The following is a 275,211-nucleotide window of genomic DNA, read 5'->3' as shown; positions in this document are numbered from 1 at the left end:
ACACTGGGATGTGATTTTCACAATAAGTTTAGTGACATTCATCATCTCATACAGATACAAAATAAAAGGAAAGGAAAAAGTTCTTTTTTCCTTATGATGAAAATTCTTGGGATTTACTCCCAGAAACTTGCATATTTACCATACAATGATATTAAGTATATTAATCATGCTGTACTCACATCCCTAGCACTCACTCATAACTGGAAGTTTGTACCTTTTGATCACCTTGATCCAACACCCCCACCTCTCCCCCTCCCCCCACCTCTGATAAGCACAAATTTGCTCTTTTCTGTAAGCTTGTTTGTTTTTGAAGAATAATTGACCTACAATGCTATGTTAATTCCTGGTACACAACACAGTGAGTCAGCATTTCTATACATTGACAAGATGATCACCAAGCTAATTCTAGTTACCATCTGTCACCATCCGAGGACATTACATTATTATTGACTGTATTTCACACATTGTACATTTCATTCCCATGACGCACGTATTTTGTAACTGGATGTTTGTACCTCTTAATCTCCCTCACCTATTTCTCTCGCCCCACCACTCCCCTCCCCTCTGGCAACCACCTGTTTCTTCTCTGTATCTGTGACTCTGTTTTTGTTTTGCTGTGTTTGTTCATTTGTTTTTAGAATTCCATATATAAATGAAATAATAGGCTCTTTGGCTTTCTGTCTATGATAATTTTATGGGTAAAATAGGTATTTTATGGGTAAAATAGGTATTTTATGTTTTTTTATGTGTGAAGTGTAACCTTTTGCAATATGTATATTGGTTGTTAATACTTCTATTGTAAATTATGTGAGTTTGTTCTTAGTCTATTTTGCCTCTAGGATGTTTGTCTTTTTCTAATTTATAAAGACCTGTAATATAGTAAGAACTTAAGTATTATATGGGCTTCCCTTGTGGCTCAGCTGGTAAAGAATCTGCCTGCAATGCGAGAGACCTGGGTTCCATCCCTGGGTTGGGAAGATTGCCTGGAGAAGGGAAAGGCTACCCATTCCAGTATTCTGGCCTGGAGAATTCCATAGACTGTATAGTCCATGGGGTCACAAAGAGTCGGACACAACTGAGCAACTTTCACTAAGTATTACATACATTGCCAAACTGTCCCTCATTTATTTAGCTTGCCTTTTATGACTAAAAAAAGATTTTAATTTTTATAAAACCTAATCTATCAAACTTTTTCTGTAGGCCTTCTACTGGGTCCTGCTTTTATGTTTGTATCTCTGGATCCCAGGGAAAGATAATAACCACCTATATTCTCTTCTAGACCAAATAGGAGTTTGTTATCTTTATATTAAATTTTGTGATCAATTCAGAATTATTCTTCGTATGATGGAAAGTGGAAATATATTATTTTTTAAAGTATCAATTATTAAATGATTTCTTTATTAAATAATCCATTTATTAAATAATAATCTCCATTTAATAAATTAAATTGAATAATAGATAATACTCTCCATTTATTAAAAAGTAATCTCTTACCCCTCCCATTAATCTGAGATTTCATCTTTTTATTGTATTCAATTCTTGAGGACAGTAAGATGTTGGGGAAGGAAAAGGCAAAAAGGAATTACCCTGAGGGGTGAATTGATGATTTCACAGAGTACTATGTTAAACATATTCTGTACCAACTTCAGGATCAGGATAGAGGGCCATGATTGATTGCCAAGGTCTCCCATGAGCACATATGTGAGAGAGTCAAAATAAAGATGCTTTCTATTACATTGTGTTTCATTAATGTCTACCCATTCTTCACCCACTACCATATATTGTAGTGTCATGCACCTTTCACTAACCTTTCACTATATGTTATAAATAACATATAGCATAGGCATAAATTATGTAAATACAAAGCAAAAATTTATAGAATTACTATGAAAAATTTGCAAATCCACATCCATTGTGGAACCATTCTAACCACTGTGAAGATTTTAACACATCTCTTTGTAATTGATAATTCAAATGGAAAAATTGCAGGTTTTTTTCCAGCTTTATTGAGATATAATTGGCAAAATTATAATTATTTAGAGTGTACAGTGTTATAATGTGATATATGTATGCAATGTGAAATGATTTTCATTACCAAGTTAATTACATATCCATCACCTCACAGTTACCACTTTTTTTTTGATGAGAAAGTTTAAAGCTTACTCTTTTAGCATATTTCAAGTGTACAGTACAGTATAGTCATCATGCTGTAAATTAGATCCTTATAACTGATTCATCTTACAACTGAAAGTTTGTTCTATTTTACCAACTTCTTCCCATTTTTCCACCCCTACAAGTACAGTATTTTTCTTTGTCTGACTTACTTTACTTACCATACTATCCTCCAGGTTCATCCAAGTTGTCAAAAATGGCTATATTTCCTTGCCTTTTTAAGGCTGAATAATGTTCCATTGTATCTATATACCGTATTTTCTTTAATCATCCGTTGATGGACACTTACGTTGTTTCCATTTGTTGACTATTTTAAATGATGCTGCAGTGAACATGAGAGTACAAATATCCCTCTGACATTCTGATTTCATTTCTTTTGGATAAATATCCAGAAGTGGGATTGCTGGATCATGTGGTAGTTCTATTATGAATGTTTTGAGTAGCCTTTCTTACCAACAATGTAAAATTGTTCTCTTTTCTCCACATCCTTGTTGGAACTTGCTATGGCTCGTTTTTAGCTGATAGTCATTTTAATAGGTGTGAAGTGATATTTGACTGTGGTTTTGATTTGCATTTCACTGATAATTAGTGATGTTGAAAACATTTTCATGTACCTGTTAGCCATTTGTATGTCTTCTTTGGAAAAATGTCTACTCAGTTCCTCTGCCAATTTTTTAATTTGTTTGTTTATTTTTACTGAGTTGGATGAGTTCTTTATATATTTTGGATATTAACCCCTTATCAGATATATGATTTGCAAATATTTTTCCCCATTTGGTAGATTGCCTTCTCACTTTGTTAGTGGTTTCCTTTGCTGTGAAACTTTTTAGTTTGATGCAGTCCCATGTATTTATTTTTGCCTTTATTACCACAAAATAAATTGTTGTTGATCAGGTGCTCAGTCATGTCCAACTCTTTGTGACCCCATGAATGGCAGCACACCAGGCTTCTCTTGTCCTTTCCAAAGTTTTCTCAAACTCATGTCCGTTGAGTTGATGATGCTATCCTACCATCTCATCCTCTACCATCCCCTTCTCCTGCTGTCAAAGCATCAGGATCTTTTCTAATGAGTCCTCTCTTCACATCAGGTGGCCAAAGTATCAGAGCTTCAGCTTCAGCTTCAGTCCTTCCAATGAATATTCCGGGTTGATTTCCTTTAGGATTGACTAGTTTGATCTCCTTCTTGTCCAAGGAACTCTCAAGAGTCTTCTCGAACATCACAGTTCAAAAGCATCAATTCTTTGGTGCTCAGCCTTCCTTCTGGTCCAACTCTCACACCCATACATGACTACTAGAAAAACCATAGCTTTGAGTATATGCACCTTTATTGGCAAAGTGATGTCCCAGCTTTTTAATCTTCTGTCCAGGTTTGTCATAGCTTTTCTTCCAAGGAGCAAGTGTCTTTTAATTTCATGGCTGCAGTCACCTTCTGCAGTGATTTTGGAGTCCAAGAAAATAAAGTCTGTCACTATTTCCATTTTTCCCCATCTGTTTGGGGAAATAGATGAAATTAGGGCTTCATTTTTTGAATGTTGAGTTTTAAGCCAGCTTTTTCACTCTCCTCTTTCACCTTCATCAAGAGACTCCTTAGTTCCTCTTCACTTTCTGCCATAAGGGTGGTGTTCTGCATATCTGAGGTTATTGATATTTCTCCTGGTAATCTTAATTCCAGCTTCTGCTTCATCCAGCCTGGCATTTCACATGATGTACTCTGCATATAAGGTAAATGAGCATGGTTACAGTATATAACCTTGACGTACTCCTTTCCCAATTTGAAACCAATGCATTGTTCCACATCAAACTGAAAAGTTTCTGCACAGCAAAGGAATCCATCAACAAAATGAGAAGGCTACCAAATGGGAGAAAATACTTCCAAATCATGTATCTGATAAAGGGTTAATATCCAAAATATATAAAGAACTCATCCAACTCAGTAAAAATAAATAAACAAATTAAAAAATTGGCAGAGGAACTGAGTAGACATTTTTCCAAATAAGACATACAAATGGCTAATAGGTACATGAAAGTGTGCTAAACATCACTTTGTTTTTGGTGTCAAATCTAAAAATATCATTGTCGAGATTGGTGTCAAGGAGATTTTCTCCTGTGTTTCCTTCTAAAAGTCTTACCATTTCAGGGCATACATTTAAGTTTTACTCTACTTTGGGTTAATTTTTGTGTATGTTTTATTCTAATTTCATTTTTTTCTAAAGTGAAGTGAAGAGAAGTCACTCAGTCATGTCCGACTCTTTTCGACCCCATGGCCTGTAGCCCACCAGGCTCCTCCACCCATGGGATTCTCCAGGCAAGAGTACTGGAGTGGGTTGCCATTTCCTTCTCCAGGGGATCTTCCCAACCCAGGGATTGAACCCAGGTCTCCCGCACTGTAGGCAGACACTTTACAGTCTGAGCCACCAGGGAAGCCCTATTCTTTTTCTAAAAAATTATGTATTTATTGGCTGTGCTGGGTCTTCGTTGCTGCCTCTTGGCTTTCTCTAGTTGTGGAGAGTGGGGGCTGCTCTTTTATTGTGGTGCACAGGCTTCTCATTGCAGGGGCTTCTCTTGGTGCTTAGCACAGGCTCTAGGGTGCTTGGGCTGCAGTACTTGCGGCACATGGGCTAGTAGTTGCAGCTTCCAGGCTCTGGAACACAGGCTCAGTAGTTGTGGCACAAGGGCTGAGTTGCCCACTGTACGTGGGATCTTCCTGGATCAGGGGTCACACCCATGTCTCCTCCATTGACAGTCAGATTCTTTACTACTGAGCCACCAGAGAAGCCCTAATTTCATTCTTTTGCATGGAAATACCATCTTCCCAATGCCATTTATTGAAGAGACTATCCTTCCCTCATTGTGTATTCTTATCTCTTTTGTCAAAAATTATAGCTGACTGTGTGTGTATGGATTTTTTTCTTATCTGTCCATCACTGGTAGATCGATGATTTCCTTGGTTCTTGCCCTCTCAAGGGGAAGAATTGAGTTGAGAGGCATAGAGCAGTTTTAAGTAGCAAAATTTTTATTAAGCAGAGTGAAAGTACGTTCCCAAGAAAGGATGACAGAGGCTGTTTGGAAACCAGAAGCAGCTCCCCAGTAGGGTAGAGTTGACTTTTTTAGAGTGGTGGTCCCTCTCTGTGTTTCTGTGTCACTGGACTGATAAATTAATTAATCATTTCTCCCAGCTTACCTAGAAGCACTCAAGCAAAACCCACAGAGGGTGGATGTGGGAGCAAAAACACAATGCTAATTTATTACAAATACAGCGTTATGAATCCTGGGTTGCTTTGAGTCACCTTTTAGATCTTGAGTGTGCCTCTGCCAAACTGTACCAGCAGTTTTTTCTTGCTTGGTCCTGATATGGCTAAAAATTTAGCAGTGGTCCTTGACTAGAAGAGGGAGAGTCTCTGTGCATGCTCTGATCACCAGTATCCAGGTTGGGGAGAAAAAGATGACCCTGTCCAGGATGGGGCAGGACCCACTCATGTTCAACTGGCTACCTAACATGTTATTCTGTTCCATTGATCCCTGTTTCTGTTTTTATGCCAATACAATACTGTTTTGATTCCTATGGTTTTGTAATATAATTTGTGTGATGCCTTCAGCTTTGCTCTTTTTGCTTGAAATTGTTTCAGTCATTCAGTTCTTTTGTTGCACATGAATTTTGAAATTGTTTTTTTTTTTGTATTTCTGTGAAAATGCCATCTGAATTTTGACAGAGTTGAACTGAAACTATAGATTGCTTTGGGTAATATGAACATCAATATTAACTCTTCCAGTCATGAACGTGTGCTATCATCTCATTTATTTCGGTCTAATTTCTTTTATTAATATTTTATTGTAGTTTTGTTTTGCTTTGCTTCTTGTAAGAAGAAACTCAGCAAAGAAAATCTTTGAGTTTGGTCCAATTTTGAGATTCAGTGCAGTGATTTAGTCTGTGGAATATTCATGGTTAAAATCTTAAGGACTGAAAACAGCAGAGTTCCTATATGAGAGAATAAGAAAATGAAGATTCCCAACATGGAGAAAAGGAACAAATTAAGGCTTAAATATAGAAAGGCATATCAGAAAGGCCTGATTTAGCAGGCCTGATGGTTTGCTAAACCCAAATCAGGAACTTTAACTTCCTTAAAGGAACTTTAACTTCCTTAAAGTTAAGGAAGGAGCAGGTTTTAATAAATAAATGTATTTTCAAGTAAAAGTACTCAGTTGTACATGAAAATAACATGAAATAGCTCTTTGAATAGGACCTACAGCTAGTGATCAAAGAATACACTTCATGTGTATATAGAGTGAGGGGGAAAAGATAGCTGTTTTAGCAGTACATTCTCATACATCATTGAGTGAGACTCTGACAACCAGGAAAGTTTTGCCTTTTAACATTATAATATATAGTTGTCCAATATGGCACATACCCCATGGTGTTTATCAGTAAAACCTTTAAAACAAATGAATACAGTAATGATTACCTCTGTTGTAACAAAATTTAGTATATTTCTTTTGTTTTTCCTCTTTCCTTCCTAAATTTTATACCATGTTCACCTTGAGTATTGTTGTCCATAATTCATTGTTACAGAGGTGGCTCTTCCAAGAACTCAGAAACGAGAATAATTCAGCTGCCATTAGTTAAGCTCTGTTGCCCATGTGTAGTGGATCAGTGAAAGTGAAGTGAAGTCACTCAGTCGTGCCCGACTCTTTGCGACCCCATGGATAGTAGCCTGCACCAAGCTCCTCCGTCCATGGGATTTTCAAGGCAAGAGTACTGAAGTGGGTTGCCATTTCCTTCTCCAGGGAATCTTCCCAACCCAGGGAATGAACCCAGGTCTCTCAAATTGTGGACAGACGCTTTACCATCTGAGCCACCAGGAAGTGGATCAATACATATACACAAAACATCGTGAGAAGATAAAATGAATTCCAGGCTGGAGGGGCTTGGGTATGGCTTATTTTAATATATCCACATATTTAATAATAAAGGACTTTTAAATTAAAAAGATGGTCTGCTAAACCATGGAAACATAAATAAATATCTTCAGAGATTAGTATTGATTACATATGTGTCCCAATAATGTCCCAGGGACATTGAATTTTAGCAACCAATCTTTCAGTTTTTCCTAGAATTGTCTTTTGAAAGAAACTATTAAGAGCTAAGTCTGCTTGAGTGCTTACTGTGCCAGTCCATGTGCTGAGTAATTTACATCTGTTAACTAATTTAATCCCCATTAGGATGCTGTGAGGCAGGCATGCTCGGTGTCCTCATTTCACAGATAGGGGCTCTTCTTCTGTAATTTGCTCAAGCTCCCGTAGTTATTAAGAGGCGGAGCCAGCATTTCAATCTAAGGAGCCTGAATCCAGCACCTGTGCTCTTAGCTCTGACTCCACACAGTGTGGGGATGAACATCCATTTATTCATTTAACAAATATGTACTGAATGCTTACAGAGGTGCCAGGCACTATGGCTGGTGCTGAGAACCTTGTAGAACTCAAAACAAACACTGTGCCTGCTCTCCTGGAGTTTACGGTCTACAGGTAGACCGGACTTAGAGCAATAAATAAGTAGAGAAGCACAAACTGAGGGAAGGGCTATAAAAAGAAATTACAGAGTGCCCTGGAGTGTACAGTGAGGCCCCTTCCTTAGATAAGTAGACCAGAAAAGGTCTCTCTAAGAAAGTGATAATTAAGCTAAGATTAGATGGATTAGTAAAAGTCAGTGAAGAATGGGGGAAGAATGTACCAGGCTTTGGGAAGAGCATGGCAAAGTGTTTCTAATCTCTTTAACAAGACCTCATAGGGAGATGGACATAGGCTCTCAGTGCCATTACTAATCAATTTCTCCCTGTCCCCTTGTTCTGACTTTATGTCCATTAAATATATTATTATAATTTAGCTTCACATAGGGCTTAATAATACGAAGAGAATGCACTTATAGGCAGACTTTTAGTGTTTTGGTTATTATCAGAGTCCTTTCTCCTTGTAAATTAATAAATTCACATTTATATCAGTCTTCAGTATGTTCTCTTCTTGTTACCAAATCTGTCAACCTCAGACCCTGAGCCTTCAAAGCAAAAACCCCAGATCCCCAGATGGAATGATCTGGATTCTGTATGAGTTCTTGCCCAACTTCCTGCCTTTCCTTGGACAGTTCAGATGTATACACCTTATCTCTCTCATTGTGAAGTTTTATTAGTATTTAATATTTGGTGAAATGAAAGAAAGATGAATGCTCTAAGAAAAAAAATGAGTCCATGATCCATGATTATTCTGATTAGTTTTACTGAGAAGAAAATTCATCTGGGAAATGGTCTGAATGAAATCACATTTTGAATATTTAGGGGATAAAACAAATACCATTTTGTCTTAGCCGTCATGTGCTGAGTGAGTAATCCTGCTATTCTTTTACGAGATTGTTTGAGTATAAAGCTGTAGTAAACCGTGCTAGTAAGTGTTTCCCCACTACAAGCCTGGAAACGAGACTTACTCATAATATTTATTTCTTCTCCAGAGTGCTTTTACAGACCTGAAACATCTGAACTAACAAAAGGCCTCCAACTTATAATATAACACAGCTGCTCCAAGACTGCGTGCGTGCATAGTGTGTGTGCACGATGTATTTATTCATTTATGTGCCCTCTGGAGCAAGGGCAAGTTCAGCCCAAATGGAATTCGAAGTGTCTTTTACTGGGCATTTGTTCGACGTAAAAAGTTGGCTCATGTCTAAAGCATCTTCCAGGCAGGGTGCAGCTGAGAGCCATAAAAGACAAGACTGTATATTGTTTAGGAGCCATGAGGCTGATGGGTAGCTCTTACACAGCGGACAATTCATTTTTCTAATAATAAATGCAGAATAGTGCCTTTATTTTAAAGAAATGGGAATTATATAGAAACTATTATCAAAGACTATGTTTATATACTTTATTTGCTCTTGGTAACTATTTACAATGTGAACCTCTTACACATGCATTCTACTTTTAACAGAATAAACAGAAATAGTTATCAGCCCCATAATCTAGCTCTTTCTTCTTTTTTCTTCCCATTTGTCCTCCCACACTGGTTGAACAAAATGTGAGAGATCTTGCATGTTACCAATTTAGGAATAGTCTAGAGGTTCAAAGAAAAGTTTTCTTCTTGTCTTTGCTATCTCTTTCCCAAACCTGTTCATTCATTTCACTAACTCAACTTGACCTTGGGGATCCAGCAACCAGTAACTCTAGCAGAGAGTTCACAGTCTGACTAGGGGGATGGGTGAGTGCATGACAATGATGATAGGCATGAGAGAGGTGAGTTTAGAGCACTGTGGGGGTCACTCTGCATGCTGATGGGGGTCACACAAATGGTGAGGCCATTCTGAGATCATCCCTCATAGAGGAGAGCTCTTGAGCTGAGCAGTTGTTAACTAGGTAGATGGGAGAGCAGGGAGAGAAGTAAAGCTCAAGGGCAACCACCTCTCCAAGATGTGCGGCTATGAGAGAAATGTACTACTTTTCTCGCCTCATTTGTTTTGGCCTCATACCTTTTTAAGAATGCCAAGAGAAAGCAATGAGACAAGAACTCAAAGGAAGAGGTGAAATGAAATATAAAAAGAATAAACAGATCTTGTTGCCATCTGTGGGAAGGTAGCTACTTGACAACAGATATCTAATTTCTCTTCCCAATAGCTAGTGAAATGAGAAAAGAAATGGAGAAACAGTTACATTCATATCAAAAACCAGGGCAGGTGCCATCCAAATGTTATAATTTTTGTTAATTATGACGCATAAGCTATGCTATGCTAAGTCACTTCAGTCGTGTCCGACTCTGTGCGACCCCATAGATGGCAGCCCACCAGGCTCCCCCATCCCTGGGATTCTCCAGGCAAGAACACTGGAGTGGGTTGCCATTTCCTTCTCCAATGCGTGAAAGTGAAAAGTGAAAGTGAAGTCGCTCAGTCGTGTCTGACTCTCAGCGACCCCAAGGACTGCAGCCCACCAGGCTCCTCCATCCATGGGATTTTCCAGGCAAGAATGCTGGAGGGATCTGCTTAAGAATAGATAATCAGGACTGACTTGCAAATCTCTTTTGTTAGAAATTAGAGGCTTTCAAAAATGAAGAAGAAATCCTAAGTTACATAAATATACATTAGTTTATATGGTCTAGGGCTTGAGTTGGAAATGGACCGTCAGGTCATGGATAAACCCTCTTCCTCGTATGTCTTGGGCAGCTGCATTGCCCAGAAATCTCAGAAATGAGGTTTATCTACCAAAACTGCCCACTGCCTGGATCTCTTTGCACTCAATTTGGGCTACTGGAAGAAGGAGCTGGAAACCAGCCTTCCTTATGAAGACCTGGGAGAGTTTGGGGAAGTCCAGATGTGTGTAAACACCCTATTAATGGGAAGATATACCAGGCCCCTGTCAAAAAAAATGAGTAAACAAAAAATATTTCTCTCACAAAAAGTGGAAAAAATTAGACCTTAAGAAATAGACTTTTAAAAACAAATTATTGCAGAAAACAGAAATAGATGTTTACAAAAAATATTCAAAATGTTGAAATTTCAGGTATAGATATTCATTTTTGGTATATTTGTGTGTGTGTGTGTGTGTGTGTACATGTGTGTGTGTGTTACACATGTGTATGCGTTTTGCTACCTAACACCCAGACTCCTTCCCCTCCTATTCTCAACGTCTTGCTAAGGCATCAAGACCGAGCTTTACATTAAAGAAACCCGAGTTTCCAGATTCTCCCCGACTTGCCTCCAAACTTAGGTGGGCGCATGACCGGGATCAGTCAATCAGATGTTCCTGACCATGACTTCCAGTCTTAAGTAAATCAGCAAAAGCCAAAGGCACTTGAGAATTCACTCACTGACATGGCACATGGCAGCCACAGTAGAGGGCAGAGGTGCTGGTGCAAAGACCTCACCAGAGCCCAGTGCTCCTGGGGTATGGCTTTGACGTAGTGCCTCCTGCCTGACCTTCCTGGGTTTTTACCCATTTTCCAAGTATGATTCATTAGTCTTCCCGCTGATTCGGTGAACTTCACAATACTCTTCCAGTAATTACTTTTCTGCCAAGATTAAGCATAGTTAGTATTAACCAGTGGCATCTAATACAACTAGGAAGTATATTTTTAAAAAGCTCTGACTAAAGAAGAGGTCCATTTGCACTCTCATGTGGCCTTTAGGGTTTTCACAAGGATAAAAATGTGAAAACTTGCTTTTTTATTGAAGGACCATTGATTTATAATGTTGCATTAGTTTTGATATACAGTGAGGTGATTCAGTTATATGTATGTATATATTATATGTATATATATATATATATATATATTCCTTTTCATATTCTTTTCCATTATGGCTTATCATAGGTTATTTAGTATAGTTCCCTGTGCTATAGAGTAGGACCTTGTTGTTTATCCATCCTGTATATGCTAGTTTGCATTTGCCTGTCCTGAACTCCCAGTCCTTCCCTTCCCCACACCCCTTCCCCCTTGGCAACCACAATCTGTTCTCTATGTATGTGAGTCTGTTTTTGTTCCAAAGATGTATTCATTTGCATTGTATTTTATATTCCACATATTTGTTGTTGTTTAGTTACTCAAGTGTCCGCCTCTTTGGGACCCCATGGACTGCAGCATGCCAGGCCCCCTTCCCTGTCCTTCACCATCTCCTGGAGTTTGCTCAAAGTTATGTCCATTAAATCAATGATGCTATCCAACCATCTCACCCTCTGCCATCCCCTTCTCCTCCTGCCTTCAGTCTTTCCCAGCATCAGGGTCTTTTCCAATGAGTCAGCTCTTTGCTTTCTGCCATAAGGATAGTGTCATCTGCATAACTGAGGTTACCATAACCTCATATTCCATATATAAGTGATATCATATGGTGTTTGTCTTTTTCTTTCTGGCTTACTTAGTATGATAATCTTTAGGTCTATCCAGTTCTTTTCAATGGCTGAGTACTGTTCATTGTAGCATTCCATCTTCTTTATCTATTTATCTGTAAATGGACATTTAGGTTGTTTCCATGTCTTGGGTGAATTTCCCAAATGGCTCAGTGGTAAGAATCTGCCTACCAATGCAGGAGATGCAAGGGATGAGGGTTTGGTCCTTGGGCCTGGAAGATCCCCTGGAGTAGGAAATAGCAATCCACTCCAGTATTCTTGCCTGGAAAATTCCATGTACAGTGGAGCCTGGTGGGCTACAGTCAATGGGGTTGCAAAGAGCTGGACACAGTTGAGCGACTAAGCACACACACATGCACACATCTTGGCTATTGTAAATAGTGCTGCTATGAACAGAGGGGTACACGTATCTTTTTGAATTACAGTTTTGTCTGGACGTTTGCCTAGGAGTGGGATTGCTGGGTCATAGGGAAGCTCTAGTTTTAGGTTTTTGAAGAACCTGTGTAGTGTTTTCCATAGTGGCTGCTGCACCAATTTACATTCCCACCTACAGTGTAGACAGGTTCCTTTGAAAACTTTTTGTCATTACTCATGAAGGTTCAGTACTGGGGTCTCCCCCAGGTTGATGTCCTGCTGACTTTTGCTCAGCTACCCTGTATTGTTCATGCCCCTCTCACTGCCCACGAATACATCTCCTGGGTCACAGCTGCTCTCCCAACATAGCCTTTGGCATCAACCACCTTCTGCATTCTTAGTTGGTGCTGTATTCCTCTTACCTGGTGGACAACCCTAGTTCCAACAGTTTTAATCATCATGACTTTAATGCTCGGCCCTGTGCTACACCTCACAGCTCAACTGAAAGGTAACCTAATTAATTGTGTTAGAAATGTAACCTAATTAATTGTGTAGAAGAAGCAGGTCTAAAATCTCTTTTTGAATGCAAGCCAGACTCTCACAAATGGGTGTCATAAAAGCTTTAGTGAGACTTCTCCTGGCTCAAAGAGAGACATGCCTGATTTATGATTTCTTGTTAGCACTTAACATTTTATTTGGATTTAGAGATAACTCTAGACACATCAATCAAGCAAGCTGTTTTCAATCTTTATTCTCAGCTGTTCCTGGTGCCAGATTGTCTAACAAACAGAGACACAAACAGATGTAGTTTGTGACTGGTGGAGACCATTCTCAGTCATGGAGCAGGCCAGCTGGTAGTGCAAACCACAGTCCAGTCCACGCCTGATTCACAGGCGTGAACAATGTGTAGATATCACACTTACAAAATAATAAAAGTTTATTGTAGGAGATTAACATTTTCTTGCAAATTTGATAGTCAAAAATGGCATTTTATTATAACATGTATTCATACAATGAGACTGTGCAAAGTTGAACTTTCCTTGTTGTTCAGTCTCTCAGTCGTGTCCAACTCTTTGTGACCCCAAGCATTGCAGTACACCAGGCTTCCCTGTTCTTCACCATCCCCCAGATTTCCTGTCTTTCACCATCTTCCTTACCTAATAAAAAAATATGAAGCTATCATAATTGGAAAATAGAACTTTGGCCAAAGAATCAACAGGGTATATAATTGACAATCCGGAGACATGACATATACTAATATGTAATAAACACACAGATAGATGAATATATGGATGTGTACATAGCATATGTATGTGTAGAGGGGTATTGTTTTCCTTGGTTGCTTTATTGCATGTAACAAAGATCACCAATCCAATCTTGCAATGTCAAAGAAACTCAGGCTCCCACCACACAGCTCCACCTCTACCACCTCCCCTGACCCTTGAGAGGTGGGGAACACCAAAAGACCCTGAATTAGGATGACAGTGGCGAGTCCCTCACTACATGATCTGGTACATTAGTAGTAGTCGCTGAACTCTGATGACCATCAGGCAGGTGTGGGCGGACACATCACAGCACATGATGGAAGAGATCTCACGTGCCAGGAACAGCTTGGCTACCTTGGGTAGATGCTGGCAGATGGGCCATCTCAGTGCTCATCCATCACTGGTGGAGGGGAGAGAAGTTTAGACAGTTTAGCTGCTGTTCTTACATCTCACCATGTACTTCCGGCCCCCACTGACATGCTGCAACCGCTGTTGGCCATTGGCTGTGCCCACCAGCACCCAGTCCTCTCAAAGGTGGGGGTATAGGCTCATTATCTGAGACAGGAGTTGGTGTTCCTGGGGCTCCCTGGCCCTCCTTGGGTCTCAGCACTGCTGGCAAGAGTCTAGACTGCCAGGTCTAGGTGGTCTGATCTTTGACACAATGCTCTTGGTTCCACTAGAGTTACCCGCCTGCTCCTTACCACACCCTGGTCCTGTAGGTCCCAGATCCTGATAGTGCTGTTGGTGAGGCCATGTATACATAGTTTGTAGTTCAGTATATGATAAGATCATTGCAATTTTGTGAATAAAAAGGATTACTCAAAAAAGTTCTGCCAGGCTGTTTTCTTAATTATTTGGAAAAGAAATCTGCACTTTACATCATGTTCATAAGATAATTTCAAATTCCCTGATGGCTCATATGGTAAAGATTTAAACAAAAAACCAAACTATGTAAGTGCTGGATGAAAATGTAGATAAATCTGAATGATCTTAGCATGGGAACAGATTTTCTAAGGATAAAAGCAATGTAAGGAATAAAGGAAAGCAATGATAAATTTGACTTTATAAAAATTAAACTACTTTGTATTATTAAGACACCACATCATTAAAAAAACTCAAAGTTTCAGTAAATAGTATCCTTCTCCCCTGTCCAACAAATGAACCAGTTGAAATATAAAGGAAATGAGTCAATAGATAGAGGCCAAATACTGCATTATTATTAAGCTAATTTTGGAGAGTATTGCCAGACAGGGAAATAGACAAGTGAGTTTGCTATCACAGAGCCCCTGAATTGGTTTATGTAACTGTCCACCCTGGAGAAGGAAATGGCAACCCACTCCAGTAGTCTTTCCTGGGAAATCCCATGGACAGAGGAGCCTGGCAGATTATAGTCCATGGGGTCGCTAGAGAGTCAGACATGACTTAGCAACTAAATCACCACCACCTGTCCACTCATAGGCAGTCTTCACATTTGGGGTTTGCACCTGTTGAACCTACAGTGTGAGAAAGCAAAAAAAGAAGCTGTTCCTTTTGTCTCAGTGGGGGGGATGTTTGCTCTCAAATTAGAAAAGACTTGAAAGGGGTTGCTGTTTCATCACTAAGTCATGTCCAACTCTTTCGGGACTCTGTGAACTATAGCCCACCAGGTTCCTCTATCCATGGGATTTCCCAGGCAAGAATACTGGAGTGGGTTGCATTTCTTTCTCCAGGAGATCTTCCGACTCAGGGATCCAACCCTCGTTTCCTGCATTGGCAGGCAGAGTCTTTCCTGCTGAGCCACCACGGAAACCCCTTGAAAACAGTACTGAGCTATGTATGCATAGATTTAGCTCCCAAACTCATCAAGTGGATCTTGATCCTGCTTCTCTCTTAGGAAAAAGTGATAGCAAGATCAGAGTATGTCCAGGAATCTAATGCACATAGAATTCATTATAGATATCAGGAGTGAGATAGGACCATTCTCTATCTAAGAGAAATTAAGGGTAAATATCTGTTACAGAAATTGCCATCTCTTGTTTGACCACTTCCAATTTGCCTTAATTCATGGACCTGACATTCCAGGTTCCTATGAAATATTGCTCTTTATAGCATTGGATCTTGCTTCTATCACCAGTCACATCCACAAGTGGGTATTGTTTTTGCTTTGGCTCCATCCCTTCATTCTTTCTGGAGTTATTTCTCCACTGATCTCCAGTAGCATATTGGGCACCTACTGACCTGGGGAGTTCCTCTTTCAGTGTCCTATCATTTTGCCTTTTCATACTGTTCATGGAGTTCTCAAGGCAAGAATACTGAAGTGGTTTGCCATTCCCTTCTCCAGTGGACCACATTCTGTCAGACCTCTCCACCATGACCATTCTAGGAATCAGCGAACTAAAATGGACTGGAATGGGTGAATGTAACTCAGATGACCATTATATCTACTACTGTGGGCAGGAATCGCTCAGAAGAAATGGAGTAGCCATCATGGTCAACAAAAGAGTCCAAAATGCAGTATATGGATGCAATCTGAAAAATGACAGAATGATCTCTGTTCGTTTCCAAGGCAAACCATTCAATATCACAGTAATCCAAGTCTATGCCCCAACCAGTAATGCTGAAGAAGCTGAAGTTGAACAGTTCTATGAAGATCTACAAGACCTTTTAGAACTAATACCCAAAAAAGATGTCCTTTTCATTATAGGGGACTGGAATGCAAAAGTAGGAAGTCAAGAAACAGGCAAGTTTTGCCTGGGGTAACAGGCAAATTTGGCCTTGGAATATGGAATTAAGCAGGGCAAAGGCTAATAGAATTTTGCCAAGAAAATGCACTGGTCATAACAAACACCCTCTCCCAACAACACAAGAGAAGACTCTGCACATGGACATCACCAGATGGTCAACACCGAAATCAGATTGATTATATTCTTTGCAGCCAAAGATGGAGAAGCTCTATACAGTCAACAAAAACAAGACCGGGAGCTGACTGTGGCTCAGATCATGAACTCCTTATTGCCAAATTCAGACTTAAATTGAAGAAAGTAGGGAAAACCACTAGACCATTCAGGTATGACCTAAATCAAATCCCTTGTGATTATACAGTGGAAGTGAGAAATAGATTTAAGGGCCTAGATCTGATAGACAGAGTGCCTGATGAACTATGGAATGAGGTTCGTGACATTGTACAGGAGACAGGGATCAAGACCATCCCCATGGAAAAGAAATGCAAAAAAGCAAAATGGCTGTCTGGAGAGGCCTTACAAATAGCTATGAAAAGAAGAGAAGCAAAAAGCAAAGGAGAAAAGGAAAGATATAAGCATCTGAATTCAGAGTTCCAAAGAATAGCAAGAAGAGATAAGAAAGACTTCCTCAGTGATCAATGCGAAGAAATAGAGAAAAACAACAGAATGAGCAAGACTAGAGATCTCTTCAAGAAAATTAGAGATACCAAGGGAACATTTCATGCAAAGATGGGCTCAGTAAAGGACAGAAATGGTATGGACCTAACAGAAGCAGAAGATATTAAGAAGAGGTGGCAAGAATACCCAGAAGAACTGTACAAAAAAAATCTTCATGACCCAGATAATCATGATGGTGTAATAACTGACCTAGAGCCAGACATCCTGGAATGTGAAGTCAAGTGGGCCTTAGAAAGCATCACTACGAACAAAGCTAGTGGAGGTGATGGAATTCCAGTTGAGCTATTTCACATCCTGAAAGATGATGCTGTGAAAGTGCTGCATTCAATATGCCAGCAAATTTGGAAAACTCAGCAGTGGCCACAGGACTGGAAAAGGTCAATTTTCATTCCAATCCCAAAGAAAGGCAATGCCAAAGAATGCTCAAACTACCACACAATTGCACTCATCCCACACACTAGTATAGTAATGCTCAAAATACTCCAAGCCAGGCTTCAGCAATACGTGAACTGTGAACTTCCACATGTTAAAGCTGGTTTTAGAAAAGGCAGAGGAACCAGAGACCAAATTGCCAACATTCGCTGGATCATCTAAAAAGCAAGAGAGTTCCAGAAAAACATCTATTTCTGCTTTATTGAGTATGCCAAAGCCTTTGACCGTGTGGATCACAATAAACTGTGGAAAATTCTGAAAGAGATGGGAATACCAGACCACCTGACCTACCTCTTGAGAAACCTATATGCAGGTCAGGAAGAAACAGTTAGAACTGGACATGGAACAACAGACTGGTTCCAAATAGGAAAAGGAGTACTTCAAGGCTGTATATTGTCACCCTGCTTATTTAACTTATATGCAGAGTACGTCATGAGAAACACTGGGCTGGAAGAAGCCCAAGCTGGAATCAAGATTGCTGGGAGAAGTATCAATAACCTCAGATATGTAGATGACACCACCCTTATGGCAGAAAATTAAGAGGAACTCAAAAGCCTCTTGATGAAAGTGAAAGTGGAGAGTGAAAAAGTTGGCTTAAACCTCAACATTCAGAAAACTAAGAGCATGGCATCTGGTCCCATCACTTCATGGGAAATAGATGGGGAAACAGTGGAAACAGTGTCAGACTTTATTTTTCTGGGCTCCAAAATCACTGCAGATGGTAACTGCAGCCATGAAATTAAAAGACACTTACTCCTTGGAAGGAAAGTTATGACCAATTTAGAATATTCAAAAGCAGAGACATTATTTTGCCAACAAAGGTCCGTCTAGTCAAGGCTATGGTTTTTCCGGTGGTCACGTATGGATGTGAGAGTTGGACTATGAAGAAAGCTGAGCGCCGAAGAATTGATGCTTTTGAACTGTGGTGTTGCAGAAGACTCTTGAGAGTCCCTTGGACTACAAGGAGATCCAACCAGTCTATCCTAAAGGAGATCAGTCCTGGGTGTTCATTGGAAGGACTGATGCTGAAGCTGAAACTGCAGTACTTTGGCCACCTCATGCGAAGAATTGACTTACTGGAAAAGACCCTGATACTGGGAGGTATTGGGGGCAGGAGGAGAAGGGGCCAACAGAGGATGAGATGGCTGGATGGCATCACCAACTCGATGGACATGAGTTTGGGTAAACTCTGGGAGTTGGTGATGGACAGGGAGGCCTGGCGTGCTGCAATTCATGGGGTCACAAAGAGTCGGACATGACTGAGCGACTGAACTGAACTGAATAACATGAAAATTCTCAAGCTAATTAGTATTCAAAGAAGTGTAAATAGTAAATGTTAACGTGTATATAAAGTTTCTTAGAGTAATCATTCCACCTTGGAGAGAAAAACAGGATCCATCAGCTTCTGTATAGTTGGTATGGTGATGATAGAGTACAAGCCATGACTTGGTACCAATCAGCAGCTGGTGACTGCAAAAGTGATTTAATTCCTGATATTATTAAGGTTTATCTCATCAAAGCATTAAATCAAATGTACCAGTAAGAATTGGTTCCCCATTTCTAAATCGCAAATTGAAGGAGAATGTTGGTCAATGGGCAGCATGTAATACACAATTGTTGTTGTTGTCGTCACTCAGTCGTGTCTGACTCTTTGTGACCCCATGGAATGCAGCACACAGGCTGCCCTGGCCATCACTGTCTCCCAGGATTTGCTCAGACTCATGTCCATTGAGTCCATGATGCCATTCAACCACCTCATCTTCTGTCACCCTCTTCTTCTCCTGCCCTCCATCTTTCCCAACAGTAGGATCTTTTCCAGTGAGTCGGCTCTTCACATCAGGTGGCTAAAGTATTGGAGCTTCAGCTTCAGCCTCAGTCCTTCCAGTGAATATTCAGGGTTGATTCCCTTTAGGGTGAACTGGCTTGATCTCCTTTGCTGTACTCCCACCCAAACCCTAACTTGCTTTGCTGCTACTGCTAAGTCGCTTCAGTCGTGTCCGACTCTGTGCAACCCCATAGACGGCAGTCCACCAGGCTCCCCCATCCCTGGGATTCTCCAGGCAAGAACACTGGAGTGGGCTGCCATTTCCTTCTCCAATGCATGAAAGTGAAAAGTGAAAGTGAAGTTGCTCAGTCGTGCCCGACTCTTAGCAACCCCATGGACTGCAGCCTACCAGGCTCCTCCATCCATGGGATTTTCCAGGCAAGAATACTGGAGTGGGGTGCCATGATGGATCATGCAATGATAGGACATTAGCTCAGGGCTGGAAAGAGCAGTGGATGGGCTGGTAAAAGTGGGTCTCGTTGGTTGACAGGTGTGTGCAGTCGGGATATAGACAAGTGTGCTGAGATAACATATCAAGACAGAACATTTACTGCCTGACTCCTTGGCCGATCACACTTACCCAAGGAAAATGTCCCAGTCTGAGTCTCCGTGAAAGCCATAAGGTGGACGTGCATGCTAAATCCCTTTAGTTGTGTCTGACTCTTCTTCGATGCTATGTTGCCCCCAGGCTCCTCTGTCCATGGGATTCTCCAGGCAAGAATGCGTGGCAGTCCATTCCAGTATTCTTCCCTGGAGAATCCCATGGACATAGGAGCTGGGTAGGCTACAGTCCATGGAGTCGCAAAGAGTCGGACATGATTGAAGTGACTTTGCACACACACATGCCTTCCTAATTGGGAAGTTAAACTTTCTAAAGATAATCATTGTTATTGATGACATAGTGAGACCAATACTTTCCTACACAAATGCTGGTTGTATAAATTAATTAGGATTTTTAAATTTTTTCTCTATTTATTTTTGGCTGTGCTGGGTGTTTGTTGCTGTCCAGGCTTTTCTCTAGTTGGGGCCTGCAGGGGCTATCTCTAGTTATGCTGTGCAGTCTTATTGCAATGGCTTCTCTTGTTGCAGAGCCCAGGCTCTAGGGCTTCAATAATTGCAGCTCCTGGGCTCTAGGGCACAGGCTCAGTAGTTGTGGGGCGTGGGCCCAGCTGCTCCAGAGCATGTGGGATCTTCCCAGATCAGGGTTTAAACCCTTGTCCTCTGCATTGGCAGACAGTGTCTTTCCCACTGAGCCACCAGGGAATCCCTTGTAAATTTTTATCAAGAACTTTATAAAGATATCTTTTAACTCACTAAATTTTGTTTTCAGGACTCTATCCAGTGTAGAGATGAAAAGACATTTACATCACTATATGATCTAATGGCTCCCAAAGGGAAATCTTTTGAAATTATGGGATTTCTGTAGAATATAATATTATGTAGAAGTTTTAAAAATTGTTTTTAGAATTTCAGACTGTTATATTTTATCCATTAAATTTTCAAATGTAAAAATAAAACTTCCTTATAGTATGGTTTGCAACATGCATATCCCTAGCTGGAGGAAATATTCTGTTAAGATTTTTTTTCCATAAATAGAATTACAAATAATTTTTTTCTCTCTACTTTTTTGACTACCTAAATTCCTCACCATAATTTTGTGTTACCTTTTTTAAGAATTTATTTTATTGAAATATAATTGATCTATAATGTTGTTAATTTCTGCTGTATTGCTTTTAAATATACATCTGCATGTATAAATTAATAAATAATTTTCACATTTATACCCATCTTTGTAGTTATGTTCATAATACTCTAGGCAATTCTATATAGTATTCATGGGGTTTTCAGTTCTGTGCCTCAAAATCATCTTGTGAATTTTGATTCATTTTTATGTTGAGTGAAGTATTTTTTTTTTCCAAGAAGTATACATAGTAGATGCATTTGCTGAAGTTTGTATAATCAGAGAGTATCTACTGAAGGCTCCACAGGTGACAGGCAGTGGATCTGAGTGTAGACTTTTCTCAGTGTTGTCTGGCATCTAATATTACGTAGAAGTTTGAGGCAAATCTAATTTTTGTGCCATTGACAGTCACCTGTTTTATTTTGTTTTTGGCTAGTTACTCTAACAGAATTTCATTTCGTTATCATCAAAATTCAAAAATCTTTCAGTCCATTGGTCACTAATTTCACCCCTAAAAGAGACATTTGTTTTTAATTGAGGGTCAGTGTTGCTTGAAATATGGGAAGTTTGTGGTCACCAGAGGTGTCCAAGACTCTCAGGTGTATGCTTTCCCTAAGATCACCCAGGGCTTCAACTCTGCAGGTGAAATGATAGATATCCACTCTGACTAGTTTAGTAATCATTCATGAAAAACACTATGGTGTGTAACCCATGGGTGATTCTTTTTTAAAATTTTTAAAAGTTTTGTTTTATTTTCGGCTGTGCTGGGTCTTCATAGCCATGCTTGGGCAGCTCTCTAGTTGTGGTATGTGGGCTTCTCATTGTAGTGGCTTCCCGTTGCAGAGCATGAGCTCGAGGGCTCACAATTATGGCACATGGGCTTAGTTGCCCAGTGGCATGTGGAATCTTCCCAGATCAGGATTTGAACCTGTGTCCCCTGCACTGGGGCTTTCCTGGTGCCTCAGATGGTAAAGAATCCGCCTGCAATGCAGGACACGTGGGTTCAATCCCTGGGTAGGGAAGAACCTCTGGAGAAGAAAACGGCAACCATTCCAGTATCCTTGCCTGGAGAATTCCATGGACAGAGGAGCCTGGCAGGCTATAGTCTGTGGGGTCACAAAGAGTCAGACATGACTGAGTGACTAACACTACCCCTGCACTGGCAGGCAGACTCCTAACCACTGGACCACCAGGGAAGTCCCATGGGTGATTTTTTTAAATCCTGTGTTAGCTATGTTCCAAGCCCTATTTTTATCATTTGCAGATGCTTTAGTGAAAAGACTTATAGGATCAGGATAACTGGATCTAAGCCATCACAAAGCATTGCAGGTCACATATGAACTGTGGCTGTGTAAACCAGTCTTTTGATTTTTGTGAATATAACTCCTGCCAAGTAGATTATACTGCCTTTGCTTTGTCAATAAAGCTTCTCCCCATCCCCACAGTAGAGTCCTATATTTTCTAGGCCATACTAGCAGACAGGTTGTTGTTCAGCCACCAAGTTGTGTCTAACTCTTCACAACCCCATGGACTGCAGCACGCCAGGCTTCTCTATCCTTCACCATCTCCTGGAGTTGGCTCAGACTCCTGTCCATCAAGTCAGTGATGCCATCCAACCATCTCATCCTCTGTCACCCGCTTCTCTCCCAGCCCTCAATCTTTCCCAGAATCAGGGTCTTTTCACAATGAGTCAGCTGTTCACATCAGTGGCCAAAGCACTGGAGTTTTAGTGTCAGTCCTTCCAAAGAGTATTCAGGGTTGATTTCCTCTAAAATTGACTGGTTTGATCTCCTTGATGCTTTTGAATTGTGGTGCTGGCAAAGACTCTTGAGAGTCCCTTGAAAAGCAAGGAGATCAAAGCAGCAGACAGCTAGAAGTAGGACAATTTGTCAAGAAATAAGCAAAATCTTCTGCTTTCAACTTCACCCCCTCCTATGGCATCAGGTCCTTTCTGGAATCTATCGTGTTCATCGGAAGTCCCCAGGGAACAGTGTGTGTGCTTGAATTCCCAGCTGAGGCTAGACCTGCTCCTTTGCGATTATCTTCCTGTCTTGCCCCAGCTTCCTTGGTCAGCACCTTGCTCAGCCTGTCGTCAGTGCCCCTCATCACTGTCGCTGTTTCTATTGCCCACTGTAATAATGTCGCTAGGCCTGCCTGAGGGACTGTCTCCTAATACCCCCCAACCTGTGGAAACGATCTTCACTGTGGTAGCCAAGTGCTGCCACTGGGCACCCCAGCCACCAGGCGCCAGCAATGCTGTGCCACACACTGTTGTCTTACAGAGCCTTAAATAAAATCAGCACATTAAGTTTCTACTCACAGGCCTCTCTCTCTGGCTTGGTTGTGGAATTAAAACCACAAGCTCAGATGTTTTTGCTGTGTGGGTTTGGATCCTGGCTGTGTTACTGTGGGCAATAACTTAATCTTTCTGGTCTTCATTCCTAAAATGTTGTAGTAGAAGTAATAATAATAATAATATCTGCTTCATGGAGATGTTTTGATGAGTAAATACACCTATCCTGAAAACACTGTCATTAAGTGAATACGATTATTTTTAAAAATCCATTGAATTACATGAGAAATATTCTATTCCAACTAGGCAGCTCTCTAAACATGAAGTGCTTAAGAGACACATCCTCTTTTATAGCATTTATATTATGGAATTAAATTCTATTAATTTATAATGCATGTGTGTGATAAGTCACTTCAGTCATGTCCGACTCTTTGTGACACTATGGACTGTGGCCCCCCAGGCTCCTTTGTCCATGGGGATTCTCCAGGACAAAGAATACTGGAACGGGTTGCCATGCCCTCCTCTGGATTTTTTTACCACTAGTACCACCTGGGAAGCCCAAGACCTGTGGGACAGTTTGAAGAAGCCACTGAAAAACTTAGGAGACATTATGAGTCAAATGTTTAAAGCTACTGAAAAGATCAAAAGTTTCTACCACTTTAGAAGCATCTCTTAACTAATACATTAATAATGTACCAATTGATGTATTAATTGGGTATACTAAGTATAATTTGAGAGCTTTTTTAAAGAAACAATTGAAATAGGTAAAAGACTTTAAGCTGAAATGCAAAATCCATTTCAGCTTGCAAAATCCATGCAAAACTAAAAGTATGAGTTATTAACTTTAATGTATCAAATAATAATATAATGATATAATATATAAAGAAAAAACAAATATAACTGAAGAGAAACATAACTGTTGAAAATTTTGACCTCTCTTCTCCATGAGAAATCAAGTAGTAAAAAATAAATAGCATTATATAGAGAATAAGAGAAATATAACAGGACTGTAAAATATACAATTATAGACCAGCCCTTTTCATAACCCCTGGGGATATTTATTAAAATTAATTATAAAACAATACTCAAAAAATTTAATAAACTTTGCAGATAAATATATTTTCTAAAGTAAAATGATGCTCTCTTAAATAACTCTTGAGTTAATGGTCCTGAGATATTTAGTGGGAATGATAACCTTAATATATACACAAAAGTGAAAGTCATGCAGTCATGTCTGACTCTTTGCAACCTCATGAACTGTATATTCTGGCCTGAATTCTCCAGGCCAGAATACTGGAGAGGGTAGCCTTTCCCTTCTCCAGGGGATCTTCCCAACCCAGGAATCGAACTGGGGTCTCCTGCGTTGCAGGCAGATTCTTTACCAACTGAACTATCAGGGAAGCTCTAATATATATAGACTGCTTACAAATTAAGCAGAGAAATCATGATTATTCTATTTTCCAAAAGGTGTAAAAGACTTGAATATGAACTTTCTAAAAATCAAGCAGATAATAAGCCTATTGAAAGTTAGAAAATATTTAATGAAAGACACTTTTTAAAGTTAATTTTTGTACCTATTTTGAAGCAAATGCATTTTAAAAAAATAGAGTTGGCTTTACTTATTTAATTTACCTTATTATTTTTGGCCGTGCTGGGTCTTCATTGCTACATGTGAGCTTTCTCTGGTTGTGGTGAGCCGGGGATCCTTTCTAGTTGCAGTGTGGAGGCCTCTCACGGCAGTGGCTTCTTTTCTTGTGGATCGTGAGCTCTAGGGCATGTGGGCTTAGTTGCCCTGTGGCCTGTGGAATCTTCCTGGATCAGGGATTGAACCCATGTCCCTTGCTTTGGCAGGCAGCTTCTTAATCACTGGACTACCAAGGAAGTCCACCAAGGCTTTTTAATATAATATTCAGTGTATATAAATAAAGCAAAAAGGAGGGTGTAAACTAGTATAGCCTTTCTTGTGACCAATTTGAAAACAGTACCTTAAAAATGTAGATATATTTTGAAACAGAAGTTCTACTTCTAAAAATTTCTCCTGTGGGGAGACAATTCAGTTTGTAATGTTTGTGACCACAGTATTAGGCACAAGGATGTTCACAACAGTGTTATTTATGAGAATAAGAAATTGGAAATAACCCAAATATCAGACGTGTTATTAGTTAACTAAATTATGATATAGTTTTACAGGCATAAAACATCATGTTGCTGAGAAAGATGGCATAATAATTTGTTTAAAATACCTTGTTCATTAAAAAAAACAAACCTAGTCACTAAGTTTTTGCAGGATATATTCCATTTTTGTTTAACATGTGACTATAAAACCTGGCCGCAAGGTGATCCAACCAGTCCATCCTAAAGGAGATCAGTCCTGGGTGTTTATTGGAAGGACTGATGTTGAAGCTGAAACTCCAATACTTTGGCCACCTGATGCGAAGAGCTGACTCATTGGAAAAGACCCTGATGCTAGGAAAGATTGAGGGCAGGAGGAGAAGGGGACGACAGAGGATGAGATGGTTGGATGGCATCACCAACTCAATGGACATGGGTTTGGGTGAACTCCGGGAGTTGGTGATGGACAGGGAGGCCTGGTGTGCTGCGGTTCATGGGGTTGCAAAAAGTCGGACATGACTGAGCGACTGAACTGAACTGATATACTAAAATATTCACAGTGACTTTATATGTTATTTATCTAATTTTAAAATTTCTTCCATCTGCTTAACTTTATTTTCTCATTATTCTTCAATACAGTAGTACAATGAAAAAAAATAGTGACTGTTAATTGTTTGTTTTTTTTAAGTCGCATCTCCAATTTTTAATTCATCTAGGAATTAGTTCCTCAAGTTAGCAGTGCCATCTGCTGATCATCTTGGGGCTGTTTCCTCAGAACAACAACAACAAAATGTTTAGAACTCAGGGAAGATGGTAGTTATCAAAATTAAACATCATAAAATAAGAAGAAGAATATATATGGGGAATCTTATGGAATTTACTTTGTGCTGCATATTTCCGGTGCTGTTAAAAACAGTTTTCAAAATTTTTATTATGGAGTCTGTCATTCTTTCATTCCTTCATTTTATTTACACTTTTATCATCTTTAATTTACAGTCATCCCTTTTCATAGCAGTAATCAAAGAGAGAATATGAATTCCAGCCAAGTGTAGCTGCTAAGCCAGCAAATCGTAATGAGCCACAGTTCCGAGCCTCATGGTAAAGTCATTAATGGGAAAATGAATCAGGTCAGAAGTTGGGATAAAGCAACATGAAACAAAGAAGGAAAAATTGTTTAGAATGGGGTAAAAAATGTATTGTTGGGCCTCTTTTATATAGTGAAGTGAGCACCTAACACAAATAGGTCTGCTAGCTTAGAGCAAATAAGAAAAAGATGATATTATAATACAGCTTATATTTTTCCATCTTGCCCAAAAGGGTGTAATAAAAGATTTGGCAAATGTCTTTTCAATTCCAGATTCATTATAATTCACATTATTCCCAAATCGACCCATCCTGTCAAAAAGAGTAGTCTAGCTAACCTGAGAAGGAAATGGCAACCCACTCCAGTGTTCTTGCCTGGAGAATCCCAGGGACGGGGGAGCCTGGTGGGCTGCCGTCTATGGGGTCGAGCAGTCAGACACGACTGAAGCGACTTAGCAGCAGCAGCTAACCTGAGAGTACTTCTTCACAATGAATCCATATACAACTAATGCTTCATCTGAGTAACTCCAAATGCCTTCTGCATCATCCTAGAACACTACTTGGGCTCAAAGTCAAAATTGCTATAGTCATCTTGCATAATTCATTCTGTGAAAATCTCAACAGGAGTTACCCACTTGCAGTATCCTTGCAATTTCCACATGTTCCTTTGGTATCTCAAAGGTCATTAGTAGTGATTCCAGAATTGTAATAGCAATTCTTTTTGGAACACAGGCTTGAGCAGAGACTTAGATGTCTTCTGCTGTGAAGCATCTCATGCACTTCACAGGATGTTTTTTTGCTTTGCTTTAAAAAATATATATATATTTACAAAGTTACTTTTAATAATGATAATATATTAAAATGTTCCACTTAAACTTGGGAGAATTTAGGGAAGCTAATGTGAGAGTTGGACTATATATAAAGAAAGCTGAGCGCCAAAGAATTGATGCTTTTGAACTGTGGTGTTGGAGAAGACTTTTGAGAGTCCCTTGGACTGCAAGGAGATCCAACCAGTCCATCCTAAAGGAGATCAGTCCTGGGTGTTCATTGGAAGAACTGATGTTGAAGCTGAAACTCCGTACTTTGGCTACCTGATGCAAAGAACTGACTCATTTGAAAAGACCCTGATGCTGGGAAAGACTGAAGGCGGGAGAAGGGGACGACAGAGGATGAGATGGTTGGATGGCATCACCGACTCAATGGACATGAGTTTGGGTAAACTCCAGGAGTTGGTGATGGACAGAGAGGCCTGATGTGCTGTGGTCCATGGGGTCACAAAAGAGACATGACTGAGCGACTGAACTGAACTAAACTGAAGGCAATGGCAATGGTGTAAATTCATATCTGTCAACATATCCTCTTAAAGTCAGAACAACAAGAAGAAATAAAACTATACAAACTCTAGTAGTAGAGAATGTCCAAACTTTCAATCACTTGTAAAACTAGAAAAATAAAAAACAAAATACCAGTGACTGCTTGCATTCCTTATAGAAGTGTCAATGGAGAGCCAAAGCAGTCTATTAAAAACTGCTTGAAAGTGAGAAAATAGAAACTGGCAGTGGGCTTAAGGTTAATGTAGAAATTACTCCTAGAAAAAGAAAACCACACCTAAGTATAAAATTACTGAAAAGGAGTACTGACCTCATGGAAGGGACTGAGAGATGTACAGAGGATCCAAGGAGGCAATTAGAAAAAGGTAAGTTTGGGGAGATATAGGGGTTAAACAGATGGGGGAGAACATCCTGGAAAATTCAGAATAAATGAGAAAAAGATGCAAGAGAGGGAAATTTAAGATCTTAGAAGACAAAAGGAAATTAAAATATCAAAGAGCACATAATCATTCTCTTTACCCCCTACAGAAAAACAAAAACCATCTAGAAAGTTCTATTTTGCTAGACAGAGTGAAGCAGATACTTTTGAATTTAGAATCTTATAATTTACCCCTTTGAATGCAGAGTTCCAAAGAGTAGCAAGGAGAGATAAGAAAGCCTTCTTCAGCGATCAGTGCAAAGAAATAGAGGAAAACAACAGAATGGAAAAGACTAGAGATCTCTTCAAGAAAATTAGAGATACCAAGGGAACATCTCATGCAAAGATGGGCTCGATAAAGGACGGAAATGGTATGGACCTAACAGAAGCAGAAGATATTAAGAAGAGGTGGCAAGAATACACAGAACTGTACAAAAAAGATCTTCACAACCCAGATAATCACAATGGTGTGATCACTCACCTAGAGCCAGACATCCTGGAATGTGAAGTCAAGTGGGCCTTAGGAAGCATCACTACAAAGCAAGCTAGTGGAGGTGATGGAATTCCAGTTGAGCTATTCCAAATCCTAAAAGATGATGCTGTGAAAGTGCTGCACTCAATATGCCAGCAAATTTGGAAAACTCAGCAGTGGCCACAGGACTGGAAAAGGTCAGTTTTCATTCCAATCCTAAAGAAAGGCAATGCCAAAGAATGCTCAAACTACCACACAATTGCATTCATCTCACACACTAGTAAAGTAATGCTCAAAATTCTCCAAGCCAGGCTTCAGTAATATGTGAACCATGAACTTCCAGATGTTCAAGCTGGTTTTAGAAAAGGCAGAGGAACCAGAGATCAAATTGCCAACACCTGCTGAAAAATTATTAATGATAAATAAATAAATAGATGTATGTCCAACTGGCAATTGAAAAGCCTACTGTTAAACGAGTTCTGCTTAATGGGTGAAAAGGGAAATGCAAACTGAAATTACAGAATGAATGAAAACCAGTAGCAATGAAAACACTATATATCAGAATCTGTTGAAGATATTTAAAGTACTGGTGAGAGGAAAACTCAAGCCTTAAACATGTTTATGAATAAAATAAAAGAATGAGGATAAATGAATTAAATAGCCAGCTCAAAATGCAAGAACAAAGTAAACCAAAAACAAGAAAAAAATAAAGGTAAACAACAAAAATAAACCAAGGAGATAAAAATAAGTGTTAGTAAGTAAGTGTTAGTCGCTCAGTCATGCCTGACTCTTTGCGACCCCATGGACTGCAGCCCACCAGGCTCTTCTGTCCATGAGATTTTCCAGGCAAGGATACTGGAGTGGGTTGCCATTTCCTTCTGCAGGGGATCTCTCCAACCCAGGGATCAAACCCGGGTCTCCTGCACTGCAGGCAGATTCCTTACCAACTGAGCCACAAGGGAAGCCCTAATCAAAGACATAGTAAAGGTAAAACACGAATTTTTGAGATTCAGAGTAGAAAATAATATCTCTAATTCACAAACAAAATCCTTATTTTGAGGTGAAATAAAATGGACAAAATACCTCTAACTTAGAAAGTAAAAGGCAAAAAAGAATGGAGTGAAAACAAAATTGAAGCAGAAGGAATTACAAGTCATGTTTTATATATAGACTTCTATACAAGTAAAATTTTAAAGCCTTGATAAAATGGATAATTTCCTAAAGAATACTAGTTTCCTAGGGCTGCCATAACAAAAGTACCACAAACTTGGCTTAAAATAATTTCTCACTGTGTTCTCAGTTCACTTTTGTTGCAATAAGAATGAAAAACATCCTAGTTTTTTTTTTTTTTTCTTGTGTGTGCGTAATCTCCATAACATTTTTGTGTTCAGGAAATCATATTAAAGTATAATACAAGTTGAACTTTAAGGCATAATTGAATTCGGTTAAAGGCCTCATGACAAATAATGAAAGTTGGGATATTTTTGGTTCTAGATTAAGATAATAACAACCACACAACAGATAAAATCACATCAGTCAATCCCGCTACTGGGTTAACTGATAGAAGGTTTACTTGGAGGAAACCAGAATTGAAAGAGACGCATGTACCTCAGTGTTCACTGCAGCACTGTTTGCAGAGGCTTGGATATGGAGGCAACCTGAATGTCCACTGACAGATGAACGGATAGAGAAGTTGTGGCACATACATGCAATGCAATATTACTCAGCCATAAAAAGGGATGCATTTGAGTCAGTTCTAATGAGGTGGATGAACCAAGAACCTAGTATACAGAGTGAAGTAAATCAGAAAGAGAATAACAAATATCGTATACTAACGCATATATATGGAATCTAGAAAATAGGATTGATGAACCTATTTGCAGGGCAGCATTGGAGATGTAGTCAGGGAACAGACTTGTGGACGCAGTGGTGGAAGGAGGAGGGATGAATTGAAAAAGTAACCTTGGGACATATAAATTCAGTTCAGTTCAGTTCAGTCGCTCAGTCGTGTCTGACTCTTTGCAACCCCATGAACCACAGCACACCAGGCCTCCCTGTCCATTACCAACTCCTGGAGTCCACCCAAACCCATGTCCATTGAGTTGGTGATGCTATCCAGCCATCTCATCCTCTGTCGGCCCCTTCTCCTCCTGCCTTCAATCTTTCTCAGCATCAGGGTCTTTTCAAATGAGTCAGCTCTTTGCATCAGCTGGCTAAAGTATTGGAGTTTCAGCTTTAGCATCAGTCTTTCCAGTGAACATCCAGGACTGATCTCCTTTAGGATGGACTGATTGGATCTCCTTGCAGTCCAAGGGACTCTCAAGAGTCTTCTCCAACACCACAGTTCAAAAGCATCAATTATTTGGCACTCAGCTTTTTTTATAGTCCAACTCTCACATCCATACATGACCACTGGAAAAACCGTAGCCTTGACTAGATGGACCTTCGTTGACAAAGTAATGTCTCTGCTTTTTAATATGCTATCTAGGTTGGTAAAATAGATAGCCAATGGAAATTTGCTGTAGGATACAGGAAGCTCAAACCCAGTGCTCTGTGACAACCTAGAGGGGTTGGGATGGGATGTAAGGTGGGAGGGAAGTTCAAGAAGAAGGGGACATAAGTATATCTATGGCTGATTCATGTTGACGTATGGCAGAAACTAGCACAATATTCAGAGAAGGCAGTGGCACCCCACTCCAGTACTCTTGCCTGGAAAATTCCATGGATGGAGGAGCCTGGTAGGCTGCAGTCCATGGGGTCATGAAGAGTCGGACACGACTGAGCGACTTCACTTTCACTCTTCACTTTCATGCATTGGAGGAGGAAATGGCAACCCACTCCAGTGTTCTTGCCTGGAGAATCCCGGGGACGGGGGAGTCTGGTCGGCTGCCATCTATGGGGTCGCACAGAGTCGAACATGACTGAAGCGACTTAGCAGCAGCAGCAGCAGCAGCACAATACTGTAAAGCAATTATCCTCCAATTAAAAATAAATTAAATCACTGTTAGTAACTTAGACTATATTCTTTCAGACATGTATGTGTGTGTATATGTAACACATAAAACATATACACAATACCCCATGCATATCCATTTGTAAAGAAGAAAAAAATACTTTAAAATACTTTAAAATTTTAACTCACAAAATGTAATTTTAAACTTTATATTTTATAGACTTGTAACAAACAAATGAATACTTAAATAAAACATAATTTTTTTTCCTGTGGTCATGTATGGATGTGAGAGTTGGACTGTGAAGAAGGCTGAGCACCGAAGAATTGATGCTTTTGAACTGTGGTGTTGGAGAAGACTCTTGAGAGTCCCTTGGACTGCAGGGAGATCTAACCAGTCCATTCTGAAGGAGATCAGCCCTGGGATTTCTTTGGAAGGAATGATGCTAAAGCTGAAACTCCAGTACTTTGGCCACCTCATGCGAAGAGTTGACTCATTGGAAAAGACTCTGATGCTGGGAGGGATTGGGGGCAGGAGGAGAAGGGGACAACAGAGGATGAGATGGCTGGATGGCATCACTGACTCGATGGATGTGAGTCTGAGTGAACTTCGGCAGTTGGTGATGGACAGGGAGGCCTGGCGTGCTGTGATTCATGGGGTCGCAAAGAGTCGGACATGACTGAGCGACTGAACTGAACTGAACTGAAAAAGTAGAAAAATTATACAAATGTTAAATAACCCCAAGAGTTTATTAAAACATTAATAAAATACACAAAATTCTAATAATGTAATTGATACTAAGAAAAATTAATAATGTAATTGAAACTAAGGAAAACATGAGTTTGTGCAGACTCTGGGAGTTGGTGATGGACAAGGAAGCCTGGTGTGCTGCAGTCCACGGGTTTGCAAAGAGTCGGACACGACTGAGCGACTGAACTGAACTGAACTAAGAAAAACACAAATATTATTATGAAAGATAAATGGGACATACATACCAAGGGGGTAAGGCAGGGTGGGATGAAATGGGAGATTGGGATTGATATATACACTATTGATACTATGTATAAAATAAATAACTAATGAGAAAATGCCATGTGGCACAGGGAGCTCTCCTCAGCGCTCTGTGGTGACCTAAATGGTAAGGAAATCCAAAAAGAGGAGATAGATATATATATATTCACTGATTCACTTTGCTGTCAGGAGCAACTAACACATTATAAAGCAACTATGTTCCAATAGAAATTAATTTTTAAAAAGAATATAATAAATGGTCAGTGAATGAAAGCCAAAAAAACCAAGAACGTTTAAGTAAGAGACTATTATTCAAGATGATAGATGGTAGGTGAACCAAAAAAAAAAAAAGAGAGAATCACATCACCTAGACAAGGTGGCAGACTAGGAAGGAATTTAGACACTTCCTTGGCTAAAACTGAAAGGAAATTCCAGAAGAACTATAATAACAAAAGAAGGTAAACATTTAAAGATTCGGTTGGAGATCATTATCTAAAACTCCAGGACAAGGCCTGAAGCACAGGCGATCTGGCAGTTCGCTCACAGCCAATGTCAAAAAATCCTATTTTTTTTTTGGAAACAAAAAGGTTTTCTCTTGCACCTACTCTAGGATGTAATACAAAAATTCACTTCTATAGCTCACCCGATTGCAAAACTGATATTTGTGATAGTATTTGCTAAGTTAACATTTTTATATATGGCACTACTCTTAGATTGCATGTAAGTTTAGCATCCCAGGCTGCTTTTAGCATGTATCATTTCTTTAAACTCTCATGCCTAAAAGCATATAACACTATCACCCACTTTTCATATCAGCGGAAGGCCAGAGCTATTTCTAATATTAATAAAACAGTTGCAATTACTGTTGTCATTTTTTTAATTCATTTATTTGACTGTGCTGCGTCTTAGTTGTGGCACACAGGGTTTTTGATTTTTATTCTGGCCTGCAGGATCTTTAGTAGAAGCATGTGGGATCTACTTCCCTGACCAGGGATAGAACCCAGGCCCCCCGCATTGGGGGAACAGAGCCTTAGCCACTGGACTACCAGAGAAAGTCCACCACTATTACTTATGGGGAGTTTTATGTGATTACAAATGAAAAATCTATGTAATCTATGAACGTACAAATGTTACTACATATTGATAACATCTGTTATTACTGCTAAAGTTAAGCCTTCTGTAAATAGAGGAGATGGATCATGTATTTGGTCTTGGGGCTTTAGTCTTGATGCTCCAAGGTGGTATCTCAGAGAACAGATGCAAAACCGCCCAAGAAAACTGCCAAGCTTCCAAACCTGAACATTCATACTCCCCTCAATTATCTGGAAATAGAAGTCTTTCAGAGTTAAGTCATTGAGCCACTGGAGGGCAGCAGAGACAGGATTTTAATACACAAACCGTTTATTAACAGTATTTGTTGACCAATTGATAGATTTATTCATTTAATATTTCATGAGTACTACTGTATGCAAGGAACTTACCTTTTATTATGACTAAAGTCAGATGTAAACTTTTTCATTAATTATTTCTGTCATGATAGAACATGTCACAGACATTTCTAGGTGAGTCCCTACTGTATATAGGATGGATTGAAATCTACAAATTTTTACATAGTACAATTGAGAAGTCATAAAATTATAGAATTTAAAGGTAGCAAGAAAGTCACAGATCACCCATACTACTAATCTGTCATTTGAACAATGTCATTATCTTTTCTGTTCTTTCCTGTGTGTGAAAGTGTTGATTGGTTTCCTTTTTGACTTTTCATTGTCAATGTTTAGGAAAATATGGGAGAGTTTAAAAATGAAAGTAGAATTCAACCAGGAAACAATTTTTGTTAGTGCAATTCCTTCTTACTCTGCTTTCAAAAAGGAGGAAAATAAAATAAATTTAAGTTGATTTTGTAGTTGCCTTGTATTTTGACTCATCATAATACATCAAAGCAAGAACCAGCTCTTAATCTTCTCAGTAGCAAAGACTGATTTCAGTACAAAACATTTTAATAGCAAATTAAAATTAAAATGTGTTAAAAGGGAGAATATGCTGAAGTCTGTGCATTGTTGTTGTTGTGTAGTCGATAAGTTGTGTCCAACTCTTTTGCGACCCTGTGGGCTGCAGCCCGCCAGGTTCCTCTGTCCATGGGATTCTCCAGGCAAGAATACTGGAGTGGGTTGCCATGCCCTCCTCCAGGGGATCTTCCTGACTCAGGGATTGAACCCATGTCTCCTGCTTGGCAGGCAGATTTTTTACTACTGAGCCACTTAGTGGAAGGAAACACCGAAGTATGTGCATTTACCATCAAATATTTTAGTCCACGTAGTCAAGTAATGAGGCCAAGAATAATTTCCCTTACTTCACTCACAAGCCACTATAAAATGACCTCATGAAAATAAATTGGAAAAAATGTATTTCATTTTTCCATTTACTCATTCAGCCAATTATCACCAAGGCCCTATTTCACACAGCAAGATTTCCAGAACAAACAATTGTCCTTGAATGGTAGCCAGGCCAGTAGGAGAGGCAGAAAAGTTAATAAGTTTCTGTGTTAGGTGCTCAAGGGTGGAAAGCATAAGAGACTCACCTGATGGGAGAATTCAGGTGTAGAGCATTTGACTGCATAAGAGGCTCACCTTACCAGGTTTTATTTCTTAGAGAAGTTTTAGCTAAGGAGATATTTAAGCCAGAAACTAAAAGGCAAGGAAAAAAAGAGACAGAAAGGAGAGATGCAAAAGCATTTGGGCTGTGGAAATGCCTAACTGCTGTGAATGCTTAGTCATTCAGTGTGGCCGGAGGTCAAGGTTGAGTGCAAGGCAGAGAGGTAAGTAATTGTGAAAGCATCAAGTCTCTGTAAACCACAGTAGGGAGCTTGAACTTCATCTTATGATGTAATTTTAACTTTACAAAGTTAATTCTGGTTAGTATGTGAAAAAATTGGACCAGAGAAGAAAATACTGAAGGAAGGGAGTCCAGGTGCATCTCCAAGATGATGAATCAATTTCATTTAAAATTATTAAGAAAATTATTGATTCATTACAGAAGCTAGTATAGAATCTAGACACAGCTAGTGTTTGATGTCGTAGAAGGCAATGGCACCCCACTCCAGTACTCTTGCCTGGAAAATCCCATGGACGGAGGAGCCTGGTAGGCTGCAGTCCATGGGGTCGCTAAGGGTCAGACACAACTGAGCGACTTCACTTTCACTTTTCACTTTTATGCATTGGAGAAGGAAATGGCAACCCACTCCAGTGTTCTTGCCTGGAGAATCCCAGGGATGGGGGAGCCTGGTGGGCTGCCGTCTGTGGGGTCGCACAGAGTCGGACACAACTGAAGTGACTTAGCAGTGTTTGATGTATGTTGAATAATGACTAACAGGATAAATATGCATGCATGCATGCTAGGTCGCTTCAGTCGTGTCCCAGTCTGTGCTATCCCGTGGACAACAGCCCACCAGGCTCCTCTGTCCACAGGATTCCCCAGGCAAGAATACTGAAGTGGGTTGCCATTTCTTCTCCAAGGATAAATATACTGGTAAACAACTTCACACCCACGTTTGTACTTCCCTGAGAAAACTGTTGACCTATTGCTATTTCTTCTACCACAATTTCACCATCACTGTCTTAATGATGCTTCTTTCTATTTCTAAATCAATATCAGACTTGAGTTTGTACACAGTGAAAAAGTGAGCCACTTAATCTCCATTACTGCTGTCCCAGACTGGAGGAATCTGATTCATAGAGGAAGAGTCTGTTTACTTTATCAGATTTATTTTGCTGGAATTATTGCTTTAGTCCATCTACGTCCCTTGGAGAATTTATTTTGGTAATCTAGTCATTTGTTAAGTGTTTATCTATAAAATGAATGAGACTACATGGAAATTCATCACATTTTGTGGTTCAGATTATAGAACTAGATCCACATATTTTAAGGTAAAATTATTGCACAAGTTGTGTATACAGCACATAAAATATTGCCTCTTCAGGCACCATGTAGCCATAAGGTCATAGGGAACATCAGAAGGGACATGTCTGATTATAACAAAAAATATGTGGCTCCATGTCTCTTGAGTAATTCATCTGATGTTTGTTAAGAAACAAACTAAGAGAAATGGAAACTCTTGTTCCAACTAACTTCCTTTAAGAAATTTGCATGGAAATATTTTAAAACTGCAGAGTCTGGGAATGAAATTTTTAAAACATGGCAAAGTACTATAGAAGCAGATGGTGCTAAAGAATTTTTTTTTTAATGTTGAGGAAAAATAACGTTAAGATAAGACCATAAGTCTAGGAAACATGTGAGTCATCTATAGTTATTAATGTTTTAATTTGATCATTTGGTATTTGTGATGTTCATTTGAAATTGTTTAAATATAAGCTTTTTCAAATTTTTCTTTAAATTGCAAGTTAGTTGTAATACACTCAGGAAAACAAAAAGGAAAAGCAATTTAGCAAATAACATTCCTGAAATAATTTTTAAAGATAAGTATACAATATAATTTCAAATATAATTATCAAAATTACATGCTATCTCTAAGACCCAGATGACTTGAGTAAAAATATTACTGTTTTCTTAGCCAAAAGTTACAAACTTAAAAGATGGAATATTTTGCATTATAAATTCACAAAAATATATTTGCAAAAGGCTTGAAATAATTACAAGACTACTGCTGAGATAAGTAGTTGTTCTTCTTACTTAAATAAATATGCAGAAAATGGTAATAAATGAGTGAAAAGACCACATGGATCAATGATCGTAGGTGATTCTGAATTTCACATGGATAAGTTAATGCCAGTGGTTATTATGGGGGTAATGACAAACACTGGAAGTTAATTTGGGGGGAGGGTGTGGATAATAGGAGAGAAATGGTTGGGACAGGAGATAGAAGGGTTGTCGAAGATGACGACTTCATTTGGACATGCTGAGTTTGAAGATGCCCATGGTGATCAACACGTTGTTTGGAGGGAGGTCTGGACTGCCAGTGGAGATTTGCATGACATGGATACTTGAGAGTGGATGAGGTCACCAAGGAGAATGTGTGGAGTATGACAGTATGGGGCCAAAAAAAGGAATATGCATAAAGGAAGCATTTAATTGGTGGAAGGAGAAGGCAGAAGCCTAGAAAACTAAAAAAGAGACAAAAAGATGATCACAGTATGAGTAGTGTCCACTACTTATTGACATTTTTCAATACCCATTGACTTTTGTAACAAACATTTACCAAATAAGCTGATAATATTTTTATCATCTATCTGTGTAATGATACTGAAATTGCTGTTGAAAACTCCCTTCAAACTGGTGCTTTGGTACTAATTTTTTTTCCTCACTCTTTTTACAAAATCGTTTTTATTTAATGAGTACTCTTGTAGTTGACCTCCTATACTCTAATCTTTTGCTATAATAGTGTGGCCCACAAGACACAGCCCTCCCTAAAACCCAGTGGCAGAGGGGCAGAAGGAAGTATAAAGGGAGGGCTGTATGTGGATGTGTTCATATTTACGTTGTTTAGTTGCTCAGTCATGTCCGATTCTTTGTGACCCCATGGACTGCAGCACACCAGGCTTCCCTGTTCTTCACCATCTCCCGGAGCTTGCTCAGACTCACGTCCTTTGAGTCAGTGATGCCATCCAACCATCTCATCCTCTGTCATCCCCTTCTCCGGCCTTCTGTCTTTCCCAGCATCAGGGTCTTTTCTGAGTCAGCTCTTCACATCAGGTAGCCAAAGTATTGGAGCTTCAGCTTCAGCATCATTCCTTCCAATGAATATTTATATTTTGATGATAACCACTGATGTGTGTGCATCTCTTGGCTGTTCTATAGGAATACATTGTTAAATAATTAATTCAATGGAAACATACATCCTTGCTAATACTTTAATAGTTTCGATTAGATAATGAATTGTCTTAGAAGCATTATATTTTGTGTATTCTGTTGCTTTGTCTTGTCTTTAACTGAACATTAAGGGAATGTAGCATTTTAATCAAGACTCTGCCAATACCTTTATCTAGAGGCCTGTTGCTATTTTTGTCTTCTCTGAAATTTCTGTTGCCAAATAAGGCAGGATTATAATTTTTTCCTTCCAGATTGAGTTGCTGTAATGTATTCTTGGTTATCAAAATACTCATAGTTTGGGGACTTCAAAATGGTAAATATTCATGATGTGTGAAACAGCATGATACATAATTGTATGATCTTAATTACAGAAAAATGGATGTTTAGTTGTGAAAATGCACAAATGAGATCTAGAAGGGCACATCAAATGGTAAACTGCTTGTGATTATGAATGACTTTTTTACTTCTTGTGTTTTTGGGTTTCTAATTATGCACACGTTAACTTTTAAGAAATAAATGTTATTTTAAAAACCTTAAAAAAAGAAAAGTGTGGTACAGGAATCAGCATTGGTATCATCTGAGAGTGCATAAGAAATGCAGAATCTCAGATCCAATCCCAGTTGTGCTGAAGCAGGCCTACCTTTTAACTGACTCCTAGGCAACCCACTCCAGTGTTCTTGCCCAGAGAATCCCAGGGACGGGGGAGCCTGGTGGGCTGCCGTCTATGGGGTCGCACAGAGTCAGACACGAATGAAGCGACTTAGCAGCAGCAGCAGCAGCAGGCACAGAAAAGTGATTCAGATGCACATGAAATTTCTCTGAAGCAGCGGTTCTCAAGTGAGGTCTCTGGGACAATACCATAAGCTTCAGCTGGGAGCCCGTAAGACATCGCAATTCTCAGGCCCCCATCCAAACCAACCGAATCAGAAACTCTAGCAATCTATGTTTTATTAAATGTTGCTGGTGCTTCTGATCCTGCTGAAATTTCCTACACGATAGAGTCCCTTCGGTGCACAATACAGTCACCTGGGAAAATTTTTAAAATCTTGATGCACAGGCTGCAACCCATACAAGTTAAATCAGAATCTTTGTGGATGGGATCTAGATATCCAGTATTTTAAAACATTTCTCTGGTGATACCAATGGCCACTCCAATTTGAAAATCAGTATTCTAAAGGAGAAAGACTAGGCACATTTATTTTAGTGATTACTCAAGCTGGCTGCAGTTCTCAGAATTTAAGCTATGGGGTGACATTATGCTTTATCTGTAAAGAATCATTGACTGGCATTTTGATTGATCTATCACAGATGAGTTTTTTTCATCCTTCATTCCTCTCACACTTCATTTGTTTTCTTCACTTAATCTAATATAAATCCTCTAGTGACAGTCACGCCACGAGTGTGGGAAACATTTCAAAGTGCAGACCAAGTCCTAGCGTTTATACTCCTAGGGATTTAGACAGGGAAACAAGAGAACAACAACAACAAAAAATACCTGTTTAGAGAAGGGGCCAAGCATAAAGAAAGAGGCAGTTATGTGAAAGAGAGGATAGTAAGCAGAGCCGGCTGCTGCCAAAAGGTAGGAAAGAAGTGAGTAGGAGTTATACTTGCTTAGAAAGCAAGATGAGCACTTGCTGATGCTGGTTCTGAAAGACAAACAAAAAAGATGGGGCAGCTAGTGGGAACCTGCTGTATAGCACAGGGAGCTATACTTTGTGATGACTTAGATGGGTAGGATGAGGGGGTAGGAAGCAGATTAAGAGGGAGGGGATACATGTATACTTATGACTGATTCATGCTGCTTTACAGCAGAAACCAGCACGACATTGTAAAGCAACTATACACCAATTAAGGGGGGAAAAAAAAAGATAGGTTTAGGGCTCAGCTCAGAGAAGCATTGGTGGCAGCATTCATGTTTCTGCCAAGGTGGGGATCACTTTAATGAGGAACTAGTCAACATGTGACCAATAGGAAAAGTCCAGTTTTGTCGAGACCATAAACACCATGACCTGCTGGTCTTAAGGGAAGGTCTTGGATGAGAGTTAAAATTCCCAGGGAGTGTGGGAGAGGAAGGAAGCCCAGCTCTGGTGGTTTAAAGAAATCCACGTTAATTATGGGGGTGGCTCTTGGGAAGTTTAAACAGTATAACTTCATGGCTTAACTAGTGAGTCTATTGCACACTCCATTGCTTTTGTATTTTCTCAAAAATATTGCCAGGAATGCACCTTGTCATATCTATCCAGATGCTGGCAATTGCTGCCTGGGAACATGTTTGTCCCTCACAGGCATTGTTAGTTCGGGAATACCGCTCCAAAATTATAAGAAATCGGTAAAAACGACTTTTTTTTCACTTTCAGACAGAATTGAGAACTATGCTTTTAGGTTATTTCTTTTTCATTTTATAAATTAACACAATACTAGCTGAAAAGCTGACAGGAGAGGAAGGACCCTAAGTGTTAATGCGTAAACCATAAATCTACAGACATAAGCTGTACAAAACACAGCAAGTTCTCCCTTAAATTAGAATGAAGAGTTAGAGCAGATATCCTCTGAGCATCCTAACCTTGTGTCAATTTTTCGGGCAAGGAACTTAGTTTCTCTGAGGATTCTATTGATCTTTTAATTTATTTATTGAAGGATACTTGCTTTACAGAATTTTGCTGTTCTCTGTCTCTATTGGTCTTTTAAAGCAGGAAATAAAACTCATGAGAAAAGTCACATGCTACTGAAAACTGGTTGATTTGGGGAGAAGGGTTGCTGGATGAAGAGAGCTCCTGGATTGAGGTCATGTCCATGAAGAGAGAGGCAGGCAAGTGCTTTGAATGTGTATTAATACAAAGTACATAAATCCTGCTGTATTTAGGATTCCTGCTGAAAGTTTAGGCAGAGGGCAATGGGCACAGGGGCTCCTAAGAGAGGCTAATTGGATTCTTCAAATTTTTCTGCAAAACCTAACCTGTCCAAAGTTCCTAAAAATTGTATTAATTCACCTCTCAGTAAAGAATAGTCTGGGAAGGGAAGAGGGTAGAATTACGGGTTAATAGCAAAAAGTGTGGACCAGTGAAAAAAAGGACCAAAATTCAGGACTAAGCTTTGATGGTAGCTGGAGCTACGGAGATGAGAATTTATCCTGAGGTCGGACAAATTGCACTCTGGGAGCAGGCTGCTTCTGAATAAAGCCCTGGAACATTTCCTGAGATAGATGCTCTACAGTTCCTCCAGTTTGGTTTGGGTAAACTTTGGTAGTTTGTAATTTTCAAGAAATTGGTCCATCTCATATCAGCTGTTGAATTTGTGTGATAGAATTGTTTGTAGTACCCTTTTGTTGTCTTTGTGATGTGTGTGGGATCTGTAGTGATATCTCCTCTTTCCATCCTGATGCTGGTAATTTGCAACTTTTTTCCTCTGCATGATCTGTCTGGGCTTGAGTTTTAATCAGAGAACCACTCTTTGGTTTCATTGATTCTTCCCTACTGTTTTTTTCTGTTTTCCACTTCATTTACTTCTATTCCTTTATTTAGAGAGTATATGCCCCTAATAATGCAATCATTATTTCCTTCCTCTACTCATTTTGGGTTTAATTTTTTTCTTCACAAGTTTCTTAAGATGAGGTTAGAAAATCAACTTGAGACTGTCCTTCTTTAAATATAAGCATTTAGTGCTATAAATTTCTCTCTAAGTACTGCTTTAACTGCATTCCATATTTTATGATATGGTGTATTTTCACTTTCATTTAGTTAAAGTTACTTTCTAACTTCTCTTGAGATTTTTTCTTCGCTCCATGGGTTGTTTCTTTTCCAAATGTTTGGTGTTTTTCCAAATGTTCTTCTAATTTCTGATTTCTGTTTTAATTCCACTGTAGTGAGCACATACTTCATGTGGTTTCAATTCATATAAATTGATTGAGGCTCATTTTATGGCTCAAGATACCATCTATGTTGATGAATGTTCTATGAACACTTGAAAAAAGTATGTATTCTGCTCTTACTGTAGGGAATGTTCTATAAATGGCAGTTAGTATTGTTTAAGTGTTCTTTATCCTTGCTGATTTTCTGTCAAGTTCTTCTATTAATAACTAACGATAGATATCTCCAGGCTTCCCTGGTGGTTCAGATGGTAAGGAATCTGCCTGCACTGCAGAAGACCTGGGTTCGACCCCTGGGTTGGGAAGATCCCCTGGAGAAGGGAATGGCAACCCACTCCAGAACTCTTGCCTGGAGAATTCCATGGACAGAAGAGTCTGGCTGGCTACAGTCCAGGGGGTTGCAAAGAGTTGGACAACACTGAGCAACTAACATATATATATGTATACATAGATATATCCAATTATATTTGTTAATTTGTCTATTTCTTTATTCAGTTCTATCAGTTTTTGCTTCATGTAGTTTGAGGTCTGGTTGTTAGAAGCATACACTTTTAGGATTATTTTATCTTCTTCTAGAATTCACCCCTTTATCAATATTTAATGCCTTTTGTCATCCCTAATAATATTTCCTTGTTCTAAAGTCTACTCTGTGATAATATAATGTGTTAGTCGCTCAGTCATGTCTGACTCTTTTTGACCCCATGGACTGTAGCCTGCAAGGCTCCTCTCTTCATGGGATTTTCTAGGCAAGAATACTGGAGTGGGTTGCCATGCCCTCCTCCAGGGGATCTTCCTGACAAAGGGGTCAAAGCTGGGTCTCCTGCATCGCAGGCAAATTCTTTACTGTCTGAGCCACCAGGGAAGTCCTTGGTGATTTTACAGTGTATCTCTTACCTTCTTTTTACTTTTATCAATTCACTATATTTACTTTTAAAATGAGTTTCCTATAGTCAGCATAAAATTGAGTCTTTTTGAAAATCTAACCTAAAAGTCTCTGTTTTTTATTGAAACATAGAAATGTAGAAGCCTTACATCCACTTAAGTTCCTTATATCAAATTCTTTATATTATAGTTGTAACACACATTAAAAGCCCTATCAGACAATGCTGTAATTTTTGCATATGATAGCTATACTTATTTGAAAAGAATGTGTAAAAGGAGAAAAACAGTCTACTTACCTTGATATTTACCATTTCTGTTGTTCTTCCTTTACTTGCAGCATTACATTTTACTCCTTGGATAATTCCTGGGTTGGAAAGATCCCCTGGAGGAGGAAATGTCAATCCATTTAGGTATTCTTGTCTGGAAAATTCCATGGACAGAGGAGCTTGGAGGGCTATAGTCCACGAGGTCACAAAGAATTGGACACACCCGAGTGTGTGTGTGTGTGTATATTATATATATATATATATATATATATATATATATATATATGTAATCTTTGGGTTTTGATAGCTTGATTATGACGTGTCTGGGTTTTTTTCTTTTCAGTTTATCCTGTGATGGGTCTCAGAACTTCTCAAATCTGTATATTTATGTCTTCACTAAATTTAAGTGTTCACCTATTATTTCATGTATTTTGTGTGTGTGTGTGTGTGTATAGCACCAATCTATTTTTTTCTCTCTCCTGGGACTTTAATGACACAAAATTAGAACTTGGATATTGTCCTACAGGTGCCAGAGATTTTGTTCTTCAGCACCTCCAATCTTTTTTTGACTCTTTGTTCTTCAGACTGGATAATTTCCACATGTCTATTTTCAAGTTCACTGAATATTTCCTTTGTTATCATCATTGCCTTCTGCCACTGAGCCCATTGAGGAATTTGTTTTTTAATTTCTGATATTTCATTTTTCAGTTTTTAAATTTCTATTTGATTCACTTTTATAGTTTCTCTACTCAAAACTTCTACTTCTAAAATACATTTCTAGAGTGTTCACCTTTATCTTAGGGACATATTTATAATAACTGCTTTACTATCTTTGATAATTCAAATATCTAGACCATCTTGGGGTCTGCATTTGTTGTCTCTTCCTAGGAAAAAGTGATCCAAGTTTTCTTTTTTCCTGTTTTTTTTTTTAATTAATTTTGAGATGTATCCTGGACATTTTGAATATTATATTGCAAGATTCTAGATCTTGTTAAAATCCTCTGGAGATACCCACTTTTGTCTTTTGTTTTGTTTTTATAGTGAATAAACCCAGTTAGGTTTAGACCACACATTCTGTCTCTCTTTCTGTGGATGGCAAGTCTCATGTACGGTCAATTTTCAAAACCCTTACTGTGCTGTTTAGTCTGCTTCATGCACATACCTCATAGGAGTTAGTCTAGAATAATGGATACTGGTTATTATTGTAGTTTCATTCTCAAAGCTATGGTTCTTTGTGTCTGTTCTTGCATTTCAGCTCATGACTAAGGACTTGGGTCAGTTCATACACAAAATTACAGGATCTCTTTCTCCAGATCTCTTCTCCCTAAAATTTCCCCTATCTGCTCTGTCCTTTATGGTTCCTCTTTCTAGTTTTTAGACTGGAAAGCCAGCGTTCCTTTCAAGTTGTGTAGCACATGCTACTGAGATGGCCATCAGGATGAAGTAGCAAGAGAATAGAAAGAAAGAAAAATAACAGTGATTCCCTTGAACTCTTTGACCCACTGGGGCCCTTTTATTTATTCTTCTTATGTCAAAGACATAAGCTTTCTTTATGGGCTTTAGGTGCCCACAATGCCACTGTCATGGTAAATTACTTAAAATATAGTAGATTAACACAATAAACCTTTTGTATCTAACATTCTCTGTGGCTCAGGATTCCAGGTGTTACTGGGTTATCTGGCTCAAAGTGTCTAGCAAACCTGCAGCCATGATGTTGCCCAGGGCTACAGTCATCCTAGGGCTTGACAGTGGGAGGATCTGCTTCCAAGTTCACTCACATGACTGTTGATAGGCTTCAGAAGTCCTACTCTGAAGCTCACTACCCGGCTGTTGACAGACGGCAGGCCCCTGTTGGCTGTTGGCCAGAGACATCAGTTCTTTGCCCTGTGGGCCTCTCCATCAAGCATCATTAGTTACGACATCGCAACTGGCTTTCCTCAGAGCGGGAAAGGGAGAGAATGAGCAAAATGGAAAACAGGGTCTTTGTGACTGAATCTTGAAAGTGACATCCCAACACTTTAGCCATATTTTATTGTTGGAAGTGAATCATTAAGAACAACCCCACATTCAAGGGGAAAGAATTACAAAGACCCAAAATGAATATCAAGACGTAGGGATCATTAGGGTTCGTTTCAATGATTGTCTACCACACTTTGTTAAATCAAATGCCTGATGTGCATGATTTTTTAAATCAAAGTGTAATTGACTTGCACTGTTAGTTTCAGGTATGTAGCACGATGACTCTATTTTTATAGACTACACTCCATGTTAAGCCATTATAAAATATTGGCTGTATTCCCATGTGTACATTATACCCTTGCAACTTATTTATTTTATATTTATTTGTCTGTATCTCTTAATCCCCGTCATATATCTTGGTTCTCCTACATCCCTCTCCCCTCTAGTTTGCTTTCTGTATCTGTGTCTGTTTCTGTTTTGTTCTATTTTTTGTTTTACTTTTTTGATTCTACATATAAATGAAAACATACAGTATTTGTCTTTTTCTGTCTAGTTACTTCACTAAGCACTTATTTCACTCACCCTCCAGGTCCATCCATGCTGTTGCAAATGGCAGAATTTCTTTCCTTTGTATAGTTGAGTAGTATTCCATTATATGTCTGTGTATATTGAATATGCTATGCTATGCTATGCTAAGTCACTTCAGTCGTGTCCAACTCTGTGTGACCCTATAGACAGCAGCCCACCAGGCTCCCCTGTCCCTGGGATTCTCCAGGCAAGAACACTGGAGTGGGTTGCCATGTCCTTCTCCAATACATGAAAGTGAAAAGTGAAAGTGAAGTTGCTCAGTCGTGTCCAACTCTCAGCAACCCCATGGACTGCAGCCTACCAGGCTCCTCCGTCCATGGGATTTTCCAGGCAAGAGTACTGGAGTGGGGTGCCATTGCCTTCTCCGATATTGAATATATATTACCTCTTTTTTACCTATTCAGCTGTTGATAGATACTTAGGTTGCTTCTATATCTTATCTATTATAATGTTGCTATGAACGTTGGGGTGCATATATGTTTCTGTATTAGTGTTTTCATTTTCTTCATTTACCTACATGTGGGATTTCTGAGTCATATGGTAGTTTTATTTTTAACATTTTGAGGAACCTCCATACTGTTTTCCATAGTGGCTGTGCCAATTTACATTTCTACCAACAGTGTATGAGGGTTCTCTTTTCTTCTGCATCCTTACCACCACTTGTTATGTCTGGTCTTTTTGATAATAATCATTCTGACAGGTATGAGATGATAGCTCATTGCTGTTTTGATTTGCATTTCCCTGATGATTAGTGATGTTGAGCATCTTTTAATATACCTATTGACCATCTGTATATTTTTGGGAAAATGCCTCTTCAGCTTTTCTGCCCATTTTTTAATTGGGATGATAGTTTTTTTGATATGGAGTTGTATGAGTTCTTTATATATAATTTGGATATTGACCCCTTATCATTTGCAAATATCTTCTCTTATTCAGTAGGTTGCCTTTTTGTTTTGTTGATGGTTTCCTTCACTGTGCAAAACTTTTTAATTTTGCTTATGTCCCATTTGCTTATTTTTCTCTTCTCTAAGGAGACAGATCCTAAAATATGTTTCTAAGACCTGCATTACTGACTGTACTACCTATGTTTTCTTCTAGGAGTATTACGGCTTTGAGTCTGGAGATACAGTCTTAAAAACCATTCAAACTAGCATAATTTTAAGAATATATATCTTTAGGCCTTTCCCACATAACACAGAAAAACATAAAGTGCCGTCACATATTTTGTTTTCTTTCTTTCCTGACAAACATAGATTCCATCTGGGTTCAATAGAAATTAAGGATGCTGAAAAATGCAAGACAGACCTAGAAAGAGCTGAGGATATGGAAAATAAATCTGGGTATGTGGTTCATCATTTGAATGCTAGAATGGTTTTCTAGTCTGAATGTTGTTAGGCAAATTAAGCATAAGAAACATCTGGCTGGAGGAAAACAATGCAAGAATTAACAGGATAAACAGAAATTAGCGGAGTATATTGCTTCATTTTAAACTGTACATGTTTGCAAACATTGTATGTCTGAGATCAAATCACATTCCATAAGGGATAAATTGTGCTACTGCAAACTGGTTCTTTATCAAGTAGTGAAATAAGAGAGAAGTTCCTATTTTTTAGACTTTACATTAGCTTAAGACCCACTGAATGTATTAAAGCTCTTTGAAGAATTAGAATTCTCAAGTATGAGGCTGCCAATTGAAAGAGCAGGTGGGAGATTCCTAAAAGTTATAGATTTGCTTCTAATATTGAGTGACAATATATTTTTCAAAGAGGTCCATAGTATTTTCCTTCCACATGATTTTCTGCCATGTGGTCTTGCTACTCCCCTATGATGAGTTAGAGTCTGTCTTTCCACCCCCTTAAAATATAATGAATAAAAGAAGAGTTGATAGCTACTGCTCTAAGATAAACATTATTACATATTTGTATGTTTACTTTTGTCATGTTTTCCTATGTGCATATTTTTTAAAAAATTCACATAACAGGGTTTTCAGCCTCCCCAGCCCAATTTAACAGGATGTATTGAGTATTTTTATAACATTAAATTTTTTGAAAATATAAGCATAATATTTAGATTTCCCTTCTATGTATTTAATATGCTGTAACCATTCTATTACTATATGTTAGGATTATTTCCAATATCCCCAACATTTTACTTTTATAATTAGTACTGTAAATTCCAGCCTTGTACATAAATATGTGTGCTCATTTGTGATTATCTCCTTAGGAAGGAATCCTAGGTAAAGGATATTTGATCACTGTGCTGTGCTAAGTCGCTTCTGTTGTGTCTGACTCTTTGCAACCCCATGGGTGATAGCCTGCCAGGCTCCTCTGTCCATGGAATTCTCTAGGCAAGAATACTGGAGTGGGTTGCCATTTCCTTCTGCAGGGGATCTTCCCAACCCAGGGATCAAACTCACCTCTCTCAAGTCTCCTGCACTGGCAGGCAGGTTCTTTACCACCAGAGCCACCTCGGAAGCCCTGTATGATCATTATTATACCTTAGAAAAATCATATTGTTGAATCAGACTGCAAAGGGCTAACCATGTAGAAGAGCTCCACTTTTACCAAACTTTAGGATTGGCAAATACATTCCATCTAGAGTTAATAGTGGTGACCTGGTACTCCTTGATGGGAAGGACTGCAAGACCACATCTGGATCCAGCAGCAAAGAATGCTAAAATAAATAAGTGGTGTTTAACCTCAGTGAGGGAAGGAAGAATGGAAGCACATGTGCTTTGTGTCTGCCAACCCAGCCTTAGCCAGTTCCAAGGTTCAATATATATTCATCAATTTTTGCCAACATGAAATGCAAAAAAAAAGTTTGTTTTTGCTATAATGCATATTTCCATAATTATAAATGTGGTTCCATAGCTTTTCATATGACTGGTGTCCATCTGCATTTATTCTTCTCAGAATTTCTTTTTCATTACCCTTTGTCTATATTCTCAATTGCCTTGCTAATGTAGACTTACAAGAATGCATTATATATAAGGACGATAAGATATTTTTTATGCCATTTTCCAATTTGTCATTGTCCTTTTAAATTGTTTATGATATTTTATGATGATAAAAGTGTTAATGGCTATGTGGTCAAATAAGAGTTCTTTTTGTGATTTCTTCCTTTGTTTACATGCTTGAAACCTTTTACATGCTACAGTCTTAGAAATGTTCATTTATACCTTCTGGTTTCTTTATGATTTAATTCATACTTGTCTCTTTAATGCATCAGATGCATGGGGCTTCCCTGATAGCTCAGTTGGTAAAGAATCTGCCTGCAATGCCGGAGACCTGGGCTCCATTCCTGGGTCAGGAAGAGCCACTGGAGAAGGGATAGGCTACCCACTCCAGTATTCTTGGGCTTCCCTTGTGGCTCAACTGGTAAAGAATATGCCTGCAATGTGTTAGACCTGGGTTCGATCCCTGGCTTGGAAAGATCCCCTGGAGAAGGGAAAGGCTACCCACTCCAGTATTCTGTCCTGGAGAATTCCATGGACTATATAGTCATGGGGTCGCAAAAAGTCAGACACAACTGAGTGACTTTCACTCACTCATTCAATGCATCAGAATTCTAATCTCCTCCTCCAAAGGCATTTCAAAGAGAAACAGACTAAAAAAGGAGATTAAAAAGGCTGAGTAAGGAAATAGCAAGCAAACTAAAAACAGTGATGCTGATCATGTTGATGATAATAATTATAGTGAAGCTAAGGCATCATCCAGACACAGTGAAATTCAAGGTAAATGTATATATTCAGTGAATAGAGGCTGATTTTATGTTGTTGAAGTTGTAGTTAGCTTGTTTATGAGAAGATATTTATTCACAGTGAATACAACTTTTAAAATATTTATGGGTAAAATTTAATATATCACGAAAATACAAAGCAAACCCTGAAAATATTTAAAAAGTTGTCAAAAGTGACTGTACCAGATTTTAACATACTTTCAGTCTTAAACAGATGGACTAGATTAAAGTGAATGGGGATATGGAGTGTTTGAATAATGTGTGCAATAACATTGATTTAAAAGACAGAATAATTTATATCTTACAACCAAAACTGCTTATCTTTTTTTTCAAAATCTAATGGTATGTTTTACTGTTTGTCATATATTAGGTCACAAGAAATTTTAATAAGAGCAAGAATGTACAGTTCTGTTTTCTGACCCCGATGAAGTAAACTGAGAATTAATTTTAAAATAGTTTAACAAAATACACAAACAAATACTCAGAGTTAAAATAATAGCATGAAAAGAAAAGAAATTTCCCACTTAATAATTTCTGAACCAAAGAGGAAATAAAAATCTAATTATATGTTGCATAGAAAACAGTGGGACTTCCCTGGTGGCTCAGATGGTAAAGAATCTGTCTGCAATGCAGGAGACCTGAGTTTGATCCTTGAATTGGGAAGATCCCCTGGAGAAGGTCATGACAACTCACTCCAGTATTCTTGCCTGGAGAATCTCATGGACAGAGGAGCCCAGTGGGCTACAGTCCAAAAGGTCACAAAGAGTTGGATACAACTGAATGACTAAGCCCATACACACACACAGAAAACAACAATGACACCTTACATGAAGTTTAGCTGAAGTTACACTCAGTAGGAATGTTATCTTTAAGAGCTCTATTTAAAAGATAATAAGTGATAATGATAAAGGACTCAAGGAACTATAAAATATTATTCAGGATAAAAGCATAAATTAATGTATCAGAAAACAAGGAGTCCAAGCACTGGGTTCCTAAAAAGCACCAAAAAATAGATAAAATGTTTATGAAAGTAAAGTAAAATGACCAATGTATAACATTGGAAAGAAGCTAAATAATACCATTTATATGGAGGAGAATATAATAATTGAAAACGTATGCTATTTAAAAATTTTAGTTAATAATTTTTAAATCTACATTTAAATTAAGGACAATTTCCTAACTTAGAGTGTAAATTACTAAGACTTTCTTAAGAAGAGTGCAAGTTTAAATGAACAGATAACCTTGGGAAGAGTAGTAAAAGAAAATAAAATTGTTATTTAACTGTAAAGTGAACAGCTGAGCATGTACATCCACAATGATACCAGTTCTAAGTAGTAAGATGGTGTAAGTATATCCCACCCTATCTAATGACAACTGTAACATCTGGAGGGTGCATGTAACCACTACTTGAGGACCCAGAAAAGTTAATAAAGTAGATGACTTGGGGGAGAAGACCAGAATATAAAATACCACTGAATCAGCAGTGAGTTTACCATTTTCCCCCCTCTGAAATCCCTTGCAGCTCAGTGCTGTAGTCTGAAGCCACAAGTAGGCATGGGCACACAAAGAGATTCACAAGAGGCTTTCAAGTTCAGGCGTAGCGTGGAAAAGCACGTGTGCGTGTGTTTCCTCACCCTGTTTGTGTATTTCCCAAACCTCAGGCAAGATATAAGGAAGAATCAAGTGAAAATTGTAGAACTGAAAAATATAATAACTAAAATTTAAAGTTTACTGAATGGGCTCAATAATGGACTCAACAGAAAAAGAGGAGTACTATCAATCGAGAATCATGTGAATAATATATATGTACCCAAGCAAATAGGTACATGTATGCACACACATGCACATACCAAGTGATGAATGGGATGCTGAGCCATTAGAATGCATACATTTCTATTGTGAGTGAGCAATGCTACATGCAGCACCCTGAAAAATATCGTGGCTCTTTGTTATAGCACTGAACATACTTTACTATATGACCTAGTAACCCTACCTCTGGGTATTTATCCTAAGTCAATAAAAATTTAAGTTCACACAAAAACCTGTACACAACCTTAGATGAATTTCAAAGTTATTTTGCTGAATGAAAAGAAACTAATCTCAGAAAATTGCATACTATATGAATCCATTTATATGATTCTGCTGAATGAAAAGAAACTAATCTCAGAAAATTGCATACTATGTGAATCCATTTATATGATTCTTGAAACCGTAATGGAGAGCAGATCAGTTGGGTTGCCAGGCATTAGGGGTCAGGAGACAGTGTAACTACAAAAGTGAGCTTTTTCAAGTGATGGAACTATCCTGTATCCTGATTGTGGGTGTGGTTACATGAATCTGTGTATGTGTTTGAATTCATGGAACTGTACACCCACTAAAAGTCCATTTTACTGCATGATAATTTAAAACTAAATTTTATGAAGTAACTATAATTATGGCTGCCTCCGCATGGGAGTGGTGGTGTCATAGTTTGTCAATGGGAAATTAATGATCTTTTCTGATCTTTCTGTATTCCGCATGCTGGTGGGAGGGGAAAAAAAGAGATAAAGATAAAAAGAATGTGCCTTTTAAAAACTTTTATCATTATTACTGTTTGTTTTTAGCAGAGCAACCTCAAGAATTATGGTGAAGATCACAAACTGAGTTTGGTTTGAGCCTTGACCTTGGATATAATATCTATAAATATAAATGATACTGTTCTATTTTTTACAGGTTGAAAATGATGAAAGATGAACACATTAAGCTCTTACTTCTAAGTGGGCATGAGGGCTGGTCCTGTCAGTGAATCTAGAGTCCTTCAATGCATGTCCTTCTGGAAGAGAGTACCTTTGGAAAGTTGGTTTGTGAATTCAAGGATACAGGCAATGTTTTGGGCATGCTGTTTTGTGGATGACTATCTCTGAAGGAGTAGAGGCATTGGTCACTGTAAACATAATAGCCCAAGAGCATCCTAGAAACTGAGGGTGCCTTTTGTTACCACATGAAAAATTCTCAATCCATGTGCCTTTCACCAGTTCAAGATGTAAGTCCTTACAAAGTTTAGCTGAGGATAGGTTCGAGGATAAAGGGTCAGATATGAGACCAGGTTATCGAAGGCAGTGCACTATAGATACAGACGCAGTGATGGACACAACTGATGTGTTAATTACCACCTTCACTGCAAGCTTGCATTGCTAGCAAGAGCCAACACGTTAAACATGCCAGGCATTAAAATGTAATAGCAATAAACCATTTCTGTTTCCAGACATTATGGCCACCTCGTACAGCTCTATTTCTTCACCTATAGAAACGGAATGCCCATTATATTTACTTGAGGATTTATGGCAAGATCAAATTAAATAAGCACATAAAATGACACGTATTTAAACATTTTGTAAATCTGTATTTTGTGTTAAAAGTGGGCCTCCATGGTGGTTTAGCAGTAAAGAGTCTGCCCGTAATGCAGGAGACATGGATTCAATACCTGGGTTGGGAAGATTCCCTAGAAAAGGAAATGACAACCCACTCCAATATTCTTGCCTGGATAATCCCATGGAGAAGAGCCTGGTGGCTACAGTCCATGGGGTTGCAAGAGAATCAGACAGGATTTGGCAAATAACTACCACAAGGTGTTAAAGCCAGATTGACAACACTTATTTTTATTTATTTAATTGTTTAATTGCTTACAATGTCCAGTGCTAGGACTTTTCCATCATGAACTCCATCTTCAGATAATTCTACTTAACAGTCACTGTACAGGGGAGAATGTTTTTTATTAAATTCACAACTGAAAGATCAGATCAGATCAGATCAGATCAGTCGCTCAGTCGTGTCCGACTCTTTGCGACCCCATGAATCGCAGCACGCCAGGCTCCCTGTCCATCACCAGCTCCTGGAGTTCACCAAGACTCATGTCCATTGAGTCAGTGATGCCATCCAGCCATCTCATCCTCTGTCGTCCCCTTCTCCTCTTGCCCCCAATCCCTCCCAGCATCAGAGTCTTTTCCAATGAGTCAACTCTTCGCATGAGGTGGCCAAAGTACTGGAGTTTCAGCTTTAGCATCATTCCTTCCAAAGAACACCCAGGGCTGATCTCCTTCAGAATGGACTGGTTGGATCTCCTTGCAGTCCAAGGGACTCTCAAGAGTCTTCTCCAACACCACAGTTCAAAAGCATCTGAAAGATAGTCTTATAAAATACAGTCACGAGGTGGCATCTTCCTTCTGTCCCTCCTGCCTGTTGCTGTGGTTCACTAACACTGATAGATTTTAAAAAAGACCGCATGCCCAGCATGCATGGAAAGTGAAATTTTCCTCCCTCTGCTTCCATTAACTGGACTTGATTCTTGACATCTCAGAAGGACATTTAGCTAGCACTACTCTCTGCTTTCTTCCTTCTCCTTCCCTCTCCCCTACCTCAAATCCATCCTGTCTTTTTAGAGCACCTGCTTTAATGCAGGAAGATGGTTGCTGTGAAGGGTGGAGTGGAGGTGGATGTGCCTAATAGAAGTCCCATTGGATAGGCAGGGATTGAGGTTCAGTTTCTTGTTTATCAGTGTGCAGCTAGCGAGAAAAATATAATGTATCCCGCATCCCTTACACCACCAACACACATTGCTTTCTCACAGAAGTCTTTATGTCATGAGATGAATCCCAGGTCATTTTTCTTAGTCTGGCTATGGTGTCATTTCAGTACTTTTAGGTTGCTTCTCAGTCTTAATTTTTGCTTGAGCGAAAGTTTTTTTTTTTTTCCAATTGAAGTATAGTTAATTTACAATGTTGTATTAATTATTGTTGTACAGCAAAGTGATTCAGTACATATATAACATACATTCTTTTTAATATTCTTTCCCATTATGGCTTATCATAGGATGCTAAATATACTTCTTTGTGCTATACAGTAAGACCTTGTCGTTTATTCATTATACACATAAAAGCTCACATCTGTTAACCTCAACCTCCCCCTCCATCCCTCCCCCTAACCTCTTGTGTTTTGCTGCAAGTTTTACTTTTGTTTGAGGTTTGAAGGACTTGTCAACAAAACAAACCACTTGTCACACACATAAACAATTTCAATATTTAGTAGAGGGTTAATTGACTTAATTTTAATATACAGTCATTAAAAGAAGAGGAATAGAAACAATAAAGAATAGTAACAGCACATATATCAGCAATTGGGCTGACCAACATACAGATTTAAACAGCGCTGGGAAGTCTCTCATTAACAGCAAACTGGAGTCCCAGTTGGGAAAAGGTCCCAGGCAGTGTGTTGACCCAACAGGTGAGACTTCAGATTAAAGTTTGGTGGGCTCCTGCTTATAATCCCAGGCGGCAGACTGATTTATGTGCAAAACTTCAGCTCTGTTTTTACTTGAACCTTTTTACAATGCTGTGTGTTTAATCTTGTGAATCATAGCATTTGGTTAGAACCCAGGGGGCTGGCCAGACCTCCAGGGGCTCAAGAATTCCAAGACCTTTCTCACCTAAGGTGCTGCCTGACTTACTATGCTTGCATGTAAGCATGGAATCCAAGCAGTGTCCAGGCAGAGCAGAAGCATGTCAAAGGCTTGCTCTCCTGCTTCTGAAGGCTTTTCCATTTTAATTTCCCTAACACTTGGCAGCCATCAGTCTGTTCTCTATGCCCGTGATTCTGTTTCTGTTTCATAGGTAAGTTCCTTTGTGTCATATTTTGGATTCTACGTATAAGTGATATCACATGGTATTTGTCTTTCTCTCTCTCCGACTTACTTCCTATAGTGAAAGTTTATCTTGTCTTGTGTCTGTTAATTGTCGTACAGGCCAGGGTTTCTGAGCCTCGGCACTCCTGACACATTGAGCGGAATAGTTGTGGGAGCTGTTCCATGCATCGTAGGATGTTTAGTTGCATTCCCCACGTCTACACTAGATGCCGGTAGCATGGTCCCCCCCATACACACAGATCTCCAGACATTTCCTGGTCTTCCCTGGTGGTAGGGGTAGGGAAGTTGGTGGGGTGCAAAATCACCCCCCAGGAGAATCACTGCCTTAGACCAAAGAACATAACACACTAGAGAGCTCTGGGGGGCAGTGCCAAGCACAGAGCAGTAATCTTGGCAACATACAGGCAAGATTTCTCTAAGTCTCCACTCCTTATCACAAGCATAGGTAATGTAGACCTGACTGTTTAGCTCACTGGAAATATACAATGCCAGAGTATGTTGGTCTTATGCTTTTGCCCCTAGGGCATGTGTCAGAATTATCCAGGAAACTTTAAATGTACTTAGATCCACAGCAGAACATCGTTACTTCATCAATACTTTGAAAACAAGGCATTTACTAGAATAGTTGATTGGTAATATTATTTAATAGGGTCATGAACAAGTACACATTACTATATGACAAATATAATTTTAAAGAACATTTTAATAACTATTTTAGTATAATTGGGTGGTTTTTTTGGTGCCAAAAAAAGACAAAGATTCCAAGAAGAGCTGGGATGAAAAATGTAGAAAAGAAGAATTTTATCAAATACCCACAGTTGCTCAATTACAAACTTCTGCTAGAGTTCACCGCTCCTAAGTACTTCACCATAGTTATAGGTAATATAGCAGGCACCAAGTGCATTTACTATCCCCAACTAAAGATCAGAAAGTCCTTGCGAAAACTGATTTTTAACTCTTTTCTATAGGAATCTCCTCAATGTTAGGGCAGATTAAGCTTCCCAGAATTTTCTTGATTCTTCTTTTTGAACTCAGCTGTTTTCCCATTTCATATGACTCAATATTGTCATTGTTTGCTGTGTTCACCAAATGTTTCTAGCTTTCTGATTTCTAGAGCAATGTTAAGATTGTACTTCACAACCTTTGGAAGTATACATGGCCATCTTTTTTTGGCAAGGAAATGAAACAAGTGATGTGTTCTGGAGTAGTGAGTAATTCATTATATCCTCCTTTCTCTCCCATAGCATTTATGAAAGATGTATTGAGAGGATAGCTCCCATGGCTCCAGGTTTGAGTTTATTATACAGGATCAAGTTCAGCTGAATGTAACAGGAAAACTCAAAAGCGGATAGAGAGTCAGTCTGAGATGAGTATGGTGGTTCTGCTCTGCGAAGTGTGCAGGAATCCATGCTCTTTCTAGATTACTCCTCACCTGTTGCTTGAATGTGGCCATTATTCTCATGATCCAAGATGGCTGCTAGAGGTCTGCCACCAGGTTCATGTTCCAGGTAGAAAATGGAATAAGGGATGAAAGGAGGAGACAACAGACAAAAGGAGCAGCTGTCTTTTAAAGAGGTTTTCTGAAGCTGCCACACAAAACCAGGATTTGTATATCATTGCCCAGAACCTAGCTACATGGCTGCATCCATCCGCAACAGAAGCTGGGATGTATAACCTTCATTTTGGATAATTTTGTGCCCAGCAAAAACTCAGGAGCTCTATATCTCTTCTAGACCCTTCTAGAATAGATGTACTAGATAAGTGACTGAGAGTCTCTGCCACAGTAAGCATATGACCTAAGTTAGGGCCACCTGATCTGCCTCTTGAGAAATCTGTATGCAGGTTAGGAAGCAACAGTTAGAACTGGACATGGAACAACAGACTGGTTCCAAATAGGAAAAGGAGTTCGTCAAGGCTGTATATTGTCACCCTGCTTATTTAACTTATATGCAGAGTACATCATGAGAAACGCTGGACTGGAAGAAACACAAGCTGGAATCAAGATTGCCGGGAGAAATATCAATAACCTCAGATATGCAGATGACACCACCCTTATGGCAGAAAGTGAAGAAGAACTCAAAAGCCTCTTGATGAAAGTGAAAGTGGAGAGTGAAAAAGTTGGCTTAAAGCTCAACATTCAGAAAACGAAGATCATGGCACCTGGTCCCATCACTTCATGGGAAATAGATGGGGAAACAGTGGAAACAGTGTCAGACTTTATTTTTTGGGGCTCCAAAATAACTGCAGATAGTGATTGCAGCCATGAAATTAAAAGACGCTTACTCCTTGGAAGGAAAGTTATGACCAACCTAGATAGCATATTGAAAAGCAGAGACATTACTTTGCCAACAAAGGTCCATCTAGTCAAGGCTATGGTTTTTCCTGTGGTCACGTATGGATGTGAGAGCTGGACTGTGAAGAAGGCTGAGCAATGAAGAATTGATGCTTTTGAACTGTGGTGTTGGAGAAGACTCTTGAGAGTCCTTTGGACTGCAAGGATATCCAACCAGTCCATTCTAAAGGAGATCAGCCCTGGGATTTCTTTGGAGGAAATGATGCTGAAGCTGAAACTCCAGTACTTTGGCCACCTCATGAGAAGAGCTGACTCATTGGAAAAGACTCTGATGCTGGGAGGGATTGAGGGCAGGAGGAGAAGGGGACGCCAGAGGATGAGATGGCTGGATGGCATCACTGACTCGATGGACGTGAGTCTGAGTGAACTCTGGGAGTTGGTGATGGACAGGGAGGCCTGGCGTGCTGCAATTCATGGGGTCGCAAAGAGTTGGACACGACTGAGCGACTGAACTGAACTGAACTGAACTGAGGGCAATTATAATGGCCCATGCATTCCACTGCTTCCCTGGTAGCTCAGACAGTAAAGAATCTGCCTTTGCAGGAGACCTAGGTTCAGTCCCTGTGTTGGGAAGATCCTCTGGTGGAGGGCATGGCAACCCACTCCAGTGTTCTTGCTTGGAGAATCCGCATGGACAGAGAAGCCTGGCGGGCTACAGTCCGTGGGTCTCAAAGAGCCAGACATGACTGAGCGACTGAGCACAGCACATGCCCTCCCTAGTGTTGGGCTAGGGATGGGCAGATAACCCATGCATGCTTCAGTGACATCTTTCTCTAAGGTCATGATGGTGATCGTTTTTACTGAATTATTTTTAACTTGAGCTCCTGGGGAAAAGTCTTTCCTTTTCAGTTGATAAATCTGAAGACACAAATGAAATCTAACATTCTAAGAGAAACAGAAGCGAGAGGAAAATGGAAGACTTAGGTTGTTCTTGATTTCCTTTTCCAAGCTTTTTTGAGACAAATCCACCCTTGCCCTTTCTCCAGTTGTTACTGAGCCAAGAAATCCCTTCTTGTTTACATTGAGAAGCCGGGTACCTATTGCTTGCAACCAAAAAGTACTAAAACAATCGTCTACCTCTCTGGGTTTTCGTGGGGACATGAGTGAGTACACGTAGTAGTTGCCATGGTCCCTGGCACATAAAGGTCCTGAAATGTTAGCTCTTAATGATGTATTTGAAATAACACAGAGTAGATGAAATTTGGCCAGACTTTCTCTTTTTCAACAGTCTCAGCTCAAATGAGGTCTTGCTTATTCCCCGGGAAGATCCAGGAAGATTGAGAATTTTTTCTTTTTGCTCCCTATTCCCCATCCTTGCAATCATCCTACTGCTCTATAATCGTTTGCAGAGTATGTTTTCTCTTCTGATAGCCTTTGAACTTCTGGAAGATTAGAACTGAGTCTTATTCGGCTTTAATACCTCAGTATCTAATATTCTGGCATGGTAGATGGTCAAGAAATATTACTAGGAAAATAAAGATCTGAAGAGTATTCATTATTAAATGTGGAAATAATAGCAATCAGCATTTGTAGACTACATGCTATATTCTAAGTGCTAGTCTAAGAACTTTGTATGATATCTTCCCAATAACTTTAATATGCTATTATTTAATATCACTCCATTTTACAGATGAGCAAACTGATGTCAAGGTCATACAACTACTGAATGGCGGAATCCAGATTTCATTCCCGGCAAACAGAGTCCAGAGCCCTAAAACTTCAACCATTATATACACTGTGAAGATATTTCATTAAATACAGATGGAATTAAATCATCTGACATTAGAGACAAAGGAAATTCTGAGATTATTGATTTCCATCATGAAACAGATATAGAAACTGAAGCTAAGACTTGGAAGTGTCTTGGTTCAGGTGATTTATATAATTGCAGAAACGTATCTGCACAAGGCTCCTGACTCCTCATTAGAATTACTTTTGCAAAGTTTACTCCATCTCTTCTGCAAAGTTTCCTCCTTCTTTGCACTTGCATACCCCTTTCAGGGTTTTGTTTTGGGAAAAAAAACTACCCCAAGGTGGCAACCTGTGTAGGTATGTAGTTATGTGTTAGGTGCCATTTAAAGTCAAGGAGGTAGGCCTCTGTGAGTCTCACCTGTTGAAACAGGCCATGGGCATATGAGAGAGGACTGGGGGATAGAAACTCTTACTCATCATCAGATTTCAGCACAAACTTCACGTCCTCAGTGAAGGCTTCCCTGATCTTTCAAGGTCAAGTCTATCTGCCTAAGATCTTCATAGAATTTAGCATGGTCAGATGTAATTATATACATTATTTCTGAAATATCTGGTTAATGGTCATCTCACTTGTTACCCTGTAAGTTTCTTGGGGACAAGATCTATGTCAATTTGTGTTCCTCCTTATATTCCGGGTGTCCTAGCACACAACAGGTGCTCAAAAATATTTGCTAAATGAATGAAGGGGTAACCAAATGGATGAATAAATAAATGCATGCGTGCAGCGCCACGGCAGTCATTCTATGGGCTGCATAGGGGTAGATGCAACCCCTATATATTGTGATCAGAGGGGACCTTCAAGAGGACACACACACACCCCACCGATCAGAAAGCCCCACCAACAAAAGTCGAATAAAACATCCAGTTGGAGAAGGCTTTGAGGTTTCTCCGGACAGGGGGAAAGAGACACAAAAGGTGAGCAAGCAATTTTCAAAGGATGCTTTCAACTCCCTGGCCAGTCCGTGTGTGTTTTCCTCTACAAAGTGTTTCCAATTACTGTGGCACTCTCGGTATCTGGATCCATCTCCAGTGAATTCCTCTGCGGCTCCTGCCAGACATATGGGATCAATCAGGGCTTCGGCGCTGGTGCGCTTGCTGCGGGAATGTTGACAGCCTGACAGACGCGGGGTTCTGGTGTCATGGAATCTCCGAGAGTCTTTGGCTTGAACCCGGGAGGAGAAGGGGGAGGAGAGAGATAGAGGCAGAGATAGAGGAAGGCGAGGGGAGAGGGAGACAGAGGAGGGAGAGAAGGAGGGAAGCGGGAGATTCTTCTTGACTGCCCCCTTGCCTTCAAACATTTTATAGGCTTCAGGGAGAGCGAGGAGGAGGAGGAGTAAGGGGAGAGAAAAGACGGGAGCGAGAGGGGTAGCGAGCGCGCGCCTTCCCTCCCTAATCCTCGGGCTGCCGGAGGAGTCTGGACTGTGTCCCCAGTGTCAGATGAGAGAGCGCTGAGGCTCGCGGCCGCCGTCCCACGCCCCGCGCCGCGCACGCCCCTCGGCGACCCCGGCGCCCGAGCATCTCTCCGCGCTGGGCAGACGCCTGCGCTCCGGGCGGCCGCTCCGTCTCTAGCGCAATGTGGGCGCGCCTGGCCTTTTGTTGCTGGGGTCTGGCGCTGGTTTCAGGCTGGGCGACCTTTCAGCAGCTGTCCCCGTCGCGCAATTTCAGCTTCCGCCTCTTCCCCGAGGCGGCGCCCGGAGCCCCCGGGCGGCTGCCGGAGCCGCCCGCGCCCAGCGAGGACGCGGCGGCCGCGGAGAGCAAAGTGGAGCGGCTGGGCCAGGCGTTCCGGCGACGCGTGCGGAGGCTGCGAGAGCTCAGCGAGCGCCTGGAGCTCGTCTTCCTGGTGGACGAGTCGTCCAGCGTGGGCCAAGCCAACTTCCTCAGCGAGCTCAAGTTCGTCCGCAAGCTGCTGTCCGACTTCCCCGTGGTGCCCACGGCCACGCGCGTGGCCATCGTGACCTTCTCGTCCAAGAACAACGTGGTGCCGCGCGTCGATTACATCTCCTCCCGCCGCGCGCACCAACACAAGTGCGCGCTGCTCAGCCGCGAGATCCCGGCCATCACCTACCGAGGCGGTGGCACCTACACCAAGGGCGCCTTCCAGCAAGCCGCGGTAAGGTGCCCTTCCCACCCACCACCGCCTGCCCGGCAATAAGCCGGGCTCAGCCTCGGGCCAGCCATAGCACCCCAAGTCAAGCGTCCCCATCTCCAAAGTCAGAATCATACCTATCCTGTTGTGGAAGGGAGGGGGTTCCCTTGGAAGGATGGGTTTTAAAGGCTTAAGGAGATGTCAGGTTCATTAAGTGGTCTTTGAGAACTCTATTAGGAAGGAGTCATTGAGATGCTGTTCACATTCACTGTCGTGGGAACAAACTGTGGGCAAACTAACAGGTGAGTATGTTTTAGAAAGTGTCACTAAAGGTAAGAGGTGGAGCGACCTGAACATTTCCCCAATTCTGGGATGTGATTTTATATTTTCAATATGCACTTCGTTGCTCTGAGTCCTTTACCAGACTTTTAAAAGAAGGAAGTCAGTTTCAGATGCTGGACTTTTACTTTGCCAAAATTTAACTTTTTTTGGTTACAGTGTAATGCATATTCATCTGAAGAAAATTTAGAGCCTATAGAGATGTTGGGCACACGATAGCAAGCCAGCGTGTGTGAAATGAATGAAACCAGCGGAGAAAAAGGGGGGAAAACCCTCTAATCTCATCACCCTTAAAAAGCCACTGTTTACATGTTGTTGAATATTTTCCCATTATGCACATCTGCTCATACTTTAAAACAAACTAGTGTCTTGCTGTTTTGTAGCCTACATTTTTCACTTGTTATATCATGAAATGACCTATATCATTATATATCTAATATAATGTAGTTATTATATACCGACCTTTCTTGCTAGATTATTATAGTTTATAATCTATTTGACCTGTCATCTGTTGTCGAACAAAGGTTTTGGTAAACACAAATATTTATAGACCCCTTTGATTACTTTCTTAGGAAGAATTTCTGTAAAGTTGCTAAATTAAGAGATGTGAACATCTGTAAACTACTTGATACATTTTGTCCGGTTCTGCCTTGGAGGGTTGTATAGATTTACATTCCCATCAGCAGAGTTGCCGCACACCCCACCCCATAGCTCAGTTTGTAAAGAATCTGCCTGCAATGCAGGAGGCCCGGGTTGGATTCCTGGGTCTGGAAGATCCCCTGGAGAAGGGATATGCTACCTACCCAAGTGTTTTTGGACTTCCCTTATGGCTCAGCTGGTAAAGAATCCGCCTGCAATGCGGGAGACCTGGGTTCAATCCCTGGGTCAGGAAGATTCCCCTGGAGATGGGAAAGGCTACCCACTCCAGTATTATGGCCTGGAGAATTCCATGGGCTGTATAGTCCACAGGGCTCCAAAGAGTTGGACACAACTGAATGACTTTCACTTCACTTCAGCAGAGTACCACAGCAGTAAGTTTGCCTCAGGGTCACCAGTAACATGTGCCAATATTTTTAATGTCTTTGCCTATTTGGTAGGTGAACAGAGGTATCATTTTAGCAAATTCAATTGTTTTCATTTTATTGTGGAATGAGTATTTTCTAATACATTTACTGGGCATTTGTATTTTTCCTTTGATGATTACCTGGTCATTGTTTTTGACCATTTTGCAACTATGGTGTATGTTTGTTTGTTGGTTTGATCATTTGTAAAAGCTCTTCATATAGTAAGACCGGTAACTATGTATACATGCTACAATTGTTTTTTTCCAGCTCACTGCCTTTTGCTTTTGTTTATCACAGTGTGGTTAAATGGATGATTTAAATTTGTATATAGTCAAATCTATCAAACTTTGTCTTTAAGATCCTACATTTGCTTATATTCTTAGCATGGCTTTCTCATTTCCCATATCAGAGAAATATTTTCCCATCTCACAGTTTAATCTATCAGGAGTTTATTTTAGTGTATAGTATGACAAAGATGTCTAACTGTATTTTTTAATAGTTAACCAGTTTCCTCAGCATCATGTGTTTACCAGCCATTCATCCTTTTCCAATTTAATTGAATGCCTCTTTTGTCATACACTAAGAGTTTATGGGTATTTGAGCTTCTCCTGGCCTTCTATGAATTTTGTATTATCCTGGATAATAGGATAGTTCATCCTATTATCTATCTATTACTTTTAAGCTTTGCAAAAATGATTTAATTATTATAACTTTACAACCTATTTAAATACCTGATCATGAGAAGTCTCCATTTTCTTATTTTTTCCTCTTTAAGTCAATTCTCATATATTTATTAATACGAAGTTTTAATTCATTTTCACATATTCCAAATGAAACTAGCCAAGATTTTGATTTCATTATAGAAAATATAGAATTAACTTGGGAATTATTTACATTTTATAATTATAGTCCTTCCAAGTCAAGACTACAGTATGTCCATTTTTAACCAGTTCTTTTCATATCCTTCAATAAAGTTATAGATTTCTAGTAATTAAGTCCTGCATATATTTTTCAAATTTAGACTTAAATGTATTCCATTCAATATTGCTATCATGAATAGCATCTTTACAAATTAAATGTTAAACAAGTATTCTTTTTTAAAATTAAAAAAATTCAATTGTATATTTTATTTACAATGTTGTGTTAATTTCTGCTATACAGCCAAGTGACTCAGTTATACATATATTTTCATATTCTTTTCCATTATGGTTTATCACAGGATATTGAATATAGTTCCCTATGCTATGTAGCAGGACCTCATTATTAATCCATCCTGTATATGCTAGTTTACATTTGCGAATCCCAAACACCCAATCCTTCCCTCCCTGACTTCCCTTCCCCATGGCAAACAGTCTTTTCTTTATATCTGTGAATCTGTTTCTGTTTCACAGACGTGTTCATTTGTGTTGTGTTTTAGAATCCATGTATAAGTGATATCATATGGTCATTGTCTCTCTCTTTCTGACTTACTTCACTCGGTATGATAATCTTCAGGTTCATCTATGTTGCTGCACGTGGCATTATTTCATCCATTTCGATGGCTGAGTAGTATTCCATTATATATGTACCACATCTTCTATATCCATGCATCTGTTGATGTTTAGGTTGTTTCCAGGTTTTGTTTATTGTAAATAGTGCTGCTATTAACAGAGAGGTGCATGTATTTTTTCAAAGTATAGTTTTGCCTGGGTATATGCCCAGGAGTGGGATTTCTGGCTCTTATGGCAACTCGGTTTTTAATTTAAGAAGCCTCCATTCTGTTCTCCATAGCACCTGCACTGATTTACATTCCCGCCAGGGGTGTTGGAGGGCTCCCTTTTCTCCGCGCCCTCTCCAGCATTTGTTGTTCTGTGCTAAGTCACTTCAGTTGTGTCTGACTCTTTGTGACCCTAAGGACTGTAGCCCACCAGCCTCCTCTGTCCTTGGGATTCTCCAGGCAAGAATACTGGAGTGGGTGTCCATGTCATCCTCAAGGGGATTGTTCCCAACCCAGGGATCCAGCCCACCTCTCTTGTTTCCTGCATTGGCAGGTAGGTTCTTTACCAGTAGCGCCACCTACTTGTAGATTTTTTGATGATGGCCATTCGGACTGGAGTGAGGTGTTACCTCATTGTAATTTTGATTTGCATTTCTCTAACAGTTAGTGATGATGAGTGTCTTATTGTGTGCCTGTTGGCCATCTGTATGTCTTTGGAGAAATACCTATTTAGGTCTTTGGAACACTTTTCAATTGGATTGGATTTTGTTTTGTTACTGAGTTATATGAGCAGTTAAACAATTATTCTTGATGTAAAGAAACATTGTTAATTTTTTAAACAGGACTTCTATATCTAGATTCTTGTTTTGCTCTTTGACTCATTTTTTTAAAACACATTTTATTTTACTTATAATAAGTGTTTATCTTAGAAGATAAAATAATCAGAAAAATTTTCTGAAAATACACTGTAATATTTTGGCACATATCCGTCTTGATCTTTTTGCAGTTGTCTAGGTAATAGGTATATATTCATACATGTACATATATCATGTATAAATAATGTTTACCCAAAAAAGCATCATATTGTATATTCTCTTTTTTAACTTAACTTTTCCATTATATTTTGCAGTCTTCTTTCCATAATAAGAAATACATTTCTACTTTATCATTTTTCATGGCCACACAGTATTCCATTACAGGATGTGTGTTTATTTGTATCATGTAATTACCTATTATCATGTAGTTAGGCTGTTATAGGCTTCTCTGGTGGCTCAGATGGTAAAGATTCCACCTGTAATGCAGGAGATCCTAGTTCGATCCTTGGGTTAGGAAGATCCCCTGGAGAAGGAAATGGCTACCCACTCCAGTATTCTTGCTTGGAGAATTCCATGGACAGAGAAGCCTGGTGGGCTACAGTCCTTGAATTTATTGAGTCAGACACAACTGAGCCACTAACATACACACAGGCTGTTAAGAGCAACACGGCAAAACCAGATCTTTGCTCATATCTCTAATAATTTCCTTAATACAGATTTCTGAACTGGTGGGTATTATTCCTTCAGAGAAGATGCCTGTTTTAAAGGCCTCTGATACCTGTGCCAAGTGGCTCTGCAGAAAATGTATACCAAATTATACTTCTACATGCAGTGCCTAGGTCCATATCTAGGATGCAGCCAATACAGGTTAGTATCGTTGGAACATGACCCTCTAATTTATATGTGAAAAATAGAATCTTATTTTTATATTGCCCTTTATTAGTGACGTTGAACACTTTTTTCATACACTTTTTGAATATACTGGCCATATATAGCTTTTTTGAAAAATTCCTATTAAAATCCTTTGGAATTATTAACCATTTTTTATTTGAACGTGGTTCTTTTTCTTAGTGATTTGTAAATACTCTTTAAATTTTAATGATATTAACCTTTTTGTCCCCAAGTCTGCGGCAGGTATTTTTTCTCTGTGTTTCCTTTGAATTTTGTTTATGATGACAGCATCTACCATTTTATCAGTGTATTGAATCTACTTTTCATTTGTGTTTTTTTCCCTGTCTTGTGATGTTTGCAAGGCCTTTATGAGAGAAAAGAACTCACTAAAGATGCCCTCTGTGTACTGAACTATTAACAGTTGCCCCAGGCAGGATTCAGTTTTATAGGCTGAGTTTTCTGCTGGCCTCCACTCCTAGTGGAGAAGAACCTCGCGGCATCAGGAAGAACTTGCCATAGACCAGCTCCTCTGTTTGGCTTGGCCAGGTCTGCCCAGGGCCTCTCAGTATTGTTGATTCAAAACAGTTAAATGCATAATGAGTCGAGTACAGACTGCTCTCCTCAAAACCTACTCTGTCTTCAGCTTTCTCCTTCCAAATACTACATCCTGTCTTGGAAAGTAGAATTGCCAAAGGGGTCCCAGTGCCTTTCTTCAGTCTGGATCCATTTGTAATCCAACAAGCAGGGATTTCTCAAACGTTTGTGTTAACTGAACTTTCCCTTGATTTTATTTTCCTTTTCTCATTTTGGTTGGGTTATGAGAAGGTGCAAGAGAGGGTCAGCTGGACTCAGTTCCTGTCTAACCTGGCAACCTGCATGTCGTTATTGTACCTTTGCCAGGCCTCTGATGAGCATGCTTAGGTTTAATGAGATATTCATGAAGAAATTTGATAAAAGATGATCAGTGTTTAGAAATGGCATTAGAAGAAGTTTCAATGCGAATTTTGGCAAAGGGATCAAAGCCTGTTTTATCACAAGATTGGTCTGAAAATGATAAGCTGTACGGTTTGATTTGGGAACTGAGACATTTTTTCATGGAGATGAGACAGTTTTTTAGGTTCCCCTGTGTGCATAGAATGGTGATATTGGAACTGATTGTGGTCTAGCCTTGATGTGAAATTCAAAGTCACAGGTACATTTTTGAGGTTTTTCAAACCTCAAAACCCCAGGAAAATGAGTTTTTCAAACCTTTTCCGTTTGAAACGGAATGACCACACAACTGTCCACAGCCACAAACACAGGCAGACAAATATACAAACACATAAAATATGCATATTGACACACGCGAGTGCATGGCTACCTCCCAATTCAGACACCTTATTCCTCTTATGTAAAATCTCGAGATGGAGAACTTTCTTTACCAACTTGAAATTTGCTGTTATCTGTCAGTGCATATGATTGACCAAACAAAAAGGATAATGGTGTTGCTTCGCTTTTTATAGGGTGTCAGAGTTGTACCACTTGATGAGAGAATATATGCTTGGACGCACTGTATTTGAATGGATGAACTGCAGTGTAGATGTTTTTTCCTTGAGGACCACCCCCAGCACTTATCAAAGAGTACAGGACAAAAGCAGTGAAACTGGCAGTTAGTACAGATCTTTGCAGAGACACCGTCAATAGAATAGGGGAAGATTTAGCACCTTGAACTTAATTACATGAAAGTCTTTTAAAAAATAAACGAAATGCTCTTCAGCTTTTCCTTTCCAAGGGATGACTATTTCAGAACAACCTTTCTTCTTGGTTTTCCTCTCCATCATGTATTTATAAATTGCCTTTCCTCAAGTGTGTTTTGGGGTTGACCCCTTTCTGCATGCAAAACTCTTCAACATCTAAGCATTTCACATTATCATGAAATCAGAGCCCCTCCTTCCACTTCACTTTTGCTATCTGTTATACAAACATCAGAGAAGGCAATGGCACCCCACTCCAGGACCCTTACCTGGAAAATCCCATGGACGGAGGAGCCTGGTAGGCTGCAGTCCATGGGGTCGCTGAGGGTCGGACACGACTGAGAGACTTCACTTTCACTTTTCACTTTCATGCATTGGAGAAGGAAATGGCAACCCACTCCAGTGTTCTTGCCTGGAGAATCCCAGGGACAGGGGAGCCCGATGGGCTGCCGTCTATGGGGTCGCACAGAGTCAGACATGACTGACGCGACTTGGCAGCAGCAGCAGCAGCATACAACCATAGTATGGAGCTTCCTTTGAAAAAAAGTTCTTTTTTGCTCCAGAGTTCCAGAAATATGATCCTCTGGTGGGGAATATGCTGCCTCTCCAAAAATCTGTGCTATAGAGGGACAGAAGACTGGGAATAGATAGGCAGAAACTCCTCCTTGCTTCAAGGAAAGGAGATCATCGTTATATGTCCACACTGGTGCGTGTTCACGCCTTTACCTGGGGAGTATTCTGCTCTCAGCCTCGTAGGAAAAAGGTATCTGCTTTTATGTTTCTGATAAAACCTGGAGTTGTGTGAGAGACTACTAGATTAGAGCTATTTTATTTTCATACAATGAACCAATAACAGTCTGTGCAGCAGTCTTTCTGATGACCTGAACGCTGAAGGAATAAGGAAGGTGTAGGTTCTCCTTCCCTGTTGGAAAGGGTGTGAGGGAGTCATTCAGTCTGCAGTGGATTCAGCTGCTCCAGACTCAGAGACTCTTGCTTTAAATGTCAAGAATTCCTCACTGTTGAGGGAGCTAAGTTCTTTTCTGATGCTAGAAAGATGATCTTTCTAAACGGGCCTCTGAAAATGGCCTCTCTTTTGTGCTTCTTAAATTTTTCAACAGTTTTCATATTGCCTTGGTCTTCTATAGGAACTTCTTTTGTAATCCCATCAGGATGTTAGACATGTGAATGGATGCATGAATGAAGCCTCAGTGCTTAAACTGAACCAGACCTCTTATATATTTCCCAGGTAAAGATGGTACTGAAAATCATTTGCGGGAGAGAGAGAGGAAGAGAGGGAGAGGGAGCGCGTGCACAAATAATTATCAAATATTGAATTCCAGTTTCTTCTTAGTCTAGTATCTGCATGTTTTATTAGTTTTGTTATTCCCAGCATACAGGGCACTGTGAAATGTATTCAGAAGGTGTATCTGTGTTACTGTTAAAGACACATCACTATTGGCTACCAGTATTCTATGATGTTTGGTCGAAATGCATCATAAAGATATTTGGTCAGTGACTTATTATTTAAACACAGGGGAAGGGTAGACTGCTCTTTCTACTTCACTTCTGTGGTCCAAAGATAGGAAAGCCTCCCCCAGTGTTCTCGAAGTAAAAATGTGCTAAAGAGGATTTCTCTTAACAATGACCGTGAAGGAGAATCATTAAATGTATTCATTCTTGACCAGATATACCTTTAATTTGTAAAGTGACCCGTAATTTTCAAAGCACTTTTATGTTATGATTTTAAAGACTTAGTTTTACAGAAAAGACATGGATACGAGGAGAGGTTAGGTAACTAAATGCTACTTACAAGGCTAAGTCAAGGCCAAAGGCAGAGTCAATAGAGATATCTGATTTGTCATCTGGTCTTTCTCCTCCCCTCCCCCCACCCACATCTTACTGTATTACCTTCACGTGTTGAGTTGCATCAAAAGCCAGGGGGAAGCAGGGAATTCCATCTCCAGAGCTTTGAAAATGTTACAGAAGATATAATGCCAGTCTAACCCAGAAGACAAAAACTGTGGCTTTCAAGCTATATTCATTCCATGGCTGCTTTTCAATTGGCCTTCAATATGTGTGATATATGTGGCCTGTGTGTGTGTGTGTGTGTATGTATTTGTGTATTTTAAAATATATATGCATATTTAATATATGTTCTAATTTTGGCAGGCATTTTAAAATCAGGAGATGGCATTTTTTAAAAAAAACCTAAGTTTGGAGCTTTACTCTCGACAGATTGGAATATTTAACAGTTCTGGGTGTGATTTCTCACAACTAATCAGCGTCTGGCACTTGGGCTTCCCTGGTGGCTCATTTGGTAAAGAATCTGCCTGCAATGCAGGAAATCACCTGCAGTACAAGAGACAGACCTGGGTTCAACCCCTTGGTTGAGAAGATCCCCTGGAGAAGGAATTGGCGACCCACTCCAGTATTCTTGCCTGGAGAATCCCAGGGACGGGGGAGCCTGGTGGGCTGCCGTCTATGGGGTCACACAGAGTCGGACACGACTGAAGCGACTTAGCAGCAGCCAGTACTCTTGCTTGGGAAATCTCATGAACAGAGCCTGGCAGGCTATAGTCCATGGGGTCACAAGAGTAGAACATGACTTAGAGACTAACCACCACCACCTGATACTTAGAATTTCATTTTGTGATCCTTGATTGTGTTCCACACCCTAACGCAGACAAATCATTGGCAGACCCTGAGATGGTTTAATCCCTTCTAGCTTGTCTTCTGAGCTTGCTTTTTAACCCAATAAATTAGCTAAGATTAAATTTAGCTGGATGTAGTAGAAAACTCTAAAGAACCACTGGCTTAAACATGATAAACAGTTGGTTCTCTCTCACATTAAGTCTTGAGTAGAAAAGTCAGAGCAAATACGGCAGCTCTGTCTTTGGGGATCCAGAGTTATTGCTTTCAGCCCTCTGCTCTATCATTTTCTGCTCACCTCATGGTCCAAGATGGCTATTGGAGCTCCTACCATCAGGGACTCATTCCAGACCCCAGAAGGAAGAAAGGACAAAGATAGTCACATTGGTCTTTAAGAAGACTGTAGCAATTCAACCAATACTTTCACGTAGATCTCATTGCGGGGGGAACCTGGTCTCAATTCCATCCTTAGCTTTATGGAATTTTATTACTGAAGAGGAAGGAGAATGTGGATACTGAGGAAGTGATGAGGGGTCTTTACCAAACCAGTGTGTCAGGAAGAGTGTGTGTGTGTGTGTGTGTGACCAAAGAAATGTCTGGAAATCCACTTTGTTTCTTCCTCAAATGGCCTAACCCAGCTCAAGATGGCAAAGCCAGGCCTTGCCTCACTGCAGAATACCTTTATCCTTGTGCTAGATCATACTTTTTTTTCTTTAGAAAAAAGCTTTCAAAGTTCCTGAACAATCCATTTAAATTTTGGCAACAGAAACTTCTCTTAGTTTCCCAGAAGCTTCTAAATAATACGGCATTCACCCCCAAGTAAAAGATTATACTGAGCATCACGGGGAAATAAACACATCCCACAAAATGTAATCAATATTTTATTGTCAGTTTACGAAACCCAAATGAACCTTTCTCAGGAAAATGTGGTTCTCCTTTGACTTTTCAGAGGAAGCTGTCAGGTTAAGAGACTTCTACATTAAAAGGAATTTCCTGTTCTGTATTATCTCGGTCTTTCCCATAGATTTTTAAGACTGTTCTCTAAATCTCCCCCAGCCGTATGAAGAATGTCTTTCTGGCATAGGATCTGCTTACATACAGTAACCTGCTTTAGCCTGGGGGCTAATTGTGGATAGGAAACATTCTGAGATGTTGTTGTAGCCCATGGATGTTGTTACAGGGCTTCACTTGAAATGAATGATAGTGGGAAGAAAATGAAATCTGCAGCCCATTAGTAGGTGCATTTTCTTAATCTATTTTGATGAAAAGATTTTTAAAATATTCATCTTCCTTGCTCTCTGTCTTTGTCATGGGGTCATTCAAGCAGTTGCCATTTTCTTTGTGTAAAGGGTCAAGCAATAACAATTTTTCAGATTCAGAGCATGCTTTCTTCTTAGCTTCAGTGAATGTGAAAGCTATAACCTTGAGGAGAGAGTCTGATAACTAGATATGTTGAGATAGTGACAGCTACCTTGTTTTGTAGCTTGTTTTGCAAATAGATGTCTTTCAAAATTAAGGACAAAACTTCCTATGAGATTAATAGAGAAAAAACATTTCAAAGAAAGTTCTTAGCAGGGCTTATTATAAGACTGAATCATTTATGGAGTAAAGAAAGTTTATAGAGTAAATGTACTTAGTCATTGTGTGTGTGTGTGTGTGTGTGTGTGTGTGTCTATCTATCTGTGTGCACATGCCTGTTCTCAAATCACTCGGTCAGGTCCAACTCTGTGACTCTGGAGGACTGTAGCCCTCCAGGCTCCTCTGTCCATGGGATTTTCCAGGCAAGAATACCGGAGTGAGTTGCTGTTTCCTCTTTCAGGGGATCTTCCCAACCCAGGGATCAAACCCATGTTTCCTGCATCTCCTGCACTGGCAGGTGGATTCTTTACCACTGAGCCACCTGGGAAGCCCACTTAGTCATTTACTAAATGAAATTCAAGTTGGGTATTTTTCCAGTTCAAGAGTGGGTATAGAAAATATATTTTGAGGTACATGAGTTCGATGCACTATTAATTCCCTCCAAAATGATCCTGGAAGTTTTCATTGTTTAATGTCCTTCCTGCTCTACTGGTTATAGGATATCCTGGTTGCTACTGTAAAATACAATTTTATAAAATTTCCAGTGATATTTAAAATGTATGTAATGTGTATACAGTTAGTACATACACTTCTAATTTTCTCCGATATGAACTCTTTTAAATTTCTAGTAGTTCCGTCTCTGTGTTTAACCATACTTCCTTACCTTTAGTAGGGTTAAGGGTCTCTTCCCTCAGTCAAGGAAGACCTTCTTCAGAACATTTCTTTCTTCTCTCTTCAAGATCTTTCTCTTAAAAGCTGTGCTTCTCTTCGTGTAGACATTCACAGTACATCTGTGTATTTAAACATTGGCAGTATGTTTCCAGAGTGATATGGTAGACTGGCAGTATTTTGCAGTCTTAAAAGTATGAACAGTAAAACTAAGTTATTCCCCATCAGAGAACTCGCTTCTCATAAGAAATCGTTCAAGAAACATACAAAGATTCCTGTAAAAGGCTGTTCATCCCAGCATTGTTTGGAATAGGAATTTAGAAACCATTTGGCTTTGATTTGGGAGGGTTTAATAAATGACCCATCTTTCCTGAATTCTAAATCAGTTGAATTATAATGCAATCTGGCTGTGATTTGGAAGAGTTTAATAAATGACACCTTTTCCACCTCTGAGTTCCGAATCAGTTGAATTATAATATAGCAGAAGGCAGGTGGAGAATCAAGAATGCCTTCATCAGGTTAATACAGAATGTGGCTCAGGTACATAAGTCCCTAATACTGAATCTTTAAATTAGATTGACTTGCATCCCCAGAAGCAGGCGGTGCTGGACACATGGAACCTGTCTTTATAAAACACAGACAGGCTGCCAAAGGTGAAGAAAAGGGGAGAGGGAGAGGCTGAGGAAGCCCCCTTCCCAGGGGAAGGGTGAGAATGGGGTATCGGGGACCAGACAGTAACTCTGATGGCTGGCGCTATGTCCAGAAACTAGAGGCAGAAAAAACCAAGTTCCAAGCTTAACAAAATAAAAACATATTCAGTGAAATATATTCAATAACATCCTATCTTTAAAGGCTATTTAATGGCCTTGTAAATTGGCCAAATATCATATTAAATGAGCCAAAACTTTCTGTGTGTTTATATTGTAAAAGTCCAGTTTCATAAAATAAATTTACTCAATAAAACTGGGAATAAAAATGTCAAAATATTAACCATAGTTATCAATATGTAATATATTTATTCATTTAAATAAATCTGTTTCTTCTGCCTTTGAAAAACTAGTTATAATGAACATGTGTTACTGGGAAGTGACATATCATTGCTCATCTGGACACAGATGATTGAAGACATGCCTTTGGGGCATCTGGAGGTGTAGCCTGAAGCGATTGGTCTCAAGTATAAAAATCCTTTTAAATCTCAGCTTTTACCTAAATTGTCATAAGAACTTTATATTCTATCCCACATTACAGCCCAGATTTAAGAAATAAAAATGATACTTTAGCTGATTATCAGGAAATTGAAGTAAAACAATCGAATCTTTTTTTTTTTGTCAAGCACCAAGTGCTATTGCACTGAACCCATCCGAACTGGAGCTTTGTCCTGGGTTGAAAGTGCTGACCCTACACATTCTGTTATGCCCTCCAGCTGTCCCCTTTCTCCTTCCTAGTGTCACATTGCCTCTTGAGGATCAAAACTCACATAAAAATCTGCACACAGATGACAGAGGTTGTTTCAGCGTTTGCTCAGAGGAGTTTGGATGGCTGGCCACGATGTGACACAGAGCAGAGTGCTGAGGGTGCAGATGGTGGAAACTGACTCCATCACTTGCTGAGAGGTTAGGGGAACATGGCCCTCCTTTTGGCTTGTCACACACGGAGAGGGGTGCTGACCCACTACCCCATCAATCCCTCTTACTTTCACTCATCAAAGACATTCTTGACAGTAACTGAGGCGCTAGCCCACTGTGCTCCCCCTTTGCCTGGCAAAGAAATAAAGCCACTCTTTCCTTCTCCTTCATTAAAAAAAAAAAGACATTCTCAGTGCTGAAAGATGTTCTCTAATCTGTTAATTTCCTCGGAGAAGGAAATGGCAACCCACTCCAGTATTCTTGCCTAGAGAATTCCATGGATGGAGGAGCCTGGTGGACTACAGTCCTTGGGGTTGCGGAGAGTCGGACATGACTGAACGACTAACACACACAATCCATTAATATCACCACATGTAAATAAATGCCTCAAAGGACCCAGTTTCCATAATCCATTCTTCCCTAGCTCTCAAAGTTCATTTTTTTTTATCGTGATTTTGTCCTATGCAGAAACAGGCAGCCTGTTTGCTTGCTATTGTTGGTAAAGGGTGTTCAGCCACATTCAGCTGTGTTATTTGATAGACTGTTTTGATAATGGCATCTCTTTCAACTTGGCTCACTCATTTTGACCTATACCAATCGAGTCATGTCTGCAAATACAGCCTCGTCTTGATTCTGTTTTGTAGGTTTTACCTTTCCAGATGAATCTGTCATTGACTTTGAAAGAAATTTGGCAATTTTTATTTGTTTTTCTCAGTACTTTTTCTAGCCAAGATTTCTCTCTTCTTAGTCACAATTCCCTTTAAAATATGCATGCTTGGCTTTTAAATGTTGCTCCCAAAGTGATGATTCCAGGCAGTTATTGTTGGAAGTTTCTAGCAATAAAGATACCAAAGTTTAGGCTGTTTGTATCTAATGAGTAGTAAAAAGTCTACATTTTAAGTATTCATCGGCAACAGGATGTGATGTAGGACTTTCTCTGTGGTCTCAGATTTGGCACTGGGACCCATGGTTTAAAGTAACAAGCACTGAATAGTCCACATTTTAAGGAGAGCCACTCACCAGCTGCGAGTGATACAGTCCTCAGAGTTCATGGATGCTGTACAAGCCTACAGGCTTCCCAGATGGTGCTAGTGGTAGAGAACCCAATGCTGGAGATGGAAGAGACGAAGGTTCGATCCCTGGGTTGGGAAGATCCTCAGGAGGAGGGCATGGCAATTCACTCCAGTATTCTTGCCTGGAGAATTCCCTGGACAGAGGAGCCAGGTGGGCTACAATGTGTCCATAGGGTCACAAAGAGTAGGACACGACTGAAGCGACTTAGGACACACGCATGTGCAGCCCTACCCAATCTCCTTCAGCCTCTGCCTAGCACCCTCCTCTAGTTTATACCATCAGAGAGCTGAGAAGTGGAAAACTGAGACCCAGAAACAGGACAGGCATTGGGACCTTTGCCTTTGGGAAAAGGACAGTTCCTACTGAAAGGCTGATCTCTGCTGGTCCATTTTTTAGTCCTAGATACTTCTACACCGTGTCTCAAAATGTCATCCTGTGTAAACTTAAGTCTGTAAATTTATTTGCCAAGCCTCAGTATAAAACGTGGTCTTCCAACTAAATTAATTTATCCTGATCTGGGATACTCAGTGTTCCTCTGCGTAATTGCGTTCCCTCCTTTTTTTTTTTTTTAATATGCCATTCCAGCTCACAAAAGAAAAACAATCACCCTTAAGACTATTTTAGTAGTTTCTTCAGATAAGAAAACCTCACTTTAGCAATCGGCTCCATGATCATCAATGCTTAGACAAATCTTTCTTCAAGTACCTTAGGTAATGAACTGGATTCATTTATATATTCAGTGCATATTTAAGGAACATTGTCAGTGTTCTAAGCATGTATTTATATGAGTTGTTTAATTCGCTAGAGACTATACTATAGTAATTTTAAAAGTCAACACTTTTGAATGATGATGGATGTAAATATGACTACAGTCTTTGATTAATCACTTAAATATATACATATGATAAGTCTTCTATGCAAACTCAACTGTAAACCATTTAGGGTCTAATTACAGTTTTGTTAAAAATATGAAACACTTACATGATAACAAGTGGGAAGCTGCTGTATAGCACAGGGAGCTCAGCTCAATGGTCTGTAATGACCTAGAGAGATGGGATGGGGGAGCTGGGAGGGAGGCTGAAGAGGGAGGGGATAAATATATACATACAAGTGATTCACTTGGTTGTACAGCAGAAAATATATAACATTATAAAGCAGTTTTATTCCAATGATAAAAAATAAAGAGATTTGCAAAACAAAACAAAACCAAACAAAACACTGTAATGGCAATTAATGTAGATCTTCATACAAGTTGAAATACAGAGCAAAACAAAAATATTTTTTAAAAAAAGAAAAAATAAACTTCCAAATATCATTTATTTAGAATGCTAATAAATGTTACAATTAAATGTGTTTTTTGATAAATTTAGGCTGATTTAACCAAATACAATACACAGTAAGTTCATGAACTGAGAATCTCCTCTCAACCTCCACCGTCTTTGAATCTCCCATGCGTCACTGCAGTTGATGTAAAATATGTCTGGCTTTTTGAAAAGTTGGGTTGTTCCTGAAACCCCAGATATTTACAATAGAATGGTTAGATTCTCTGTGTGTTTAGTATATTCTAAAGGCAATGGCACCCCACTCCAGTACTCTTGCCTGGAAAATCCCATGGACGGAGGAGCCTGGTAGGCTGCAGTCCATGGGGTCGCTAAGAGTCAGACACGACTGAGCGACTTCACTTTCACTTTTCACTTTCATGCATTGGAGAAGGAAATGGCAACCCACTCCAGTGTTCTTGCCTGAAGAATCCCAGGGACGGGGGAGCCTGATGGGCTGCCGTCTGTGGGGTCGCACAGAGTCGGACACGACTGAAGCGACTTAGCAGCAGTAGCAGCAAACTCCTGCTAAGGGCTTCCCAGGTGGCTCTAGTGGTGAAGGAGCTGCCTGCCAATGCAGGAGACGCAAGAGACACAGGTTCAATCCCGGGGTTAGGAAGATCCCCTGGAGGAAGGTATGGCAACCCACTCCAGTTTTCTTGCCTGGGGAATCCCATGGACAAAGGAGCCTGGCAAGCTACAGCCCATAGAGTTGCAAAGAGTTGGACACAACTAAAGTGACTTAGTATGCACACTTGTACAAGCTCCTGCTAAGCTTTCCTTCATAGTTACTATTGAAATACCTGGTAAAAAGACATCTTTCCTGACAGCTTTGAATCATAAATAATGTGTTTCTACTTTCTCAGTTACATGTTTACACTTGAATTCTCTATACCATGTTTCCTAGCATTTGGTGATTTTTTGGAAGGACAGTTTGACCTGATAAATTTCCAAAGCAGTTTTTCTGCTGGACAGGTCTAGGCACAGCATTGAATTCTTCCTTTCCCTGGTAGCTCATTTCTTCTGTAGTCCATGTCAACATCCATTTTCCCCTGAGACTCACACCCATATTCCTCCTCAATCCTTTGTCCCCCTGCGGAGATTGTCCCATTCTGGATGGATTGTGGGTGGCAAGCCAGCGTTTTGGATGTATCATTTGTAGTCTTTCTCCTGGGAACTTGGACTCAGGCACAAAGAACTCTGAGAGAGTAGAACTTTTTTCCCAGTAGGTAGGAAACAGAGGTAAGACTATGCAGGGAGAACCAGAGGAATCCTGTCAGGGTGACAGAAGCTGAAACATGATACAGCATGGCCCCAGCAAGAAAGAGATGGAAGGGTGGAGGGAGCGGCCACCTCGGTCCCTGTGGCTTGATCATTCCTGGTTCCAGTTCTTCTTAAAGCCCATTTCCTCTCCTGGCTCTTAGGTTTGGAGAAAGATTTTTATATACTTCTAATAACCCCCCTGCTTTTCTCAAGCTAACTCAGTGGATATCAAATCTTTATTGACTACCAGGCGTGGTTAAAACACCCTTCATCGATTTTTATCTTGAAATAGTCCATATACCTTTAATTCAAGTGTAACCATTGAGAAATTTTACTGACTTCCATTTGCAAGTGCTTCTCTACAAATAATTTTTGTATCTTTTCCTTATTATGTAAATAATAGATCAATTAATAGTTTTAGGTGAAACAGAAAAATATAGCTATTATAGTTTTTGTCTTTTACTCTTTTTTTATATGTGTATGAGAACGTATATAATTATGTAGTGAAAGAATGTTTTTTAAGTTTTATTTTTAAAGCTGCAAATTGAAAATTTCCCCATACAGTAAAATTCTCCAAAAATTGCCTTCCTATTTTATCACAACTGAATTTTTAAGTATCACCAGTAAGTTGTCATTTCAGAACTTTGCAGTTAAAACAGTCATCCCTTGCATGCCTCTTTCTCAACGTTTCTCAATATTTCCTCACAATTTAATTCTGTTTCATCTGAAAAAAATATAAAATTTGTTAATTATACATTTCCATTTCTTGCCTCATTATATTAGACTTTCCACATAGAAGTAATGAGACGGTCTAGCCTTGTTATTAAATTTAATGAGAACGCTTCAAGCATGTTTTTGCCCATTGGTTTATTCTTTCTGTTATATTAAGTCAGTACCCTTGTATTCTTTGCCTCAGTCATTTGTAAAACCCTAAACTGATACCCAGGTATCATTCGAGGTTGCTTTCTGCTCTGACCACTTGATGTGAGCAAAAGAATAGACTCCTAATATCTCTGACTTTATGGGCTAACAGCTACTCAGTTATACTGTATGGACATTTAACATGTCAGCTGAAATCACTTTATAAGTTGATTGATAACAATGTTAATCATAAATTTGAATTTTTATCTTATTATTTTGTAGTAAATTAGCAGTTTGAGTGACATGTCATTTAGCCCTCTTTTGCTGTCATTTGGATTCTGATAAGTACACTTTTTGCTATCCACATTTTCTTTATTCCCGGCATGTTTTTAGAACGGATGGTGGAATTTGGCATTACTGAAAGATTGTTTGATCTTTTGTGTGTTTCTTCTGTTGATTTTTTTTACAGTCTGGATTAAGTCTACTACTCATCAACTCCCGTGCACACCATTTCTCAATTTGATATACTGTCCCAGTGGGTCCACTTTAGAATGTTTTCTGTCTGTGTTTGATAACTAAAGCATGTATGTGGGTGGAAAAACTCTGTGACCATAAATCTGAGATTAAGTTCTTCTTTGACCCTCGGGGTCATTTCTGATTTGGCTGCTGCTGCTGCTGCTAAGTCGCTTCAGTCCAACTCTGTGTGACCCTATAGACGGCAGCCCACCAGGCTCCCCCGTCCCTGGGATTCACTAGGCAAGAACACTGGAGTGGGTTTGCCATTTCCTTCTCCAGTGCATAAAAGTCAAAAGTGAAAGTGAAGTCGCTCAGTTGTGTCTGACTCTTAGCGACCCCATGGACTGCAGCCTACCAGGCTCCTCCGTTCATGGGATTTTCCAGGCAAGAATACTGGAGTGGGTGGCCATTGCCTTCTCCGCTGATTTGGCTAGACTTATAAAAAATAGCCTAAATCTTACTCAAGCCAACATTTTTTTTTCAGTCTAGAAAGCCTGAGTAAATAAGACTTACTATATATAATTGATTTTATATTACAGTATGAATAGCAAAGCTCAGTTACTGCAGAATAATCTTTCGACTAGTGCTTTTGTCATTGCTTTATTTTTGGCTTGTTTGTTTTTAGTGAGTGGTTCTGTTGTATCATCAAATAGAATGATTAAAAATCTGTAGCACAGTGCTTGGTTTATAGTAGAGGCTCCATACAGGTTTGGTGGATTAAGTTTAAACTGCAACATTCGTAAGATTTTTTCATTTCACAATTGCATAGCAAAATTACTGTACCAAAAATTTTGGCCTGTAATTTATTAGCTTATTTTGCATGTTGGACATATAGCTAGTGAAAATTAAGACATCTGCTTGTTTATTGTTTCATCCACTTATTTCATAGTTATTTTTTGATCTTCAGTAGAGTAAAAATATGAGTCAGCCTTGCAGTAGAGTATCTTGCTAGCTTGGGGTATGGCCAGATGTATGTGACTCATTAGAAAAGACCCTGATGCTGGGAAGGATTGAAAGCAGAAGAAGGGGATGACAGTACAAGACAGTTGGATAGCATCACTGACTCAGTAGACATGAGTTTGAGCAAGCTCCAGGAGATGGTGAAGGACAAGGAAGCCTGGCATGGTGCAGTCCATGGGGTCACAAAGTGTCGGACATGACTGAGCAACTGAACCACAAATGTGTAAACTGTAATTATGATGGGGTTGGTGTAATGGAAGGTAGTGGAGGACACTGAGGTGGGTTTAATTTTTGTGAAAGTTTCACTGAGGAGATGAACTTTGATCTGGCTTCCAAAGAGCTGGTACAAGTGGAGATATTCATAGTGGGAGATAAGAAAGAGTTGTTTATTTCCAGATAGAACAAACAGAAGGAAAGCATGATATGGCTTAAAACTTCTTAATAGAATGATGTAGCAAGAGTATGGTGTAAGAGGTAGGTTGGGGAAGTAAAAGGGATGAGGTATGGAATGTGACTGGGAATGTTATTTAAGACTAGGTGATAAAAAGATTTGTAAAGAAATTTTGACTTTATTTTGTAGATGGAGGGAAAAATCATGGAATTTTTAAACATGATTAGTTCAGTATTTCAGACCAAGAAGTTGGATGGCAGGTCAGACAATGGATCCAAAAAAACCCAATATCTGGTACCTACACCAAGCCGGGAACTCTAGGATCATGAGGCAGGTAGATGATACAGAGATAAATAGGTCTGGATGGGTTACAATAAGTGATCACAAAGAAGGCATCACAGATTGCTCCAAGGTTGCAGATTTATAAAATACAAGAGGAGGGAACCATTATTTGTTCATGAGAGGATATATTGAGTTTGAGGGACATATGCCATCTTCAGGCAGAGGTGTCCACTGGGCCACTCGAGCTTCACATTAGGAGTATGAGTTTATTTGAATAGATTTAGGAGTCATTTAGTCTATAGGTGAGACTCAAAATTCTGAGTTCACATGACATTTCCTAGGGGAAGAATAGAGAAAAAAGAAAGATAAATTTTGGAAATGATACAAAAGTAATAAATAGAGGTGAGTGAAACCCCGTAAATATACTACCAAGAGAGAGTTAACATTTTGATGTACATGCTGTTAGTCATTCTCATACATATGTGTACATACATGCATTACCTTTACACACACATGCACACTAATGTAATAAAACCATTATTTTTGGTTAGCTACTTTTTCATTTAATATTATTCAGCAATATTTGTATAAGGATATGTCATGATTGCCCTGTAATTTATAAACCAGTAATCTTTGGTTGAAATTTCATGTTGTTTGTATTTTCTGTTTTTCAAGTTATTCTCAGATATTCATCATGTTGATCACTTTTTATGAGTTTCCATGGTTATTTCCTTAAGATATTCTTAGATGTATAGTTGTAGTTCAAATCACATGACATTTTTGCAGCTATGGTCACTTTGTCACGCTGTACTCCCAAATATTACCAGTTCAGGTGGCATTCTCAATAGAAGTACTGTTTCCCACATATTTTACAACTTTTAACTTAAAAAATCTTTGACCATTAGAGAAGTGAAAAAATAGTGTTTCTATGATTGAACTTTATTTTGGTTGTTAGTAAAGTTAAATGTTTTTCACACTTTCTGACATATAATTCATTATTTTGGGTCTTTATTTTGTTTAAAAAAAAACCTTTTGTTTCAGTTATTTTTCAAAATCTTTTTGTTTAGAGATATAGAGAAGTTTTCTCATATTTTAAAGGCCTTAATGCTCTATTTGATAAGCTTGATTTGATGAATATATTGTCTAGTTTTTCCCTGGCTTTCTAATTTTGATTTTTTGATACAGAGCAGAAACTTTAAGAAATGCAATGCTAATTATGGTTTTGTCATATTGCTTTGGCTAGAAATTTCAAAAAGATTTTAAATAAGAGTGAAAACGATTAGAATTACTGATTTGCTCCTTAATTGGGAAATATGCTGGGTTTTCACAGCTGAGCATGACTTACAGTGTTTCTTTGAGATCAATACTCTATCATATTACTGAGTTATCTTTTTATTTCTAATTTTTATTCATAAAAAAAGCAGAAAATTTTATTGAATGCCTTTTTAGTGCCTTAGATTATTATTTTCTTTTAATTGGCACAATTATTGTGTTGTATAATAGCAAAAGACTTAATTTTAGTCTACTTTTGCATTTGAGAAATGAGCCTTGTCGAATAAAGGACAAAGATCTTTTGAATCTTATTTTTTATATAGATTAACTTTATTTTTATTTTTATTGAATTATATTTAATTTACAGTGTTTCAGATATACAGCAAAGTGATTCAGTTATGTTGTTGTTGCTGTTCGGTCACTAAGTCACGTCCGACTCTTTATGACCACATGGACTGCAGTACTCCAAGCCTCCCTGTCCATCACCATCTCCCGGAGTTTGCTCAGATTCGTCCATTGAGTTGGTGATGCCATCCAACCATCTCATCCTCTGTTGTCCCCTTCTCCCGCCTTCAATCTTTCCCAACATCAGGGTCTTTTCCAATGAGTCAGTTCTTCGCATCATGTGATGAAGGTATTGGGGTTTCAGCTTCAGCATCAGTCCTTCCAATGAATATTCAGGATTGATTTCCTTAAGGATTGACTGGTTTGATCCCCTTGCAGTCCAAGGGACTCTCAAGAGTCTTCTCCAGCACCGCAATTCAAAAGGATCAATGCTTCAGCATTTAGTCTTCTTTATGGTCCAACTCTCTCACCCGTATGTGACAACTGGAAAAACCATAGCTTTGACTATACAGACCTTTGTTGGTAAAGTGATATCTTTGCTTTTTAATATGCTGTCTAGGTTTGTTATAGCTTTTCTTCCAAGGAGCAAGTGTCTTTTAATTTCATGGCTGCAGTCACCGTCCGCAGTGATTTTGGAACCCAAGAAAATATATCTGTCACTGTTTCCACTTTTTTCACACCTATTTGCCATGAAGTGATGGGTAGGATGCCATGAACTTCATTTTTTGAATGTTGAGTTTTATGCCAGTTTTTTTACTCTCCTGTTTCACCTTCATCAAGAGGCTCTTTAGTTCCTCTTCACTTTCTGACATTAAAGTGGTATCATCTGTGTATCTGAGGTTATTGATATTTCTCTCAGCAATCTTGATTCCAGCTTGTGATTCATTCAGCCTGGCATTTCACATGATGTACTCTCTATATAAGTTAAATAAACAGGATGAAAGTATACAGCCTTGTCATACTCCTTTACCAGTTTTGAACCAGTCAGTCGTTCTGTATAAGGTTCTAAGTGTTGCTTCTTGACCCACATACAGGTTTCTCAGGAGACAGGTAAGATGGTCTGGTACTCCCATCTCTTTAAGAATTTTCCACAAGTTGTTGTGATCCACACAGTCAGAGTCAATTATCCATATATTTTGTTTCTTTATTCTTTTTCAGATTCTTTTCCATTATAGGTGATTGCAAGATATTAAGTATATTCCCCTGTGCTATACAGTAGGACCTTGTTGTTTATCTATTTTATATATAGTAGTTTGTATCTCTAGCCCCAAACTCCTCATTTATTTCCAGCCCCCCCTTTCCCCTCTGGTAACCATAAGTTTGTTTTCTCTGTCTGTGAGTCTATTTCCGTTTCATAGATAACTTGTGTTATATTTTAGATTCTATATATAAGTGATATCACATGGTATTTGTCTTTCTCTGTTTTGAATATTATCTGTATTCAGTTTGGAAGTGTTTATTTGGAATTGAGCATCTGTGTTCTTAGGTGAGGCTAATCAGCAGGTTTTTACTCTAAAATTTGTACTAAACTTTATTAGTTTGGGTTTTTGACATTTGTCTCACTGCCACCAAGGTGGATTTCTGTCTTTCATTGCCTTTTTGCTTTCCTGGCTTTCTTTTCTTTTCAGATCCTTCTTCTCCTGCATATTTCTGTTTTCCTCTTAGCCTGCTCCCTTTCTATGACTTTGAGTTCCTGTTTTCAGGATGTTAAGCCTTTCTAAGTCCTACAGATACAAGTGCTGTTCCATCATGTTACTTTCCTCTCTTTTTTTTTTTTACTTTCTTCTTATTTCAGTATTAAATTTTGTATTCATCTGAATCTTCAAATTGATTTTGCAGGTCTTGAGTTGACAGAATATGTTTATGGGCCTACTTAGACTTTCTGTGTTTTTCCCTCCAGGGATGAGTCTGTATCTAGGCTTGACTTACATGGTCCAGAATTGTGGACACTAGCTAGATGTAGCTATTTAAATTTATACTAATTAAAATTAAATATATGAATCATTAAATTCATATGATTCATAAAATTATGAATCTGGTTCCTTAGTTGCAGTTGCTTGATTTCAAGTGTTCAGTAGCCACATGTGCCTGGAGGCTACTTTGTTGAACAGCAAAGATAGCATGTCAGCTATCACAGAAAGTTCTATTGGACAGTGCTGATCTAGACCCTCTGTTTCTAGGCACAGTGTGTGGTTTATTTTTAACCCTCAATGGCAACCCACTCCAGTATTCTTGCCTGGGAAATCCCATGGACAGAGGAGCCTGGTGGACTACAGTCCATGGTGTCACAAAGAGTCAGACACGACTGAGCGACTGACACTTTCTTCTTTCTTTCTTCACTAATCACTTCAATTTGTTTTATCAATAATAATAACAATAATAGCAAATGTTATAGCCATGTATTCCAACACTAATTTTACCCACTTGATCATTTGCTGCAAACACTTTGACTGGCTATACCTCTTCACTCATGGATGAGGAAAAGGACAAAAAACTTCTATCTGGTTTCTTTGAATTTTTTTGGTAAGTAAAATAAAAATAGAGTATAACATACAGATAAAATTCAGGAATTCACTATGAAAAACAGAACTAAATCCTCGAAAGCATTTGTTATATGTACTTACCATATGTAAATAAAACACTGAAATGGTGATGAGAAATGAGATAAACAAAGGGGAGAAAAGAAAGCAAAACTGCCTGAGAAGCTCAAAGGAATCAAGAGAAAACTGTATGAAACAAAGAAATATTGTAACAAGAAAAATAAATGCAATGCTAGGATTCTTTTTTTAAAGGGCCAGTTTTTAGGTGATTTTTAAGAAGTTTTTTTAATTGAAGTATAATTAATTTACAATGTTGTATTAGTTTCTGGTGTACAGGAAAGTGATTCCATTATATATATCTGATTTTTCAGATTACTTCCCACTATAGGTTATTACAAGTTATTGAATATAGTTCCCTGTGCTATACAGTAGGTCCTGTTTATTTTATATACAGTAGTGTGCGTATTTCAATCCCAAACTCCTAATTTATCCCCCCCTCCCCTTTGGTAGCCATAAGTTTATTTTCTATATTTGTAAATCGATGTCTATTTTGTAAACAAGTTCATTTGCATCATGTTTTTAGATTCCACATATAAATCATGTCATGATATTTGTCTTTATCTCCTTACTTCACTTAGTATGATATCTGTTGATCCAGGATTCATTTTTAATTGGAAGTAGAAGAGAAGCAACACTGCAAAACCAATGATGTGAAAGAAAAGCTTGAGACATTTCCACCAAATTCAGAAGGAAGTAGGATGAGATAAAAATAAAAGAATAGAATGTGTCCAGAAAAATGATGAACCAAAAGATGAATAACTTTTTTCCCCAGATATACTATTCACCAATGTAAAGCAATAAATGTTCCTTGAACTGAAGAATATTTGAGTATTCAAATTAAAAATGTTAGCTAAATAACAGATGAACCTTGGTGAAATTTTACAATTTGAAGGATGAGGAAAGTAGTATAAATAGCTTATGGTATTTTTTAAAAATTGAAGTATAGTTGATTTACAATGATGTGTTAATTTCTTCCGTACAGCAAAGGGATTCAGTTATACAAATGTATGTATACGTGTGTGTATTCTTTTAAAAATTCTTTTTCATTTTGGTTTATCACAGGAGATTGAATGTAATTCTCTATGCTCTCTAGCAGGACTTTGTTGTTCATCCATTCTATATATATTTCTGGTTTGCATCTGCTAACCCCAACTCCCAATCCATCTCTCCCTCACCCCCAACCCCTTGGCATCCACAGCTTGTTATCTATGTCTCTGAGTCTGTTTTTGTTTCACAGATAGGTTCACTTGTGTCATATTTTAGATTCTACAGATAAAGTGATATCATATGGTATTTGTCTTTATCTTTCTGACTTACCTCACTTAGAATGGTAGTCTCCAAATCCATTCATATTGCTGCAAATGACATTACTTTGTTCTTTTATGGCTGAGTAGTATTCCAGTGTGTGTGTGTGTGTGTGTGTGTGTGTGTGTGTGTGTACAGACCACATCTTCCTTATCCATTCGTCTGATGAACATATAGGATGTTTCCATGTTTTGGCTATGGTGAATAATGCTGCTATGAAAATCAGATCAGATCAGATCAGTCGCTCAGTCATGTCTGACTCTTTGCAACCCCATGAATCGCAGCACACCAGGCCTCCCTGTCCATCACCATAGGCGTGCACATATCTTTTTGAATTACAGTTTTGTCTGGGGAGGTGCCCAGTAGGATTCCTGAATCACATGGCAACTCAAATTTATTTTTTTGAGGAACCTCTCCGCTGTTTTCCATAGTGGCTGTACCAATTTACAATCCCTAGGGTGTCTTGTTTGTACTTAATGTTTCCTAACATGGAAAAAAACATACGTGGAAAACAAGTTGAAATACTGGCATACTTTACTAATTTTCTGCTCCCTGGAGGAAGGTGGCTTCGATAGAATCATAATAGGTATCGATTCACAGAATCAAATTTTTCTTAAAAGATGACTTATAAGTTTCTCCAGTTGCTGTCTTCAGTCAAGGTTGGCCACAGGGAGTAATTGCAACTCAGGTTGTGCTGAGGTTGGTGTTATATCTACATGTGGTTTAATTAATGGAGCCCAAGGGCAAATATTGTACCCACGTCAGCATTGTTGTAACCTCTCTTTTTCTTTCAAGATCATTTTTCAAAGCAGTTCTCTTGTGGTCTAACTTGGAGGGTGTGGGGAGAGGGGATTGCAATCTTGTGTAATGGTGATGGATCTCGGGTGTTAGAACAAGGTTACACAACCCTGCATTTTTATCATTCTAATGACTCTTACTGGACAAGGGAAGCTTACTTCCCTGCCAGATATTTATACAAACTAATCAGAGCTTGATACAATACAGATGGTGATAACCTTTCGCTATACAAAGTTCACATTGAGTTTCTTGTTGGCCACAAAGGGTTTGCCTCATTCAATATTCTGGACAAAAAATTCCATTTCTTAAATGCTTTTCAAAGGATTGCAGATGATGTAAACTATTTCAGGAACACGAAGAGGAGAATCAAGAGTTGGTCCTCTACCACATTCCACCAACATTACCACAGATCTATTTACTTCTTAAATCTGTGGGACGAAAAAATGTTTTTATTGAATTATGTTCTTATTCAAGTATGATGAAGCCCAGAGATTGGGGGAGGGGTAAATTATTTTCAGTAAATCATCCACTCCCCCACCTCGATCGTTAAAGTACATTCCAAACCCAGATCTTGTGTAATTCTTTGCTTGGACTTCTAGGCCTGCTATTCTTCTTACTATTTTAAGCTTAATATATTGTCTTGCCAACAGATATAATGGTTCCCGTAACAGCAGTTCTGTGCAAGAAAAGAAAAATAGAATCACAGCTTAAAGAGTTTTATACATAATAAGTAGTACAGCCAGAAGTCTCTGCAAATCCTAACCTGGATATTAAGGAATGTTATTGACAGGAGTTAAGATTAATATTGCAAGATGGTATTTGTGTCAGAAGGATGATAACAGCACACAAAGAAAGCTTTATCTTTTTTGTGCAAACCTATACAACATACAGCATACACACATACACACACACATGCTGTATATTCCCACTGCTCAATTAAGACCAACCTACTCATGAACTCTCTCCAGCAAATCCTCGAATTTATCTGCTTCACTTATTCATTCATTCATTCATTCATTGAATAAATATTTATGAGCGTATACTCTGTGCCAGGCACTGTCAAGAATATCAAACGAAAAAAAAAAGTTTACATTGTTTCCTCTTCTCCTCGCCATCACAATTGTCACTTTTTCAGTGTCTTGTTTACCATTCATTGTCACAGCCTTATAGAAGGGAGAGAGAAGATGAGCAAAAGCTTTTAGGGGATGTCCATAGAGGTTACGTTATGATTTCCATGTGGAACAACTCAGACAGACTTTATCACTTTAAGTAAAGGGCAAGGGTGGTGTAAACACAACTTGCCCACATTTTGACGAACTAGAGCTAGGGGTTACCCTTTGAAACATATGTATAACTTTAAAGACACAAAATAATGTCTCACTTTATGCCATCCAAAACAGATAATTGGATTTTTCCCAAGAGGTGACACTGAACTAAAAAATGTGTGTGTGTTTCAGTTTATTTCAGTTATTATTTATACTGAGAGGACTTTTTGCTTGAGTTGTGTGCTGCTGCTGCTGCTGCTAAGTCGCTTCAGTTGTGTCCGACTCTGTGCGACCCCATAGACGGCAGCCCACCAGGCTCCCCCGTCCCTGGGATTCTCCAGGCAAGAACACTGGAGTGGGTTGCCATCGTAAGTACACACACACACACACACACATACACACACATATATATGTATCATACTTGATATATTTAAATTCAACTCCAGTTATTATTTTTACTGATACACTTCTTTGGCCAGAAGGATAGAAGGAACTTTCTTCAGACTGGCTTCTGATTCACTTTGTTGTGTCTTCATAGCATTTAAGTGCTTCTTTGCTTTCTGTCATGACAGAATATTCCAAGCTCATGTTGTATATTTCTTGACCTGAATTAATCATTTGTTCAAGAATTCTTGGTTCCTCTCAGTGATAAATGGTCAGGGTTCTAAGGATGGTCATTTCTCGTGGGGCTGGCCCTTGATTCTGTCTGTTTGCTTTTTGGCCTCTGTGTCTTGGAAGAATTTGATAAACTGACTCTCAAGCTGTATTGGAGAAGAGAATTTTCAAGGTTAACTGCAAGCTTTTTAAAAGCGGAAATAAAAGGATGTTAGACTTCCCTCACCAGATATGAAAAAAATACTATGAAGGTGTGGTAACCAAAACTATGTGGTATTGACCAAGAGTAGGCAAAGAAATAAGTAAAACAGAATAAAAGAGGCTCTAGCCAGGAAAATAACAGGTCAGTCAGTAAATGATTTGAGGAAAATGGCTTATGAAGTTGGATAAAAATAAAGGGAGTATCTACTTCACATCAAAGAAAAGTGTATGGATTTAATAATTTTTTAAAGAAAAACAGAAGTATTAGAGAAAAGAATATGAGAATATTTTAGGGAGGGGAAGCTTTCTAAAGCAGTATACAAGAAGAGACAACAGGTAAGTTGACACCAAGGATTTTGGACTGAGCGCTGGCTGTACTATGGGCTGCTGTTTATTGACTGTTCACTGAGTTGAGCTATTCCAAATCCTGAAAGATGGTGCTGTGAAAGTGCTGCACTCAATATGCCAGCAAATTTGGAAAACTCAGCAGTGGCCACAGGACTGGAAAAGGTCAGTTTTCATTCCAATCCCAAACAAAGACAATGCCAAAGAATGCTCAAACTGACACAGAATTGCACTCATCTCACATGCTAGTAAAGTAATGCTCAAAATTCTCCAAGCCAGGCTTCAACAATATGTGAACCGTGAACTTGCTGATGTTCAAGCTGGTTTTAGAAAAGGCAGAGGAACCGGAGATCAAATTGCCAACATTCGCTGGATCATCGAAAAGCAAGAGAGTTCCAGAAAAGCATCTATTTCTGCTTTATTGACTATGCCAAAGCCTTTGACTGTGTGGATCACAATAAACTGTGGAAAATTCTGAAAGAGATGGGAATACCAGAACACCTGATCTTCCTCTTGAGAAATTTGTATGCAGGTCAGGAAGCAACAGTTAGAACTGGACATGGAACAACAGACTGGTTCCAAATAGGAAAAGGAGTTCGTCAAGGCTGTATATTGTCACCCTGCTTATTTAACTTATATGCAGAGTACATCATGAGAAATGCTGGACTGGAAGAAACACAAGCTGGAATCAAGATTGCCAGGAGAAATATCAATAACCTCAGATATGCAGCTGACACCACCCTTATGGCAGAAAGTGAAGAGGAACTAAAAAGCCTCTTGATGAAAGTGAAAGTGGAGAGTGAAAAAGCTGGCTTAAAGCTCAACATTCAGAAAACGAAGATCATGGCATCTGGTCCCATCACTTCACGGCAAATAGATGGGGAAACAGTGGAAACGGTGTCAGACTACTTTTTTGGGCTCCAAAATCACTGCAGATGGTGACTGCAGCCATGAAATTAAAAGACATTTACTCCTTGGAAGGAAAGTTATGACTAACCTAGATAGCATATTCAAAAGCAAAGACATTACTTTGCCAACAAAGGTCCGTCTAGTCAAGACTATGGTTTTTCCAGTGGTCATGTATGGATGTGAGAGTTGGACTGTGAAGAAGGCTGAGTGCTGAATTGATGCTTTTGAACTGTGGTGTTGGAGAAGACTCTTGAGTGTCCCTTGGACTGCAAGGAGATCCAACCAGTCCATTCTGAAGGAGATCAGCCTGGGATTTCTTTGGAAGGAGTGATGCTAAAGCTGAAACTCCAGTACTTTGGCCACCTCATGAGAAGAGCTGACTCATTGGAAAAGACTCTGATGCTGGGAGGGATTGGGGGCAGGAGGAGAAGGGGACGACAGAGGATGAGATGGCCGGATGGCATCACTGACTCGATGGACGTGAGTTTGAACTCCGGGAGTTGGTGATGGACAGGGAGGCCTGGCCTGCTATGATTCATGGGGTCGCAAAGAGTCGGACACGACTGAGCGACTGATCTGATCTGATCTGATTCACTGAGTGTGTACTATTTGCCAAGCACTGTGCTAGACATTGGGAATTAAGGAATTGAAAAATAGACAAAAATGCCTGCCTTCAAGGAAGTTTCATTTGGGGACAAGACTAGGCTTTTGTCTGAAGTTGTCCTTGCCTTTGTCACCTCTGAATACATTTGAGCTGGGCTGCAAGGAGGTTGAATCAAGTGACCTCCTTCTCTCCCCCCCCCCTGCCCTTCGTCGCTAGTCTTTGTGTCTTCCTCTAAATAAGGTGTGGATGGTAGAGTTCTAAAAGAGTTTTTCTTACCGATTTTCTAAGATATCACAAGGTTACATCAGGAAGAGAAACTGTGTTTATTAAAAAAGAAAATATTTTCCTATCCACCAATTAAGATCTTTTTCAAGTATTTTTTTTTTCTAATACCAACTGTCATTTCTATTTTGAGACTTCATCCGATGACAGAAAACTTCAAGCAAACTCAAATAAGACATGTCTCAAGGACTTCACTGTTGGAAACTGAGCCACATTCAGAAAGGTTTTCCTCTTCCCTTTCACTCTCTAGTTGAATCTAAGCTTTGGAGCTTCTGCAAAGCGGCAGCGTGGGAGGAGTTGTCCACCCCTCAGTCCTGACATTCTCTGCATGACCATCCTCTGGAATTGTCTCAGTTCTCTCATCAGTGGTCACAATGATCATTGTTGGTCGTCTGCATATGGGTTTGTCATCTTTGTCACCTTGGTGCAGTCATATCTTATGGCTTCCAGGATTTCTTCCAGGATTTCTCCTCTCAGGCAGTTTGAGAGAGGCGTGGCTTCCATGGTCCATGCTGTCAGCCACTTAGTTCAGTTCAATTCAGTCGCTCAGTCGTGTCTGACTCTTTGCGACCCCATGGACTGCAGCACGCCAGGCCTCCCTGTCCATCACCAACTCCTGGAGTTCACTCAAACTCATGTCATGAGTTGGTGATGCCATCCAACCATCTCATCCTCTGTCATCCCCTTCTCCTCCCGCCTTCAATCCTTCCCAGCATCAGGGTCTTTTCAAATGAGTCAGTTCTTCGTATCAGGTGGCCAAAGTATTGGAGTTTCAGCTTCAGCATCAGTTCTTCCAATGAATATTCAGGACTGATTTCCTTTAGGATGGACTGGTTGGATCTCCTTGCAGTCCAAGGGACTCTTAAGAGTCTTCTCCAACACATCCTAAATATTGCAGGACTGCTCCAGAAGTCTTCACATTGCACTGATTCTCTCTCCTAAGTCTCTCCAGGAATATACAAGACTCATCAGGTCCTCTTCCCTTGATCATCCCACATAGTTATGTTCTGTTGCCTCATATCACTGTGACCAGTGGCACTTCTGTGGGACTTAGCACTATCCTAAATAAGCACATGGAATGAGAACTCATACATCCCTATACCCATCCCCATAAAGAGATGTCAGTCATACTCCTTCTGTGACTGATTTGGGAGATATAGAGAGATTGGTGTAGAGCAGAGAACCTCACAGCAATATCTAAAATCTCTTGTTCTCGAAATCTCTTTCTCTCCTTGGAGTTTTTTTTTTTTTTTCTTTATTATTTTTTACTTGTTATACAACTTTAAAGGTTTCATTCCAGTTCCAGTTATTATAAAATATTGGTTTTGTCCCCCGTGTTGTACAATACATCCTTGTAGCCTACCTTACACCCAGTAGTCTGCACTTTCCACTCCCCTAGCCTTATCTTGCCCCTCCCTTTGTCTCCCCACTGGTAACCACTAGTTCGTCCTCCATATCTGTACGTCTGCTTCTTTTTTGTTATATTCACTAGTTTGTTGTACATTTTAGGTTCCACATAATACCATATAGTATTTGTCTTTCTTGTCTGACTTATTTCACTTAGCCTAGTGCCCTCCAAATCTATCTTGCGGAAGATGTCAAATTTTCTTTCTTTTTTATGGATATGTAATATTGCAGCCATGAAATTAAAAGACGCTTACTCCTTGGAAGGAAAGTTATGACCAACCTAGATAGCATATTCAAAAGCAGAGACATTACTTTGCCAACAAAGGTCCATCTAGTCAAGGCTATGGTTTTTCCTGTGGTCATGTATGGATGTGAGAGTAGGACTGTGAAGAAAACTGAGTGCCAAAGAATTGATGCTTTTGAACTGTGGCGTTGGAGAAGACTCTTGAGAGTCCCTTGGACTGCAAGGAGATCCAACCAGTCCATCCTAAAGCAAATCAGTCTTGGGTGTTCATTGGAAGGACTGATGCTGAAGCTGAAACTCCAATACTTTGGCCACCTCATGCGAAGAGTTGACTCATTGGAAAGACCCTGATTCTGGGAGGGATTGGGGGCAGGAGGAGAAGGGGACAACAGAGGATGAGATGGCTGGATGGCATCACCGACTCGATGGACATGAGTTTGAGTGAACTCCAGGAGTTGGTGATGGACAGGGAGGCCTGGCATGCTGTGATTCATGGGGTTGCAAAGAGTCGGACACAACAGAGTGACTGAACTGAACTGAACTGAATATTGCATTGTGTATATATACCACTTCTTTTTATCCATTCATCTGTTTACAGACACTTAGATTGCTTCCTGATCTTGGCATTTGTGAATAATGCCGCTATGAACTTTGAGGTGCATGTATCTTTCATTTTTTTTTTTTTTTTTTTTTGCTTTCTTCAGCTATAGACCCAGGAGTAGCGTTGCTGGGACATATGGCAGTTCTATTTTCAGATTTTTGCACAGCCTCCATACTGTCTTTCACAGTGGTTGCACCAATTTACATTCTCAGCAGCAGTGTACATGTGTTCCCTTTTCACCCCGTTCTCACCAACATTAGTTACTTCTGTTCATTTTGAGGAGAGTCATTCAGAGGTTCTTTCCTTGTCTGGAGTCAGGAATTAGCTCTCATGTACCGAGTATTCATTCACATCTTCTGTCACTCATCAAGAGGGTAGATTTTTAAGCTTTAAGAGCCAAGCATTTTGATGTCGACAGTAAACAGATCTTATTATGATTAGTTTATGCCAATAAATTTGAAGCTAAATGGGGGGGGCACTAAGACTTTTGAGACTGTCAATTGAGCCCCTTGGTGTGTGTCCTTGGTAAATGTCTCCATTAGTATCTCACGTTTCCCTGCAACACACACCTGTCCTCAGTTCCTGTCTTCAGTGTGGCCCCTCGGCACTCTTTGTTTTTCTTTATTTCACTGTTTTTTTAATTGAAGTATAGTTGATTTACAGTGTTGTGCCAATCTCTGCTGTACAGCCAAGTGACTCAGTTGTACACATGTATACATTCTTTTTTTCATGTTCTTTTCCATTGTGGTTTATCGTAGGATATTGAGTATAGTTCCCTGTGCTGTACATTAGGACTTTGTTGTTTATACTTCACTTGGTTTTGGCGAAGGAGTGGAGTGAAGTGTTTGAATACCTTTTCTCAAAATGCTGGCTTTCCAGATGTTTTCCAGAGTAATTTTTAGTTTGTTTATAAATTCAGATTTAACAGCGTTATCTTTTGCTCATAGACTCTAAAACAAGTTGGCAGCAATTACTGAATTAGAATAAATCCTTCTTGATTATGTACCAATGAAATATGTTGTCTATAGACATGAATCTTAAAATCTGAGAATCTAGAGCTTATAGTTGAGTCTGTCCCCTAAAATGAATTGAGGCAAAGTTATTTTTAAGATCATAATATCTTCTTTTAACATTAACAGAACCCTAGGTTCCAATGTTGCTCTTCTTGAATCACTGCCTAAAAACATGGAATTCTTTCTAAGGACTTGCCAGAAAATGTCCCCTGGTGCTTCTTTACCTTTCTGACCCATTTCTAATGAACAGCAATATCAGCGAGTTTAATTATAAACCAGGCCAACCATTGAATCTTCTGTGCCTCTACAGTATGATATTACAAAATATCAATGGCAATAAAATATACACCTTTTTAAAAAGGCTTGGTTTTTTTCTTTTTATGTATGAGAAGGAATAGCATGTAACACTATAAAGCATAACTCACTTATCCTAAAACATTAAAGCCCAACTAACAAATTGAGTGAAGCGGTAGTATTTTCTCATGAAGATAGGACACCACCGAAAAAACAGCTGATTTTTGTGCTGATACTGGGTGGTCCAAAAAAGACGAAGTGTTGAAGCAATTCTCCAATTTTGGAAGAACAGTGGAAAAACAAATAGAGGAAGCAAGTGAGCCATGGTTAACTCTGGAAAAGACGTATTCTGCTAAATTTTCTTCTGGTTCAGCTTTTACTGTTTGAGCATGAGGTGGTTCAGCTAGGTAGGTAAGTGGGTAGCTAGCTAGATATGCTAGGAAGTAGATATATAGGACTCAGATTTGGTCCAAATTTTGAGCCTGAAAATCAATTTAAAAATAGCTTAACAATAATTGATAATACAAATTCATTCCGTAAACATTTGTTGCTCTTTATTAGCAAGCTCTATGCTAAGTAATTTTTATGGACTTCTACAGTGGCTCAAACAGTAAAGAATCTCCCCTCAATGAAGGAGACCTGGGTTCGATCCCTGGGTTGGGAAGATCCCTTGAAGGAGGGCATGATAGTCCACTCCAGTATTCTTGACAAGAGAATCCCCATGGCCCGAGCAGCCTGGTGGGCTACAGTCCATGGGGTCAAGCAGAGTCGGACATGACTGAAGCAACTTAGCACGCATGGCAATAATCATAGTGATGATGAGGACACTGATGATGTTACAAAATGCTTTTGAGTTTTATTATGGTTCTGTGAGAAGACTGTCATAGGCGCTTATCTGTGCCTGTTTGTTTTACCCTCACTGATCAGAGCTCCATTCCTCACGCTTGTAGAATGTTAATGCTGGACACAAGCACTCCGTTGCCTAGTAAGGGAGGCGCAGAGTAGGACACACAGTACAGACTCATACTAACTTTCTCTGTTTTGTTACAGCAAATTCTTCGTCATTCTAGAGAAAACTCAACAAAAGTTATATTTCTCATTACGGATGGATATTCCAACGGGGGAGACCCAAGACCCATTGCGGCATCACTGCGAGATTTTGGAGTGGAAATATTTACATTTGGCATATGGCAAGGAAACATTCGAGAGCTGAATGACATGGCTTCCATCCCAAAGGAGGAACATTGCTATCTGCTCCACAGTTTTGAAGAATTTGAGGCTTTAGCTCGCCGGGCATTGCATGAAGGTAATGGAAGCTTAATGGCATACCACAGTGCCTTTATATGGGGTTTCCTTCTTGCTTACTGCTTGAAACCCACCCCGCAGGGAAGGCAATACCAAGACCTATGGGGTCTTTGCTGAGCGTGCTAGCCACGCACCCCTTGTGTATTATGAGATGTGTTGAACTTCATACATAGAGATGACACTCTGACCTTGCAACAGGAGTATTGTTTTGTTTTTTAACAGCTGTGATATATTTTCACTAAAATATCCGTATGCTTCCACCCAGGACCATTAGAATCAGGGGAATGAATGGAGGTGTGTTTTAAGGCCACACACGGAGTCAGGAACCTTGACTTAGATTTCATCTACAGTTATCTGGAAGGATGAAGTAAACATTGAGAGACAGCCTTCGTGAATCTCACCAGAATGTTTCCAGAAATATTCGTGAAGATTAGAGGGATAATAAATACTTAACACGTATTTATTGACCTGATGACTGAGCGACTTCACTTTCACTTTTCACCTTCATGCATTGGAGAAGGAAATGGCAACCCACTCCAGTGTTCTTGCCTGGAGAATCCCAGGGACAGGGGAGCCTGGTAGGCTGCCGTCTATGGGGTCACACAGAGTCGGACATGACTGAAGGGACTTAGCATAGCATAGCATATGATATGCTTATGGATAAACTGAAGAGCAGTGAGAGCAACAGAGGATAGCATCAGTAAATCCATTCATTAAGTTCCTTGCACACTGTTTATAGTGATGTTTAGTTGAATGACTTAAGTCAGATGATGAACTTCCAGGTGTAGTATGGGCATGTATGTTACTGTGATCCAGAAGAGAAAGTGTAGATTTGAAGTAGGGGATCGAGGATATAGCCTCAGACCAAAGCCATGGAGCAAATTAGGCTTGATCTTTCAGATATCCATGTAAAAGATTCAGTTTGATGGGTAAATCATGGCAACACAAGATTTCCTCACAATTAGTGATAAACTTCCCTGGTGGCTCAGATGGTAAAGACTCTGTTGCAATGTAGGACACCCAGTTCAATCCCTGGGTCAGGAAGATCCCTGGGAGAAGGGAATGGCTACCCACTCCAGTATTCTTGCCTGGAGAATTCCATGGATAGAGGAGCCTGAGGGGCTATATAGTCCATGGGATCACAAAGAGTTGGACACAACTGAGTGACTAATATACACACAAAATAAATGGGTCAGCCCTACTGTAGTTCCAACAGAAGAGTTTGGAGCAGCATCTCAGGCTACCTGTGGATATAGCAAAAAAAAGTCCCAGTCAGTCAACTAGTAACTGAGTGGCTTTGACCAAATTATTTAGCTTTTGTACTCCTTAGATTTCTTATTGATGAAATAGGATAGAAGAAGACTATCTACTTCATAGGGTTTGTTCCAAGGAATACATGGATTAATACATAGAAAGCGACTAGAAAACTTACTGAGGGCTTATAATACTAAGCTGTCAATGACTGTCCATTATTGCTATTATTTTAGGCAATTTATCTAACATCTGTGACCTTCAGTTTTCTCTGCTTTTAAAATGGAGCTATTATAACATGTGCCATATAGTTTTGTCAAGAGGATTAAATGAAATATTTCAATTTCACCAATGTAATATTTGGCACATGGCAGAAGTTCACTACCTGGGACTTTTTTTGTTTGTCCTTTTCTCTGGGAAAAGTGATATGTTGAGTGGGAAGACAGAATGGCTGTTGCACTAGCTGGGATTATGAAATTATGAGTGTTATTAGCTGTGTCTTAGAGGACTTGTTTCCAGTCCTACCAGCCTTCTGTCTTGGAGGATGGGGGCCTTCTGCCCTAATGTGAGTCAGAAACTGGATGGGATAGAGTCTTCAAGGAAAGGATTTTGGTTACCATATTGCAACAGGGTTTTGAAAGGCATAACTTTTATTACTGTAAACTAGTATCTAAAATGTGTACTACTCTGATGGAGTTTCCAGATTCTGTAATAAAAGATCCTGTTTTTTTCTGAAAAATGTGATCATAGCAAAAGAAATTAACCTCATTTCCCCTGTCTTGATGTTCTCTGAAGTTGCATCCTTTTTTTTTTTAATAGTTTTTAATTTTCATACAATTGTTAAAGTTACTTTCCATTTAGTTATTGCAAAATACTGGCTGTATTCCCCATGTTGTACAATACATCCTTGTAGCGTAATTCACATCCAGTAGTTTGTGCCTCTCACTCCACCACCCCTCTATTGCCCATCCCCCTACTGGTAACCACTGGTTCTCTGTATTTTGGGGTCTGCTGAAACTACTTTCAATTTGGATGAATCCACTTTTTAAGATTCCCAGGGTGGCTCTAGTGGTAAAGAACCCACCTGCCAACACAAGAGACTTAAGAGATACAAGTTCAATCCCTGAGTCAGAAAGATCCCCTGGGGAAGGAAGTGGCAACCCACTCTAGTATTCTTGCCTGGAGAATCCCGTGGACAGAGGAGCCAGGAGGGCTACAGTCCATGAGGTTGCAAATAGTTGGAAATGACTGAAACAACTTAGTGTACTTTTGGCCTCAAGACTGTCTGTGTTTGTGGCCATTCTCAGTGGACGTAGGTTCTAGAATAATAGCTTTCCCCATATACAAGTTGTTCACTTATCTCTTCCAGACCTAAATGCCAGTGCACCAATCTTACAGCTCCATTTTTCTTGCTCCCTAGACTTCCAGATCAACCTGTGTCTCAGAGGTAATTCCTGGGTGCCCATGTTGCATACCCACACCACAGTCTATTGCGTGGGGCTTTAATAGGGTACTTGGCTGTACTAGTCTCTTTCTCTTAGGGCTGGACTCTTCCCTTTACTTTGTCCCTGTCTATTATTGTTCGGGTCTTAATGCGTTGAGAGAGATGTTCCGTAACTGAGGCCATCACCTGTCTCTTTTCTGGGTATTCATTAGCAGTTCATGTGTATTGCTGAAACTCACCCATTTGAGCTCCTACTGTGAGCCCATCACTGTATCTGGGCCTACCACCATGGACCTAGTACTGAAATTTAGGCTGGGACTTTTGAACCTCTTCCACAGGGTAAATAGAACTTACTGTGTGCCTGATTCTAGGCCATCGATTCTTGGTAAGTCATAATCAACTTTACCCTGCCCTGTTAAGTCACTTTCAGAACAGGACAGCTCTGCCTGGGTTCTTGAACTCCCAGCATGGCTCACTTCAGAGCATGGCTCGAGTAATCAGTAATGGTCACCTTTTACATGTGAAAATTTATTTAGAATTGAGAGACAAACCAGATCCTAGTTCTGTGACTCAACGTGTGTGGTGCCATTGTTTCAGTCTTCAATCAAATAATTATAGAAGTAAAGGTATGTGTTTTAAGCCAGTTGCCCGTAATCAACACTCTTTAGGCAGCAGTCAGGGCTGCAGCTTTATTTGTTTATTTGAGCAGGGACTCTAGAAATCTGGTTACTGCTGCCTGACCTCATGCTGGTGGGGAAGCCAGGAGACTGACCTGGAGAACCGACTGCATAACTTCCTGCTGCATCTGGAGATTCCTCACTGAAACGACTCAATTTCTGCCTGACCCTGCCTGGCCTGGAGAACTGAGGATGAGGTCCCAGACTGAAAGAGCTTAACCGGCCGCACCAAATCCCCAGCCTGTGCTTGTGCAAATCACACACTTTGCTATTCGGATGGGAGTGGGGAGCGATTGGGAATTTGACGGAAATGAAAAGATATTTCCTCGTAACAAGAGAATGTAACATTCCACTGCTCATTCCTTTTTTTTGTGACCTCCCTGTCGTATGTGCTTGTAGATCTGCCTTCTGGGAGTTTTATTCAAGAGGATATGTCCCATTGCTCCTATCTGTGTGAAGCCGGCAAAGACTGCTGTGACCAGATGGCAAGCTGCAAATGTGGGACTCACACGGGTCAGTTTGAGTGCATCTGTGAGAAGGGCTATTACGGGAAAGGTCTCCAGTACGAATGCACAGGTGAGTGTCTGGTCTGTGTCAACTGTATCAGTTGCCTTGTTGCTCTGTAGGAAAGGAGCCCCGCGCTCAATGGCTTAACCACAAAGAATTTAGTATTGGTTTTAGATTTTTTTTTTTAATGTGGACCATTTTTAAAGTCTTTCTTGAATTTGTTACAATATTGCTTCGTTTTTATTTTGTTTTTTTGGCCATGAGGCACTTGGGATCTTAGTTCCCCAACGAGGGATGGAACGTGCTCCCCCTCCACTGGAAAGCAAAGTCTTAACCACCGGACCACCCGGGAAGTCCCAAGAGTATTTGATATTGCTTATGAATCAGTGAATCAGTTGGGCAGCACGTTTGTTCCTCAATTTGTGGTTGACCCTGAGTAGGGTTGGCTGCCCTGCTGATCTTACCTGAGTTCTCTCACCTGTTTGCACATCAGCTAGCTGGGGACCTGGGGACTTGCCCAGGCTTGCCCAGGACCTCTAGGGTGTTGTTCATGTGGCTTCTCAGACTCCATGAGGCCCCCCAGTCTTGTTCACGTGGTGGGCACAGAGTTCCAAGAGGAAGTGGAAGGCTTCAAGGACCTCTTGAAGCCTAGATCCAGATCTGGGAAGGGGGAAGGTTTGGGGCTTTTTATTTGTAATCAGTCAATAGCCAAATTGTCAAAATATGCTTCATCCTCTGTGAGAGATTGAAACAAGTGGGATTCTGGTCCTCAGGGCACCTGGAGCTTGTGGGATTGTCACCAAAAAATGTAACATTCACTTTATGGTCTTTTAGCTCCTCATAAGTCTCCACAAAGGAACATCAAAAAGCTCTAAAAGTGACATCACTTCAAAATGGAATTCACTTCTTTGACATCTGTAATTTTACCTCTAGGTTTCCTTACCATAATATCTTTGTAATTTTAATATTTTGTTAGAAAAACAACTTAGGATTCTTGTGTTTTAAATTATATTTTAGGAAATATCGACTATTTAGAAGTAGTGTGTGGTTTTTCTGTGACAGCATCTTATTTGTTCTACTTTACTTAAAAAGCAGCATGGTTTTTAGAGGTTTTTTTTGTTTCTTTTTAAACAACTCTTCCGTGGTTTGCTGCTTGGGAAAAATGTATTCCCATGGAAATTAACACCCACCAGGAGAATTTCCGGGCAGTAGGCTTACTTTATACTGTCCGGTGCGGCTGTTCACTGCTTGTTTCGTGTGAATGTTGTTTCATTTTGACATTTGGAAGGTAGGTAGGTCTGCTCTGTAACACAGAAACGTGGCTCTTCCAGGGTTGAACTTCCCAGTTTTGACCTGATCTGTTTTTCTCTCTTTTCTTCTCCTCGTGGAACATTTCTTTTTGCTTTTTCTACTTGCTGTTATTTGTTTTTTAAAATTGAAGTGTAGTTGATTTACAATGTTGTTCGTTTCTGCTGTACAGCAAAGTGATTCAGTTATACATGTATACATTCTCTTTTTAATCCTCTTTTCCATTGTGGTTTCTCACAGGACATTGAGTATAGATTCCTGTGCTGTACAGTAGAACCTTATTGATCCTTGCTGTATATAAGTGGTGGCATCTGCTGGTCCCAATCTCTGATACTGACTTTCATTCTCATTGCCCCTCATCTCCCTTCCCTCAGTTTCTTCTCCTCCTCCCCTCCCCCATCCCACTGGCCCTGATCCCATCTGGCGGACACCCTTCCTGGGTGCAAGCATCCACGCTTGCCCAGCAGAATCACTCCTTTCTTGGCCCCGTTCCCATTCCACCCAGCAGGATTTCTCATTTAAGCGGGGAAAAAGGGGGGTTGTAGAGAGTCAGCCCAACTGCCTCTGAGTTGGCAAAACGCCTCCCCTTGAGTCTTCCCACACTTCCATGAACAGCACAGCTTGGCAGCCTCCCTGACGCCCCCTCCTTCCCTCCACCCTTTCAAGCCCACCAAACACAGTCAGAAGCTCTCGTTTTCTTTGCTGCATGCTGTAGTCAGCACGTCTGTTTCCGTGTGGTCCGAGACTGAGCTGTTCCCTGCCAATAAGCCGCTGCTGAGTGGCTGCCCAGCAGCCTCAGCCATGCTGTGCCCAGCCCCTACCATTCCTGGGCACTGTAATCTTGCATCCCAGGGGACAGGCTGCATGAAGAGAGGGAGGCGGTTCACAAACCCACTGCCCCCAGTTACCCAAGTCCCTGTGGCTGCCACCAGTTGTGCATTCCAGGCTGAAAGGCACAGCTGTCTTTAAGATGTATGCAGTGGGTGGGCCCATCAGTGCAGCCTCAGCAGAGGGGACAGAAGCGCTTTGGCTGCTGGTTCTAGCCAGGAACACCAAGCACAAAAGGATTCATTTATCCATCCCTTTGCTTCAGTTAGTAAGCCTTCCTTATGTGCAAGATTTCAGCTAGATCCAGTTCATTGATATAAAAGTTGATGTTATCATCTTCGATATTTGTTTCTTAGGGATGGGAGAAAGTGGTATCGGAACTCTGAGTTGTGCTTTGCACACTTGTGGTAGGCTCTGCTCATCACTGGTTTCTCCTGCATGCTACGAGCTAAGAAAATAAATTATAACCTTCCCATGACCTGAAAGACTCATTACTAGAGTCTTACTGCTTGGAAAGGCAGAAAGAAATATTGGCTCTATATCATCCAGTACTGAAAACCTGGAAGCCGTGAGCCCCTTTTAAAATACAGTTGGTTGATAGATGTTCCTGAGCACTTCCTCTGTGCCAAGCCCTGTGCTAGGCACCAGGCAGGGGTTCAGTGGGCCGATAGACATGGTGCCTACTTTCTAGGAACTTACAGTCTAGCTACACAAAGCGATTTGTAATCGCAGACTGTGCTGTGTTGATACAGTATGAAGGAGGGATCCCAGGGAAGGTTAGGCTAATATCCTACTCTCTAAACTGAGATCTGAAGGATGGCTAGATGATAGTTATTTTTTTGCTTCAGGAGAGAATGTTACCTTTTGTTCAGAATAGTTGGAATTCTGAGCATTTATCCTCATTGTAGAAACAATGCCTTTCCAAAGCAAATCATTTCTCTTTAGAGCCAAAAGAAACCTTAGAGATTATCTGCTCTAAACTCTTTATTCTACAAGAGGAAATTGAAGTCTCAGGGAAAGGTGAGTATTTTGCTCAAGAGGGCATATCCCACCCGCGATCAGCAGGACCCAGGAAGGGACCCAGGACATTTTTCTCTAAATCCTATTCCCAAAATATCATACTGCTTATTTTGCATTTTTTTCCTGAAAAGCTTCTTGGATTCATTGCTTTTCAGAAACCGTAAACACTGAATTGTACTCAAAGTGTTTAAAAAATGCAGAAAGACTGGCTCACTTTCAGCCTCTGACACAAACTATGTCACTTTGAATGATTAAGTCCTTCTAATTCTCTGTTCCTTCTGTAAAATGGGCTTCGTAATCGTATAGTTTTATATGTGTGTGTGTGTGTGTGTGTATGTGTGTGTGTGTGTATGTGTGTGTGTGTGTGTGTGTGTATTCTTTGTCATCTGATCCACTGGGTGTATATATACATATATGTATGTATATATGCATACACCCAGTGGCTCAGATGATGAAAAGTCTCCCTGGCTCGGGAAGATCCCAGTGGAGAAGGGAATGGCTACCCACGCCAGTACTCTTGCCTGGAGAATTCCATGGACAGAGGAGCTTGATGGGCTACAGTCCATGGGTGACAGAAGAGTCAGACATGACTGAGCAGCTAACACTTTGAGTTTCACACGTGTGTGTATACATACATATATGTGTGTATGTACATAGTGGGTTGGCCAAAACATCCATTCAGACTGTTCTGTAACATTGTATAAAAAACCCAAACAAACTTTTTGGCCAACCCAATATATATGTATACTTAAGTATATCTGTAGATATGGGTATGTATATACATATGTATAGATAGATGGTTGGGTAATTGAGAGAATACACTTGGAGTGCCTAGGACAGTATCTGGCATGTCAGTTCTCAATCAGTGGTAGTTACGGTTATGAGATAATATTGTGAGAAAACTAATGAATAAACACTAAAATGCTAATCTCAAGAACGAGATACTGGAAGATAAAGGACAGCATCTCTTTTGTAAATCCTGCTCTTCTGGGTGTGACTAGTGGCCTTCACTTGAGAAATCATGCTGTTGGGAGGATAAGGAGAATCCCTGCATGCAGGTGAGTACCATCAAGAAGCACTGCAGCTTCTAAAGGTGGACAGCATATTGACCTAATGAGTATCCAGTGAAAAGCAAGAATCCTGCATGAGAAAAGGCAGCAGGATAATGTGCCATTGTATACTGAAGTAGATTGTTGGCTTGACTGGGGAAAAGTTACATGCTGAGGCAAACTGTATTTGTTAATTCGTAGAAAAGCAGAATACTAGAGCTAGCTATAGGCGTCTTTCTCAACATTCACTTGGGAGATGAGGAAAGTACATCCCACGAAGGAAGTTTTTATTTTTTGGTTGTAAGTCAGTGCTTTATGAAAGGCTGTTGATATTTTGTCTTTTTTAAAAAAAACTGACATAATTCATTTTCATTTACTGCAGGTATTTTGTATAATTCAGAAATTCAGGTATGGGATTTTAATACTACATGAGAAGGTTTAAAAGGTTGAGGAAATATCCTTCTAGGATTAGTTATTGAACTTAAGCTAAGGGAAGAAGACTCAAAACCTGTGGAATCTAACAAAAAGAAGGTGCTTCCAGTTTCTAGCTCTAGGTTTACTTTCCTCATTCTTCACAGTCAACAAAGGCATTTGAAAGTGATGAAGAGGCTGATGCTGATGATAGCAGTAATAACTGATGATGAGGATAATAATAATAGCCAATATCAATATTTTAGTGGCACTTGCTATATCTCGGGCTTCCCTGGTGGCTTAGCTGGTAAAGAATCTGCCTGCAATGCAGGAGACCTCAGTATGATCCTTGAGTTGGGAGGATCCCCTGGAGAAGGGAGCGGCTACCCACTCCAGTATTCTGGCCTGGAGAATCCCACGGACTATACATCCACGGGATTGAAAGTCAGTCATCCATGACTGACTCTCACTTTACTGTATCTCAAATACCATTTCAAGCATTGATATATGTTAACTCCTTAATGTTCAGAATAACTCTCAGGAATAGTGTTCCACTTTAGAGACAAGGAAACTAGAAGTCTGAGAGGTTAAGTAACTTATCCAGAGTCACACAGCTAATAAGAGCTGATTTATGAACCAAAATTGTCCGGCTCTGGAGTCTACCATCTAGCCACAGAGATAGACATTTAACCAATAAACACAATTAAAAATATAATTGCAAAGTGCTGTTATTTAATTTGACCCTTATGAGAGCATCAATGTTTGTTTACTTTCAACCCACGAGGTAGCAGTTTCATGCAGTTCAATCTAATACAAGGCAGGAAAAGAAGAGACTGAATGACAGAAAGGGCTAACCCGATCTTGCCACTGCTTACAGTTTTTTAATTATTACTCATTATGGAATAAGCTGGGCTTCCCTGGTGGCTCAGCTGGTAAAGAATCTACCTGCATTGTGGGAGACCTGGGTTTGATCCCTGGGTTGGGAAGATACCCTGGAGAAGGGAATGGCTACCCACTCCAGTATTCCAGCCTGGAGAATTCCATGAACTGTATAGTCCGTGGGGTTGCTAAGAGTCTGAGATGACTGAGTGACTTTCACTTCATGGAATAAGCTACAAGTTCCTTAGCAGAGCACAAAGGTTGTATGATTTGACCTCTCTTTACCCTTTGAGCTAAAAGCTGGAACTAGTTATAGTTCCCCCCAAATACCACAAGATTTGATCTCTCAGACCTTTTTTCCTGCTTCTTCAAGTCCCCTTTCCCACCACAACTGTTTGCCTTGTTCCTACTTCATCAGACTAGTGATTTAATGGGCAGTGATTTTCTAGTTCACTGTGCATCCCCATTGCCTGCTTTCAATGCCCATCAAGAAAACAGATGTAAGTATGAGGCCAAGTTTAATACCAGAATCTTGAGCAAACAAAGAACTCATTATCTAAATCTGAGGCAATTGCCTGGTGTCCACATCCGCCTTGGGCAGCATGGGATCCTTAGCACAAAGGCACGTGATAAGACTTTTTAAGAATGTATTCAGTTTACTTGAATGCAAAATATTGACATTTGGTTAACTTTTGTCAACAATTAATCAAATACAGTGCATGGTAATGGTTAATTCCCTGGATGAGTCATTTTAAAAGGCTAGTTGTGCATAGCCAATGAACTCCTCTTGTAAATCCAAGCAGTTGCAGCTGTTGTGAATTTCCCCTCAAGGGATTTGAGAGACAGTATGGAGACAATAGGCATCTTGAGGACACTGCTTTGCAGGCAAGGCTCCGTTTCAGTGAATTTGGAATGGTGAGCAGGTTGAAAATTATACCTGGATGGGGGCCAAGGCCGAGGACCAGATAATGAGCCAAAGCCCCAGTTATATTATTTTTCATAAAAGGAGGATACATAATAGAAATGGAAACAGTGAAATATTTACATGGAAATATCTTATTACACATGTAAATATATGCACACAAATCCCCACCCTCACCCTGCACACACACTCATTTTCCTGTCTAACTACTATATCATTTCTTTGGAAAGAGAAAGGACAGAAAGCTGTAGACATTCTTGAATAGAAACCAGAACATTTGGAAATCTTGTTCTCTGAGCAGAGCGTGGCTATTTTTTTCTCCCAGAAAACTTCCCTGGCTGTGCCTAATAATGGATTTGTAAGGTGTAAGGAATTTGTACAATGTATTCCTATTCACTTTTTTATGAGGGAATATTGCTGGCATGTTGACAGTGGCTCTCATCAGCTTGAGGAGGATGGGTCACTGCTGCCTGGACGGGGCTAGTTTGGTTTGCCACTGAATGAGGTAGGGATTCAGTCCTGATGGTGCGTTTTCCAGTCTATCATAATTGTTAAAACAGGACAACATGTATCATTAGACTGTAGGTGTGAAACACTACCCAACTTCAAAGTCAGAATACTGTATTTCAGTTCACTTATTGTCTTCTGCAGCTCTGTGACTTCTGTTTGGTACTTTACTATAGTTTCTATTTCTTGTTGAAGTTCTCACTGTGTTCGCTCAGTTTTCTTTGAGTTTGGTGAGCATCTTTATGACCGTGATTTTAAACTCTTTATCAGGCAAATTACTTATATCTATTTAAGGTGTTTTTTTTTTTCCCCCTGAAGTTTTGTCTTATTCCTTTGATTAGAACATATTTCTCTGTTTCATTTCCCTTGTCTCTGTACATTGCTTTCTATGTGTTAGATAAAACAGAGAGCTCTCTCAGTCTTGAAGAAGTGGCCCCATATAGGGGATGACCTGTATCTTTCAACCCTCCCCAGCTCTTGGTTGTCTCTTAAACTTTTGTGATTGTCCAAGCAGCTTATTTTATTGTACTTTATTATTAAAAAAAATTTACTGGAGTAGAATCGCTTTACAATATTGTGTTAGTTTCTACTGTGCAGTCAAGTGAATCAGCTCTACCCATACGTATATCCCCTCTTTTCTGGATTTCTTTCCCATTTAGATCACCATAGAGCATTATTGTGGAGAAGGAAATGGCAACCCACTCCAGTATTGTAGCCTAGAGAATCCCATGGACAGAGGAGCCTGGTGGGCTGCTGTCCATGGGGTCGCACAGTCAGACACGGCTGAAGCGCCTTAGTACGCATGCATGCATTGGGGAAGGAAATGGCAACCCACTCCAGTATTCTTGCCTGGAGAATCCCAGGGACAGAGGAACCTGGTGGGCTGCCGTCTGTGGGGTCGCACAGAATCAGACATGACTGAAGTGACTTAGCAGCAGCAGCATAGCATTACTGAGTCGAGTTCCCTGAGCTATATAGGACAGCCTATTTTTATTTTTATGGCATCCGACTCCAGTACTCTTGTCTGGAAAATCCCATGGACGGAGAAGCCTGGAAAGCTGCGTCCATAGGGTTGCTGAGGGTCAGACACGACTGAGAGACTTCACTTTCACTTTTGACTTTCATGCATTGGAGAAGGAAATGGCAACCCACTCCAGTATTCTTGCCTGGAGAATCCCAGGGACGGGGAACCTGGTGGGCTGCCGTCTATGGGGTCGCACAGAGTCGGACACGACTGAAGTAACTTAGCAGCAGCATTTTTATTTTTAATGGCTCCCATTAGTTGAGGGTGTGCAAAACCTGCAGGTGTTCCAATGGGGAGGGATCTCAGTCAGCACCTAGATTCAGGCTGTTTGGAATTCATACCTTCAGGCAGCAGCTTTTAAAGTATGCAAATACATACAGTCTACAAGTGGAAGACTCACTGGCTGCCAGAGCCAGGCCATCTGGTGGTGTCCCCAGAGTGGTAGTCACAAAAATTGGGGCTCCAGATGAGTTTCTAAACTCCTCTCCAGGAGGCCATCAGCAAGGTGTGGCGAGAGGAGAGAGCAAATAAAGATGGCATCCAACTGCCTGGGTTCCCTGAGAGCACCTCTCTAGGTCTCCTTGTGCTTGGCAAACCTGAGGCTACCCCTCAGGCTCCAGAAGAAGCAAATAGGCCTCTTTCATAGAAAGTCAGGGCAATGTTTCAGTCTGTAGTCTGTGCAGTGCCCTGGGGGTGCTAGCCTGCCTGAACAGTCTCTCCCATTGTTATAAGGCCCAGAGGACTCCAAAGCAGTTAACCCCCATCCCCACCACCATCTCCAGAGCCTTGCAATCCAGCAGCATCTCCTGGGAGGCAGCCTCAAAACCCGGCCACCAGACGCGTGTGAAGCCTCCCTCTGGGAGATTCTGGCATTTTGGTTTGTCCAAGGAGAGCATGAAGTTAGCACCTCCCCTTGGAGAGCTCTGGAAAGGATTGTAAATAGCATTTACACGTGGATTTAATTAGAAACCTGCCCTTTGGGCTGCAGCTAGAAAGCTTAATTAACAGAGAAAGTCTGTGCTCCAGGGAGCTAAAGCCTCTTCCTGTCTCTTGAGGGCGGAAGCGGTTTAAGAACTTTTTCTCCATTGGTTGCTCTTTCTCCTTTGGGACCTACAAGCATAAGTCCCACCCACTTCCAGAGCCGAGCAATCTAGGGGTAGCTGCTACTGAGCAGCCACAAAAACTGGGGCACTGGCCATGTTTGAAAGCTCCCCTTTTGGAGGTACTGTGGCTCTAGAGTATAGCAGAGGGAGAGAATATAGATGGTGCCTGTTGGGAGAAAGAAGGAAATAAGAAAAAAGATGGTATCCACTAACCAGCGTGAGGAAGAGAATGAGGGTAAAAGATGGTGTCCGCCAGCCAGCAGGCCTCTGTGTGGGTCTAAACTCAGACGCTTTAAGATGAGCAAATGAACTTGAGTCGTATCAAATCTGGATGCCTCCGGACCCTCTGTCTCTGCGTTGAGCCCCGTGTCAGGTGAGTCATGAAAGACCCCATTAAGAGGCATTTCTCAGTTCCTTACAGTCTGTGGGTTTCTTGGACTTGAGCCCTGTTGGATTTCAAAGCTATATGTTTCGGGGTATTGTCTCTCAGATGCAAGTGTTACAAGTTGGGAGCCCACTGTGGGGTTCAACTCCTCCCTCCTCAGGGAGCAGCTCCAGGTTTTGAGTTCTCTCTGATTTGTGGGTGGCCATGCTGGGATGGGGTTTATGATGAGGTTTTGTCCCAGCTCCTCCTGCCTGCTTCTATGGGGGCTTTGTCTCCTTGGCTCAATGTGTGTGTGTGTGTGCGCATGCTCAGTGGTGTCCGACTCTTTGCGACCCCATGGACTGCAGCACGCTAGGCCTCCCTGTCCATCACCAACTCCCGGAGTTTACCCAAACTCTTGTCCATTGAGTCAGTAACGCCATCCAACCATCTCATCCTCTGTTGTCCCCTTCTCCTCCTGCCTTCAATCTTTCCCAGCATCACAGCTTTTTCAAATGAGTCAGCTCTTTGCATCAGGTGGCCAAAGTATTGGAGTTTCAGCTTCAACATCAGTCCTTCCAATTATCACTCAGGACTGATCTCCTTTAGGATGGACTGGTTGGATCTCCTTGCAGTCCAAGGGACTCTCAAGAGTCTTCTCCAACACCACAGTTCAAAAGCATCAATTCTTCTGCGCTCAGCTTTCTTTATAGTCAAACTCTCACATCCATACATGGCTACTGGAAAAACCATACATAACCTTGACTAGACGGACCTTCTTTCTCTGGGGAATCTTCACAAATCAGGGATGACACCCGCATTGGCAGGCAGATTCTTTACCACTGTGCCACCTGGGAAGCCTTGGCCAATGTGTTGTAGTTGCTTAGATGGCCTTTAGGTTTTTTCAGAGGAAATTGTCCCATATGTATTATAGCTGCAGATTCTGTGTGTGTTGTGGGAGGAGATGACCCGGGGATCCTCCTCCATCGCCGTCTTGAGCGGAGACCTCCCAAAGTCAGTATGTCGTTTTCTTTAGAAATATGCATAAAAATATACCCAATGTTCTGAAATTGTCAAAAAAAGATTATGAACAATTCCTGCTTCTCACTGTAAAATATTCCTTGCTTCCTTCTTCTTTCCCCCAGTCACACTATAAGTAACTTTCCTATAGCGGTGAAAGGGAGACAGAGGGAAAACAATTAACACCTGATAAATAAGTAATCTTCAAATATTTTTGCTCATATAAACACTGAAGAAAGATTGAAAATGCATGTGCCCCTCATTGCTTTTTAAGAGGCCATCCACACTTTTCAACAGGGTTTTTAAAGATGGCATTTCCATAGTACTGTATTGATGTTTAAAAACCATTGTGCAATTATACTCCAATAAAAATTTAAAACAAAATAAAACTGTTGTATTACTGTTAAACATTCCCACCAAAGTCTAAATACTAGAGCAAATTTGATTCTTTCTAGTAGTATCCATTTATGAAGAAGCACTTAAATTTTTTTATTGAAGTTGAGTGTTGTGTTAGGTGTACAGAAAAGTGATTCAGTTATGCATGTACGTGTTGTGTTAGGTGTACAGAAAAGTGATTCAGTTATGCATATACGTATTCTTTTTCATATTCTTTTCCCTTATGAAAGTGAAAGTCGCTCAGTCCTGTCCAACTCTTTGCAATCCTATGGACTATACAGTCCAGGGAATTCTCCAGGCCAGAATACTGGAGTGTAGCCTATCCCTTCTCCAGGGGATCTTCCTGACCCTGGGATCGAACCAGGGTCTCCTGCATTGCATGCAGATTCTTTACCAGCTGAGCTACATGGGAAACCCGCTTTTCCCTTCTAAGTTATTACAAAATAGTGAGTGTAGGGCCTTTCCTGGTAGTCCAGTGGTTAAGACTCTGTGCTTCCTCTACAGGGCACAAGGGTTTGAACCCTGGTCAGGGAACTAAGACCCACATGCCTAACAGTGCAGCCGAAGAAAGAGGAAAATACTGAGTATAGTTCCCTGTGCTATACAGTAGGTTGTTGTTGGTTTTATATATATTAATAGTAGTGTGCATATGTTAATCGAAACCCCAGTTTATCCCTCTCCCACCCTTCCCTCTTTGGTAACCAAAAATTTATTGGTCTGCAAGCACCTTTTTTTTTTTTTTTAAGTGCAGAAACTTTCCATGTTTTCTTAGATCTTCTTACTCCACCTCCACCACATAATTCTGTTCTAATGAAAGTATTTTTATGTCCTAAAGCCTTTTGTTGATCACAGACGTCTACTTTTCTGCTACAAAAATTGTTGATATCAATTGAAATTTTCACATGTTCTGTGACCAAAATGGCTAACAGATTGTTATTTTTTCAATTGTTATTTGTATATAATGTGTCAAACATTATTATACATTTTGATACTTATTACATATAAAAATAAGATACTGTTGGAGATTCACCTGTTAATAAGATGGCTTGTTCATTAATTCATGGATCCATGGATTTGTCATTCACTGTTAGAATAAGAGACCTTACAGCATTCATTTCAGTGTTTTTCATTTTTGTAGCTTTCAGTGCTGAAAACCTTCATACAGAAATGTAGATGGGACTTGAAAAAGTTGGGCTAAATTGATGTCACTTAGTTCTAGGAATTCCTCCTGAGTGGCATGCCAAAAATAAATGAGTTATCTTTTATCAAAAAGTGATTCTAAATGATCTCTCAGCTGACAATTCCCTTAGGTCCTTTTTCAATTCTATTGCAACTAAGAAATTGGAAAACTTTTCACCAGCAAAAGGAGTTTTTAGCCCATCATTCCAGTCATTCACTTCCTCGAATTTCTGGGAAGCCCCCAAAGACTGAAAGTTTACCAGGACTTATTAAAAGACTGTCTGTCACTATTTCATTTGGAACCATTTTTGCTTAACGTAATCAATTTTGGGAAAAACAAAATAGTACAAAGTTTAATAAACTTTTTGCCGTTGAATAGTTTTTGATAAAGTAATTTTACCCTAAAATGTGCATTAATATATTCTTATCCAAATCTTGGAGCCATAGATTTAGCTGGTTTAATTTCTGAACAAATATCTACCATATCTATTTGTTAAAATATTTCTAACAGTCAAACCTATCCTCCGAATCAGATTTCCTTTCTGAGAAAAAAGGCTAAATAAGCTAATGAACATTCCACCGGCAGTCATATTACTTTAGAATTCTATGATTGACAAACGAGGCAGAGATACTGCCCTGAATTTGTCAGCTGGATGAAATAAGCTGCCGCCACCTTCATTATTTCAGGTTATTTTCCCCTTTGTTTTGCCCTTGTGGGATTTTTCTTAAAAAGTGACATACGCTTTGACAGTAGCAGGGGTTTGAAAAGGAAAAATGACGAATGAACAGCGCTTTTACTCCACTTCCCCGCCCTGCAACATACATGAATTCGAAAATCCCAGGAATGGACCAAAATGCCCCATTTCCGGTGTCAGGAAATGTTACTGAAAGATACTTAACTGAAATATGTGAAAGACTAGAAAAGTTTCTTTACGACTTGTGCTGTGATCCAATGGCTATGACTCCACGCGCCCAATGCAGAGGGTCCGGGTTTGATCACTGGTCAGGGAACTAGATCCCACATGCCTCAACTAAGAGGTTACATGCTGCAACTGAAGATTCCAGATGCTTCCAGGAAGATCGAAGATCCCCACATGGCAACTAAAACGCAGTGCAGCCAAATAAATAAATGCTTTTTAAAAAAAAAGACGAAGTAAAAAAATGTTTCCTAGAGGACCTGCTTATTGTGCCTTAATCTGAAGGGTCTCCAGATACAAGATGTTGAATTGTGGTGGGGATTTATTGCCTTGGGGCAATATAAAAAAGATTTAGAAGAGGTGAAAAGTACATGTTGCTTTTGAAAAGGGAACGAAGGGCAATTGTGACAAGGTGCAATAGATGCTTTCTCTGGCACATCAGTTTAGGTAAGAGTACATACGGATGCTGAAGTCCTGGAAATTGGCTAAGAGAATTCATGCCATACCCACAGGCAAAGACTCTTGCACAGTCTTCGCCTGCTTATGTTCCTCGTTTGCAGAACAGGAGACGATGCGAAAGAATGTTAAATTTTCCTAATGTGATTCATTTCTGAAGATGTTAGCGTGCAGACCCAACTCTCTGGGAGCCCAGAATCCAGCGATCTCTGCTCCATTTTATTGCCAACAGTCATTCCATAGCACTCATTGCACTGTCCTTATCTGTCAAAGAAATGATTCAGAAATATTTTGCTGCTCCTTCCAGGCTACATTTAACATAAACCGTTGCTTCTCAGTTGTAGCTTAGCATCTCCTGTGTTTGGTTCCCTGGGCTCTGCATGGAGTTGGTGCTCACTAAATATGAGATGATGAGCCATGTTTGGATGGTAGCCACAGTTAGCAGTTTGAAAATGATAGACCAATCTAGACAAAAGGACTGATGCTGAAGCTGAAACTGCAATACTTTGGCCACCTGATGTGAAGAACTGACTCATTGGAAAAGACCCTGATGCTGGGAAAGATTGAAGGTGGGAGGAGAAGTTGATGACAGAGGATGAGATGGTTGGATGGCATCACCGACTCGATGGACATGAGTTTGAGTGAACTCTGGGAATTGGTGATGGACAGGGAGACCTGGCGTGCTGCAGTCCATGGGGTCACAAAGAGTCAGACACGACTGAGTGACTAAACTGAAGCTAGACAAAAGTCAGGCTCAGAGAAATAATGGACCCAATGAGCTTGCTGTATGCTGGCAATACCGAGATATGTGATTGAGTCCTTATGTGTGCATGTATGCTAGGTCACTTCAGTCATGTCTGACTCTTTGAGACCCTCTGGACTGTAGCCTACCGGGCTCCTCTGTCCATGAGATTCTCCAGGCAAGAATACTGGAGTGGGTTGCCATGCCCTCCTCCAGGGGATCTTCCTGATGCAGGATTGAACCTGTGTCTCTCATGTCTTCTGCATTGGCAGGCAGGTTCTTTACCATTAGTGCCACTTGAGAAACCCTTACACAACCTTGTAAATCCATAAATCTATAAATAAATTGTTACAGATTGCAGTTAGTGGCATGAATGCTAGTGATGAATCCTAGTTCTGTTACTTCCTCACTGAGTTTTTCTGGGCAAGTTTTTTGACCTCTGTGAACCTTAGTTTCTTAGTCTATGAAGTGGGGTTAATAAAGTAGGATTGTTACAAAAATTCAATGAGATAGTATGTGTAAAAAGCATATTACAGTGCTTGGCATATAGTAAGTCCTTGATTAATTTAAATCATGATGCTTTACCAGTGGTGGTTCTGAACAGAGAGAGGTTTTGCTCTTTGGGGACAGTTGGCTTTGTCTGAAGACATCGTTAATTGTCACAGTTGGAAGAACTACTGTTGCCTACTGACTAGCAGCCAGGGACAATGCTAAATAGCGTACAGTACACCAAACAGCTGTGACAGGTTCCAAATGTCACCCTCTACTGAGGTTGCGACACCTGCTCTGTATTGACAAAGTGAATTAATGGTTTCATGAAAGACTGAGAAAACATTTTATCTCTTTTGAAAGTTTGATAAAAAAGATGAAAGCCATGTGATTTTACCAGGCTTAAATAATCTCTTGGGTATGAACATTACAGTATCTTATGCTCCAGCCTTCCTAGGCTTAAAGCCCTTTCATGGTGCCAAATTTATCCTCCTTTGCTTAGAATAGTCCACATCTTGTCTATCTGTTCAGTTTTACCAGTCCTTCACGATTCATAACAAACTCACGTTTCTTATGAAACTTTCCCTTTCATTTCTTGTTGTCCTGGCACACTTTGATCTAGATTTTTTTGCTTCTCATAAATATCTTTCTTCTGTTAACACTTACCACACAGTATCACCATTTTTGGTATGTTTTTTTCCTTTGATATTCTCTGAATCCCTTTAGGGGAGGATTATATCTATGTCTTTCTCTCTCTGTCCCCCACTTTATCGCCTCTGCTACATGGCTGTGAACTTGGAGTCAGCATTAATAAATTTTGAGTAAATGAATGAATGAGTAAATAAAGTAAATTGCATGTTTAGATACTAGAACACAGCATATGGAAACTCTGCTTGGTTCCCAATTTCCTGGGAATTTTCCATTCCTTTTTTAGAGAAATGAAGGTGAACAAGTCTACTGACCCTTAGAAGCACTGGCTAAGAATCAAAGTCAGCCATCTGGAAGCTCAAGTGCAACAGTAGGAAGTGGCTAATCACACATTTATGCCTTTCATGTTATCTAGTTACACTGAGATTATTTTACAAATTTAGTTCTAAAACCATGGTATTGTGTATATGTATGTCTGTTTGTATGTGTAAAGCTATTTGCATGTATTGATGATTCATAGTTTGGGGAGTGTCTTAATTCATAGCACAGTCAAGAGAACATTCCAGGATATTGTGGAGTTTTACCATTTAAGCAGTAGTTAACAAATACAAAGCAAACCATGTTTGCTATATGTAACATATGTTGGTGGCGGTTGAATCCCTAAGTTGTACGTGACTTTTTGTGACCCTGTGGACTGTAGCCCTCCAGGCTTCTGTGTCCATGGGATTTCCCAGGCAAGGATACTGGAGTGGATTGCCATTTCCTTCTCTAGGGGATCTTCCCAATCCAAAGATCATACTCAGGTCTCCTGCATTGCTGGCAGGGTCTTTACCAACTGAGCCACCAAGGAAGCATATGTTCATGTTTAGGAAATTTTTCATAAAACCTTGACATTTATAGATTTTGTCAAAATATGGAAGCAGTTGTAGGAAAATAAATCATGAACTATAGAATAAGTTATGAGAAAAAAGTAATCAAATACACATTATATGTGAAATGTGAAATATGTAAAGGCATAACCATAAAGGTTAATAAGGCATGGTTACTCCTTTTCACCATCAATATTTAAAACAAAAAAGAGCTGTTTTACTATTTGCATATGATGTTATTGCTAACCTAGAAAATCCGAAGAAATCCATGGAAAACCACTAGAATTAATACAATAGACTTGTAAGGTGGCAAGATAAAGACCTCATATCAGTGAAACATTAAATTTTAAAAATGTCATGAAATCGAATTTATAGTAATAAGAAAACAAAATGCGTTTCCTAAGAATAATTTCAGAGAGAAATGTGTGACCCTCATGGGCAACTGTAAAATTTTATAGAAACTGATAGATGCATAAGAGGTCAAATAGTAACTTTCTATAGGAGGAATACCTCTCTCCAGTCATTCCAATAGGCATGCATACTCTTCGTCATATTCTGTTCCATATATAAAGCAATATCCCTGGCCTGCAATCAGTCATATCTCTTTAGTGACTCAGATACTGCAGGCTCCGAGGTAAAGTTTCTGTGTCTTGGGTATTTCTGGATGCACCCTGAAATTTTTGCTCCTCTGCCTTTCACTTTTTAAATTTTTATTACACGTTTGAGATATTATTGTCATGTGCAGCTTTAAGAACTAATACAGAGAAATCCCCTATTACCATTTTCCTAATTTTTCCCAATGATATCATCTTGCAAAGCTATAGTTTAATATCACAACCAGGATATTGACATTAATAGAGTCAAGCTATAGAACAGCGTCACCACCATGAGAATCCATAACATGTCCTTTTAGATCCACAAACACTTCCCTCCTACCCCTGATTGCCCTACTTTAACCTCTTGAAACCACGAGTCTGTTCTCTTGAGTCTTTGATTTTGTCATTTCATGAGTGTTTATAAACATTCCTCCAGCAGGGGAAGAGAGAGGAGCACATCCAGGTGAATATAGAAACCCAGGTTCCTCATTTGCCCTGTTGACTGACACTGACACATATGTGTGTGAGGGGATCCTCATTACTGCTGGATGTGGATGGAAGTCCACGCTCTTTGCTAGCCTACACTGGTTCCCCTGGGATGGAAGGGGTCTGGATGCCTGCTGATTGCTCTCCATGTGGCCTCCATTGACACTGCAAGGAGGGAGCCTCTTCACTGTTGGGTGTAGTGCAAGTTCTCATATACCACTGAGCCTACTCTTGAGACCCACTCCAGTGGAGCAGGGGAGGAATCTTTGTTACTTCTGGGTGAGTATGGAAGTGAGACACCATCCTCACCCCTTTGGTCTCCATTGATATGAAAGACCCATCTCTCTGCTTGGCCTTCTCTCATACCAACCCTGGCAGACGTGTGGGTGCCTTTCTAGATCTTTGCAGGAATGGAAATTAGGCTGTCTACTTGGCTTCTGCCTGGTAAGGTTCGGCTTGGGCCACAGGTTTTTCTGCAGTGTTTGGCTAGAATAGGGTTGATTGATTATTGTCCAAAAGTGATCTATTTTGCTAGCCTGCCCCTTTCTTCATCCTTTGGCTGATAGAAGTGTGTTTTGTTGTTTCGGGGGCTTTTATATCCACCCCTGTTGGTGTTTTGAGGTTTCCAGCTTCTTCAGCTCTAAGTCGGGGATATGTGAGGGAAAAGAAAGCCCAGGGAACTTACCAGCATGTTGTTCTTTGAATCTTGAGGTCCTTGGGGGGTCTGCCTTATCAGTGTCATTTCGTGTTTATTTTATATATAGCATCTACAGGTTTTAGCTGTACTTTAGCAGAAGGACTAAGGAAAAATACATCTACTCCATTCTCCCAGAAACAGATGCCTCTGCTTTTCATGTGCATCATTTCTTTCTTTTCTGTTGACACTTTTTTCCATGATGGCTGTATCAATCCAGTGATATTGTTCTTTACATGTTATGTCTTTAGAATGGGTGATGTCAGTTTTCCTCATATTATATGCCCAGTGATAACTTCTATTTCTAGAAAACCAAAAATAGCCAAAAGGAAAATGGGAGTCATGGAGAAAAACAGTAAAGCAGTTAAGCAAAAAAAAAAAAAGTTAACTATAATTAAGTTCTTAAATCATCCTTATGTATAGGCATATGTGGGGGTGAGTAAGTCTTTCCATGTTTGAGGATGAATGTTATTGCCTTTCAAAATCATTCTCCAAAAGACATCCAAGGTGATCTTTTCAAACGTCCTAACTTATTGTCATTTTCCTCATTGTTTTAAGAATAATTTCCTAGCTTTTGAAAGTGACCTATTCAGCCCAGTGGTTCTTGCACTGACCTTTCTAACCTCACCCGCTCTTTCTTCCAGCTAGAGAGAACTCTGAATGTTTTCAAGCTTGTCCTCCCTTGCCTTTGAGTCTGCACATGTTGATCCCTCTGTCTGAAATGCCATCACCCTGTTTCTATATCCCCTCACTTTTATTCATGGTTCTGGTCTCACTTCTGAAATCTCTTTGACCAACAAAGCTTACCTGACCACCCACTCCTGCTTCAAGTCTGGATAACATCTCCCTCATGTTTTATTATATAACATGGTACTTTGGCCCTTTATAATCATCTGTTGAAGACTTCAGGCAAAGCTCTATCTCACTCTTCTATCCTAGGAATCCCATCACCTGTCATATCCTTTTCACCCCTAGAGAGGCTCATAACATTTTAGTTTTACAATTACTTGGCTGTAAACTTGATCACCCATGTGTCGTGGTAGAAAAAAACAGTTCTCCAATTGGTTACATAACACAGAGAAGGTCAGACAGTGTCATAGCCAGTAGTAATTAGCAGAATTCTCATCCAGGGATTCTCCCTTGTGGCTTTTGCACCACACCCTCCTTTAAGGAATGGAAAGGGAGAAAGGTGGTGTCATGGTGAAATTTAACATGTTGAAAGCATTGTAGTTGCCAAAGTAAAATACTTGCAATTTTCTTTACACGCAGATTAAAATTCAGAAAATAATCCAAACATTTGAATATGGGAATCTGAAAGGGAAACAGTGACTAAATGAGTGGAGTATTTCAAGGTGCAGTAGATTAGACCACGCAGATCATCAGAAAGAATGCCAGGCAGAACGGGTCATTCTGAATCAGGTTTTGTGGAAACTACAGAAGGAAATCTTTTAAATCTGTCCATTGACTCATTTAACTATTTATTGAATATCTTTTAGGTATTTCAGAAGGTTTGATTATTGCATAGTACTTCCCTTAAAGGAACTTCATATAAAGTAGGGCTGTAATTATTACAAAGAAGTCAGAATGTGTGCCATGAACCAAGAGTTACATTTAATCCAGTTCTAAGCAGTTGAGATGGAATAAAAATAAAATGTGATGTACAAAATACACATATGTGATATGTAAAATGCTATGGCTGTTCAAAAAATATTTACTTTTAGTTGTGAAGATGAACTGGGTTTGAAAAATAGGATTAGCACAGTTAGAAAGGGGATACTTTTGTGGACAATGAAAAGTATTTGTGATGGGGATTGAAGTTAGCTTGTATGGATGGGAAAGTAGGTTAAATCAATAGAACAAGTGGGATTTAGGTCAAGAACGGTAAGGAGGCACTAAATTGTACTGGGACTTGAACTCCAGGCTATAGAGATGGCCTTTCGTCAACTGGCAACGATGGCTCTTGAAGATTTTTGAGCAGGAATATGGCATTTTGAGAGGCATGTTATAAGAATATTAATTTGGTATCTGTGACAGAAATCACTGACTCTGTATATTGTAGAACAAGAAATGTGTTTATAGAGGTTGCAGCTAAATCAAGTCATAAAATAATAAGGTCCAAAATTATCACAGCAGCAGTGGGCATAGCAACTGATATTTATCTGTACTTCCAAACCCCCAAAGTCCTACTGAATCGAGGAGGTAGAGGAGATGAGGAAGGAAAACATGAAAGGCGACTATGGCCTGTGACTTTACTCATCCTCATCACTCTTTATTTGACCCAAAGGGAAATAAGTCTGACAACACCAAACTATACTCAGAATCTTCTTCCTTTCTGACTACTAAGACAAGTGTTACTAGGTCCAACTGTGTATCATTTATCTTGTTCCTTAGGACAAGCTAATTCATAACATGTGCATGAGTACAGTTATAAAAGTTGTCAAAATGTTGAAGTACATACATGCTTGTTGGTAAAAATAGTGTTGCCCCCAAGTCCCTAAATGCCCTTTTACTGATCTGACCCCTTTCTCTAGGCTCATTGATCTGTCCCACAATCCAGCACCTAGAGAGGTCTCATCTACAGATTAGTGTGTGTGTGCGCGCACTCTAAGTCTCTTCAGTCGTGTCCAATTCTTTGCGACCTTGTGGACTGTAGCCCACCAGACTCCTCTGTCCATGGGATTCTCCAGGCAAGGATACTGGAGTGGGTTGCCATCCCCTCCTCCAGGGGATCTTCCCAAGCTGGGGATCAAACATGCGTCTCTTATGTCTCCTGAATTGGCAGGCAGGTTCTTTACGGCTAGTGCCACTTGGGAAGCCCAGCAGATTAGTGGGCGTGCCAGAACTCTGCTTAATGCTACAGCTTATGTATGCTCTTGTTGATCAACGATCACGCCATCTTGGTAACATTTTAAATATTACCCTTACCACAGATAAAGTTTTCACCCAGAAGGTTCTCAACTTTTGTAAGCAAACAGACTTCTGTTGGGCCTACACATGTCTGAATCTCAGAGAGAGATTTGCCCTAAATTTAAGTTGAAAGTCTGTTGCATTAAAATTCTTGGGACTTCACATTTTTTTAAACTTTAAAAAATTGTATGTATTTGTTTATTTTTGACTGTGCCGGGTCTCTGTTGCTGTTTGTGGGCTTTCTCTAGCTGTGGTGCACAGGCTTTTCAGTGCAGTGTCTTCTCTTGTTGCAGAGCACAGGCTCTAGGGCACACGGGCTTCAGTAGTTGTGGCACATGGGTTTAGTTGCCCTGCGGCATGGTGCCCTTAGCTGCCCTTCTTGGACCAAATCTGGGTGCCCTGCATTGGCAGGTGGATTCTTAATCGCTGGACCACCAGGGAAGTCTGGGACTTCACATTTAAATAATGATTAATTGGTAATTTAAAAAACTGTTAATACCCAGTGGTAATGAGACTACAATAAAATATGTATTTTTATTCTTGTTGATGGGAATATGCAGTAATTTGACAGTACTGCTGCTGGGCTTAGTTGCTCAGTCGTGTGTGATGCTTTGCGACCCCATGCACAGTAGGCTAATGAAATACTTAGTAGTATAGTATGAATTTACTGTCTGAAGATCAGTGATTTTCTAGATAATCATGAAATTTAGCTTAAAGAGAATTATCCCTTTGTTGTAGTCTGAGACATAAATGCTAAGGCTTTCAGGTTTTTTGGTAGCATTATGTTGAACACTAGACCAGTTGACTTGTTTCTCAGGACCGATATCACAGGTGGCTCAATGGTCAAGAATCCACCTGCAATGCAGGAGACTTGGGTTCAGTCCCTGGATCAGGAGGATCCCCTGGAGAAGGAAACCTACTCCAGTATTCTTGCCTAGAAAATCCCATGGACAGAGGAGCCTAGAGGGCTATGGTCCTTGGGGTCGCAAAGAGTTGGACATGACTTAGTGCCTAAACAGCAACAGGCTAATGAAAAGTTAGTATTATTTTTCTAAGAAAAAAATATAGTGGATGAAAAATGTAAAGAAACAAGGTGGGTAGGAAAGTTGTTTTTAATTGTAAAAACACTTGTAAATTGTAAAACACTTGGAATCCAACTAAATATTAAACATTTAAAGCATAGTGAAACCAGAGTTCAGCTTCCCTGGTGGCTCAGACGGTAAAGCATCTGCTGCAATGCGGGAGACCCAGGTTCGATTCCTGGGTCGGGAAGATCCCCTGGAGAAGGAAATGGAAATCCACTCCAGCACTCTTGCCTGGAAAATCCCATGGATACAGGAGCCTGATAGGTTATAGTCCATGGGGTCGCAAAGAGTCGGACACGACTGAGCGACTTCACTTTCACTTTAAACCAGAGTAGTATAGCTTATGGTAAATTTTATTTTCTTCTTTATACAAGTCTGAGTTATTAACTATTTTAGGATGAACAAATAAAATTAAAGATAATTCTAAGATCTCCAGAGACCTTTCATCAAAGTGATTACACACAGAGTTTTTGTTATAAAACTCAAAATGATGTCACATTTCTCACCCAGACAGTTCATACCTTAAAACAATTAAGAATACAGAGTTTTCAACTAAAAATACTTTGCATAAGTGTTATGTACTCATCCAGGTTATATTTGTGTGTGATATATGTGTTTATATGTGATATGTATATATTATGTCTATATGTGTATGTATGTGTGCACACATATATTCGTAACGTGACTCTTATTTCACTGTCTTCTTTTGCACACAGCCTTTGAACGTTTTGCTTTTTTGTTTTTGTATAGACTTGTCCTAATCCATCACTAATCTCCTTTCTAGTCAGAGCAGGTGTTTACATTTGCAGCATGGCATCCTGCAGCTAGGGTGCCATTTGCTGCTATGGCACCACGCAGTTGCCCATAATTTTGTCCAAATAACCTGTGTTCCAGCCAAATGAGTTAACCAATCACAGAGAGGCTGGCAGGATGCTAATTCATTATACACAGATTCAGATGTGCAGAATCCAGGGCAGTCAATAGTCTCCTCGTCTAATCCTTGATGAAAATGGAAAGGATCTTGACTGTTTAATAAGAAAGTCCCTCGTATGTATGCCTAGGTCCTTGTCTAGTACTTGTGACAAGGATTGACTTAGCCTGGGGAAGCTGGTTCTTTTCTCGTGCAGTGGGTCCCTGTGTTCAGAACCCTAGCACACTATTTATAGGAATTATTGCTTATTCAGAATGAATCCATAAAGTTGAGAAGAAGCATAATATTGTAATAATAAAGAACTTTCTTCCAGGGGCCCCCTACCTAGATATAGCCAAAATGAAAACTTTTGATTTCCACAATTCCCGGGTATATTTTCATCTTCATGAATGGATGCTCTTGGAGTTGTGTACTTCACAGTTTGAAGGGAGCTGATGCAACTGCCCTGAAACTATATTCTTTAAAGAAATTCATTAAGCTTTAAAGGTGAATTGTGCAAAGAACAGAGGCTCTTAATATTTATGGAGAGTTTTAAAATTAATCTTAGGTTATTAATGAGAAGGAATTTTATAAAGTGTAAGTTACTGTATAATAAATATTATTAACTGAAGTAGTCATCGAAAGAATTGATAATTAAAGAATGGAGACTTCTTTAGATTTTATGAATTGCAAACTGGTTGATATTTTCATTTACTTCAGTCAAAAAATTGTGTTGGCAGAAGGAAAATCTAATCTTAGCATGTGATATCTTCAAGAAACACCCTTCCAGTAATTGTAGCTGATAACTGCTAAGATGTTTCTGAAAGGAGAAATTTTATTTTGACAACAAAAAGAACAATTTAAAAAAATGCTTGGTACATTTCCAGGAAGGGAGTCATTTCATACAATAAAGAAAAAACTGTATCCTGGTCTTTACTATCACTTGTAGGACTTTTTCAAACCACAGTTAATTTCATCTTTTCAACTTTTGCTTGGTTTTAGATGAGGAATTTTCTCCCTTGGAAATCAAATTGATTACACCTCTCCCACTAGAATTGTGCAATGCCTTTAAATAGTTCTCCTTAAGTCTGTTTTCGATTATCATTATGAATTTCACAATACACTTCCAAATGTACTTTTGGATATTTTTATCCAAAACACTGTTCTCCAATGTTGTAAACTCTTTATTACTTAAAAGGTTTTGGGGAGTAACAGTGTAAGATTAAGTCCTTTTTGTGTAATACCATTTTCAAATAAATTATAAAATCTGTAGATAAAATCTGACGGCTTATGTGACAAGTTTCTTTAACTTGCTTTTTAGTATTAGTCTATTTATAGAATCATTCAGTAATAGCATCAGAAAGGTCACAGCCATCGTTAAATGTAACTTCTGTATTTTGTAGGAAAAGAAAAAAAAAACAAAAAACCCTTGGCAGTGACCCCATAGCTTGTTAGTGGAGCAGCCAAGATAGCAACTCAGTTGTCTTGACTCAGAGTCTAATGTCCTTTCACATTGCCCTGGTTAGTCCCTCTGACTTTGGTCCTTCCTTCACACTAACCCGTCCTCCACCTTCTGTCCTCCTTTGCTGAGTGACTGCTGGCTCGGGCAATGGGATGAGCAAAGGCTGAGTCAGATGACCAGAAGACTCCCTAAACTTACAAGAGTGTGTTCCCCATGGAGGGACAGAGACAAGTGTGTATGTTACATACAGTGTGATAGGTGCCAGGAGAGGTGAGAGTAACATTTTCCGGGGCACAGAAATGAAGCTGACAAAACCCATCTCAAAAAGTTGGGGATGCTTTGAAGAACGAGTCATTGAGGGTGCAGGAGGTTCACTCAGAGAAAGGACAGCATATGCCAAGGCAGAAGCTAAGTGGAAGATAGGAGAGGGAAGAGAGGGAGATAATATTTACCAAGCACCGGAGCATTTACTGGGCACAACAAGCCTATAAAAGAAGTATAATTAGCGCTTTCATGGTTAAGAAGATTAAAAGTTGGGGGCATTATTATCACATTTACTGAATGCCAACTACATGTCTGGCATGTTTCTTTACTTACATTATTTCAATTAACCCTAGCAACAAATTTATAAGGGAATTGCACACGAAGAAACTAAATCTCAGAAAAATTAAGTAAATTGGTCCAACTGCCAAGTCCAGTAAACTGAGGTGGGGGAGGTGTGGTGCAAACTAGTCTCTGCTTGAGACTTCCCTGGTGGTCCAGTGATTAGGACTTGGCCTTCCAACGCAGGGGGTGTGGGTTCAATCCCTGGTCTGGGAGCTCACTTGCCTCATGGCCAAAAAAATGAAACATCAGACAAAAACAGTATTGTAACAAGTCCAATAAAGACTTTAAAATAAATAAACAAACAAACAACTAGTCTCTGCTCAATTCTGAAGCAGCCTCTGATCAGGATATGGAATTCACGCATTCATTGTAGTAGACTCACAGGAAGGTTACAGGTGGATCAAAGATGTCTTTAAAGATCTAAGTAAAGAGAGAAGATGGACTTCCCTGGTGGCTCAGATGGTAAAGCGTCTGTCTACAATGCGGGAGACCTGGGTTCCATCCCTGGATCGGGAAGATCCGCTGGAGAAGGAAATGGCAATCCATCCAGCACTATTGCCTGGAAAATCCCATGGACAGAGGAGCTTGGTAGGCTACACAGTCCATGGGGTCGCAAAGAGTCGGACACGCCTGGGCGACTTCACTTTCCTTTCACTTTAAGGAGAGAAGACTTCATCCTGTTGGTGCAGTTTTTGGTAGAAAGTGATTTGCTCAAATTTTATTTCAGAAAAATGTTCAGGCAGCAACATCTAAGATGGGTTAAAGAGTAGAGGTGAAGACTGAGGGACCAGTGAAATGATTTTGTGAAAATCTGAAAGAGAGGTGATGAGTTGAGATCTAAGATAAGAGAAATGCAGATGGAGAGATAGGTGAAACTTGGAGGGTTTTTAAGGAGTAAAATCCAAACAACATGTTTTTCATGTCAATATTGAAAGAGATGGAAGGAGGAGGAGGAATCAAAGTGATCTCTGAGGTCAGAGAAGTAGTAACTGTGAAATGAAACATATATGTTTGAGACAATGACTTTCTCTTACACATAATTTTCATTTACTTTGAATGTTTTGGCACAGTACCTATTCAGTGTAACAAAACAAGAAAATGTAGATCAGCAAAAATAAACAACCTTGGAAGCCTCGTAATTCTGTCATGAATATATACCATGTGTGTTGGTTGCTCAGCTGTGTCCGACTCTTTGTGACCCCACGGACCGCCAGGCTCCTCCGTCCATGGGATTCTCCAGGCAAGAATACTGGAGTGGGTTGTATTTCCTACTCCAGGGGATCTTCCTGATCCAGGGATCAAACCTGGGTCTCCTGCATTGCAGGCATATTCTTTACCACCAGAGAAACACATCGTGTGTACATAACCTTATAGATTTGTATACGTTTATTAGCCAAAAGATCATACAATACATATGGTGTTTGAGACATGCTTTTATTTACACTTGACTACACAATTTTATTGATGTTCCTTGTCAACATTTTATTTTTATGGCTAATATGCCACTGGATGGATGTGTCGTGAGAATTTAACAGACCCTTCGTGTCTTGACATTCGTGTTATCTCCAGTGCTGTGTAATGACAAACAATAACTATACATACTTATGTGTATAATTAACAATTATACGTACTTATATGTGTAGCTAAGAAATGTTGACTTTCACTTGGACAAATTCTTAGAAATGAATTGCTATATCAAAAGAAGGGCTCCATTTGAGGGTTTTAGTGTGTACCCTCAGGTTTCCCTACAAAGTGGGAGAAAGCCTGTTTGCCGACATGCCTGCCAACAATGGGAATGGGTATTATATCCTCTCAATTTTTTTCAAATTAAAAAGTAGTCATCCGTTTGCATTTCTTCATTATAAGTGAGGTTAGACTATGTATGCAACAATTATTGGTCATTGTCATTTCTTTAATCTCCAGCTTTTTTGTTCTTTGTTAACTTTTCTGTTGAAGTTATCCTATTTTTCATATGATAAAAAAGCCCTTTATGTGTTAAACTTTTATTTCTCCTTAAGGTAGTAACTTGTTTGCTTCCTGCAGATTTTTTGGAAATATTTAACTTGTCTTGGTACATCCAATTATTTTTAACCTATTTTTCTGGCTTGTTTTAAGTTTATATCTTTTCAACAGGGTTAAATTAACCCATTCCTCTTATTGATGGTAAACAATATGTTTGGTTTTGCTTCCATTACCTTAGTTTACAATGTTTTGTTATTCGTTCTCTCTGCTATTTTCTTGTCCATTTTCATATCTTTGTTATTTGTGGTTTTTTCCTCCCCCACTGATTTGACGGTTGTGCACTTTTTCTATTCATAGTTTTGTGTATTCTTTGTGTCCAAATTTAAACCTGTTTTTCTTTCACTTTTATCATATTGGTGTATATGAAATGAGAACTTCACCTTTTCCTCTTCCCAACTATCTCCCCGTTTCTCTCAGATTTTAAATCTTTTATCTTTGTAATATGTAAAGATTATTCTTTTTCCATTGGATTATATATATTTTTAAGAAGGGGCTTTATTTGACACTTGTTTTCATTTTTGCAATTATTTTAGCAATATACTACATGTTCCACTACTTTCTTAATTTCAAGCGATTTTTTCAATACCATTTTTCTCAAGTATGAATTCTTTATTTTGACTTCTTTTCAATCAGTGAAATACATACTGATTTCCAGAAGCCATGCACATTCTCACATGTCTTTCTCTTTCCTCATATTTGCCAATAGTTTGTCCAAATACAGAATTTGGGGTTCAAAATATTTTTTGCACATAGCTATATTTGTCATTCTTTTTCCTTACGTTTGTTTTTGCACAGGAGAAGTGAAATGTCCGTTTGCTTTTTGTTTCTTTCTTAGCTGCTTGTAATGCTTTTCCTTTATTCTAGGTGTGAAATACTCTTTATTAATTCTGCTTGGAACTTGATGAGTTTTTATGGCACTAAAATTTCAAGTAAAGAGTATTTTCTTACATTAATATTACAACTTATCCAAGATCTACTCAATTCTGTTGATTTGGAATTTTATGGCTACTTTTTGCTGCCTCCAATGACAATTTATTTTGCTGTTACAGTTTATGTTTTCTTTTCCATCTTTGTATTTCTCTTAATCATTTTTTCCTACAGCTGCTGACTTCTGTTTAAAGGAGACAGTGTTGTCTTGCTTCTTTGTGAAGATCTGTGCAAATATTTACTGAACTTTTTATAGAAATGAATATTCAGAAATATGAATAATTCAATATTTAATGTTATGATGCTTTGAAGTCATGTTCCCCTTTTTCCTGCTGAAGTGCTTTTCATAAGTCACACATCATTATAACTATTTATAAAATAGTTATAAATTTATAAAAACATTTATAAAATGTTTCTTTCATTCTTAAATAGCTACAGATTTATCAAGTTCTGGAATTTTCTACTATGTACATGGGAAAATGTTCTCTTTCATTTTTAAATATAATCAAGAACATTAGAAACATGAGTACTTTTTCTAAGACTAACATTATGAATCTTCTATCTCAATGCTGATTGTTTCTGGTTTTAGCATTATAGTTGTTGAAACAAGGACTTTTACATCTAGGAGACCTGGGTGTGAGACATAGAACATGTAGTGATAAAGAACGTGGCTTCTGGATCCAAATTCTCCTAGTTCAGATCTCAGTTTTGTCACTTACTATATAATTTTGGCTAGTTATTTAACTTCTTAGTGCTTTAATTTTCTCATCTGTCACTAAGTCACTTCAGTCGTGTCCAACTCTGTGCTCCTCCGTCCATGGGATTTTCCAGGCAAGAGTACTGGAGTGGGTTGCCATTGCCTTCTCATCTGTAATATGAGATAAATGATACTTCATAGTGTCATTTCTATGATACTTCTTAAAGAGATTAAAAAGATAATTTACAAAATATGTGGAACAGTCCCTGGGACATAGTGAATGCTGTTTAAATATTTGCTGTAAAATTCTAGCACAGATTTTCATCTCAATTTTGTTGTAAACCTTAAAAAAAAAAACTTTAAAAAAATAAGCCAGAGCTTATCTACCTAGAAACAGGCCTTAAACAAATGATAACAGGAAGATAAAAAGTTTGAATGTATTTAATTAAAAAATATTTGCTTGCTAATTACAACCAAGATTAATGTGATGTTGAATTTTCAATATAAAAATATAATAAGCCAATGTTCAGTTCAGTTCAGTCGCTCAGTTGTGTCCGACTCTTTGCAACCCCATGAATCGCAGCACGCCAGGCCTCCCTGTCCATCAACAACTCCTGGAGTTCACTCAAACTCATGTCCATTGAGTCGGTGATGCCATCCAGCCATCTCATCCTCTGTCGTCCCCTTCTCTTTCTGCCCCCAATCTCTCCCAGCATCAGGGTCTTTTCCAATGAGTCAACTCTTCGTGTGAGGTAGCCAAAGTACTGGAGTTTCAGCTTTAGCATCATTCTTTCCAAAGAACACCCAGGACCAATCTCCTTTAGAATGGACTGGTTGGATCTCCTTGCAGTCCAAGGGGCTCTCAAGAGTCTTCTCCAACACCACAGTTCAAAAGCATCAATTCTTCGGTGCTCAGCTTTCTGCACAGTCCAACTCTCACATCCATACATGACCACAGGAAAAACCATAGCTCTGACTAGACAGACCTTTGTTGGCAAAGTAATGTCTCTGCTTTTCAATATGCTCTCTAGGTTGGTCATAACTTTTCTTTCAAGGGGTAAGCGTCTTTTAATTTCATGGCTGCAGTCACCATCTGCAGGGATTTTGGAGCCCAAAAAAATAAAGTCTGACACTGTTTCCACTGTTTCCCCATCTATTTCCCATGAAGTGATGGGACCGGATGCCATGATCTTCGTTTTCTGAATACTGAGCTTTAAGCCAACTTTTTCACTCTCCTCTTTCACTTTCATCAGGAAGCTTTTTAGTTCCTCTTCACTTTCTGCCATAAGGATGGTGTCATTTGCATATCTGAGGTTATTGATATTTCTCCCGGCAATCTTGATTCCAGCTTGTGCTTCTTCCAGCCCAGCATTTCTCATGATGTACTCTGCATATAAGTTAAATAAGTAGGGTGACAATATACAGCCTTGACATACTCTGTTTCCTATTTGGAACCAGTCTGTGTTAAGTACTAAAAAAAAAAAAAAAAAACAACAACAACAACAACAACTCATAGCTCTATAACCTTTTAACTGAGTAACTTTAGCCTGATCATCAGGTTACTCTAAGCCCCCATTTTCTCTTTAAAATGGACACAGTACTAATAAAAATAATGTACTTATTCATAAAAATATTAGTAATTATTAATACTAATTAGTACTGTGAGTATTAAATGAGATCATGTATATCAAATAGCATCACACATAAGTGTACATTCCTTGGTTGTTACTTTTTAAAAATGGTCTAATGCTTACTTGACAATGCTACATTTATTTTGCTTCACTAGGCACTTCAAATTCTATTTCCACAATTTCTTCTATTATTGAATTCTTAATTTTCAGGTATTTTACAGAAGTGTAACTCTAGAGAGAGTAAATACAGGTTCAAAGCCACATTGTTGGTGCAAAGGGAAGACATGAAGCAAGGTCAGTTAGATCCTGCTTTCATCTTTTTTTGTTTCTCCCCTGAGCCTGGGAAAAGCAGAGTCTGTGATTCTCTTTCCTTCAAAGGGCCTATTTCTCATCAGTAGGATCATTTCCCTCAAGCCCTTTACTTTCTCCTCAGCCTTTGTCAAGTACTTTGAACCAAAATAAAGGGCACAGTAATTTTTGCACGTCTACAGTCATTCTGTTCCATTGGGAGTGAGTGTTAGCAGCGCAGTTCTCGAGATGCAGCTGCAGAGGTTGGGGTGGGGGGGGGGTGTTAGAATATGGGTATACAGTCTTTAGAAGATTGTTTGAAACACTGAGCATCATTGATTCCTTTCAGTCCCCTCAAGTACACTGTTTAAGTTTTCCCACAAATCAGCCCAGCCATATCATGCTGCAGCGTGTTGTGATTGGAACTAATTGTGGGACATGAAGAGGCTTCTTCACCCACTCCAGTGTTCTTGCCTGGAGAATCCCAGGGACGGAGGAGCCTGGTGGGCTGCCGTCTGTGGGGTCACATAGAGTCAGACACGACTGACGCGACTTAGCAGCAGCAGCAGCAAGAGGCTACTTCATAACCTGCAGATTACAAACTACATCACTCTAAAAAAGAAAAAAAAAATCTTGGTTTCTCTCCTTGCTTGAATTGTATGATTATTTCTATGGAAAGCTATTGTTTGGGATTCTTTTTCCCCCAATGAGTTTCCAGAATGTTGTTCACTATCCATTGACATATCACATAAAATGGACTTCCCTGGCTTACCCACAGCTTGCCCATCCGGGACATACAAACCAGAAGGTTCACCGGGAGGAATCAGCACTTGCCTTCCGTGTCCTGATGAAAATCACACCTCTCCACCCGGAAGTACATCCCCTGAAGACTGTGTCTGCAAGGAGGGGTACCAGGCCTCTGGCCAGACCTGCAAAGGTAAGGATCCCACTGCTGGCAGATAGGAAATATAAAAGCTGATCTCTTTTAGGGAAGTAAGGCCAGTGTTTTCATGCAGTTCACTGGGCATGATCCTCTAATCTTTTTTGGGGAAAATTCTTTGTTTTTATTATCTAGCATTTCTTATCACTGAACATAGCCATATCTTCTTCCAGAGAAAGGAGGTCTGAGACTCCAGAAGTATCAACTATGAAAACAGACTTAGAAAAGATTTAAAATGAATGTTAAGAGAGGACTCATAGTTTTTTTTTCAGATAAATATTTTTGGTGGGGCCATGGGATGCAGCATGAGGGATCTTGACTCCCCGACCAGGGATCAAACCTGTGCCCCCTGTGGTGGGAATAAGGAATTCTCAAACCACTGGACCACCAGGGAAGTCTTGAGAAGTCTCAAATTTAACAGCAAATTTGAATAATAAATGAGCTATTTTGGACCCTGGTGATGGTTAAATCAATTTAAAGAAAATATTTTTATAAGTAATGTGCCTTGAAATTATTCATACCAAAAATTAAAAATATTTACTTAGCCAATAATTTGTACAAGAAGCTGTGGGTCCTAGGATTGTGACAGACATGTTTTGCTGGCCTTACTCATTCCTTATTTTATGCTGCTTTAATTGAGAAGGAAAATAGCTAATGACACATGAAGGTCAAGAACTAGAAAATTTCATATTTGCATGGATAAAAAAAAATTTTCAGGCTTAAATATTTAGTCTGTCTGTAATTAGAAACAAATACGTACTAAGCATGAGATGTAAGTGTTCTTCCCAATATGCACTTGCAAATTCATATGCAATAAATGGGAATGCTGGAGGTAAGTTTAGCTCTGTGTATAAAATGTCGTCTTAAACAGGAAATGTGGGGGGAGGATGCTTTATAGACAAAGGCTAGCTTTGCTTTTAATTTTATTTCTGTCAATGTTAGTTGTCCACTGCCCTGCCCTGAAGCCTCCTGAAAACGGTTACTTTATCCGAAACACTTGCAACAACCACTTCAATGCAGCCTGTGGGGTCCGATGTCACCCTGGGTTTGACCTCGTGGGAAGCAGCATCTTCCTGTGTCTCCCCAGTGGTTTGTGGTCCAGTTCCGAAAGCTCCTGCAGAGGTATGCAGACGGCCAGTTCACATTGTTTATTGATTGTCTTGCTCGATGTCCTTGATTTAAACTCTAATGGACCAGTAAATTCTTTGTTGCTTTTGATTTCATGGACCACGGACCACAGAAAGAGAAGAAATTATAGGAAGTTTAGTCAGAACTACTAATAAGTTCAATTGACCGCATCGTCATAAACTGTGCCTTCTGTGTTTCTTTTATGAACAAGCAAAGGAAAGGCCTGCCTGGGAAGGAAATGGACAGGTTACCTTAAACCTCAGATTTCAGGCAGCCAAGACAGGGTCCAGGGAGAGTTAGAGGATGGTCAGCATGGGGCTTTGATGTCTATTTTGATGGCAGGATTTGGGGAACCATGCCAGTATCCTGTGCCAAGAGTAGTTAGCCAACATATACATCCCCAGCCTTGACTTTGAATAGACAGCATGCCATAATAGTTTTGCTGAGGCTTTGACTACTCCAAGACCGAGTATCACCTTGCTCACTGCAGTAGAGTGAGAAGTTCTGTCTTCTTGGCTTCTCTCAGCTCCCACACCCATAAGGGAAGCCAACCTACTCATAACTTCAGGGTCACTTGTGAACCCCAGGAGACATTCATCTTTGTATTTATCAGCTACCAATACTGAACTCATCTACAAATTTGCTTAAATCCAGGTCCTAATTCAGACTCTTACCTATATTTACAAAAAGAACAGATCGAACAAAGGAGACTTGAAGGTAAAGGTGGGGAGTAACGGAATCACTGAGATTCAAAGGCAGTTACAACTGCATTGGTAAAGTAAGATTAGGAGTCCAAGAACTGGGATAAGCCTGAGATCGCAGTTAAAAGCCGAATTAATAAGTTAGAAAATCGACCCCAGAAATCCTTCTGAGAGTAGAGCAACATTTGAAAGATTAGAGAAAAGGTGAAAGAATCAAATGACATGAGACATGTCAGAGGAAATAGACTCTTCGCAGACTAGGAATCCAGAGGGAAAATGGAGCAGAGAAGAAGGACTCGTAGAAGATCAAAGAATGTATCTGCAAACTGAAATCTTGAAAATACACGTGACTGAAATCTTTGATACTGAACTTAAAACCACTTACTGAGTGCCAGAAAACAAATTATTGCAAACAGATCCATGTCTGGAAATGATCTTACTGAAAGCCTTGGAAAAATTAGAAAATTGTGCCTGTTTCACAGTTAGAAATGTTTAATAACATTACCTATGAAGGAGGGGGAATCAGACTCGCCTTGAGCCCATTACTAGCCACTCTAAATTTTAGAAGATGGGCAAATATTTCCAAAATTCTGAAAGAAAAGGATTAGACTCTAGATCTCTAAACTCTGACAAGCGATTGTTTATGTGGGAAAGCCAAGACATTCTCAGTCACATAGTTTCAAGTGCTAAAAAGCCCGTTCCTGAAAAAGTTAATCATAAGAACCTCTTAAATATATTCCTGTGTAGTTAAAAAGGTCTATGTATAATCTCTACCCCTTCTCCTAAATACCTCATGGCAAAAGGTGGAAAGCCTGACATTTTAACTTTCCCCTTATTGACCTCCAAAGGAGAGTGAGAAAATCAGGCAGACAATCCCTTTAGGATAAGATCTAGCCCCTGCTTCTTTAACCCTCTACAATCTCCATCCTGAACCTTGAATCCTATGCTAAAGCCTTAAGAAATGGCCACACCTGTCAGGAAGCCATCCCTTTGTAAGTTGTTTGAACAGCCTTGATCCTCTGGTCTATAGGGACCTATGGCGCCTATGGATAAGCCCTCCCTATCACCCATCTCCTCTGGGATGGGATGACCTCTAACCTCCATATGTGCATACACAGACCTGTTGTGCCCTCATTCTAGCCCTTATGCTCCGTGTGTCAGGGTTAGTCAGGAAAAGCCAGGAAATACCCTGTCTGTATTATGGGACAAGAAACTTACTTTAAGAATCAGACCTTATACAATTTTAGAAGGAGCTGGAAAGTAGAAGTTTCAGAAAGAGAAACTGGAGCCTCCGAAGAGTTACTACCAACTCAAGAATCCAAGCCCAGGCAGCTGCTGTAGTGGAATCACAAGAGAGAAGTGTGTTAGGAAGCCTAGGAGAAGCTTCCCCTCTGTGTAACCCCGCCCTGATGTTCTATACCAAGAACCTAGCAGTGAGCTTGGGCCACCTTGGGTCAACAGGGTTAGCAGTTGAGATGTAGGGTGGAGAGAAGCAAAGAAACATGAACTGGAACCTACTGCACGTCTACATTTGTCCATCAGTGAGTCTGCCTGCAGTGACTACTGCTTCTCTTCCATCTTCCACAATCAAGTGCAGGTTCTTTGATCAGCCCTAAACTGGCCCACTGTAAGGGGATTCTGACAGCATTTGCCAGCTTAACCAGCTTGTTTCAATATACACTGCTGTATTTTTATGAATTAACTCTTCTATCATCTCTGCTAGTCTGTGAACTCATTATGAGCATAGACTGTATCTTCTCCTACCCCAACAAGTCCTGGGTTATACCTCTGATGAATGACTGAAAATCTGAATTTAACAAATACACGTGTTGGTAAGTATTAGACGGACAAATACATTGACAAATTACATTGGTGGTCTTCTATGTCACTTCCCATCATGCAGTTTCACTGTTACAAAGCAGGGTTATTGCCTTTTATGCAATTTGCATAATATAAATAAAATAAGTTTAGTCAAAGTAAAAGCAATGCTCGAGGATGTGAATTTTCCTAAAATTCTTTCCATTTCATCTCTAGTGGTGCTTCGTAACTTATCAGTGAACAAAGTTGTCCTGAAGGAAGGTACTAATTCAGGCTCTTCCTCTGGCTCCTCATTAATAGATTTTTATAGGCATACTTCATTTTACTGCACTTTGATTTATTTTGCTTTGCTGATGTTATATTTTTTACAAATTAAAAACCCCACATTGTCAGATTATGTTGAACATTTTTAGCAATAAAGTTAGTTTTATTCATAGTATGGAGAAACTAGCAGTTTAAAGATCTAATTTAAATCTGATTATAAAGACAGGATAATTTTAGTTGTTTTTTTGTTTTCTTAAAAGTTTTTCTAAAAGTGAGACAGAAATAAAAGACTGGTATAAAATGTAAAACTTTTCACAAATTTCATGTTACATCCTGAATGTTTTGTAGTGTTAGATAATAACTAATTCTTATACATTCTTCATTAAGGCTGTCACAATTGGGAGATAGACAGAAAATGTGAGTCTGAGAAAAAATATAGCAATTCTTTCAAATGAGAACCAGAACATGTTCTTAAATTGTCTGCTACCAAGTAAACCATTCTCCTAAAATACTAAATTGCTGTTTTCGAAAGGCTTAATAAATATTTAAGGAATGCTTTAATATGAATGTCAAACCCTTATTGCAGAATTTTCCAGCTTATTGAAATAAAAATGTTTTTGAAGCTGAAACTCATATATAAGCATGTTCCTATCCAAAATGATTAAAATGATCATTCTTGGTTGAAAAGGAACATAAAATATTTAAGAACTAAATAGGATTTATTACGTTGCTATTTATTATTGCTTTTGTTTTCCCAGAGGAGCAATGAAAGTTTATTAAAACCAACACTTTTGAGAAGCAGTATAATTTGTATGTGTATGAAACACCAGTTCTCATTTACTATCAGTTCTCTTGAGACATGTTGCCAGTTCGTTTTGTCCCAAGTTGGAAAGCTGGAATCATTTCAGCAGTTTATTGAATTGAAAAGCAGTTGTTTAATGTGATTTTCTAGATTTTATATATCTTGATCATAGTAATTTATCTTATTCACTTTTAATCCTATCTGGCATTTGGCATTGTGCTACCCCTGATGATTACCCCAAGAAAAGTCAAAATATGAAAGACAAAATATTTTCTATGCACTTGATGGACACACTTAATAAAAATTCTACTTACGTGATGGACACACTCAATAAAAATCAAAACATAGAAGGCAACATAATTATACTCATTTGTCATTAATAATTGACTTCATTTCAAACTAATTGAAAATCTAGGGCTATGGTTTAACTTCTAATTCTTGAGTTTTCTCTAAGGAGTAATCAATCTTAAATATATCTTTCATGAAATCAGAATTTATATTCTGTCAACTCACATAATTTGAATTGGTTTCTTTTGAGTAGATTCTGTCAAACCATGACTTTAGTTGAATATGCACTGAATATTTTACCCCAACTTCCTTTCTTATTATTTTAAAATTAAACTTTCATCATAAGTAACTACTTGCTTGATAAGAAAAATTGACAAATTCATAAAAGAAGGAAAGACATCTTACCCAGAGTCCCAACAAAGTTCTTGATTACTACATGGTCTTCTGGATTGGAGACTGCAATCGGGTTTAGAGTTTGATGGAGTTGAAGCTCTTGCGGGAGTAATCTGGGAAGACAGGTTGTTGTCAGAGAGTGGGGTGCATGGATTGGTCATGGTCAGGTCTGGAGGATTTAAGACTTGGAGGGGGTGCTGAAATAAGGGAAAGGACCTGATTATTGGAGGAGAAGTGAGGAATATGACTCTAGGGTCCTGGAATGATCATCTATATAGATAATGAAATCGCCATCAAGTGTGTGTGCATATGTGTGTAAAAGAGAGAGGGGAAGAAAGAAAGGGAAGAGAGAGAGAGAAAAAGAGGAAATATAAAATCGTCAAAGAATGAGAAATGGCCTAGAAGTCCACAGACAGTTGGGGGAAAGGGATGTTGGGTATATAATATGATACTTGAGGGGAGCTGGAGGTGTTCAGGAAGAAGGGAGAGAGAATGACCTGGGAAAGCAATAAGGAAAAAAGATGACCACTCTCTCACCTCCAACTCTGTCTGTAAGAAATGACAAGATTTTTTTTTTAAACTAGGATAAGAAAGTAAGGAAAATTTCATAAGAGGTCTGAAAACTGAATTGAACCTGAACTCTGTCCCAGAAAAAGACCCCTTCCTTTTGTTAGAACATAGCCTGGAGAATCATAGCAAAGGCCCATTAAGAGCTGAAAGTCCCTCCCTCTGTCAGCCATCCGCAGTCTCCAGCCATCATCCCCCGGCCAGGGCCAAACTCCTTCAATAGCTTAAGTTTCCCACCTGTAGGCAAAGGCAGACAACAGGAATATTTTTAGGCAATGCATTTGATAAAATACGTACTTTTAATTATCCCATTCTCATTTTAAAAAAGTATTATTTATTGCTTGCAATGTGTAGGCATTATTAAATTTATAATTTTTTCTCCATCTTTATTGAGTGATCTAATTGTTTTCATATAGTGAGAACATGCCCTCGTCTCCGCCAGCCCAAACATGGCCGCCTCAGCTGTTCAGCTGGAGAAATGTCCTACAGGACCATGTGCTTGGTCACCTGTGATGAAGGCTACAGACTAGAAGGAAGTGCTAGGCTTACCTGTCAAGTGAACGCCCAATGGGATGGTCCAGAGCCCCGGTGTGTGGGTAAGTTCTTAGGGCATGGTGCCTTGGATGGGTCATTTCTGTAGTTCTCTGGTTTCTCCTGTTTTCTGTGAACTAAAAACTGGAACCAAAAACTGGCTCATGGTGAGTGTAAATACACATCCATCCTGAACACCTCGAGCTCCCTCAAGTATCATATACGTATATAGATATACATTTATACTCAAGATGAGCATAAACACATGCGTGTGTACATAGAATGACGAGTATAAATACACATGCATATGTATACAGATATACGAGTATAAATACACATGCATATGTATACAGATACGAATATAAATACACATCTATCTATATATATACGAGTATAAATATACATCCATATGTATATACACATATGTATAAATACACATCCATATGTATATAGATATATGATGGGTACGTACATGAACAAGTATGTGGTTTTACTCCTCACCACTGGTAAAAAGACTTCTACACCAGAATCCAATTTTCCAACTCCCTAAAGTTTACAGCTTCTAATAATAATAAATTTTGTTATACTTGGGGCACATTTGGAACAGATTTGTTTTAAAAGCAAATGCCATGTAATTCCCTCACTTTTCAGAACAGTTTACCTTGTTATTGAAATGATGAAATTATGAACCCAGTGAATCTTGGCTGTAGAATTCTGTTTCATCAAAAGATTTTTCTTCATTGTCATTCACTAAGAGTCGTGACACTCCTGTAATTGGGTCCAGAATGAATGCAGCTTTTCCAGTTTGCTGCTGCTTATACACCATGGACACTTTAGCAATGGTAACAATAATGATCATGATGAAATGATGATGACAGCCACCATTTAGTGAACCCTTAAAAGATGTCAGATATGGTAAACCTGGGAGCACTAACAGCTATTTCATTAAATAACCAACTTCCAAAATAGAAAAGAGAATTATATGTAGGGAATAAGTTATAATATGCCAGGATCCTGGACGGGAAGGCTTTTTAAATTGGTTTCTAGGATTATTCTAGTATGATCTAGTACGATCCAAGGCTAAGCGAGGGTCTCCAGGAAGGATGTTGGGCTTTACTGAGGGATTCAAAAACAGTCGTAGCATTGACCCTCACTGTGCAGGCTCAGAAAGCTTATAGGGGGGTATAAAATAATAAGTAAAGTTTATTAGCAATGAGATGGCAGTTATGGCCTACTAAAAGACATAGGCCTGACAGTCATTGTATTTCCCAGAGACAGAAGCTACAAGGATTCCTAAACCGTAGACAGACTTAGTTGTAGTTCAGTTCAGTTGCTCAGTTCAGTTGCTCAGTTGACTCTTTGCAACCCTATGGACAGCAGCATGCCAGGCCTCCCTGTCCGTCACCAACTCCCCCAGTTTACTCAGACTCATGTCCATTGATTCAGTGATGCCATCCAACCATCTCATCCTCTGTCGTCCCCTTCTTCTCCTGCCCTTAATCTTTCCCAGCATCAGGGTCTTTTCCAATGAGTCAGTTCCTCACATCATGTGCCCAAAGTATTAGAGTTTCCGCTTCAACATCAGTCCTTCCAATGAATATTCGGGACTGATTGCCTTTAGGATGGACTGGTTGGATCTCCTTGCAGTCCAAGGGACTCTCAAGAGTCTTCTCCAACACCACAGTTCAAAAGCATCAATTCTTCAGCGCTCAGCTTTCTTTATCGTCGAACTGTCACATCCATACATGACCACTGGAAAAACCATAGCTTTGACTAGATGGACCTTTGTTGGCAAAGTAATGTCTCTGCTTTTTAGTATGCTGTCTAGGTTGGTCAAAACTTTTCACCCAAGGAGCAAGCATCTTTTAATTTCCTGGCTGCAGTCACCATCTCCAGTGACTTTGAAGCCCAAAGAAATAAAGTCTGTCACTATTTCCACTGTTTCCTCTTCTATTTGCCATGAAGTGATAGGACCAAATGCCATGATCTTAATTTTCTGAATGTTGAGTTTTAAGCCAACTTTTTCACTCTCTTTCACTCTCACAACAGGCTCTTTAGTTCTTCACTTTCTGCCATAAGGGTGGTCATCTGCATACCTGAGGCTTTTGATAACCTTAGATTTAGTTGGCATAAAACTAAAATAAAAGGAGTTAGCTTCTCCAGATATTTCACAGAATTAAATGAAAATGACGGATCTGTCCATCATAAAAAGGATGGTTTAGCAATGGAACATTAACTCTTAATAAATCCCTTTTGTTGGAAAGTTGTCTCCCCGGATTAGATGTTCAAGCTGGTTTTAGAAGAGGCAGAGGAACCAGAGATCAAATTGCATACATCTGCTGGATCATCGAAAAAGCAAGAGAGTTCCAGAAAAACATCTATTTCTGCTTTATTGACTATGACAAAGCCTTTGACTGTGTGGATCACAATAAACTGTGGAAAATTCTGAAAGAGATGGGAATACCAGACCACCTGACCTGCCTCTTGGGAAACCTGTATGCAGGTCAGGAGGCAGCAGTTAGAACTGGACATGGAACAACAGACTGGTTCCAAATAGGAAAAGGAGTATGTCAAGGCTGTATATTGTCACCCTGTTTATTTAACTTATATGCAGAGTACATCATGAGAAAGGCTGGCTGGAAGAAGCACAAGCTGGAATCAAGATTGCTAGGAGAAATATCAGTAACCTCAGATATGCAGCTGACACCACCCTTATGGCAGAAAGTGAAGAGGAACTAAAAAGCCTCTTGATGAAAGTGAAAGTGGAGAGTGAAAAAGCTGGCTTAAAGCTCAACATTCAGAAAACGAAGATCATGGCATCTGGTCCCATCACTTCACGGCAAATAGATGGGGAAACAGTGGAAACAGTGTCAGACTACTTTTTTGGGCTCCAAAATCACTGCAGATGGTGACTGCAGCCATGAAATTAAAAGACACTTACTCCTTGGAAGGAAAGTTATGACCAACCTAGATAGCATATTGAAAAGCAGAGACATTACTTTGCCAACAAAGGTCCATCTAGTCAAGGCTATGGTTTTTCCAGTGGTCATGTATGGATGTGAGAGTTGGACTGTGAAGAAAGCTGAGCACCGAAGAATTGATGCTTTTGAACTGTGGTGTTGGAGAAGACTCTTCAGAGTCCCTTCGATTGCAAGGAGATCCAACCAGTCCGTTCTGAAGGAGATCAGCCCTGGGATTTCTTTGGAAGGAATGATGCTAAAGCTGAAACTCCAGTACTTTGGCCACCTCATGAGAAGAGTTGACTCATTGGAAAAGGCTCTGATGCTGGGAGGGATTGGGGGCAGGAGGAGAAGGGGCCGACAGAGGATGAGATGGCTGGATGGCGTCACTGACTCGATGGACGTGAGTCTGAGTGAACTCCGGGAGTTGGTGACGGACAGGGAGGCCTGGAGTGCTGCAATTCATGGGCTCGCAAAGAGTTGGACACGACTGAGTGACTGAACTGAACTGAACTCCCAGGAATCATCTATGGTTCCATAGCTGAGCGAGCAGCTTTTCTTGTGAGGAACCCAGTCTTATATTAAAAATGGTAATATATTTAATAAGGTTGCTCTGGAGTTTTTCTTTAAAACTTTAACTCTTAAGTTTAACTTAAATTTTTAAAATGCTTTAAGCTTTAAGAATTCTTTTTAAAATTTTTGTACCTATCTCTGTAATGATTTAAAGTGGATGTCAGTTTTGGTCAATTTGAAGTATAACCATCCTTATTTAATACAGTTTATTGGGGAACAACTCACTGTAACCCCCAAATTCTGACAATAGCCATAAGTACTATGAAATTTTCCACTTAAACATTGATGGACATGAATAGAAATTATATTAGAGATTTCCCTCATCATCCAGTGGTTAAGAATCTGCCTTCCAATGCAGATTGGACTCGGGTTCAACCCTTGTCTGGGAACTAAGATCCCACTTGCCCCAGGGCAACAGAGCATGCGGGCTCAGTAGTGGTGACACGCTCGGGTCCACAAGCCACAGCTAAAAGAGCCCGAGCACTGCCACGAAAGATCCCTCATGCCACGACTAAGGCCTGGTGCAACAAAGAAGAAATAAAATAATTAATTAAAAAAAGAGTATTGAGTAGACAGTTGCAAAATAAGAAAATTCTGAAGATGAAGTACAATGAGAGAGATCTTATTTTTACCGTCATAAGACGAATATGAACGCACGGTAATTAATACGGTAGATTCATGGTACACGGATGCACAGAACAATGGAAGCAAACATGCCTCAGAAACAGACATTAGTTTGTAGAAAAATACAGTATTCAAGAAGGAAAATTGTAGATATCAGTAGGGGAAAAGCTTATCTAAAAATTAGTTTGGACTCTTGCTTCATTTAAAAAATTAAGTTCAATTAATTTTATTAATTAAATGAGGCAGGTTAAGGAGTGAAATGTAGGAAAATGGGCAAACTATGGATTTTAACAAAGCATAACTTCCTAAAGAGAAAAGGGCAATAGATCGGAGTATCTAAAGCTTTACATTTCAGTACTTCAGACATAAATTCTCTATATTTAAAATGCAAACAAGAAAAAGGAAAAGTTATTTGAAACACATACAAAAAAGTCAAGGTCCTTAACATTTTCTGACATATGAAATTAGACCAAAACAGAAAAATATGAAGACTCCAAAGAGGGATAAAGGAAATTAATTAAATGGACAAAGGAGACATTTTAAAAATACAATTAAAAAAATAACAAAATTGAGAAAATTCTGAAACCATAGTTATGAGACCTAAGTTAAATTATACACTGATGTAATTTCAAAGATATAAATATTTTTGTTAAACAGGAAGAATAAAAATAGCTAAACATTAAATACTAGGAAAAGACTGATTGTAAGAGAAGTTGAAAGAAGCCATAATAGTGTAAAGGAAGATCAATTATAAAAGGAGATGGAATGCAGTTGAGTGGATGAAAGGAAAATCTTTGAATAAAGTAATAGATTCTAGAAAGAAGAAAGAAAAATGCAAAAATGGAATTCTTCTAAGAAGCTGTACCAAAGGGCTATATAGAGGTCTGAGGTTTTCAAAGTAATGAAACACCATTTATGATGCACGATTTTCTAAGAAAATGAAAACTATTAAATGAACCAAGAAAAAAAGTAGAAAAGCAAATAAATACTTACCTATGAGTGATTTACAAAGTAATGGAAATATCAGAGTTTACTTAATTGTTACTCTTGCTGTTTGGTTGGTAAGTCGTGTCCGACCCCATGGACTGCAGCAAGCCGGCTTCCATGTCCTTCATCATCTCCCAGAGTTTGCTCAGATTCATGTCCATTGAGTCAGTGATGCTATCTAGCTCATCTGTCGCCCCCTTCTCCCCCTGCCCTCAATCTTTCCAAGCATTTGAAAATGACTGAGGGAAATATGAAACTCTTTCCAACTTTTAAAATGAAACAATTCTCATACCATCTAATTTGGCCCAAATAGTGGAAAATTAATCAGTTCATACTATCCAGCTATTATTATTCTGTTGCCAATCTGACAACTTTTACCGAGAGGAAAAAATAAAACTATGACAGCAAATATACTAGCAATCCATACTCAAAAGATTGGTCTGCCAGGATGTGTAAAGGTTTATCCTAGGAATGCAAGAAGGGTTTAAAATGAGATATTCTATTAACATAATAAATTACTTCATAACAAATAGGAAAAATTCATATGGTTGCTCAGTATAAGATAAAAATGTATTCATTATCATTTGAAACACATTTTTGATAAAGTTCTTAGAAACTCATTGATAACTGACATAAAAAAAGTTCATCTTCCATCTGTATCTACTTAAAAAATATGGACAGTCTTATTAAATCTGGAAAATGAAAAGGATGCTAGAATCATCCATGTTATTTAGTAAGATTGTCTAAGATTTAGCTCTTGTAATAAATCATAAGGTTAGAGCTTAGAGGATTCAAAATCATCATTTGTAAACTATGTGTCTACCTCTAAAATAAAATGAGACTACTAAAGACTGAGAGTTCATTAAAGTCTTAAGAATACCAAAGAAACAACTCCTCTGTATAAATGATAAACAGAATATGTGATGAAAAACCACAGAGATCTGTATAAAATATAAAATATGTAAGAATAAACCTCAAACAAAAATATATGGAACCTGTATTACACAAACTACAAAATATTGCTGAGATAAAAAGAACATTTTAATATATTTATAAAATTTTGTCAAAAGGCAAAGTTCTTCCCAAATATATGTATAGGTAAAATGCAACCTATTCAATAGCCCAAAAGAGATTTTCTTTTTTTCCCCTTCTTGGAACTGGGGAGTGATTCCAGGATTCATCTGGGAGAATGTGCAGGCAAAACTCACTAAAATAAGATTGAAAGGGAAGTGTAATAAAGAATAGTAAAAAGGAAGTAGTTCTGCTGGGTTTTTAAATATATACTAAATTGCAAAAATGAAGAGTATGTAAGAACTGCCATCAGATCAGTGGGACATAATAGATTCCCAAACTTATGAGTTTCATATATTATTAAGGAAGCATCATAGCTCAGTTGAGAAGATAAGATTTATTCAACTGATAATATAGTAAAATTGGCTCGCTCCTTGGGAAAAAGCAAAATGAATCAAAATGAAGTTTTCATATGTCTTTAATACACACCAGACACCAATGTAAATACTTTATAGTTTTAAGATATAAATTAAAAATAAAACCATTAAAAGCTAGAAGAGAGTATAGTTAATATATGTAGAGTAAATATTAATCCATTTCAGAATTTATTAAACATAAAAGCAATGGGAAAAGATTCTCCATTACATTAGAATAGATTAAATTGCCAGTGCAGGAGACATGGTTCAGTCCCTGGGTCAGGAAGATCCCCTGGAGAAGGAAATGACAGCCCACTACAGTATTCTTGCCTGGGAAATCCCTTGGACAGAGGAGCCTGGTGGGCTCCAGCCATGGGATCACAAAGAGACAGACACGACTTAGCAACGAAACAACAATAATATAAAAATTCAAAATGCCATAAACAAACAATAAGAAAGAATATTAGCAGGGAATAAAATCTTGATATGAGAGCTAAAAGGTTAATTTCCTTAATTTATAAACAACTGTCCTGAAATAAAGGATTTAAAGTCCCATATGTTGTTTATATTTGAACCACAAATTTGGCTCTGACAGTCCTCTTGATCAAAGCAGAACAGGAAATCTGGACTGTCATCTGGTACATTTGTTCTTTTTTGTTCAGTCACTAAGTCATGTCCAGCACTTTGCGACCCCATGGACTACAGCACACCAGGCTTCTATGTGTAAAAATAAAGGAACATAGCAATTCTCAGGAAAGAATTACTTCTGTTCACAGAGAGGTTTGAAAGCAGTCATTTCAGGGAGAAGGCATGATTGTAGAATGTTTGGAGGGCACACAGGTTCTGCCATTTTCCTGTTGGTAACATCAGGAAAGTTAACTACCAGAATTACTATTATGCCCCAGTGCTCTTTGGAGAAGGAAATGGCAACCCATTCCAGTACTCTTGTCTGGAAAATCCCATGGACGGAGGAGCCTGGTAGGCTACAGTCCATGGGGTTGGGAAGAGTCGGACGCGACTGAGCAACTTCACTTTCACTTTCATGAATTGGAGAAGGAAATGGCAACCCACTCCAGTGTTCTTGCCTGGAGCATCCCAGGGACAGAGGAACCTGGTGGGCTGCTGTCTACGGGGTTGCACAGAGTCAGACACTACTGAAGCGACTTAGCAGCAGCAGCAACCAGTGCTCTTGTTTGTAAGTGAAAATAATAACACTAGTCGTTCCTGCATAGGATTAAATGAGTCTATCCATGTAAAGCACTTAGAATAATGCCTGGCACATAGTAGACACTGGATAAACTTAGTGATTATCACATGGGAAATACAGACTAAAGATGCTGGTGGTGCTACCAGAAGAATCACTACTACAATAAGCAAACATGTACATGGGTTCATGTGCGTATACACACATATCTTGTATTAAGTCCTCATCTGATTTTCCATTCTATCTCCATTCTACCTAATTCACCTGCTATTCTTCTTCATTTCTAAAAATAACATCATTAAGAGTCTGGGCCCTAATATAACACAGTGATTCTAGGGACAGTGTAAAAACTTTTCTCAAAATCTGCTTGCTTAAAGATGCCACCATAAGCTCATAAAAATGGAAACTGACTGTTGAATCGCCACTTACCCCATGAAAGATAGAATCTAATTCACTATTTTACACTTCAGCGCCATAATGTAATGTTCTGCAAACTGAAGATTCTCTACGCAAATGATAAAAGTCACAGTCAGCATTGATTTAAATACTAGTTAGAAATCTTTTAAAGATTTGATACACTGGTAGAAAACATGAGGTAACTAAAGAGGCGTGTGTGTGTGCTTAGTCGCTTCAGTCATATCTGACTCTTTGTGACTCTGTGGGCTCCACTGTGCCAGGGTCCTCTGTCCATGGATTCTCCAGGCAAGAATACCAGAGTGGGTGACTATTTCCTTCTCCAGGGGATCTTCCCGATCCAGGGATCGAACCCCTGTCACGTCTGCCTGCAGTGGCAGGCAGGTTCTTCACGACTAGAACTACCTGGTTGAGCATAATTAACAATAACAATGTTTGTTCCGTGTCATATGCAGACGTCTGCATGCAGACCGATTGTATTTTTCTTGAGTAAAGTGACTCTGTGGCATTTTGTAATTTGTGAGAATGTAAATAATATCTTCTTGCTCTCCTGCAATAGAACGCTACTGTGCCACCTTTCAGAAGCCCAAAGGTGTTACCCTGTCACCTCCCAACTGTGGCAGGCATCCAGCCAAACCTGGCACGATCTGTCAGCTAAGTTGCCGCCAAGGATTCATTTTATCAGGGGGCAGAGAAGAAGTGAGGTGTACCACCTCTGGAAAATGGAGTGCCAAAGTTCAGACAGCTGCCTGTAAAGGTAGGTCCCCACGTGGGTCAAATTGAAAACCAAATTCTGTATAATGACGTGTTATTGCAGTGTCGGACTATCCTTTGCAACTTTTGGTGCATACCTATGGTAAAAGCGTAGATGTCACCCCGATATATGCTATGAAGATTTTGGCTTTAGGATGGTGAATTTACAAAAATCCAGTACCACATGCCAGGCAATGATAGAAAAAAATAGAAAACTAGGGATGATATTAGGGCCAGAAATCAGGTAAGTTTTCCAATGGGAATTGAAAATCTTTGAAGAATTTCTGACTCCTATTAAGCAAGTGAGATTAAATTAATTTTTTTTTGAAAAAAGCAAGTCATCAGCACTTTAAAACCTGCATCTCGGTACATTCAAGAGAACATTGCCACCTTCCTTACAGCAAGAGCAGACTGCTATGAAAAAGGAGGTATGGAGAGCAAGAAAACGTTCTTAGAAGTAAAAATATAAATCTCTCTAAGAGAAGGACGAAACAGCGGAGTGGAGGTTGTTGAAAAGAGTATTAGTGATTTGAAGAAGCAAATTGAGAATTCCTTCAGAAGGGAGAACTGCTAAACAAGGAACTTGAGTATCCCAGTGGATCAAGTTCAAAAGATACAAGTTAAGAGATATACCCAGGAGAAATTGAGGAACACCAGTGCCCTTTAATAAGGAGCTCCAGAAGCATAGAGAGGAAAAGGGATGGAGGGGAAGACTTTTCCTACCAGCAGAAGAAAGTTTCCCTGAGCTACAGAAAGGCTTGAACTTTTAGATCGAAAATAACCTCGGACCTTGTTGGTTTTCTATTTTATATAGTTATATTTGTTAATCTCAAGCCTCTAATTTGTCCCTCCCCAACCCCCAACAGTACGGCCCTGCTGTATAGCTCAGAGAACTACATCCAATATCTTATAATAACCTATAATGGAAAAGAATCTGAAAAAGAATGTACGTATGTATCACTGAATCACTTTGCTGTATACCTGAAACTAGCACAGCATTGTAAATCAGCTGTACCTCAATAAAAAATAAAAAGTACCATTATCAGAGGAAAAGAGTTTGTTTATCCATATGCACTAAACACTGAATAATGTGAGTCGAAAAGCTTCTGAGTATTGGGCAGGCATACTTTCACTACTTTGTGAAATTTTTAAGATCCAAAGTGAAAGTGAAGTCGCTCAGTTGTGTCCGACTTTTTGTGACCCCATGGACTGTATAGCCTACCAGGCTTCTCCGTTCATGGGATTCTCCAGGCAAGAGTACTGGAGTGGGTTGCCATTTCCTGCTCCAGGGGATCTTCCTGACCCAGCGATCGAACCCATGTCTCCTGCATTGCAGGCAGATGCTTTATTGTCTGAGCCACCAGTAGGGCCAAAGGTAAGGAGAAAATCTGAAGTTTCCAGAGAGAAAAGAGGAACTTCACAAAGGAAACAAGATTCAGACTCACACTACACTACGCTTTTCCTTTGCAACTCTAAATGCCAGAAGGCTGTTGTACATATCAGTGTCTCTTTTGCTGTCTCGTATACAGGGTTATTGTCCATATATATATGCGTTAGTATACTGTATTGATGTTTTCCTTTCTGGCTGGGAGAGGGTGGGATGATTTGGGAGAATGGCATTGAAACATGAATAATATCATAAAGGAAACGAGTCACCAGTCCAGGTTCAATGAACGATATTGGATGCTTGGGGCTGGCGCACTGGGATGACTCAGAGGGATGGTACGGGGAGGGAGGAGGGTTCAGGATGGGGAACATGTGTATACCTGTGGCGGATTCATGTTGATATATGGCAAAACCAACACAATATTGTAAAGTTAAAAAAATAAAAAAATAAATAAATGCCAGAAGGAAATGTAGCAGTGTGCTAAGAATACAAAGGGAGAGTGCATATAAATTTGAAATTCCAAGTTCATTCACACTATTATTCAAATCTAAAGGAAAAATGAAATGCTTCTTTAGATGTTAAGAGTCGATATGCTCATGCACCTTTGTGGGGGGAAGTTGTCTACATAGTAGCCCCTCTGAGAAAGGGAAAATATAAATTGAATAAAACTTTTAAGAAACAAGAAAGTGAGATGCAGATTAATCTGGATATATTCAGCTGCAAGTTGCAGAAGCCTTAATATAACTGAAGAGAATTTATTATATAATAAGAACTTAGCTCTACAGTGACTGTTGCAGCTATGTGGAATGTTACCACATCTAATGCAGTATCTGTACTGCAAAGTTTCACACTGCAAAAAATATCTTTGCCTTTAATTTGTTGTTTGCTTTGACAGGACATTTTAGCATATTAATTAATGCTACTTGACAGTCTGTTTTCAAGTGCAGTCCCTTCCTACCATACTCAGCATTCATTTTTTTCTGTTTATTTCATTCCAAAAGTATTTGTCAAGTTCATATTATATTCCAGGTACTATATAATACAATGAAATAAGAAATCATGACATTCAAAGAACTTCAGTTATTTGCAGGGAGGAAATTCAGTTTAAAAATGGCAAGGTGCATTATGGCTAGGAAGGACAGAGGGCAATCAGAAGTTGTGCAGTGAGCACCTAAAATGGACCAATGGGTCAGAAAAGCTTCCTCGGGAGCTTGTGTCTAAGCTGAGAATTACAGGACAAGTAGAGGTTACCTGCCTCAAGGAAGAAGAGAGCATTGATTCAGACAAATAAAAGAGCATGAACAAAGGCCCAGGTATAAGAAGGATCATGGTGCTCTTGTGGGACATCTGGTGTGGAGACTGAGTTCTGATTGGGGATCTGTAAGTGAAGAGGCTAAGAGAGAAGCAGGTACCAGTTCAGGAAGAACTTTGGAAGCCATGCTGAAGTACGTTAGAAATCCTCTATGATTAGATTAGAATTAAAAATATTTCTTACCTGTCTCTTGTGGCCTTCCTTGATGGCTCAGATGGTAAAGAATCTGCCTGTCAATGCAGGAAACGTGGGTCGATCCCTGGGTGAGAAAGATCTCCTAGAGAAGGAAATGTCAATCCACTCCATTATTCATGCCTGGGAAATCCCATGGAGAGAAGCCTGCCAGGCTACCGTCCATGGGGTCACAAAAGAGTCAAACGACTTAGCTACTGAGCATGCATGCCCTAGTCTCTTAAATGACTTAGAATTATATCACTGCATCAGTAAGTTAACTGCTGTGTGAATTTTCTGAATTAGATGTGGAAGCTCCTCAGATCAACTGTCCTGCAGACATAGAGGCTGAGACCCAGGAACAGCAAGACTCTGCTAATATCACTTGGCAAATCCCAACAGCTAAAGACAACTCTGGGGAAAAGGTAAGGTTTGAGCAAATATTTGTATCCTTTTTCAAATGGTGCTATTGAAAACTTTCCAGTACTCTAATGATTGTACTGTCTCTAGCTGTACTCTACTCATAAATGCAAATGCCCCATCTGATAACAGAATGATCAGCCTTGAATTTTTCATTAGAAATCTCAGATGAAAATCTCTAAAAACAGAAACTTTTCATTCCGTGGATTTTTTGTGTTGTGTGTCCTCTAAGATTACTTGGCTAAAAATTCTTGGCCCTTTACTATGCTCTGAAGATCTTTTAAGAAAAAGAAAGATGGGAAATCAATCTTAGTTCCTATTTATAAACATATCTTTTAAAATATGATCCTGAAATGATAGTCTAAAGAAGATAACAGTGTTTCTTACTTTGCTTTCAAAAACCAGCATTATTCGAAACACAGTATTTTAGTATTTGCATACAAGAGCTTGAGATAATTATCCATCAGATATTAGAAAAGGAATTAGGAATTTAACACCGTCTGCAGTCTGTACTTTTAGTATTCACATACATGAACATGCTCTTAAACAGTATAGAGTTTTCACACCTGTATGTAAACATGTATGTAAGTAGGGCCGTTCAAGGGTACAACAAGCAACACAGTATGTTCTGATAATTGTGTTGAATATACTTAACAATAAAGGTAACTTTTTATAGTGTATCATTTAATAGAACTATCACTCTGTATCTGTATTCAGATCAGATCAGATCACATCAGTCGCTCAGTCGTGTCCGACTCTTTGCGACCCCATGAATCACAGCACGCCAGGCCTCCCTATCCATCACCAACTCCCGGAGTTCACTGAGACCACGTCCATCGAGTATCTGTATTACATCTCCAGAACTTATAAGTGGAAATTTGTACCTTTGTCCACTTTCTCTCATTTTGACCACCCCCAGACCTGTCTTCTGGCAACCACCATACTGTTCTCTGTATCTGTAGTTCTTTTTTTTTTTTTCCTCCACTTGTAAGAAAGATCATATGGTATTTAGGTAACCAAACTCAACTTCTAAGTCTGATTTAAATGTGATTTCCAGGCTTCTAGGACTTACTGTTCTGTAGGTGATGTGTGCATTGCATGCTGCCTAAGAGGCCTATGAAAATATACATGATCATCGTCAACATGGTCATTGTCATCAAACACTAAGAAGAGTGCAGGGACATACTTTAGGATCCATGAGAATTTAGACTAAATGAAGTACCTGTGTGTTGAAATATTTTTTAAAAATACAATTTTTTTTAAATTGTATTTTTAAAATATTTCTCAAAAGATAAACAGCAAACTAGAGAAAAATGCTTTGAATTTCTCAAATGTTAGAATGTTTATTACTATTAATGTAAGTTTATCTTTATCACATAATTTTCAAATGGACTAAGTGCAAACATATGATTCAAAAAGAGAAGAATACATCTATCTCATGCAGTCGTGTGAGAATTTAATCTTACCATGAGACAGTAAGAAATTGGAAATTAAAACGATGACCTGATGCCATATTTTTGATTTATCAAAAAATAATGATATTTAACATAGATCAGAGAACTCTGAATGGGAACTTTGATACTGGTCCTATCAAATACTAACAGTGGGGATGCAAATTTTTACCAAAATCTGGGAAATGAATTTTGTATTACCTATGAGTAAAATTTTAATGAATTTGAGGTTAATCTATTCCTAGGAAGAATAGGACATAATAAAAATATTTTTTTAGTGTCTGTGCAAAACCATTTTTCCTAGTGCTGCTTATACCAGTCAAGTTTGGGACCAATTTAAATGTCCTTGAATAGATTTTTCTTTAAAAAAAAGTACCATATACTTATTTCCTAAGTTATAAAGATATTTAACAGTCATAAGTTTTCAGAAAATATGTAAGAGCCTAAAAAATGTTCTAAGATATTGTGTTTAATAAATAAGGAACAACATTTCATATCTATCCGAACTCTATAAACTGCCTACGTAGAATAACCTAGAAAGGAATACACCAAAGGCTATGCCTGATTTTTTTTTTTCCTTTTTACTATATGTAAAATATTGTGTCATTTTTAACTTCACTTTGCTAATTATATATTATAAACCAAAAAGTAATAAAAGTACTATTAATGTTAACTTTAACTTTCCAAATATTTGGAAATTTCTTTCCAAAAGGTATCAATCCACGTTCATCCAGCTTTTACCCCACCTTATCTTTTCCCAATTGGAGATGTTGCTGTCACATACACGGCAACTGACCCATCCAGCAACCAAGCCAGCTGCACCTTCCATATCAAGGTTATTGGTAAGTCTTCAGATTACTTTGGTAAATTTGTGAAAATAATCCAGAACCCCCAAAAGCTTTGCCTCTTCTTTATCTTCAACAACTTCACTTTCACTGATTCTTCCTTCTGTCATTGAAGCAGCTTCCTCTTTGAAACCTATGTATCCTTTCTTCTGAAGTTGCTCAGTCATGTGTGACTCTTTGTGACCCCGTGGACTGTAGCCTACCAGGCTTCTCTGTCCATGGGATTCTCCAGGCAAGAATACTGGAGTGGGTTGCCATTTCCTTCTCCATGTACCCCTTAACGATCACTATATCCCTGATTCCTTTCTATCTGAGCCTTTTGAAAATTCCCCAGTTGCCATATCTTTTGGCTTAACTGCCATTTATTCTTAAAGTCACTCAATTCTGGCTTCTGTCTCCTCTACTCATAGAAATCAAGGTCACCAGGTAATCTCTAGAGTTAATCCTACTGCACACTTTTTAGCTTATTTTATATAATGTTTCCATAGATTTTACATTGTTGACAATGTTCTCTTTATCAAAACTGCCTCCTTTCCTATCTTCTTGGACACCGGTCTTTCTTGTTTCTTTCCCCCATTATTCTCATTTTTTCCCTCCTTGATTGCTTTTTTAGGTTTCTCTTCCTTAGACCAACTCTCAAATGTGGATCATCCCCAGGATTCCAGCCTTGACCCTCTTTCTTTCTCTCTAGTTTTCCCAGTAATTTTGCTAACTGATAACTCCTGGATTTCTGTCTCCAGCTCAGATTTCTCTTCTGAATTTCAAATTTGTATATAAAACTTCCTACTGAACTTTCCCATGTGAATGCCCCACAGGCATTTCACATTCACTCAAACTTCAGATATTTCTTAGCTCAGAAAACAGAGTGAAGACCTAGTTACCAGACAAGAAATCTGGAAGTCATTCTTGACTCCTCTCCCTCTGTCACCAACATCCAATAAGTTATCAGGTTCTACTTGTTTCATCTACTTAATATCTCTGAAATCTGTCTCCATCTCTCCATCCTCACACCCCACTGCTATAGATCAGTCCTTTTTAATTTCATTTTCTTGACCTGGTTTACTCCATCATCTCCTAACTGGTGTTTGTACTTTCAGTCAATTCAATAGATATTCAGTAGATACTAGATGGTACTCGGAAATGGCAACCCACTCCAGTACTCTTGCCTGGAAAATCCCATGGATGGAGGAGCCTGGTAGTCTACAGTCCATGGGGTCGCAAAGAGTTGGACACAACTGAGCGACTTCACTTTCACTTTCACTCTCCAGGCAAGAATACTGAAGTGGGTAGGCATTCCATTCCCCAGAGGATCTTCCCAACCCAGGGATCGAACTCAAGTCTCTTGCATTGCAGGCAGATTCTTTACCATCTGAATCACCAGGGAAGCCCAGATAGATAGCCACCAATAAGACTTAATATGTGGGGAGTATATGAATGAGGTGGTCTGTAGTGCTCAAAAGTATAGACTGTGAACACAAACTGCTTGACTCCAGAGCCATCTCTCCTACTTAAGACAGAGTGGCCACTTCTCTGTGATTATTTCTTCATCCAGAAATAGAATTAATAAATATATTACCTCATAGGGTTATTGTGAGGTTTTTAATTTGTTAAGATATACAAACTACTTGAAGTAGCGCCTGACACTTTCAGTTCAGTTCAGTCATTCAAGTCATGTCCGACTCTTTGCGACCCCATGAACCGCAGCACGCCAGGCCTCCCTGTCCATCACCAACTCCCGGAGTTCAATGAGACTCACGCCCATCGAGTCGGTCATGCCATCCAGCCATCTCATCCTCTGTCGTCCCCTTCTCCTCCTGCCCCCAATCCCTCCCAGCATCAGTGTCTTTTCCAGTGAGTCAACTCTTCGCATCAGGTGGCCAAAGTATTAGAGTTTCAGCTTCAACATCAGTCCTTCCAGTGAACACCCAGGACTGATCTCCTTTAGGATGGACTGGTTGGATCTCCTTGCAGTCCAAGGGACTCTCAAGAGTCTTCTCCAACACCTCAGTTCAAAAGCATCAATTTCTTTGGCACTTAGCTTTCGTTATAGTCCAACTCTCATATCTATACATGACTACTGGAAAAACCATAGCCTTGACTAGACGGACCTTTGTTGACAAAGTGATGTCTCTGCTTTTTAACATGCTGTCTAGGTTGGTCATAACTTTCCTTCCAAGGAGTAAGCATCTTTTAATTTCATGGCTGTAATCACCATCTGCAGTGATTTTGGAGCCCAACAAAATATAGTCTTCCACTGTTTCCCCATCCATTTCCCTTGAAGTGATGGGACCAGATGCCATGATCTTAGTTTTCTGAATGTTGAGCTTTAAACCAACATTTGCACTCTCCTCTTTCACTTTCATCAAGAGGCTCTTTAGTTCTTCTTCACTTTCTGCCATAAGGGTGGTGTCATCTGCATATCTGAGGTTATTGATATTTCTCCCAGCAATCTTGATTCCAGCTGGTGCTTCTTCCAGCCCAGCGTTTCTCATGATGTACTCTGCATATAAGTTAAAAAAGCAGTATGACAATATACAGCCTTCATGTACTCCTTTTCCTATTTGAAACCAGTCTGTTGTTCCATGTCCAGTTCTAACTGTTGCTTCCTGACCTGCATTAAGCTCTATGTAAATATACTAACATTTTGCTCTTTTGGTTTCATATATATGTTTAGTGTTTATTTTAAAATTCAGTACATTGAATTCATTTTAAGAATTTTACATAACCTCTTGAAATGTGTATCAAACTGGCTTCTTACCCTAGAAATGATAAGTTTTGGTGAAAGTAAATAAACTGACTTACATAAAAATCTATGTTTATGTTCTAGTGCTTAGTTGTCTTTAATTGCCTTTTGAATGTTTTAAACATGAACATCACCTGTCACATGAAAAATATGTTGGATTTATTTTTATGGTGCCGTGATTTTAAACATGGACCTGTGAGTCAAGAGTTTGCCACGTTTTCATTTTTCACAATGAAGAGTCAGCGTGGTGAAATGTAAAAAGTATACTCACGTGTCTAGCTAGATACTAGCTGACTTTTCAAATTCTGAAAGAGAGCAAGGAAATGGCAGGGAGGAGGGAACGGAAGAAGGGGAGGTAAAGAGACCAGAAAGGCAGGAGGAGAGGGAGACGGAAAACAGTCCAAAGCCTACATTTTCTTGTTTTCCTCAGATGACAGAGTGTTGGTGTCTTAATGATAGATGAGAGGAGTAGGAATGCTTTTGCTTCACATTCCACAGAATGCTGCCTCATGTGCTTTGAAATGGACTTTCTTTTTCTGGAGATGCTGCATCTGCTGGGACCCCCAGCTATTTGACACTCAGTGGCCTCTGAGGACTGCTCTCTCTCATCCCCAAACTTCAGTTTTTAAATGTTTGGCTAAAATCAGATAACTTTAGAAAATCTTGGAACTATTTCATTTGCACTTTCTTTGGGGAGCATAGTAAGTACTGTTATATTTATAAATTTAACTATGCGTTGGCTTGATTCCGAATTCTCAAAGTGCACTGGCCTCCTACAAGCATTCCTTCATTCTTTTCTTTATGCAACAACTTTTTCGGAGCATCTGTTGTGGGCCAGGTGCTGTGCTATGGCCATGGAGACTTGTGAGCCAAAGAGGCTCCATCGCTGGTTGACAGAGTTCGCAGCCTAAGAAAGCAGTAAATCAAAGATCCTACACTAAGAAAATGCAAATACTAGGAAAAGAGAAAAACTGAATATTCACAAGACTTAGCATCAAACAGAAATCTGTATATTCTTATAGGTACAGCTTGTTTCATTTCAGGATATGTGTTTCCATATACATAGATACTATATCATTCTAGTCTTGATGCCTGTGACTGTAATTTACCGGTTTACTGACCTCAGGCAAGTCTCGTAAATTTGCCTGGTTTGAGACTCTTTACCTATATAATAAGAAAATTACTGTTCATCCAGGCTCCCTCAAAGACGTGTTATTACAGATAGAAGAACATTTCGTATATGTAAAAATCAACAGTTCTGTGAAAATGTCCTCCTTTACTACTTCTTGGTTGTACTTTACTGACCTCCTCAAATTCCACCGCATTCCACCCGAGTGTGAAACCTGGCTCACCCGCACCCCCTCAAACCCTTCCTTCAATGTAGATTACAGTGCCCAGCAATAGACTCACAGATCTTTCATTTCTACCGTGGCTTTCACCCCCTCTTCATTGCAGCCCCTTATTCCCGTGTCCACACCCTGTTCATTGTCTTTACCTGGAATTGATCAACCTAGGCATCTTAGACCCCAGAGTCCCACCTGTGGATGTAATCTCCTGGCCTTCCAGCAATATCACATCCTCACTTTTTTTCTGACAAGGGTTCGTGTAATCAAAACTATGGTTTTCCCTGTAGTCATATACAGATGTAAGAGTTGGACCATAAAAAGACCGAGTGCAGAAGAATTGACGCTTTCGAACTATGGTACTGGAGAAGACTCTTGAGAGTCCCTGGACACCAAGGAGATCAAACCAGTCCTCAGCCCTGGATATTCATTGGAACGATTGACGCGGAAGCTGAAGCTCTAATACTTTGGCCACCTGATGCAAAGAGTTGACTCATGGGAAAAGAGCCTGATGCTGGGAAAGATTGAGAGCAGCAGTGTAACAGAGGATGAGATGGTTGGATGGCACCACCGACTCAATGGACATGAGTTTGAGCAAACTTTGGGAGATAGTGAACACCAGGGAAGCCTGATATGCTATAGCCCATGGGGTCGCAAAGAGTCAGACATGACGAGAAACTTAACAGTGACAACAACACTTAAATGTCTTACATATTCTGCAGCATGACTCAGATCTCTGCCCATTGGTCTTCCATGCAGCATCTGTCAGCCCTTCAGTTAAGAGGAGGATCATTCAAGAGATCCCTGTGAAAGCATTGCCTTGGTCATTTCATGACTTCTCATTATCTGGGAATGTTTACTTCACTTCTGGGTGGATCAGCTCAACTGCCACTGGCAAAACTCACAAATTAAATGCTCCCAAATTTACCGTTTCTGCTGCTGTGTTCATGGTGGTTTTAGCAATCTGGTATTTCTTCAACAAGTAGAGTGAAGCATAGCAAGAATCAGCTTTTTCTTGTGATGTTGAGATCAGGGATGAAACATGCATGAGTGCTCAGTTGTGTGGAACTGTTTGCAACCCCAAGGACTATAGCCCACCAGGCTCCTCTGTCCATGGGATTATCCTGGCAAGAATATTGGCGTTGGTTGCCATTTCCTCCTCCAGGGGTCTTCCTGACCTAGGGATTGAACCCACATCTCTTACAGTTCCTGCACTGGCAGGTGGATTCTTTACCATGTCATCATCAAAGGGATCCCAGGGCCAGCCTTGTGTCAAGGTTCTCCGCCTGCACAAGTAGACTTCTATTCTCTCTTGCAACCCTCCTTATCAGTTTTGAACATCAGTTGTGACTTCATCCTCTGATTTCATGTTTTTTAGATGTAGAGCCACCTAGCATAGACTGGTGCAGGTCCCCACCTCCTGTCCAGGTCTCTGAGAAGGAGCATGCTGTGACCTGGGATGAGCCTCAGTTTTCAGACAACTCAGGTGAGAATGCGGGTATCTTCTCGTCAACATGTTACCACCAAATACAAAGCTTGTAAAAAGATAAAAGAGAAATAAAAAGCAAATTACATCTAAATATAGTAGCATGGATAATTACATAAGATGTTTTAATGCTAGGATAATTCTATATATTTTAACATTGTTAATCTTACCTGTCCATGGCTTTTCATTCATTATTCAGTGGGGATTTATTAAACTTGTACAGTGTATTTTATTTGAAAGTGTGCTAGTAAATTCATTGAGCCTCTAAGCTTCCTTTATCCTAGAGACATAAGCTATGCATCCTATTGGCAAGTCTAATGCAGTTCTATGTATTCATACTCAGTTCTTAAACATTTGCCAAAAATGTTATAAAAGCTCATGGGAAAACAGAAAAAAGTGAGCAAATATAGCTGAAGTTCACTTTAAAGTTTTCACAAACACCCTGAAAACAAGAATGCAAGCGAAATAGATTTCTTAATTAAATTTCCAGTATTCACAGAGACTGACCTAGTAAAGGAAAATAATCTATTTAACAAGAATGCCTTCATTTAATGAGGCTTTTGAGTCAACTGTTTCTATAGTTTAGTGTAAGATTTTATAGTTTAATTTCTGTTAGCAGCCCAGTTAGTACCAATAGAATGTTCAGCTGTTTGTATAAAGAGTAAATGAAAATTCAAATCACATAAAGTGACTGCACACAATAACCCCCAGATTGGAGTCCTCCTTTCTCCTTCTCTCCTTTTTAGGGGCCATGTTGACCATCACCAGAAGCCATACACCAGGAGACCTGTTCCCTCAAGGGGAGACGATAGTGCGGTATACAGCCACTGACCCCTCAGGCAATAACAGAACATGTGACATCCACATTGTCGTAAAAGGTATACTCTGCATAAGCCTCCGAAATCCAGCTGACACTTGAGATGTGTAATCATTATTGCACTCTCCTTTGTGATAGAAAATAGGCTATGAACCCAGCTGTTTAAAGTTAGAATACTGACGGATTATATTGAGGTTTCCAATTATTACTTCACTTCATGGTAAATACACGTGCTTTCTTCCGAGCTAGTCTGTAACCACTTATTAATATTTTCTCTAAAGTTACAAAGTATTGTTGTCATGATTCTATTTTGAATGCTTGAGGAGACAGATTCCAAAAATTTGTTGCTATGTAATGTTATTTGGTTTTCCTTTTTATTAAAAAATGCCGAAAATAACAGTTGCACATCAGAAGTACTTTTAGCTTTTCATAACATATGCACAGTTATGCACATGTAATTAATTGCACATTGGTACAGCTTTTTAGCTGTGCCCACCTAGGAATCGAAAAGCAGAAATTGCAGCAGCCTCACACTATGGATTTAGTGTGGAAAGTTTTTCTAGGAGTAGGGGTGGACAGGAGGAATCCTTTTCAAAATTCAGCTTAGACACTTAGATTTTAATTTATATTTTAATACCACTGTATATGAATAATTCAATTTTTTTACACAGGTTCCCCCTGTGAAGTTCCATTTACACCTGTAAATGGGGATTTTGTATGTACTCAAGATAGTACTGGTGTTAACTGCTCATTAAGTTGCTTAGAGGGCTATGATTTCACAGAAGGATCTACTGACAAGTATTATTGTGCTTATGAAGATGGTATCTGGAAACCACCATATTCCACTGAATGGCCAGACTGTGCTAGTAAGTCTAAATTTTTCTGGGCTTCTTTAGTATGTGTGAATATGTGTTTGACTACCTATATGTGTAAATTTCTTAACATTAAAGAGGAAAATTGCCTTACTACCGGGTTCAGATTTGGTAAGTAGAAAATAGTGCCATGAATTTGAAGTGTTTATAGATAGGAGAAATGTCCATCCCTCAATTTAAAATATTAGCCCAGAATCTTATTGCTGATTGGATTGCTGTAGGATAAGACTCAGTTTATGGGAAAACCATCTTGGCCCCTTCATTATTATTCACCAGAATTGTCAGAAGAGTCAGCATGTCATTCTTGAGCTGTGAATTTGAACTCAAGTATAGTCTGATGTCTGGAGAAGAACTTATATTTAAGTAAGAGCATGATGCAGTCGGATCAGTCATACTCTTTTTTAGAAGTGATTTAGAGGTATTCTGTAATCTTGTGTATTATTCTAAAAATAATCCAATGTCTTCATCTTGTGTATTAAAATAAATAAATTTTTAAAAAATAAATAAACTGACAAAGAATTAAAATAATAATAATAATCTCTGGAGTGAATCTTTGGTCCCCTACTATAGATGAAGTTTAAATGCCAGTGTCTTACAAAGTAAAACCCACTTACTTGAGCTGTATTGTTCCTAAATTTGGTAAATATAAGTGATATTACTTACCTCTATCAAAGATTTAGACCGTAGGATTTTAATGTTGATATTGTTAGGAGACTGTGAATATTTTGAGACTTCTTGCTGAGTCTTAACTTCTAAACTTCTGATCCAAGGAAAAGTTTATCTCTGTGAAATTACACTTTTAAGAAATATAATTTCACATACCATTCAGAAATTTTTTAGTGTCTATTGATTGAAAATATAATATAAACATATGTATTATAAACTTATATAATATCTTTGCAACCAGAATTTTTCAAAGATTCCCAGGAATATAATGAAAAAAATGTTTGTATCTCTTTCTCCCTTAAATGTTCACTTTGTCATATAATTGGAAGGTAAAGAATAATATATGAAAGCAATATATCACCAGGTAACTGGGTACATGGCTGCTTGGCTGGTGGTTTATTATGATCGATTAATGCCTGGAAACATTCCTTAACTATCAACTTCTGTTTTTATAACAATCCCGCAAACCATGTCGGGATGAAAATACCAATTTAATTCCACAGAAATTAAATTTGTGTTTTGAAAACACTAACCAACTGAAACTGGTTTTTTCCAGTAAAACGTTTTGCAAATCACGGGTACAAGTCCTTTGAGATGCTGTACAAAGCAACTCGCTGTGATGACACAGATCTGTTGAAGAAATTTTCTGAAGCATTTGAGACCACCCTGGGGAAAATGGTATGTCAGTAGCATTCCTTGGTTGGTTGCCATATTTTAAAGGATGCTGTTGAGTTTTCCATAGTTGCTTTGCATCACCTACAACAGAAATTCTTTGTCTTGATGATTTCCTTTTTCTTTGTGACCCAAACTTGCTCCTCATATTTAGAATTATTCATAGGTTTTGGTCTCCTGGAGTGAATTTTAAGTAAATCTGTGTTAAAGCACTTTGAATTTCTTAAAACATTCAGAAAAACTTAGAGTCCCTTTGGTTTGAGAATGTCTGCTTTGTTATTTAAAATATGACAGAAATGCCCTTATAGTCTGTTTTTCTTTTATGATCACTGGAACATTTAAAGGGTTTTCTTTTTCATGCAAGTTTAGGATTCTTTCGGGATTCCAGGAGAGCAAAGCAATGTATTTAAGTGTATTGAGCATCTTGAAAGCAGAAAATGTTCTATATATATATGTGTATATAAATGTTTTATATATGTTTTTATATATTTATATTATATATATGTGTGTATGTATATATAACTTCTGTGAAATCATAGTCCTCTAAGCAACTTAATGTGTAGTTAACTCCAGAACTATCTTGAGTACATACAAAATATATATATATATACACTTATATCCCTAACAGAGTTGAGTGGCTTAGATTTTGGATAGATTCTGAAAGTAGATGCAATAGTAGTAGATTTGATACAGAGTGTGAGAAAGAGAGGTGTCGAGAAGGGGTGGAGTACATGAGCACAGGTACAGGAGTGAGTCCACGTGTGATATGTGTGAAAGAAGGATCTTTTGTGACTCTCTGATCTGTGCAAAAAGATGCAGAATGATCAGTCTGGAGTAAGGTTGGGGAGGAGCTGTTGGAGGTTTGAGAAAAGAGAATGTGGTACAAAATGATTTTCTAGGAGAGCATAAGTGAATATACTAGAGAAATGTAGGATTGGCCGTAAGCAGGCATGTGTTTTCTCTGAGGCTATAGTTGAGCATGTGGGCACAAATGTGGAGAAAGCAGAGCAATAAATTTAACTGGGGTTAAAGTTCTCCAGACAAATTGAGAAGGGTGCATGCAAAGGAGTAATTCATGGTGATAGACCAAGGAGGGTGCGTGCAAAGGAGTAAGTAATTTATGGTGATGGATCAAGACGGGATCCAAGATGGGTAAATAAGGAAGTGAAGACATCAGGGGCCGAGGGACAGTGAGGAGGTGACAGTGTCAGTGGATTACAGAAGAGGTGTTGGATTCCTGGGTCTAAGAGAGGGTGCAGTTACTGGTAATGACAAGATCTGAGGGTATGACTGTGAGAGTAAGTGACAAAGCTGGAAGATGGAAGAGGAAGTGAGAATTCAAGGTGATGGAAGGATCAGCTGGCTGCATATAGAAATCACCAAGGGCTATACCAGGGACACTTACTAAGGTTCTTGGAATGAGGAAGTGACCCGGAATAGGCGAGGGCTGTAGGTGACGGGCACAAGGAGATCAGTGTGTGGTATAGCTTATTGTGGGAGCTTCAAAACTCAGGCTTCAAGGAGGTTCATGGGAGTATGAGCTAGAAACAGCACTAAAGAGTGAGGAGGGTACTTCCTCACCTCCATGACCACCACCTAAAAAAACAAGCAAGTCAGGTTTCATTGAGAGCAAAAGTGAAGAGAACATAGAGGAGGTGAATACTAATAAGGATTTGACTGCTTCTTGACTGTGAATTTCAGAGGGCACCAAGGAAAGTTTTGAGGACTTTACTTGGAGGAGGGTGGGAGATGGGGTCAGAGAAAAGGGATCTAAAGAGTCATTAATATAAAACTGTAAATCAGCTATACTTTATTTAAAAAAAAAAAAAAAACTCAATTGAGGTGAAAGTTCAGAGACAGATATCCTGGGAGTCCTGAGTTTCTTGCAGTAAGTGATGTAAACAGAGAGAAAAGGCATCAGACTGATCTTGATCCACTGTACTGAGAGGAGGTGGGGGAGGCCAAGGAGGAGGGTCAGGGGCCTTTTTAAGGACAGGGAGCGCTCTCGGGTCCGTCCTTCCTTCCTGCTGATGGAGACGTGAAGAACAGGAGCATAGAGCTTATCCAAGGCACACCCAGATGTGAAGCACAGTTTGTCCTCTTCCATTTTTTTTTATTTACAGGTCCCGTCATTTTGTAGTGATGCTGATGACATTGACTGCAGACTGGAGGACTTGACCAAAAAATACTGCCTTGAATATAATTATGACTATGAAAATGGCTTTGCAATCGGTAATGAAATTATTTAGTGTGGGTAGTTGGGGAAACTGTTGTGCAAACTAAGAAAATCATTCCAGAAGAGTAGGGCAAATTAGAAAACATGACCTTTCGCCTATTTATTCATCAAGAGTTCTAGGATGACTGGATAACCTGATCCTGTGCATAATGATCTTCATAGATATGTAATTCTTTGAAAGTATTAGCCAGAATGTTTCAGGATGATAAATACTAAGAAAACTAAGTGACATTGTGATTGTAAAATTCAAATATTTGTATGATATCTTAGAATAGTAATAGTTATAAGATACAGCAATTTTTATATGGAATTTAACTTAAATTGCAAGTAAGTCATTTATTCAAAAGAGTAACACATGTAAAATATTCACATTCCTCACTTATAATATTGTTAAGACTCAATCTATTCAAGTCTGATATACCTTCAAGTAGAATTTGAATGTTTTCTTCATGTAGACGCTGAACGTTTTTTTCTTCTGTTTTTTTAAGATATAATTGACATACAACTTTTATTAAGGGTACTCCAAAGTGTGTTATGGGATTTCTTTGCCCTTTCCAGTAATTATTCTTATTTCATTCTTAGAAAACCGTCTCTACAGAGCTCTCAGAGTAGTGTTTTAGAACACAGTGGTGATCCCGTCCTGGTTAGATGCATGAACTCTACAACCAACTAGTAAATGTCTGAATCCTGGCTTACCCACCTACTAGGAGGCAGGGGAAGCGCTTAAGTTCTCAAGCCACCCTGTGCCTCAATTTTCTCATCTTTAAACTGGGTGTTAGGAGTGCTGAACTCATAGGGCCGTTGTAAGGATTAAATGAGGAAGTACAAGAATAGTAAAGTGCTTAGAAGATTATTTGAAGCAGTATTAATTCACATGACAGTGGACATTCTTTTTGTTTTTGACACTAATCATATTTCTCAGTGATTTAGCATTAAGAGTGATATTGACTATTGCTTTAGAGTTTTTAAATTGAAAAATATTATTGCTGTATATGTTTTTTGCAAAAATTTGAAAAATACTAAAAAAAAGAATGAAATTGAGATAACCTGCAGTTCCAGAAATAATTGTTACTATATTAACGTATATATTACTGTACTGCATTTGTGTGTAGACCCATGCTATTTTGTAAACATGAATTTCTAGTTAATATTTTATTGAGGATAATTTTATGTCATAAATATACTTCAACACAATTTTTTGAACTTTTTATTTTGTATTGGGGTCGCAAAGAGTCGGACACAACTGAGCGACTGATCTGATCTGATCTGATAGCTGATTAACAATGTTGTGATAGTTTCAGATGAACAGTGAAGGGACTCAGCCATAAATATAGATTATTCGTTCTCCCCCAAACCCCCACTGCCATCAAGGCTGCCACATAACGTTGAATAGAGTTCCATGTGCTGTACGTGAATCTTTGTTGGTTATCCATTTTAAATACACCAGTGTGTTCAATGCCGTTTTAATGGCTACATATTATTTTATCAATTTGCCATAATTTATATAAACAATTCCTATTGGTAGACTTTGTTTTCCAGTTTTAACAATTATATGCAACTTCTCAGTGAACATAATGAAGTTAAAGTTTTAGATAGAAAACCACAAAGTGGCCTTGGCGGGGGAGTTGGCAGCGGCACGTCTAGAATACCAGTGCCTCTTTGGTCACACGTGACCCAGGCTCCCACTGCCCCCGGATTGTGGAGGTTGGTTGCAAGGGTACAGGACCTCACACGGACGGAGTCGGCTATCATCATGAGACTTTGTGATGGGTGATGTGTGTCATCCTGTAAGAATCTGAGTGGTGTATGGTACAGGTGATAAAAGTGACCCTAAGAGGCAAACCTTCTTCCTCAAGTGTCTTTACACCTCTCACAAAATCAGTAATATTTATAACACCTTGGCATGTCATAATGTGTGGAAAATAAAGGGCCAATAAATACACTAAAATGATTAGATGTTATACACCTCATGTAGTTCAAATTAAAACTAAAATGAGATGCCATTTTTTATCCTGTTAGATGAACAAATTTGAGTAAAAATCTCAATACCCAGAGTTGACAAGGGTGTCATGACATAAAAATTTACTCACATATTATGTGTAGGGAAGAAATTGAAGGGCATTTGGCGTATGTAACTAAAGGGTTAAAAATGCTCAGACCCATCTGAGGATATTTCTCAAGATAAAAGTCATACTAATGTATAAGCATATACCATATTTTGTAAATTCCAACATGTACATTTTGCATTTGGGTATTTATGGAATTGGGTGGTGTCTTCTCACTGATGGTGTCTTATATTTTATGACATAGTGTATGTACAAGGATGTTCTAAATTTTTGAAATAACCTCAAAGTCTGAACATAGAAACTTGGTTAGTTTGTAGTATAGCTATAGAAAAAGATATTAAACCATTTGACACAGAAATATTATATTGTTGAGAAAACTTGAAAAGTGATTAGCAAATAATATACATATAGTATGATCTTATTTTGTTAAAAGTACAGTATGTTTATATTTAGTCTAGCTGTGTGTGTGTGTGTGTGTGTGTGTGTATGTAAGGAAAGCAAGTGAAGTCACTCAGTCATGTCTGACTCTTTGTGACCCCATGGACTGTTGCCTGTCATGCTCCTCCATCCATGGGATTGTCCAGGCAAGAATACTGGAGTGGGTTGCCATTTCTTTCTCCAGAGGATCTTCCCCACCCAGGGCTCAAACCTGGGTCTCCCGCATAGCAAGCAGACTCCACCATCTGAGCTACTAGGGAATCCCCCTGCCCCGCCCACACACTGTGCGCATAAATGTGTATGTGTGTGTCTATATAGTCATAGAAAATATTCTTGGCTAAAATGTTACGGTCATTATTTCTGTGTGGTGGAATTATAGGCAATCTTTACATTTTTCTCTTTGTTCCTCTGGGATTTTGTGTTGTTGTGTTTTTTATAATGGCTACATGACACTTGTAGGGAAAAATGTTTAAGTGAAAAATAAAACTATTGATCTAGTTCTTTATAAATGGCTGAAAGCATGAATTAAGCTAAAAAAGAAACTCAAAAACCAACTTACTTAAGTGGACAAACCTGTATAAATAGATTTGATGTTTAAAGCACATCACTAAGCAACAACAGTGTGCCTACATCAATATTAATATTATTTACTCTCACCAAGCTTTTAGAATGAGTCTAAAAGCTAGTCTAAAAACTAGTCTATGAGCTAGTTTGCATGAATTAGCTCAGTTATTCCACAGACCTACAAGGTAGGAATAATGATCTCAATGTAGACATAAAGAAACTGAGATAAAGAGTAATGAAAGTAGCTTGATTAAGATTGTACAGGCATATATCATTTATCAAGAAGTTACAATCTGAATCCATGCAGTTGGTCACAGTGATATGGAAGGCATCTAAAGAGACACATACAACCATGCTACTCACTCCAGTATTCATGGGCTTTCCTGGTGACTCAGATGGTAAAGAATCTGCCTGTATTGTGGGAGACCTGGGTTTGATCCCTGGGATGGGAAATCCCCTGGAGGAGGGTATGGCAACCCACTCCAGTATCCTTGGGCTTCCCTGGGGGCTCAGACAGTAAAGAAGTCCTGGGTTTGATCCTTGGTTTGGGAAGATTCCCTGGAGGAGGGCGTGGCAACCCACTCTAGTATTTTTGCCTGGAGAATTCCGTGGACAGAGGAGCCTGGCAGGCTGCAATCCCTGGAGAGTCTGACATGACTGAATGACTAAGCATGGCATACTGCCTCCAGCAGTTTCCTAAGTGTGTAAACATTTAACTCATAATGCTGCCCTCAGAAACTAGTATAGCTATAGAAAAAGATATTAAACTATTTGACACAGAAATATTATATTGTTGAGAAAATTTGAAAAGTGATTACCAAATAATATACACATAGTATTATCTTTGTTATTATCTTTGTTAAAAGTACAGTATGTTTATATTTAAAATATGCAGATATGAAAATATCTTGAATAATCTTCACAAAGGGAAATCTGTTTATGCACATTCAGTTTATGACACTGATATTAAAAAAGACAAGAATAGAACAAACCCTGAAGGGAAATAGAAATTGATTAAAATCTATACCTACCTCCAATTTCCTCTAAACCTACAATAATTAATTATTAGGCCAAAGATAGAATGGTTTAAATGCCTACATAGCTCTATAAAGACTTTTCCTTGTTCATCTAAATTTAATATGAAATACCCAAGACTACAGTATAAAATTACAGGCAAAACTTTATATGTAGAACATTATGGGCAATTTAAATAGTGATCAAAGACAACGCAATTTGTGGCCGAACATTAGACACTAAAAGCTGATAAAGATGCAACTCTACAATCTTTTGTTTCTCTACCACACCTTTTCAGGCCCTGGTGGCTGGAGTGCAGCCAACAGGCTGGATTACTCTTACGGTGACTTCCAGGACACAGTGCGAGAAACACCCACGGGTGCTGGCAAAGCCAGGTCTTCCCGGATTGAAAGAAGTGCCCCATTATCCGACCACAAAATTAGGTTAATTTTTAACATCACAGGTAAGAATATACTGTCTTTTTGAAAAGGTTAATATAATGGGAAATTCTCGGTTGGAGATCTGTTTTCAAACTTCCTATGTGCTGTCATTATTAGGAAATTGCCCTGGAACTCTATATTAGGGCAAGCACAGTCACCTGTTCTGTTCTTTTTCAAAATATCACAGATCTATTTTATGATTCTCATAGCAACAAGCCCCCCGGCTTCAAACTCATCTTAACATGTTGAGCTGAGGCATGTTTTTAAAAAGTGAGAGTTAGCAGGAACTGAATATGTAATCATTAAGAACTCTACAAAACGGGGCTGTAGATCCAGCATAGGAGAGAAGGATTAAAACAAAACATGTTGTTCGTGTACTAGCTACTCAGTAAATAATATTTAAATTTGTGTGTATCTTTCCTGGGATGTTTTTTTAATTGTGATTAAAAAGGCACATAATATAAAACATACTATTTTAACCATATTTAACTGTACAATTCAGTGGCATTAAATACATTCATCTCCCTCCATCATCTACCTACTGGATTTTTCACTTTGCTAAACTGAAACCCTGTCACCATTCAACACTAAGTCCCCATTCCCGCTCCCCACCGGCGACCTGACCCCAGGATCTACTACTAGTGTCCTTTCTGACTTTGAGTTTGACTATTATTCCTCATATAAGTGGAATCAAACAGTATTTGTCTGCACCTACTGTATATTGGAATGTGTTTTTAAAGTTAATACATGTCATTTTTTAGGGTAAAAACTCACTCCAAATGGCTTGCTACAACACGGTGTGTGTGTGTGTTTTCTTTTGTTTTGTTTTTATCTCAGCTAGTGTGCCATTACCCGATGAGAGAAACGATACCCTTGAATTGGAAAATCAGCAGCGACTCATTAAGACGTTGGAAACTATCACAAATCGACTGAAAAGGACCCTTACTAAGGAGCCCATGTATTCCTTTCAGCTTGCCTCTGAAATGCTTGTAGCTGACAGCAACTCCTTAGAAACAGAAAAGGCTTTCCTCTTCTGCAGACCGGGCTCCGTGCTGAGAGGCCGAATGTGTGGTAAGATTTCTTGCTGTCACCAAAAATATTTGGTGCCTGTTGGGTCAAGTGACAGGTAGAGTCACCCTACAACTGTGAAGGGGTTTTGTCATGAAACCTACATTCTGTTATTGTTGCATGCTTTTTGTCTCAAAAGTCTAGATAACCACTAATAGTCAGGATAAGATTACTTTAGGTAAGGGACTCAAATCGTAGTTTTATTTATAGATCTTTCTCAGCTCACAGCTTTCAGCAGCAACTCCAGTGACAAACACTAAAACTTTTCTGACCACCCCTGTGTGCTGACTGAGACCCTGTCTTGTTTAATCCTGTTTAGCTACTGTATGAGGTACCATTATTATTAAGTACATTTTATGCATGAGAAAACCGAAGCCAAGAGGCTAAGAACTTAGCCTTTTAAGACAGTAAGTGATTCAGCTGATATACCCACCCAGGCAGCCAACACAAAATTCACATAGCATAAAATGAACCATTTTGAAGTATGTAGTTTAGTGGTGTTTAGTATAGTCACAGTGGCATTCAACCATTACCTCTATCACAGTTCCAAAACATTTCCATCACCCCCAAAGGAGACCCCAGACCCGTTAAAGTGCCAGTCCCCATTCTCCCTCCTGCCCCCTCAATCCCTTAGCTTTTACTGACTTTAGACTGTCAAAATCTGAGTCCATTCCAGTCTCTTTCCTAAGTCAGTCATCATTTATAGATAGCAGAGTCTCCAAGCAAAATCTATGTGCTCAAACAGAACCGAATGACATGAGGCTTCTGTTAATCTCTCTATAGTATGTGATATTGTGTCCTGGTCAGAAAACCTTCATCAACAGTTCTCATTGCTATTCTCAGAGCTCAGCTAGGTTTTTCACACTGGAATAAACCCAGCTCATCAAAAGCACATTAATATTATCATTCTGAGCCTCCTCTTGTTTCTTTCTCAACTTGTAAGTAAAAATCCGGAATTGCCTTGGCCAGCATTCTGCATTTCTCAGTGTGGTCTTCAGACTACCTGTGTCAGCACCCCCTGAAGTGCTTGTCAGATTGCAGCTTGATTCAGGTCCCAATCCACAGGGGATACCTCCTGATCCTTGGGAATCTGAAATTTTAGTAAGTTGCCTGATAAATCTTTCACACGTTAACACCTCAGAATCACCCAAGTGATTCTTCCAGGTGTTCTCTCTGTAAGAACGCTAACTTTGATAGCAACCTCTCGGGGAATTTAATATCCCACTTTGGTTTCAGAAATTCTGCACTCCTAGCCTGCCAAAATAGTAGACCAAATCTCCGGGGAAGGAAGGTTTTGAAACTGGCCAGTTTCCGCGGGGTCTTTGGGTCTGAGGATGCCTCAGACTTACACTTGGCTTCAGTGGAAGCAGTCTAAGCAGGGAGAGGGGTCGACTTAACTCATTTGTTCTAAGCTCACCACCTTTGTCTGTTTTTATTTCTAGAAGTGATGCTATAATGGACAATTTCATAAGGGAAACCATTCAGAAGAACAGCGAAGAAACCATTTTTAATATCTCAAAGCCCCAAATTAACTGCTTTATTTTTCTTCCATTAGCTGTGTATTTCCATAATGATCTGGTTTATGCTTTAACCCACATTTCAAAGCCCCCATCCTATAAGCTGTAAGCTTGGTCAGTTAAGAATTGGCATTTTCTAAAAAAAAAAAAAAAAAAAAATCTGTTTGTTGGTTTAGAGGACTACATTTATGGAAAGTTTATCTTGTGAGTAAACCTCTGACAGTAAAATTTAACTCATAAACAATAGTAGCTGGAAGCAGGCTTTATTAGTCTCATACCTAAGGGACGAAAGTATGTTCCATACAATATTCAGCGTTTCCTGCTTATTTTCAGTCAACTGCCCTTTGGGAACCTACTATTCCCTGGAGCATTCTGTCTGTGAGAGTTGCTTGATGGGCTCCTATCAAGATGAAGAAGGGCAGCTGGAGTGCAAACCCTGTCCAACTGGGACTTACACCGAATATCTCCATTCAAGGAGCAGCTCAGAATGCAAAGGTAGAGGCTTAGACCAGAAGCCTGAATTTTATTTCCACTTAGGAAATCTCGCTAGCGAATAGGATGAAATACAAGCATTACCAAAAGCAATTTCATTAACTGATTTTTTTCTTTCTTCCAGTTATAATCTAATACTTGAATGTTTCCCTCACTTCGAGAAGTCCATTTACCTTCCTTTTGGAACAGCCCATTGCTGTCTAAATCAGACTCCACTTTCAAGAAATTTAATCTGTTTTCATCAGTTAATTCCATGTGTTTTAGTGAATCTCACATTAACTGGTAGAAGGGACTTTCATGACTCTTAGCAAGCATTGGGCTGCTTTTTGTTTGAATAATATTTGATATGATGAGATTAACTCCATTTACTTGGAAATGAATAACTACAGACCCATATGCAGATATTCTTGCTACTAAATTATCCAATCTTTGCAAAATATTGTTCCTGTCATTCTCAATGACCATTCCTAATGGACACGTTCTCTTTCACGTTCTGGTTAAGATGCACCTAAAAGAAGGAGCTGCAGGGTTGTCCTCCTTGCCTGTTGTTGCCAGTAGAGGTGTGGGTGCTTCACGACATGTGTAAGCTTAAGAGCAGTGCTGGGTGACTGCAAATGATGCTGAAAGTGAGATTAATCTGGAGGAAAAGGGCAGAAGGAGAGGCCAGTGCGCTGGAGAAATCTGGCCCGAGGCCCACTCTGCTACAAAACCATTGCTATGCATTTTGGAAAGTTGCTTAATTCACCTCTCTGGGCCTGATGCTAAGACTATTCTTACTTCCTCCTCTGCCAGCCCTCAAATGAAATGGTGTCTGTAAGCACGAGGAGGTAAGAGGGCCAGTTGTTGTTTAGGGTGAAAATGGTACCAGCATAGTTATGAGATGAAAGCCCAGTTGTGGGTTTTGTTTCTGTCACTCAAGAGAACAGCGTACAAGCTGGGCACTTGTACAAGAGCAAGTTTCCCTGTAACAGCTGGACCTTGTCAGATGCAGATTTCTAACTTCACCCCAAAACTATTTATTGACATTTTCTATGTGTCCAACACATGCTAGGTCATAATAGAAGGAACTGGAAATGAGCCTATAACTTATTAGTATACAGAAGTATGAAGAATCTAAAAGATAATGTGTCTGCCTGGAGTTCTTTGTGACCCTCATTTTATCCTAAATAAACGAAAATATGGAAAACCCTATTGTACACAGCGCTACTTTCGTACAGTTGATGTCATTATTATTAACCATATTACATTTTTCATTTTAGCTCAGTGTAAACAAGGCACCTACTCATCAAATGGGCTTGAAACATGCGAATCGTGTCCGCTGGGCAGCTATCAGCCAGCATTTGGTTCCCGGGGGTGCCTCTCATGTCCAGAAAACACTTCAACTGTGAAGAGAGGAGCCGTGGACATTTCTGCTTGTGGAGGTTAAGTCTTACACGTTGCTTTTTTTCCCCCCAAGCCTGTGCTAGGTTCTCTGCATGGAAGAGTGGAATCTTGTTAGCAGAGGCATATGTCTGCCATATGCAAAGAATGTAAATAACTGTCTCTTCATAGAGTGTTTCCTTCTATTCAGCCAGTTGGTACTTTAGTGTAAACACCCATAATATAAACACCATCCTGGTACTGTTAGGGACTCACAAGAAGCACATGACTGGGTCCCAGCCCTCAACACTAGTAACCATGTGACCACATGGTATGAGAGAAATACTTGTCAACCAGGAACGTAGATTTTTCATGTATAAAATGAGGTCTTGTCTTATGTTCCTTGAAACTCGAAAAATACATCCTTTGGATTGTGACCTTTGTTCCCTGCAGTTTGAAGATTTTCACGAGTGGTTATCCACTCTGGCTCCTACTAGAATCGTTGCACATTCATATCAGTATTGTAGCCACTTATTGACTAGAGACATGTTAGTACATCTTTTGTTACCTGAACGTTATTGACCAGAATGTTTCGATATCACTTACATAACAGATCACTGGGCCACAGGTGTTAATTTCTGCAAAAATTGGCCCAGTGAGTAACATGTTAAAACTACTGAAACCCATCTCCACCCCCCAGAGAATTCTGGTGTAAGTTTACTGTTTTCTTCTGAAGATCACCCCTCTCCCCATGTTGTTGTTTAGTTGCCAAGTTATGTCTGACTCTACTGTGACCCCATGGACTGTAGCCCACGAGCCTCCTCTGTCCTTGGGATTCTCCAGGCAAGAATACTGGAGGGAGTAGCCATTTCCTTCTCCATGGGATCTTCCCTACTGAGGGATCGAACCCGTGTCTCCCTCATTGCAGGTGGATTCTTTACCACTGAGCCACGGGGGAAACCCAAAGCTGCCCCAGGTGATTCTAAAATACGACTAATTTTTGTTTCTCAAGTGTCACCATGGAGGGTTTGTTGAAACATGGACTCCTGGGGCCACCCCAGAGATTTAAATCAACAGGTCTGGTAAAGGCCTTGAGAATTTGCATTTCTAACTAGTTCTCAGGCTTCCCTGATAGCACAGTTGGTAAAGAATCTGTCTGCAATGCAGGAGACCCTGGTTCGATCCCTGGGTGGGGAAGATCTGCTGGAGAAGGGATAGGCTACCCACTCCAGTATTCTTGGGCTCCGCGTGTGGCTCAGCTGGTAAAGAATCTGCCCGCAATGCGGGAGACCTGGCTTCAGTCCCTGGGTTGGGAAGATGCCCTGGGGAAAGGAAAGGCTGCCCACTCCAGTATTCTGGCCTGCAGAGTTCCGTGGACTGTGCAGTCCATGGGGTCACAAATAGTTGGACGTTCTCAGATGGTGCTGATTCTGCTTGGTCCAGGGGCCCCACACTGGGAACCACTCGTTAAATAGAAATATGAAGATTACAGTTTCAATTTCAAATAGTTCTAATGTCCTTACCAGGTACAGCTTTCCAGCAGTGTAAAAACTGGAAGACAGAAACAAAAGTAAAGGATGCAAACTTACAATGCCAGTGATGCTCCATCTGACAAATCAACGTCAGCCTGTTGTCAGAAAACAAAACAAAACAAACAAACGAAAAAAAACCAAAAACCTGCGGTGACCTTGCAAAGTCCGTGGAACTTTGCAAAAAAATAAACAGTTGTTTACCTCTGTCTGTTACAGCACTGGGAACAGAACAAGCATGGCTGGCGAAAAGTGACTTTAAAAAATTGTGTGTCCTCCCCATTCTGTATACCCTTATTGAAAACCCAAGGCCTATGGCAATCTGGACTTCCCAGCTGGCACTAGTGGTAAAGAACCCATCCGCCAATGTAGGTAGACTTAAGAGACCCGAGTTTGATCCCTGGGTGGGGAAGATCCCCTGGAGAAAAGAATGGCAACCCACTCCAGTATTCTTGCATGGAGAATCCCATGGACAGAGAAGCCTGGCAGTCTGCAGTCCATGAGATCACACAGAGTCAGACACGACTGAAATGACTTAGCGTGTATCCATGACAATCTGAAAGTTCAAAAACTTCTCTTATTGAATGAGTGATGTTTTAATAAGCCAGTCTGGCAGTTTCTGATTTCCCCAGGCTACACACACATGTATACATCTGTATCCAGTTAGAGACTGAGATTCCTGGAAAATACTTAGGATGTTTTGAGTGTAGATGTGGGGAGGGGGCAGGAGATGTCCAGCACTGTGTTCTGGGAGTTGTAGTCCCTGTAAGTTAAGTGCTACCCTAAATATATGTTATATATGCTGCATCTGTTTGAATCTCAGAACCAGAATCACAGTGGATGAAAGCCTCTTAGACATGAGGAACTGGGCAAGTAGTGTTCATCAACCTAATGCTTCACTGAAGAAATGAGAAGAAAGGTTAGCTAGGAACTACTTGAAACTCATAAACCATGTGTGTTGTGTAATACCAGCTGTGGATTTTTTTTTTTTAATTAAAACTCCAACAAAACCTCACATTATGGTTGAAAGAGAGCTACCAAAGACTCTCTTATTTTGTCAGTATACAGTCTAACTTTGGAAGAAAATCTGCAAGAAAAATAAGTCTTCTCTCTTTCCCTTCCTCCCTCCCTCCAAATGCAAAAGCCAACTAGGACTTTTACAGTAAAATAAGTTCATATTTGACAATTTTTTCCTTGAAGTTTCCGAATAAGCCTTGAGGTTTTCTAATACCAAATTGCCGCACTTAAGAAATTGTAATTCCCAGAAAATCTTTAAACTTCTGGTAACTGCTCTATTTCTAATATTCCTAGCATATGTTTAACCACATTCTACTTGTCGTGAGTGGAAAATCAGTAGTAATTGGTAATGACACTCTCCCCTGCAGTGCTGGATAAGCACCATTTTGTTTTTACTTTAAGTGTGTGTGAATTCTAGAATAGCCCCTCATATACATTTCTGTAGTTTTCAATCAACCCCCTTTCTCCCCGCCCCTTCTTTCTCTCCTTTTCCTCTTTTCTCTTTCTTTCTGTACTGCTTTATTTTTATGGGCATGTTGTACAGTTTACCTTATTTTTTACTGATGTATCACTTTTTGCATTATTTAGCCTTTGAACTTAAAATATGCTACTGGAGATCAGTGGACAAAAACTCCAGAAAGAATGAAGGGATGGAGCCAAAGCAAAAACAACACCCAGTTGTGGATGGGACTGGTGATAGAAGCAAGATTCGATGCTGAAAAGAGCAATATTGCATAGGAACCTGGAATGTCAGGTCCATGAATCAAGGCAAATTGGAAGTGGTCAAACAGGAGATGGCAAGAGTGAACGTCAACATTCTAGGAATCAGCAAACTAAGATGGACTGGAGGGGTGAATTTAACTCAGATGACCATTATATCTACTACTGTGGGCAGGAATCCCTTAGAAGAAATGGAGTAGCCATCATAGTCAACAGAAGAGTCTGAAATGCAGTACTTGGATGCAGTCTCAAAAATGACAGAATGATCTCTGTCTGTTTCCAAGGCAAAGCATTCAATATCACAGTAATCCAAGTCTATGCCCTGACCAGTATTGCTGAAGAAGCTGAAGTTAACCGGTTCTATGAAGACCTACAAGACCTTCTAGAACTAACACCCAAAAAGATGTCCTTTTCATTATAGGGGACTGGAATGCAAAAGTAGGAAGTCAAGAAACACCTGGAGTAACAAGCAAATTTGGCCTTGGAATACGGAATGAAGCAGGGCAAAGACTAATAGAGTTTTGCGAAGAGAATGCACTGGTCATAGCAAACACCCTCTTCCAACAACACAAGAGAAGACTACACATGGACATCACCAGATGGTCAACACCAAAATCTGATTATATTCTTTGCAGCCAAAGATGGAGAAGCTCTATACAGTCAGCAAAAACAAGACTAGGAGCTGACTGTGGCTCAGATTATGAACTCCTTATTGCCAAATTCAGACTGAAATTGAAGAAAGTGGGGAAAACCACTAGACCATTTGTATGACCTAAATCAAATCCCTTATGACTATACAGTAGAAGTGAGAAATAGATTTAAGGGACTAGATCTGATAGACAGAGTGCCTGATGAACTATGGATGGAGGGTTTGTGACATTGTATGGAAGACAGCAATCAAGACCATCCCCAAGAAAAAGAAATGCAAAAAAGCAAAATGGCTGTCTGAGGAGGCCTTACAAATAGCTATGAAAAGACGGGATACAAAAAGCAAAGGAGAAAAGGGAAGATATACCCATCTGAATGCAGAGTTCCAAAGAATAGCAAGGAGAGACAAGAAAGCCTTCCTCAGCGATCAATGCAAAGAAATAAAGGAAAACAATAGAATGGGAAAGCCTAGAGATCCCTTCAAGAAAATTAGAGATACCAAGGGAACATTTCATGCAAAGATGGGCTCAATAAAGGACAGAAATGGTAGCGACCTAACAGAAGCAGAATATATTAAGAAGAGGTGGCAAGAATACATAGAAGAACTGTACAAAAAAGATCTTCATGACCCAGATAATCACAATGGTGTGATTACTCACCTAGAGCCAAACATCCTGGAATGTGAAGTCAAATGGGCCTTAGGAAGCATCACTACGAACAAAGCTCGTGGAGGTGATGGAATTCCAGTTGAGCTATTTCAAATCCTGAAAGATGATGCTGTGAAAGTGCTGCACTCAATATGCCAGCAAATTTGGAAAACTCAGCAGTGGCCACAGGACTGGAAAAGGTCAGTTTTCATTCCAATCCCAAAGAAAGGCAATGCCAAAGAATGCTCAAACTACCGCACAGTTGCACTCATCTCACACACTAGTAAAGTAATGCTCAAAATTCTCCAAGCCAGGCTTCAGCAATACGTGAACCATGAACTTCCAGATGTTCAAGCTGGTTTTAGAAAATGCAGAGGAACCAGAGATCAAATTGCAAACATCCGCTGGATCATCGAAAAAGCAAGAGAGTTCCAGAAAAACATGTATTTCTGCTTTATTGACTATGCCAAAGCCTTTGACTGTGTGGATCACAATAAACTGTGGAAAATTCTGAAAGAGATGGGAATACCAGACCACCTGATCTGCCTCTTGAGAAATCTGTATGCAGATCAGGAAGCAACAGTTAGAACTAGACATGGAACAACAGACTGGTTCCAAATAGGAAAAGGAGTACGTCAAGGCTGTATATTGTCACACTGCTTATTTAACTTATATGCAGAGTACGTCATGAGAAAGGCTGGGCTGGAAGAAGCACCAGCTGGAATCAAGATTGCCAGGAGAAACATCAGTAACTTCAAATATGCAAATGACACTACCCTTATGGCAGAAAGTGAAGCTCTAAAGGGCCTCTTGATGAAAGTGAAAGAGGACAGAGAAAGTGTTGGCTTAAAGCTCAACATTCAGAAAACTAAGATCATGGCATCCGGTCCCATCACTTCATGGCAAATAGATGGGGAAACAGTGGAAACAATGGCTGACTTTATTTTTCTGGGCTCCAAAATCACTGCAGATGGTGATTGCAGCCATGAAATTAAAAAAACGCTTGCTCCTTGGAAGGAAAGTTATGACCAACCTAGACAGCATATTGAAAAGCAGAGACATCACTCTGTCAACAAAGGTCCGTCTAGTCAAGGCTATGATTTTCCAGCAGTCATGTACAGATGGAAGAGTTGGACCATAAAGAAGGCTGAGCACCAAAGAATTGATGCTTTCAAACTCTGGTGCTGGAGAAGACTCTTGAGAGTCCCTTGGACTGCAAGGAGATCCAACCAGTCCATCCTAGAGGAGATCAGTTCTGGGTGTTCATTGGAAGGACTGATGTTGAAGCTGAAACTCCAATACTTTGGCCATCTGATGCAAAGAGCTGACTCATTTGAAAAGACCCTGATGCTGGGAAAGACTGAGGGCAGGAGGAGAAGGGGACAACAGAGGATGAGATGGTTGGATGGCATCACCGACTCAATGGAGATGGGTTTGGGTGGACTCCGGGAGCTGGTGATAGACAGGGAGGCCTGGCGTGCTGCGGTTTATGGGGTCGCAAACAGTTGGACACGACTGAGCAACTGAACTGAACTTAAAATATCGTTAATAAATATAGCAATTATATTTAAGTATATTACTATGTTGGGCTTCCTAAGTACCTCAGTGGTGAAGAATCTGCCTGCCATGCAGGAGACCTGGCTTCAATCCCTGGGTCAGGAAGATCCCCTGGAGAATGAAATGGCAACCCACTCCAGTATTCTTGCCTGGGAGAATCCCATAGCCAGAGAAGCCAAGGAGGCTACAGCCCATGCAGTTATAAAGAGAGTTAGACACGACTTAGCTACTGCTGCTAAGTCGCTTCAGTCGTGTCTGACTCTGTGCCACCCCATAGACGGCAGCCCACCAGGCTCCCTCATCCCTGGGGTTCTCCAGGCAAGAACACTGGAGTGGGTTGCCATTTCCTTCTCCAATGCATAAAAGTGAAAGTGAAGTCACTCAGTCGTGTCTGACTCTTAGCGACCCCATGGACTGCAACCCACCAGGCTCCTCTGCCCATGGGATTTTCCAGGCAAGAGTGCTGGAGTGGGGTGCCATCGCCTTCTCTGGACTTAGCTACTAAAGAAGAACAAATATAAATACGTTAGTATAACGTAATATTCTTTATACACTTCATCTATTATCATGTATTAGGATACTCTTGCCTGGAGAGTCCCATGGACGGAGGAGCCTGGAAGGCTGAAGTCCATGGGGTCGCTGAGGGTCGGACACGACTGAGCGACTTCACTTTCAATTTTCGCTTTCATGCATTGGAGAGGGAAATGGCAACCCACTCCAGTGTTCTTGCCTTGAGAATCCCAGGGATGGGGGAGCCTGGTGGGCTGCCGTCTATGGGGTCGCACAGAGTCGGACACGACTGAAGTGACTTACCAGCAGCAGGATATTAAACAGTCTTGAGTCCTTGGTTAACAGTCTTGAGTCTTGGTTATAAGAGTCTGAAGTTTTTCAGTTTTTTAAAAATGATTTTTACCAAAATAATAAGTCCCACAAATGGCTTTTGGTTGATGTTGTTTACATATGGTGCCAATAGAAGGAAAAATTATTTATGGAACAAGATAACAACACTTCTACCTTGACCATCTAGGATGAAGTTAAAAGGAGGCTCAGAATGAGAAGCTTTGACTTCTGGCTTTGTCATCAGAAACCAGTGTCTCCAAGACTATATTTTTCCTTTTATACCATCACGGGACAGGCCTGTGGGGTTACATTTTTCCCTGTTCATTTTAATGCTCTATTTTTTAATTCTATTTTTATATCACTTTGGGCATATTTAAATATTTTCCCCCTTCTCTACAATAAAAGAGGTGAGAAAGATTTTGTTTCATTTTTCTTGATGAGAATGGCATTGAAACATGTATAATATCATGTATGAAATGAGTTGCCAGTCCAGGTTCGATGCACGATACTGGATGCTTGGGGCTGGTGCACTGGGATGACCCAGAGGGATGGTATGGGGAGGGAGGAGGGAGGAAGGTTCAGGATGGGGAACACATGTATACCTGTGGCAGATTCATTTCGATATTTGGCAAAACTAATACAATATTGTAAAGTTTAAAAATAAAATAAAATATAAAAAAAAAGAAACCATATGGTTTCTTTGTCCAAGATTCAAATCAAAAACTTCTCCCCTTTTTCCTTGTGATGTTAATCCATTGGGAACTGTGTCGTGTATGTGTCGTGTCTGTGTATTTAATACTGTAGTAGATAGTGCTATTATTATGTATATATGTATGTTATACATTCATATGTTGTATGAGTGCGTGTTAAGTCACTTTAGTCGTGTCTGACTCTTTGCAACCCTTTGTACCGCAGCTTGCCTGGTTCCTCTGTCCATGGGGTTCTCCAGGCAAGAATACTGGAGTGGGCGGCCACATCCTCCTCCAGGCGATCTTCCCTACCCAGGGATCGAACCCACATCTCTTACATCTCCTGCATTGGCAGGCGGGTTCTTTACCACTAGCACCACATGTGTGCGTGTGTATGTACGAACTACATATATAAATTATATATTAAATGCTGACTATCCAATCTTGGAAAGTACATTTGTGATGACAACTGTTTGCCCTTGGAAGGTAATTTAAACTAATTTCCACGTGAAAGTTTATTTTGCACTTTCTGGATCAAAAAGCAAAGAATAGACATCACAGTACTATGTCTGCTGTTTTGAGATGACAACTGGCTTATGGATTTTTTCATCTTAAGATTTTATTATTATTATGTCTTAGTATAATTGTTGGCTAATATAGTATAATTATGTACTACAGCTGACAGTATAATTCTGCCAGGTTTTAGGGCACAGTCTTTTTTTCTTTTTAAAGGTGAGGTTGTACTGAAAAAATTATATGAAAAAAGTAGTTTAATTCATTATAGTATCTTGAGTTTTACAGGTAGCATTTATATTTCTAGCATATGATACATATTCATAGATGTCTTTTCAAACAGAAAATTTATACTTTTATCAGTGGAACATTTATGCTTTCAATTAACTATTAATAGTTAGCTTTTTGGAAAGTATTAATACCTCTTCTAAATAGGCAATAATTTTTAGAAATTTGAGAATCAGGAAACCTATTATAAACTCCTGTAAGTTTAGTTACCTCTCCCACTCCAGTTCTGTTGCCTGGAAAATCCCATGGACGGAGGAACCTGGTGGGCTGCAGTCCAAGGGGTCACTAAGAGTCGGACACGACCAAGCAACTTCACTTTCACTTTTCACTTTCATGCACTGGAGAAGGAAATGGCAACCCACTCCAGTACTCTTGTCTGGAAAATCCCAGGGATGGAGGAGCCTGGTGGGCTGCAGTCCAAGGGGTCGCTAAGAGTCGGACACGACCGAGCAACTTCACTTTCACTTTTCACTTTCATGCATTGGAGAAGGAAATGGCAACCCACTTCAGTGTTCTTGCCTGGAGAATTCCAGGCACAGGAGCCTGGTGGGCTGCCGTCTATGGGGTCACACAGAGTCGGACATGACTGAAGCGCCTTAGCAGCAGCAGCAGTAACAGAGTAGATTATTTTATTCTTGGTGAAACCAAGATACTTAGAGTTTAAAACTTTTCTTGAATGCAGCAAATGTAGCCACCAGAACGTTTTTTCTAAATATGCATTAATATCTATGTTATCTTCTGCCATCTATTGATTCAACTCCTGAGTTTTGTCAGTTGGGTACATAAAGGAGATCTTTTGCAAAAGATTTGGCTGGCTGTTTTTGCTTAAAAAATTTGATCTAAGCATCTTGAGGTTATGACAGATGTGTTGTCATTTATTTCATGTTTATTGTCCTACTGATGAAGGGATGCCACCACTTGGAGTATCCTGCTTCCTTGAGCCTCAAGTGTATCTTTAAATCTTTCAACCTCTTTGGTAATTATTTCTGCTAAACTAATTTTTATTATCAAGAATCCAAGACCTAAAGAGTAAGTATGCTGATACACTGAGTAGCTGTTTTCCTGTGTTCTATCTTCCATGCCTAATTTTATACAGTTGGATCTTAATAGTTCTAGTAGTTTTCTCAGCTTGTCATGACTTTTGGGCTCACCCAAATGACTCCAGTTCACACACTCCACCTGAATTTGTCTTTGGATCATTGTCTAAAACCCCAACCCACAGATTTAGTCATGGATAATCTACCTCACTGCCCCTCTGCCAAATGTAACCAAAATTTATTTACGAAAATCCATGTTATGTTTGGAGCTCTTCTCTTTTTCATTTTATTTATTTATCTAATTACTTTTTGGCTGTGCTGGGTCTTTGTTGCTTCTCTGGGCTTTTCTCTAGTTGCGGTGAGCGGGGACTGTTCTCTAGTTGTGACGCTTGGGCTTCTCATTGCTGGGTCTTCTCGTTGCAGAGCACAGGCTCTAGGCGCATGGGCTTCAGTAGTTGTGGCTCCTGGGCTCTAGAGCACTGTCTTAATAGATGTGGTGCATGGGTTTAGTTGCTCTGCGGCTTGTGGGATAGTCCCAAACCAGAGATCAAACTCCTTCTTCTACATTGGTAGGCAGATTCTTTACCACTGAGCCACCAGGGAAGCCCAGGGCTCTTTTCTCATATTCCACCAAATATTTGCAAGAGAATTTCAAACTTGGTTAAATGACAATATTCAACTGCATGTAATATATGAAAAGCATTTTAAACACAAAATAACATTAAAAGGTTTTAAAATAAAAGACCCCCCAATACATAATAGAAAACTATACAAGAGCAATAACCATTTCATATAAACTTAAAAATACAACTTCATATATCATGAAAATGCAAATTAACAGAGCAGTTCCATTTTTACGTTCAAATAGAAAAAAGGTATCATTTTCAATGCTGATGAGCATGCAATGAGAAGGATAATTTCATACACTGTCGAGGGGCTGTAAAGTAAATTTTTTTAATGATTCAGGCAGATGGTGACTGCAGCCATGAAATTAAAAGACACTTACTCCTTGGAAGAAAAGTTATGACCAACTTAGATAGCATATTCAAAAGCAGAGACATTACTTTGCCAACAAAGGTCTGTCTAGTCAAGGCTATGGTTTTTCCAGTGGTCATGTATGGATGTGAGAGTTGGACTGTGAAGAAGGCTGAGTGCTGAAGAATTGATGCTTTTGAGCTGTGGTGTTGGAGAAGACTCTTGAGCATCCCTTGGACTGCAAGGAGATCCAACCAGTCCATTCTGAAGGAGATCAGCCCTGGGTGTTCTTTGGAAGGAATGATGCTAAAACTGAAACTCCAGTACTTTGGCCACCTCATGCGAAGAGTTGACTCATTGGAAAAGAGTCTGATGCTGGGAGGGATTGGGGGCAGGAGGAGAAGGTGGTAACAGAGGATGAGATGGCTGGGTGGCATCACCGACTCAATAGACGTGAGTTTGAACTCCGGGAGTTGGTGATGGACAGGGAGGCCTGGCGTGCTGTGATTCATGGGGTCGCAAAGAGTCGGACCTGACTGAGTGACTGAACTGAACTGAATGATTCAGGCATGATATATTTATGGCTTTAGATTTTCATATCTTTAGCTTTAACTAAAGGCAAGTGTTATCCCAAGGAAATAATCAGAGTTATATAAAAAAATTTGTATAGAAAATTTCATGTCAGCATTGTTTATAATATTAGAAACAAATAGAACTAGTAGAAATAACTAATTGTTCAGTAGTAGAGTAAATATGAGAACAATTATGGTCTGCCAGTGAGATGTAATATGTTTCATTTATTAAACATCATGTTATTTAATGATTTGGGGAATGGTTGTGATATAAAGTGAAAAAATCAGAGTACAATATTATATGACCAATTCTGATTTTTATTAAGTTAATGTGTATTGTTAAAGATGGGAAGGAAGCAACAAAATATTTACTTAAGTGGTCTGAGTATTACTTAATGATCTGGGTATTAAATACGTGCAAGAGAAAATATCACCAATGTGATAGCTTTCTTATAACCAAAGGTTAATGCACTTCTTTTAGAAGGTAGGGTATACTGCTTTATAAGCACAAATGATTTTTTCTTTCTTTTGCAGTGCCTTGTCCAGTGGGAGAATTCTCTCGTTCTGGGTTAATGCCCTGTTATCCATGTCCCCAAGACTACTACCAACCCAATCCAGGGAAGTCCTTCTGTTTATCGTGTCCCTTTTATGGAACTACAACCATCACGGGTGCCAGATCCATCACAGATTGTTCCAGTAAGATGATACTACTTCATTCTTCACGTTATCCTGTATGGGAGAGTTTTATTTCTGCAGTAACTTTAATTGTGACTGTTATATGTTCAGTGCCTTTGGGTGTCTGGATGTAAGCTGTCCTTTTGAAGGGGTTTTTGATGACAATGATTCAGATTCTTCACTCTGGGAATGGCGAACTTCATAACCTCCAAATTTCTAAGAGTCTAGAATTTAATGACATATCCCATCTGTCTCTTATGTTCTGTCTTTTTATATGACTAAAGAAAAATATATGTGGCTTTACTGACTCTGAGAAGCAAAATCATGACCGTGGCATTTGAATAGAGTCTATTCGTAGAGAACAGACTGTGGTTGCCCAGGGGGAGGGGGTGGAGGGAGGAATGGAGTGGGAAGTTGGGAGTAGAAGAGAGAAGCTCGTATATATAGAATGGATAAACAGCAAGGTCCTATTGTATAGCACATGGGACTGTATATTCAGAATCCTATGATAAACCATAATGGAAAAGAATAAAAAACACATCTATAAAAAATACGTTAAGTTACATATATATTCACTTTTATATATACATATATATATATATATATATATATATATATATAAAACTGAACCACTTTGCTTCCCAGCAAAAATTAGTGCAACATTGTAAGACAACTATACTTCAATTAAAAAAGAAAAAGGAAAAAATAGAATGCACTTAATTGGCAATATCTACTACACCAAATACGTTTCTCAGATATTTTCCCTTTAACTTTGTTAGGCTTTAGTTCAACTTTCTCAGCAGCAGAGGAAAGTGCAGTGCTTCTTGCTTCTCCTGGACATGTCAAAAAGAAGTATGAAGTCAGCAGTCAGGCAAGTCTACTTTGTATTTGTAAAATTTTCTCTAATGGAGTGCTTGAAAAACAATTTCTCATTATACAGGTCACACAGAGGAAAACTACCAGACTTGAAATTTCAACTAATCAAGGGTCATGAATATTATCAATGAGTAATTGCATTTGCTTATGACTTATAATAGGAACTTTCCAAGAATGCACCATTAGAAGTCCTAAGTACCAGAAATTGGAATGTTTCCCTGCGATGTCTGGTGTAGAGAATTGTGGATGTGGAGAGTCTTTTAATTTGCTAATAATTAACATGTACCATGAGCATAACCCATCATTTGAGTAAGCATGTTGGGATTAGCCAAAGGCCGTTTCTGATTAGCAAGACAAGTTACTCAACTTCCATGAAAGATATTTAAATTTTTTGCCAGTGGGAATGGGGGGGGAATCATTTATTGGAGAAAAGTTGTGACTGTTTTAAAAATTAAGAAACATAACTCATAAACAATTGTTCTCCATTTGTTTTAAAAACTAGTTAAGACCAATTATTTAGAGTGATTCAGCCATTAATCTGAATGCACCTTGCCCAATGTCATAATAAATTCCTAGGTTTTAAGTATTTTTTAGGAGGATAATGAAGTTATATTTCTTATTTTAACTTCCTGCTTCCAAACATTCTCACTTGTAAGGGCTTCATAAATGAAGCTTTGAAACTGAGCCTAATGGACATAGAACCTCTAAAGACATGACTATTACCTCGGGAGACATATTAGAATCCACTGGCTAACTTTTTAAAATAATGATGTGCAGATATAACTTCCAGAGATTCCTGATTTAGCTGGTCTGGGTTGGGACCCGTCCTTAGTAAACTTTTTAAATGCCTTAAATGAAGTCTAACATGCAACCAGCATTGAGTGACACTGCCTGGGTTTAGCAGAGCATCACTCAAGAATAATATGTAGTATTTGTGCCCATATATGGCAGGTATCGGAGAAGGCAATGGAAACCCACTCCAGTACTCTTGCCTGTAAAATCCCAAGGACGGAGGGGCCTGGTGGGCTGCAGTCCATGGGGTTGCTAGGAGTCGGACACAACTGAGCGACTTCACTTTCACTTTCACTTTCATGCATTGGAGAAGGAAATGGCAACCCACTCCAGTGTTCTTGCCTGGAGAATCCCAGGGACGGGGGAGCCTGGTGACTGAAGTGACTTAGCAGCAGCAGCAGCAGCAGCATGGCAGGTACCAATGTTATGCAGGCAGCCATCCTGCTGGACTCACTTGGAAATAGGAACCAGCTAATGCTGTAAATCTTTTAACTCCCTACTCAGAATTGCTTTGAAATGAACTTGTCTCTGATAAATTTTCTTTTCACAGGTTTTCCATGAATGTTTCTTAAACCCTTGCTACAATGGTGGAACCTGCCAGCAGCTGGGCCGTGGTTATGTGTGTGTCTGTCTGCCTGGATATACAGGTAACACAGAGGAATGCAAATTTTCATGTATCTTTCATACTGCATCATTGTAACTTCAAGTATCAAACTTTGAAACTTTAAAAATGAATGCCACAAGATACATTAGACTAGGGACTTCCCTGGCAATCTAGTGATTAAGATTTCACCTTCAAAAATGCAGGGGGTACAGGTTTGATCCCTGGTTGGGAAGCTAAAGATCTCACGTAACTTGTAGCCAAAAAACCAAAACACAGTACAGAAGTACTATTATAACAAATATAATAAAGACTTTAAAAATGGTCTGTGGCGGATTCATTTTGATATTTGGCAAAACTAATACAATTATGTAAAGTTTAAAAATAAAATAAAATTTAAAAAATGGTCTGCATAAAAAAAAAACCTTAAAAAGATAATGAATGATGCACAAAAATTTGGTTGAACAAGACAAACCAATATGTGAAAAAAGTATACAGGTCTTACAAATGACAATTTTCTTTGCATATTTTGGAGGAAGAATAAATCAGCTTCTCTGTGAAAAAATCACATCATAACTTATGATTTAAATTTGAATACGGTTCCAGAGGTCATGTCCAAGGTTGCATTCTAACACAAATCAAATGCATGACACTCAACCTAGAACAGATTGTCTAGCATAAACATTTTTAAACAAACTCATTTCTCTCATTTGTTTCACACGAATGGAAGTTCTTATGGCCATGATGTGTTGTTTATTTCTATTTTTATGCAAGCTGTGCTTAGGAAAACAGTATGGCTTTGAACTTGATTATGTAGGAATTATGTAAGAATTGTGTTTTCTTGCAGCTTGGTTCAAATTCCAGTTCAGTACAGAAAGATAGTTTTTTTGAGGAGAAATGAACTATACGTTAAATGTTGCAGTTCATTTAAAATAATTTCCTGTTTTCTTCTAGAAATGCAGTTTTTCCTTTTGAGTTTTGTGTCACCAACATGAAGTATTTTAATGAGAAAAGTGGTATTTAGATAAAAGAATTCACCACAAAAGAGAAGTTGGAAGACAAAATACAGAATATTGTCCTTCCACTTATTTCAACATGTGCACACATGTATGTGTGTGTATGTTTCAATTTTTATAAGAATTTTTGTCCCAACACTTCATAAGAAATAATAATCTTGTCCTATAATTTTATAAATGAGAGGTGGTTGAGAAAAGCATAGTATAGGACAGTGATTCTCAAATTTTGATGTTCATTAGAATCATCTGGAGGATTTCCTAAAACACAGACTGTGGCATTTCTGTCACATTCCCAGGGGATTACTGATGCTATTGGTCACCATTCTGTGAGACCTCCTTGTGTAGAAGAACATGGATTTCAGCAGAATTAGTCCATAGAAGGACTGTGTGTACCCTATGAGAAGATAAACCCTATTCTAGGACACCTGGCATATGAGTTGAGATCTGGCAGGATTTAGCACCACCCCCATTTCTCAGCCAAGTGGCCTTGGTAACAAGTACATGTGACTTTCTACTTTTGACTTTGGAATCACACTAATTCCTGGCTCCATTTTATGCTTCCAGATTTCCCTCTTTCCCCTCTACTTCTGACTTTGGATCTTTTGCTGTCTTTTATGTATCCTTGTAAGGATAGCTTAAATCTATTTAGAAAGAGGTAATACCTTTATGAAATGCTTAATTAGATGGTAATTCCTAACATACTTCCTTTTTCTTCATCACTGCCACTCCCTATAAATTCAGGTTATTGTGATAATTACCTTTAAAGGACAGTTCTGTTTCTGTTCATCCTCTCTTTGATTGACCTTCAGTGTTTGCATTTTAGGCTTAAAATGTGAGATAGACATTGATGAATGCAGCTCACTGCCCTGCCACAACAATGGAATTTGTAAAGACCGAGTTGGAGAATTCATTTGTGAATGCCCATCTGGTTATACAGGTAAGGAAAGAGTGTCTCATTCTTACAATATAAACCTTTGAAACCTTAAAATAATGAGTTACCATTTCACACCTGTTAGAATGGCTATCATCAAAAGGTAAGAGATAACAGTGCTAGTGAGTCCATGAAGAAAAGAGGACTATTGTGCACTCTTGGTGGGAATGTAAATTGCTTCAGCCACTGTGGAAAACAGCATGGAGGTTCCTCAAAAAATTGGAAATAGAATTACCATACAGTCCAACAGTCCCTCTTCTGGGTATCCATTCAAAGAAATGAAATCACTATCTCAAAGAGATATCTGTACTTCCATGTTCATTGCAGCATTATTCACAATAGCCAATGGCCAAGATATGGAAACAAGCTAAGTATATATCAAGAGATGAATGGATAAAGAAAATGTGAGGTAGGTAGGTAGGTAGATATCCTTCAATGCTATGTCGCTTCAGTTGTGTCTGACTCTTTGTGACCCTGTAGACTGTAGCCCACCCGGCTTCTCTGTCCATGGGATTCTGCAGACAAGAATATTGGACTGGCTTGCCATGCCCTTCTCCAGGGGATCTTCCTAGAGGGAAGGGATCCAACCCACATCTCATTGTGTCTTCTGCATTGGCAGACAGGTTGTTTACCACTAGCACCACCTGGGAAGCCCTATATATAACATGTATTGGGATATTATTCAGCAAATATTTGGCAAAGAGCATATTTTTTTCGATAAACATTAGCCTTGATTTCCAATTTCTCTGCTCTTACACCTGAACAACTTGCTTGAAACTATTAGTCTTAAATTCCTTTCAGTTTTCTCAAGCGCAAATATTCTGTGATTCTTTACAGGTCAGCTGTGTGAAGACAATGTAAATGAGTGCATCTCCAGTCCTTGTTTAAATAAAGGAACTTGCGTTGATGGCCTGGCTGGTTATCACTGCACATGTGTGAAAGGATACATGGGTAAAATGTTTCCGTTCTTCCTAGTTGTCTTAAAGAGTTCCATAAAGCCTCACAAATCATGATATTTACTGTTATACAAGCGACATAAGTTAATGTTAATTATCTGATTTTATAACTGCACCATGATTTTATAAGTGAAAGTCCTTATTTTTGAGGAAATTCACACTGAACTACTTAGAGGTAAAAGAGCATCAGGTCTAAAATTGACTAAAGCAATTCATAAAAAGTAATATGTTCTTGTGCATGTGTGTGTATATATGTATATGTAGGGACAGAAAGAGAAGACTTGAGTTTATATGCTAAGATAAACACTCAAGAAGTAACTGGAGATGATAAAATGTTATTATAAGTGAATGCTAAATAATAGAATGTGTGTGTATGTGTGTGTATATATATATATTATTATATATATTATATATACACAAACACACATATATAACTGGTAAAGAATAAGTCCAAAACCGAAAATGATCAGTGACAGAAAGAGGCAAGATCAAAGATACAGATGAACATTTTGGACTATATGTGCTAGTTTCATTTTTGTTTAAACATTTTCTCAATTAGGCGTCCATTGCTAATGTTAGTTCCAGAAAAAGGTAAGGTTAAAAGAGCAGATTATCAAAAATACAGTCCTAAAATGATTTAGAAAAGCCAGAGCTTATTTAAGAATAGGTCCCAAACCTGTTTGGTCTCCCAGTGGCTCCACAGCCTCCATTTCATCCTTTCGAAGCAGCATCCTCCAAGGAGTCCTCACCTTGATTCCAGTTTTCCAAAGGGGTTAACCTTTGGGCTGTCTCTCATCCTCATCCATCCCCAGGCCTACACTGTGAAACAGAAGTCAATGAATGCCAGTCAAGCCCATGTTTAAATAACGCAGTCTGTGAAGATCAGCTTGGGGGGTTCTTGTGCAAATGCCCACCTGGATTTTTGGGCACCCGGTGTGACATAAACATGGATGAGTGTCTCAGCCAACCATGCAAAAATGGAGCTACCTGCAAGGACGGTGCCAATGGCTTCAGGTAAGAGACTAAGCCTGGCTCTTTTCGCTGTTTTTATTATCTTAACTGTTCAGTCATTCTGCCGTCTTTACAGAGTATTACTTTGAATCCCAGGCCAGCCGTTCCCAAATCCTAGCCCAAGGATAAGCTATGGTAGAATCTGACTACCACCTGATGTTCTGATTTCCTACCTCTTGGGTAAAGTCTGTAATTTTGTAATAGACAATCGGTAGGTTTTAAGTTCTCCTGTGTTTCTGAAGCACAGCCAGACTTTGAAACCACTGTTCTATACTTGGGAAGTCATAAAAGATAAAAGGAAGGACATATATTCAAAAGCAAATGCAGAATCACTATTCAAAACCCAGTTTTTAATGTTTTATATTTTAGCTGGAGTTTTCCCACCAACTAAAATCAGAAGGAATAGTGCAATTCTGCTGTCACAGGGCCATTCTATGACCATGGTTTTCAAACTTTTTTTAGTTTAGTGTCCCTTATTTCCAGGGAAATCAGAGTGTAAACAAGAAATTAAAGCTAAGCTTCTGTGGTTGAAAATAGTGGTGTTTTGAAGGAGAAAGACTGGCTTCCTAAGACAGGTCTTACTGGGGTACCAGTAGAAAGTGGTTTGAAAACCAACACTTTTTTTTTAATCACTACCAAGTCTGCTCTGTTCCATTCACTTCCCCTTGCAGGATCTGTGGCTTCTGCAGTACAGAAAGACAGACTGGCTTTGCTTGCAGAATTTTAGGGAACTTCACTGTCCTCAGTAAGCAACTGGTTCTGCAAGTTTTCAAAAGTTAAAAGCTTAAAAAAAAAAATTCTACCTCAGTTGCAACATTTCCCAGCCCCCTTCCATTACCATCCCCCAAGACAGCTAGGACACTATCTGGAAGAAATAGGGAGCCAGTTTTGCCAGTGAGACTTTCACTCTCAATGTGAAAATGAGATCTTAGTGTAGCATCAACTTTTCATAGTTTTTTTTTTTTTTTTAATCTTCAGGCATGTAGCACCTAACCATAGGCAATGAGACATTTCCAGATGAACAGCACGAGTTCCAAACTCTCCCCACGGTCCAAAACAATTGATAAATACCAAATTTGTCTAAATCCTAACTAGAGGAAAGGTGAAGAGGGCAAACTCTCCACTTCAAAAGGAATGCTAGTTGCCACCGAAGTGAATCTGTTTCACAAAGATACTGAACTACTATAATGATATCAAACATGGACAGATATACATCAGAAATTAAAACAACATTGTAAATCATCCAACCAGTCCATTCTAAAGGAGATCAGTCCTGGGTGTTCTTTGGAAGGAATGATGCTAAAGCTGTAATTCCAGTACTTTGGCCACCTCATGAGAAGTGTTGACTCATTGGAAAAGACTGATGCTGGGAGGGATTGGGGGCAGAAGGAGAAGGGGATGACAGAGGATGAGAGGCATCACTGACTCGATGGATGTGAGTTTGAGTGAACTCCGGGAGTTGGTGATGGACAGGGAGGCCTGGTGTGCTGCAATTCATGGGGTCGAAAAGAGTCGGACATGACTGAACAACTGAATTGAAATTAACTATACTTCAATAAAATTTAAAAAACAAGTGTTTTTAAAGTATTTCCAAAAAAAAGCACGGACAGATAAAGATGAGTGAAATTCAGCCAAAGTAAGTTTACCATCAAATACACAGAACTCCATAAAGATGCCCACCAATTCCAACTGAGATTTTCTTTTAAACCTCCAAATACCATTTATTTATATTATTACCAATATCAAAGAGGTCCCCATATAAACATGCTAGTAGTAATATTAACTACATTTATTGGGCAGATGCTTTTTAATTAAAGATATTTCAGATATACTGAAAATTACAAAGAATAATAAAAGTTTATACACTCACCACAGTAGTGATCAATCCTTAGCCTTTTGCTATATTTGGTTCATATCTTTCATTTAAAAAAGAATAAATTCTGAAGATAGATTTGGAGTCCCTCCAATAAGCATGGAGGGACACACACACACATTCCTCTTCTTCCCTAACAGTAACCACTGTCTTGAAGTCGGTTTATAGCTTTCTCATTCAGACTTTGCTTTACTACATATATGACTTCATAAACAATAAATAGTATAGTTTTACATGTTACATAAGTAGTATCATACTATATATATAATCCTTTTGTATTTTGTTTTTCCTTTTGACACTGTATTATCAAGGTTGGTAATTTGCCTCTAGTTTGCTCATCTCAGGACTTCCCTGGTGGCTCAGACAGTAAAGTGGCTGCCTACAGTGCAGGAGACCCGAGTTCGATCCCTGGGTCAGGAAGATCCCCTGGAGAAGGAAATGGCAACCCACTCTAGTATTCTTGCCTGGAAAATCCCATGGATGGAGGATCCTGTTAGGCTACAGTCCATGGGGTTGCAAAGAGTCGGACACAACTGAGTGACTTCACTTCACTTCACTTTTGCTCATTTCAACTGCCAATTAGTATTCTATTGGTAATTATACCACAGTTTATTTTCCCAGTCACTTCTTCATGAACATGCAGAATGATGCTGTTGTGAACATGCATTACATTTGTCCTTGAACACCTGGCAGTCATCTCCTAGAATTCATACCAGAAGTGGACATACAGGGCTCTGGAAATGCAGACCCTCCACTTTCTTTGACATTGCCACATGGTTCATGATACTCTTGTCAGTATTTGACATCATCGGATGTATTTTCCATTTGGAGGAGTTTAAATGGCTTCTTGCATTCCCCAGAAACTGTATGGCGTCCTGATTGAGATCAAAGTCCTTCACCACCTCTTAGTATCAAGAGGACTTAGGCAAATTAACCTCTCAGAACCACGATTTACTCATCGTAACTGGGAATAATAATATTCTTCATCATTATAAGGATTGAATTAATGTATGTGGGGATTCCCAGGTGGTGTTAGTAGTAAAGACCCCACCTGCCAATGCAGGAAGACCATAAGAGACACGAGTTCAGTCCCTAGGTCAGGAAGATCCCTTGGAGGAGGGCATGGAAACTCACTCCAGTATTCTTGCCTGGAGAATCCCATGGGCAGAAGAGTCTGGCAGGCTACAGTCCATGGGGTCGCAGAGAGTCAAACAAGCTAAAGCAACTTGGCATGGCATATGTAAGTGTTTAGAAGAGCATGTGAACTTTTTATATTTTTCCTAGCACTTTGTGGTGAGAGAAATCGCCAGTGTGTGAATAACCAGAACTAATTTATACTCTATTTTTACCACTACAACATTTCAAGTACATGTTGTCTTCAGTTCAGTTCAGTCACTCAGTCATGTCCGACTCTTTGCGACCCCATGAATCACAGCGTGCCAGGCCTCCCTGTCCATCACCAATTTCTGGAGTATACTCAAACTCATGTCCATCAAGTCGGTGATGCCATCCAGCCATCTCATCCTCTGTCGTCCCCTTTCCCTCCTGCCCCCAATCCCTCCCAGCATCAGAGTCTTTTCTAATGATTCAACTCTTCGCATGAGGCAGCCAAAGTATTGGAGTTTCAGCTTCAACATCAGTCCTTCCAATGAACACCCAGGACTGATCTCCTTTAGAATGGACCGGTTGGATCTCCTTGCAGTCCAAGGACTCTCAAGAGTCTTCTCCAACACCACAGTTCAAAACCATCAATTCTTCGGCACTCAGCCTTCTTCACAGTCCAACTCTCACATCCATACATGACCACAGGAAAAACCATAGCCTTGACTAGATGGACCTTTGTTGGCAAAGTAATGTCTCTGCTTTTGAATATGCTATCTAAGTTGGTCATAACTTTTCTTCCAAGGAGTAAGCATCTTTTAATTTCATGGCTGCAGTCACCATCTGCAGTGATTTTGGAGCCCAGAAAAATAAAGTCTGACATGGTTTCCACTGTTTCCCCATCTATTTCCCATGAAGTGATGGGACCAGATGCCATGATCTTCGTTTTCTGAATGTTGAGCTTTAAGCCAGCTTTTTCACTCTCCTCTTTCACTTTCATCAAGAGGCTTTTTAGTTGTCTTAAATAGGTTTATTTGAATGAACTTTAAAAAGTAATAGTTAAAGCACCGTTTTAATGTGGAAAATGAGTTTCAGCATTTCAGGATTTTTTAAAAATTCAGTTAAACTGAAAAAAAGGAAAAACAAAAACAATTCACCCATTTTTCCCACCCTATGCCTCTGGCAACCACCAGTCTGTTTTGTAGGCTGTGGGTGGGTATGTATACATGTATACATATTTAGATTCCACATGCAAGAGAGCTCACGTTAGCACTAAACTTCCCCGAGTCTTTGGAGACGGTGCTGTCACTAACAGGAGTCTGCTTCTGCCGCCTCGCTGCAGCTCTTCTGATTGTCACAACATTGTGTGTTCTTTCAGGTGCCAGTGTGCAGCAGGCTTCACGGGGACACACTGTGAGCTGAACATCGACGAATGTCAGTCTAACCCCTGTAAAAATCAGGCCACCTGTGTGGATGAATTAAACGCATACAGCTGTAAATGTCAGCCAGGATTTTCAGGCAGCAGGTGTGAAACAGGTATATGTGAGCTTCGTGTTGTTAAGAACGATACCAAGTATAGTGATAGTGAAAGTGAAGTCGCTCAGTCGTGTCCGACTCTTTTCGACTCCATGGACTGTGTAGCCTACCAGGCTCCTCTGTCCATGGGATTTTCCCAGCAATAGTACTGGAGTGGATTGCCATTTCCTTCTCCAGCGGATCTTCCCGACCCAGTGATGGAACCCAGGGCTCCCGCGTTGTAGACAGACGCTTTACCGTCTGAGCCACCAGGGAAGTCCAAGTATAGTGATAATAATGTCAATTTTTACCTGCACTAAGCACAATCTATATACCAAAGACTGTGTGAAGCATTTTGTATTTATTTAACCTTCACAGCTGTCCAATGAAGTGGGTCATGTTATCTCCAGTAGCACAGAGGAGGAGGTTGAGCTTAGAGATGTGAGGGTGAAATGGAGAAAATTGAATTTAGCAGAACTCTTCACATTCTGCGTGTTTAGAAAGGACACTTGGATAAGTCACTTGATGTAGAAGGTCAGAGTCCATGGATATGTTTGAGAATTAATGCTAAACAGCTTTCTCAGAACATAGGAGTCTTCTAGCTATAGGACTTTCGTTCTGTTGACTGGGATATGCAGGATTGGGGCTTCTGAAATGGGGAAGAACCAGGGCCCTGAGCAGGAATGACCTATTGCCCTAGCAGTGGACCCCCCCCCGCCCCGCCCACCTTCTCTCCTGCAATGTCAGTGACTCCACTCTCTTGAGTTATTCCCATCAGCCCACAGGTGCTTAGTCTCTCATCTTGAATGACTCCCCAGCCCCACCTCTCCTTCCAGCTATTCTGTTTCAAAGCTTCCTTTCACTGCTGAGTGCTTTTGCTGTCTTGGATATTCACTGTTGGTTTTATTTAAACCAATTTGTTGAACAAAAAGGAAACAGATTTACAGAGAACATACTAGTGGGTACTAGTGGAAGGGGGAAGACGGGAGGGCAAGATGGGTATGGGGATAGAAGAGGTACAAATTACTATGAATAAAATAAATAGGCTGCAGGGATAAGCATAGGAAAGACTGAGTATTTTATAATAGCTATAAATGGAACATAACCTTTAAAATTGTGAGTCACTGTGTTGTACACCTGAAACTGATTTAATATTGTAAATCAGTTATATCTCAATAATAATAAAATACATACAAAATACTAAAGTAATATGTTATTTATTTCATAAGCAACATGTGTTTAATTTTGAAATTGCTTCTCAGATGATCATATTTACTGAAATGAACTTCTTTGACGATAGTATTGCATACTTGCTACTACCTTAGACAATTGAAAAATGCTTCACAAGTGCCATGATATTTTCTTTTTATTAAAGTATAGTTGATTTACAATGTTTTGTTAGTTTCTGGTATACACAGAGTGGTTCAGTCATATATGTTTATATACACATGTATATATATTCTTTTTCATATTCTTTTCCCTGTACTATATTACAAGATACTGAATACAGCTCCCTGTGCTAAACTTGTTCATTTTATGTACAGCAGTCTGTATCTTCTAATCCCAAACTCCTCATTTATCCCTTTACCCTCTTTGGTAACTATGGTAACTATAAGCTGATTTTCTGTGTCTGTGAGTCTGTTTCTGTTTTGTAAATAAGTTCATCTGTATCACTTTTTTTTAGGTTCTACAGGTAAGTGATATCATGATGTTTGTCTTTTTCCATACGACGTACTTCATTTATTGTGATAATCTCTAGGTCCATCCATGTTGCTGTACATGGCATTACTTCATTCATTACCAGGCTTCCCCGGTAGCTCAGAGGGTAAAGCGTCTGCCTGCAATGAGGGAGACCCGGGTTTGATCCCTGGGTCAGGAAGATCCCCTGGAGAAGGCAATGGCACCCCACTCCAGTACTCTTGCCTGGAGAATCCCATGGATGGAGGAGCCTGGTGGGCTGAAGTCCATGGGGTCGCTGGGAGTCGGACACGACTGAGCGACTTCACTTTCACTTTTCACTTTCATGCATTGGAGAAGGAAATGGCAACCCACTCCAGTGTTCTTGCCTGGAGAATCCCAGGGACGGGGGAGCCTGGTGGGCTGCCATCTATGGGGTCGCAGAGTCGGACACGACTGAAGCGACTTAGCATAGCATAGCATAGTATTCCATTCGTGTGTATGTGTGTGTGTGCCACTGTGAACATTGAAGTACATGTATCTTTTAGAATTAGAGTTTTCTTCAGACATATGCCCAGGAGTGCGATTGCTGGGCTGTACAGTAGTTCTGTTTTCTGGTTTTTGAGGAAACCTCCATACCATTTTCCATAGTAGCTGCACCAGTTTGCCTTCCCAACAGTAGAGGAGATTCCCTTTTCTCCACACCCTCTCCAGCATTTATTATTTATAGACATTTTAGTGATGACTCTCCTGACCATGTGAGGTGATACCTCATGGTAGTTTTGATTTACATTTCTTTAATAATTAGTGGTATTGAGCATCTTTTCATGTGTCTCTTGGCCATCTGTATGTCTTCTCATTCTTTTCTTATTTGTTGCAGAACAGTCAGCAGGCTTTAACCTGGATTTTGAAGTTTCTGGCATTTATGGTTACATCATGCTGGATGGTGTCCTTCCGACCCTCCATGCTGTGACCTGCACGTTCTGGATGAAATCGTCTGACGACATTAATTACGGGACACCGATCTCCTATGCCCTGGAGAATGGCAGTGACAATACCTTCCTCCTAACCGATTATAATGGGTAAGCAGAGACATCAGGAAGGCCATGTTAGGACTTATCCTGGCACCAGGTTAGAACTGACATGGGAGGGGATGGAGCAGTAGGAGGGTCAAGTGTTCCAACAGGACAACAGGGTGACGGTAGTCAATCAGAGCATCTGGACAGGTCCTATACGAAGGCAGCATTTCAGTGGTAGTGCCTTATACATGGATTGTGTTTTGCTATTTGCTAAGTATTACCATCTGAGCCACCAGGGAAGCCCAGATATCTTCTTATGTATTATTTCATTTGAGCTTCACAAGGACTTGAGGAACTGATGCCCCTTAACAGGTAAAATGAATGAGAAGCTAAATGCTTTCCCTCCCAAATCTCACACCACGGGAGTGGCAGAACTGTCAAACTGACTGTTCAGACCAGTGCTCCTTTATTTACCTGTCAGTGGCCAAAGGTCAAAGGACTTCTGTGGCACTCCTGGTCCTTGGAAGACCCTTGTATTGAATAAGAATCCATTTGAAATCTCCAGGGTGCAAGATGACATTTTTTTTATGTCTTTTTGGATCAATTAGTTCCAGTTCGGGGCCCCATCCCTCTGGGCTGATAGGAAAGTCAGCTTCAGCTGTTTCTCTGATTTCTTTCACTAGTAACTGCTTATCCTGTCTTAGATACTCATGGATCATCTAAAACCCACAAAGTTTTGCTAAAGAGCCACAGAGAGGCTCAACATGTCTCAACCTGCAGGACTTCGACCACTGGTTGTCTGTCCACCCTGCCGATCACTGAGCTGTCTGCTACCTCTGCCTCTGTGATCCTTTCAGAACCTCGGCTGTTCGCCACGTGTGGAGTCCTTGGCAAGGCTGAGAGTTTATGCCTTTTGATTAAGAAAGATTCTGTGGCACACCACATGGCCTTTTCCTCCCAGGTCCACCCAAACATGTGGCCTTTTGCTCTGAACAGGTTCCAGGCCTCAGGGACAACACATTGAGCTCTCCTTCCTTGCCTCAGTCCATGAGATTCTCACTGTTCTGGTGAAAATCTTTCCATCCTCAAACCCTGTCCTTCTTAGTGGACTTGAACAGTCAGAAACAAAATGTAAGAAATTTCAAAATCCTCCCCCGAGACAGATTGTATAGAAAGAGAAAATCTGTTGCCTGCTTAATTTTGGGGAGGAAGAACAGTGGGGAAACAATTTGTGTTTTAGAAATATCTTTTCATAAACATCTTTGAATAGAGGTTTAGAAGATGCTGATACAGTTACTGAATGACTTCTTCTTTATCAGTTTCCCCTAATCTTTTCTTTTTCTCCATTTGCTTTTGAAGATACTCCACTTTCCGCTGCTTCTTAACTTGGACATTTCTCTAAGTGACATGGTTGTTGGAACCCTTTTGTAGCTGGTCACCTCTGTTTATTTCCAATTATTCTTTCCCTTGCATCAATGTACTTCATCTGCCAAGTGACTGTTCTGGCAACAGAGAGATAGGACTGACTTCCTAGGACATCTCTGAAGTCTGTTCCAAGTTGTAGGAGCATACATCCTAGAGAAAAGAAACCAGACTGACATTTGCGAAACTCTCATTCCTTCCATTCTTGACTCATTCTCTCTAGAATAGACAGTTGGTGAATTATCTCAAATTGGGCCAGTTTGTTTCAGCTTGTCCTAAGACATTTTCCCTACCCCTCAGTGTTCAAGAAACACAAACCAGTTTTCAGTAAGCTACAAGACAATAAAAGGTAATTAATAATCAACTCTGCTTCTATGAAACATGGCTCAGATGGAGAAAAAGAGGTAATGGTTGTACCCAAAGTGCTTTACCCACAAAAAAGGAAGAAAGATAGTAACATGCCCCACGTAAGGGATTACAACGTATGACTGATGATTGTATCCCTTGAATCTTTGTGCAGCTGGGTTCTTTATGTAAATGGCAAGGAAAAAATAACAGACTGTCCCTCTGTGAATGACGGTAATTGGCATCACATTGCCATCACTTGGACGAGTACTGGTGGAGCCTGGAAAGTCTACATCGATGGGAACTTATCTGACGGTGGCATGGGCCTCTCTATTGGATCACCCATCCCTGGTACGTCTTAGCAAACAGCATATACTTCCATTCAATGCTAGAGGCGGTGGTGCTCTGATGAATAGCAAGTTTGCTAAGTTCTCTTTCCCATTTACCACCTCCTGATTATCCAGACTGAATTATTAGAAGCTTTTCCTAGGTGAGCTGTGTGACTGTATGAGAAATGCCTTTGGGATCTAAAATAAGACTACCAAGATGCATGCTGAACTGACTGCGTGATTACTAAATTGTCTTCCAAGAAGGAGATTAATTGCTGGTGTTTTGTTTGTTGGTTTTGTCTTTTTTTTTTTTTTTTTTTAGGTTTGGTTTGTGATCAGTATACACACTAAACAAGTAGGTTCAGAATACAAGCTGGAGCACTGCTAATACTTCTCTATCTTTTATGCCCTTTTTCTCATAGAACTCAAACTCTCTTCTAAAAATACTTTTAAACAAATATTTAGAGAGTTGAGTTTTGAAGGAATGCAAAAGTATTAAGTGTTCCAGGGTTCTCGGCATTGTACCTGGCAGTAAGCCTACTCTATCTAGGTTCTTCTGTGACTTCTGTGACGTATGTCATGTGAGGAAGAACAGCTGGAGGCTCCCTGTAGTAAATAAGGAAACCTTAAAAGTGTTTCTGCAGGAAGTGGTATTATCCTGTGAAGTGAAGTGCTGGCTTCTTTTTGTGTTTAAAGTGTTGTTGTTTTTAACTCTCCCTTCTCTGGGTGGTGAGATTGCAGGTGGCTTTTATATTTCTTCTTGGTCCTTTTCTGATATTTTTATAATGAGCATTTATTTCATTTATGGTAAAAAAAAAAAGTTTCTATTTTAAAAGAATTGAAACTATAATAGTAGCTACCCACAGGGATGGTTCTCTGACCACAGCAATAAGAATGAATTATAGTCCATAACTATTGCAGAACTGCATTTGACAGACCCTAGTGAATGACTGACTGTGGTTTGGGTGACCAGATTTATTGAAGACTGTGTTAGGTGAGATAGAAATTCTTGGGAAAGGACCATTATTAGAGCAAGAATTAGGGGTAGAGGAAGATTCTGTATTTGGTTTTAGACATATTGAGTATGAATTTTAATCCCACAAATGTATGCAGCTAAAAACATAATTTGATACCATTTTATATCAAAATGACAGAACTGTCTTTTAGTGATAGGTTATGTTTGTCAAGAATTAAGCATGGTAAATGCTCTTATAGAGTCCTGGGGGGTGTGAACATTGATCCAGACTTTCTGGGAAGATATTTAGAAATATTTCATCAACAGCCTTAGAGAAACTCTTTGCATGGAACCAACAATTCTCTACCAGGAATTAATCAAAAAGAAAGAATCGGTGATCTGAACAAATATCTGTGTATCTATGAATTAGTTCAGCATTACCTCGGTACCGAGCCTGGAAACACCTCCAGTACCCAGTAAGAAATGGTTGTTAACTTAGTCAATTAAGAAAATTATGGATTGTTGCACATTCACATGATGAAGTAGAAGACTCTTGAGAGTCCCTTGGACTGCAAGGAGATCCAACCAGTCCATTCTGAAGGAGATCAACCCTGGGATTTCTTTGGAAGGAATGATGCTACAGCTGAAACTCCAGTACTTTGGCCACCTCATGCGAAGAGTTGACTCATTGGAAAAGACTCTGATGCTGGGAGGGATTGGGGGCAAGAGGAGAAGGGGACGACAGAGGATGAGATGGCTGGATGGCATCACCAACTCGATGGACGTGAGTTTGAGTGAACTCCAGGAGTTGGTGATGGACAGGGAGGCCTGGGGTGCTGCATTTCATGGGGTTGCAAAGAGTCAGACATGACTGAGCAACTGAACTGAACTGAATGGAACTGAAAACTCATGAAATGAAATTATGTTCAAGAAAAGCAAGCTTCCAACATCATGTGTAATAGGATCCTATGCTGTGTGTTTTAAAATCTCTCTCACACACACATACTAAAAAAATAATTTTAAAAACATATAATCTAGAAAGAAATACACAGAACTGTTAAGTGATTTTTCCTGAATAGGAAGAATTCCTTATACTTAATTTTTAAAAACGTTCTTCCATGTGTATATATTCATTTTTAATTATTAATTTTATAAGAGAAAAATATAGGTTGGGAAATCATGAATGAGGGCTCTACAGACATGGATTTGCAGGAGATCACATGGGAGAGTAAGTGAAGGAAGAAGAGATGAAGCCAGGGTAGAATCCTGGGTGCATCGGAATCTAAGAGGCAGGTGGAGAAGGGAGACAGAGGGTGAGTAGAAAGGCTCAAGGAGAACCAGGGGAGGATGCTGTCATGGAAACCAGCTGCAATCAGGAGGGCTCCTGGCAGGAAACAAGTGACACACACCAGAAGGATAACTGAAGAATTTAATGAAAGGATTGTTTTCAAAGATGTGGGCTTCCCAGCTAGTGGTAAAGAACCCGCCTGCCAATGCAGGTAGACGCAAGAGGTGCGGTTTCGATCCCTAGGTTGGGAAGATCCCTTGGAGTAGGAAATGGCAACCCACTCCAGTATTCTTGCCTGGAAAATCCTATGGACGGAGGAACCTGGCAGGCTGTGGTCCATAGGGAGACAAAGAGTCAGAACACAATTGAAATGACTTAGAATGCTGTCCTGGGCAAGGTTAAGAGAACCAAAATGAGGTAGTAAAATACCCATGCCTAGTAGCGATGGAAAGGCACAAGAGATGTACATGAAGTGACAGAGAGTGGGAGTTGTCACCAGAATGTAGGTGAACCTGTAGTGATGGGGAGAAATCACCCAGTGGGAGCAATGATGCAAGGCAGAGGAAAGCGGCCCCTTCCAGCCCCTTCCATCTGTTGCCTGGGAGAAGGTATCCAGGAAGTTAAACTTGTTTCTCATCCCACTTTCTTATCTTGGGCTGGTCTCCATTGGCCAGACAAACAGAGGCCAGAGGACTGAAGAAACCAGGTGGTGTAGTCCATGGGCATGAACCTTGCGGCCACAAAGCAGAGTGGAGAAAGGGGAAGGGTAGCTCTCGAGGGGTACAGACCTTTTTGAGTGCCAGGAAGGGCAGTTTAATAGAATGAAATGCTTCCAAGAAACAAGTGATACAGAGAAGTCACCAGAGGTGAATATTGAAGAGTTTCCATTGGATTGGGTCGTTAAGCAGCCACTGGAATGAATGTTCCTTGGAATTGGTAATAGAACTTTAAGCATTATAGGCTAAAGAATAATACGATGAAGAGCAGCTACTGGTAATCTGTCACGGAGGGTAATTTCCTAGAGCTAAAGAGGCAAAGTAGGACTTAACTACTTTGTTGACATAAAATATTATATACATATATATGTAGTTTTATAGTTAAATATGTATAAATCTAATCTTGTGTTCCAAATCCTCTTTGACTGATTTTTCAGTTGCTATATAAAATGTCGAACTCATCGTACTGTTAAATCATGCAGTGAATGTAGATAATTTAGCTTCTCTATAATTTCCCGTTTGTATAGGCTGTGCCTTCATTAAGTTAGCATTTTAGAAACAACAGCCAGGCCACTCTTCTTCCTTTTTTCTTTCCTTTTCTAGGTGGTGGTGCATTGGTTATTGGGCAAGAACAAGACAAAAAAGGAGAGGGATTCAACCCGGCTGAGTCTTTTGTGGGCTCCATAAGCCAGCTCAACCTCTGGGACTATGTCCTGTCTCCACAGCAGGTCAATTCCATTTTCAGTGTATGACAGTAATGACATGCAAAGGTACAAACCAGTACGAACGTGCACAGCCTACTGCTACCACATCTATGCCACCGCTGAGTTTTCAGAACTTACCAGCAGTATCATTTGATGCTATGATAGTAGACTAAGCTAGGCAGATGTTATTTATAGTGTCTTGGTGATGTTTTATAATTTTATTGGACATGACTGTTTCATAAAATCTTGTGATTTCAGAACTAGAAAGAATCATAGAGAAGAATATTTCCAATCCCTCTGACTCAAGAAGCAGAAATTTAGGGCTGGCACAAGATCACACATACAGAGTAACAGATGGGCTAGTGGTTAAAGCCAGCCTACAGTCCAATGGCCTGGGTTCAAGTTCCAGTTTCACCATGAACTCACTCTGATGATTTTGAACATGTTATCCCATCTCTCTGTGCTTCAGTTTTCAAATCTATTAAAGATAAACACATAGAACTGCATAGTGGAGCTTTGGCAGAATGGAACAAAATCCTGCATATAAGATTGAGGTATTGTTTGGCACATATAGTAAGGGCTTGACAGGCTTCCCTGGTAGCTCAGTGGTAAAGAACCCACCTGCCAATGCAGGAGCCGTGGGTTCGATCCCTGAGTCAGAAAGATCCCCAAGAGAAGGAAATGGCAACCCACTCCAGTGTTCTTGCTGGGAAACCCCATGGACAGAGGAGCCTGGCAGGCTGCAGTTCATGGGGTTGCAAAGAGTTGGATACGACTTAGTGACTAAACAGCAGCAAAAGTGCTTGATAGATGTTTACTCTGACTGTTATTGTGGCAGAACTTGCCTGAACCTCAGCTTTCTCACCTCCAGATCAGAGGTAGGAGGCCAGAGAGGAAGTGCCCCTCAACACCTTAACAAACTGCAAAGTTTTAGACAAGAAATTCTATATGTAGAATTTCAGAATTTCCAGCGACTATGAAATATTTGGTAAAAGGAATGGTGGGGGTGGAGGGGAGAGAGAGAAAAGGAAGAGAACTTTCCTTTGCCCCTGAAATCACTCCCTATATCCAAAACTCTGCTTCCTGCCCCCACCCCTCACAAGCCTGTGAATGTTTTCAGCAGGACCAGATTAAGATATAATAGCTCTGTCTTCCAGAAACAAGTGAGGTTTGTCTAAAAGATGGATTTGTAAACTTTCAGGTGAAATCGCTGGCCACCTCATGCCCAGAGGAACTCAGTAAAGGAAACGTGCTAGCCTGGCCTGATTTCCTGTCAGGAATTGTGGGGAGAGTGAAGATCAATCCGAAGAGCATATTCTGTTCAGGTTATAGCTTCCTTCTTCTTTAGACTCTGCTGTCTCTTGATTACTCTAGGATTTTCTAGCAAAAGGAGACATGTGATTCTCTACTGGTCAAATAGCATGTGCTTGTCAGTCTACTGTTTACCTAATAATTCATGTTTAGCCTACCTTATCTAAAGGGTCTGTTATTTTTTATATACATACTTAAATACCTTCTGTATAACACAGTACCAAATAATTGTGCAGGAAACTTGAACAAAGGTAAAATAAGGGAAATAGGATGAGCAGAGGGATATGGTTAATTTTTTTTAAATGCCCATCGAAGTCCTGTCCTCCAGTTTGAGATGGGGTACTCTCTTGGCTCTGTAATTACTAGCTATCATCCATGTGCAGGTAGCACAGAGGGGAAAGAAATAGATGTAATAATATACATACCGAGTGGTCAAACTCTGAATGGTCCCAGCTGCCTCCTAAAATTCAATATATAATATTTAAAGAAGTTTCTGAAGGTATCCTAGAATTCATGGCTTTTGTTAACTCATAAGAACATTTTATTAATTCTGAAATACTATTTGTAATTCAAAAATACCATTTTCCTTAAAAATATTCAGCAGACTTCTGCTGAAAGAAGAAAAATTGTTTGTTGACTCCAATAGTTTTTTTCTAGAAATTTTGCATGCCAGAGATCTGGTTACATGTTATCTTGTTTTAGTATCAATAGAGTGGCTCTCAAATACTGGTACAATATATGATTTGAAACCCTTAACCTGGTGATGTTGCTTGTGTGTTTCTGACATGCTCTGAACCAGTGTTCTTTGCCCTCAGATTGCCCGTCTTTAGAAGGATCAGTACCTCATCTGCGAACTGCATCAAGAGACGTAAAGCCAGGCTCCAAAATCAGTCTGTTCTGTGATCCAGGCTTCCAGATGGTCGGGAACTCTGTGCAGTATTGCCTGAATCAAGGACAGTGGACACAACCATTGCCTCGCTGTGAACGTGAGCAGCCTTTGTTATAGGCATTTCAGTAGCTCTTGAAAATTACTGAAACCCTAAGAACACTTTTTGAGGAATGCTAGATAAAAGTGAAGTACTTCTTAACAGCCAATATAGCAGATACTCATTACTTTCTTTGTGTAATGAAGTGTGCTGGGCACCATGAGGGAGGTGGGAAATGAGGATACAGAGAGCACACCACCCGTGAAGGCACCCACGTGGCCCAAGGAAATGAATGGAGGGAAAGACAGGTGTGAAGCCTGGAGCCCAGAGGGAGACGGGCCGTTGCTGGGTGGGAAAACAGGGCTATATCTCTTTAAGTTGGATGCACCCATTCATTCATTTATTCAACAATTTTGAAAGTACCTAGTATGTGCTAGACACTGAACTAAGTTCTGGAGATACAGCAGTTGGGGAAAGTCTCTCTTTCTGTGGAGTTTACATTGTAGTAGGAAAGGCAAGAAGTAACAAGTAACATTATTATTTACAGTAAGTAAGAACAGCAAATGCAGAAGTAAAGGCTTTGAAGAAAACTAAAGTGGGGTGGTGCTTTGGTGGTTTGGCCGCTCAGTTGTGTCTAACTCTCGGGACCCATGGACTGTAGCCCTCCAGGCTCCTCTGTCCATGGGGTTTCCCAGGCAAGAATACGGGAGTGGGTTGCCATTTCCTTCTCCAGGGGATTTTCCCAACCCAGGGATCAAACCTGTGTCTTCTGCATTGGAGGCAGGTTTTTTAGCGACTGAGCCAGCAGGGGAAAGGCAGGATAGGAAGATATAAAGTGAGAGGGTTGGGTGGAAGCAGGACTGCTATTGTAGACAGGGTGATTGGGGAAGTTCCTCCATAACATCTCTTTCCCCCTGGGGCATATTTATCTGTTTCATGTATCTCATCTCTGACTAGACACTACACTTTGTAAGGCAGGGATTTTGTCTGTTTGGTTCAACCTAAGCACCCAGACAATGTCTAGCAGGTAGTGGGGTCACCATAATTTTCTTTTCAGTATTTATTTATTTGGCTGTGTTGGGGATTAGTTGTGACACTTTAGATCTTTACTTGCGGCATGTGGGATCTAGTTCCCTGACCAGGAATGGAACCCAGGCCCCCTGCTTTGGGACCGCAAAGTCTTAGCTACTGGACGACCAAGGAAGTCCCTCCATAAATATTTTTTTAAATGAATGAATTGCATGCCCATTGTGAGCCAGACATTGTGAGCCAGAGCTTGATGCTCTGGGCTCAAGCGTGGCTGCAGCCTGCCACCACCCCTGTAGTATTTTCAGTGTAATGTTTGTGTGCATCGAAGAGTTCATGCTTAACTCAACTACAGGTTTAATATAAATAAGATGTTCATTGAGTATTTTGCTCCTTAAGTAGTTGTCACATTCTAGGCATTAGCTGTGGGGTGCCACCCCCTTTGGAGAATGGCTTCTATTCAGCTGAGGACTTCCATGCTGGCAGCACAGTGACCTACCAATGCAACAATGGCTACTATTTGTTGGGTGATTCAAGGATGTTCTGTACGGATAATGGGAGCTGGAATGGCATTTCACCATCGTGTCTTGGTGAGATGAATCTTGGCAATTACTGCATGCCTTTATTCTGACTCTGTGGGAGATAATTGTCCCAAATTCCTGAGGCTCTTGTGGCATGCCTTTGTTAATTTCATCTCGTCCTAGTCAGCTCTGGGCAAGCCATAGTGACAAAGCAGCTGTCCATGGACATGCCAAACATGTTTTAAATTTTTACCAGGCCCAATATAAGAATATCTTTTTCTTTCTTTCTTCTACTTATCCACCTATAAACTGTGGAAATAGCTTTTATTGTAGATCTGCAATGTGATTATGACTATTACATCTAAACTTCATGAAAAATATATATAGTGTGATGCATTAAGTGATACAGAATGATTTAAAAGTGAAAACAAATGTTTGCTCCATGAGACAAATCCATCAGCCTTATGGCCTGTAAACCATCTCTATTTTAGATGTCGATGAATGTGCGGTTGGGTCAGACTGCAGTGAGCACGCCTCCTGCCTGAATACAAATGGATCCTACGTCTGCTCATGTATCCCGCCCTACACAGGAGATGGGAAAAACTGTGCAGGTAACTAGGCTATGTGTAGTTGGGAAGCCTATTTCAATTGTTTCATTCAAGTATATAGTTTAAATGTATGTCATATAAAAATAAGACAGTATTTTCAACTTCAAAGGGGATAGCGAGAAGAAAAATCATCTTTGAAAAGATACTTTAAAGAGAAAGACAAATACATGATATCGCTTACGTGTGAAATCTAAAAAAATGATACACTTTAACTTCTTTACAAAACAGAAGCAGACTCACAGGCATAGAAAACAAACTTATGGTTATCAAAGGGGAAAGTGGAGGGAGGGATAAATTAGGAATTTGGGATTGGCATATATATACTATAAATGCTGTATGTAAAATAGATAATCAAAGGACCTACTGTATAACACAGGGAGCTATATTCAATATCCTATAATCATGTGTAATGGAAAAGAATCTGAAAAAGAATAGATATACTTATATATGTATAAGTGAATCATTTTGCTGTACATCTGAAGCTAATGCAACATTGTAAATCAACTTATACTTCAGTAAAAAGTGTGTAAAGATACACAAGCAACAGTTGGAGGTGCTTTAAACTAGCACCGTGCTTTTCCTAACTTCACAAATTCTCGCATCCAAGTACTAACCAGACCTGATCCTGCTTAGCTTCTGAGATCAGACGAAATCGGGCACAGTCAGGGTGGTATGGCCATAGATCCAATTTCTGAAAAACAAGACTGAGAGCCAACTTTATCACCTGACTGTTGAAGAAATGTCTCCATAATAGAAGAATAATAGAGTGGATCTAGAAATATAAGTGGTGGCCTCTACTGCCTTCAGTCACAGCAAAGAGGTTACTTCCATCACCTCTTCACTTTCAAAATCTTTCCTCTGCCTCAGCCACACAGAATTATATCATTGGGGGAAAAAAAAATAGACATCCTGCCTTACTACTTGCTTTACCTGGATTTTGTGATAAGGTCGATAATACTCAACCCATCAACATCTTTCTATACTAATTGTGAGAAAGCAGCTACTAGAAAAATTAGAACTTAATGAGGAATTCTCAAAATCAGTCTTATAATTGCATTTACTTTTTGTGAGGGTTCCATGTAAAGTCCAAAAGATCTTTAGAAAGATTGAATCAGTGTATCTCCCTTTTTTGAGAATTTCAGTTTTCCTTTGGTCCCATTGTTCAGCTCTAGCCCTAAATCTCCCTTTCTGTAATTCCCCTTCCTAGAAGGGGTGACTGACCCTGGATTTGCACATAGCAGACTTTGATCTGGGAGCTGTTTGAAAGGGGAGGCAGGGAACTTCCCCTCAGTGTGCTTTGTGGCTGTCTTTATATCATCTTGAGAGAAAGTCAGTTGCACTTAAAAAGTGGTCTTTTCATTGGAAAAGACCCTGATGCTGGGAAAGACTGAAGGCAGGAGGAGAAGGGGACAGCAGAGGATGAGATGGTTGGATGGCATCACTGACTCAATGGACATGAGTTTGAGCAAGTTCCAGGACATGGTGAAGGACAGGGAGGCCTGGCGTGCTGTAGTCCATGGGATCGCAAAGAGTTGGACACGACTGAGCGGCTGAACAACAACAAATGAGGGAGGAGGGGCTGAAGCCCTTCTGAGCTATGCCCTGGAACCACCACTAATTCCTCCCTAAACAGTTTCCTTTGGGGACAGAGACATTATGTTTCTTTTTCTTATTCATTGCTGTTTCAAAATACTGTTTTTCAAATGCCTATTAAATCATCTGGTGTGTCCTTGGAATTCATGCCTTTCCCTTCAGAAGTTTTTTCTTCCCCCTTCAAGATTTAATTGGTACCTTAACTGCAGTGGAATTCTTTTGCTATGAGACCTCATGTGGTTATGTGAAAGACCCTGTTGACCCACAAAAACTGTTTTCTCTCTTTCAAGAACCCATAAAATGCAAGACTCCAGGAAATCCAGAAAACGGCCACTCTTCTGGAGAGACTTATACCGTGGGTGCCGAGGTCACGTTTTCATGTGAAGAAGGATACCAGCTGGTGGGGGCGGCCAGGATCACATGTTTGGAGTCTGGAGAATGGAGTCATCTGATACCATATTGTGAAGGTATGTTGAGTAAATTCCCCATGTTTATGGTGTACAGCAGTGCTAGAAAGTCAGGGTGGAGAAATGCCAAGTGTGGTCCCAATATTTTTTATATTTAAAGCCCAAATTATGGACTGATATTTATTTTTGTAAAGATTTTTTTGATGTGGACCATTTTTAAAGTCTTTATTGAATTGGTTCCAGTTTTGTTTCTATTGTTCATGTTCTGGTTGGCCACAAGGCATGTACATCTTAGCTCCCTGACCAGGGATCAAACCCACACTCCCTGCATTGGAAGGCAGAATCTGAACCACCAGACCACCGGGGAAGCCCCTAGGCTCATATTTAAACGTGACCAAAATCCTGGAGCTGCCCTTAAAGAGATTTTTACACATACTGGCTAAGAAAAGTAATGCCTGTCGGTTTTCCTCCTTTAAGCTGTTTCCTGTGGTGCACCAGCTCTCCCAGAAAATGGTGGTGTTGATGGATCTGCATTTACCTATGGCAATAAAGTAATATATAGGTGAGTGTCTAAGATGAACACTGCACTGTAGATGTTGTCGATAACATGCTGGCAGTGAAAGAATACTGATTGAAAAAAAAAAAAGACAAAGAGTAATCCCAGAGGATGTTTTCAGATTAATATGGAATTAATTGAATTCTATATTTGGGCTTGGATCCAAAGCTCCAGTTTATAACCAAAAATATTCATTAGCTTGTAGGGCCTTCTTTCATAGCATCTTAGGGACTTATTTTAGATAGGACCATTATCAAACCAGGGATTTTCTGTTTGCCAGGAACAACTCACAGACATGGAGAACAGGTGTGTGGTTTTTCAAGGGGGAGGGGAGAAGAGAGGGAAGGATTGAGAATTTGGGATTAGCCATATGCAAACTATTATATACAGAATGGATAAACAAGTTCTTCCTATATAGCATAGGGAACTGTATTCAATATCCTATGATAAATATAATGGAAAAGAATATATGAAAGTGAAAAGTGAAAGTGAAGTCGCTTCAGTTGTGTCTGACTCTTTGCAACCCCATAGACAGTAGCCTGCCAGGCTCCTCTGTCCATGGGGTTTTCCGGGCAAGGATACTGGAGTAGGTTGCCATTCCTTCTCCAGGGGATCTTCCCGACCCAGGGATTGAACGCGGGTCTCCTGCACTGCAGGCAGACTCTTTACCATATGAGCCACATATATATGAATATATATGTATGTATATATATGTATAACTGAATGTGTACATACATAAAACTGAATTACTGTGCTGTGCAGCAGAAATTGACACAACATTGTAAATCAACTATACTTCAATTAAATTTTAAAGAGTGAACTTTCTGTTGGCAGATGCTAACCCATGACACAAACTGGAGGCAAGTCAAATGCTTAAAATCTATCCTTCTATTTATTACCCAGCAGGGTCCCTGTGGGCAGAATGCATAGTATTCAATATTGAAAAAATTTTTTCAAAACATTATTTCAATAGGAAAAAAATATTCTAGCAATATGTATAAATTCTTAGTCTTTTTGGAGTTTTTGGCACAGATGAAATTATGCAAAGTGAATTCTATTCTGTCATTTTCTTTTATCTTCTTTAGATGTAATAAAGGATATACTCTGGAGGGTGAGAAAGAATCATCGTGTCTTGCTAGTGGTTCTTGGAGTCAGTCTCCTCCTGTGTGTGAACTGGTCAAGTGTTCTAGCCCCGAAGATGTAAATCACGGGAACTATATTTTGAGTGGGCTTACCTATCTTTCTACTGCATCGTATTCATGTGATAATGGATACAGGTACAGTCCTAGACAGCAGTCCAGCTTCCTATAGTACCCTGTTACTCATTATTTACTCAATGGGTTTCACTTCCATGTGATTGCTGCTGCTGCTGCTAAGTCGCTTCAGTCGTGTCCAACTCCGTGCGACCCCAGAGATGGCAGCCCACCAGGCTCCCCCGTCCCTGGGATTCTCCAGGCAAGAACACTGGAGTGGGTTGCCATTGCCTTCTCCAATGCATGCAAGTGAAAAGTGAAAGTGAAGTCGCTCAGTCGTGTCCGACCCTTAGCGACCCCATGGACTGCAGCCCACCAGGCTCCTCCATCCATGGGATTTTCCAGGCAAGAGTACTGGAGTGGGGTGCCATTGATTGGCTGGCTTTAAATACAAGTTTCTAAGTGTAAAAGATATTCTTAAACATGTTTGCTTCTTAAAGCTCAGCCTATAGTAAATGCTCAGGGAAATATTCCGTCTAACTTTGAGAGCTCCAGTTCAGTACTATAAACATTTAGACACTAAACATGAAAGCAAAAATTGTTTATGAAGCATAACATAACACCTAATAAAATGCTTTGATGATGATTTTTTTTTTGGTAAACAAAACATTGCATAGAATATTGTTAAAAAATCATGTCAAGATAAGGGCCTGAGTCTTTAATACTGTTAAGAGGTTAATTTGATCAATGTTGTGTGTGTGTGTGCATGTGTGTGTGTGTTCAAAAAGAAGTGAAAGAGTCAGGCTGTGATCAAAAACTTGGCTAACAGATCAAGTGAACGGAAAATGGAGTGAGTTGTACCATCAAAATCTGGTTGGCAAGTGAGGGTGGGTAAAACCATGCCGAAGAGCTCCTGGGTTTTTAAATTCAAAGGCAGACCAGAGGTCAGAGTGATGAACAACACTGTTCAGTTGCCCAGGCTCATGGCAAGGACGGTGCCCTTTGATTTGACTTACTCTGACTTCCTGGGTGTCTGTCTCCCTTATCACTGGACCCTAACCAGCCTAATGCTGCTTCTCAGCCAAGTAATCTGCTAATCCAAGGTTTGGAGTACTTGACAACATCACCAGTGAGCACATTAAACCATTTTATTTTATACCCCAGTTGTTGCTATGTTGTTTTAGCCTACTCCTAGTTTTAAATCAATCTATAGCCAAACTCAGATTTTTGTTTTTATATAAAGCAATAAAACAGAAAGAAAATTCATGTGTTAAAATTCCCAAGTGGCCCCTGTTCTCCCCTAAGTCCTTCCTAGTTCATCTCTAGAGCAGTAAGTCAATAGCCAGGGAAAGAAGTGGCACCTTTCTTTCCTGTAGTTTGCAGGGCCCTTCGGTCATTGAATGCTCGGCCTCAGGCAGCTGGGATAGAGCGCCACCTACCTGCCATCTCGTCTCCTGCGGAGAGCCGCCGGCCATCAAAGATGCTGTCACCACAGGGAGTAACTTCACCTTTGGGAACACTGTCACTTACGCTTGCAGAGAAGGGTGAGTAAACCCAAGGAAGGAAAGGATTATTGGGAGAGAGTGGTCCCAACTGCAGATGGACCCCATTGAACACTAAATTAAATTTCCTGGCAGCCAAAGCCAGAGAGAGCTTGATATTCTTTTCTTGTAAGAAAGGGAGCATATTCTCCTGTAAAAATAGTGTTTTCCCGGAATTAAAGTAATTTATCAAATTGGACCTTGAAGAATGGACATTGGGCAGTGCAGTGGAAAATATCTTGATACTTTAGTTATAGAGGCAAAAAGCACATTTAAATAAGCATTTGTGTCTTGTTCCCTGCAAAACCTAAGGTAAGACTTAGGTCACAGCACAAAGATGCCACGTCTGCATGAATTAAAGTTCAGACTTTTACATTTTTACTGCTCTCATTTCATTTAGAGATGTAAGCAAATAGGAAGCAGTTTACAAAGTGCTTTCCTACTCCTTGTCTCATTTTATCCGCGCAAAAACCATGTAGGACACAGAGAAAGGAAAGGTTCCCTCTGGGCCAGTGATCGGCCTAAGGTCTCAGGCAAGGAATAAAGAATTGAAGGGTGACTAAATCCCAGATCATCTGGCATTTAATTGCTCATTTTTTCCTGTGCTTCCTCAATAAATGTTTTAGCAGTGATAGTTGATAGCGTTCACACTCCAGATTTACAGTTACTTTTCATACAGTTGTAACGAGTGGCAGCAGAGGGCTTGCCATTTCCTGGATGTGTGTCTCAGTTCTGACATTTGCTTACTGTGTAGCCTTGGGGAAATGGTATAACCTCTCTGTGCTGCTTCTACAAATTCATTAAAGGTTTGTACTCCTTATGGCCATTGTGAGGAATAAAATTATATAAGACATGGACTAGCCAGAAGACAATCTCTCAACGAACTCTGCCATTATTATGATGTTAGAAGAGAGGACACAGTTTCTAGAACATGAATGTTGAAGTTCATTTCACTTAGATAAAAAGACCATCCCACTAATACAGGCCGCCAGAAGGTGGCGACAACATTTTCTTGCAAAAAGCTCTTGAGTGTCAAATACTCAAATAGTTGACAGAAATCCCAGATCTTAACATTTTAACATCACTTAACACTTAACAAGTGAAAAAATAAATCTTGAATATTAAAATGTTAGTGTAGGAATTAGCTTTTCAAAACTTATTAAATATAGTTGATTTACAGTGTTGTTAACTTGTAGAAGTTAAATTTTGATGGCCTCATCTCTCCCCTGTGGATTGACTCATGTAAAAACTGCTTCCTAATGAACTGCATAGTACTATATAAGATTAGTCACTTAAATGTTTGTGAAATCTTTTCAAATATGAATGTTTCAAATAATAACTAGATATTGACTACTTCTGGGTTCTTTTCTGATTACAAAAGTAACCTATTACCACTATATAAAACTAGAAAATAAAAATATATTTTTTAAATTGCCCAAAGATAAATGCTGGTAATATTTTACTATATCTCCTGCTAGAACTTTGTCTTCACATATAGTTTTAAAGTTCATCTCTTATAAAAATTCCCATATTTTCTTTTTTTCTGTATAAATCATTCATTTGTATCATAAGAGTTCTGTATCCACCTAATGTTAGGTCTATATATTATGAAAAAAAAAAGATTTATTAAAAGACGAACTAAAGATAACATTGAAAATGATGATAAATCCCAGCCTTCGTAGAGGGTTTTGCATTCTTCAGAGGACTTTCCTGTGATTTATCTCAGGTGTTCCCTTCCACAAAGAGGGGGTTTTTGCCGAAGAAATAATTATTCCCATTTTATAGTTAAAACAGAAGGTGTTGGGGCCCTATTGTCATGCAGACTCCTTCAGCTCTAAGCAAATAGACACTCTGTGGGAGCTTTCTTCTCATTGGAAAGATGGAAACCAAGTCTGTCCACCTAAATTATATAGCTGTTAAAGGACATGAGGCCATTTTTATTAAAGTGCTTTATATATGCAAGAAGTGCTATGGCTTTATCAGTATTTTCTGTATCGTTGTTGGGCATCCCTGCTGGCTCAGTGGTAAAGAATCTACCTGCAGTGCAGGAGATGCGGGTTTACACCCTGAATCGGGAAGATCCCCTGGAGAAGGAAATAGCAACCCACTCCAGTATTCTTGCCTGGGAAATCCCGTGGCCAGAGGAGCCTGGTGAGTTACAGTCCATGGGGTTGCAAGAGTCAGGAGCACGCTGAGCACGCATGCACCTATCATCATTATCATTATGTAAAGAGATGACATTTTAATAATATAAGGGAAACTGTCTTAACCAAATTAGTAGAAAGTACACGCAGTCACAAATCACAATCACCCCTGTTTTTTCCCTAAAAGAAAGAAAATATTAATAGCTATTACGAGATAGCTTCATGGTTTTGAAAGTAAAACTTGATACGAGGAAGAACAGTTTTCCCACTTTATATACATTTACTCATCTTTGGAGTGTCACGAGGGTGGCCAGACTGGAGAGCTTCTGTCTTATTCCTTTTTTCTGGGCAAATGTCTAATGAAACATTTAAATATATAAAAAAGCACAGAGCCAAATTAAATAATCTATATTAAAATTACCTGTGTATCCACTGCTGACATAAAACAGCAAGTTAAATTTTTCCATAGTTATTACAGATTTCTTTTTATAAAAAGACATACAATATTACAAAGATAACTGGAAGCCATTCTCACCACCTACTCTTTCCAAAGTAAATGTGTATCTTTTCTGTACTATATATATAGGTCCTCAAAAACATTTATATTCATAAATATTTTAATTTTGTGTATGTTGCTTCATATTCTGAGTATCACTTTGAGGCTTGATTTTCATTTAATATCATATTTTTTATATTTATCTCTATTGATACATTGGAAAAATCCCTGATGCTGGGAAAGATTGACAGCTATTAGAGAAGGGGGCGGTAGAGAATGAGATGGTTAGATAGTATCACCTACTCAATGCGCATGAATTTGGGCACCCTCTGGGAGATAGTGAGGGATGGGCAAGCCTGGCATGCTCCATAGTCCATGGGGTTGAAAAGAGACACAACTTAGAGGCTGAGCCTAATGGATAACTATTGATACATGTAAATCAACAGAATTCATTTGAATTGCAGAATTCATTTTAATTTCCTTGTAAGAATGAGCAGTCTCTAAATTACCCATTTCCCTACTGGTAGAGGGTTAATTGATTTCCACTTTATTTGCTGACACAACGGTGCTGATGTAAACTTCCTTGTACAGGTTTCCTGGTCCATAAAAGGAAGTGTACCTCTGGCCTACATACTACGAGTTGGACTTACTGGGTCCTGGAAATTGCTTTTTCCACCCCCCTCCTTCCTTTTGGGTTTAATGCTTCTTCCTGAAGTACGTCCTTTATATTCGTCTTTTGGCATGTACTTCAGACAATCTTTGTCTGAAAATAATAGTATTTTACCCTTGCTCTTGAATTATAATTTAGCTGGGTATGCATGTGTGCACGCCAAATTGCTTCAGTCATGTCCAACCCTTTGCGACCTACGGACTGCAGCTCACCAGACTCCTCTGTCCTTGGGAGTCTCCAGGCAAGAACGCTGGAATGGGTGGCCATTTTCTCCTCCAGGGGATCTTCCCTACCCAGGGATCGAACCGGCATCTCTTACATCTCCTGCATCAGCAGGCATGTTCTTTCCCACTCGTGCCACCTGGGAAGCCCCCAGCTGTGTATACAAGTCTACATTAATAGTTTTCTTCCATAAACATTTTTTAAAGATGTTATTCCATTGTCCCATGACTTTGAGCGTTTCTGTCGAAGATTCCATCAATCTAATTTGCTGCTGCTGCTGCTAAGTCACTTCAGTCGTGTCCGACTCAGCGACCCCATGGACTGCAGCCCACCAGGCTCCTCCATCCGTGGGATTTTCCAGGCAAGAGTGCTGGAGTGGGTGCCATCGGTGGTCCTTAATCAGGGGCAGTGTTGCCCTTCAGGAGCATTAGACAAGGTCTGGAGATGTCTTTGATGTCCCAGTTGAAAGAAAGATGCTATTAGCAGTGAGCAGATATACTCTGGGGATGCTGCTAAGACATACTACAATGCATAAGACAAACCCCCACAAGAAAGATTTGTCTGGTCCAAACTGTTGGTAGTGCTGAGGTTGAGAAAATGGTAGAGTTGTTCCTTTACACACAGTGTGTTTTCCCTTTGATTTTTTTTTTTTTTTTGTCTTTTTGTTTTGGTGGTTCTCCATGTTGTGACTAAAGCTGCATTGATTGTCGTTCATCTTGTTCAAGGCTCACTGGACTTCTTACATCTGAGGATTTGTATCTTTCACCAGTTTTAGAATAAACTCTTTTTCACTTCAGATATTCTCTCTTCTTCACGTTCACTTTTCTCTATTTCTAGATATATATTAGTTTTATTAGATATATACTAGAGCTTTTATTTCTGTTTTACATGTTCATTTATCTGTAAACACTTGAGTTGCATTTGGGTAATTTCCTAATTTATATCTTGCAGTTCACTAGTTTTTCTTTCTGCTGTCTATAATCTGCTTTTGAAGTGTGTCCATTTTCTATATTTTTCTTTTTAAACTTACTCTTTATTTTTCAAGTGTCTTTTTACATAGTCTTTTCTTTTTAAATAGAATTTTGAGGCTTTTGTCTTTAATTATTTGAACATATTTATTTCATATTATTTTTAAAATTCTAGACCACTTTTTCTATTATCTCAATTTATTGGTGCCCTCATCTTGCTGTTTGTCTACTGACCCATTCATGATGAAAAATATGCATGTGTTTTATAATTTTATGTTGTATCCTTATAGTATTGGGGCTTGTTTTATCTATGACAGTTCTTTAATGATCTGAGTATATGGACTATTTTTTCTGCTACATACCCCAAGAATATCACTAACCAAAACCCAATTTTACGTTTATTTATCAGTTTGAAGGCCTTCCATACAAAATGATTGGTATAAAGTCTCTCAGTTGTGTCCGACTCTTTGTGACCCCAGGAACTATATAGTCCATGGAATTCTCTAGGCCAGAAGGCTGGAGTGGTAGCCTATCCCTTCTCCAGGGGATCTTCCCAACCCAGGGATCGAACCCAAGTCTCCCGCATTGCAGGCAGATTCTTTACCAGCTGAGCCACAAGGGAAGCCCAAGAATACTGGAGTGGGTAGCCTAACCCTTCTCCAGCGGATTTTCCCGACCCTGGAATCGAACTGGGGTCTCCTGTTTTACAGGCCCATTCTTTACCAACTGAACTATCAGGGAAGCCCGATTGGTATAAATCCTATCCTCAAATCCACATGAGATGCACCCCTGGGTTCTGCTACCTTAGCTGGAACTTTGTTTTTCTAACCAGATTCCTAGCAAGTGCAGGGATCTCACTTGTCACATCACTGGGCCTCAAGGTGCAAATTTTCTAGTGAATATCCTTTCACTGAATGTCCTTCCAGGACATAGAATCATGCTATTACTCTCTACTTCAACCCCAAGGTTATATTTACTGCCCTTACTTCCCTTTCCTGTCCAACCCAAGGGCAACCATAGCATTTATTCACAGACTTTTCTGTTTTTAATTTCCTCTTCATTTCTGGCACATTTGTTGTCAGCTTAGCTATGCATTTAAAATAATTTTTGTTGTATTTAATTAAGTATTGCATAAAGGCAGTTTTCAGACTATATTATAGCCAGCACAAGAAGTCAGTGCTTGTCCTTATCGCTTCACTTCTTTTCCATCTCTTCCCCCACAAGGGAAAGTGCATAGAACATGCACTGTGTCTGTTACAGGATAGAGTCACTGTGCTCATGTCACGGCTTTTGTGTAATGGCTTTTGTGTACTGTCATCTCCTCCTGTTTCCTAAAGTGCTGTTGGCCTGATGAGAACCTGTTTCCCTCTTTAACCCGCTCAGCTTCCTCTTCTCCCTCGGGCTGCCTAACACAGGCCACTGCCCTGCATGGTGTGTGAGCTACCCTCTCCTGCGTTATTGGGTGCACATACACAGCTTCTTGCTTTGGTCTCAGTGTTTTGTCGTCTTATACCAGTGTTGTGCTTTGCATGAGCCTTTCCTTGGATTAAGAAGGGACAATACCCTCTCAAGTCAAGGATGGAAGAGCAGAGACTTTAGGAGCCTAGAGTAGTAAGATGAATGGGAGAAAAGGAATGTCTCATTTCTGTCTCCTGCCCTGAAATTGGCCTTCCAAATCCATCTTTTATTAAAACAGTACACTGGAGGTTTTTAGCTTTCTGCCCCAACTTACAGAATGATCACTAATTTCCCATTTTCCTTTTCATCCTTACATATTTTCTCTTGGTAAGAAATTCAACAGGAAGGAAGGATTATTGACAGCCTAACATCCTGATAGAATGTTTCCTTTTTGAGTCTTCTCAAATAGAGACTTTTAAAATGCGATTACTGTATACACTACAATAACATTTTTATAATCTTTTTCAATTGAAAACAGAATTACTTACTGATACAGATTTATACTTTCTGCTGATCTTATTATATTGCAGCTCTTTAAATATCTAGTATGCTGCTCTTTTAAGACTTCTTAAGAGAAGAGCTAATAACCCATTCATAAAGTCTTCTCATAAAGCTGCCCAGGCCCATTAGTAAGTGTTCATGCCATGAATCAAACCACTGAAAATTGCATCTGGAGATTACTCTGCCCATTTTCAAAGGATTTTTTTAATCATTCCAGAAGTATGATAATGCATTACAGCCAGTTCATCCTAAAATGTTCCTTCTATGGCATCACTATAATATCAGTGGGACAGTTTTCTTAGGAATTACAGAAATTTTTTGTTGTTTTAAAATATATATGGCCTGGTTTTAAATAACAGACTTCAAGGGTGTCCCCATTTTTTTTTAGTTTAATTTTATTTTATTTTTAAACTTTACAATATTGTATTAGTTTTGCCAAACATCAAAATGAATCCGCCACAGGTATACATGTGTTCCCCATCCTGAACCCTCCTCCCTCCTCCCTCCCCATACCATCCCTCTAGGTCATCCCAGTGCACCAGCCCCAAGCATCCAGTATCGTGCATCAAACCTGGACTGGCAACTCGTTTCATACATGATATTATACATGTTTCAATGCCATTCTCCCAAATCTTCCCACCCTCTCCCTCTCCAACAGAGTCCATAAGACTGTTCTATACATCAGTGTCTCTTTTGCTGTCTCGTACACAGGGTTATTGTTACCATCTTTCTAAATTCCATATATATGCGTTAGTATACTGTATTGGTGTTTTTATTTCTGGCTTACTTCACTCTGTATAATAGGCTCTAGTTTCATCCACCTCATTCGAACTGATTCAAATGTATTCTTTTTAATGGCTGAGTAATACTCCATTGTGTATATGTACCCCAGCTTTCTTATCCATTCATCTGCTGATGGACATCTAGGTTGCTTCCATGTCCTGGCTATTATAAACAGTGCTGTGATGAACATTGGGGTACACGTGTCTCTTTCCCTTCTGGTTTCCTCAGTGTGTATGCCCAGCAGTGGGATTGCTGGATCATAAGGCAGTTCTATTTCCAGTTTTTTAAGGAATCTCCACACTGTTCTCCATAGTGGCTGTACTAGTTTGCATTCCCACCAACAGTGTAAGAGGGTTCCCTTTTCTCCACACCCTCTCCAGCATTTATTGCTTGTAGACTTTTGGATCGCAGCCATTCTGACTGGTGTGAAATGGTACCTCATAGTGGTTTTGATTTGCATTTCTTTGATAATGAGTGGTGTTGAGCATCTTCTCATGTGTTTGTTAGCCATCTGTATGTCTTCTTTGGAGAAATGTCTATTTAGTTCTTTGGCCCATTTTTTGATTGGGTCATTTATTTTTCTGGAGTTGAGCTGTAGGAGTTGCTTGTATATTTTTGAGATTAGTTGCTTGTCAGTTGCTTCATTTGCTATTATTTTCTCCCATTCTGAAGGCTGCCTTTTCACCTTGCTAATAGTTTCCTTTGATGTGCAGAAGCTTTTAAGTTTAATTAGGTCCCATTTGTTTATTTTTGCTTTTATTTCCAATATTGTGGGAGGTGGGTCATAGAGGATCCTGCTGTGATGTATGTCGGAGAGTGTTTTGCCTATGTTCTCCTCTAGGAGTTTTATAGTTTCTGGTCTTACGTTTAGATCTTTAGTCCATTTTGAGTTTATTTTTGGGTATGGTGTTAGAAAGTGTTCTAGTTTCATTCTTTTACAAGTGGTTGACCAGATTTCCCAGCACCACTTGTTAAAGAGATTGTCTTTAATCCATTGTATATTCTTGCCTCCTTTGTCAAAGATAAGGTGTCCATATGTGTGTGGATTTATCTCTGGGCTTTCTATTTTGTTCCATTGATCAATATTTCTGTCTTTGTGCCAGTACCATACTGTCTTGATAACTGTGGCTTTGTAGTAGAGCCTGAAGTCAGGTAGGTTGATTCCTCAAGTTCCATTCTTCTTTCTCAAGATAGCTTTGGCTATTCGAGGTTTTTTGTATTTCCATACAAACTGTGAAATTATTTGTTCTAGCTCTGTGAAGAATACCGTTGGTAGCTTGATAGGGATTGCGTTGAATCTATAAATTGCTTTGGGTAGTATACTCATTTTCACTATATTGGTTCTTCCAATCCATGAACATGGTATATTTCTCCATCTATTAGTGTCCTCTTTGATTTCTTTCACCAGTGTTTTATAGTTTTCTATATATAGGTCTTTAGTTTCTTTAGGTAGATATATTCCTAAGTATTTTATTCTTTCCATTGCAATGGTGAATGGAATTGTTTCCTTAATTTCTCTTTCTGTTTTCTCATTATTAGTGTATAGGAATGCAAGGGATTTCTGTGTGTTGATTTTATATCCTGCAACTTTACTATAATCATTGATTAGTTCTAGTAATTTTCTGGTGGAGTCTTTAGGGTTTTCTATGTAGAGGATCATGTCATCTGCAAATAGTGAGAGTTTTACTTCTTCTTTTCCAATTTGGATTCCTTTTATTTCTTTTTCTGCTCTGATTGCTGTGGCCAAAACTTCCAAAACTATGTTGAATAGTAATGGTGAAAGTGGGCACCCTTGTCTTATTCCTGACTTTAGAGGGAATGCTTTCAATTTTTCACCATTGAGGATAATGTTTGCTGTGGGTTTGTCATATATAGCTTTTATTATGTTGAGGTATGTTCCTTCTCTTCCTGCTTCCTGGAGAGTTTTTATCATAAATGGATGTTGAATTTTGTCAAAGGCTTTCTCTGCATCTATTGAGATAATCATATGGTTTTTATTTTTCAATTTGTTAATGTGTATTACATTGATTGATTTGCGGATATTGAAGAATCCTTGCATCCCTGGGATAAAGCCCACTTGGTCATAGTGTATCAAACACAAAGAACAAATATTAAAAGCAGCAAGGGAAAAACAACAAATAACACACAAGGGAATTCCCATAAGGATAACAGCTGATCTTTCAATAGAAACTCTTCAAGCCAGGAGGGAATGGCAAGACATACTTAAAATGATAAAAGAAAATAACCTACAGACCAGATTATTGTACCCAGCAAGGATCTCATTCAAATACGAAGGAGAAATCAAAAGCTTTTCAGACAAGCAAAAGCTGAGAGAATTCTGCACCACCAAACCAGCTCTCCAACAAATACTAAAGGATATTCTCTAGACAGGAAACACAAAAACGGTATATAAATTCAAACCCAAAACAATAAAGTAAATGGCAACGGGATCATACTTATCAGTAATTACCTTAAACGTAAATGGGTTGAATGCCCCAACCAAAAGACAAAGACTGGCTGAATGGATACAAAAACAAGACCCCTACATATGTTGTCTACAAGAGACCTACCTCAAAACAGGGGACACATACAGACTGAAAGTGAAGGGCTGGAAAAAGATTTTCCATGCAAATAGGGACCAAAAGAAAGCAGGAGTAGCAATACTCATATCAGATGAAATAGACTTTAAAACAAAGGCTGTGAAAAGAGACAAAGATGGTCACTACATAATGATCAAAGGATCAATCCAAGAAGAAGATATAACAATTATAAATATATATGCACCCAACACGGGAGCACCGCACTATGTAAGACAAATGCTAACAAGTATGAAAGGAGAAATTAACAATAACACAATAATAGTGGGAGACTTTAATTCCCCACTCACACCTATGGATAGATCAACTAAACAGAAAATTAACAAGGAAACACAAACTTTAAACGATACAATAGACCAGTTAGACCTAATTGATATCTATAGGACATTTCATCCCAAAACAATGAATTTCACCTTTTTCTCAGGCGCACATGGAACCTTCTCCAGGATAGATCACATCCTGGGGCATAAATCTAGCCTTGGTAAATTAAAAAAAAATAGAAATCATTCCAAGCATCTTTTCTGACCACAATGCAGTAAGATTAGATCTCAATTACAGGAGGAAAACTATTACAAATTCCCACATATGGAGGCTGAACAACACACTGCTGAATAACCAACAAATCACAGAAGAAATCAAAAAAGAAATCAAAATTTGCATAGAAATGAATGAAAATGAAAACACAACAACCCAAAACCTGTGGGACACTGTAAAAGCAGTCCTAAGGGGAAAGTTCATAGCAATACAGGCATACCTCAAAAAACAAGAAAAAAGTCAAATAAATAACCTATCTCTACACCTAAAGCAACTAGAAAAGGAAGAAATGAAGAACCCCAGGGTTAGTAGAAGGAAAGAAATCTTAAAAATTAGAGCAGAAATAAATGCAAAAGAAACAAAAGAGACCATAGCAAAAATCAACAAAGCCAAAAGCTGGTTCTTTGAAAGGATAAATAAAATTGACAAACCATTAGCCAGACTCATCAAGAAACAAAGGGAGAAAAATCAAATCAATAAAATTAGAAATGAAAATGGAGAGATCACAACAGACAACACAGAAATACAAAGGATCATAAGAGACTACTATCAACAATTATATGCCAATAAAATGGACAACATGGAAGAAATGGACAAATTCTTAGAAAGGTACAACTTTCCAAAACTGGACCAGAAAGAAATAGAAAATCTTAACAGACCCATCACAAGCACGGAAATTGAAACTGTAATCAAAAATCTTCCAGCAAACAAAAGCCCAGGTCCAGACGGCTTCACAGCTGAATTCTACCAAAAATTTAGAGAAGAGCTAACACCTAGCCTGCTCAAACTCTTCCAGAAAATTGCAGAGGAAGGTAAACTTCCAAACTCATTCTATGAAGCCACCATCACCCTAATACCAAAGATCCACATCTTTGTATGACAAAGATGCCACAAAAAAAGAAAACTACAGGCCAATATCACTGATGAACATAGATGCAAAAATCCTTAACAAAATTCTAGCAATCAGAATCCAACCCATTGTATTTTGAATGAGACTACAAAATGTCGCACAGAATAAAATTAAATATTTCAACATTTTAGATTTTTACCAATTTCCATTTTTCCTGTTTTGGTAGCCAACATTTATAGGCCATATCTTATCATCAGTATAAAACTTCATCATTTTTAAATGACTCTTTTACATAAGCGGGTTAACTATGTCCTCCAGAAAGCTGAGCACTCATTTAGATTTCTAACATAATGGAATGATGTGGCAGTTTGATCAAAGACCGGTTATAGTTCTATCTAGGCAGTAACTACAAGTTAATTCCTCTTTTTGTCGTTCAGAGAACATATGCTTCTTTAGCATCTTAAAAGACTAACTGATGTATCTTAGAAGACAGTTATTTTTAATAAGCTCCTGACCTCATCTTCATTGAATATTTTAACTAGTCTAAAGCACTGGCTTTATTTCCACCTTTTGAAGTTATTCAGTATAAATTTCTCTGCTTCTCTGAAATGCCAGCCATTCAAGTTTTGATGGCTTGGTCCCCAAGTTTTCCTACAAATGGATCATTGGAGCTAATTGAGAGGTTTCAGAAAGGGATCCCAGCCCTTCATACATTCCCATGACTTAAAAAAAAAAAAGATCCTACACTCTGGTTAAGATGTCAAGCTCGCAGCATTGGAAGTGAAGATGTTGGGAGACAGACATTTCAGCCAGCTCAACCTCAAATCTGCCTTTCTCTTTCTCATAAATGGAAGTGATTCCAAGTCTGTTCACTCTCAGAGTCCTCTGAGCCTATTCCAATAGGCCTATAGCCATTTTTGAACTGTGATACCCAGAGCTGAAGCTACACTGACACATGCATATTAGAACATAACTACAACAGCAAAAAAAAAAAAACACTAAATTTAGGGACTGGAGCATGGTACTAAAACATAACTGTTTATTTCATCTCTCCTGTTCTCTTTCTGAATAAATGAGTTTCTAGAGATACAGATCACATCAGATCAGTCGCTCAGTCGTGTCCGACTCTTTGCGACCCCTTGAATCGCAGCACGCCAGGCCTCCCTGTCCATCACCAACCCCCAGAGTTCACTGAGACTCATGTCCATCGAGTCAGTGATGCCATCCAGCCATCTCATCCTCTGTCATCCCCTTCTCCTCTTGCCTCCAATCCCTCCCAGCATCAGAGTCTTTTCCAATGAATCAACTCTTCGCATGAGGTAGCCAAAGTACTGGAGTTTAAGCTTCAGTATCATTCCTTCCAAAGAAATCCCAGGGCTGATCTCCTTCAGAATGGACTGGTTGGATCTCCTTGCAGTCCAAAGGACTCTCAAGAGTCTTCTCCAACACCACAGTTCAAAAGCATCAATTCTTTGGTGCTCAGCCTTCTTCACAGTCCAACTCTCACATCCATACATGACCACTGGAAAAACCATAGCCTTGACTAGACGAACCTTTGTTGGCAAAGTAATATCTTTGCTTTTGAATATGCTATCTAGGTTGGTCATAACTTTCCTTCCAAGGAGTAAGCGTCTTTTAATTTCATGGCTGCAGTCATCATCTGTAGTGATTTTGGAGCCCAGAAAACTAAAGTCTGACACTGTTTCCACTGTTTCCCCATCTATTTCCCATAAAGTGATGGGACCGGATGCCATGATCTTTGTTTTCTGAATGTTGAGCTTTAAGCCAACTTTTTCACTCTCCACTTTCACCTTCATCAAAAGGCTTTTTAGTTCCTCTTCACTTTCTGCCATAAGGGTGGTATCATCTGCATATCTGAGGTTATTGATATTTCTCCCAGCAATCTTGATTCTAGCTTGTGTTTCTTCCAGTCCAGCGTTTCTCATGATGTACTCTGCATATAAGTTAAATAAACTGTATTCTAGAGATACAGTAACCCTTTTAAGGATGCCACCATTGACTCACTCAATTCGTTTGATGAAACTAAAGTCTTTTACACGGGCTGCCACTAAGCCGGGTTTCCCTCCGTGCAGTTTTTCTTTGTTATCTATATACAGGACCTCTATTTTATCTTTGTTATAAATATTACCTTGTAAGATTAGAAACATTGAACTGGATTATTAAAACCCTCATCCTTCACCCTACACTTATGTATGTTTACAAACCAGTGGGCTAAGGACAGAGTTTTGTGGCATTCACAAGATAGGAAATGCCCAGCTAGCTTACTTCTGTTAACCAGTACTCTTTGGGTCATCCAGTTAATAAACCACTTAAATATCTTTCTGTTCCAGCAGCATTTTGTCAGCTAAAATCTTATGAGACACCTTGTCGGAGCAACTGTCAAAAACAGTTTCCAGTTCCTTTATGCCTGCCACACTTTCACTGATTAGCCATCAGAAGTTGTCAAAAAACACACGAGATCCTAGTGACGGCTGCTTCCTTTTCCAGATGTTCATAAGCCATTCCTGTGTGTAAGTCCACAGAAGGCCTCGGCTATACCACACTCCCATTTCTTTGCTCCTGTTACTTTCATCCTTTCCTGCTTTCTTTATGACTCCTCTCAAAAGCTGTTTCGTCTGGGACACGGATGTGTAAACAAGTACAGGCACTGGCATTGCCTTGTGCGCTAGGGGAAGGGATTCTAGCATATAGCATCACCACATTGTCCAATGAAGGACTAAATGTTGATGGAGCGTGATAAAGAAAAGACAAAGGGATGGTGTCCATTCTAGGAAAGTATGGATAGTATCAAAAATGCGTTCTTTAAGTTCATTTGTTCAAAATACAAGTATTTAGTGGTAATCTCCCACTACATTACAAAGTGCTTTTTTGCTGTGATTTTCCCATTAGCAAAGAGTAGTTAGTGGAGATTTTCCAGCAGATCAGAGGCCAGAGGCCTAACAAAATGCTGCCAGATTACAAAGCACAGTTTTTGTGTCCTTAAGAGGCTTTAAGAAATAAGGAAGGTTCTGGAGGCAGAGGCTTCTGCCTCAAAGCAGCTAGTCTCATGACATAAAGGAAGCAGTTTATAGATGGCACAATGGATCCTCATAAATCAGGGATGTCTCAGGTGATGGCTGTGAACTTCAGCCAATGAAATATAGTAGCAGCATTAAAGGACCTTGTAAAAATGATGATACATGGTTCAGAATGTTCCAAGGATGTAAATTTGTGCCATAAAAATATAAAACATTGAGAATGTCTACAAATGGAGCACGTTCTACACAGTAATAGCCAAAGCTAGGAACTCAGACCTTGGACAATGGATTTTTAATAATAAAATTAAAGTTTTAATGTACTGTCTTTGTACATCTTCCCAGACCCTTTAAGATGGAAGCCATCTAACAGTTTATTAAGTTCAGACTCTTATACAAAGAACTGAGCTTATCTACAACATTGAGCTCCCACAGACCCCAACTGGAGACTCCTTAGCTATTGAGTACAGCTATGAGTGTTTGCTTTGAGACCATTTCTACCCACAGCATAATATATGATTATTATAGGTAGGGAGGTTACAAACATCTCTTATGTTGCTCGATCATTTTTTACCTGATCTCTGTTTTCTATAGATTTCATAAATCTTGCCAACAAAGATAAAGAAATTCCACCCTCTCTATCATAAGTGAAATTGGAGATGTTAACTAACTGATGATTTAAGAATCTGCTGAAGAGTCGGTCAAATAACTTGTACTATTAACACTGACATACAGTTTCCACAGGATACCCACTGTCTGTGATGTAACTGATCTCATTTTAAGGAGAGAAGGAGAGAAGACAGAAGTGTTAGAATTCAGGAAAACCAAAATCAGACCCTAACTCTGCTGCTTACATCTGTGTGATTCTCAGCAGATTATGTAGCCTCCTAAACCATCACTGTAAAATGAAGAAAGTAGTATTTCTTAGCAGAGTTCAATTGCTACCAAATTATTTCAGTCCCCTTACCCTTCATTAGTATCAGAACGACGGACCGATCAGATGTTAGGCATTCCTTTCAATCTCCCCATCCTCTTTCTCTTCAGTAAGAAAGTGAAAATGAAAATCAGAGTGTAATTATTCTAATACTGCATATCCTAATATTGTGTTCTACTTCATTGAAAGAGTACTTGAGAATAATTTTAAGATTTTTGTAAATCATCAATCTACCATCATATATGGTGAAAAGCCTTGTACGTAAAAAAGACTGAGCGTTATTAAGCAAAATGTATTTGTGCTGGTCAAATAGCCATACTCAGACACAGCTTTTAATGCTAACAGTGTGGTTAAGGCCTTTGGAAACATTGGAGACTGAAATTATAATCTCTCCTTTAAAGTTCATTGATTATAAGTAAGAGAATAACTAAGAGTTACATAGAGGCTACCTATGGTTTATCAGAGCTTTTAGGACTAATGATCAAGTCAGAAACTGAAACTATCTGTAGACAGATGAAGTTCCAACTAAGTTGAGTCAAACAGAACCATAACTTATTCCTCATTTTTATTTGTAAGAAAATGTATAACAATTTTTAGAGTTTCTTAAATAGAAAAAATCCACTTCCCTTTCTGAACAAGCCCTAGTATTATTACCAAGATGTGTATCTTAAATGAAGATGATTTGGTCAATAAGCTCAAATTCAAACAGTAAATACTGTTGTAAAGGATAAAGAATAAAAGTAAAGTCATTGTTGGAAAGATCAAAAATAAAAACGGAATAAGAAGATGCAAACACCTTTTCTCAAATATACTTTCGTTACTGTTTCTTTCTCCCCAATCTCATAGCTACACCCTTGCTGGTCCTGACACCATTGAGTGCCTGGCCAGCGGCAAGTGGAGCAGAAGTGACCAGCAATGTCTGGCCGTCTCCTGTGACGAGCCGCCCAGCGTGGAGCACGCGTCCCCAGAGACTGCCCATCGGCTGTTTGGAGACATTGCGTTCTACTATTGCTCAGATGGCTACAGCCTGGCAGACAACTCCCAGCTCCTCTGCAATGCCCAGGGCAAGTGGGTTCCTCCGGAAGGTCAGGCCATGCCCCGTTGTATAGCTCATTTCTGTGAAAAACCCCCTGCTGTTTCCTACAGCATCCTGGAATCTGTGAGCAAAGCAAAATTTGCAGCAGGCTCAGTTGTGAGCTTCAAGTGCATGGAGGGTTTTGTACTGAATACCTCAGCAAAGATTGAGTGTCTGCGAGGTGGGCAGTGGAGCCCTTCCCCCATGTCCATCCAGTGCATCCCCGTGCGCTGTGGGGAGCCGCCCAGAATCCTGAATGGCTATGCAATTGGATCAAACTACAGTTTTGGAGCCATGGTGGCTTACAGCTGCAACAGGGGCTTCTACATCAAAGGGGAGAAGAAGAGTGCCTGCGAAGCCACGGGGCGGTGGGGCAGCCCCACACCCACGTGCCACCCCGTGTCCTGCGCTGAACCGCCGAAGGTTGAGAACGGCTTTCTGGAGGTAAGAGGCTGGTTCACAAGAGTCCTGGCTTTCGTCGCTGACAGGGCCAGCCCACTGCGTGGCTTACTCGGAAGCAGGGGTGTGGAAGGAAATCCGAGGAAGAGGGGATATACTTACACACGGGACTGATTGACCTTGCTGTACGGCAGAGACGAGCACAACATTGGAAAGCAGCTCTACTCCAATTTTTAAAAATGCTGTTGAAAAATAAAGAAGCAGGGGCGTATAATTGAACAGGAGACTAAATCTGTAGGCAGTAAATAATGGAGAGAATCTGAGAGGTTATAAATCCTTTTAATCTATAGCTTTCTACCTTCTGCTAGCATACAGACACTTGAAATACTTCTTAGCAGTATCTTAGCCCTAACCATGAAGTTACAATAAAACAGTTTTAAGAAAATATTATTTTGCTTTATAAAAGTTGTTGCAAGATGGATGTATTATTTTTATAGAAATCAAGGTCGAAAAGGAACCTAGAGAAATCTATTATCATCTCTAATTTTTAGACACAGGTAGGGCGGTAAACCATCCATTCACTGTAGGACAGCTTCTGTGATTTTCTTTTAGGGCACTTAAAGGTAATTTTATCAGGACAAAACATTATATCCTATCCACAAACGTCCTCCTTTCTCATTAATATGTGTCTGCTCATTAAATCTATCAAGAAATCAGGAATAAGAATCTATTCCCCCAAATCAAGGGCCATTTTAAGCAGGTTATATTCTAATTAAATACTTCTTAAGAATTCACACATGCATATAGCACCGTTTCTCCTTTATATTTTAAAAGAGTGAAAGCCTTTGTCTAAGACCTTTATTCAGATATATTAACTTTCCATTGAAATGAGAGTGTCTAGTATATGTAAGAAGGCTTTCTTCATTTATTCATTTAGCAAATATTTCTGGAGCTCCTACTAGGTATCAGGTAAGCAATCGAGATCTGCTGCTGCTGCTGAGTCATTTCAGTCGTGTCTGACTCTGTGCGACCCCGTAGATGGCAGCCCACCAGGCTCCCCCGTCCCTGGGATTCTCCAGGCAAGAATACTGGAGTGGGTTGCCATTTCCTTCTCCAGTGCATGAAAGTGAAAAGTGAAAGTGAAGTCGCTCAGTCGTGTCCGACTCCTAGCGACCCCATGGACTGCAGCCTACCAGGCTCCTCCGTCCATGGGATTCTCCAGGCAAGAGTACTGGAGTGGGGTGCCATTGCCTTCTCCGAATCGAGATCTAGTATTTAATAATTCTGAATAGGTCTGTGATTAGATCCATCATGGTGTTTACGTGTATGTGGGATACCCAAGAAATAAATAGGTAAACAAAGTAAATAATTATGTCCAAATACTGGGAGGTTTACTGCAGCACAGAAGCTGGACTTTACCATGATCACTAACAAAAGAACCATTGTAATGTTTTTAAAGTTTTAATAACTCATTCATCTTAGTATTGCCTAAAATGATCTATTATTATATTATATACTTAGGTATCTGAATGTTGAGCTCATGAATATTATATTTTTTGTTTAAAAGATAAAATACTACTTTTTATTTTCCACCCTTATATTACGGCAGCAGTTTTTTTAACAGCACAAACAGATGTATCTTTGTGTTGTGTATGTGTTCTTTTCTGTGAGTAAAACAACAAACTATAGCATTGTGAGATTTTTTTGAATTTACCAAGCAGTTTATAATTTTTGGTATTGCTCCATCTACTCATCAATCAATTTAGAGACTTGAATTTTTACTTATTATGGTCTTAACACTGTGGCTAGTATTTCTGCTGTAGGGACTGATTACTTAATTTGACCTTCTACCATCCTTTTTGTTTATTTAAATTGAAAAAATAGAGTGGACCTGTTGGAAAAATATAAATCCTCATTTGCTTATGTTTTAATTGATTTATTTTAACACAGGCATTTTAGTTCTTTACTATGATTCATTGTATTTTGTCAGTTATATTATCTGTTAACAAACTGTGTTTAATTGTCTCTCCCTGTTATCCAGCATACAACTGGCAGGACCTTTGAGAGTGAAGTGAGGTACCAGTGTAACCCAGGCTATAAGTCAGTTGGAAGTCCTGTGTTTGTCTGCCAAGCCAATCGCCACTGGCACAGTGAATCCCCTCTGGCATGCATCCCTCTCAACTGTGGGAAACCTCCCCCGATCCAGAATGGCTACACAAAAGGAGAAAATTTTGAAGTAGGGGCCAAGGTTCACTTTTTCTGTAATGAGGGTTACGAGCTTATCGGTGAACATTCTTGGACATGCCTGAAATCTGGCAAATGGAATAAGAAGCCGAACCAAAAGTGTGTGCCTGCCAAGTGCCCAGAGCCACCCCTCTTGGAGAACCAGCTCGTATTGAAGGAGTTGACCACGGAGGTGGGAGTGGTGACATTTTCCTGTAAGGAAGGGCACGTCCTCCAGGGCCGCTCTGTCCTGAGATGCTTGCCATCCCAGCAGTGGAATGATTCTTTTCCTGTTTGTAAGATGGTTCTGTGCCTCCCACCTCCCCTCATTTCCTTCGGCGTCCCTGCTCCTTCTTCTGCTCTTCATTTTGGAAGTACTGTCAAGTATTCTTGTGTGGATGGGTTTTTCTTAAAAGGAGATCCTACCACCTCCTGCCAAGCTGATGGTACCTGGAGCTCTCCACTGCCGGAATGCGTGCCAGTAGAATGCCCGCAGCCTGAGGAAATCCTCAATGGCATCATCGATGTGCAAGGTCTTGCCTACCTGAGCACAGCTTTGTATACATGCAAGCCAGGCTTTGAGTTGGTGGGCAATACCACCACTCTTTGTGGAGAAAATGGTCACTGGCTCGGGAAAAAACCAACCTGTAAACCCATTGAGTGCCCAAAGCCCAAGGAGATTTTGAACGGCAAATTGTCTTACACAAAGCTACACTACGGGCAAACCATTACATACTCTTGTGACCGAGGCTTCAGGCTCGAAGGTCCCAAAGCCTTGACTTGTTTAGAGACAGGAGATTGGGATGTGGACGTCCCATCTTGCAATGCCATCCACTGTGATCCCCCACAACCCATTGAGAACGGGTTCGTAGAAGGTGCAGATTACAGCTACGGTGCCATGATCATCTACAGCTGCTTCCCTGGGTTCCAGGTAGCTGGTCACGCCATGCAGACCTGTGAAGAGTCGGGATGGTCAAGCTCCATCCCGACGTGTGTACCCATCGACTGTGGTCTCCCCCCTCACATTGATTTTGGAGACTCTACTGTGGTCAGAGATGGTCAGGGATATTTTAACCAAGAAGACGACATGATGGAAGTTCCGCATGTGACTCCTCACCCCCCTCATCCTCTGGGAACAGTGGCTAAAATCTGGGGAAACACGAAGGGGTCTCCTGCTATGCATTCGGCAAAATTTCCATACAACACCCTGGTTTCATACAGCTGTAATCCGGGATACGAACTCCTGGGGAACGCTGTGCTGATCTGCCAGGAAGATGGAACTTGGAATGGCAGTGCACCGTCATGCATTTCAATGGAATGTGACCTGCCTGTTGCTCCTGAAAATGGCTTTCTGCATGTTACAGAAACGACCACGGGCAGTGCCGTCCAGTATAGCTGCAAACCTGGGCACACTCTGGTGGGCTCTGACCTCAGACTTTGTCTAAGGAACAGAGAATGGAGCGGTGCTTCCCCACGCTGTGAGGCCATCTCATGCCCCAAACCAAATCCAGTTACGGATGGCTCCATCCGAGGAAGCAACTACTCGTACCTGAGCGTGTTGTACTATGAGTGTAATTCTGGGTATGTGCTGAATGGCAGCAGCAGGAGAACATGCCAAGAAGATAAAACGTGGGATGGAGATGAGCCCGTTTGTATTCCTGTGGACTGTGGTTCACCCCCAAGCTCAGCCAACGGCCAGGTAAAGGGAGAGGAATATACCTTCCAGAAAGAGGTTCAGTACACTTGCAACACAGGCTTCTTGCTGGAGGGGGCCAGCAGCCGTGTTTGTCTTGCTGATGGAAGTTGGAGTGGAAACACTCCCATCTGCGTGCCCGTCCGGTGTGCTCCCCCATCACAGGTGGCAAATGGGGTGATGGATGGCCTGGACTATGGCTTCGGGAAGGAAGTGGTGTTCCACTGTCAGGATGGGTATGCGTTACACGGGGCCCCCAAACTCACCTGTCAGTCAAATGGTAACTGGGATGCCCAGGTTCCTTTCTGTAAACCAGTCAACTGCAGCCCTCCTGAAGATCTTGACCGTGGCTTCCCTAATGGCTTTTCCCTTTATCGTGGGGGGCAGATAGAGTACCAGTGCTTTCCTGGTTATAAGCTCCATGGAAGTCCTTCAAGAAAGTGTCTCTCTAATAGCTCCTGGAGTGGCAGCCCCCCTTCCTGCTTGCCTTGCAAGTGCTCCCCACCAACCATTCAGAGTGGGGCTGTTAATGGGACAGATTTCAGTTGTGGAAAGGCAGCTCAGATTCGGTGCTTCAAAGGCTTCCAACTCCTGGGACTGTCTGAGATCACCTGTGAAGCCGATGGCCAGTGGAGCTCTGACTTCCCACGCTGTGAACACCCTTCTTGTGGTTCTCCTCCAACGATACCAAATGCGTTCATTGTTGAGAGGGGTTCATTGGAGGAAAATGTAATAACTTACACCTGCAAGCCTGGGTATGTCATCCAAGGCAGTTCAGATCTGATTTGTACAGAGAAAGGGACATGGAGCCAGCCTTACCCAGTCTGTGAGCCCCTGTCCTGTGGACCTCCACCATCTGTCTCCAATGCAGTGGCAACTGGAGAAGCACACACCTATGAAAGTCAAGTGAGGCTCAGGTAAGACCATGCGTGGTTCCAGAGTCTCCAAGGGGCACAGACAGGAAGGGTTGTAAAATGAAAAGCGATAAATCAGAAATTAAGCTAGTTGGGAAGAAAACATCTTCTTTGGGCTGTTCTCTGAAAACTGAAGCTTTTAACACTGGGCCTTATTCTGCCCATAATTATCCATAGATTGGCTTGTAAAAGTAAATTTCCACATTTTCAGATTATAGTTTCTAATACAGTTATCATAATTAACGGATTCTGTTGAGCTTCTTGGACCATCAAGATCCTCTAACTAGCTTTAATACCTATTAACTCATAGGCTCTTTTTTGAATGATACACTGATAAATTTCTTTGATATCACCTAAGAATTATATTCATATATGTAAATGTTGGGGAAATAGGGCAAAAACTGAAGAATTCAGGTCAAAATACTTTCAACATAAATAAGGAGATAGTCTTAAGAGGACGTCTAACCTATGCTATCTGAGCAAACTAAGCATTTAATGCACAAATGGTGACTTTTTGCTGAAAAATTCTCTATTTAAAATGTAGTATTAAAAAAATGAGAAAATATGGAATGAATGTATAATTTAGATTTTTATTGGAATAAATGCCTGTAATGTGCAAATATATCTCAGCCCTCTAAATCAATTTAGATTTTGTTGGTATCTCTGAAGGAATTAAGGATTATTCTTCACATATTGGCTTCTTAAGTTTTATGAATAATAACTCTTCTTAAGCCTGTCTGTTGTAGACATTTTAGCCCTTCATTTTCTCTTACTTGCAGTAAGAAACAGACCCGAGGGAAGATTTTCAGTGAAATGAAAGCTAAGGAAGAGTGGGTTATGCACCTAGAAGAAAAACAAAAATTATTCCTTACTTTTGAAGTGCATTTGCAGTTTTCTTTTTGGATGTTCATGTGTCAGATAGCTTGAAAAATCACACCACCACCTGCTTCCTAAGACTGTCCTGTTATTCCTTGTGTGTTGACAATCTTCAGATCTTCACTTGTTAGTAAACTGATCATTCCAAGTTTGCAAACCTGTGACTGTTACCTAGCCTGGTAGTTTGTGAAATTTTGAAAATATACCCACCCAATAAATATTAATTAATATTTGTTTCAGTATAGTGGTAAAAGCAGGGCCTCTAGAGCCAGATTCCCTAGGCAGGAATCTCAGCTCTGCTGCTTCCTGGAGAAGTTATTTAATCTCTCTGGCGTCAGTTTCTTCACCTATAAAATGGGAATAAAAATAACCACACCTATTCATAGAGTTGACATGAAAATGATTTAGTATCTGTAGAGCAATTAGAACAGTGAGTGGAATTTAATAAATATTCTGTAAACATTTGTTGAATGAAAAAAATGCAAAGTTTTCAAAATCACTGAGTGTTTAGAGTCAGATTTACTCTAGTTTGAACACCAATACTACTGTTACATGATAGCTACTAAACAAGATTAAAAGACACACATTATGTAGAGGACTTAGAACAGTTCTTGGAACAAAATAGATTCCCAGTCAATACTAATTGTGCTACATTCTTACTAGTATCTGAGTGTATTTTGAAACTTGTCTAGAATTTCTTGAGCTGTTAGGTATTTTCAGAATAAAAATGAATTCAATAATGGTATCATCCAGAGCAAAGGTAAATCATGTCAACAAAATTTAAGGCAAGTTTAGACGTGGCTCCTCTTTAATGTGAATAACTGAGGATTGATTTGATGATCATTGTTATCCTGGTGTTTTTGCATGGCAACACCATCTCCCTGACATTTGAGTCCATTTTAATATATCATATAAAATGTGTGCTGAGCTTTGTAGCAACTTCCTGAATCCAAGAACAAGTCACCAACTACAGCACACTCCATTTAAGGCACTCACTTTTCTTTTCAATTGCAGGTGTCTAGAAGGTTATGTGATGGATACAGTTATAGACACATTCACCTGTCAGAAAGACGGTCATTGGTTCCCTGAGACAATTTCTTGCAGTCCTAAAAAATGTCCTCTGCCAACAAATGTAACACATATACTTGTTCATGGAGATGATTTCAGTGTGAATAAGCAAGTGTCTGTGTCATGTGTGGAAGGGTATACCTATGAGGGAGTTAATACATCAACATGTCAGGTAAGATTTTCTTAATTAGAACATGTAGAGTGTAACTCATCTATATATATATTATACTATATGTGAGTGTGTGCGTATGTGGATATATATGTAAGTGTGTATTATGCTCTGTGTGTGTGCATGTGGATATATGTGCAAGTGTATGTGTGTGTATAAGTATGTGGATATAGATATAGATATATCCACACAGGCAGTATCTTGTTATCCTGAAAAGAGAAAACGCCTCAAGTTTCCAATCCTGTCAAAGAATTTGAGGAGTTTTTTCACAGAAATATAAAAACATATATTTCTTTCCAATATTCTCATTTTTAAAAATAAAGTGCCAAGGGTACGTGAGAAGTACCAAAGATAGATAAAATGTTCAGATATCTATAACAAAAGATTCATGACGGATTAACCGTGTGAATGCTTTGCACATAGACAGTCTGTGTAGAAATGAGCCCTGACTGTTACCACGTATGTTTCTGGTTTTAGGAGAAGAGCAGAGGCAGAAGACACAAATTGGAGTCAAATTCTGCCTCTGCTTATGTCACTTTATAAAGTTACTTAGAATTGCTTAGCTTCTATCAGCATGGCATTCCTAATCCAGTGCTGGATTGTCAGATGACTGCAGCCATGAAATTAAAAGACACTTGCTCCGTGGAAGAAAAGCTATGACAAACCTAGACAGCATATTCAAAAGCAGAGACATTTTGCTGACAAAGGTCCATATAGTCAGAGCTACCGTTTTTCCAGTAGTCATGTATGGATGTGAGAGTTGGACTATAAAGAAGGTTGAGCACCAAAGAATTGACGCTTTTGAATTGTGGTGCTGGAGAAGACTCTTGAAGTCCCTTGGACTGCAATGAGATCAAACCAGTCAATCCTTAAGGAAATCAACCCTGAATTAAACCTTCATTGGAAGGACTCATGCTGAAGCTGAAGCTCCAATACTTTGGCCACCTGATGCAAAGAGCCTACTCATTGGAAAAGACCCTGATGCTGAGAAAGATTGAGTGCGGGAGAAAAAGGGAACAACAGAGGGTGAGATGATTGGATGGCATCACTGACTCAATGGACATGAGTTTGAGAAAACTCCACGAGACAGTGAAGGACAGGGACGTCTGGTGTGCTGTAGTCCATAGGGTTGCAAAGAGTCAGACACAACTTAGTGACTGAACAACAACATAACAGCATGGCATTAGTGTGAAATTTTTTAGAAGGAGAAGTGAATGAAATGGAAGAAATTGTCAAAAGCAGATCCTAATAAAGGAATCATGACAATTTTTCCCACTAGGGAAAATTAATATATGCTAAAATAAACTCCAGATACATCAAAAGAAAATAACACTGTGTAGCTTTTGAAAGTTAATAGTAATACCTAGAATAATCTGTGCAAGACATATTTATTGAAGCATTATTTACAGCATTGAAAAATTAGATATAATGTATATTTCCAACACTAGGGGAATGGTTAATTATGTGACAGGTGTATATTAAATATATAAAATTACTTTTGGCTCATCTGTAGAATAAAGGGTTTAGTCTGAAGTCCTGTTTCAAATGCTATTCAACTCATATGCTATTTCCTCAAAGAAAACAATACAACATTAGCAGAGAATAACTGTCTTCAAGGGAAACATCTGTGTGCACCTCTTTGTACACCCGAAAAGAAGACTGGAAAATGTTAATACTAATTGTGGTGGTGGGGGAATAAAGTAAATGTGTGTGTGTGTTTGGTTGTTCAGTCACTTAGTCATGTCCAACTCTTTACGACCCCATGGACTGCAGCACACCAGGCTTCACTGTCCTTCACTATCTCCCGGAGTTTGCTCAAACTCATGTCCATCGAGCCAATGATGCCATCCAACCGTCTCATCCTCTATCACCCCCTTCTTCTCCTGCCGTCAGTTTTTCCCAGCATCAGGATCTTGTCCAATGAGTTGGCTCTTTGCATCAGGTGGCTGAAGTATTGGCGCTTCAGCATCAGTCCTTCCAATGAATATTCAGGGTTGATATCCTTTAGAATTAACTGATTTGATCTCCTTCCAGTCCAAGGGACTCTCCAGCACCACAGTTTGAAAGCGTCAGTTCTTCGGTGCTCAGCCTTCTTTATGGTCCAGCTCTCGCATCCGTACATGACTACTGGCAAAACCATAGCTTTGACTCCACAGACCTTTGTTGGCAAAGTAATGTCTCTGTGTGTGTTATTGTTTTTTTATTTTTTTAACTTTGTGACTTGCTCACAATATGTCATAGAATGTTTTCAAGTATTCGTGTTGACATGGAGAAAAGGAAGCCATCTTTTTAGACTTTGGGTGGTATGCCTGAACGTGTCTATTTCTTATCAGCTTTAGATTAAAATGTAGAATTATGTAAAATATAAGGGTGTATTAAGTCATGGAATATTTGTATCTACCATACAGTTCTCATCATAATGAAGACATACTTGTTCATGTTCTTGATTTTTTTTTAATGATTCTATTAGGAAGAAAATGCTTGTTTTATGAGTTTTAGAAGTGTCTAAAATTGTTTACTGATGACCATCTGATAATTAACGTGTGCTTCTTAATGTCAAAGATAAGTAGCAGTAGTAGCAGCAAGTTCTAGATCCTTTGACTGTCATTTGAGGATTATCCTGTTATGTTAGCGGTATTTCCAGACGTCTTCATTAATGTGCCATTTCCCCTGGAGGAGGAAATAGCAACCCACTCCAGTATTCTTGCCTGGAAAATCCCATGGGCAGAGGAGTCTGGCGGGCTGCAGTCCATGGGGTCGCAGAGAGTCGGACATGACTGAGTGCACACTCACTCACACCCATTCATGTGCACTAATTCCTAAGTGTAACTTATAATTTGTTATTTAGCTTGATGGCACCTGGGAGCCCCCGTTTTCTGATGAATCCTGCAGTCCAATTTCTTGTGGGAAACCTGAAAGTCCAGAACATGGATTTGTGTTTGGCAGTGAATACAACTTTGAAAGCACGATTACTTATCACTGTGAAACTGGCTATGAATTAGAGGTAAGCAAACAAATTGTTTAACTAGAATTAATTTGTTTTTCCAATATACTTAGGAATATTTTTCAGAGAAGGCAATGGCACCCCACTCCAGTACTCTTGCCTGGAAAATCCCATGCACGGAGGAGCCTGGCAGGCTGCAGTCCATGAGGTCACTAAGAGTCAGACACGACTGAGCGACTTCACTTTCACTTTCCACTTTCATGCACTGGAGAAGGAAATGGCAACCCACTCCAGTGCTCTTGCCTGGAGAATTCCAGGGACGGGGGAGCCTGGTGGGCTGCCGTCTATGGGGTCGCACAGAGTTGGACAGGACTGAAGTGACTTAGCAGTAGCAGTAGCAGTAGGAATATTTTTAGTATTACACCATTTTATCTCACTGATTTGAGTCCTAAAAGACTTTTTTACACTTTTTTTATACATTGTTGCCTTATAGCTTAACCTTTTCTTGGAAGTATTTAAAGTGACTTATAACTTTAAAAAGCAGAATGAGTTTCAAATTAAAAAACCAAAGCCATGAAAAAAATGGAGTTTACATACCTGCCCAAGACTGACATTGTTACTTTAGTTGGTCACTTAAACCTATGTTTTGGCCTCCTGTTAACCATATTTTGCATAATCTGTCACCATGGGGCAGTGTCTACAGGGATTTAAGTATGCACAGCTAGAATTTCCTCAAGCCACAGGCTCAAATACCTTGGAGGGTTTTTTATTGAGATGCCAGATTCCCTCAAGGCAGGTATAGCCTGAAAAAAAAATCCCCAGAGCTGTTTTAACCAAATGATGGGTCTCAAGATCACGCCTGCCTGGTTTGTAATATTGAAATCCTATTAGCAGCACCAATTTACTCTGGTGGGAATGCTGCCATCAAAACATGATCATATCGTCAAACTTGAAATATAAGAGGCCTTTTTTATATTGTATAATGTTGCCCTTTGATTTTTCAGGAAGCTTTATTCCCTGTTTTTGTTGTTAGAATGGTATTAAATGCAGGTTTTGAGAAGTGTTCATTGCCAAAGATTTGTTAATGTGTATGGTGTGTTCCATTATTTTCCTGCTGACCATAGAATCAGAGAATTTTCATAAGCAAGGTCCATGAAAGATGAAACTAGGCTTATGTGGATCTTGTTTTATTTCCTCAAAAGATTCTTTTTTAGGGGAGAAAAGGATGATAATGTAATGGTTGATGGCAGTTGGAGAGCTTTTCTGGTTTTGAAACTCAGTTGTTCTTCATGTGAGAGTACTAACCTTGCATTTGTTAAGAAGAAAAGTGGTATAAAATCTAAAGCAAACTGATGGGTCATTAAATTTGAGGAAGTGGATGATTTACCTTAAAATTTTTGGAAATATCCCAGTGGTAACCCCAAAATTGAAAGAGATGTTATAGCAACTGTTATTATTCCAAGCTACATGTTTGAAGCACCTGAGAGACTGTCTCTAAATATTTATGTCCAGTTATTTACAAAAATAATCAAATCCAGGTCTGGAACAGGGTATGTAAAAAATTAGCCTAGAAAATCTTTATCATATGAGATAGGAGGGAATCTATCAAAGGCAATATATTTAAAAAAAAGAAAACTCAGGAGATGGACTTCCCTGGTGGCTCAGAGGTAAAGAATCCACCTGCCAACGCAGGAGACATGGGTTCAGTCCCAGGGACAGGATGATCCCACATGCCAGGATAACAACTAAGCCTGTGTGCCACATCTACTGAGCCTTTGCTCTAGAGACCAGGAACTGCATCTTCTGAAACTCTCTCACTCCAGAGCCCATGCTCTGCAACAAAAGAAGCCACTGCAATGAAAAACCTAGAGAGTAACTAGAGAGTAACCCCCTCTCACCTCAACTAGAGAAAAGTCAGTGCAGCAACAAAGACCCAGCAAAGCCAAAAATACTAAAGTTTTTTAAAAAGACCTCAGGAGCCAATTGGATAAGGCTCCCAAGATGGCCAAGATGAAACCTTTTTAGCGTCAGTAACTTTAATGGACACATCAAATACGTCATGAATGACAGACTCATAATGATACTAAAAGATTATTTGGTAACTTTTAGGGGATTCCCATGGGCAAATCCATTATTTTGAAAGTACATCAAAAAGAGAAAAAGTATCTTTTCAAGGCTAACTGAATGACTCTTTTAGACCTCATGAACTATACAGTCCCTGGAATTCTCCAGGCCAGAATACTGGAGTGGGTAGCCTTTCCCTTCTCCAGGGGATCTTCCCAACCCACAGATTGAACCCAGGTCTCCTGCATTGCAGGCAGATTCTTTACCAGCTGAGCCACCAGAGAACCCCAACTGAATGACTAGATAACCAAATAGTAGATGAACTCTAGTCAATAACGATAGAATTCAAATCTCAGAATTTGCAACTCTTATGAATTAATGGATTTAGGTTTTCATCAGCATGGCTACTGATGTCAAAAATAATAATAATAATAATAATAATAATAATGGAGCCAGACATTATGCCTCTCAATGGAAAAACATACCATTAGGGGAAAGTCTTACCATAAAAAGAACTTTTGAATTTTTGCATTTCTTAACAAGTTCCCCCAGTACCAAAGGTCAGTGGCTGGGAAAGAAGAGGGACTTAGTCCCAGCAGACCTCTGTTGCATGCTCTCTGCTTTTGCTGGATGTAAAGATGCTGGGGAACCTCTCTGAGCCTCTGTTTCATCCTGTCCAGTATGTGATAACCACCTTTACAAAGTTACTATAAGGACTAGCGATAAAAGAAAGTGGCAAGTACTACACTTTATACAATGTCTGAGCTCAATAGAGGGTAGTAACTGTCATTACTCCTAGTATTCATATGATTACCAAAGTCAGACAAAGCAATTAAGATAACTAATATAAATCATGGTCAGTTTTCCTACTCTGTAAATGTTATCATTTTTATATGAGGATTACCAACGTTTTTGAGACATCTAAATCCCCCAAATGTCACTAGACATGTGATCATCTTGAAATATAAATCCCTACAATCAACTACTCCTTGGAAGGAAAGTTATGACCAACCTAAATAGCATATTCAAAAGCAGGGACATAACTTTGCCAACAAAGGTCCATCTAGTCAAGGCTATGGTTTTTCCTGTGGTCATGTATGGATGTGAGAGTTGGACTGTGAAGAAGGCTGAGCACCGAAGAATTGATGCTTTTGAAGTGTGGTGTTGGAGAAGACTCTTGAGAGTCCCTTGGACTGCAAGGAGATCCAACCAGTCCATTCTGAAGGAGATCAGCCCTGGGATTTCTTTGGAAGGAATGATGCTAAAGCTGAAACTCCAGTACTTTGGCCACCTCATGCGAACAGTTGACTCATTGGAAAAGACTCTGATGCTGGGAGGGATTAGGGGCAAGAGGAAAAGGGGACAACAGAGGATGAGATGGCTGGATGGCATCACTGACTCGATGGACGTGAGTCTGAGTGAACTCCAGGAGTTGATGATTGACAGGGAGGCCTGGCGTACTGCGATTCATGGGGTCCCAAGGAGTCAGACACGACTGAGTGACTGAACTGAACTGAACTGAGAGTCAACTGAGTAATAAATCAAAATAAAGAACACAAAAATGAGATAATCGTGTTCTAAAATTGCTGTTAATGAGCAGTAAAGTGGTTTCTATGATGCTAAAAATTAATATAGCTATCTAAGTTAATTGTTGATTAAACAGATATATTATGTTGAAAATAGTAACTTGATGCTAATCTGGATCTAAAACTCCAGCTTAATCATCAAAAACAAGATATGTAAAGGAATAGAGAGAGAAAAAGAAAGAAGGGAAAGTAAATAATAAGTCATAAAATAATAAATAGTAAAACTTGCAACTTTTTACAGCAATAGCTACAGAAAATAGAATTTTATTGGAACAAAAATTGACATGATTGAAACAGAATATTTATTATGCAAAATATTAAAGGAGGAAAAAATTAGAAAAACACTGTTGGCTTAAATTAACTACTTGAGTGTAGTCCACTCTTGGAGAAGGCGATGGCACCCCACTCCAATGCTCTTGCCTGGAAAATCCCATGGACGGAGGAGCCTGGTAGGCTGCAGTCCATGGGGTCGCTAAGAGTCGGACACGACTGAGCGACTTCACTTTCACTTTTCACTTCATGCATTGGAGAAGGAAGTGGCAACCCACTCCAGTGCGTTTGCCTGGAGAATCCCAGGGACGGGCGAGCCTGGTGGGCTGCCGTCTATGGGGTCGCACAGAGTCGGACATGACTGAAGCGACTTAGCAGCAGCAGCAGTCCACTCTGGAATACCCAAATAGGGAGCTGACTTCAATAGTTTGTCATATACTTGCTAAAAATTAATAAATAGTTCACAAACTAGAATGTATGTTTTCCTTTGCATATGTAAGTATATAAGCACAGGAAAAGTACAGCAAATATTAACAGGGTTTATCTCTGGATGAAGAATTCTAGAAAATTTTTTACTTCTCTTTCATGTTTTCTAAGCCTTCTATAATCAACACATATTACTTTTTCAATAAGAAAAAGATAATCTATATTTTTTAAAACATTTACTTTTTTGGGTTCGGTTATTTTTTGGAAGGTCAGGTGAGTATCCTTCCATAGATGTCAGTGGAGTTTTTGTAGGTGAAGCTTTGTCAGTAAACTCAAACAAAATACCTTTGAGTAGTAGAAGATTAGGGATGAAAGACAATAGTTGAGCAGATAAAAATCAAAGTAGAAGTGATAGCTCCTTTTCAGACATATTGCTCATTTAGAACTAGCTCTGAGAATGTGTATCCAAAGAGCTCTGAGGATTGAAAACACATCACACAAAATCCATGTGCTGCAATTCATATAATTAAAGCCAGGCCCCTTAACACACTACTTAGAACCCATAATGTTACAGAATTTTATTTATCTTATTAATTGTTCCATAGCAAATTAGGAATTTAAAACATAGGAAAAAGTTATCATTAGAAACAGGTGTGATTACAAGAAAAGATAAACCACAAAAAAAAGAGGACGCATAAAAATTGTATCCAGAAATAAAAACACAATAATCTTAGCCTAGCTCAGCTCTAGGCTGAGTAACTCTGAGGGTAAATAGCTGATATCCTCCCCCTTCCCCCTACCCCACCCCCACCCCACGCCCAAGGGCTGTGGGGTATTGGAAAATATATCAAAAGTCCATTGAGGATAACAACTATAAATGGTTTTTCAAATAACTTTATATTATTTTTACCCTTATTTCAGAAGGCAGGGAAATAAATTTTTAGAAAGATTTTTGCTCAAAATATTTAAAATTTTACTTGCTTGGGCCCTTAATAGGGTAAGTTTAGATATAATGGATAAGTTACATTGTCAAAAAATTCAATCCTGATCTCAATAAGGTATCTTGACCTAGTTCATGTCCAAGGGTGTATATAAACAAATTCACTTCTTTGCTGTACCTCTCAGATACTGAAAAATAAACTCAATTCAAAATTTTTTTAAAAATCCTCGGCAGATAGACCTCTCAGACATTTTGGACACAGTCTACATCGCTCTTTGCTACCGGTTATAATTAGTTGTCATTTAAGCAGAAAGTGAAACCGTGTCTGTACCTGAATTACACTGGCCAGCCAGAATATGAATTTTGAGGTAATTTGATGACAACATTTTTGAAAGTCTAAACCCACTTCTTAAACTGTATTTATTTAATGAACTCATTTAGCATCCCAGTGCCAAGAATTTCCAGATCCCCGCTGAGTTGACTTTGCACTCTCGTATTTTTTCATTATAGAGGTATCGTCTTGTCAGTGATGGTTTTTATTGATCCACAGGGGAGCAGAGAACGGGTGTGTCAGGAGAACGGACAGTGGACTGGAGGGGTGGCGACATGCAAAAGTAAGTCAAATGACTCTCGGTCCCAAAACGATACTAAGGACATGGAATAATAGTGTGGCCACATTTTCTTTGCAAGTTGTTTCCAATTTTGACTCCATGAGCTGCATGAAAACCTTTTATGGGCTTTTGCTCACGGGCACCAAAACAATAAAAGAGTGAAAAACTGGGGTAGAGATTAATGATTAGATTGGAACAGAACACAAGATTGCTGACTCTGGAATGGCAAACATTTTGTTTCAAAACTAATTATTGAGATTACTTGCCTTCTTTCTGTGGGTTTCCCCCGAAATAATGATAATTTAGAAGACTTAGAGCTGTTTCCTTGGTAACAGTAGTGGGTAAAACTGACATCTTCTTAACATTGACACATCTGTCCAACAAATGAATATTCACATTTTTGCTGGAATTTTGCATTAATTCATTGTATGAGGACAGCCAAGTTTATTTAGCAAGATGTGGGTGAATTCAAGTGACTCAGTTCCTAGGATATGGCTCATATGATTCCTCTGCCAAAAAGCAATGTATTTAAATGCAGTAGTTACAAACCAGTCAAATGGCAAGTTAAAAATTTTTTTTCTCTTAATAATTCTGGAGGAGTTATCAAATTTTCAAACCAGAAGAGACTTCTTGGATAATCTAGTCTACCCGCTTCGGTTAACCAATGAGAAAGAATGAACTAGGAGAAGGGACGTGACCTGCCCAGTATCAGAAATGAAGTTAGTGGCAAGCTAACACTAGGACATGGGTTACCTGAGTTTTGTTCACTTTGTTTTGAATGTAGATTAATGAGCTGATTTTGTATGCAATAGGCATCCTAAGTCTTTTAAACAATATTATATGGCTAATGTTCAATGGAGAGTATGACTTTGTAGCTCTAAAAGGGAACTCTATGTGTGTGCATACAGAAAGACGTACATAAACATTGAGTAACATCTCAATACTCACATCAATGGGTTTTCCAGATAATAGCATTTTTTTTTGTTTCAGTCGTTCATGATCAAACAGTGCATGATCAAAAGTGAATGTATGTACGGAGGAGGGAAGAGGGGAATGAAAAGGAAACGTGTCTGAAATAGGAAACTGCTACGGTGGGGGCTTCCCTGGTGGCTCAGAGGGTAAAGCGTCTGCCTGCAATGTGAGAGACCTGGGTTTGATCCCTGGGTTGGGAAGATTCCCTGGAGAAGGAAATGGCAACCTACTCAGTACTCTTGCCTGGAAAATCCCATGGACGGAGAAGCCTGGTAGGCTGCAGTCCATGGGGTCGCAAAGAGTCTGACACGACTGAGCTATTTCAGTTTCCTTCTTTCTTTCTGGGGTTGGTGAAGGGATTGTTTCCATTTTGCAGCAGGTTTAATTCAAACTACAATGATAATGGTTTGTATAGCTTCTATCTCTGGAATGCAAGATAGTAATAGAACACTGTTTGTGAATCCTGTTATTCTCTGTGGTTTTTTCTTTCTAAATTATCAAATAAGTGATCTAAATTCCTTGTATAAAGAAGAGGGTTGGGAGAATCATTTAAGATGAGGCTTTGCTTTTTCTTCTTAGAGATCATGTGTGAAGCTCCACTTAAGTTTCTGAATGGGAAAGCTGAAGTTGAAAACAGTACCGCTGGGCCCAGCGTGATATACTCCTGCAACAGAGGCTACAGCCTTGAAGGGGCGCCTGAGGCTTCCTGCACAGAAAATGGGACTTGGAGCCACCCTGTTCCTCTCTGCAAACGTGTGTGTTGACCATAGAAGGGGTTTAAATCAGATTCAGTTTCCCCGGATGTCTAAAACATAGTAGAAACTCCATTGATAAGTGAGATTGGCCCAGAGAAAGAAATCTGTGCATATCCAAGCCGAATACTATGGGGTGTTTTAAAAATCAACTGTATTGTATAAAATAGCCTGTCTGAGAATCAGCTTTCATAAGATTCCTTAGATGAGTACAAGTCCAAAAACACTCACAGAAAATGCAACTTAATTAAAAAAAATTTGACATAAATGTATAATGAATTGCATGTGATAGGAGTAATGAAAGAAAATATATTTGATGTTCAATATTAATATAATAAAGTAAACATAAATATAGTGTATGAAGATAATTAGCTATAGCCACTGGAATGAAAACAATATTCCCAAGCAAGGTATAAATTGAGAAAACTCTAGCTATTGTTTAAAGTATTACAACACATTAATCAAACCTTTGGAAGTCAGCTGACACCCTTCTTACGAACAAAGACTTCGTTTGTGCCCATTGAAAATTAGAAAAACTGAAATTGCGTGAAATTGGTGTTGTATGTGCATCACAGTCTTACACTAAAAGCACACTTCCTGTTTTTCCTTCAGACCCGAAGAAAAATGAGTCCATTTTTACCAAAAAGCCTGGGAAACTCTATAATTTCAGCTCTGATGCTCTGATAGAGTAGTGTGGGTCTAAAGTTATATTCAGCTCTCTGAGAAATGTCTGACTTTTCTCTGGCTCATCCTTCTGAAGGATGTTCAGTAAAAGAAAGTACAGGGACAGTAGGAAGCGTTCATCCCATGTTCTTAATAGTCTTCAAACATGAAGGGGATATTTGATATACTCCTTGGTTTCTAGCACAGCTTTGGTTTCACTGGTGAAGGGCTGCAGTTGTGAACAAGCCTTTAATTTTCCATCTTAGAATTTTAGGACCACGCGTTAGTGGTTGAATAGCTTGATGTTTTCAGATCTTACCTGTTTTATCCTGACAAATAATTCCATGGGGATGCAAACTAAGTCTATTTAATGTTTGAAGTTCTATATTTTGAAGTATCATCTTACCTATTTTATCCTGACAAATAATTCCATGGGGATGCAAACTAAGTCTATTTAATGTTTGAAGTTCTATATATTTGAAGTATCATCACTGGGAACTCAACTCTGGCAGAGTTCATACTCTGCCTTCAAAGAAACAAACTAAAAAAGGAGAGAAAATACCAGTAAGCATTTTGTTTTCTTTTTAACAGCAAATCCATGCCCTGTCCCATTTGTGATCCCTGAGAATGCTGTGCTTTCTGAAAAGGAGTTCTATGTCGATCAAAACGTGTCTATCAAGTGTAGGGAAGGCTTCCTGCTCCGGGGCCAGAGCACCATCACATGCAACCCCGACGAGACGTGGACACAGACAAGCGCCAAATGTGAAAGTAAGTGAACACGTGCGAGCCAGTGAATTTACTTAGTGGGGAATGAAATTTTCTCATCTTCCTGAGATTATTTTCAATCACGTAATTTACATGTAAATATTTAGATCTCTGTCTTATCATGGTCATCAACTTCTGTGTTGCTATTTAAAAAAATTTTTTCTTATTTAATTTGAAATCCAAACATAAAGAGACACTTACCAGAACTAGGCTAAAACCTGCCTGACCAGGATTCACTTGAATAGATTTTCAAATCACACTTTTCTAGGAATGGGCAGGATGTTAAATCTAAAATACGTATTTTTCTCCGCATTGTCGAGTCTCTAAACTATCCATTAATGGGCTTTGGAATAGAAAATGTATTTCACAGTAGTTCTCCAACTTGAGCGGATAGCAGAACCACCTAGCAGGCATGGTACAAACAGGGCCCACCTTAGAGGATCTGACTCTGGGGTGAGGCCTGAGAATTTGCATTTTTTACAGTTTCCCAGGTGTTGCTGATGGCAATACTGCTGGTCCTGAAAACACAACTGGAGAACCTGTGGGCTAGCACTGGGCTGATACATAGCAGTCTGGCAGCTTCTCTTGCAGCCTTGTTACAACTCTTGACATGTCTTTGTGGGTTTTTTTTTTAATATTTTAATATACATAAGCATTTGCTGTTTTATTTTTTTCTTTTACTGACATATACTAGATTTACAGTGTTGTTAGTTTCAGGTGGACAGCAAAGTGACTCAGTTACACATGTCTGTATATAATCTTTTTCAAATTCTTTTCCATTATAAGTTATTACAAAATATTGAATGCAGTGCCCTATGCTATTATATATATATATATATATATATATATATATATATATATTTCTGTGTATCTGTTAATTCCAAACTCCTAATTTATCCCTCCCCCTCCTTTCCCTTCATGACTTGGATAACCTTGATTAACCCTGTCATGACCTGGATAACCACAGTGGTGTGGTCATTCACCTAGAGCCAGACATCCTGGACTGTGAAGTCAAGTGGGCCTTAGGAACCATTACTATGAACAAAGCTAGTGGAGAAATTCCAGCTGAGCTCTTTAAAATCCTAAAAGACAATGCTGTCAAAGTGCTGCACTCAATATGTCAGCCAATTTGGAAAACTCACCAGTGGCCACAGGACTGGAAAAGGTCAGTTTTCATTCCAATCCCAAAGAAAGGCAACGCCCAAGAATGTTCAAACTACTACACAATCGCACTCATCTCACATGCTAGCAAGGTAATTTTCAAAATCCTTTAAGCTAGGCTTCAGCAGTATGTGAACTGAGAACTTCCAGAGTTCAATCTGGATTTAGAAAAGGCAGAGGAACCAGAGATCAAATTGCCAGCATTCGCTGGATCATACAAAAAGCAAGAAAATTCCAGAAAAACATCTGTTTCATTGACTACACTAAAGCCTCTGACTGTATAGATCACAACAAACTTTGGAAAATTATTAAAGAGATGAAAATTATTGAAGACCACCTTACTTACCTCCTGAAAAACCTTGTGTGCAGGTCAAGAAGCAACAGTTAGAACTGGTCATGGAACACGAACTAGTTCAAAATTGGAAAAGGAGTATGTCAGTGCTGTATACTGTCACCCTGCTTATTTATATGCAGAGTACATCATGTGAAATGTTGGGATGGATGAATCATAAGCTGGAATCAGGATTGCCAGGAGAACTATCAACAACCTCAGATATGCAGATGATACCACTCTAATAGCAGAAAGTGAGCAATCAAAGAGCTTCTTGGTGGTGGTGAAAGAGGAGATTGAAAAAGCTGACTTAAAACTCAACATTCAAAAAACTAAGATCATGGCATCTGCTCCCATCACTTCATTGCAAATGGAGAAAAAATGGAAACGGGCAGATTTTATCTTCTTGGGCTCCAAAATCACTGAGGACAGTAACTGCAGCCATGAAATTAAAAGACACTTGCTCCTTGGAAGAAAAGCTATGACAAACCTAGATAGCATATGAAAAAGCAGAGATATCACTTTGCCAACAAAGGTCCATATAGTCAAAGCTATAGCTTTTCCAATATTCATGTATGGATGTGACAGCTGGACTATAAAAAAAGCCGACTGCCGAAGAATTGATACTTTCAAAGTGTGGTGCTGAATAAGACTCTTGAGATTCCCTTGGACAGCAAGGAGATCAAACCAATCAATCCAAAGGAAATCAGTCCTGAATATTCATTGGAAGGACTGATGCTGAAGCTCAATACTTTGGCCACCTGATGCGAAGAGCCAACTCATTGGAAAAGACACTGATGCTGGGAAAGATTGAAGGCAGGAGGAGAGGGGGGTGACAGAGGATAAGATGGTTGGATGGCATCATTAATCAATGGACATGAGTTTGAGCAAATGCCAGGAGATAGTAAAGGACAGGGGAGCCTGGTGTGGTACAGTCCATGGGATTGCAGAGTCAGACACAACGAGCAACTGAACAACAGCCCCTTCCCCTTTAGTGGCTGTAAAATTGTTTTCTGTGTCTGTGAGTCTGTTTCTGTTTTGTAAATAAGTTCATTTACACCCTGTTTTTAGATTCCACATATAAGCAATATCATATGATATTTTGTCTAACTTACTTCACTTAGTATGATCATCGCAAGTCGCTGCGAATGGCGTTATTTCATTCATAGCATTATTTCATTATTTATTAATAATAATATTATTACAATAATAGCATTATTTCCTTCATTTTTTTAGAACTCTTGATACTTCTTAACACACGTAATGCATCTTTCCTGCCCAATATCCTACCCTCCTGGGTTTGAATTCTGTCCTCAAAATGTCCTAATCCTCAACTTCTTTAGCTGGTGCCCTAACTTCTTTAATTTTGGAGTTCTCATCTGTAAATAGTACCAGAAATTCCTATCTTATAGTGCCAGGGTCCTGCCCCGGCTGATCCAGGGTATTCGAAGCGGGGACGGCGTCGGCGACCTATTTATTTAAATATTTTATCAAAGATATAAAGAGTAATAGGATGAGGATAGCTCAGTAGGAAAATTCAGTGGAGAAAAGAGGCTGAGTAGCTTGGTTTACGCGGGAGACCATTAAAACTTCAAGACAAGAAGTTTGCACCACTTACGTAGGCTGCAGGCGTCCTTCCATTCTCCCGAAGGAGAGGAGACACTGAGGCCTCCCCGGTCGGATCTTAGAAGCCCAGGCATAATTAGTAAGCATGGTGGGTTCCGCGCTCCAGATGGAGACTCAACCAGAGTGAGAGAGAGAGCGACATGGGGAGACCAGTATTTCGAGAAACTGATCCCAATTCTTTATTTTCCATGGTCTACTTTTATACACTGAGATGTTATGCAAAAGTCACGCGGGGTCAGCAGTCCTGACTTTTATCAAAGTCAGGTGCTTCATACAAATGTATACAGAAGTCTTAGGGGTGTTACATCATCTTCTGGCCAGGGGGGCCTGCTGACAATTTACGACCCTCTCCTTGTGACAGCGGTCAGTCAATCAGGACACTTATTTCTCCAGGGCTGATTATTCTCAAAACAGACGCCACCCAAATAAAGTTACATTCCTACAGGGTGAGGGTGTAGTGGGTTTTAGTTAAGGAAAGAATTTACTTAGCCTAAGGTCTAACGTGATTAATATCAAAGGTTAATTCTATATATTCATTAATGTGTGTAAGGGCAGGGGATATGGAGACTTAGCAACAAACATTGGCTCAACAAATGAAAAACCCTTCACCAACACAATTTCTAATTAGCCCATTATACTTATACTAATAGTTTTCTAACTTTTCTAAGGAACCTGTTTTTAGAAGGTTTAAAGCATCTCGTGCCTCTCACGGTTGGGAGGCTGTGAGCGATCACATGTGGCCGGACAAGCCTGTCAGGCAGGCCAGAGAACCTTCAGAGGAGTTTGTAGGTTAAAACACTCTTATCACGCCCAGGAATTATTATAAACTGGAGCTCTAAGTTAACTCCTTCTCCAAAAGAGGTGGTGGGGGACAGCCCCCCGTAAAGTCAGAGGTGTAGGTGAGCACAAAGTAGTAAAGTAGGCAGGCTCTGGTTATGGGGGTAGATGCTCAAGGAGTTCCAGGGGGACTCCTGAGGCTCGATCCCGCCTTTGCGTATGTCGAGCCTCCTTCCTCATGACCTTTGTCACGGGCGGAGTACCTCACTCTGGCCCCCAACATTATAGGTTTGTTTTAAAAAAATAAATGAATTGATATATATTTTTGATATTGCTGTCTCCTGATAGAAAGCATAAAATAACCCCAAAACCCTGAATTTTCCACCAGCAGCCTACTGCAACATTAGAATTTTGATTTTACTCCAGGAAAGTGTTTATCATACTTTTAGCTGGGAATTTGGTTCCCAAATCCTGATGAAATCTACCCCCAGTTAAGTGAGAAGAACTAAATATGTATAAGCCAGACTGTCTAGGCTACTTTAAAGCCATTAGCCTGAACTGAAGTGAGCCAAGTGGCCTGATTCTACCCGCATATCCTCACGTTGGTCTTGGCTCCCAGAGACTTACTACTCAGAGCACCGGAAGCACCAGCAAGGAGGGACATGCCTTTATTACAAATGTCCTTTCAGTGCATGCTTAATCACTCCTCAATATTCCTGAGAAGATCAGGAGTTGCCTAGGAGAGGAGACAGTTTCCACAGTTGTTTGTTATCCCCAGTCCCTCTTTTGCATTTTCTATTAGACAGGAGGTCTGTGGCTTAGAACAAATATCCTTCCTGAGACCGAATTAGCTACCTTCCTCATCCTTTTCACCTCATCCTGCTATTTATCACTACAAATCAGTGATTAAAATTCAGTGGGCATGAGAATCTGCTGGAGAGAGTATGTAAGATGAAGACTCATAAGCCAGAAAGCCCAGAAGTTTGCATTTTTAATAACAATCCAAGCTGATTCCCACATAGGTGGCCTGAAATCTCTGCTTTGATAACCACTTCTATAAACCAACCAGCAGCTCACTGTTATCTCTCTACCTAGTGTTCCTCTAACCTGGGAGCCATAGTCCTCTGATTCACTCAAGTTTTACAGCCTAGTCCAAAGACCATTGTCACTGATAATCCCCTGGGCATAATTAGTTACACTGACCTCAATTTTCTGCACTATGGTAACCAGGCCTCTAATACAGCTGTTTTTAAATTATGTGACTGTATTTCTTTATCTGTCTTTACCCATTTGAGCAAAGGTACCATGTTTTCTTCATTTATCTCTTTCCAGTTTCTTGTACACAGTAAGGCATGAATACATGTTTATTTGATATGTGACTGATTGAATTAATGTTTTTAACTACTTTAGAAGGAAAAGAAAATTTAGAAGAATCAGAACATTTGATCATGGCCTCTGGCAAGTTTTCAAATGGTATTATGGCCAGAAAGTGGCCTTTTAAAAGCCAGTTCATGAAAACTCATCTAAAAGTTAGCCTTGTACAAACTGGAAACTGATGAGAATCCTGGCTCCAATCCAGCCCTTGTTGTATGAGGCACTGCGGAACAACTCTAGTTATCTAATTTATCCCCATAAAATTCCCAAAGCAAAATTAGTTATAAACATTTTTATTTAAATATTCAAAACATGTGCTTTTAAAAGACTTCAGTCTTACATATTCCAAAAGAAGAGGGTCACTGCTTATAGTCTTGAAAAGAGGGAAACTAATGTGAAAGCTTGAATTTCATAAACCCTGTCAAGCTGTGTAAATGGAGTTATCTTTAGGTTAGAGACAATATTCCTTCCTTTACTCATTTTTCAAATATTTATTGAGAGCCCACTGTGCCAGGCACTGTTCTAGGCACTGATAAAACAGCCATGATGGAATCTGTATTCCTGCAAATCGTGATCTTTAAAGTGATCGGCTGTAAATAATCCGCATCCACTTCTCTTCTTATCTGATAAGCTAAGCACCCTGCATTGAAATTCTTATATCTCTTTGATGAGGTATAAGAAGACAAGACTTGGTGCCTTGAGTATAAAGTACCTCAGCTTCAACACATGAATCAGAAGGCAAAACCTTTGATCTTGTACATTTAATTTTTCTAGAGAGCAGCAGGTGATGCTTTTAGTTTCTGGTGTCTTTTAGATTTAATGTAGTTTAAAAGGTTACCTTTTTGTATTTTATCTTTCTTCTTTAAGTCCTAGAGGTGAGACTATGCTCTCTCTCCACTGGCTGGGTTAGTATCGCAAGCTTATTTTTTGTTTGTTTATTTTCCTATAGAAATCTCATGTGGTCCGCCAACTCATGTAGAAAATGCAATTGCCCGAGGCGTACATTATCAGTATGGGGACGTGATCACCTACTCCTGTTACAGTGGATACATGCTGGAGGGTTCCCTGAGGAGTGTTTGCCTAGAGAATGGAACCTGGACATCACCTCCTGTCTGCAGAGGTAAGGAGATGTTTGAATGGTTAGTTATTAGTGAAGCTGTAGGAAAATGTATATGGAAGTCTGATATGGCCAATAGCTAGTAGGCATGCTATTTCATCTTTCCTTGGCTTTCAGTTTTCTCTTATCCCGTGTGTTACTTTCCTTAACTTTACAAGTTGGAGTTTTGAAAGCTTGCACATAGACCTTTGGCCCAGTACCTGGCCCCTTCCTGAGTCAGTCATGGCTCCTTAAGCAAGTCTTCTCTCCAGACCTTAGGAGTGTTCTCCAGGCGCTAGGCAGAGCTGTGTCATGACTGGGTCATGAGGTCAACCTCCTGGACACTCAGGTGTTTCAATACAGATGCCAGTTCTAACCAACCATCCTTAGCAGACCCCGTTGCCCCATAAGGAATGAGGCCCCATATGGGATCCTATCGTGACTAATATGGTAAATTTTTAAATCTTTTAAGGAGCTTCCACATTGTTCTCTATTGTGGCTGTGTCTATTTACATTCCTACCAGCAAGATAGGAGGGTTTCCTTTTCTCCACATCCTCTCCAGCATTTATTATTTTAGACTTTTTGATGATGGTTGTTCTGACCAATGACCTCATTATAGTTTTTATTTGCATTTTTCTAATAACTAGTGATAATGAGCATCTTTTCATGTGCCTGTTAGCTCATAGGTTGTAAGAAAATATGCAAACTCCTCTTGAGAGGGGTGCTGAGGAGCTACCTCCTCAAGAAATAGCTCAAGTGTCACTTAAAGTCAGAAGTCAATGAGAGTTGTGTGTCTGTTTACTTGTTTGTATCATCACTTCTTTAAGAGAATGGGGAACCCTGGCAGCACCAGAGAGCTATTAGCCATCAAAGGCTTCCTTTAAGGGAATTTTCAAATCTCCTAGAAAGGCATTTCCCCTGGTCCAGATAAACGGAGACAATCTTTTATAAAAACCACTTTGTTCTCTTTTGCCCTGAATCCCCAAACTACTAAAATGTTTGATAGTTATAATCTCAGAACTACCCAAACTTGTTTATGTCCCTCCTGAGCCCCTCACGTTCATTCCCAGCCAAATCTTGAAACTGGGTTTCGTTTCTCTTCCTTAAGACTTGATTCAAGGAAATAATCTGAAATGTAAATGATCAATCCTGTTTTCTGACAACCAGCCTTGCCTTCCCGAATCCCCTAGATTTATGACCCATCCTGCTTGTTTTCCAGCTGTCTGTCGATTCCCATGTCAGAATGGAGGGATCTGCCAACGCCCAAATGCTTGTTCCTGTCCAGATGGCTGGATGGGTCGCCTCTGTGAAGAGCGTGAGTCTGTCCTCATATCTTACAAATTGTGTCCTAAGATTTTACTTTGAGTTCCAATGGTTTGCCTGGAAGCTGTCAACTTAGGGGCATTACTAGGAACTGGCTTTACTAGTGGCAGGAATTTTCTTGCTTAAATCCCGTAACAGACCAGACAAAGGGCTGAGAGCATATCTACATATGTCATTTCATTGCAGAAGATCTAGAATATTACAGACCTTGAAAATACAGTTATCAAAATCCATCTAAGGCCATCTCCACCTGCCTACAGATTTCCAGGAACCTTCTTGGGAAGGAGCTTATAATAAAGGGTTTCCCAACCTTGGTCTCCCTTTATCTCAAGTCCATTTATCTTCTGTGCTGCTTCTTGCTACAGTTAGTGTAAATTCATGGCATTGCATAAAATTGTACTTTGCAGGTAAGATAGGGAGCCCATCATTCATTAAGAGTAGCTCTTTCCAATTAAAAAAGAATAAATTGGTACTCCAGTAGCTAGACAATGCTTGATACTTTAATACAGAATTTCAGTCCTCAGGAAAAAATACATTTAAATTTGAGTTTCCAGGAGAATGTGAAAAAGTGGCTTTAATTTTTTTAATGTCTAAACTGTACTTTGTTTCAAAATCTTTAAAATATATATACACATGGATAAATTTATTGGGAGTGTATTAATCACATTGAGTCATTAATATGATGGCCATTGGTCTATATCAGTTTTTCCTAAGGCCAGACATTTTATTAGAAATTCTGAAACTTTTTAAAGTGTAAGTATTTCAACTAATCAAGAAAAGAAAATATACAATGGAAATCAGTTTAGGATGCTAATTGCTCACCAAAGCAAGTATTCTCACGGTGATTCAGAAAGAAGAGAATTTTTCCTTCTTCTTCTCCCCAGTCCTACCTTCCTACTTAGGGCTTCCACGTGTGACCTACTAGAATGCCAAGGATCATCACAGGCCTGGCTTTGCTGAACATGTGCCTTTGATCAGTGCATTTGATCAGGGCTTCCCAGGCTTTCCTATGCTTACAGACAACCAGGGAGAGGGTCAATGCGGGTTCTGATTTGGTAGATCCAAGACAGGACCTGAGATTCTGCATTTCCAGCTAAGTCCTATGTAATGCCAATGTTTTGGTCTTGAGAACCATGCTTTGAATACCAAGTCAATAAACAGTCTCACTTCTTTTAAACAGATAACACCTCTTTACGGACCTCAGTGATTTCTAGTAGGAGAAATGATTGCCATGCAGAATGTCAGGGAGGCCAGATTCAGTCACCATTAGGCCTCAGCTCCAAGGAAATAAAGGGTGGCGGCTACTAAAGTGTTGCCCACACCAGCCCACGGAAGAGCTTATCTGACTGCCATTTTCACATTTAATTACAGCCAAGAAGAGAACCTCAAGGCAGCCAAACCCTCTTAGAGCATTTTATGTAATTTGTAATGGAAATTTGAAACGATAATGAATGAAAAGCATTCTGCTTATTTTGTGAAGAGAAAGCAAAGCGCTTAGCAGGCATCAATTTCAGTGTGTCCTCTCGGAAAGAGTGCACTTGGCTTTGGAGTCGTTACACGAGGCTAAGGGTCCAGATTGACTTTCTGGATTGTGTTTTCTCAATAATACTGATTAATAAACACAGCATATACGGGAAGGTTATTTAGTGGGTCATCTAAGGTTTTACTCCTCCTGGAAAATATCTTTGGAACACGCGATCATGTCTGAGTGTGTGGGTTTTGATCCAGTCCTTTTTGATCTCCTTTCTAGCGATCTGCATTCTTCCCTGTCTGAACGGCGGTCGCTGTGTGGCCCCTTATCAATGTGACTGCTCACCTGGCTGGACAGGGTCCCGCTGTCATACAGGTAGGCATCCTGGCATAGTTGGTTTTATTGGTGCCTGGGCTCCATGAAACCCTAGAGAACAACTGATGAGTGTGACTCAGATTCAGAGGTGGCAGTAAAACAGAAGGGTATCAGGGTTTCTCACGAATTCCTCAAGATGGTCTCTTGAATGGTGGTCTCAGTGCTCAACCTATTTCTACCTCAGAGACACCTCTCAGGGTGGTATGACAAATAAGAGCATCTGAGTTAACTCATTGGTCAGCCTTCTTCATGTCATTTGCTCTGTGTTGCACAATGTAGAGAAAACATAATGCAGAAGTTCAGAAGAATATTTATTTAAATCTCTATGAAGCTAAATCACTAAATTTGCAGTAACTATTTGTAAAGAACGGACTCTAAATAAATACAATTGAAGTTAAAGTGAAATAACTCAACAAGAGATGGTTCCTTATCATGGAAGACAGTAACAAACTATTGTTGATTTGTGGTAAACATGTCCTCATAGCGACCCATGCTCAAATACCTGCCTATCCACTATACTTTGCTGTCTGTTGAATTGCTTGATTTTGATCTTTCCCTGCCCTCACTAGATTGTATGCCACTGGTAGGCAGGGATATTTGTGATCTTTATATTCTCAGTAGCTAGCATAGTGCCCGCGTATGACAGGTTTTTCAGTAATTGTCTAAATAATCCTACAGTCTAAAATGATAGATTTTTTTTACCTTTTTAATGTCCTAATTGTCAGGCAACTGTTAAAAGCATAGAACTCACTGTATTTATTTTGCATTAACTCTAACCCTTACTATTGCTCCTGTAAATAATAATTATACCACTTCCTATGAGGTTAATTGTAAAACAGAGCAGGCCAACTGACACCAGAGCTTGTCACGAACTCTAAGGCTCAAGTGACTGTATAATTTAGCCTCCAAACTGGGAGGTTGGGAAGATGAAAGGGGCTATTAAGAAGCAAGTCAGGGAAATGGGAGTCAAAGTTGCAAAAACCCCAAATCAGATGTGCAGCCACCCCACATAAAGCCAAAAGTGAGCCATCCATGAGTGTAGGAAAGAAACAATGTAATACTGGAGGCTAAATTTGAAGCTTTTATTTGAAACTCTTGATTTTTTGCATTTCTCCATTTTTATTTTCATCAGAGAAAAGGCAGACGTCAAATGAAATGGTACAGGGGTTGACTCCTGATTGTATTATCTCTAGTGCTCTGTTGTAAACCTTGTTGATTTTAGAGTACCATAGATGAGCTTTGGGTGGTGTAGGAACCCATGACATTTCACTCTTACATTAAAAGTTTGATATGTATGTATCTTGCCGTGTAAGTGGGCTTATAACTTTCACTAAAGTCTCAAAGAAGCCTCCTGTAACACCCCTTAAAATCTGATATCACCATCCCGTGTTCTCACTTATTATTTAATAAACTTTTATGGAAAACACAGACAACTTTTAGATTCCTTTAATGGCTTACATTGGTTATGACTCTGTTGGTTATAGAGGAAAGGAACCAATTTGAAATACCTCGAGAAAAATTGGGAAAAACAAAATGAAATAAAAATAAAAGAAAAAGAAGGGCTAGAGCAAGGGGTATTTGAAAGTCTTAAAGTAATGTTTGGTATTTCTTTATCACAAATCAACCTTGAGTTTTAAACATTTTTTATTTGTTTGTTATTTTGCTATGCTGGGTCTTTGTCGCTGTGCGGGCTTTCCCCTAGTTGCCGCAAGCGGGGGCTCCTCTCTAGTTGCGGCTCCGGCTTCTCACTGAAGTGGCTTCTCTTGCTGCGGACCACAGGCTCTAGTGGTCTACTTGGCCTTCAGTAGTTGCAGCTCCCAGGCTCTGGAGCATGGCTCAGCAGTTGTGGCACACAGACTTAGTTGCACCTAGGCACGTGGGATCTCCCCACATCAGGGGTGGAACCCATGTCTCCTGCATTGGCAGGTGGATTCTTTATCACTGAGCCAGCAGGGGAGCCCCCAACTTTGATATTTATCTATATTTCTCATGCATACAAAATTGAACCTATCTGCAAACCAGCTTTGCCCTTTCCCAGGCATCTTATCTCTGTGGTGTTGGCAGCATGCTTCCAGATAGAGACACTCGCAAGTCGCCCTCCCGCTTCGTCTACCAGTATCAGCACTCCTTTCTGTTTCTTCCCACTCCATATCTCTTGCATCCTACTCTATCTCCACTATCACCAACTAGTAGAAGACCTTTCCTCTGGATCACTGCCAGAGTCTACTACTTAACCTTCCCATTTCTATTTCCAGAATAACACCATTACACACGGCTCTGGGCATATCTTTGCCCTGTTTAAGAACCTGAGATGGTTGCTTGTTGGCTCCACATCCAGCCCAGATTCTTCTGCCTCCTGAGGCACTGCGTGGACCGGCAGCAGCACAGCTGATACACTTACTTCCCTCCCTGCCAGTTGCATCTTGTCCCCTGCAGACATGGCTACTGCCTGTTCCAACTCACCTCCAAAGGCCTGCCTAAGTTTCCTGTTATCCCTAAACTTGCTCTCTACCACGGAAATCTGTTTTCTAACATTCCATCTCTAGATATTACACAGTTAGCTAGAACCACGCCATTTAAGGATCTTCCCTGGTCACTCAACAATAAAGAATCCACCTGCAATGCAGGAGACGCAGGTTCGATCCCTGAATCAGGAGGATCCACTGGAGGAGGAAATGGCAACCTACTCCAATATTCTTGCCTGGAAAATCCCATGGACAGAGCCCAGCAGGCTAAAGTCTACAGGGTCACACAGAGTCAGACACGACTGAGGGACTAAACACACACACACGCCATTTAAAGCTCAATTGATCTGACTCATTTGGATTTCTTTTAGTTCCTTAGCTCCTGACATTAAGCATCTGCCTGACATGAGCCATACAGTCTTTATGGTTTTCAGTTTTGCTGCAGCTACCTCAGCAAAGACCCCACTTACATCCATTAGGTATTAAACATACAAAAGGGTATAAAACAGGAGATCTTGCTCTCCAGAATCCAGCCTAGAAAAGAAGAAGGGATGTAGAATGGCCTTAGCAGAATGGCCTGTATGTATGTGACTGGAGGCGAATTGAACTCTCTACATATCAGTAGTAAAATGAGTAAACCACCCCAAATGTAAAGTGAGGTCACTCAGTCGTCGACCCAGGGATCGAACCTGGGTCTCCCTCATTGCAGGCAGGCACTTTATGGTCTGAGCCACTAGCGAAGTCCCAGTAGATGTTCAGAAAAGGATTCACAAGCGTAGAATCAAAGGAAGAGCAAGAGGAGTCCCCAGGTGGAGCTCATTCCAGACAAAGGCATAGAAGTGTAACACAAACTTGATCAGCTAACTAGAGCCAGAGCAGAAGCCATAGAGGCCGTGGAGGGGTATGACCGGAAGTGAAATATAAAGCTAGGCAGAGCCAGATTAGGAAGTGCAGTGTGTACTTAATTATGTCTTCTGAGCCACAGAAGCTGTTAAAGGGACTTAAGCAGGAAAATCATGTGATTAGATTTTCTTTTAGAAAAATTATTTTGGAAACAGTACAGAAAAGGGCAGAAAGCTAGCCTTAAAAGTAGACTTGTTAGAGACTTATCCCAGCCTGAATTGGCAAGAGGTAAAGAATCTGCCTGCAGTGCAGGAAACCTGGGTTCGATCCCTGGATCGGGAAGATCCTCTGAAGAAGAGATGGGCAGCCCACTCCAGTCTTCTTGCCTGGAGAATCCCATAGACAGGAGCCTGGCGGGTTGCAATCCACAGGGTCCTAAAGAGTGGGACATGACTGAGTGACTAACACTGACATTCAATGAAGTCTAGAGAAATGGTGACCAAAAAGGATATATTTGAGAGAAGATAGATGAATCCACACTACCTGGCTATAGATTTATTGTGGAAATAAAGGTCTAAGGAGAGTTAAGGTTGACATTTCCAGTTTAGGCTTCTGAGTGGAAGATGGTGCCATTTACTGAGACAGGGAACCCAAAAGGAAGAGCTTTGAAGGTACAGATAAGGAGTTAAGTAAGGACAGGCTGAGTTTGAAGATACAGATAAAAGAGTTAGGTAAGGACAGTTGAGGTTGAAGGTACAGATAAGGAGTTAAGGAAATACATGCTGTGAAAGAGGAACTGGAAACACATTCCATTATTCTTACCTGAAAAGTTCCATGGACAGAGGAGCCTGGCAGACTACAGTCCATAAGGTCACAAAGAGTTGGTAAAGACATGACTGAGCACGCATGCATGCATGGGCAAGAACACACTGAGTTTGGAACACACAAGGGAGAGGTCTGACAGGCACTTGGATGATGTATCTTCCCAGAAGATACACTGCATTGAAGACAGATATTAGTCATTACTGGAAAACTTTTGTGGAGGAAAAGAAATCTGTGCAGAAGGTGGCATGAGAAGGTGCCCAGAATGGAACGCTGGTGTCACCCATGTTATAGGGAAGGAGGAAGGTGTTAAGCTTTTACATGGAGAAGTGAAAAATAATAATTTTTAAAAATTATTAGTACAGTTAGTTACTGCTAAATTCATGGTATTGAAAAGGAGTGATTTTTTAACATTAGCAAACAGCTATGGAGAATTAGTTGTAGATTATTGAGTTTTATTTTTGCTATTCTTGACCCTGCTTCATTTCATAATTTCCTTTTTGTTATATTGCAAATATGTGCATTTTGTTGGCTTGCTTGTCAAGAAAGCTCACCAAGAGCAAAGACTGGTGTTCTCATTCTTATCCTCTCTCAATGCTTATCAAGTGCCTGGATTGCTGACGTTTTCCCTATATTTTACGAATGAGTGATAAAGAAGTGACGTTTCTTTATCTCTCACCAAAGATGAGTTTTTCATCTGGGGAAGCCTGCATTTCCAAGCTATAATGAGACTGAAATGTTTCTCATTTCCAACTTTCTCCTAACAGGCATCTTATTTTTTTCTTTGATACGTTAAACAGGCTGGTCTTCATCTGTTTTTAGTGTCCTTAGGTTTTTTAACAAGTAGATTCATGGAGAAGAAGAGTTTGACCCTGAGACTATGGACTGTGAGAAAGATGGCTGTATAGTAAATCTCTCAGCTTTCACTCAGGGTTACATCAGTGGCTCATTTTTAACTCGACCCCAGTCTGTAAGTCCAGTTAAAGTTGGTAAAAGCCATGAAATACATTTCCTAGCAAGCACAAAGGGCTTTTGAATCATTTGTTATGTTAGCCAGTCTATGTGCCTGATCTAGTGTCATAAGAATTAACATCTGATATAACGACTTCATCAGTCATAGAGTTCACTGCTGGCTCTCTCAAGAGCTCGACAGTCTCATTGAGCATATGAATAATTTTCAGTTCAAAACTGTCAAATTAGTTACATAAATAATTAAAGAAGAGAAAAATTAGTGGACTCAGAGTATGCAGGTAGAACTTAAGCTGGGATTTAAATATAAAGATCGATTCTTGCTTGGAAGTACAGAGGGAGGTGATACCACATAATAATGTGAGATTGAGCCAACTGGCAGGATGTAGTCCATGAGGAATGGTGGCAGCTGGAGCGGAGAGCAGAGTCAAATCTTATTCTGTATGTCTTCATGAGCATCTTCGTGATTGCTTAGTATTCATTAAGTAAATGCATGAATTTTTTATCCCAGCTGTCTGCCAGTCTCCCTGCTTAAATGGTGGAAAATGCGTAAGACCAAACCGATGCCATTGTCTCTCGGCATGGACAGGACATGACTGTTCCAGGTAAGACAACCAAAAACTACTATTTATCTACAACATGAGAAGACTGAAATTCAAGTTAAGTTGCCCCAAGAGTCAGAAGATATCTCTGGTTTGAAGGTAAGCATTTTGTATCCAGAAATATCCGTTTTGAGATTTGAACTAAAGCCAAATGAAGAAGTATTACTTAATATTTGACAGATAAAACAATGATTTCTCAAAAACACACATTTATTACAGCACAAATACTAAAATTGAAGCAACACAATTTTAGAGGATTAGAATAGCCTCTGCACAAGGAGGACATGCAAATTTGTGTAGTTTTTTGACAAAGAGAAAGGGGTTAATTAAACAAGTTAACGCCTTCTTGAATGGTAGATTTCACCCTTCATAAGAAAGGATACAAATAAATGATGAACTCAATATGGTTTACTGATGTTCATTTGCATTCCTATTTATAATAAAAATAGTATTGATGATAAGGAACATTTATTTTTAAAGTCAAAATTTTTGTTCCATATTTTTTACAGTATATATAGTCAGTATTTAATGGACTAGAAGAAAATTTATGTAAAAATGTGTTCTAGCAATTGATTTCTCATTTGTAAGCAGATAAATATCATAGTTGAGAAAAGATTATCCCAAAATACAGGAAAAATAGTTTGAAAGTTTAAATATCATAAACTTTTTATTGAAGTATAATGGACATACAACATTATATTAGTTTAGGATATTAGTATAACATAGTGATTCAGTATTTCTATATGTACACATTGTGCAGTGATCACCCAGTATAGTTAACTATGTAAGTCCACGTATGTAGTTATAACAATTTTTTTCTTGAAATGACACTTTTTAAGATCTACTGCTCTTAGCAACTTTCCAATGTGCAGTACGGTATTGTTAATTATAATCGCCATGTTATATATACTATCCCCATGACTTACTTATTTTATAACTGGAAATTTGTGCCTTTTGACTCCTTTCACCCGTTTTGCCCAACCCCCCCACCCACCTCTACCTCTGGCCGACCACCAATCTGTTCTCGGTATCTGTAAGTTTGGTTCTGGTTTTTGTTTTTAGATTCTACATATAAGCAAAATGATACAGTATCTCTCTCTCTCTTTCTGACTCATTTCACTTAGCCTATTCACTTTCATTTTTCACTTTCATGCATTGGAGAAGGAAATGGCAACCCACTCCAGTGTTCTTGCCTGGAGAATCCCAGGGACTGGAGAGCCTGGTGGGCTGCCGTCTATGGGGTCACACGGAGTTGGACATGACTGAAGTGACTTAGCAGCAGCAGCAGGAATGACCTCAAGGTCCATCCATTTGTCACAGTTGACAAGATTTCATTCTTTTTATGGCTTAATAATATTCCATTGTGAGGCGTGTGTGTGTGTATTTATAAAGAAAATTTTCTTATCTGCTCATTCATTGATGGGCACAGGTTGTTTCCATGTCTTGGTTATTGTAAATAATGCCAAAATGAATATGGGAGTGCAGACATCTTTTCCAATTAATGTTTTCATTTTCTTCGGATAAATGCCCAGAGAGTTGCTGGATCACATGGTAGTTTTATTTTAAATCTTTTGAGGAAACTCCATAATATTTTCTACAGTGGCTGCACCAACTTATACTCCCACCAGTAGTGCACAAGATTTCCTTTTCTGTACATCTTCAACAATGCTTGTTATTGCTTGCCTTTCAGATAATAGCAATTCTAACAGGTTTGAGATAACATCTCATTGTAGTTTTAATTTGTATTTCCTGATGGTTAGTGATGTTGAGCATCTTCTCATATACATCTGTAAGTTCTTTATGTAGTTTGAACATTAACTCATAGGATATATGGTTTGAAAATACTTTCTTCTATTCAGTAGGTTGTCTTTTCATTTTGCTGATGTTTTTCTTTATGGTGCAGAAGTTTTGGGTTTGATGTGCTCCGACTTGTTAATTTTTGCTTTTGTTGCCTTTGCTTTGAAGGCAAATCCAAAAAAAAAAAAAAATGCTAAGGCTGATGTCAAGGAGCCTATGGCCTATGTTTTTCTCCTAGGAGAAAGAAGAACTTATGGTAACTTCTTTTACCATAAGTTAATTAACCATATATATGTGGATTTATTTCTGGGTTCTCTGTTCTGTTTCATTGATGTATGGTCTGTTTTTTATGCCAGTACCATATCATTTTTATTACATACTGTATCATACCATTGATAAAATATTTTCAATATTATAACATTGTCCACATAAATATTTGCAGTGTTGGAATATTACCAGCTCTATTTAAAATTTTTAATATACATCATTATATTACATCACTTAGATTTGTATTATGTACATTTACTTCTATATTATAGGAATCATTAAAAAATGGGTATTTCCATATTCATTTTTTTAAGTGAAAAATTCAGTTAACTGGAAAGAGTATTTCTTTTTTCATGTCCTTTTATTTAATTTTGATTGGACTATTAAAGTCAACTTGCCAAGACAAAAATCTATTTAAATACAAACTTAATTATTGAAAATATCTGTTTCATGCTAGTGAATTTCTTTATATCAACTCAAGTATATGCATCTCTGCAGAAAGAAAAAAAATTGAACCCTGAAGGACAAATTTGGATTGTACAAGTATATTTAGAAGTTTCTAACAGAAAAATGATAGTTTTACCTGAGAGCAGAGTTGAAAGAACTTAAGAAAATGAGAATCAAACTGGAGAGGATTTCTGGGGAAATGAAAAAAGCAAAGAAAAGAAAAAGCAAAGATAGAAACAATGACAGTGACTCAAAAAGGAACCGGAAGTATTTGTAACATTCTTATTTTAAGCTTTATGTTTCAGCTACTTCATCTTACAGATAAATAAAGGAAGCTCAGAGTTTGTGTGGTTCTCTAATATCAAAATACAATTGACCGTTGAGCAAAATGAGTTTGAACAGCATGAGTCCACCTATATATGTATTTTTTTTCCAATAGATCCATAATACAGATCTATACAGTCTTCAGTTGGCTGAATCTGTGGATTTGGAACCACAGATACAGAGGGCCAACTGATGGTAAAATCATCCACCAATTTTTGACTGCTCAGAGGGTCAGCGCCCCTCACCCCTGCATTATTCAAGAGTCAACTACCCCTATAGGAACTTTTTCTTGACCAGAGAATATCCAGAAATAACTTACTTTATAAACAACAAAATGCTATTAATAAAGGTAATAAAATCTAGATTTTTTTAATTCAAAAGCTTGATAAAGGAATCAAAAAAAAAAAATGATGGCAAATTCAAGGAAAGATCAACCCAGAAGACCCAGCAGCCCCCCTCTCCTTATACTGTGATGGGTTTTAAAGGAGACCTGTATTAGCTAGGACTCTGTTATTGCAACTCCAAGTGGCTTAAGCAAAGAAAGGACTCTGTTATCACAATAATGAGACCTCATATGGAATCCCATACATGGGTTGGCTGAGCATGAGGGGAAACAGACTGAGGACTTGAAGACATCTAAAGTCTCTCCCCTCCCATCTCACCTGTCTCCAGCATCTTCTCCATCATCACAATGCAGAGCGCTTTCCTCTGCTTCTCAGTTCACGTGGAAGGACCCGCTGCCCACAGAAATAATGTGCTGATCCATTTTAGAACTGCAGGAGAAGAACTCATTAGCCCAGATTAATTCAAGGGTCCACCATGGATCAGTCAGTGGTGATCCTAGGTTGGGTTATTCTACTGTGAAAGTTCATTTTGCTAAAACTTTTACCATGCCTTTGGGTAAAGGGTAGAGACTGACAGTTCATTGATGAAAGAAAGGTGGAATATAATTTCCTGAAATGGGATGGAGAGAAAGCTTTTCTGAGAAATCAAAGCAATAAATGTTTACAAATACTTCTTTCTCTTTTGTAAGATTGAGTGCCTTAAAGATTGTCTCCCTCATACTTAATAAAGACATAAAAATTGATGCTCATGGTAAAGAATCCACTGACAATGCAGGAGACCTAAGAGATACGGGTTTGATCCCTGGGTAGGAAAGATCCCCTGGAGGAGGGCATGGCAACCCACTCTGATATTCTTGCTGGGGAAATCCCATGGACAGAGGAGGCTGGCAGACTGCAGCCCAGGGGTCTCACAGAGTCAGACACGACTGAAGCAACTTAGTACAGCACAGCTGGTTGACAGAGCGATTTTCAGGCGTCATGACAGCTGGTGGAGAAGTACCCTGTGGCATTCATTAAGTCCCTCAATCTGTAGCCTTCTCTCCTGATGAGTCATTCCCAAATGGTTCAGTCCTCAAGGCAGATACTGTGTTTCCTCTGACTATGCACACAAAATGGATCCTAAACAAATGCCATAAATAAAAACCGTAGACAGTTCACGCTGTAAGAGACCTTCAGGTTCACGAAGTCCAAAGCCCTCATTCTACAGATGAGCAGATTATCAGAGCAGATGAGTGACAGAGCCAGGACTAAAACTCCAGTGTGCTGGTACGTTAGTACTTTTTCTCCGTGCCCCTTCGTTTTCTCAAGGAATGACCCCCATCCATCCAAACCACATCACAGGTGACGCCAGGTATCTGAGACTGTCAATTTGTGTTTTAATCAGCCCCCAAACAGCTGTCCCCCTTTCTTTACTGTTGAATCTTTGTTTTTTGTTCTAGGAAAAGGAGGACTGGGTTTTAACCACCGCACAACCAACCAGCTCTCCTGAAATGCAGGATCATCTCTTCCTGGCAGTCCTGGACATCACACAATTTACGTGAAGACTTTCCGACACGGTGCTGGGTCTTGTCTCGTTTCAGTCGACTTGTTACTTTGGGTTGACCCTTTTATTTTGTGTTATAGTTTGTTATTTCTTGTGACATACCTTCTTACATGTTTCCATTTTTAAATATGCCTGTATTTTCTATATAAAAATATATTAAATAGATGCTGCTCCACTCTCACAAAATGTACATACTCTGCTGTCTATTGGAAGGTTCCTGGTATACATTTTTATTCAGTTACTTAAAATGATTTTTCAATTAAAATATATTTTGCTACTAAATAATGTTTTTCCAGTAGTGCCATTTTGTGAGGGAAAAAGGAAGAGGATTCGTGACTGGTGCCGCTAGCATATAATGAGATTACATGGAATGTACTGAGAAATGACAGTAAAGGAGACCCCTTCATGCTGGATCCATCATGTCTACAATATATGTAACAGTAAAAGTTTCCTTTTATTTAATTAGAAAGTAACTATTGCACCTACTATCCTCCATGCAAAACACTGTTCTGGTGCTGAGGGAAGCCTGACTAATTCCTTCCCCAGCATTTGGAAAGCTGTGGGCATCAACTTAGTGGATGGGGGAAAAAAAAAACATGACCATGGTTCACAAACTAAAGTGCTTCACTTCCTTCTCTCAGCTGGAATAAGAAATGCAAGAACTGGAAGATTAACAGAGAGCCCATTTCTGGGTCATAATCCCACCACTCACTGCTTTGGGAGAAAGGAGATTGGAATAACACAACAGGAAAGGGGAAAGGAAAAGGCAAATGGGGAAGTTGCCACAGTTGTGCTCCTGGCTCCACCTCCAAAAAAAAAAAAGAACTGAATTTGCCTAAGGCAGAGCTGAGCTGCCCCTCAATTCCCACTGCTTCCCCCTAACTCCATCACGATCCTTCTACCGGGATAAAGATTTTCTCAGACTTTCAGGGGTAGGGGGGAAGCCACAACACTGGATTTTGTTTAAAATAGGAAAATTGCAGTCAATTCATCTCATCCTTTGGGAGAACTGCTTCCACACAAGGCACAGAGCTCACTGTAACACTGTGAAGAGACGTACGATACAGATCTTGACTGCCCGAGTGGTTCTCTTCACTGTCTCCTCTCCTGTCAGCCATTGACTCCTCTTCCTTCTTTCTTCCGACAGTCACCCTCTTGACCAGTCTTCCATGCTTATCAGTATTCCTTTTATTTAATTGATGCCCCCATCGACTCCCAAACTATGTTGATTTTTGTTATTTATTATCATAAAACTATCCTAAATCTAATAAAAAGCAGGGTGGTACCAGAAATTTTAAGCTAGGGAAAGCTACTACAGTTGAAAGGAAAACTCAGTTCTGAAAATGTACCTACTATGTAAAATTTATATTGGGTTAGCTTGAATAGATTAAAAGATCTATACCTAACAGTAAGTTATATTAGTTGAGTTATGCAGACAGGACAAGGAAATAAAGCATCTTATGACTGAGGTTTGCAAATTATATGAGGATCTACATAACTAAAAATGTGATTCACAGGGAAATAATATTAAAAGCAGTTGAAAAAATTTTATTTATTGCGATATAGTTGATTTATAATGTGTTAATTGCTGCTGCGTAGCAAAGCGATTCAGTTATGTGTGTGGTTGCGCACGCATATGCGGGCACACGAGTATGCGTGCCCAGTCATGTCCAACTCTTTGTGACCCCATGGATTGTACCCACCTGGCTCCTTTGTCCATGGAGTTCTCCAGGCAAGAATACTGAAGTGAGTCGCCATTTCCTACTCCAGGGGATCCTCCTGACCCAGGGATTGAACCCGTGTCTCTTGCATCTCCTGCATTCGCAGACGGAATCTTTACCACTGCAGCACCTGGGAAGCCAATATATATTTATATAGTATATGTTTATTATACCATATATATATATGTATATATATATATATAGTATATATTTCCTTTGTACTCTTCTCCATCCTGGTTTATTACAGGATATTGAGTATAGTTGCCTTGGATACACAGTAAGACCTTGCTGTTTATCCACTCTGTATATGACAGTTTGCACCTGCTAACCCCAAGCTCCCAGTCCGTGCCTGCCCCACTCTGCCTCACCTTGGCAACCACAAGTCTGTTCCCTCGTCTGTCTGTGAGTCTGTCTCTGTTCATTTCTGTCATGTTTTAGATTTTGCATATGTGGGATAGCATATATTTTTCTTTTTCTGACGTCCGTGTTGCTGCAGTGGCATCTTTCATTCTTTTTTATGGCTGCGTAGTGTTCTGTTGTATACATGCCACATTTCTTTATCCATTCATCTGTCAGTGGACACTGAGCTTGTTTCCCTGTCTTGGATTTTGTAAACAGGCTACTGTGAACATAGGTGCGTGAATCTTTCTGAATTATAGTTTTCCCTGGGTATATGCCCAGGAATGGGATTGCTGGCTCATATGACAACTTTAATTTTAGCTTTTTGAGGAACCTCCATAGTATTTTCCAAAGTGGCTGTACCAATTTACAGAACAATGTTATTTTTTAAACCTTTAGTACTAAATATATTCACTGTGAATTCTTCAATTTCTTAAAAAAATGGAGTAAGGGTGTTTCTCCAGTATTAAAATCTGTAGCGATTAAAGTGGTGCATTCTGGGTTGAGAAACATGAAAACATCACTGTGAACGTCTATACCTGCAAGTGTAAATATTCTACTTAAAAACTCAGAAGTCATCAAGGAAGCATCAACAACCAGTGACAGTTTTGTTGTAAAACATTAGAAAGTTAGGTCACTGGCATTAGACAGTAGGTAAAAATTTGAAAATCCTTTCATTTGTATTCTCACCACATAGAAATAAATTCAGGGTGGACTGGGGAGTTAAATATTGATTATCTAAAAAAATTAAAGACTTAAAATAATCTTCTAGTTTAGAAGTTACAGAAAAATTATGGTAGGAGTAATAGATTTGATAGCATAAATAAATAAAAAGTTTGGGCTGTCATTCTAAAAAACGTAACCAAAACGGAAAGAGAATCCGTTGGTGGCCCAGCGGTGAGGATTCCTCTTTTTTCGTTTGTTTTGGCTGCACTGGGGCTTTGCTGCCGCCGGGTCTCTTCTCTCTTCTCTCATTGTGGTGAGTGAGACGCTGGGGCTTTGCTGCCGCCAGGTCTCTTCTCTCGTCGCGGTGAGTGAGAGCTGCTCTCTAGTTGCGGCGCTCGGGCTTCTCGCTGTGGTGGCTTCTCTTATTGTGCAGCACAGGCTTAGTTGCTCTGAGGCATGTGGGATCTTCCTGGACTAGGGATCGAACCCGTGTCTCCTACATTGGCAGGCGGACCACTGAGCCACCAGGGAAGCCCATGGACTCTATTTTTTTACTACCAAGAGTATGGATTTGGGATCTTCCTGATCAGGGAATTAAGATCCCACAAGCCAAGCAGTGTGGCCCAAAAAAAGAGGAAAAAAGGTACATAAAATGGAAAGATATATTTTTATGACAGACCAAATATTAATCTTTATTATAATGGTTTTATTATATAAATTGAAAAAATTTATGGACCTGCAGAACACAAACAACTCACCAAACAAATGCTGTATATTCATATGTGTGTGAGAAAAAGTTTAACCTCACAGATATGGAAAAAACATTTTGTATATCAGATTAGCAGTGACTTATTTTTAGTGTTAATAAACAGTGCTGGTAAGCATGGGATAAAACAGGAAATTTTATGTATTGTCAGTTAGAGTGTAAATCAGTATAATAATTTTAGAAAGCACTATGATCTGTATCTCTAAAAGTATTTTTATATTTGAGCTAATAAAACAAGTTTTAGACATAATAAAGCCCATCACAGAATTTATTGGTGAAATGTGGACATAGATGAAAGTCCCAATAAAGAACTCTGTGCTACCTCAAGCACAATTCTCAATCATATATTATACCAGCCTTCAAAAAGATAATGCAATAACATGGAAAATGTATGTAGTATAAGAATAAGTGAGGAAAAGAGGAAGATATAAGATTTCCCATCTTCATATGGTCAAAACTCTACAAAAATAACACAAAATGAGGATGAAAAGGAAAATGTCCAAGGTCACAAAATTTTACATTTTGTAACTTGAATTAAAACTCAGATATGCTGGCCTTAAATACCTGTGTTTTATCACTGTGTTCAAGGCTGCTTCTTAACTTTGGAACATCCATATGGCAAACATAAAACAGTTAATGATAATAGATAAAAACAAATTCAACAATCCATGACAGTCAAATGGGATATGGTGTCTTGTAACAAGAATGAACAATTTGTCCAACTATGGTAAAATTGCTCCTACTGTATATCATAGGAACGTCAAGTACTAAAAGCCATATGATCATTTCAATAGATGTAGGAAAACCTTTCAGAAAAATTTAATATCTTTTTTTAATATTTATGTATGTGTTTATTTGGCTGAGCCAGGTCTCAGTTGTGGTGTACAGGATCTTCGGTCTTCGTTGTAGCGCGTGGGATCTTGAGTTTTGGCCTGTGAACTCTTAATTGCACCATGCTGGGTGTAGTTCCCTGACCAGGGATCAAACCCGGGCCCCCTGCATTGGGAGCAAGAAGTCTTAGCCACTGCACCACCAGGGAAGTCCCTCTATTTTTAACAATCTCTAAAACTCAGACTAGAAAGATGATGTAAGAAGGAGTAGAAGCGAATAGTAAATTAACCAAAGTCAGTGGATTAAGGTGTACTATGAACAGATAGATTTTAAGTTCCTCTGGTTTCTCAAAAAAGACAAAGGATATAGCAAAACCAAATGTGGTCAAAAGGAGGCAAAAAACAAAGGCTGACATTAACCTTGGGAACCTTGACGATATTATGCTAAGTCAAAGAAGCCAGACACAAAAAGCCCTATAGTATCAGATTCTTTTTATATGAAATGCCCAGGACAGGCAAATCTATAGAGAAGGTGAGAGAGGAGAAAATGAAGAATAATTGCTAATAGATATAGGACTGATGAAATTCTCTGCAATTAGATAGTGGTGATAGCTACACAACTTTATGAGCAGTGTGCTAAAAACCTCAGAAGTATATACGTGAAATTTTTTTAAGTAAAAATTTAAAGGACCCATGCAGTAAATATGTTTCACTACAAAAATGTGGGAATTTCTACGTTGAAATTTAACACAAACTGCATTGTAAAACCAAGCAGAAACATGGGTGACAAAACAATAATGCTCTAAAATCTTATGATCTAACAGATAACTATAAGAAAACTATGTTTGGGGCAGAGAGATGAGCAAGCAGTTCACTGGAGAAGAAATATAGGTAGAAAATGAGCAGCTTCGTTAATTATAAAAGAAATGAGGTAAATTTTCACCTACCCACTTGGCAAAGATTGTGGTGGTGGTGGTGGCAGTGTTTGTTTAATGACTGTATGCAGTTGGCTGTTAGATAAAATCATTTTCTTGAACATTTGTAGGGAAATGTTAAATAAACTGGAACAATCTCTCTTCCAAACAATTGGCAACTTGTATCAAAATTTTTTAAATGCATGACATTTGCTACAGTAATTCCTTGCCTGAAACACAGTCTCATTTTTTAAAAAAACCAAACTGAAAGGCAAATATTTATGCACAAGACAATTATCACAGCATTTTTTAATGTTTTATCTATTTATTTACTACTTAATGGGAAATAGATGGGGAAACAGTGGAGACAGTGTCAGACTTTTTTGGGGGGGCTCCAAAATCACTGCAGATGGTGATTGCAGCCATGAAAATAAAAGATGCTTACTCCTTGGAAGGAAAGTTATGGCCAACCTAGATAGCATATTGAAAAGCAGAAACATTACTTTGCCAACAAAGGTCCGTCTAGTCAAGGCTATGGTTTTTCCAGTGGTCATATATGGATGTGAGAGTTGGACTGTGAAGAAAGCTGAGTGCCGAAGAATTGATGCTTTTGAACTGTGGTGTTGGAGAAGACTCTTGAGAGTCCCTTAGACTGCAAGGAGATCCAACCGGTCCATTCTAAAGGAGATCAGTCCTGGGTGTCCATTGGAATGACTGATGTTGAAGTTGAAACTCCACTACTTTGGCCACCTGATGCCAAGAGCTGACTCATTTGAAAAGACCCTGATGCTGGGAGGGATTGGGGGCAGGAGGAGAAGGAGACAACAGAGGATGAGATGGCTGGATGGCATCACCGACTCGATGGATATGAGTTTGAGTGAACTCCGGGAGTTGGTGATGGACAGGGAGGCCTGGCGTGCTGCGATTCATGGGGTCGCAGAGAGTCAGACACGACTGAGCAACTGAACGGAACTGATACTAGGCCTTCAGTGCTATGCCTGGTCTTTCTCGAACTGCAGTGAGCAGAGTCTTCTCCGTAGTTGCTGTGCACAGGCTCCTCATTACCGTGGCTTCTCTTGCTGCGGAGCACAGGCTCTAAGCACTCAGGCTTCGGTAGTTGTGGCTTGCAGTTTCCAGGCTCAGTCTGTGGCGCAAGGCCTTAGTTGCCCCATGGCAGATGGAATCCTCCCAGACCAGG

At 39.6% G+C, this 275,211-nt stretch overlaps 1 protein-coding gene across 1 annotated transcript; it reads left to right on the top strand.

Moving 5' to 3' along the window:
• The first annotated feature begins 60,373 nt into the window (after positions 1–60,373).
• Positions 60,374–269,002, top strand: SVEP1 (sushi, von Willebrand factor type A, EGF and pentraxin domain containing 1). Its single transcript, XM_010808239.4, has 48 exons — positions 60,374–61,680; positions 96,313–96,568; positions 100,339–100,515; positions 131,667–131,825; positions 132,771–132,950; positions 138,206–138,385; positions 147,069–147,266; positions 150,439–150,557; positions 152,716–152,845; positions 158,313–158,420; positions 159,167–159,298; positions 159,909–160,103; positions 161,332–161,453; positions 163,571–163,679; positions 168,064–168,228; positions 169,043–169,276; positions 171,124–171,285; positions 172,542–172,703; positions 184,208–184,369; positions 185,128–185,219; positions 186,567–186,663; positions 188,457–188,570; positions 189,402–189,515; positions 190,333–190,534; positions 194,884–195,041; positions 197,578–197,779; positions 199,659–199,834; positions 203,375–203,499; positions 204,677–204,800; positions 205,602–205,772; positions 207,155–207,328; positions 207,751–207,870; positions 209,751–209,927; positions 210,345–210,429; positions 211,509–211,700; positions 212,993–213,160; positions 229,196–229,868; positions 231,865–234,656; positions 236,544–236,769; positions 239,615–239,770; positions 245,547–245,610; positions 247,159–247,332; positions 248,586–248,762; positions 254,978–255,148; positions 256,345–256,440; positions 258,199–258,294; positions 263,905–263,998; positions 268,614–269,002. Exons 1-48 carry the CDS (start codon positions 61,144–61,146, stop codon positions 268,633–268,635), a joined length of 10,719 nt encoding a protein of 3,572 aa, XP_010806541.2. The 5' UTR covers positions 60,374–61,143; the 3' UTR covers positions 268,636–269,002.
• The last annotated feature ends 6,209 nt before the right edge of the window (positions 269,003–275,211 follow it).

Source organism: Bos taurus, chromosome 8, assembly GCF_002263795.3.
Source record: "Bos taurus isolate L1 Dominette 01449 registration number 42190680 breed Hereford chromosome 8, ARS-UCD2.0, whole genome shotgun sequence".
Lineage (NCBI taxonomy): Eukaryota > Metazoa > Chordata > Mammalia > Artiodactyla > Bovidae > Bos > Bos taurus.
The sequence above is the reverse complement of the archived record's forward strand: the minus strand, read 5'-3'. Positions and strand labels throughout refer to the sequence as shown.

What these genes read in the sequence shown, in the direction of transcription:
- SVEP1 (XM_010808239.4), top strand. Translation starts at nt 61,144, where the DNA reads ATGTGGGCGCGCCTGGCCTTTTGTTGCTGGGGTCTGGCGCTGGTTTCA. An exon ending in AGACCACCCTGGGGAAAATG is followed by an intron (nt 161,454 to 163,570) that starts GTATGTCAGTAG and finishes TTTTATTTACAG; the next exon opens with GTCCCGTCATTTTGTAGTGA. An exon ending in TTGAGAACGGCTTTCTGGAG is followed by an intron (nt 229,869 to 231,864) that starts GTAAGAGGCTGG and finishes CCTGTTATCCAG; the next exon opens with CATACAACTGGCAGGACCTT.